General features: G+C 39.6%; 6 protein-coding genes across 9 annotated transcripts in view; 2 read left to right on the top strand and 4 right to left on the bottom strand.

Annotated features, from left to right (window-relative positions):
- The window catches only part of TMEM123 (transmembrane protein 123), a 13,370-nt gene extending 8,393 nt beyond the window's left edge, over positions 1–4,977 (top strand). The window contains exons 4-6 of the mRNA XM_054390130.1: positions 1,193–1,381; positions 2,759–2,912; positions 4,953–4,977. Coding sequence (XP_054246105.1) covers positions 1,193–1,381; positions 2,759–2,912; positions 4,953–4,977 — 368 coding nt within the window. The remainder of the gene's footprint in view (positions 1–1,192; positions 1,382–2,758; positions 2,913–4,952) is intronic.
- Positions 4,978–15,054: 10,077 nt separating this feature from the next.
- BIRC2 (baculoviral IAP repeat containing 2) lies at positions 15,055–25,841 on the bottom strand. Its single transcript, XM_054399348.1, has 9 exons — positions 25,611–25,841; positions 22,147–24,141; positions 21,935–22,034; positions 20,703–20,781; positions 19,467–19,515; positions 18,206–18,448; positions 16,828–17,082; positions 16,649–16,690; positions 15,055–15,808 (listed from the first exon to the last, which is right to left on the bottom strand). Exons 2-9 carry the CDS (start codon positions 23,030–23,032, stop codon positions 15,615–15,617), a joined length of 1,848 nt encoding a protein of 615 aa, XP_054255323.1. The 5' UTR covers positions 23,033–24,141; positions 25,611–25,841; the 3' UTR covers positions 15,055–15,614.
- Positions 25,842–67,734: 41,893 nt separating this feature from the next.
- Positions 67,735–161,519, bottom strand: YAP1 (Yes1 associated transcriptional regulator). Of its 4 annotated transcripts, none has more exons than XM_054381605.1 (9): positions 161,202–161,519; positions 157,775–158,022; positions 107,313–107,428; positions 99,498–99,611; positions 86,828–87,021; positions 85,270–85,317; positions 74,066–74,196; positions 69,467–69,579; positions 67,735–68,047 (listed from the first exon to the last, which is right to left on the bottom strand). In XM_054381605.1, the coding sequence occupies exons 1-9, from the start codon at positions 161,517–161,519 to the stop codon at positions 67,809–67,811; spliced, it is 1,521 nt and encodes a 506-aa protein (XP_054237580.1). In that variant the 3' UTR covers positions 67,735–67,808. The 4 variants fall into 4 exon arrangements, with proteins under 4 accessions (XP_054237580.1, XP_054237587.1, XP_054237595.1 ...); XM_054381612.1 differs by having other exon boundaries at positions 86,840–87,021; XM_054381620.1 differs by lacking the exon at positions 85,270–85,317 and having other exon boundaries at positions 86,840–87,021.
- A 1,009-nt stretch (positions 161,520–162,528) lies between these two features.
- On the bottom strand, positions 162,529–185,397 carry CFAP300 (cilia and flagella associated protein 300). Its single transcript, XM_054390045.1, has 8 exons — positions 185,288–185,397; positions 184,724–184,805; positions 183,416–183,488; positions 177,789–177,955; positions 174,999–175,171; positions 167,163–167,229; positions 162,883–163,006; positions 162,529–162,581 (listed from the first exon to the last, which is right to left on the bottom strand). The coding sequence occupies exons 1-8, from the start codon at positions 185,395–185,397 to the stop codon at positions 162,529–162,531; spliced, it is 849 nt and encodes a 282-aa protein (XP_054246020.1).
- A 385-nt stretch (positions 185,398–185,782) lies between these two features.
- CEP126 (centrosomal protein 126) lies at positions 185,783–249,899 on the bottom strand. Its single transcript, XM_054390033.1, has 12 exons — positions 249,871–249,899; positions 248,382–248,510; positions 237,787–237,932; positions 236,408–236,528; positions 230,473–230,671; positions 218,304–220,407; positions 215,345–215,469; positions 214,970–215,057; positions 214,253–214,462; positions 212,493–212,557; positions 199,539–199,620; positions 185,783–185,880 (listed from the first exon to the last, which is right to left on the bottom strand). The coding sequence occupies exons 1-12, from the start codon at positions 249,897–249,899 to the stop codon at positions 185,783–185,785; spliced, it is 3,396 nt and encodes a 1,131-aa protein (XP_054246008.1).
- A 3,930-nt stretch (positions 249,900–253,829) lies between these two features.
- Positions 253,830–268,331, top strand: ANGPTL5 (angiopoietin like 5). The gene is made up of 8 exons (XM_054389217.1): positions 253,830–253,928; positions 255,662–255,812; positions 256,808–256,911; positions 257,471–257,564; positions 258,443–258,543; positions 265,147–265,267; positions 266,283–266,468; positions 268,012–268,331. Exons 1-8 carry the CDS (start codon positions 253,830–253,832, stop codon positions 268,329–268,331), a joined length of 1,176 nt encoding a protein of 391 aa, XP_054245192.1.
- The last annotated feature ends 20,027 nt before the right edge of the window (positions 268,332–288,358 follow it).

Genomic DNA, 288,358 nt, shown 5'->3' with positions numbered 1-288,358 from the left:
CTTAGTAAAGACACTGTTCTGTGTGTAGCTAGTCTGGCTTTTAACCACACTTACAGGAAAATTATCCTATAGAAGCATTTTAGATGCTGTATGAAAAAAAAAAAAAAGAAGAATTTGAGTATTTAGTGTGGAATTGAGATGAAACTATCTGGTCTTCAGTTGCTCTAGATTTGATCCATTTCAAGAAAACATGGGTGTAATTAGATATTTAAATGCCTGTAATTAAAAGCTTTTGTAGTGTTTAAAATGAACCCAACTTGTGTGATGTTATAGAAACAATACACAAGTGGAGAGCTGCAAAGGAAGCTTTTTCTCCCTACATTCCTTCTTACATAAAAGCACGTATTGTTTGCTTAGGGAAATGTTACTTGGGTAACAGGCTTATGTTTATTGTGAATTCCTTCTTAGAAAAATAAGTCAGTATTCTTAAGGTCATTCTAGCTGTCTTTCTTCCAATAAGGTTCTAAGGATTTTGCTATAAATATCAGTCTCTATTATTCTTGAATTCTGCTTTGTGGTATTTTTATTACTGCTTTCTGAGGTGGGAAGGGAATGTGTTAGGTAAAAAAAGTGTCGGTTTGGTGTCAGTTATGCACATGAAACAGCATTGTAATCTTCCTTTTACCTTTGGCAAGAGAGCTTGCTACAGAATTCTCTCTGCTAAGTTTAATATACGTACCACCACAGCAAAGCCAGTGTTTCATTCAGAAGCAAATTATAGATCAAATCGTGACTGAGGTTGGGTGGGTGGGATTTTGTGCAATATCCATCCTTACCAGAAAAGCTCAGTTGTCTGAAAAGGTGAGTGCTTCAAATTTTAAAAAATTTAAAAATCTCTAAGTTTAGTTGTGATTCTATTCATTTTTGGATAGTGTTACTAAAAAAAAAAACCAAAAACCAACACCCAAACAAAACAAAAAAACCCTTTCTAAAAGTTATTGGATATTATCTAGCCTTTCTTTACATCTTTCCCTTTAAACCATTCCTGATCTTGAGCCCCAGAAATCTGATGTTAGGGCTTTCCAGAGGCAATGCATAGAGGAAGAGTCTTTGTGCAAGCCTAGGTCTCCATGCAGTGGCATTTTCGTTGTTACTCTGTCATTCTGTTTGAGCTTTGTAAATGTTATCTTGTTCAGAGCTCATACGGTTTTATCTATTTTTCTGTGTGCTATCACAAATAAAAATTTCCCAGGTGTGACCACCAGTACTACTCATCTGACCAATACCAGTCAGCCCACCAACACTGCTATGTCTGTCACCTTGACAACTCAGCCCACCAAAGTTAACCAGACAACAGGATCCACCACAGCTCTGTCAGTCACATCACAACCCAATATTACAGTGTTGACCACAACCAAGATTTCTTTCACTTCTGTAACAGGTGAGTTCACATTTCAAGGAGCTCATGAAGTCTTGTGTACATGTTGATACGTGTTGTACAATTATAGTTTTACAATGTCAGTTTTAGAGTTGTGTGGCAAAGGAAGGAGGCATTTGCTGGAAAACTAGAGTAAGGTGGGAGGCTTATTGTTGAGTTGGCTATAATAGTGTTGCTCTGAGCATTCTACTTACTTAAATAAGGCTTCACTTAACCTGAGAGACCTGACATATTTTGGAAAAAAATAAAATAAATGTGAGCAGTCTGAACCAGCAGCCACCACCAAGGTGATTAGCAATGTTAGGAAAAAGGCTGGCACAACTTTTGTATTTGTTCAGCTCTCCTACAGCTTACTTGAACTCACCTCTAATACTTCCTTTTTCTCAGCTGATGTGTGGCTCAAAAGAAATTATGCTGGCTTGGTAGAAAGACTGGGTTCTGTTAACTACATTTGTAGTGTGGCAATTAATTTTATCCTTAACGGAGGATAGAGTATGACTATGAGTGAATTTTACTTCATGTAAAAGTTGCCACACAGAGTTTGACAATACCTTTTAATACAAAGCCAGCAAGTGCAGAATTCAGTATTCCTTGCAGTCAGGTGCCTGTTAGGGCTATTTCATGCTTACACTTCTGAACACATCTGTTGCTCACATGTCAGTGCAGTGGATAGGTGAAGCTGTCATCAGCAGAACTTTTAGTTGGCCACATAACACTCCCTGTGGCAAATACAAATAGAGATGGGCACAGACTGGTTCTTTTCATGGAAGTCTGTAGCAGATGGAACCAGTTTTCACACAAACTGCTATAGCTTATCTAAGGTCTTGTTATGTATATTAATATTTGTGTTGGGCTGCAGAGCTGATCTGATTTGGAGAGCAAGAGTACAACTCCATGAGACCATAGTTCGTTGCCACCAGATGTGTTTTACACCCACCACTGACTCAGTATGCTCAGCTGACTTAAAAACAACTTCCTTTTCTGCTTGGGTTAATCTCAGGCCAGTTAGTGAGTTAAGTTGGTTCATGAAAAACACTAGCACTAGCCTAAAAAGGGCAGAAACTGTATGTGTAGAAGGAAGGGAGAGCAGGAAGGAAAAAGGGCAGGGGAAAGAGGGAGGTGGAAATGAGAAGGGGCAGTCACTCTTTCAGTGACAGCAAGTAGTTGGATCAGTTGCTCCTGCATCCCCAGAATTTGACACTTAAAACCAGAGCTCTAGATTTCTGGGTTCTTGGCTGATACCTTGCCAGTTTATCTATGTTAAATTTGTCTAATTGGGTATTTAGATGATATGTCAATGAGAGGGAAAGACAGATAGAGTTCCTTGAAACACAATTTTGCAAGCTCTGCAAAAAGTGATTTTTGTTTTCTTCTTTTCAGCTACATCTAAATCTGAGGCTGTTGTAGCCAAAACCTCTAGATTTGATGTGGGCAGTTTTGTAGGTGGCATTGTGCTGACACTTGGAGTCCTAGTTATTCTCTACATCGGGTGCAAAACCTATCACTCTAGAAGAGGCATTCGGTACAGAACCATGTAAGTTCCCAAGGGATTGTCCCTTGTTAATTTACTACTTTGTTGAGGGGAACAAGGACAAACATGAAGAATGAACTCTGATGCATCCATTTATTTAATATGTATTAATGTCATTAAGATCATGTGATGATCTTGTCTTTCACCACTTGGGATATTCCTCATTATTGCTACACCTGTCTTCTGTGTTTGGGGTTTTTTGTGTGTGTGTTGTGTTTGTTTTTTTTTTTTCTCTGATCTATTAATATAAAATAACTTTGTGGTTTTTAAAGGATCATTTTCCTTCAGCTATTCCATGAATAGCTTATATTTCCTGGAAAGCATTCCTTGACATGTTTGCTGCAGTTTGCAATATTTTCTTTCTGAAACGTTCTCCTAGACTCTATTTGTCTGTTCATTCTTTGGTGGCTTTCTGCCCCTCGCCATTTTGTTGGAATTCTGTTGCCACATCTCTCTCTTTTACTGCCTTTTAGGTACCTTCACGTGTAGTTTGAGCAGCCTGTTTTAAAGCCAAATATCTAATATTCCACATTCTTAACCCACCCCAGTTGATGTGATTCATTGATTTATTGTCACAGAAGACATTCAGAGGCAATGTGGCCATTATTCATATTTTTAAAAGCACAGTATTTGGTTTTTGTCAATACATGAACTCAGACTTTTGCCCCACCTTGCAATATAGGCAGGCCAGCTGGTTGATATCCAGTATTTAAGTTTCTGTGTTATCCTGTTCTCAAGACCAGAAACGTGTCCATGAAACTGGACAAGCACAGAACCTGCTTTTAAGTACCTTTCACAAGTCCATGAAACGAGGAGTAGGCATCTGTATCTGAACTAGTCATATCATTCTTGTTACCCTAAAGTAGGGTAAATCTGTCAGATACATGAGTTTATCTATATGTTTTGGTATTTACTTACTGTGAAGGCATAAAGAATGGATAAAGAAGTCTCTTCTCTGAGTATTAAAAGGTATAGGCTGGTTCCCACTTGATGTTGACACTGTGTGTACACCAGTAAATTTAACCTTCTTTGAGCTGTGGGATGCTGATATTTTTGCTGTGGAGTGCAGCTGCTGTACAGCAGATGCAAGCCTATTGAGAGTAAGCTTGTTTTTCTTAGTTGTCTTCTTAAGACCCTTTAGAAGTCATCTGTGTGTTTCAGACGGTCTGTAGCATGCAATTTGAAAAAAACTGATTTAAACAGATTCTCTGCCACCAACTCTCTTCCTTACCATATCAAATTAGAGGAGAGGAGGTAGTCAGTCCAGTCTTGTCTTGGGTATGGCTCTTTGTAGTGCTCCTCTTTCTCCTGTGCAGCATTCATTTCTGAAACCACAGAAACAGTCAGACATCTGTGATTTCAACAGATTGTACCATCTCTTTTTCCATTTTTACTCAGCTCTACTCAGTTTTCTTCTAGACTTCCATACCTGCCTCCTTGTCTCCCACCTAGTGTAAGAACTGGCAATTCTTAAGATTAAGTTGCTTTTCTTTTTCTGATTCAGTATCATCCTTCTCAGTTGGGAAGCTTGTGTCAAGTGAGGTAAAATCATTAGATTTGTCGGAATGCTTATGTTCAGGCCTGTTTCTTCCTCTCCATCTTGACGACTCCTCACTGGTCGTGGAATTCAGCCAGCCCCTGCTGCACATAGCAGTGTTTGAATAGGTATTGTAGAATTTAGATCAACAGTATCTTTTAAAAGAAAGGAAACCTGCTGCTGAGTTTGTAAACTGGCTTGGATTAGCTGTTACTACTGAATACAGGTAAGATAGAATGGATAAAAATGCCTGTCAGTGTACAAATTCATACAGCCCGTCTAAAAATACATACTTGAATGAAATGCAAAAGCCAAAATGTGAATAAGCTGGCAGATTGTTGACAAAACAAAGTTGTTCTGTTAACCTCACACTTGGCTCGCAGAGGACTGTTAACTCCCAGATCAATGTGCCCTTAACCCTTCTCAGCAAGATGGCTTCTCTTCACAGAATAACCTTCTCGTGTTGCTTGTATTGCAGAACATTAATTACTGTGTTTCTATTACAGTGATGAACATGATGCCATCATTTAGAGAGACTTCAGGGAAGACAGTATTGGAAACTCACCCTATCTATCACAGCTATTGTACTTCTGAAAGAGTGCCTTTCATAAAGATGATCCCAGTCTCTAAACCTTTCTTGGGTGTGATCCTGCAGAATGTTGAGAACCTCTTTAAACATCCTGGTTTCTTTTGCACTGGCTTTCAACAGAAGAGGAACTCAGCACCTCATAGAGAGAGTATTTTGTTTTTCCAGGATTTATAACCAAATTAAAAACCACAAATACTGATTCATTTTAAGGTACACACACAAGTCTCCGGAATGGGTAATTACTAGCACAGTGGATCACATCACTGCAATTCTAAACTCTGTTATTTCTCACATACTGCATAAATCCAATATGTTCCATAATGGATATGTAGGTTAAATAGGAGACCTTTGAGACCAAGCATAGGTTTTTTTTGCAAGTACATTTTGTTTGGTAGTATTTTTTTTTTATTAAATTGTATTTATTTTGAAGTTTGGTGTGAGCTTCAGTTTAGACATTTTTGGATTTTGAACAATTCAGTTACTTTTTATTAGGCTACCAAGGGATATGGTTTGCTAACTGTATAGAAGGTGATAATGAGTACTGTAAACTTAGTTATTAGCTCACCAGTGACTTGCAGAAACTTTCTAGCTCCAGGAATCTTGAACAGACTGGAGATACCCATCCTCTACTCTTTCTTCTGAGTGGGTCCTTATAAGAAAACAGACTATGTGATCCTTAGCTTCTTTTTTCTAGCATGTAAACCAGAAAGTGATAGAGTAATTGCACCATCATAAATACCATAAAATTCTAGAATTGATTCTGGAAATTGGCTTTTAAACTGAATGTAGTACTTGCTTCACTCTTGGTTTATATTATTATGAAGCTGTATGTAATGTTTTAGCTGCATCTGGTAAGCTTTGAAAGTTTTGCAGAGAAGCAGAAAATCTGTAAGGTAGAGTTTTAGAAGAATATCATCTGCATTTTTTTATAACTATTTTCAGAACTTGCCACTGCTGTATATGTGTACAGAGCTCTGGTCAAAAGCCCACTGAAGGCAACAGTGCATCTCTTAGAAGGCTTTTAGATTAAGGCCCCTACACACTGGACAGTCCTGTAAGAGATAGCTGATGCTACTTCCATATCTCTTCTGCCTTTACGCTGAGGTAAGCCTGCTGACTTCAGCACATGGACTGCTGGCTTACACTGGTGTAAGGAAAACTAGAGCAAGGATCAAGAACACTGGCCTGCAACTCCTTATGTCAAGGTGAGGCTTGACAAGGCCCTGGGCAACCTAGTCTAGTTGGATGTGCCAGCTGACTGTGGGGAGGTCAGACTAGATGACCTTTGGAGGTCCCTTCCAGCCTGGACCATTCTCTGATTCTAAAGAGTCATTCAGTCCTGCTCAGACTCCACTTGAGGTCTCTCCCCAGTGAGGAAGGTAGGTGTCATGGGACTTGACTGTTGTGGTTACTGCTTGTAATCTATCATGCAGGGCACAGACAGGAAGTGATTACAGCTGAGGAAGGTCACAACAAGGAACTGCTGTGGTGGGTTGAAAATTTCCCCCCAACATCAAATTTGCTAGACCAGCACAGTTGGAAGCAGTGAAGCTCTAGTTACAAGCAAAACTACAATACAATGAAATGCAATGAATATGTACAAAGTATTTACAGGTATTTACAATTAATAACCAGCACAAGAACCCCCCTGACCAAAAACCAGGGGAGCGAATAGCTTCTCTACTCCCTGCCCCCTTCCCTCTATCCCCCTGGATACAAAGGGACAAGAGAAAAGAGCAGAGGGTTATTTTGTTAGGACACTCAGCCAAAACAAAGAAGACAACCAAGGCCAAGCAGAAGCAAGCTAGTCTCTCCCAGAGCGAGGAAGCTAAAAGAGAGAAAGATTGTCTGCCAAACTAATTCTTATGGTAGGTATCTCTCCAATGGGATTGTTTAGAACTATAATTATTTCCCTTTTTTCACCCAATAGTGATTTATTTATATTCTACCACTTTCTGTTCAAGATCTGTGGAAAATTTTAAAGGTACAGCCTAAAACTACCACATTGCACATCTGTCTGTCAGAGGGGGCTGGCGTACATCACCTCAGGGGAAAGAAGACTACAGCTCTGGCACAGGTTAAGGGTTGTTGTTTAGCAATGGTTTATTATGACATGCAGTGTTAAAGTCGCAGTAGGGATTTTTTTTTTGTTTGTTTGTTTTTTACTTTTTCACATGGAGTAGTAAAACTGTTGTGTTGGCAGAGCCAGACTTCAGGAACCTATGGCTTATGAGTAGGCTTAATTGCACCTGCCACACACCTGAAATGTAGCAGGACTGTGCTGGTTTTCACTCTGATGGAGGTACAGGGGTAAAGAGTGATTTGAAGTAACCTCTGTGATTTGTCTTAATTGCATTGTTTGGTTGAAAACTTCTGATTTTTGACTTGAAGCATTTGTAAACAATCCTTCCATAGAACTGCAATTCCTTATTTTGTAGAAATTAAGGCGATTAAGTGCAACTCAGTTACTGGGATTTTCTCACCTCTGTTGTACAGATGAATAAATAAAATTAAATCTTTAGAGTTACTATATCAGTTTCAGTTGGGTTTTTTTATTATTAGTTTCATATTCCCTCAACTCTTTCAATAGTCATAACCATTAATAAGAAGTGTTGACTATATATTATTTTAAATGCTAGAATATCAGACCTAGTGTATTTTTGCCCAGCTCCATCATTTGTAATGTATTTTGTCATCATCCCATAACTACAGTAAAGGAAAACTACATGCTTAAGATTTCAAAGGTATCAATGGAAATAAAACCTGGCCTACTTTCAGGTGCTGGGATACTTAAGTGAGGTGCAATTGATACATCTTACTGTGGGAAAGCAAATATAAAGCTAGAGGTAAGAGAAAACCCAACTGTGTTACACACATAGGAAGTGGGATGAGTAAGACAGTGTTTCAGTTTATCATACCACCACTCAGTACTTATTTAGACTTCAGTCCTGGAGGCGTCTCCACAGCACTGGAACAAGCAGTGGAGCTGAATTTAGCTGTGTTCTACATGTGTAGAAGGGTTGACTGTATTAAATAACTGAAATAGGAATTTAGCATTCAAAAATTCTGATTATGTTAACTAAAGAGTGTCAGTTAATTTCTCTGAAGAAAGAGTTTGACACAGGTGTCCACCATGTTGTAAATCAATATGAAGTATAAAGCTGAAATGGGATCAAAAGACAGTAAAAGGTCTTTTATCTAATAGAGTGGTCTAGCACTATTCCAGGCAACTGGGAAATACAATTAGCACAAAATAGGTGGAAGGGACCTACAGCAATTATCTAGTCCAACTGTCTGACCATTTCAGGTGTGACAAAGTTAGAGCACGTTGTTAAGAGCATTGTCCAAATGCCCCTTAAGCACTGGTAGGCTTGGGGCTTCAACTACTTCTTTAGGAAGCCTATTCAACTGTTTGACCACCCTCTTGGTGAAGAAATTCTTAAGTACAATCCCTTTCCTATGGAAGTCTTATCCCACTCACTTCTTTGGTGATTAGTTATGACTGAGTAAGTTTATAATCTGTTTACATTACTTTTATGCTACAGACTTTTATCATAAAGATCTCTTCCCCTTGTCTAGGTATACTCATGCTGAAGTCAGCATTTCAGCTGTTCCTTAGCTGAGTTTCTCAATACTGTAAAGATGATTCAAGATAGCTCATCCTTTCAACAAGACAGCATGTCTGTTTTCTTACTAGCACTGAGGGCAGAGCGCTGCAGTTCATAGCTCTGTCTGGATTAGGAGCCCCTCTGGTGACATGTCACAGAACTGCATTTACAGTGGGGTGTTTTAAACCCATCACCAGCATTCAGGTGATTATTACAGCTCTTTTAGACAACCCCCCTACTTATTTTTAACGCTTAAGATTCATGGCTTTGTGCTTTACATTAAAATGTCTATCCTGTAATACTACAGGCTTGGGAAGTCCTCCAGTGACTATAGAAAATAGCATCTCAGGTCAGGTATGAATCTTTCTTCTGCCCTTCAAAGACCTCAAGAGAAGCATAAACCACATCTCAGAAATGCAGCATTCTGCCTTCCTGCCACAAGTCTCCTTTTTATGCAACTCTCCTTTAGCCTTTATTCTAGCAGCAAATCATAGCCTTTCCACCTTTAATTGTTTGATGGGGCCCTGCACCAATGGCTTCAAAGCAATCTAAAAGTGCTGTAGAGCTGTATTTGGGAGCTTATTTTTTAGAAAACAACTCTTAAAGCAAGGTCATGCCACTGTGGTGGTAATCAGTAACTTGAGTATTGACCCTTTGTAAATCTACTTTCATAACTTCCCTTTTTGTTCAGAGACTGTTAAAGCTGTTATATATCCATGCCACTCTGTTTCTGCCCTGAAGACATGCACAGCATTCTTAACATGCTTTATTGAAAAAGGTATAAGCAACAACATGACAACAGTGCCAAAAGCAAAGTGGAATGGCATCAGAGACTGAAAACTCTGTAGGTAACTCAAGAGGTTATGGATTGAGCTGTGATACAGAAGCAGATAGGATGAGAATGGACCTGTGCAGAACATAAACAAATATTCTAGACAACACTGAAGGAGTCCTGATTAGTGTATGACTGGGGCAGCAGTCTTTTAAAAAAAAAGTTAAAGGAATTTAGGAATTGGCCTTTGACAGTTCTCACAAACAACACAGACTCAGGGACTGCCAGTTCTTGTCACTGATCATGCATCATCTAAACTTTTACCTTGCATTAGACTTTAGAACTTGCTTTGCTATAAAGACACTGCTTTGAAGCCTGGATCACTGATTAATTTTATCCTCCAGTGTCAGGTCATCACTAGACTTCAAAACATCCCATCTGGGAACTCTGAAAATGGAAAGAATAAAAGTGACTCTCAAGTTCTGGAGTGTCCTTGTAGAATACCAAGAGGTGATACTCGAGTTTGTTGTTTGTTCTGACCTTATTCCCATCAAGTTTCAAGCAGGTTGGAAACCAAGCTGTTGCACCTGGCCAGTACTGAGGCAATGGATCCTTCCAAAGTGTTAGAAGAAAAACTATGTAACTCAGTTTCCTTGACAGTGTTCATCATGAGAAGCAACAACTATCTGTATAAATATGGCATTTCTTCCTCTGGTTGTTGCATATGTCAATCTATTCCCAAGCCTTTATTCTTCCCTTAGAATTGAAGCTATATTCTATTGGGCTAATTGCAATCCTAACTACCATCCTATACACCGTAAGTGCAGAGTATTTCGCTTCTCTATCTGCCAAAAGAATAGAGCATTATTAAGTCCAGCTATATAGATCCAAAAGAAAGGTCTTTGTTCTGACAGAATCTATACCCTCTATACATGTGAACTAGAAAATTTTGGCAAGTTTTCCAGCTTTGCCCTAAAAAAATTTCACCATGCCAAACCTCAATGTAAAGGCCACTGCTATGACATTTCCTACCATGCAATTTCCTGCTATGTTCCAGCATATTTTGATCTCTTCAAAGAGAAAAAAAAAAACATCTTGCCTGTTCTTTTTTTGGAAATAACACACCACAGTCTGTTGTTGGGAGTTCTGCTCTTCCTTGGGGAGGATACATGCAATACCTCAAACCCTTAGGCTTGAAGAGTCGCATGTCAGCAGCCCTCAGTGAGGAAGCTGGGCTGGAGCATCATCACATGCTCAATTAGAAACAAAGGACTGGTAACTTACTACGGTCTTCAGAAGGTTACTCCCTGCACTAGTAAGCTAAGAGCAAGAGTGACAAGTGTATGTTAAGTAGCTCAACAGAACAGAGAATACCTTTGAATGTCCAGAATACATCTCCTGCCTGAATTCACATACCCAAGGTGGGTCCATTTAGGAATAACTAACAGCAAGAAAACTGAATGTACGAGTTCAGTCCATCTGCAACATTAAACATGGTCCTGCAGACTCCAGCCTCACTTGCACTACTATTTCTACAATGCAGAATTAAAGACAGGTGAGTACACTGCTTACAACATCATGCGGCTCTCTTCTGATGTCTTGTGAGGAATGCAGCAAAAAACCAAGTTCTGAGAGCATGGCACTAGGGAGTTACTAAATAAGCACTAAGTCAGTCAAAACACCCAGCAATATAAAGACTTTTGTATCATACTACTGGTGCTCCTGGATATTTCATATATGGCCATTCGTTGCAGCATGTAAGTGCAGTGCTCTGACAGGTGGTACTCTGATCACTTGTGGATACTAGGACTGTGCCATGAACAGCAACAGACTGCCTGATCAATGCTCAAAAGCAAGCAGAAGAGAAAGATGTGCATTCAGTTAAAAACAACACAGATGCACACATACAAAAAAAACCAAACATGCAGGAAACTGCTAAAAAATGACAATAAAATTTCATGGCACTTGCTTCATAAAACAGATAGCTGCAGCTTGGGAAGCCACTGTATCTTGCAGCACCTCAAACCAATATCAGAAACTGCAACTGCTCTAGGCTAGATGCCTTACAGATGAGCTAGGCTTCGGTCAAGCAAAGAACCTACTCAATTATAGAAGCTTCATCCTGCAGCAACTCTGACTGCTGAACTCCAAGGACACCAAAGTTCCCACCCGATACATCCCCTAAGTCATGCAAACACACTCTGCTGATCAAGACATGCTAGGGACCTGGAACACTCATGTCTAACCACCAGAGCTGCTTGATCAGCAGGGCTGCACAGGAAGCTGGGGGAGGGAAGGCTGTTTATTGGTGTTTAACCCTGTTGCAAGCTCTGCAAAACGCTTTCCAAGAAGGAAGTGGGCAGTACTTGGTCAGCTGGTTCACAAGGCACAGAAGTCACTTGATCTTCTCCAACCACAACACTCATAAAGTTCAACAAGATGAAGTGTAAGGTCTTGCATCTGGGTCAGGGTAATTCTCAGTAGCAATACAGGCAGGAGGATGTTGAGATCAAGACCAGCCCTACAGAAAAGGACTTAGGAATACTGGTGGATGAGAAACTGGACATGAGCCACCAATGTGCACTTGCAGCCCAGGCCAATTGTATCCTGGGATGCATCAAAAGCAGCATGGCGAGTGGGTCGAGAGAGGCGATTCTGGCACTCTGTTCTGCTGAAAGCTCACCTGGAGTAGTGCGTCCAGCTCTGGAGTCCTCAACACAAGGATACAAACCTGAGGGAGCAGGTACAGAGGAGGGCCACAAAGATCAGAATCACAGAAACATTCAGGTTGGAAAAGATCCTAAGGATTACCAAGTCCAACCGGTAACTCTACAAGGTTCACCCCTAAACCATATCCCCAAGTACCACATCCAAACAACCCTTAAACACTTCCAGGGCTGAGGACTCAACCACCTCCCTGGGTAGCCCATTCCAATGCAAAATGATCAGAGAGCTAGAGCACCTCTCTTTCAAACACAGGCTGGAAGAGCTGGGGTTGTTCAGCTTGCAGAGAATGCTCCAGCAAGATCTTAGAGCAGCATTTCAATATATGAAGGGAACCTATAGGAGAGCTGGAGAGGAACTTCTTAGAAGGGTGTGTAGTGACAGGACAAGGTGCAAAGGTTTTAAACTAGAGCAGGGTAGATTTAGGTTAGACAGTAGAAGGAAGTTCTTCACAATGAGGGTAGTAAAATACTGGAACAGATTGCCCAGACATGATGGAGGCTCCATCCCTGGAGACTTTCAAGGTCAAGCGTGATGCAGCCCTGAGCAACCTGCTCTAGTTAAAGTTGTCCCTGCTCATCATGGCGGGGTTGGACAAGATGACCTTCAAGGATTCCTTCCAACCCAATGCATTCTATGATTCTATGAAGTCTTCTCCATGGTTTAATGTTTGGTGAGGGTTCCATTTGCAATGTGTTACAAACTTATTACAGCTCTCTTAGAATAGTACTGAGAACATAACTGTTCCCATGCTCAGCATTATAGTGCAGGGCAACCACAATCATTACAAGAGCAGTGGAAAGCCATACCCTAGATTAGCCTTCCTGCCAAAACTAGGTCAGACTTTTACCCAGTAGTTTCTAGATCAAGTTCTTCCACTTCTCAAGAAACAGTTCAGGTGCCTACATGCAGGCAGCCAGTTGTTGAAGTTGCCCAAGACATTGAAAAGACTTGCCAACCAGGGCTGACAGGTATGTTGCAGGTCCCGAGATATCCTCAGGCATCATGAATTACACTGAATACCTGAATCACCTAGTTTTTAAAGCCCACTATATCCTGTCATCTGATCTATACATAGCAGCTGTGGAGTTTGAAAAACTAACCCCATGGAGTTACGCAAAACAAAATGCACTCCTTGAAGTCTGCCTGATACCATGGTTTTCCCTATCTCTTGCCTGTTCAGAGATGGAACTTAAATGCTAAGAATTCCATGCTATTCAGGTAAGCCTGACCTCTCCAACTACCCCTGCGGACTAAATCAGTAGCACTTTGTTCCAAAATGACTAATTTCCACATCTGAACATCAAATTTCAAGTCGTGCACTTTACTTCTTAACAAGTTGTCAAAGATTATGAACTTAAGTTGCTAAACAAAATAGCCTTCAGAAACATTTCAAAACCAGAAAAACAAAAGTATGTTAATCAAGGCTGTTTAAACCTACTTGCTAGATTTGAAATATTTACATTTTAACACCAAGAAGTAAAAAAAAAAGTAACATACATGTAATAAAGTTGGACAAAAGTCTGAATTTAAAAGAAGCACAGCAAGCCAATCTAGTTACAGAATCCAATGTACTGCAATGAATGCATACTAAACCATTAAAACAATGATGGTGCCAGCTAATGCACAACATTAAACAGTGTTGTAGAGGTTATAAAGAATGCATGAAACCAAACAGTGTTAATGAATTCACACTAAAAATATTTAAAGACAGACCAGTCCAGACTCTTAGGCCTTCCCATAACTCCTCCACACCCAGAGAGCAAATTAGGATCTCTGGTATTATTCCAAAAAAGATTCTAAGTATATACTATGCAAATCTAGGGATACAAAGTTGAAAAGGGTCAAGTAAGAGTCAGCCAGTAAGGAAACAGGAGTCCCTCTAGACTACTAGACTTACAAAACAAGATGTAACTTCGTAGTGAGCTGAAAGGTCCTACTATTTAATTGCACAATCACTATAAAGTTCCAAACCCAGAAAATGGCTTTTACACTTTAATCACTAGCATGAAGGCTACCCTCTGCCTCATCTCTAAAGACTATTCATGCCCAGGATTTCTATCCTTTAAAAAAAAAAAAAAAAAAAAAAAAAGCCAAGAAGGATCAGTGTACCAGATGCTGTTAGGGTTCTGAGGGGGGGATGGGGGGCAGGGGTGTTGTATGTTTAATAAGCAGAGAAATTTGAACCCCCTGCATTACCAGAGGAAGCTCACTATATAGCAGCATAGCAGCTCACTACCCTACTGAAAAATGAAAGACACAAAAAACTGTTTTGTGGGTAATGAAAACACCCCAAACTTACATCACAAGACAGCAGAGCCTTCTCCAGACTGAACAACCCCAACTCTCTCAGCTTATCCCCATAGGAGAGGCGCTCCAGCCCTCTGATGACCCTCATGGAACGTGTCCAGAGAAGGACCACAAGGATGATCAGAAGGATGGAGCACCTCTCCTATGCGGACAGGCTCAGGCTGAAGGCTCTGAGGAGACCTTATTGTGATCTCCCAGTATTTGAAGGGGGCCCTACAGGAAAGCTGGTGAGGGACGTTTTAGGATGTTGGGTAGTGATAGGTCTAGGGGGAATGGACCCAAGCTAGAGGGAGAGAGATTCAGATTAGATGTTAGGAAGAAGCTCTTCATATAATGGTGCTGAGACACTGGAAGGGGTTGCCCAAAGAGGTGGTGGAAGCCCCATCCCTGGAAGTTTTTAAGGCCAAGCTGGATGGTGCTCTGGGCAACCTGGTCTAGAGGTCTAGAGGCAAATGTCCCTGCCCATGGCGGGGGGTTGGAACTAGATGACCGTTGACATCCCAGCCCTGACAATTTCAGTCAGTGCAGTCTACAGGGAAAAGACAACAATGGGAACAGAGTAAACAAGCACTCATTTTAGAAGTAGAAATATTTTAATTCAGCCTTCAATAAACTATTATTAATACACATTACACGAGTATCTAGACATGAACAAAACTTTTAATAAGTCCTGCTGTTCCTGCAACAGTTCACCTCTTTTCTCCTCAAGCCCACAGGAAAGCCAAAACAAAACCAAAACAGGTAGCTGAAATTAATTAATATTAATCATTAACGAACATCAGTCTTAATGTATTTCCTCACATCCACACAGAGGAAACTCATGAGAAGAGCTATGCGAAGCTCCATTTTAGGAACTCAACCAGAAAGGTTTTTTCCTTATTCAAAGTGCCGAAAGGGCATACTAGTGAAACAAGTGAAACTTGCTCAGAAAGTAAAGCTACAAAGACCTCACCTCAGTCTTGAGTTAGTTTTATGAACATAAATAGTCTTTGGCAAGGAAGACTTAGTACACCTATAATGATGATACAGTTTACTATTACACAACAGTGTTAGGAAGCTGATTAATCATCTTCTGAACCACAATTTTCCATTCTTAAGACACTGCTGGCTTAAGCTTCAGCAGTTAGAGGATGACAGGAACAAGACATTTTGCAACTTTCCCTCTTCACGAAAGAAATGTACGAACTGTACCCTTTATTGTCCCCCTGCAAATAGGGCATTTCCTAAGGGATGGTGCACATTCTTTGCATACCACCAAGTGACCACATGGAATGAAAACAATAGAAACTTCTTTGTCCATGCAAACTTTACATGTTCTTTCCTCCTGCAATCTTCTTAATTGTTCTTCCATAGGTAAACCTGGAAAAAAAAAATTAACTTTTTAAGAAGCCTGAATATATGTGAATTCTAATTAGTATACAGCCATCTTCCCTTTCACCTTTTATTTCCTTGTCTGTATGTAAGATGGGACAGTGAGAAAAAAGTACATTTTCCCAAGCTCAGTAAGCCACACGGAAGGAACCAGTCTGTACTTTCTAATTCTGAGAGACAACAACTCAGGGATTGGAAGCCAGCTCTTGAGACCAACCAATGTTTACATTTTAGCAATTGTTGTATTTTCCTTGCTTGGATATTGGAAGCACAGAGCATAGCCTGGCTGGTGGGAGCGAAGTATAAACAGGCTTGTATACTTGTCTGCAGTCTATTAACATATTAATCTACAGGACTAAAAAACAGAGCAAACTCAATCCCATGTCTGGCAAGTCTTTATCTATTCAGTTCTTGGTCAAGCTAGATCTTAAAATACTTACAACCCACTCTGGAAAAGCAGAGGTGATGGCCCCTGCTGTGAAATGCTAACCTACTATTCACTGTCTGGTCTTTACCAAATGCCTGAATGAGAGCTTGTACCAGGATCAAATCCAGTATGTGCTTGACTTTGTCAAGCTCCAGAAAGTTCTACCTCCAAGGGTGCAAAGGCATGTGTAAAGCACTGGATATTGCTTATAGCAGATGGACTTCCTTGCAAGACTGCACACACACAGACCTTTGTCAGCTTAAGTCCATCTTACCAAAGAGGAGTTAGGGAGAAGGCAAAGCATAAAACCTACTTCCTAACCAAAGTGATTTTCTCTTTTTATGATGTTAGGTATTTGTTCTACAACATCCCTTAAAGTAAGAAGATAGAATATAAGGTACCTGAAACATCTTCTGTAGGAACATACTTCATGTTTTTCTCCACTAAAATAAGAGGAAAAAAAAAATCCTAGTCATTTGACTAATCTATGTTCAAACATTTGATTATCTTTAGGTTACTATGACAGCACCAGTTAGACTTCTATAAACTTACATCCTTTAAAATGAAAAGGCAGACATACCAAATAAATCTTTGTATAGCACAGGGTCACAATCTTGTAGACAGTTTCTGAATATGCTGGCTGCTTCATTTCCCTTCACTAAAACTGTATCTATCAGTTCCCTTGCTTGCAATGGTGTCTGAGTCTTTTGCTTAATAACGTCGTGCTCAAGTTTTGTTATCACTTTAGCCGACAGTAAACTCCCAAGGATTGGAAGTACAGACGTCAGACGTTGGAATAAAGCCATTCGATTCTTCCGGATTAAGGACAAATCATCTGGAACGCAAAGGGGATTACACGTTTGTTAGGAACACACTGCTCCAAGCTGCATTTCTGCTTAACAATAATTGATACATTCCTTAAAATCTACTTGCAATGTTCACTTACTACACATCATTAATGAAGTCCTCAGGAAGTTTTAGTGGTATTTACGAAATGAACAGATGTAACACAACCAGATGTAAGAAACAACTTCATCAATTTCTCATTTTCATCAATGAAACCTACTGCTTCCCTTTCTACTTTAAATTACCCGAGGGAGTCTTGTCCAACTTCACTTTAACAAGATTTATATTCTCACTAAGGTTAACTCACAGGTTAATTTCAGTCAGTGGCAGTCAAAATCGGGTCTGAGACGTGAATCAAGCTTTTCAAAGAGGTGTCCAACAGAATTATGTACAGGAAAATCAGAAGTACAGTACAACCAGACTTAGGAATTTACTTTTTTTTTTTTTAAATAATCTTTGACAAGCAACAACAAAAAAATAATTTGTATAAAGATGCTTTTTTGATAGAACACACAAGTAGAAAAAAAGCAGTCTTAATTCAACTTATAATTGAGAAGCTTCATTACTGCTTCACAATCTCAAAAATAGTAGGGTTTTTTTAGGCTTCAAAACTCACATGGTATTAAAACAGGAAATGTTAAAAGACATCAAATAAACACTGTTAAATAGCTGATCTACATGGCTGAGTCAGACACAGAAACACAAACCTCTGGCCATCTTATAGAACCTAAACTTGCAAAAGTTTATGGCCTCTTCTTGGAGGTGGACATGGTGGCTCACTGATTTAAATATTTAAAAAAAAAAAAAAAGTAGAATGTGCCAAGTGATATATTTGGGTTCCATTAATTTTATTAACAGAAATATAAAGGCACACAAATTAAAATATGGTTTTGTTCCTGTGGAGAGAATCAGGCAATTCTGAACCCTTGGCACCTGTACAAACAAGCCTCCTGAAAAGGAATTAAACAGTTCCCAGACTGGTAGTTCCATACAGACCCTTTGTCAATGCTTTGACAGAAGCAGAATTAAACCAGATCATTTAGTGAATAATGATTAAAACTATGCATAATATAACACTTCTGCTTTCACTTTTATTCATGCCTCATGCATACCTGATGCCACTTCCTCAAACTGTCTTTCTTTCTCCTCTTCCCTCTTCTCATCTTCAGCTGTGAGCAGATCAGATACAAGATCATTCACAGTCTTGTAGTTTTCTCCAGTGGTCAAGATTTTACTCTGCACTGTTTGCTTTATTAGCCTTCTACTGAATCCCATTTCCAAGGCAGCTTTAACCACAGGTGTGTTCATCATGATTGCATCTTCTGAACGACTCTCTCCAGGTTCAAAATGAATAACTAATCAAAGAGAAAAATCACCATATATAATAAGAAAATACCTACACAACCCGTAAGATGGACACATTCACACTACCTACACACATGCACATATACATGAATACCTAGCATTAAAATTTTCAATGGTTAAATAAATACTTATTTAAAGTAGTTAGCTTTAAAAAAATTGAAGCCAGTTACTTGGATTCAACTGGATTGAATCCATGATAAACTTCAATCCATAAAGGCCTTCACTAAAATCTAAGACAATCCAGAGAAACCACAAAAAGAAAAAAATCCATTGTCTTAACAGCAATTTTTTTTAACTTTTTATTTAGTCATTTCTAACTTCTGCCTGAAAAATGTCTGCTAGGGAAAACCAAAATTCAGAGTTTATAGTACAAACAATTGCTCTATTCTAGCTCTTGCTCAGTATTTTCCATTCATTTAACATTCAACTTGTTAAGCATCAGACACATGGTATTCTGACACATTGTTCGTAATCAGCAGGGACTATGACAGCAAAACCCACTCACTCTCTGGGGGGAGTTTATTTCCACCTTGGGAATAGTCCAGCTGAGAAAGACTTCACTTTATCAGCTTTTCCTACCCTCTCCTTGACCACTACTGCTCAAAGAACATTTACGCAGCTATGTGCCTAAAAATGGAATTGTGTAACTTTGTAGTCATGACACCCTCTAGCAACTCTGCCACTGAGTTCAGTGTCATAGGTCATTGACTTTTCTTTAAACAAGCCATGAAACGAAAGCCACAAATGAAGCAGATGCCAAGCATTCAAACCCAAAAATTTCAATATGCTAGTATGAAAATATGGAAAATAAAAGACAAGATCTCATAAATTCCTTGTATTCTGTCCATAAAATGTCAAAGCTGCCCAACTTTTATCATTAGTTAGAAAAATCTTACATTACTGTTTCCAAGAAAATCTGAGACCTGTTAAGCAAGTCAGCTTTGGACCTCCAATCACAAAGTTTGAAAAATGCTGAATAAATTTAAAAACATGCTTTAACATACGTACTTGGGGGATCAATATTTTCATCTACAGATGTATCAGAGGTTGACAAGAGCTGTGGAACACAACAGAACTACATTATTATCAAAGCACTGCTTTTCCCCCTTCATACCTTTTTAATACATTCTCTCCTCAACAACCACAATAACCTTTTTATCTGAATGGTACCCATTAAGTTGTGGTTATGCAGGTCTGCACATTTGCATAGCTATATAGAATCATAGAATCAGTCAGGGTTGGAAGGGACCACAAGGATCATCTAGTTCCAACCCCCCTGCCATTGGGCAGGGACACCTCACACTAAATCAGGCTGGCCAGAGCCTCATCCAGCCTGGCCTTAAACACCTCCAGGGATGGGGCCTCAACCAACCCCCTGGACAACCCATTCCAGGGTCTCACCACTCTCATGGGGAAGAACTTCTTCCTCACTTCCAGCCTGAATCTCCTCACTTCCAGCTTTATTCCATTCCCCCTAGTCCTATCACTACCTGATAGCCTAAAAAGTCCCTCCCCAGCTTTCTTGTAGGCCCCCTTCAGATATTGAAAAGCCACAAGAAGGTCACCTCGGAGCCTTCTCTTCTCCAGACTGAACAGCCCCAACTCTTTCAGTCTGTCCTCATAGGAGAGGTGCTCCAGCCCTCTGATCATCCTGGTGGCCCGTCTCTGGACACGTTCCAGCATGTCCATATCCCTCTTGGAATAGGGCTCCAGAACTGGATGCAGTACTCCAGGTGGGGTCTCACCAGAGCTGAGTAGAGGGGGAGAATCACCTCCCTTGACCTGCTGGCCACACTTCTCCTGATGCAGCCCAGGATCTGGTTGGCTTTCTGGGCTGCAAGTGCAGCCCAATATATATAACCAATACAGAGTTAGTGCTGAGCATTTCCATGAAGAGAAGTTTGGTTTACTCATCTCAGAATGAGTTATGGATAGAAGTAATTCAAGCTGCCCATGACTGATTTCTGAAATAACCATTACTGATCTGCATTACTGACTGATACATAATATTCAGAATTTCCCTTTCCTGACAGGAAGGAGCTCACTTACTTTCTGTAAGTAATCTGTATGGGTTAAACTCTACTAGTCTAAGTACATTATCCATGGCTCAGCATTTAATTTTTGTCCTCATAAAGAGCATTTGTTGTGTCAGAAACCTAGTAGAAGTCTAGGCAGAAGGACGGACCAGACTCCCAAAAAGCACAGCACTCTTTAACAAGGGAAAAACAAAGCAGTAAAGTTTACCTGTTCAAGAAGATGGGGGAACCTGGCCTGAACTTGACTTACAAACTCTCCTCCTTTCACATGAAGCAGATACTCACACCTGAAACATTGATAAAATGTACTAAACTATACTTTCTACTTGCCAAAGGAAAACCAAGCAAGCAAACAAAACAACAGAAGAATGAAATAGTTACAATAAAATACACATTTCTTTCAGAAAGGAAAGAGTTCTCTTAATTGGAAGCTTGATGTAGCCTAGTGCCTGGTGACACTTTTACAAAGCTCTTCCATGATGTTCAGCAGTCAGTAGGCTTCTACTCAAAATGGCATGTCATGAGAAATGATACCATGTCAGCATCACTACAAAGTACAGTGACACACTGCTTCTATCTCACACGTAACCATTCTTGTCTCCTATTCAAATCATGCAGAAGTTAACAACATTTATTACCACTATCAAGGCTAGATCTCTTTGCTAATATTTAGTCCATTAATGGACTTATGAGTACATTTTCTGACAGGTGTAACAGAAGAAAACAAAGGTGTCATTTAACTGTGTACATCATGCAGTCCCACAGTAGCTGGTAAACTGCCCATGAAAGGCTAATTAAATAGAGATCTACAATGTGAAGAATCATTATGAGCTTTCCTGAAATTAAGTGCAGGTATTTTTGTTATTAATGTAGGTGGCAATTTAGACAGGCACAGGTCGCAATTAGGTATGCAACTGCCATTTAATTACAGGGAACATTTAAAAGTTACTTCTGTCATTTCTCCAAAAGAGGCACATTAAACAGCTGCTGAAACCTTCTTCACAAGTCTTTCCACACCTAAGATATTAAACTGCATAAGCTGAAAGACTGGTTCAAGAGCATTCAGCATGGACACAGAACTAGACCAAGGGAGTTAAATGTTCCTTCATTTCTCAGCAGTTTTTGCTCTCCTCAGTCCACTTCGTGACTGCTACTCCTAGAAAAGCATGCTCATTAACAGTGCAGCCTCACTTGCTAAAAGAGATTTGAGGATGCACATGGCTTTTAATAATCAATTGGAAAACACTTAAGGAAGACGTTTTAATTAAGGTCACCTTAGCACTGCAGAGCTTTCAAACAGAGGTACATGACATACATCCAAATGAAAGAGTGAATTTCTACAGCATATGGTGAAGTTAAAACTAAGTGCAGTATACACTTTCCAAAAATCAAAACTATTTGAGGATGTAAACAAACTATGATAAAGATTTCACAAGTTACCTTGGAAACCACTTTGCATGCTCAATCCACGGATCATCTCCAGATTCCCAGCACCTTAACCCACCATCACAGCAAAAACACTTGACATCATCGTTGCGGCCTTTAAAAAAACAAAACACCACAAGACTAAACATCTAGCAAATATTCACTCAATTTAAAGTAAATGCTGACACAGCCATATGAATAAAATTGAAGACGTTAGTTTGTCTTACCTACATAGTAAAAGCCAGCATCTGCAAGCTGTTCAGGCTGAACTGGAATTCTGGTTGGCCAATTTATGAATGTTTTAACACGTGCTTCATGGGTTTGCATGCTCACATTTGAAACATTGAAACTTGGCTGGTCTCGGGCAAGATTTTCCACAAAAGGGCAGTTAGGAAAGTGTCGACGATGCTCTGACACAGCATTATCTTTTGGTTCCCAGTTACTCAGCTGACCACCACAGGTGAAGCAAGCAACTCTATCTGCTGTCCCCAGATAATAAAGTCCAGCCTTTGCCAGATCAGTGGGTGAGAGAAATGTCAGTGGCCATGAATGAAAAGTCCGTAGTCTATCATCTTCTGTACTCATAGACGGATTGTGAAGTTTAGGTCTCAAGAATGAAAGGTCTTCAGCTGCTCTGGTAGTTATTGGGTCTTGAGGAAAACTTGAAAAAGAGCCACTGAAATATTCAACTTGTTCTAAACTTGGAGAAAGTGTTCTGGAATGTAGAGATGGAGAGAGATTGTTTGCAACCAGAGGTGAACAGACAGAACGAGAGGACAGTCCAAGGTTGTTAATTGAAAGCATGCTTTGAACAAAACTGCAGCTAGGGTACAGCTGTTTATGTTTTTCCATAGCATTATCTCCTGGTTGCCAGTTGTCCAATGTTAAGCCACAAATGAAGCACTTAACTTTATCTTGCACACCAGTGTAATAAAATCCAGCACGGGCAAGACTCCGTTCTGATACCGGCACGTTGCGGGGGAAAGTAGAAAACGTTGACATTCTGTAGAGTTCACAGGACAAGTCGTACTTCAGTTCACAGCTAAAAGCATTCTGCTTCATTACGCTAGCCAAGAAAGGGCTATTCTCCATTATCTTCCAAAAACAGTCCATTATGAACAACAGGACAAGTCTTCCTCTGGGAGGTAGTTGTGTGCAATTTGCAATAACCCCTGCCTGCACAAAAGTAAGAACCTGAAAATGAAATACTTTAATGTGCAACTTTGAATGTGTATGTGAACAAAATTAGCCTCAGGATTAATGGCAAAAAGGACTTTCCCTTGAATGGTATAAGCATCATGTGCTTTCCTTCTACTGCGTATCTGGGAGAGCTCTGTCAGTTAGTCAGGCTAGTGGAGGTGGGATCCAGCAGAAAACCTCAAATGGGCTTATCAATTAATAAAGAAACTAAAACAGGGGCCAACTAAAATGACGTACTTTTTAACCAGAACATATGTTAAGTGAGTTACGAACTATTTGACCCTAGACATCTTATACATATGCAGCTTACACACATGTAAAGATTTTAGCTGTAACACTCTTTAGGAGGCTGAAAATAATGGCTTACCAAGCTCTCTATGTATAAGGGGGAAAAAAAAAAGCCCCCAAGGCCACTACTGAACTGATCTGGTATATTTGCTACTAGTAGATTTCAAAAAAAAAAAAAAAACAATCTCAACTCTGCATACTGTTGTAATTGTTGTTAAGGCTAAAGAAGTTAGTTTATACTCAATTTCACATATATCAAATATTCAGCTATGAGATAAACAAATCCTATACACTGTCTCTGACAAGGGTGACTTGTCTTAGTTAACAAGTCTGGAATAGCCCCAGGCTTTTCTGCCTTCAGCAGTGTCAGCATGAACTGAATAGAACATTTCAGTTTTAGCCTGGTGCCTTAGTTACAAGTATAGAGTTATTAAATTTAACATAAACAAATTGCCTTATGTCAGGACATTCTAATGCTTTACACTGTTGCATTAATTTTTTTCTGTATGCCATGTTTATGGCATAGAGAAGCAAACAGAATCCTTGGATTAAAAAAAAAAAATAAATACTTTGAAGCCTTAGTTTCTTTACTTGTGCACAGAACTACCTCCCAGATTTCAGACTAAAGTCCCTTCTAAGATGCCTACGCCTCCATACTGATACTGACTGCTTGCAAGAAGAAACTGTAAGTATTTATAGTTTCAATCATTTAATTCTTTCAGGTGGAACAAAACCTGTAAGGAAGAAAAAGAGGAGTGTTTCAAAATATACATAGCCAGGTGCATCTAATGTCTATAGAAACAGAACCTACGAAAATTGAAACAGCAAAATCTCACTGTAAGCTTTTTTGTAATGTTAGCTTGAAAGTTTCAGGGAGTCAACTTTACATACTGTCACATAGACAGGATTTTACAGGCTTAAGTTTCCCTGTACCTGACACATATGCAAAACTGTTTAATCCACAAGCAGAACTTTTATGACAGATGTTTTGACAGAATTGTGCTGCTTGATGACAAGCTGTATAACTAAAGGTTAAGATCTTGTACTAAAGAAGTTGCTTTCATTTAAATTGCTTTAAGCCTCCTGTTTCTCAAACAATGAAGATCCAGTTTTATCACACTGACTCTGAAGGTCAGGTCAGGTTGGATGGGGCTTTGAGTAACCTAGTCCAATGGAAGATTTCCTTGTTCATGGCAGGGTGGTTGCAACTAGATGATCTTGAAGGTCCCTTCCAACCCAAACCATTCTGTGATGATTCTATAACATCAGCAAAACTGAGCTTCACCAAAAACTTCACACAGGCACAATGACAAAATTCAAAAGTTTTAAAATGCACCATTTTTATATTTGTTTGTATATAGCAGTCTATTTTACAGTATCAGTTCCTAAAAAGTTCTTCCAGGAAACAGACTATACTTGTCATGATGACGCAGCCCTAGAAAAATCACCTACTGGAAAACAATAGAGCATTTTCTATTCATCTCAGTAGTTCTTAGTAGAATGGTTCTTGATATGGTTGTAGTATTACTAGTGCTAGCTTCCTAATCACTGATGATACGACTTGCAAATGCATTATATGAATCCACTCCTTTAACACAGATGGTGTGACTAAGCTATCAGCATACATGAATGATTCTAGTCCAAGAAATTAAGCCAGTTTCCACACTGGAGAAAGTCAGATACCTGACAGTAAACTGAGACCTTGATAATCCTAAAATATTTAGGATCATTTAAATCCGAGTCACTTCCTGCCGAACTCTCTTCTAGTATTATCCTTCACTATAGCCCTGAGTACCCTTAATTATCGGAGTCACCCCACTCCTTTGTGTCATGGCCTTTTTACTTCCCTTATCCTGGAGCAACACTAACGTATTATTTAAGTCCCGATTAGTGATATTTAAGGTACAGCCACCTCAACATTCAATTCAATATTCCTCGCCACCCCTCCACCCCCACGCTACCGCCGCACCTGCAGGTTGTTAGCAACCGTCCCAGGTCATCAGCAAGGCCCTGAGAAGCCACCCTGCGGGGCCACCACTCTCCCTTCCCTCTAGCGCCTGACACCACGGCCTGGGGCACAACAATCCTCTCTACCCGCCCGAGCGCTCCTCTGCCGCGGGTGGAGCCCAGCAGCCGCTAGCCGGCGCCCCACGGTCGCTGACAGGCGCCCCCACCCGCCTCCCCCTCAACCAGGCGCACAAACCTGACGTGGCGCAGGCAGGAGCGTCCTCCCAGCGGGGTCGCGGCCCAGCCCCACCCGCACGCTCCCTCCCTCCCCACGGACTCACGGCCTCCAGCCGAGCCCCCGGCAGCAGGCAGACTTGATGCGCGCCCCTGCCTATATACGGTGCCTGGCAAGGGGGCGCGGGAGGAGAGGTGCCTCCGGTCGGCACCACCCCTCCCCAGCTATCCCCGAGAAGACGCACAGCACCGGGAAAACCCCGGCGGCCGTCGAGGGCATGCGCGGTGTGACGGGATGGGCGGAGCTTACCCTCTTTCCCTCCCCGTTGCTGGTACAGGGAAGCGGGCGGCCGCGAAGGGTGGTGTTGTGGCTGCCTGCAGAAGAGATGGGTTTCTTTGGACTTCTCGGTCTCGGGGGCCTCCGGCCAACCGGCTTCTCAATTCGGCCTCGCCGGTCTCTTGCTCGTTCTGAGAGAGAGAAAGAGGCCCCAGCGCCGTCAGCAGGGGCGTTAGGTACTTTCCTCTCAGCCGGGGAAACCCGCCGCGGCTGCCCGGCCTGGGCCAGGGTGGGGATTTCCAGCCTCGCGGGAGCGGCGCCATTCGGGGCTGGCGGGCGGCCCGTACTTCCCACCGCTGGGAAGGGGCGGCCCAAGGGGCAGCGGCCCAGGCCCATGGCCTTGGCTACGGCCTTGGCTACGGGACCTCGTCCTAGAGCAGGCGGAACGAAGCGCGGCTATTCTAGAGACTGGCTTTTCAAATGCCTCGGTCTCACTAGCACTGCAATCGGCTACAAACATAACCGGCTCATAGTTGTGCTGCCTTGAGGGGGTGGTGAGGATGGGACTTTTGTCGTTTGCTTTACCTTTTGTCGTTGACACCGCGGTAAAACACAATTGCTTAGCCACGTTTCCTAATATAGGCAGCTCTGCAGACTGCAAAAAGGGAAACAACGTGGCCGACGAAAGACTTAATCATTAAAAGTCACGGGGGAAGAACGGGAGGAAGACGAGTATAAATTTCCACTGAAGGGGGTTTATGACAGTATTTCTGCATATAGAAATTTGAAAAACTGCCACAAGAGGTACGAGAGCAGTGACTGAAGCTCAGAATCTCCCAGCATGGTCATGATCTGATATTTCCTATAAAGAAACAGCAGGTAGAAGATTTTAAAAAAACCCATTTTGTGATGACTGAGTGGTAGCAGGGTCTTGACACAACTGGGAAATGAGTAAAAATAAAGGAAGCGTAACCTGACAGCATTATGACAGTGGTGGGTAATTTTCTGTAACAGTTCCAGTAAGATGAATTTGCAAGAGACTTATTCATATCTTTTCTAAAACTGTCAAAGTTTCCTGTCATATTTGATGACGCTTACTCTATATAGCAACACTGCATCAAATTTCAAGCATCTAGCTGCAATGATAGCAAATAAGGTGTAGCTACTATTGTAATACCATTTAGCTTTGCATAATTACAGACACAGAAACCTTCACTATTTCAGCAATTGCACAGAAAAAAATCATTTTAAAAGTTTTAAATTGTTATCAGATCATTAATGTGTCATTTTTTAAAAGCTGCTGATGTGACAATAGACCTAAGTCTGTGGGTTCAAAAATTGAGGCAGCTCTCCAAATACCATATCTGAGGAGTGATGAGGTGTGGGATTTAGACTTTTATTGGGGACAAGGAACTGTTTAATGTTGCATAAGGAACTAAGCTCTGTATGTGTGTGTTTGGCTTTAATTTCAACTGCTTAAAGATTTTCTTTTTAGATTCTCCCCGTTTGAGGACTTCAAGCAGGTCTCACCAAAAGAATGACGGAATCACAGAATCAACCAGGTTGGAAAAGACCTCAGAGATCATCAAGTCCAACTTATTACCTAATACCTCCTGACAACTAAACCATGGCACCAAGTGCCACATCCAGTCTTGTTTTGAACACCTCCAGGGACGGTAACTCCACCACCTCCCTGGGCAGCCCATTCCAATGGCCAGTTACTCTTTCTGTGAAGGACTTTCTCCTCACCTCAAGCCTAAACTTCCCCTGACGCAGCTTAAGACTGCATCCTCTTGTTCTGCCACCAGTTGCTTGGGAGAAGAGACCAACCCCCACCTGTCTACAACCTCCTTTTAGGTAGTTGAAGACAGCAGTAAGGTATCCCCTGAGCCTCCTCCAGGCTGAACAACCCCAGGTCCCTCAACCTTTCCTCATAGGGCTTGTGCTCCAGACCTCTCACCAGCCTCGTTGCTCTTCTCTGGACACGTTCAAGAATCTCACATGTCCTTCTTAAATTGAGGAGCGCAGATCTGGACACAGTACTCAAGGTGTGGCCTAACCAGTGTTGAATATTGGGGCAACTCTGTCCCCAGCTGGCCAATGTGCAGGACCCAGCACTTGGACTTGTTAAATGCCATCCTGTTGGACTCTGCCCATCTGTCCAGCCTGTCAAGGTTCCTCTGGAGAGCCCTCCTACCCTCTAACAGATCAACACCTGTTCCCAGTTTGGTGTAATTTGCAAACTTACTAATGGTGGACTCTATCCCCTCATCCAGATCATCAGTAAAGATATTAAACAGGATGGGGCCCAACACTGATCCCTGGGGGACACTACTAGTGACTGGCCTCCCACTGCATGTGGCACCATTCACCACCACTCTCTGGGCACAGTCCTCCAGCCAGTTTTTAACCCAGTGCAAAGTGGTCCTGTCCAAGACATGGGCTGACAGCTTGGCCAGGAGTTTGCTATTGGGGCAGTGTCAAAGGCCTTGCTGAAGTCCAGGTAGACTTCATCCACAGCCTGCCCCACATCCACCAGGTCATAGAAGATCATCATGTTGGTCAGGCAGGAACTGCCCGTCCTAAATCCGTGTTGGCTAGGTCTGATCCCTTGGTCATCCTGCAGGTGTGCTGTGATTGCCCTCAAGACGGTCTGCTCCATGATCCTGCCGGGCACTGAGGTCAGGCTGAAAGGCTTGTAGTTTCTAGGTTCCTCCATTTGCCCCTTCTGGTGGATTAGTTACTTTTAATCTGTTGTAACAGATTCTTGGCTTTTTACCATATATTTTCCCAAGGCTAATTAATCCAGTGTTCCTCCTTAACTCTGCAGCCTGCATTGTTCCCTCCCTTGTACCACTCCACCCCTAGTCATGTATGTGCCCTTTGCCCCTCTGTACTAATCTAGCAACATAAACTGCTCTTTCCTCCCCTCCCAGGCCTCAAGGCAAACAGTTTCAGGATCTTCCTTTCTCTTTGACAAGCCTCTTGTCACAACGAGGAAGGGAGGGGTAGAAACAAAAAAAAAAAAAAAAAAAGGCAAGCTAAAATGCTTATAATAGCAGAAAAAGGTGAAGCTTCCCTGAGCTGTTTCTGCTTGCTTTGTTTGTTTGAGCATAGCAACAGTTCCCCCAGTTCCCCATTCCCAGCAATCTCTTTGCTTTTCAGATGAAGAGATAGGGAGTTTGCCTCACCTACTTGGAGCAATGGGTAGTTCTTTCCCTAACAGACATGAATTAAAACCATAGCTAATGATTTAGTCTTAGGACTGAAATTCCTGAGGAACAGAATCAAAGAATTAACCAGGTTGGAAAAGACCTTTGAGATCAAGTCCAACCTATCACCCAACACCATCTAATCAACTAAACCATGGCACTAAGTGCCTCATCCAATCTTTTAAACACTTTCAGGGATGGTGACTGGTGACTCCACCACCTCCCTGGGCAGCACATTCCAATGGCCAATCACTCTGTGAAGAATTTCTTCTTAACATCCAGCCTAAACCTCTTCTGGCACAGCTTGAGACTGTCCTCTCTCGTTCTGTCACGGGGTTTACTGAGGATGAACTCAATCCCCTTGTCCAGATCATCAATAAAGATACTGAACAGGAACAGCACATTATCATCTGCATACTGAGTCAGGCTTCAATCTGGGACTGAGGTAACTCTCCCCACACAGAGGCTGAACGAAGGCCTTGGCCTTGGTTCTCAGTCTATGACACATCACGGTGGGACTGATCTTTATTCCAACCCTTTCAGCTGCTGTAGCAAGCTTCCAAGATCAAAATCTTGATCTAAAACCCAGGATCAATAAACTGAAACATGGCACTCTACTTTGCAGACTTGGCTCTGGAGAGAAAGGGAAGAAGGCTGCATTCAGATAAGGCTGTCCTTCCCCAAAGGAAACTGATTTCTCGATAAGTCCCATCTAATCACAGAAGTCAGCGTGCTAATAAAATGTCACTGCCACATTACCAATGTTTATGAAAGTAAACAGAATGGCAATGTTGACTGAAACACCAGAGATGACACAGCAAATTTCTAGAGGTGGAATGTAATGACCCTGCAGCATGCGTGCATTATCTATGCCAACATCAAGCAGCACAAACAGTCTTTGAAGTACCTGATGCAACCACTTGTCCAGAATTCTTCCCTGAGATGTCTGATGAATGTCTGTTTTCCTATGCTGTCATCCTTCTCTGGTGCCTTCTCCAGTTTACTGTCTTCCACAGTCTTACAACATCTGGCTTTAATAATGCCTCTGTAACGCATCTCTAAGCATCTATGAAGGGGAGAGAGGAAGAAAAGGCACTGCTACTCACTTTTCCATTGCTACTGCTCTTCTCTCCCATAAATTACAGAAAAAATACTGTTGCCTAGTCTCACCACTATAGATGACTGCCATAATATATTGCTAAGATTTCAACTTTACCAATTACATGTACGCAACCTTAACCATGCACAAATATTGACCATGATTTTTATCTAGAAGTTTTCCAGAGACACAACCAGCTTAAAGTAGCAAATTCTTCATGTCAGTGCTACTAAGGGTAAGATACAACATGATCTGCAGTTTCAGTAGAACTGCTCTGGTCTCTAATCCTGTCTCTAATCCTAGCCAAGAACATAAACCATAGATTTTTTTTTTGGTCTTAAGGACAAACATTCAGTTAGGTTAAGAAAAAGTGCTCTCTAAAACATTATATATGTTACTTAACTGTATCTATAGTCTGCCTTGCTGTTGATCTATGGAAATAATAGAAACTATCTTAATTCCGAGCTGCTTTTAGGAGTGAGAAACAAGGCGTTTCTCCAAGGCCTCACAAAGCTTCACTGGAGACAAAGCAACTCAGCTAGTGATCTGAGAGACAGAAAGATACTCCTGTACCCACAAATCTAAATCCACTTGTAAAACTTGAATTAAAAAATAAAAGGTTGTCACTTACTAGTGCCCACATTTTTCAGTTTCCCAAAGGCATCAAATGCCTCCATGGAACATTATCTGCTTGTTTTGAACTTTGGAGCATTAGCTTCGTTGCAAACATCAAGCCCCTTTCCAGGTTTTTTCTGCTAACCTGATCTAAGATGGCAATTAGTAGACCATAAAAAACTACTGACTGAATTTTGTTTGGATGATGTGGCTTATCAACTCCTTCAGGACATAAGAGGAAAACTTTTTCACTGTGAGCGTGGCAGATCACTGGAACAGGCTGCCCAGAGAGATTGTGGAGTCTCCTTATACGGAAACACTCGAAACCCATCTGGACGTGTTCCTGTGTGACCTACTCTAGGTGATCCTGCTTTGGCAGGAGGGTTGGACTAGATGATTTTTCGAGGTTCCTCCCAACCCTTAACATTCTGTATTCTGTGTGATAATAATGAGAGAAATAAGAAAAAAAATGGACAGTAAGGAAAACTTAGGAAATGCCAACTCAAGACAAAATATTAACTGTAAGTAAAGTTGCACTATCTAATTTACAAATGAAGCCAAGTTCCAAGAGCACAGGAGTTCTGACAGCCTGTAAGCGTGAGATCAGACAAACTACATTTTGATATTTTAGGTGGATGTAAACTGCCCACTTTGTTTTGACTAAACACATCAACAGGGCATCTACATCTAGACCAGGAATAACTATTATCTTTTTTTTTTTAAATTGCATCTGGGCATATAGGAAAAAGAAAGGAGGGAAAGAGGAATCTCACAAGGGACAAATACACCTAGACATTAAGAGCATTGATAAGTCATTGTAATAACCTGAAATGTTCAAGGAAAAAAAAAAAAAGAAAAAAACAGTGTACATCTTTTTGCTCCCTTACTAAAGGTCAGTACATTCACAATCTGAAAAATTTCCATCCCCTTTGCACCCAGACCATTTTTTTCACATCCTCCTACACAAAGGATCACAAGTACAAATGTTAAAGTTTACCTGAATCAGTCGTAGATTTTGTTTTCTGGCGTGTAGTGCTCAGATAAATTCTCCCATAAGCCATAAATAGTCTCAAGAACATATCAAAGCCATGCTAAATAAGTTGAGGGTTTTAAATCAATAAGAAACTCTCTCTCATTGTTATTTACTTGGAGCATAAAAAAAAAGAGTTGGTGGGAGTTTAGGAAGATCTTGATAAATACTGAGTTCAGGTCCCTTTTTAGATTTGAGAATCTGCTCAGTTTTCAAAGTTTTAAACTCTGCTTTTATGAAGGTGATTTTGTTCTCCTCATAGTATAATAAACATTATATTCATCAGAAGATAGGAACTTGAAGAATGCTGAAACAAAGATGAGTGGACTAAAAGAAGTCACACTTACTTGGGAAGAGGACCACCTGTATATCAAGGAAATCAAGTCTGCCATTAAGCTGCATCTGACTGTGTAATTTGAGAGTTCCACATTCATAGTTCTTCCGAAGGAGTTGTCTTTCTAAACAGCAGGTTACTTCCTGCTGTCATAGTAAGAAAATTTATCTGGATATTGCCCTTGTTTATTCCTCATTATCTCTGCAGATGTTAGATCATTTCTGAGGTGTTTAATTTGCTTTAGTTGAACTAGCTCTTGCTATTCACATTCGTGAGGAATTTTTTATGTCAATACTAAGATGAGGTTCAGGAAGATAAAAGTAGTTTGTGAATCATGCTAAATGTAATTACATCACACAACCTAGGAAATGGGTCATTGCCTCGAGGAAGTGTTCCATTTAAAAGGCCAGCTACCACCCATTCAGAGATTACAGATACAAGGTGAAGTTTCCTGGGGTATTTACATAAAACCATAGAATGGTTTGGGTTGGAAAGGGCCTTAAATATCATCACATTCCATCCTCCCTTCCATAGGTAGGGAAACCTTTCACTAGATCAGGTGGCTCAAAGCCTCACCCAACCTGGCCTTGAACACTTCAGAAGGGGGCATCCACAGCTTCTTTGGGCAATGTGTGCCAGTGTCTCACAGCCTCACAGTGAAGAACTTCTTCCTAACGTCTAATCTAAATCTACTCTCTTTCAGTTTGAAACTCTTACCCCCCAGTTCTATTACTACATTCCTTCATAAGGAGTCCCTCCCCATCTTTCCTGTAGGTTCCATTTAAGTGTTGGAAGGCTGTTACCACGTTGCCATAGAGCCTTCTCCTTTCTAGGCTAAACAACCCCAAGTCTCTCAGCTTTCCTTCATAGGGGAGATGCTCCTTGTTCCTGATCTTCATGGCCCTGTCCTGGACCTGCTCAATGAAGTCCATGTCCATCCTATGATGTAGGCCCCAGAGCTGAGCACATTATTTCAGGTTGAGTCTTGCAAGATGTGGAGAATCTCCTGCATCACAGTTTCAAATGGCACATAAGCACATGGGAATTCACTAACTTCCAAAACCCCATGTGCAAAAAGAAGGGTAAGTCTTACGTTGCCACATGCAAATTAAGGCCTTAATTCCAAAAGCAAAACCAGAAGTCTGAGCTATGTGCCTGAGTTCCCAATGCAGCTAATGAGGAACTGATCTGTGTTTTACAGCAAAAACAAAACAAAAAATCCCCAACCCTGTGTGCAAACTGAACAAGCCTACTTGAATAATGATGGCACAAACTTTTGTAGCAGACATGGGATTCAGTGGCAGGAACAGGCAGCTTAGGTTAATCCTGCTGCCAAATGGTAGTAAAACTTCAGCCTGAGAGAAGCTGGGCTTTTCCTTTTGCATCCTGCTGCACAGTACCATGTTTCGTCAGCATAGTTTGAGAAATAAGAGGAATCACGGTTGTACCAAAAATTTGGGGTTTTGGCAGGAGTGAATAAATGAAAAGTAATCTTAATGTGTATTACTGAGAAAGTTTTAGACTTTGTGTTAAATTATGAGCATATATAACAAAGTCACAACATTAATAGATGAGGGGAGAGCAACTGATGTCATTTACCTGGACCTGAGCAAAGCCTTCAACACTGTCCCACACCACATCCTGGTCCCCAAACTGGTTACACATGGGTTTGATGGGTGGACCACGAGATGGATAAAGAACTGGCTTGATGGCTGCACCCAAAGAGTGGCTGTCAATGGCTCCATGTCCCAGTGGAGGCCAGTGACAAGCAGAGTCCCTCAGGGATCAGTCCTGGGACCAGTCTTGTTCAACATCTTTGTCGGTGGCATGGACAGTGGCATTGAGTGCACCCTCAGCAAGTTTGCTGATGACCAAGCTGTGTGGTGCAGCAGACATGCTGGAGGGAAGGGATGGCATCCAGAGGGACCTTGACAGGCTGGAGAGGTGGGCACAAGACAACCTCATGAGGTTCAACAAGACCAAGTGCAAGGTCCTGCATCTCGGTCGAGGCAATCCCAAGCACAACTACAGGCTGGGCAGTGACTGGCTGGAAAGCAGCCCTGAGGGGAGGGACTTGGAGGTGCTGGTGGACAAGAAGCTCAACATGAGCTGTCAATGTGCACTTGCAGCCCAGAAAGCCAACCAGATCCTGGGCTGCATCAAGAGAAGTGTAGCCAGCAGGTCAAGGGAGGTGATTCTCCCCCTCTACTCTGCTCTGATGAGACCCCACCTGGAGTACTGCATCCAGTTCTGGAGCCCTATTCCAAGAGGGATATGGACATGCTGGAACGTGTCCAGAAAAGGGCCACCAGGATGATCAGAGGGCTGGAGCACCTCTCCTAATGAGGACAGACTGAAAGAGTTGGGGCTGTTCAGTCTGGAGAAGAGAAGGCTCTGAGGTGACCTTCTTGTGGCCTTCCAGTATCTGAAGGGGGCCTATAAGAAAGCTGGGGAGGGACTTTTTAGGCTATCAGGTAGTGATAGGACTAGGGGGAATGGAATAAAGCTGGAAGTGGGGAGATTCAGGCTGGAAGTGAGGAAGAAGTTCTTCCCCATGAGAGTGGTGAGAGCCTGGAATGGTGTTGTCCAGGGAGGTGGTTGAGGCCCCATCCCTGGAGGTGTTTAAGGCCAGGCTGGATGAGGCTCTGGCCAGCCTGATGTAGTGTGAGGTGTCCCTGCCCACGGCAGGGGGGTTGGAACTAGATGATCCTTGTGGTCCCTTCCAACCCTGACTGAGTCTATGATTCTATGATATTAGAGTGAAAAACAGTGAAAACAGGAAGAAGGGTGATGAGCCTTTGATAAGGGGCTAAGCTAGTAATTTTTTGGCTAGCAGCTACAAGTTGCTAATTAACTCATGTACCAGTACCCAAAGGGTGCACATAATGGTGAGGGGTGAGGGGAGTGCAAGGAAGAAACAAGTGCTAATTGAGTGACTATAAACAGCTGTTCATTGAAAAGTTTAGAAAGCTGAGTTTCCAGGGGTTGGAGTTTGCTGTCAAATTTTGACAAATCTGCTGTTAAATCAATCAGCTGAAAAGTTATTGGGGTAGAGTGGACAGAGAGGTACATTCTTATAGAAAAAATGATTGCCTAAAGGAGAGGCCAAAATCAGGCTAAAAAACATGCACTAGCTGTCATGCTGAGTACTCAATATTTTTTTCTTTAATAGTGGAGTATGAAGGAAAATTGCTCTATTCATGGTGTGGACACTCAGAAGGACTACCTCAGAATGACAAAACAAACAACATAGTGACAGGGCTTAAATCAGCATCAACCAGTGGCTTCACTGACCTAAAATCCATATATCCCAGTACCAGCCAGTACCAGCCAGTACCAGCCATCCCCAATAGCAGATAATCTTCTTATGCAGTGGAAGCCATCTGGGCATCTAATACAATAATCTTACAACGTTACTAATTGTGATAATCCAAAAGGTCACTCAAGTCCTTATTTTATGAACAGAGCTTTCTGGGGAAAATAGTTTTCATCCAAATAGAAACATTCTTGGGCCAGAAATTCAGAGTGTTGGCAAGAGCAGTTGACCTGGGGAGCAGGAGCTGGATGCTGAGTTCATTAACCATGGTGTTTCCAAGACAAAGCATACAGCTGCCTGAGAGGAGCAAAGGGTCCTTTGTTACTGTGTTAAGTAATTTCAGCAGAGTGACCATTTCCAGCTGGAAAATGAGTGTCCTAAAAGATCACTGGGATCAAAGGATGTGACAAGATGGGACAACATAAGATTTTCCTGTCATTCCAGTATGTGTGATTAAAGAAACAAAATAAACCACCCCACTGGTAACACATAAAAGCCATGGGAGTGTATTTTCCACCAAAAAAAAAAAAAAAAAAAAAAAAAAAAGAAGAAAACCTGGTAAAATATGCTTGCACTGCATCTGGAAAATGAAGCTCCAACCTCAGAGGCTTTAAGAATTTGTTATTTTAGAAAACATTGATGTCACAAGTACATATGGGATGGATTTTATCCTGCTCTGACAGTAAGGCACATGTTTAAATGAGACAAGACCACCAGTTCTGAGACCCAAGGTTCTGTGCTTTCTTCAGGATTATAATAGTGGAGATTAAATTACCAACTAAGAGCTGTCACAGAAGGAGTTCACATGCCTCAGTGTCAAATGTTCTGAAGCCTTAAGCACACAGCATCATTTCTAGCACCACTTGCCCAGTGAGAAGCACAAATGTGAGGGTCTGAATAAAAGACCAAGGTCTTGGGGTTTGGTACTAGCACTTTGCCACTTCCTTATGACTTCTTTGGTTTTATTTCAGAGAAAGTTAACTTTTCTCCTATCTCAAGGCTCTTCCTAATACAGTTTTTAACAGTTGTCTAACTGTGAACCTGGTTTGTGTCTGAGCTTTGTTAAACATGTGCTGTAGGTCTCCAGAACAGTCTCCTTCACTTGACACTCAGTTATAAGCATAAAATAAGCTACTGTGAGAACATATCCAAAATTAAGCAGGTTGTCTTCCTCTGTAAGAGTATACAACAGTTTGGCATTGGCCCAGAGCTGTAGGAGTTTCTCTGTTTTCTGCAGGCCTGTTTTTCTTACTTGGAAACAATAATGCTATTCATGCCTAGGCAGTTCATGAGGTTACTACTTCTGAAGATGCATTTTCTCAGTCACTGTAGAAGATGTAGCTTCCTTCAGAGCTTAGCACATTCAGCCACTGTGATTTCCCTTGTGCTAGCTTCTATGGAGTAATATAAAATTAATTTGTATTGAAATGAAACACTGCATGTACATATGAATCTGCTCAATCCTGCATGTAGACTTACTGGCCAAGGCTTTGTAGATTGAAATACCTATACATAGTGAGTGCTATTCCTTTGTTTCTGTCCTTTCAAATCTCACTTTGCCCCTCTAGTCAATTCCTTTCTAACCAATGCTAATCTTGTGCACACAGAAAGTGAGCACATTTGTACAATATCCTGCTTTTCAAACGTTGTTTTGTCCCTTTAGTTATTACACACCAGTACTCTTCAGCTGACAAGTTGTCAGCTACGTTGTTTGCAGGTGGTCAGGCCTCCCACATGACAGTATATGTGCCCAGACCCAGCAAGAAAAACTATGGCTTTTTATAGACAAACTACAAAATTCATTGGAAACCAATTTCTTCTGTTCAGTAAATAGTAAAACAAAGGGCAAGCCTCTGCAATGCAGTGCCTGCTTGTCTTCTGTAATGTAACACTATGACAGGCACTAGGGAAAGCTATAGAAGGCAGACATGATAGAGCAGCTCTGAAAACAAAAAGATTTGCTGACCAACAAAACTCATAGGAAACACCAGAATTTGAATGTCAGGCAAGAGAAAACAAAGGTTACAATGATGCAATTAGCAAGAGAGAATTATCTAGTAAAACGTAGAAGAGCTGTAGAATGCCTATCTATCTATCTATCTATCTATCTATCTATCTATCTATCTATCTATCTACCTACCTATCTTAGCTGGTCAGTCTTTATGGTCAAATGAAAAGAAAAAGGTACTTTTAGGATTTTTTTTTTTATTATTAAATCTGGAAACAGACATTTAAAATGGGTTGCATGCACCACCCTGACATGCCTTTTTCTATTAATTGCTAAGGAGGTGAGAGTGTTAAATTGCCAGTCAGCAATTTCCAAGCCTGTTCCAAGGCTATTAGAGCAGATAACAAAAAAAAAAAAACAAATCTGGTTTTAATCTCACATTTCTGTAACATCATAAGAGGATAATGTAACTGAAATCAGTGGATGAAGTAAAAAGATAGATGAGTTGATGTTTGCTCCAGATCTACAGACTTTCCAGCCTGTGGTTTGCGTATCCAAGGCAGGAACCCAACGTTTTTTCCCATGAGCCAGTCCTGTGGTCTGTCTGGGGCACTCTGCAGCCTTTTCTATGAGCATCAGAAGGTACAAGAAATTCTGCAGCAGGAAATTCTGGGTAAACACAGCAGATCTTCAAACACCATTGTCTTTTTTTCCTGTTCATTTTCTCTTTGTTTCACTAAAGGCAGGATTTGCTAGGACTGCAGAGAAATGAAACAGAAACATTCCCTTCTGGGTCAGTTAATTTTCTTTTAAAATACACTGCTTTGGGGGTGGTTTGGTTTTCTGAGGTCTTTTTTGTTTGGTTGGTTGTTTTTTTTTCAGGCAGTCAGGAAAGTGTCACTGTTTTACTGGAATAATGACACATAGTGAATTATTACAATAACATATTCCTAGTAGAGCATTAAAAAATATCTGTAGATGTCTGTTTGGCAGGCTTGAGCTCATAAAACAACAGCCCAGAAAGCCCAGGTTGGGTAGCCACATGCATTTGTCCCAAAGAGGGTCTTCTCTTGGGCTGGGATTCTCCTCTCTGTGTCTCAGGGCACTGCTGTCCCTACTTCCACTTCTAAGCATGAAAATCACCAGTCATGGTAGCTGCATCTCTTGCATTAGCAGCAGTTCTACCATCTTGTTCTCATTCTGTATGTCCAAGTAAAATGCAGTAGGTGATTGATGTTTTGGTGGCCAGATGGGAAGAGAGGACACAGTAATCAGCTGCTCATGGGGAGGGTGGCCCTGCTGAAGAGCACAACAACATGTTTCACATGTCAGGATTTTGGAAAGCTGAGCAGTCTGCAAGTAGGTTCAGACACATAGAAACTTTTAACTTTCAACACACAGTGTGGCATAGTGCCAAATTTCACAAGAGGAGTAGTCAAGCTAATCAAAATGATCTGACTGTTCCCACCAAGGGCTGCGTTTTCCAGAGTATGATCTATCATGCAGCATGACAATGGAATTTATTGCCAAAGAGGCTTCAGTGGAATCACCAGTGATGTTTCAGATTGATTTCTGGGGAATGAGCTTTCCAGAAGGGCAGGAAGTGTGAAAAGATTACCCTCAAATTTTGTGGGAATGATCTTTGGGGATAAAAGGCTGTGAGAGTTCAAGGACTGAAGCTGGATCTCCCTGGCCCATGGAGCCAAGGTCTCAGAGAAGAGAGACACCACTGCTGCAGAGCAGGAGTGTTTCTGTGGTAAAAACCTGATTTTCCAGCAGAAGTCTATTCACCAGGGAAAGTCCAAAACAGAGAAAATCAGAGAGGCAAAAGCCCATTTAGAACTTAGACTGGCCACTGCTGTGAAGGACAATACAAAATGTTCTTATAAATATATTAATGGCAAAAGGAGAGGCAAGGACAACCTCCACTCCTTAGCGGACATGGAGGGGAATATAGTAACAAAAGACGAGGAAAAGGCAGAGGTACTTAATGCCTTCTTTGCCTCAATTTTCAATAGTAGGATAGGTTGTCTTCCAGACAACTGACCTTCTGAGCTGGCAGATGGAAACAGGGAGCAGCACAGTACCCCTGTAATCCAGGAGGATGCAGTTAGAGACCTGCTGAGCCACTTGGATCCCCACAAGTCTATGAGACCAGATGGGATCCATCCTAGGGTGCTGAGAGAGCCAGCAGATGAGCTGGCCAAGCCACTCTCCATCATTTATCAGCAGTCCTGGCTCACTGGTGAGGTCCCAGATGACTGGAAGCTGGCCAATGTGATGCCCATCCACAAGAAGAGCCGGAAGGAGGAACCAGGGAGTTACAGGCCTGTCAGTCTGACCTCATTGCCAGGCAAGATTATGGAACAGGCCATCTTGAGTGCAATCACACAGAACCTACAGGATGGCCAAGGGATCAGGCCCAGCCAGCATGGATTTAGGAGGGGCAGGTCCTGCCTGACCAACCTGATCTTCGTTTGTGACCAGGTGACTTGCCTGGTGGATGTGGGGCAGGCTGTGGATGAAGTCTACCTGGACTTCAGCAAGGCCTTTGACACCATCCCCCATAGCAAACTCCTGGCCAAGCTGTCAGCCCATGGCTTGGACAGGAGCACTCTGCACTGGGTCAAGAACTGGCTGGAGGACTGTGCCCAGAGAGTGGTGGTGAATGGTGCCACATCCAGCTGGCAACCAGTCACTAGTAGTGTCCCCCAAGGATCAGTGTTGGGCCCCATCCTTTTCAATATCTTTATTGATGATCTGGATGAGGGGATTGAGTCCATGCAGATGTCATCAGTAAGTTTGCAGATGACACCAAACTGAAGCAGGTGTTGATCTGTTAGAGGGTAGAAGGGCTCTGCAGAGGGACCCTGACAGGCTGGACAGATGGGCAGAGTCCAACAGGATGGCATTTAACAAGTCCAAGTTCCAGATTCTGCACATTGGCCTCAACAACCCCATGCAGTGCTACAGGCTGGGGTCGGAGTGGCTGGAGAGCAGCCAGGCAGAAAGGGACCTGGGGGTACTGGTTGACAGCAGGCTGAATATAAGCGAGCAGTGTGCCCAGGTGGCCAAGAGAGCCAATGGCATCCTGGCCTGCATCAGGAATAGTGTGGCCAGCAGGAGCAGGGAGGTCATTGTACCCCTGTACACAGCACTGGTTAGGCCACACCTTGAATATTGTGTCCAGTTCTGGGCCCCTCAGTCTAAGAAAGATGTTGAATTCTCAAACATGTCCAGAGAAGGGCAACAAAGCTGGTGAGGGGTCTGGAGCACAAGCCCCATGAGGAGAGGCTGAGGGAGCTGGGGTTGTTTAGCCTGGAGAAGAGGAGGCTCAGGGGAGACCTTATTGCCTTCTACAACTACCTGAAACGAAGTTGTAGCCAGGTGGGGGTTGATCTCTTCTCCCATGCAACCAGCAGCAGAACGAGAGGACACAGTTTCAAGCTGCACCAGGGGAGGTTTAGGCTGGATGTTAGGAAGAAATTCTTCACAGAAAGAGTGATTGGCCATTGGAATGTGCTGCCCAGGGAGGTGGTGGAGTCACCATCCCTGGAGGTGTTTAAAATAAGCCTGGATGAGGCACTTAGTGCCATGATTTAGTGATTAAATGCTGTTGGGTAATAGGCTGGACTTGATGATCTCAAAGGTCTTTTCCAACCTGGCTGATTCTGTGATTCTGTGTAATCAGAAACTTTGGTTTCTTCACTCATCTTTCTTGTCAGTTGCGTAATAGAAAAACCAGTTTTTCTCACAGCTGCCTAGCAGCATCAATTCTTTGCTGTCAACTCTTTGTAAACAAAAGTAGTTTTGTTAGTGTTGTTACCCCATTCACTTTTTCTCCCAAATTAACTAAATGATAATCAACACTGTGGGTTTTTTAATCTATTCCTATGTAATTAGGCATGACAACTCTTTAGTGTTAGTTATCTCAAATCCATTGGAAATGAAGCACCAGGGTATGAAGAAACAACCCAGGGAGCTAGTTAGGTTTCCTGGCTATTTGATTTGTAGAGGCAGGTTTTTTTAATTGGTGACTCGAACATCCCTGGAGAGCGCAGACGCACTCCGCCTGACACATAGTGGTGAGGAAATGCCAAAAAAGGGTTGATGTGGTTTGAGCACCACCGAGTGGACAAATAAGGGAAAAAAAAATACAACCAAACATTGTTTAAACTGAGCACACGGGTGTCCTGGGCAGGTGATGGTCTCACCATGGGGTTAAAGCCCTGAGCAGTGCCCTACCCTCACCCGTGTTCTTGTTATATCTCAGGAAGCTTGCATACACCTCATAACCAAATCAGGCTCTTTCGTTACACTGCATGTGGTCCCAGAGTCTGGACAGTGACGCCAAACAACATTAGATATGTAAATACAAATATAATATCTGTAATAAATACAACTGTAGCATGGAAACAAACCAAATCTGTTATTTGGTTATTTGCCATGCACAATGTCAGTTACCTCAGAAATAGCTCAGGCATGTCTCAGTATTTTCTGCCAGTTTTATGCTTCCCTTGAAATCAGTGCCCCATTTATTTAGTAAATGACTGGGTCATTGCCTAAATCACAAGGAAGAAAAAAGCTTTAATATATTGCTTCAAAGTGTTTCTTACACCCTAACTGTTCTGTGGGGCTTTTGGAGCCAGCTCTTGTGGGTGGCTGGCTGCTCACAGAAGATATATGAAGATACGTAGCAGCTGTAGCTACGTAAGAACTGCTTTCCCCTGGCACCAGATAAGATAGTTTGTTGAATTAGGTAAAAGTGCACTCACTCCCCCACCTATATTCTTTATACTTTACTGGCACACACACTTCTGCCTAAAGCTTTGGCCAACTCTGTCTCCCGTGAGTTATCTGTTATGGATCTATTCTTTGGATTACACTGCAGCCCAGAGAGCCCTTTGTGCTACTTTACAAATGCACTCGCTCTCTCTTTACCAAAGCATTTACTGTTGGCTGAGATAAGACCCGGAGAAAACGAAAGCAAGAGCCAATTAGCTTTTGCAGCAGCTCTGCAGCAGGACCACCATGATGGCCTGGGCTGTGCGAGGGGTCTCCATGTCCTCCCTCACTGAGCTGATAGACAGAGATGGCTCCTTTCCAAGAGGGGATCTGCATGTTGGTGGGAGACAGGGAGAGCCAATGCTGCTGAGATACAGTGTATAAAAGATTAACACTTGAATGACCGCTGAGTATCCATTGGAATACCTGACAGCATTGCTTTAACCAACAGAGCTCTCCTGGAGCCAGCACAAGGCAGACTACAGTGCACACCCTTTCTCCAAATTCCACATTTAACAGCACGTTGGCTGCTTCCTTATCACATACAGCCTGCCTTAAATAGAAGCATCTGAGAGACAGCTGATGTCTCGAGTCTTCTCAGCTTTGAATGAAGGAGAAAAAAAGTCCCCTTCAGAGAATGCAAGGCTACTTCTAGCTATTGATAACCTTTGCACATGCTCCTCCTCCTTCATCCCACCCACACATCTTTGAAGGTTGAGCTAACACTCAGTGCCAGGTCTGGCACTACATTTATCAGATGTTTATAAGCACCTAAGTCCAAAATAATAAGATAAATAGTCATGGGTCCAAAGAAAGGAAGCCAAAGACAGACCCTGGCTACTATTTGCTTGCAAAGGTGGTTTGGTGGAGGAAGACCCATCTCCTACATACCTGTCACTCTCCTGCACCAGGAGACACTTGCATCTTCAGCCTCAGCACCCTCTAATCCTTGACTGCTCAACAGTCAAAGCATCTATAGGAAAAGGGGTGAACAGTGGCATTATTCCAACCAGACGTGTTGGTTGTACTTGTTTAACCCTTCAGAGTGAGGAGGGAATTCACAAGAGGTCCACCACATATGAGCTGTGCAGCAGGATACGGAGTCAGACAGGCCAGCAGGATGGCTGGATCATCTTCTTCAGCTGATGGCACCAACATGCTGTTGTAAGAACACAAGTTCTTACTTTCTCATAGGCACTTCACAACTCCTGGAACTGAAGGCCTGAGCACATGGAGACACAGAAATTACTCAAGGTCAGCAGGGTTATGGAATAAGCATGCTAGATCTCATGCAATATGCTCCATCACAACAACCTCAACCACCTTCTCTCTTCTAAAATGAGCTTTTTTCTTCCAGGAAAAAAAAAGTAATTGCAAAGACAGCTGAGCTCAAGGGAAGCCTCTGAGCTATGGGCTTTAAGTAAAACAAGTTAATGAAAACCCCGAGCAGCAAAATTTTAATCTGTGCTTATCTCTAGAACTCCATGCTGGTTTGTTTCGAGTAGTTTCCCACAAAACAGCTTGGTATCATATGGCTTTTGCTCTAAATGTTGGCATTTTAGATCCCTTTGAGATCATCTGAATCCTTCTAAATCTTGCATGGAGGGAAGGCGGGTGCTTAAGGTAAGGTCCAGCTTCTGTTTCACATGGGAAACTCCTTAAAGTCCATCTTTGCAACATTCAATTTGTAAGCATATAAATCATCTTTTTCATCTGGTTCTCAACATCTGGGAGATCTATTACTGAGCTTGTTTAGAAAGTGTATTTGATCTCGGTGCTGGTGGGAGCAGAGTGTCTGTGTTTTGTCTCTCCTCATTCTGTGTTGCCCAGCTGCTTGTGTACCAGCTTTCTGTGTAAACAAAGCTGTTCCTGCCTCATTCATTCAGCAGTTTTACAAGCCAGCATCTGTGACCATGCAATTCCCAGGTCTCCTTTGGAACAGGGCTGATTAAAGGAGAGCTTGTACTACTCCACAGCTGTCCCAGTACCTCACAGTAATGGGAAGAGGGATAGAGAAACCTAGGATCATGCATGCATTTGAATACAATGAAGGTATTGTTCCAGCTTGCCCAGCTGTGCCAATGATATTAAGGAAGCCAAAGAATTTGTGCTGTGATTTTCCTACTAGGAGGTTTTTTAAAAAGCAGATGCAGTGTATTGTTTGAGTCTCTCTCGCCCCTCTTGCCACGTGGCTGGCTCAAGCCCTCAGGCTGATGTACCTTCTGCAGTGCTTTTCACAGATGTGGAGAAGTGTTTTATTTCCCAGATGAACTTCGGTGGAAGTGCAGCCTAGAGAGCTTAATTTGGCTAGCTCAGCAGCACCCACAGTCTCCCCAGCCCTTCCCTGCCTCTGGGGGACTGGCTTCTCACCTCGTCCCTTCCTGACCCTCTCTAGGCTCTAATCCTCCCCAGGAGGCACCAACGAGCAATTAAACACTTTCCTTCTGAGCTTGCTTCTCACAAGCACCCTCCAATGTTGGGTCACAGAAAACAGACATGGAAAGGAAACAGGACAAGGCACAGCTGACAGCTCCCCACACCCCGTATGCATCACACCATTGTACTGCACCACATCCATGGTGCCACCCTACCAAACCACTGGATTGCATGCACCTTCTCCAGAAGGCAGTGAATGAAGAAACCAGAAAGGCAAAGCATGTGAAGAGAGTTTTGATTCATAAAACCCATAAAGAAAGAAAGATGTGAATTTCCTGCAGTTCTGATCATTCTGTCTCAGTCGCCTTTCGGATGACGTCTGCAAACTTCTCCAGAACAGGACTGTACCAGCTGTGCAAAGGCAAATGCCTCCTAAGTGCTGTATGTTCCCTTTGCTGCAGGTTAGTAGAAAGAGATTTTTGCTAACAGAAAACCCAGGTTATTGCTTCGATTAGTAGATTGTAAATTATGTAAACAACCCTTCTATTGAAACGTAGTGACTATTTTAAAAACAAACGTGCCTTTCAACATCTGCAGCTGGGGGAACAGTTCTCATCCCGAAGAGAACAGAAAACCAAACCGTTTTCCTCTTGGTTAACAGCGATGTCCTTTAGTATGACCGTAGTTAAATTGCTGTTGTTAACCTAGCAGCTGGCTAACTCCACATCACAGGGATTCATCACCATTAAGAAGGCGCCAACTATTTAGGTAACTTTAAACGCTCACAAGTTACACCCATAGTTAACCTGAAAGCATTACAGATGCAAAACCTGGGGGCTCATAACTGGGGGACCAGCGTGTGGAGTACCCGGAGCTACCATAAAATTGTGCCTAGGTATTGCTTTTTCGAGAAGATTATGGTCTAATTGAGTAAACATCAATCCAGGGAAGCCCCACAGCCTGTGTTATGCAAGATAACAGATTAGATAACAAACCAGTCTCCCGGATTTACAGCTGGGAAACGGCTGAATCCTTCCTACAACTGATTGGGCAGAATTTTAACCCTCTGTGAATCCCAGCAAGAGCTGTCTGAGCAAGTTAACCTGTGGATAGTTTCTCCACAGTGTGTGGGCTGGTAAGCAACATACTCTTCTAAGTATGAAACTGTCAGGTTTTTCAGTTGCTTTTATCTGATGCTCAGTCAGGTGCTAAATACTTTTTCCTTGCTTTTTACACGGTTTTTTTTTTTGCATCAACATTTTTAAACAGTGCTTAAAAATACATAGTGAGTTAAATGAAGCATCATTTACTAACTCTGATTTTGAGAACAGACTAGGTGTTAGTAAGTGTGTCTTTTTAGGCTGGAGCTAATCTGGTTTAAGATGTCCATTGGTTTCCCCCAATAATTTTTTGCCTTCCTTTATTTAAATAATGGTTCATGATCGGGAAATAGCTTTACATAAATTGCCCAGGCACAAGTCAGTATCATAAATGTTAACATGTTGAGGATCACATGCATTTGTAGAATTGCTGCCTTTTTAGAACTGTTTTTAAACAAATCCCAGATATTCTCAGTTGGGTTATGTAAACCATTTCAGAGGTTCATACTGACAGAATGAAGAGAAAAATTAAAGGGCAAAAGACATGGGATTTCATGTATGAATTTAACCAAAAGCTGGCTTTAGAGAATTGACAAAAGAATATAAGAATGCTATTCCAGATGGCAGGGACTGCAGAGGAGGAAGAGCACAACTGCGAGAAGCAAAGGGAAGCTTATGATAAATGAGAAATCAGATGAGAAACAGACACTCCAAGGCATGCTTCCAATTCTTCAGGTTACGTAAAATTATCTTTACCATTTATGCACTTCCCTTCTCTTCTGGGTGATGCACATTGCACACAGCATTGATAGCACGGCTTGTAATTACCCCTGCCTGACAGTTCTCATTATAAGCTCCTGCTTTCAGTTGCTGGTTAGTTTGTTAGATGTTACTCATCCAGGCTGAAATGTCTTCTGTCAAGGGTTGGCCTTGGGCTGATCTTTCCCCCTCTGTTGTTTTTTTTTTTCAGGAGGAGAAAAGGGGAGGGCAGTTTCAGTAAAAATGTTTCTGTGGTTTTCAGAGCAAGATTAGGCAACCATTTATTTGAGCAAGAGCTTGAAATTTGGCAAAAGAGGGGGGAGGTCACCCTGATGCCAGAAGACGTAGCCAAGTTATAAATGTGTTTTTTAAAAGTCTCAGCTCATGTACTTAGCAGAGACTTGTCAGTTTGGCAGATGAATTTGCAGAGGCTTGTGTTAGCACAGGGCGTGCTGTGTCCCCTGCCAGCTTCCAGGCCCTGGCAGGACTGTCCCCAGCAGGCAGCAAAGATGTAGCTGTGCTGGGAGGCTCTAGGCTGAGGGTGGGTGTGAGGGGGGGAAGTGGAGCTGGGGTAGCAAGGTAAAAAGGCACTTGGTTGCAAACCAAGGTAAAAAGGCACTTGATTACAAACCAGTGAGAATACAGCTATGATGACATAAGGAATTTGAAAGATAAATAGTAGCACCCTGGCCTAGCAAAGAGCCAGCCATGACCTGACGCAGAGTGACTGGCGGAACAAGAAGACCAGGGTGGTCAGGAGGAGGAGGAGGAGTAAGGGCAAGGGAAGGGAGAGAGAAGTAAAACATCTTGGTGATAGCTATCCACATCCTTTCCAGAGCCCAGAACAGAGCTGAGGTCAACCCCATCCTCTTCTACCTGCAGAAGTCTACTGGCAGCAGTGGTTCCTCCTGCTTGTAGAGGCTTTCTGCACTGACTGAAAACCTGTGACTCCTGCTCCTTGGTTAGGTCTAAAGCTTCAGTTCTCCACCAGGGAGATGCTTCAGCATCTCTGCTATAGATGAGGGCAGACTTCTCTGCCATCTGTCATGCACACTCTACCCTAATGGTGTGAGGGAGATGAGAAGTGAGACGTGGTACACAGCCAGAGTAGCTGTCTGTGTTCCGTTCCTTACTGCTTGGAGAGGAAGAAAGAGCAGCTGTTGCCAGGCTGGGCTGCACAAAGGTGATAAAAGACCCTAATACCATGTGTTGTTGCAGGCCCTGAAGCATAACACAGAGCAGTTACAGAGGAAGGGCTTAAAGAAAGACAAGAAGCAATGGCCATTAAATGTATCTTTACACATATGACCTAATTATCTCTTTCTTCACCAGTCAAGTCAACATCCAGTCTCCCACCACACCCCCACAGGTTCCTTATCCAAGTATTTTCAATACCCATAAAACTAAACTTCTGCTTTGGTCATACCAGCATGTCCTTGTTCTGCACCTCAGCATCTTCCCAGTACCATTGCCCCCAGTGACTGTTATGTCTCAGGCCTCTCAGCCTCAGTATCATCTGTATATCCCAACATCTTCTCAATAACTGAACCCCAGTGACAGCATCCCAGAGCTCTTCAAGGTCTTGTGTTAAACCCTTTACTCTGTAGCCTCTATAGCCTCAGACCCCTGTCATCCCCGCATCTCCAGTGACTTGTCTCACCTTCAGATTTATCCATATCATCCCAAATGACTCATCCTACCACAACTCCCAGGTCTCCAAGGTTTAGTTCCCGGAGTCATCCTGACCGCATTCTCCAGCTGCATTTTCCTCTCCATGCAAGGGTAGCTGAACACAGAGACCTTACCAGCAAAACAGCACAAAGCTGTCTTGTCTTTCCTAGATACAGTCAATGCTGTCCTCCCAGCTGACCTTTGACAACTGCATGCAACCAAGTGAGCATCGGTTTCCTTCACAGTGAATGGAGATAACTGGACACTTTCAGGACATATTCAATCTCCCTCAGTTTAGACATTTAGTTTGGCTGCCCCCAAAGCACTATAATCTCCCTAATCACTGTAAATGAAGGTAAGGATTAGCTCATTTTAGGTATGTCCCTTGTTGACTTATGAAGTTTGTCAAGATGATTGCACCCCAAACAACATGGCATATTTACCATTAGTTCTTAGTCGATGCCCAGTAATAATCTTTATTTTCCTTCAAAACAGCATTTCAAGTTTCTAGGGATGGGTCCTGTGTTATGAACTTGCATGGAGGGATGGCTCAGCAGCAGCACCCTTGGCTGGTCAATGCCATCAACACACAGCCAGACCAGACCAGACTAGACCAAGCTCTACCACCCTGGGGTAAGAGCTCGCACCTCAAAGCACAGTGTAGAAAAAAGTCATAACAGAGTTTGGCACAGAAATGCCAAGGTGGTAAGTGTTACTGAAAAGTAGGAATAAGGGCAAGTTTCCAGAAGTGAATCTTCTACCTTTTCCATTTTTGTTCCTAGAAAGCAGTGTTTTCAGCTAGGCATTGTTTAGAATATATTTAAGTGGTATCTTTCATTAAGGTATGTTGCAGTTTGTTCAAGTTGAGCAAAAAGGGTTGAAGTTACAGAGACTGGAGAATGGAGAGACACACTGGAGAAAAACAGGGTGGTCTCATGTCTGGAAATCTCTGAGCAGTTTTCTCTATTCAAATGACAGCATAGAAAGGGAAAGGTTCCACAAAGGGCTCAAGGGCACAGCAGTCTGGAACCAATTTCATCATAGGTTTTAATCTAATCTCAAAAATAGAGAGGGCTAAAAAGAAAATAATAAAATATGAACTGGAAGAAAGTAAACATCAAACTACTCCTCACTTTCTTTTCTGTTACAAAAATCAGACAACATCAAATGAAATTAGCAGGGGCCAAGTTCAAGACAAGATGCAATGGCTATTTACACAACAGTTAAGTAGTCAAAGAACTGTGTAACACTTTCCCACATGATGCAGTGCATACTGAGATGCTTACCACCTATCAGGAGAGCATTCAGGGCTTCTGCACCATATTCACAGTCTGCAATAATCATAGAATCATAGAATCAATCAGGGTTGGAAGGGACCACAAGGATGATCTAGTTCTTCTATACTCTGGACTTCAAAGAGAGAACTGCTGGAGAGAATCCAATAGAGAGCCACGAGGATGATTAGGAGACTTGAGCATCTCCCCTATGAAGAGAGACTGAGAGCCCTGGGGCTGTTTAGTCTTGAGAAGAGAAGACTGAGAGGGGATCTGATCAATGTGTGTAAATATCTGAGGGGTGGGTGTCAAGTGGAGGGGGCCAGGCTCTTTTTGGTGGTTCACAGTGATAAGACAAGGAACAATGTGTTCAAACTAGAACATAGAAGATTTCACCTCAACATGAGGAGAAACTTCTTTACAGTGAGGGTGACAGAGAACTGGAGCAGGCTCCTCAGGGGGGGGTTGTGGAGTCTCCTTTTCTGGATACTTTCAAAACCCACCTGGATGCATTCCTGTGTGGACTACCCTAAGTGATCCTGCTCTGGCAGGGGGGTTGGACCTGATGATCTCTTGAGGTCCCTTCCAACCTTTGATATACTGTGATACTGTGATACTTATATGTGCGTGTCTTCCTGTGCTTACAGCCTTCTGCTCTTGGTCGTAGCTGGCAATGGGGTACCCACCTTGGCAGAGCTCTGCTCCGGGAAACAAAATTGTTCCTAGGGAGAAGAAATTGTCTAAGTGTGAAACAAAATTCAGAAACAAAACCACCATGTGCAAAGATCTATACAAATACATGGAAGATTTTTTTTTCACTCATTGAATAGTTGTTTTCAAAGTTTTACAATAGAAAAAAAATGTTTTATTGTGTGTTGAAACAAGAAAATCTGAATTAGCATTGTCTTTCAAAAATGAATCTTGTCTCCAAGCTCCTTTTACATAGTATAGCTCGTTCACTGAATATATTCATTATATGCTTCTGTAGGGAGGATGATTTGTAGCTGTATTTATTTGAAAACTATATTACAATGAATAAGCACAAATAATGTGTATGAGAAGTCAGGGTAGGGTTGCCTGGCAGCCTTGAATCTGTCTTCCCATGACTGCTAACTTGGCAATTTTCACATAGCTCTTTGTGTGGGACAAATTATAAACCAAATAATCCTGAGGTAAGGCTTTTATTGCCTACATGGTACTGAATGTATTTATTTTTCAATTCCATTGAAGTCCCAAGTGCTGTCAGAGTGCCAATTTTTCAGTCAATATGATTTTTCATACTACAAATCTTTGTTTAGTTTAAAATGAAGCTGTCACATCTCTTGGGGGAACGGTTCTTACAAAGGTATAAAAAGCTATTGAAACTTTTCAAGGTCTCCTGAAAGTTTCCCACAGGGAGGTGAGGCCGTTGAGGTACACTCAGTCATATCCAGCAACAGTCTCCCTGGAGGCTAACAGAGTACCTTATCATCTCTTGACACTTTCTGATGGTTTCATAGGTGACATGGTGTCCAACAAGAGCTGCAATGTGCATGTCACATAACCAAGAGCCTGAAGGTCTCTGTGCAAAGGCATCACCTGAAGACAAGGGTTCTGCAGGTTCCCTTCAGCAGGCACACTCAGCAATACCATGTGTAGTAGCTCTTTATGACATCTCAGCACCAGACTCATTGTAATGGAGGAATATTACTCCTTAATGCACATTACCCACCTTCCAAGGTGTTTCAAAGGCTTTTTGTCACCTTCTTATATGGCAGGCAGTGGTTTGACTGTGAGTTTGGAGGGCAACAGATCTCCCAGCGCTCTCCAGCAGTGCGTTCTCTTCTTCTTCTTCATATACCAGTGAATGGGGGAAGGAAGGAGGAACCTGAGCCCAATTCTGGGGCTGGAGCAGGTAAAGATCCAGTTTAAACTGCCAGAGAGATTTCTTCTTTATTTACTACTGCAGAACAAAATACATTTACCAAGGATTTGGTTAATGTTATTTTAAAAAAATAAAAATCAACTGATCTATAAAGAAAAACATCAGCCTTCTATCACTACACATGACACATCCTTTTGCTGTTTCAACCCTGGTGGCTTGAAAGTTTTAACAGCTGAAAACAACCTCAAGTAACCACATTAAATTTGTAAGTATGCACCATGAACAAAATAAAAATAGCTTAGGATGCTAGAATCATTCCAAAGCAAACACAACCTAAAAATAAAGAAGCTAAAGTTAAATTTAACAGAAATAAAATACATTAATATCCCAGGAATCTTAAGCTAAAAAAAAAAGAAAAAAAAAACAACACCCTGCTTTTCTCTGACTCTAAAAAGTTATTTCAGGATCATAAACACTACTCAGATTTATACTGAGCTGAGATTATTTATTTATTTATTTATTTAATGTCTTATCTCTGTATTTTCTCCTGCTCAAGATTTTGGCCTTTCCAAATGTTTAACATTAGAAATTTATGAAACCATTAAGGAATCAGAAATGGGCATCACTAACCAACTATTGTGGCTAGGCTATTTTTTAGGAGGCAAAGCACTGTGGACAATGGAAATTCTTTAGTTTATGACATAATTAGTTCAAAAGTTGAGCACTGCTCTGCACAAGAGAATTTTGATTGAATAATGAATTTTTTAAAGGAAAGCCAAGAAATATATACTGCTATTTGCTTCACATTTGGTAAAAATATAATTCAAGCACACAATTAAATGTAATCTTTGATGAGAATCTCTCTGGTTTTCAAAATATCAGCAAGAAGATATTCAGGTTGCAATTTTGGCGTCCATGCTGATGCATTACCTTTTCAAAATTACTGTGGTTGCTACCAACACACCCCTGCAAAGCCACAAAGTTTCTGAATTGCTGTTGGGGCTGTCTTACTCAGCTGGAGAGCCATGGTTTGGTGGCTGCATTAGCTAGTGTGTAGGATACATAGTAAGAAGCTGGTGAAAACTTCATCTGTTCAAAAATTATTTCTCAAGTATTTTCTTATTTTCCTGGAGATAGTTTTTATTTATCTTATTTTTCTGTAAAGGTGGTTTGAGGAGAGTATTTTGTTTGGGAGGAGTGAAAATACTGCTACCTCAGACAGGACTGGATACATTAATTAATTAATAAACCAGTTTTAAGTTGTAGACTGTTTGTTTATTGTGAAGGAAAAGAGATGAAGTCCTAGCTTTTGCTATGTGAGAAGAAATAAAGTCTTAGCCTTTTCTGTCCATCAGTGAGTTATCCCAGCTGGTAATAGCAAAATTTACCCTGAATCTGATGTTTATGAACTCTCTTCCCCTAGACAGCCATGAGCTTAAAAGCTGCTGTTCACATAAATGCTACAGAATAATGAAAGTCAGCTTCAGTTGGAGAGCAGCTGCTCTCTGCCAATTTCAACAGCACTGGTGTCATGAGGACCATCTCACCAGCAGGAGTTACTTGGTGCCTTCTCCAAACCCATCAAGCCAAAGCTTTCAGGGCACACTTCTTTTCAGATCTTCTTAAAGCTATATGGAGAACTTAAAAAAGAAAAAATCCCTTTCCCAGTTGCAGCACTGTCACAGAAGACCAGCTCTTGGGTGGAGGGATCCCTGTTGTTACTGCATGTAATGAGTTAAACTCATCAGCACAGGATCTTTCAGTAGGACAGGTTTCTGAGGACTTTCTCAGGCAAGGATACTGGAGGCTGAGTCACCGAATCACTGATGGGACAGGAGATCACAGGTTTTTGTATATAGTCCTTTCTGTTCTGGGGTGGAGGGTATGGTTGGGGGGTTGTCTCAGCTGAGAGGAGTACAATACCCCAAGGGCTGTTTGAGTATCTGGCACCCTGGCAGGAACACAGATGGTTCAAAGCAGATCAGGGCTGTGACGTTCAGATAAATTTTAATGCAAAGGTGGAATTTCCACTGCCAAGGGAAGGTTAAAAACAGAAAAGTATTCATCAAGCAAAGCTGGATTCCGTTTGTTGGAGGTCCTGTACGCAGATCTGTGATTTACTTTAGGCTGGAAGTAACATTTAGAGTTCCCTGTCATGGCTCTTAATTACATTGTGCAGAGCTCCAAGCTTATTTAAAATTGTAGCAGACAAGTATAATTTGCGTGTTGAGGATCAGGGTGATTCACAGAACTGCACAAAACCCCATGACCTGCACTGGCTGGGGGACAGCTAAGAGGTGACTTTGCTGGTATCAACTTTAGCTAGTCTCTTACATATGTCAAAGCCCAAAAAAGGAGCAATTTGAGAGTAATAGGTGTAAATGAATTACTACTGTAAATCAGCGAAAAAATTAAGCTAAATAGAGAAATCCCTTTTAAATCACGTACCTCCTACTGCCCCCTCAGCTGTGTTTCAAAGTCAATTTTTCCTCCTCCCCTCCAGACAGAAAAATAAAAGATGGCCTAAAACAAGTGCACTATTAATTTGCAATTTATGGCATAGCAACAGCTGTTCAGAAGGATGCTGGATTAGCTGTCTCTGTGTTTGCTTTTATCTGTTCACATTCTGGAAGAATGCACTTAATGCAGCGTTCCATCAGTTTTAACTATGGCTATGCTTTGATAATTGAACTAGACCCTGGGAATGGCATTTGTGTACATTTCTGACACCCAGCCATCACACCCTCCACTAAAGAATCATGGCAAAGGTAACCTAATGTTTGGGATTTTTTTTGTAAATGGTGTAGAGACTCCACATACCTACTGAATGGACAAATCAAGCCACTTGCCTTTCAGGAAAAACATTTTAAGGTAGCTTTACAGGATTAGTAGAATCATGGGAAATAACAGATGAATGACTGTGCTCTCGTTGAAGTAATTGTACTGGGAATGACTGCATGCTTGCTTAACACCTTTGTGACCCTTTTTTCAGTACTGAGACTGACTATAGATTCCTGTTTCCCTCATCTTGCTAGAAAGAGTAACATTAACAGGTTTATACTGAACAGAAAATGCAGTTGAAGAGCATCCCAGGGATAATTTTCCAGGGTCTGTACTATCTGTAATAATTCACTTCCACACCTGTGCTTTGACTTAGTAGCATTTTGCCTCTGCTTTTTCTAGAAAAACTGTGCATTATCTAAAGCACCACAGAGTCCAGGCACCCTCTGGTATAAATGAGAGAAGCCAGGCTTGCCAGGGCAGTTTTCTGGCACACCAGAGTTTCACAGCAGATGCAATCATTCCCAAGCCTACAAAGGTGACACCACTGATGAGCTAGGCTTCAAGAGAAGACACTAGAAATACCTCTGGAGAACAGCAGGCTAAGTGCATCTTGGCTCCCAAGGAAGCCCTCTGGTCCAGGTTTTCACACTTGCAGGAAGTCTTTGGGTAGTTCCTATTAGTTGATAAAGCAAGTCATCTCATAGAGGCAAATCAACAATACTCCTTTCACAGTAAGGCAAGTGAAGGGAGGAGGTTGGCCAGAAGTCTGTGCTCTATTACAGGTCAAGGTTTGGCTTGTGATCCTGTGTGATAACTGCATCCCATCCACCCATGAATGACTACCTCAGTTGGCAGAAGAAACAAATGACTGGTTCCTGTTTGCCTTTCCACATAAATCAAACTAGGAAAGCTTGCTTGAATAAAAGGACTATATTTTTACTATCTTCTTTTCCATATCAAAGATTCATGAGAATCAGTGCATTTTATAGATCAGGCATCTTGATTGCTGGCATCAGGCACAAACCAATACCCATGCTTGCCAGTATCAGGTGCAGACTGGGTACCAGAGAGTTAATAACCTCAGAAAGATGGTGGGTCCTCTTTTGTGCAAGATGGAATCACCCCATGCTAAGGAGTTCTCTTCTAACTGGACTCAAATACTACTTGAATAGAACAAAGGGTTCCCATCCTTTTATCCAAAAATAGATGAGGGAGAGACAACACTTCTTCCGACTTTTGCCAAAATAAGGGAGGTGAACAAAACCCCTCTCGGCTCCAAAGCTCTGGTTTAAGCTCAGCAAAACACTGCTTCACCTACTCCAGTGCTGCTGCTGTTATCCTGAACTCCCAGAAAGTCTCATCCCCTCAAGAGAGGGCAGAGAAGCAGCAATACCATCCTGTCTGCATTTAAAAATAAAATCCTTTGCGGGGGGGGGGGGGTAATGCTGGTGAACTTCTGAAGGAAGTGATAAACTCTCAGATAATATCACCTAAATTGGCATGCTTGGGCTTGAAACTCTACCTCTTGCATGTTAGCTGTACCTTTAGTTCACTAAGTACATCTTTAGGGAGGGGCTGTCTCCTGAAAGCTTCAAGCTACACTGCTTCCTGACTCCCTAATCAGCTGTGCAACAGGGTAAATTTAGAAACAAAAGGCAGTGCAGCAGCACTGACAAATGAGTTTAATGCACATTAAAACCTGTTTTGGAAAAGTCAGAACAGGTCGTGCATGTCTCCAGCTCAGGCAGAACTGGCAGGCCCTGAGCAAAATAATAAACAACTTGCATACATTTAGCACCTTTCATCCTGAGAGAACCTGAAGTATTTTACATAATAGGAGTTATCACCCACTCACCCATGAAACAGGCACCTGTGGAAGGCAGGCTGCAGGAGCCAGATGGGGCACAAGCATTTTTTAAAGAGGCAAGTGAAGAGTATCATCTCCTCTCTTCTAGCATGCAAGAAGAATTTAGGTGGGCACACGAATTAGCCAGGCTGGAATTTAGCCAGGAAAACTGCATATGAAATAATTCTTGCTTGGCAATAAGGACAGTGAATTATTTAGTGACCCTGAGCCAAACACGGAGCATTTCATCTTAACTTGCTGAAACTGCTGCAGAGTCACTAGCAGGTTTATATTAAAAAAAACTCACTTTCAAGTCTCATGATGCTCATTTATTCAAAGGCAGAATTACAAACAGCCGAAAGTCAGCTACAAGGAAGACCTTCCTTAGTAGGAAAAACAGGGAAAAAAAAGATATCATAAAGAGAAAGTTTTTAGGTGAAGGAGGTGGGAAATACACAACTTCCTTAAGGGAAGTACATACCAGTAAACAAATTATGTGTTGGTCTGCAGGCCATCATTTTTACCACACTGCTCTGCGTTGGAGAACGTGCAAAAGACTGTTCCATTAGAAAAGACCACACACTTCTTCTGCTGGATTTTTTCCCCTCTTACCCAGTTTGATGCTTTTGTTTTTGCCAAGACTGGTATCTGGGCTTAGCTTCAAGCTCATCAGTAGCTCCCTTAGAGTTTCAGCCAAAAATACATCTTTTCCACAAAGGCTGGATGATTTTCAGGATGATTTTACTTCTCTGCAGGAGGTTTTTCTCCTGCAAAGTGGGAGCTGTGCTCAATCTATTGTATCTTGGCCACACTCAAACTCAACTAGCTGGGTTAATTCACAGACAAATTGAACACATGCAGTACATTTAGTACATTTAGTGAGGAGACAGATAGCACTAAAGCACCCTTTTGCCTAGTGGAAACTTTTTGTCCAGTTTATTAAAGCAGTTGAGCTTAATTGAAGCATGCACATTTTCTCAAAAGAACGGAGCAGATACTAAAGGACTTCTTAAGCAGAGACAGAACCAATGTTTGCAAACCAGAACTGGACAAAGGTTGCCCTTCCCTCCCCCCCTATTTTTTCTTCTCTCCATTTTCACACCACCAAAAGTGACTATCCATTACAAGGAAATTACCAGACAAAATGGTAGAGTCAAAACTGCACCTTTCTGGGGTGTTTACCTTAGCTAACAACAAATTACAGGAGCAACAAGGGTTACTAATTGAACCAAAGATGGAAGGGGTCTGCTGATCTGAAACTCTAGGAACCTCCATTTCCTAACCTACTACTTGAACTCTAGCAGTGGCCCCAGCTCTTTGAGATGGTGTCTGGGAGTGGATGTCAGAGGTCAGTTGGAACACCCAGCCACCCCGAGGCTGGGTCAGCTCTGTCCCATTTCTGAGAGGTGCTCGTCTAACTTGTTCTTTGAATTCTCTTATGAGAGTTACTAGAGCCTCCTCAGTACCCTGGCAAGGCACCCAGAAGAGTAAAAGATTTTCCCAGCCTACAGTTTACCCTACTGAAATGTAACCAATGACTTCTCATCCTGTGCTCCAAGGATAATAGTTTCATTGCAACCATTGCTTTTTACTTGAAGATCACTTTTAACCACTTGATCAGCTTTTCTCTAGATAAATGGCCCAACTACTGTAATCATCTTCTCTCACATTTTCCTCCTCCTCATTACTCTTCTCTGCACTATCTCTCCACATCTTTCATCAAATGCTGTAGCCAAAAAGCTGACCAGCACTCCAGCAGCTCACTGATAGGAACCAGCACAAAACTGCTTTGTATCTGTTGTATTTGCATTTGTGCATCTGATGAACCCATATGTGTTTTTATAACAGAAAATCCTCTGTTAACCTGACAGATAAATCAATTTTGTGATGTTCTCCTGTGTCACAAAAGCAATTTTATCTACTGAGTTACCTTTAATTCCTGTAGCTGACTAGTTCTGAGTACATACTTGTGTATTTGTCTGTATTGCTTTGCCTCCATTTTTTCTCCAAACGCTTCACTGTCTGATCTTGTCTATAGCACATGGGAAGCCCCTCCAAATTTTGTGAGTGTATTTCTAAATACAAATCACAAATATATTTGAATGTATTACTACACATAAATACATAAAATGTAAACATCCCTGCTGAGATCTGAGTGAATAACACAGAAAGTATATCATACAGTCTGACAATGACACAATGGAAAAAAAAACAAAAACCAAAACAAACCAAGAAAGGAAAAAAAGAAGGAAAAGCCTGAGAGTGGCCACCACAGTCAGTGCTAAAAGCAGCCAGAACACTCAGTTTGCCTATTATGGGATATAAAAATCTCATCTTTGTTCCAGTAGCAGACCAGATCCTATGCAAGCACATCACGCAGACCAAAGGGCTGATTTGAAACTTAAGGTCAAAGATTTCTGACTTCAAAAGCACCCTGAATCAGCTTCAAATGCCTGGACATCAGCTTGTCATCTTATGTTCCATTGCTACTGTTCTTCCGAAGAAATACCTAGCAACAGAAGTCGTAGCACAGAAATAGTTACACTCAAGTGTGGAATACATCCACGTGTTATTATATTTTAAAACAGTCTAGGCCCACCCATGGAGGCAGTTTAAATCTTCAAAAACAAAAGAAATCCCAGCAACTGTCATCAGATATTGGGGATAAGGAAGTAATCCAAAAACATCTTGATCTCTATTTAAAAATAATAACTCAAGTAAATAGCATAGTACATGCTATATATCAGTGGAACATGGCACTTCTCTGTATTAAACTACACCATTAGGGGTTTAATCCCTGCCATGAGTAAACATTTTGCTCCACAGTGTACCAGTTCCCTTATCTCCTTAGCCACATGTACACATCTTTCTGTGTATGCACATACTGTACTACATGTATGCACTAAACAGTTACAGAATATGCCTACTCTAAAAGCATGGATTATGCATTAAACTTGAAGGCAAACTTCAGTACAGAATCTTATCTGAAGCCAATTTCCCTTTTATCCCAGCTTAAAAGCAATAGATATACTCTCACAGGAAGGGAGTGATTTGCAACATATCTCCTCTTACCCCACTCCCTTGATTTTGGGGCTTGGGGTCTTTTGCTTGTTTGTTTTTTGAGTTTAAAATTTTTTTTTCTTCATGTGCAAGGTGCCTTTAAATCCCCCAAAGCTAAACTAACATATAGTGTGCTATGACTACTCATGACTGGTTTCTTCAGAGGTGCACAGCTGAATAACATCTGCATTCACATGGTCTCTTTATCCGTTTTGATCTTCTGAATGAATTAGTCCTCATCACACATAAATCCCTTTAGATTTAAAAATAAGCAATAGCCATGCAGACTTTATAACTGGGATGTCACAGTTATTGTTTTGTTTCCCCTCCCCCCCTTATGAACCTAGGACAAATAGCGCAATGCTCATGAGAACTTGAGTTTTCTTTAGGCAGGAAATCAGTGCTTATATATAGTGTCTCTATATATAGATAAGCACAGAAATGCATGCAGCATTACTCTGTGTGTATATATGTATAATGATGCAAGATTCCCTCTCTCTCTCATAATTCATCAACATACTTTTACACCTAAAAGTTTATTTTGGCTTCCCAGAAACAAGACTGGATAAAGCTAAACAGGAAAGTAGAATTTGAAAAAATAGCTAAATCCCTAAGGACTTAGGCAGAAATTTTTCAGAAAGGAAAGAACTGGTGCACATTAATCTGTCAGTGGTAACTGTGTGCTTTGTCTTCCACCAAAGACAAGGTAATTCAACTGGTGAGCAGTAGAGGAGAGCTAACTGGAATCAGCAAACCTTTCCTATTGAATGTCTGTCCACATGCCATGAAAACTATCATATACTGATAAGCAGTAATACATTACTGTTCTGTAATGGGTGGGTTTAAGGTGGCAGAATCAGATCTATACATTTACTACATGGTAAAAATTATATTCTTACATGGTGCTGCCACTCAGTAAAAGACCCCGAAAACACCACGGTTTGAGAATGAATGAATAGGAAGCATCTAAATAATGCTTTACTCAAATGTCTCTTCAAAGTATTTTGCTAATATTAACATTTCAGTGCTCCAAGGAGACAAATAAAACCATGCCACACAGGTTTCCTAGGAAATGGCACAGTTTAAAGGCTGAGCAGAAATTCAGATGTGCCACTAAAAGTGGGAGTCCTCTTTATCCAGGGCAGTGTGTACCCAGCTAGACTGTGCGGATTGCATTTAAAAAACCATATTTATCCTTTCACAGAATTATTGATGCTGGAACAGACAGACCTCTGAGATCATCAAGTCCAGCCTATGACCTAACACCACCTCATCAACTAGGCCACGTCACTAAGAGCCACATCAAATCTTTCCTCCAGGGATGGCAGTCCATTCCAGTATCTAAATTACCGCTTCCATGAGGAAGTGCTTCCAAACCCCCAATCTAAACCTCCCCTGGTGCAGCTTCAGGCCATGCCCTCTCATCTTGTCACAAGGTGCCTGGGAGAAGAGCCTGACACCCACCTGACTACAATTTCCATTCAGGTAGTTGTAGAGTGGGATAAGGTCCCCCCTGAGTCTCCTCTTCTCCAGGCTAAACAACCCCAGGTCCCTCAGCCTCTCCTTGTAAGACTTTCCCTCCAGTCCCTTCACCAGGCTCGTTGCTCTCCTCTGGACCCACTGCAGCACTTTCTTGAAGTGAGAGGCCCAGAACTGCACACAGTACTCAGTTGTCACCAATGCACTCACTTCAATAAGGTGGTCATCTGTTAGATGTTAGTGACATTAAAAATAAAATGCAAGCAAATGTGAAGCCTGTTGTCACAGACAGACAAGTCCACCAGATGTCTTTCCTTAGTTAAGAGGAAGACGTTTTTAAGAGCAGTTAAGAAACTCCAGCCTCATAGATCCGGACAGGTCTGCTGGATTCCTATTTTCATGACTTCATGCTTTATTTTCAAGGTCATGATAAAGCAAAATCCATGAAACACAACAGTAAACTTCACTGGCAGAGACCACAGCTGTGAGGAACCTGAGCCATACTGAAATCATGGATTTCATGCAAAACCAGCTTATTTTCCAAGCCATGGCTAGTACATGGATGAGAATTTGGATGCTGGTATTAACAGTTTGGGTGACAGGCTTTCTAGCATTCTTGCCACTAAACTGCAAAGAGAAATTTCTATATCTCAGTGATCTTATTGGTGCTTATCACATTCAGATTCTTAGAGGAACCTATATCCATATAAAATTTACCAGATGCTGAAGGGCAGTTTACAGCAGCAAAGACCATAAAAAGGTAAGTCACATTTTAAATTAAAACAAAAAATAAGAAAAAAAGGAAGTCACAGTTTTACATACTAGTGTATATAAATCTACAAACTGAGGCTTTAGAGCAGCTGTTGGAATTAGAGTTGTTTAGGTTGGAAAAGACCTCTAAGATCATGGAGTCCAACCATCGACCTAACACCACCATGGCCATTAAACCATGTCCCAAACTGCCATGTGCTGTTTCACCTGTGCTGAAGGGAATGAAGGCCATAGCAGGTACAAGCAACAGCATCAGGAGAACTTTAACAAGTCCAGCAGTTGTTACTTTTTGTAGGCACTGAAACTTTTCTCAGCAGCAGTCCAAATCTCTCTTTTATGGAAGGTGTAAGGGTGCCACACAGACTTTGCTTGTGCCAGCATCTTCTTGGACTAAGCAGATGTCCATAGCCCCTTGCAGCCTGCAGACCACAAGCTGAAGACTGCTGGTCTAACCAGAAGGCATCTCGCTGTTACTGCCAGTTGCTGTGAGATATCACCACCTAAATTATGCAATTACTTAGAAGTGAGGGTCTGAGCACACATAACCAGTATCTTGTTTCAACTGTAGACGGGTTCAGAATTAGAGCTGAACCTCTCAGATGCCTTGGAGTTCATACTCTTCAACAGCCAGTGCTGAGTAAACGAGGGATTATATCCCTTGGTGAAGTCTGAAAAGGGTTGCTTGTCACCCAAGAAAGCTGAGACAATTGTATTTGCATGCCTAACAATGAAACTATGAGTCAAAGATGGAATAAAACTGCAAGCTTTAAAAAATCACTCATAATATCAGGTTGAAGCACTGGTCAGTAGTCTTCCAGCAGGCATGGTGGTACTGGTATGGAGAGGACACCATGTCCCTGCATTGACAGCTGACTGCAGAAATCAAAGTATTGAAATAGGAAAGCCAAAGTTTTCCAGTCTCTGGGAAGTCAAACCAGAACAGGAATCCATCCTTGCTAAAAAAAACCCCCATGCTTACCAATAGCCATCCTGTAACAGAAGCTGGGCAGCATCTTTGGAGTCAGACTGTCATTTCTGCACTGTATTACAGACTTTTAAAAAAGGATGACAGCTGAATTCTAGAGGAGGAACTCTGCTCTTCTTTGGGAACAAGCAGCACCTAGTGCTACAGTCCCAGTCTTCAGGTGTTAAGCAAAACTCACAGTTGGTAAATACAATAAATAGTTTTAAACATGCTATAGTAGCTGAGAAACCAGGCATTTCAGGTGAGATATAACATGCCATTTTTATGGAGTTCTATTTTGTTGCTGCATAACATTGTGAAGAAAAAACCTTGGGCCTCTCCTGACTTCTTCCTCTCCCCCCTTTAAAAAAAAAAAACACCAAACACTTGCTAATAAAAAGATGAGAAAAAACAATAAAATTACTTTGCCTTTCATGTAAAAGCTAATTTAATACAATTGACTTTCATAAAAGCCAATTCAATACAGGAAACACTATAACCAGAGTGACCAACTTCATTCTCATGTAAAGAAAACGAGTCAGTAACAGCCTGTCTGTAGCATTCTCTGTCTGTTGCAACCTATACGTTAGAGAGGAGTATGCTGGGAAAAGTGAAAATTAGGAGTATTCCACAAAAACTATTAGGCAGCATTGTCAGTGGTACTGGTATTTATGTTTACTTAACACGCTTCCTGCACCTTTTTTCTGTAGAGAAAAACATACTGGCTTTTGGGTTTAAGAGATGACTTGGTTTTCAGTGAGTGTTGGTTTTAGCGTTTCCTGCCAACCAAGATTTCTCATGCTGTGCAGATGCCTTCCTATTTTGGGGGCATCTAAATTTAGAGGGTGCAGATAACTCTTGTTTGCAATAATAAGTGGTGACGACAAGGGGCAAGAAGAACACCTTTACTCTTGAACAGGAACTTAGGAACTATGGATGGTGATACTGTAAATAGAATCAGTGTCCCCACTATCTCTGAATGAGCCTCCAGAACAGGAGGTGCTAGACAGATCATAGCCTGACCTCAAATAATTATTTTGTTAATGAATCTAGGTGAAAAATGCCCTTTTTTTTTTTTTTTGGTAACTTGCACACCAGGATTGGGATGATTCAAAGCTTCCTTGGAAGCATACTATTTCTGGCTTACTGAAACCAATACTTTTTAACTAAGTGTTGCAAATATTTCAAAAAGAATTGCCGAGTGGGCTTGTAACACCTGGACCAGATATCCTGCCTTACTGTACTATGGTCTATTTAGGGCTACTTCAGAAGGTCACTCATACCTTCAACTACTGCATATGTCACCACCTTATAAATGGGAGGGAGTGATATCAGCAAGTAAGATTGGTGTCTTGTCATGCCTTAGCACTGGCTTACTGTTTCCATGTGCAAGGTGTGATGTTAGGATCTGAGTAACTAAACCTAGCTATGAAGTCAGGAGGAAAAGACAAAGTGGTGTATAAGCATCAAGCCCTTGGACTTCTAACTGAGCAAACGCACAACTGCGTTGAATTTCACTGCTGAATAGTAGTAACTCTGGATCTGCTAAAATGCGGTGTGTGATTTCAGCCATCACCAGCTGCATTGCATTAAAAACCCCCACCTTTCAGAATTTCTGTTTTACAGAAAGTCAAAATTAATGAATCTTGTCAAGTTTTTTTAAACTAAAATCTTCAGACACTTTCAAGGTATGCCATTACATATTTCACAATTCATAAGTCAAAACTTGGAAATGAAAATAGTGTGTCTTTATTGATAGTCTGCCACAAATTATTGTATAAACTTAGAGTTCGCCAAAAACGTATCTGCTACGTGGGAAGATCCTGAACATTGCCAGCTTATCTGCAAAAAGAGGATGCTTTCTCAGAGTAGGCAACACATGTTCTGTTACCAGCTCTCACTGTAGTGCCATATGCGATTATTGTTTTGCACAAACTGTATGAGGCTCAGTAGAGTCACTGCCTCTTCATTATTGCAAACACATAGGGATGTACGCATTATTGTTAAGCCTTCATCGACTTCAGTGGGACTCCTCTGTCTCTTAGGTGAGCTTATACACAGTATTTGCAGGACTGGAGTTTATGACTACAAAAGCAGTGACAAAGGGGACAAGAACAGACATACTACAACAGGAATTCCAACAATTCAATGCATCCATCTCACTGAAGGAAATCAGTGTCTTTACATACTAGTGAATGTTAAAAACAAACAAAGATGTTTAAGCACAAAGTATATATTTATACCAAATGAAACAACTGAAAAAAAGTATTACATAAAGAAAATTAATGTAACAGAATGTACTTAAGTACCTAACTTACAGTCATGCTCATATCTAATAGTAACATTGGTAACTAATATATATAATTTTTGACAAGGGTGCATTTAGTTCTCTAACATACAACATTCTAAACGTGGAGAGTATTTTTTCCAAGATACAGAAAACAAATTATTTTACACAGGCACACCTGTTAATTTGTATTAAAAAAAAAAAAAACCCAAAACAAAACATGCTTGTAAGTGAAAAGGTCACTTTAGTACTACTTTACCAGAAAGTTATGTAGTGTTAATCACGTTGAAATCGTTTCTTCTCCTTTTGCATTGGTGAGCGCCAACACTGAATGGTACAATATTTGATCCATGTGGTTTACTGACACTGCAACCTGTTGCTAAGCAGTAGCCCTGCCCAGGTGTTAAACAGCACAGTACTGTACAGCCCTATCTGTCTGCATGTAGTGTATTTATAACTAAAAGCTATTACAATTATTACAATGACTTCTGTTTCAATATATACATCAGTATAAAACACTACCCAAAACACTTTTGCATGTCAAACAATTTCAACCACTTCATCAAACAATGCATTTGCAGAATTAAAAAAAAAAAATCCAAATTAATGTTGATTGCCAACAGTACAGCATCTCTACGGTATGTTTCCTAATAAATGAGAGAACAGAAATGTATTAAAATCAATTCAAATAAGTATCACAAAACATAATTAATGTTAGAGCAGTTCAAGGATTCCCAGTTTGTCAGTATCTAACTCTAAGCAGTGCTACCCAAATACAGTATAAGCCATTTAGTGTTTCTACAATGAGAAGAAAACATTCAAATATTAAAGCTGTGACAAACACACAAAAGCAAGGAAAGAAAATTTGTTCTGTACTCATCCCTGTTGTAGCAAGGTACAGCATGTCAAGAGTTGGCACTCAGTGCATGGTGTGTGCTTTTATACCCGGATACAACTGTGGAAGACAACTGAAATGGAATCAACTCTGAATTTCCTTGCTGTTGTGGTTTTAAGTCAGATCATTCAAGTTATAAGAACTTAGTGTCTTTTTCTCCTGAAGGGAAGAAGAGAGAAGAATTCATAACGAAATTGTAAAAATGCTACTAAAATCCCTATCTTGGACACAATATACTGCTTTAGGAGCTATTGTGTCATTGCACAATACAAGTGGCCTATTAATCATTGAATTGGTGGTGTAGCAGAATATATTTGTCATTGTGGATGTGTTTTGAAAATTGGTTATTTTAAATCCTGCCTGTATACCAGAACAAGCCACAAACAATTCTGTGTATTTCAAACACTAATAGCCTTACATATAGTAGTAAAAGTACATTTATAGTGGCAAATTTCAAATCTCTGCCTCTGCTGCATCAGTTTTTTAAAAATGAGACTTGGTTCAGAGTTTTCATTCTTTACATTATCCTAAAACAGAACTATTTCTGAAGCATAAAAAATACAAACAATAACAATATGGGATTGTTTTGCTGATTCATTCTTAACTTGAAAAATAAGAAATATATAAAAAAAAAAAAAACAAAAAACCAAAAGCCCCCTAAAAATCTCTTCCCAGGAGAAGTCCCTGAGAGCTGAGATTTTCTTTTTTTTCAAAACCATGTTTCACGCTTACAATGTCTTTATAGTCATGTTACACACTCTTGAAAGTAAAGGCTCATGTTGACAATGGTGAGAGGCCCTTAATTATAGAGGTGTTAACTGGTGACACTATTTTTCATCAGAAAAAAAAACAAAAGCCCCACAAGACTTCATAGCTTATACTGAAAGTTTGATTCATGCTCATTTTGTTCATTTAAAAATACTCTTTGGAAACTGTGTCATCTCCTGCAAACAACTTAGTGATACATCTTTTCCTGTTAAAATAAAGATAATTCATATTCACCTCTACCCCATGCTAAGCTCTACTACTAATATACATCTTCATTACCTGCTCATGTCACCATCTAACACATATCTTTACATTCTTCTACATATAGTGCCCAGGGCTTATTTTTCACCAGAATTTGATAACAATTACACTTAGGAGTTTTTCTTGAAGATTTCCTTTTTCTTTCTCTCTCTCTTTTTTTTTTTTGGTGTTCTAGCCTTTTCATTGCAACTTAGAGTGATATCAATAGTTCAGACTATTTCTGTGCTAACTTAAGAAAAACTTTTCTGAAAAGTTTTATTCCCATTAAGGATTTTAAAATCTAAACTTGCTTAGATATCAAAACTGAAAACCAGAAGAGAGATTAGATGCATCTGTCATTTTAAAAAGAGTTTCTGCTACTTTAAAATACATTTTAGAATTGTACATATGACACTTAGTATTCTACCTTTTATATCACTGCAATCAGAATCTAATTAAAAATCTTGCAAATAAACATGAAAAATAAGCCACTGGTCATGAATTCTAATGATTACATTCAAAACTAGCTTTTAAAAAAGTTTTTAAAAAGTTACAGGCAAAACATACTGGTTTATGTATTCTAGCTTATCAGGCTACAATAGGCATGTTTTAAGTATTAAAAAAAAGCAGACAATTCAGATTTAAATAAGACTATGTGAAATCGGGAAATAAAAACCCTCTTGGATTTCACTATTAAAAAAAAAAAAAAAGAGAGAACACCTATAATTACTTCCCATCCTACAGCTACAGTTAAACCAACTAACAAAAATAATCAAACTATTTTTGACAAACAAAAGTTAGGCTAGAATATGTGGCAACAAAGTTCATATATGTCTCTATGTAAAACGACTCATGATTTACTATAACATATGAACAAGAGCACTTTGTGACTAATGAAAGAGCTACTAGTAGAAACACTTAATGCCAAACAGTCTTCAGCCCTCCTTTAAGTCGTATCTCCAAATCAGTATTGACTTCTTTTGACCAGATACATCATTTTTGGCTTGTCACCCCAGTATGTCATGTTTTACCACTTGCCACAGGCAGCAGAAGACAACTAGCTGAGCAAACTACAAGCAGTGACATGCAGAAATTAACCCTCAAATATGAGTACATAGATAAAATGATATGCAAGCACACATGAGGACAAAAGGAATGGCATTCGTCATCCAAACAGGCTCATCGTCCCTCCCCACCCCCCTTGAACAGTAGTTGCAACAGCAATAGAAAAAGATCAAGAAGATGTCTGTTCTTCAGAGTCAACTGTGGAAAAAGGTCAGCAATATATAACAGCAGCGACGGGCAAGGAAGAGCAAACTGAAAGAATCTCGTTGAGTGTTTGTTCATTTACTTTTTTCTGAACACAAGCCAAAGTGCACCACACTGGCTTGTTCTGAACTTCAGATACAGATGTCCTAATCTCCTTAGATCCTTCACAGATTTAGAATTCAGTCTCCCTGAGGCCCCTATAACCAAGTAAGAAAACTCTCTTTATCTAGCTTGGTGGCTGCCAAGACAGATTCCATGTCATTAAGGATGTCAGAGCTCAAAGCCTCTTGCAGACTTGGCATCAGTTCTTCTCCTTCTATATTCATCCCATCTCCTTCCAGTGTCCCAAGGTCCACATTTGTCCCTGGAATGGCTTCAAGGTAGTCTGGGAAACGGTTCTGATGGGACGGTATGTTACTTTGGCTGATACTGTCACCTAGTTATAACACAAAGCAAGACAGATATTACATATACTGGAAATACCTAATACACAATTTACCAGGACAACTGATTAAAAGGTTAATCCTGTATCTCTTGCATCATACAAGCAATATGATTCATAGAAATCCATCACAAAATCCAAAGATGATCTGATTGCTTGCAGATGTACAATGAACATGCCTTGGATTCAATTTTTTCACCTACTGACACAAATCTCTACAGATCTTTGATGTCATTTAGCGTATTTCAATTTTTTACACTTAACAGGAAAATTTATGATTGATCCCCCATCATATCATAGAATCAACCAGGTTGGAAGAAACCTCCACGATCATCCAGTCCAACCTATCACCCAGCCCTTTCCAATTAACTAGACCGTGTCTCCAAGTGCCTCATCCAGTCTTTTCTTGAACATCTCCGGGGATGGTGACTCCACCACCTTCCTGGGCAGCCCATTCGAATGGCAAACCACTCTGTGAAGAACTTCCTCCTAATATCCAGCCTATACCTCCCCTGGCACAACTTGAGACTGTGTTCCCTCGTTCTGCTCCTGGTTGCATGGGAGAAGAGACCAACTCCCACCTGGCTACAACCTCCCTTCAGGTAGTTGTAGACAGCAATGAGGTCACCCCTGAGCATCCTCTTCTCCAGGCTAAACAACCCCAGCTCCCTCAGCCTCTCCTCACAGGGCTTGTGCTCCAGGCCCCTCACCAGCTTCGTTGCCCTTCTCTGGACACGTTCCAGTACCTCAACATCTCTCCTGAATTGAGGGGCCTGACCAGGGCTGAGTACAGGGGCAGAATAACCTCCCTTGTCCTGCTGGCGACACTATTCCTGATACAGGCCAGGATGCCATTGGCTCTCCTGGCCACCTGGGCACACTGCTGGCTCATGTTTAGCCTACTATCAACCAGCACTCCCAGGTCCCTTTCTGGCTGCTTTCCAGCCACTCTGTCCCCAGCCTGTAGCGCTGCTTGGGGTTGTTGTGGCCAAAGTGTAGAACCCTGCACTTAGCCTTCTTAAATCTCATCCCATTGGCCTCTGCCCACCCATCCAGCCTGTCATCCCTCTGCAGGGCCCTCCTACCCTCCAACAGATTGACACCTGCTCCTAACTTGGTGTGATCTGCAAACTTACTGATGATGCCCTCAGTAAGTCTTCAATGCCTTCGTCCAGATCATCAGTAAAGATATTGAACAGAATGGGGCCCAGCACTGATCATCCCTTGTGGACACCACTAGTGACTGGCCGCCAATAGAGCTGATTACATGTTAATTATTTCTATTACAGAAAATTAATAGGGTAGAAAAACAATGCTGTAAGTATTGCAGCTTTTCAGAGCCACTTGTTTTCATCACAAACAGGCAGAAATATATTTGGAAAACATGCATTAAGGATGTACATGAAAACAGACCTGTATCCATCTCATCAACACTGTTCAGGAAGTCATCGGGAGTCCTGGGTACACTGTAACTGCTCATGCTAAGTCCACTGTCCGTGCTTTCATCTCTGGAGTGATATGTTCCACTGTAATGGAAGAAAGGGAGAAAAAAAATGAGGGTACAATACTGAAGAAATTAGAATAAATGCTTGCTTTTGAACCTATTCAAGGGCTTTGAAAATATTGCTGTCACAAGAAACGCTCTATTCTAATAACAAACTGATGCCCTTGGGTCTGTGAGACATCTGGGTTTTACTTCATGTAGACCTTTTCCCATTAAAACCATATTATTTTGATCCAATTTCACATGATGAGAGCATACTTAAGCAGCTTTACAAAACTGCTACCTGTGTTTTGCATAGTTTTAAAACTTTTTGCACCCACCCACAGCTAAAAATGTTTGGAAGCATATCACAGATAGTCCCTAATGATTATTGAAAAGATAACAGTAATGGCAAACCCTTTTACACTTCTGTAAGAATTATTTTTTTCTAGCTACTGATGTCCCTATGTTTAATCAACCACTGAAGTGTATTTTTAGGTCATTGCTGTTATAAATAGGAGCTATAGTTGTAAGTCCTTTAGCAATTCTTCAACTGCTTGCCACTGCTGCATTACTACTAGTTCAGTTACACATGTCATGGCAAGAGAGCAGCCCAACATAAATCAAACACTGGTACAGAAGCCATCCTGTAAACAAGCCCTGTTCAGCACGATCTTGTTGACAGAACAATTAAGAAACAGTGATGGCACAGGGCCTTATATGCATTTGCCATCTTCCTGCCAGTGCAGCTAGCAGGACCAAGAAAGCTGCAGTGGGTGATCTGTGTGGGAGGGCAGGAGGGGGAAGTACATCAGCATATTGAGTTTAGATAGCAAGTTTTTTGTAGCAGGGGAACTTCAAGGGTGGCCTTTCTGAGAAGACACAAGAGCTGACCCCATGGATGCAAAATGATCCTGCTGCTGCCCAAAGCTGAGCCCATGAGCAATGCAAGTTGTACCTTTGTGATAATGTAGTTTTAAAAGGGTAAAAAACCCCACTGTGCAGCAGCCGAGAATGAGGAGTGAGAGCAGGGTAAAGAAACAGCTCTGCAGACACCAAGGTCAGTGAAGGAGGATGGAGGAGAAAGTGCTCCAGGTGTCACTGCAGATTCCTCTGCAGCCCATAGAAAACATCGTGGTGACACAAGGTGTCTCCCTGCCGCCACTGAAGACCCTATATTCAGCACATTAATTGCCCTGAAGGAAGCTGCAGCATCTTAGGAGCCCATATGGGGGCAGGTTCCTGGCAGGAGCTGTGACCCATGGAGAAGAGCCCAAGAAATGGTAGGAACTGTGGCCTCCATAAACAGCTGTAGAAGTACACCATTACCTCCCTTCCCATGCATCTCTTAAATCCAAGCTTCACAAAGTATTATCAAAAGTCGTAGTTCTTCTGGTTGTGGGAGTATTCCCTGACAATCCTAACTGATTTTCCGGCTACTACACAAACATCAATTTAACTTACAGTTCAAATTAGCATTAGAAAACATAATGTGCTCATGAAATATAGGGAGTATGTCTTTTTTGTCAAGTATGAAGCATCAGACAGACAACAGTTGAGCAGCTATTCAACCCTGTGTAAGCAGAATGCCATCAGCCATGACTGTGTATCCAGATAAGATTTCACAAAGACATCTTTGCCATACAAGATAAGAAACCTAACATTTCTTTTACTTAAAGCATAAATAATCAAGCTATTTAAAACTTCTGTGAAAAACATGCTGGTTTACTTTGTGGGACAAAATACCAAAACCAGAAGTGAGACTATGCTGAACTAAATCACTTGAGAAGGCTTTTTAGCTGCTGCTCTCACACTTGGAATGTCCAGCCCTTCTCTTTAAATCACTTCTTAATACACGTTTCCTATTTCTTCAACATGGATTTCTTAATTTAGTAGACACACCACCCAGAATTACCACAAGCAACTAAACCACATTACCCAAAATAGAATGGATGCTTCTTCAAGTAATATTTGTTAAAATATGTGCATGCAAAAGAATAAATCCCAATTTAGAAGTAAAACAGAGAATTCCTGTCACTACCAATATAAATCTAATAAAAAAATATAAAAAGAATGGCAAACCAAAAGATGAAATAGTCTAATAGAAAAAAAAAGGAAAAAAAGTGTGCATATCTAGATGTCTCATTCATAAAAGAAAATTCCAGTGACAGTACTGAAGACAGCAAACAGGAGATAAGACCATGCAAATGAAAACACTACTGTACATTTTCACAAATTGCTCAAATGTAGCAATTTTTTTTCTAACTTTTTTTGGATGTTCTGGTTACGTAGGTAGTAGAAAATATTTGACTACCTAAATTTTGGCTATCCAACTTTGGTAGTGGGCTGGAACATCTCTCCTAAAAGAACCTGCTGAGAGAGCTGGCATTGTTCAGCCTGGAGAAACAAAGGCTTCAGGGAGAGTTTATTGTGGCCTTTCAGTACTTAAAGGAGCCCTATAAGAAAGGTGGGGACAGACTTTCTTTACAAGGACTTGTAGCAACAGGACAAAAGGTAATGGTTTTAATCTAAGAGGGTAGATTCAGACTAGACATGAGGAAGAAGTATTTCACAATGAGGATGGTGAAAAACTGCAGCGGATTGCTTGGGAGGTGGTAGATGCCATCCCTGGAAAAATTCAAGTTCAGTTTGGATAAGGCTCTGAGCAACCCAGTCTAGTTAAAGATGTCCCTGCTCACTGCAGCGAGTGTTGGGCTAGGTGACCTTTAAAGGTCTCTTCCAACCCAAACTATTCTATGACTCTACCTATGAAGTTCATAGGACTGTCCCACAAGAACTTTATATATACCCTAAGAAGACTGAAAGAAGCATTTCTGTAAGTCTGAACTTCAACATAAGGCACATCAAGGAAATCTTTCGAGCAAAACTATTGGATGCCTTAGGGAGTTTAATAACAAAACACCACTACTTTCTTTTCCATGTCAAGGCTATCTTTTTCTACTTTTTTTCCCCCCAATATATACAAAACACTGCATACTTTGAGACAGAAACTTTTTTCCTGCTCTCACAGTAACACACACAACACTAACACTGACAATAGTTCATGCAGTAGGAGAAAAAGCTTACTAGCAACAGATGTTGGTTATATAACTCAAGGTATATGAATGACAACAGATTCTATTGACAAGATGGAAAGTATGTTCTTGTACCATCACCACTGAACTTTACTTGTGAGAATTAGAGTGAGGATAGAGTATATGAAATGACAGAGAAGTCTCCTGGAAAAGACAGAAAATGAAAGAAGCTAATCTGATGGAGCATCTATTGGAACAGTCACATACAATGAAAGTACACCTTGGGGATGAAAAATCCAGGTGTGAGGTATCAGTAACATCGAGTTATTTAAAAGAATGCAGGAAGGGATTTATAATTGCAGCAAAGGCTTGAAAAGATTTTAATAGTTTTCAGTATCTGAAATTAAGGCAGGAATTTTTGCTTGCCCCACTCCAAAATCATGTGACTTTTTACCTTACAAGATTTGAAACTATATTGGTGACAAAAACTATGGGGCTTTCCATCATATAATAATATACCATTAAAGAGGAAAATGAAGATATTATTATCCTTCATGAAGCATCCTAAAATTGGGCTAGCATTTCAAAGTAACACAGAGAAGTAGTGATGAACTCTGAGAGAACACATATTTTTTCTTTTATCATAGGGGATACTAAATTGACATCAGTTTAGAATACAGACAATATATAAGCCAATTAAGAGCTACATAATTAACTACTCCAACTTAAGATCAACTGCCAGATACTGTTGAGACATTAGCAGGTTTTTGCTTCATTAATTAAAAGTTTATGTGGTTTTCGTATTTTCTTACCAGCATGCTAAATTACTGATGCAACTTATCTCAAACTGCAGCAATTTCTCCAAAGTTGCAATGGTTAGTATAAAGCAATTGCAAGCTGTAATTAGAACAGTATTTCCAACAAAACAAACACTCTAACTCAGGGGGATTAAGGAAAAAATTGTATGAAAAAGAATAGTCTATACTCTAACATTCTAAATCGTGATTAAAAGACCCACTTCAAAATCACACAGCAATGAAAATTAAACAGGCCACTATTTGCAGACCTAACATCAATAGAGCAAAAATACTGCTAAATTAAATACCTAAAGTGGAGAGGAGGGATGAATGGAGAAACCTTAAAATGAACCTCAAGGTCTAGTCCTAAATGTGCCTCACAGTTCATTTGATCTCATAGCAAGCTATCCACAAATTCTTCTGAGTCAGTAATTTGAAATGACTGTTAGTCAACAGATTATGCAGAAGCAAACATGTTATGACTTTGAATAAAAAAACCTTTCTACAAGTCTGAACAGACTACTTCCTCCCACAGGAGACAGCTTTTAATCCTCAACTTTTACTAGACTTGCCATTTAAGGAAAGATTCATTTACAGCTGTGGCTTTTGGCACAGACAGATGTTCAAAATAAACTATTACATGTACCAAACAGAATTTTAAATCAATTTTTTCCTTCTAGAAGCTACTCAGACAAACCTGTTAAGAAAAGGATCAGAACTATTTGTAGTCATTGTTCTCAGTTCCTGAGACATTCCAGGAGATGAAACAGGATTTTGAGATCCACCATCTTGTTCCATTGTTGGAAGCTGACTACGGAGAGCCAATTCCTAGAACAGGGGGAAAGGGAGAAAGAAAGATAATGTTAGGCATTTGAACACACATTTAGATACAGAAACATGTGCCATTATAGGTAATTGATGCTTTTACTGTTTCTAGTTACAAGATTTAAATGAAATTAAGTTTCTGAAAACATAGCAAGAATTTTCACTGACTTCAAAAGATAATGAATGTTTCCATCAGACAAGTCTAGTAGTATTACAGAGACTTCACTGTAAATGTATTTATGTATGTTTACAAAAATCTTTCCCAGTTCACTTCAAAATCCTGTTGCTAAGTCTTTTCTTATGACCAAAAAAAGAGAACTGTTAACACTATCTGACTCCTAAGATACATCTGTCTAGCTCTGTTGACCAGCACTTTTCCCCTCATGTTTTTTAAGTTCTGATAGTCCCTGGTTTCCTTTTTACCTTGCTTTCTTCATTCGACAATGTTTAAAGTCTTTCTCTGCAAGTTCCCATTTACTTCTCCTGTTTGAGGCATGCATTTTAAAATTTCTGATTGACCAAATCAGTGATTTGTCCCATGCATACATCTTAAAGGTCTTCAAATCCCTAAGAATTTCTTAGTAAAATTAAGACACTGCATTCTGAATTTATGGATTTGCATTACATATGTATTTTTATGCATCTGACTGTTCACCAACCTGAATCAATTCCTCCATAAAGGCTGCCATTACTTTAATAAGTTTTAACACAAAATACACAAAATTAAAGGTGGGTGGAGATAAGCAGCATTTAATGCAATCTCCAGTGCCCCCTCCATCTCTTTTTAAACAGGTAATCCATGAGTTACACATGTGGACAACACAATAATTTTCTTCAAGCAGCTCTCTTAAAACATCATTAATGGCTCACCAAATCTGTGTTTTGTTGATGCAGAAACTGGTAAAGAATCTACTGACTAGCTGGTTACCTTTATTAGTGGTATGCGACTTCCAGACTGTGCCTGGGAAACTAATCTCAGGCAAACCCAATCTTGTCTGTCTTGACAATACTCAGTGTTTCTCACTTGCAAAATGAGAGGTCTGCATCTGTTCTCAATTATGTGCCTAAAGACTACTGTAGACTTTTAAGATACAAAAATAGTCTTTCTCCAATTCAAAGTGATTTCTTTTTAAAAAAGTCTAAGGTTATTTTATTTTCCATCAGATTGTGCCAAATACTGAATAGTTCCCTATCACCTGTGTTTTTTCCTTTCTAATCTCTATATGCATCACTCGCATTCTTGTGGATTATTATTCTATGTATTTCTTTAATACCAAGTTTCCTGTCTTGTACTAGGTTTTCTCACTCCAGTTGATTAGACCTTTGCAGAAAGTACACAAACATACCAGTGGGTTTTATGTTTGTCATACCCAATTGCCTACTCCAAGTAAATCCAGTTCTCTGCTACCCACCACTTGGCCACTTTTCTAATAAATAGTAATAATAATAATAATAATCCTTCTTCTCATTTTCAGATCACAGGATGGTAGGCATCTTTAGATCATTTCTTTTGGCATATCCATATAATTTTCATTTGCTTATGTAATAAACTCAAGTGCAATGACTATACAATGAGGTTTTACTTAATAGCTAAGTTTACAAACTTCTATCAGTCACACCAGCCTTGATACAAGAAGGTTGATATACAGGTGGACTCAATCCATCCAAATAGAAAAAATGGAAAGGAAAAAAGGTTTTCATTACTGAAATGCTTCCCAAATGGTGATCTAAACAAGGCAGAAGATCTTAGAACAGTTATCCCAGAGATGGCTCAAGACCTGCCTGCTCACATCACAATCTTCCTCTGAAGACCAATATTCTTCCATACATCACCTAAGCCACCTCTTCTCTGAGAAACTGCCTTCATGTGATGCAGCTCCTTTTACCTCATTCTGTCTTGTTATTTGTCTAGTGAAGAAGGAAGGAATTTTGCACCACTCCTTCTAGAATCTATTCAGACTTGGGTTCATGCCTGGAATACAGCACAACTTCCTTCTCCACTCTGATAGCAGAGCTGTAAATCAATGAGTACTCTGCTCTATGTGGCTGCAACTACCTGGCTGTGGCAAGAATTCTCTCTTCCCCCTTTCCTTGCTTAGATCTGTGTGTTGCATTTTCCTTGGGCTGTAGCCCCTGACAAAGATGAAAAGGAGGGGACAGAATTGCCAGTAGCCTGCACAAGAAGCTTAATCATACACCAGTTTCCCAAAGAGTGATGATAAGTAAAACCAACATGGAATCTTTTCTGTATATAAAGCTCTAAAGTGACATTATATCTCATTGTGTGGTAGGCCTGGGTTTTCCAATTAGCACTGTTTCCTAAGGCAGTAGCTTTATATAAAATAACAACACCACCCAGTAATAATAATTTAAAAAAAAAAGGGGGGGTGGGGGGGGAAGGAAAAACAGAAGAGGGAGAGGAAAATAAATTCATAGAGGCCACCTTTCCAGGAGCTACTGGCAGCAGGAAAGAATAGAACCATAGATTTCTATACCTTAGGAAAAAAGTCAGTACAAGGGAATAAACAATTTGTAAAAATGGAAAGTTAACTGGTTGTATTTCAAATCATTGAAGGGTAGGAGAGATTGAAGTTTCATTAATACATGAACTTAAATAGTATGGTAAAATAAATGTAGCTCAGATACTAGCCAGCTAAAATGAAAAATAATCACATTTCACTGAAGGACCAGTAAAAAGAGATCTATTCAACCAGGAGAGATAATTTTATTTTGCCTATTCTTTGGCATGTACGATGTAGTGAAATAAGCATTTTTAATATTAGTACTACTTATACCCTTCTTTCAACAACAACATTGTTGAAAGTGCAAAACTACAATTATGTTAAACTATTTATAAGTAGCATTATTGTTACTTATTCAGAAGGCTGAATTACAGCACTTCCTCCTAGAAAAAAACATTTTTCCATTACTCATTCAAATAATAAATTTATGTCATTCTAGGGGCAGAAAAAGAAAGGAATTATCAAAAGAGACAAGCTATTAAAAAACCAAAAACAGAGCAATTTTTATTCATTCTGTAAAATAAACAAAGTTTTTGACAAGCCCTACCGAGTCCATCAAGACTATTTTTTCCTAAACGTGTTCCTTGCAGAACAGTGTTTTTGTTTCTTCCTTATAAAACTGATTTTAAATTTCAAAAGTTATGTATAGTTAAAAAACCCACCACCAAAAATATGGAAGTGTACAAGCCTCTCCCAGTTCCAAACAGAGCAATATGAGTGCTAGGCTTTTAGTTCATGCTTTAAAATATATCCTTTATTAGAAATATTTTAGGTCTGGAGGCAAAAATAAAACCATGACAAAATCCTGGCTTAGATTTCTATAACTTGATCTCATCCTATTTTTGTAAGTATGTCAAACTTTTCAAAGTACCTCTGGGAAAAAAAAAAAGCTTAGCATTCCTGTTGTTAACACAAAAGATGGATTTTGGTTATTACATAAAGACTAAAATGATCTGTCATCTCCTTAAGCAAAGTAATTTTAAAAATAAGGTCAGCATTGTGCAATTTATCTGGCTGACCTTATCAACTTTTTTTTTTATCTCTTTTCATAATCGCATACAGGTTACTTTTTACATAAAGTTCCAGGTCATTCACACCATGTCCAAATTCACTTCATAAAACTACTCTGTTCAGACCACTTTTATCTTCATCATACATTTGAGGAAAGATAAAAGACTCCATTGCACATATGATTTATCATATTCTTACTGTATGGCATACTACTCAATTTGAATTGATATAGCCCTAGAATTGTTTGGTGGGGGTTTTAAAAATATTTGCATTAATCACAGAATCACAGAATGTTAGGGGTTGGAAGGAACCTCAAAAGATCATCTAGTCCAACCCCCCTGCCAGAGCAGGATTACCTATACCGGATCACACAGGAACGCATCCAAGCAGGTTTTGAGTATCTCCAGAGAGGGAGGCTCCACAACTCCCCTGGGCAGCCTGTTACAGTGTTCTCACATCCTCACAAAAAAAAAAAAAAAAAAAATTTCCTCATCTTTACATGGAACTTCCTGTGCCTTAACTTCCACTTATTGCCCCTTGTCCTGTCATTGGGCATCACCGAGCAGAGCCTGACTCCATCCTCTTGGAACTCACCCTTTACAGATTTATAAACATTAATGAAGTCACCCCTTAGTCTCCTCCAAGCTAAAGAGAGCCAGCTCCCTCAGTCTCTCTCCTCATAAGGAAGATGTTTCACTCCCTTAATCGTTTTTGTGGCTATGTGCTGGACTCTTCCAAGCATTTCCCTGTCCTTTTTAACCTAAGAAGGGGCTCACTGTAAAGTTTCTACCCCCAAAACACTGACCAGCTCTCAAATGAACCACAGGCTTCACCATGATGAGAGGAAGCGTTAAGGGAAAAAGACGACCATGACTTACAGCATCAGTTATTTCTTCAGAGCAAGTATTTACATTCCTGTTTAGGGGCCACAAAGTTGCAGCATATATACAAAAGAAACAAGGAAAACACATAGACAGATAAAGGCACATGAATTCAGCAATAAAGAGTTGTGCAATTAGTGAAGAGTAAGGGGGAAGCACAAGTCATTCAATGTTGCAATCATGAAAACCAGCAAATTTAATTTAAAAGGTGGTACTGATAGAGTGATAATTGTATTGTACACACCTGGCAAAGAACTCAAGGCTGCACACAAAGCATTGCAGGCACAGATAGAGCAGCATACATTGGAATAGACATTTGTAAATAAAGTCTGGCTTCTTGGCTGGTTTTGCAGTCTTGTTGCCACTGCTTCAATACTCCTGTTACTAATCCATCTGCCATGTCTCCAGTACTGCACCTGCCCAACCAAGGTGTATCAGAGCACCAGTAAGGCAGGTAACATTTCAGCAGGAGTCAGCAATCATAAAGGCCAAACTGTACTCAGGTCAACACGACTCATTAGCTTCTGCTGATCAGTTGCTTCAGCACTACTCCTGTAAGGAGCACCACCCACTCCAGGAAATCCATTGCAGTGAGCTACAACTCATATAGTCACAGATTGTGTCCTGAAGCACTTAATGGCATAGAAACAGTCAGAAGCGATGAATACAGACCTATAGACTTTTAGACAGAATACTTATCCATAAATATCTACATTCACAGAGAAGCAAGAAAATTATTTTAATAACCTGCATAGCTTAGGTGTCACAAGTGAAATCAGAACTTCTGAATTTTCATGTTCCTCATATAACACCTTTCCTGATGTGTAACTGCTAGCTACTGATGCTCAGCATTTAGCAACAGACTAAAATACAAATTCCGCAGCTTTTGCCACAGAAAGTAGTAAACAACACTTCATTTGGATCTATATTTTCAGTAAAGAAGTAAACTATACTATTTCAGAAGCCAAAGAACATTTAAAGAGCTTAGTTCTCAGGACTGTTGAACAACAGCAATGTTGCTTGTGCAGTAAAATTGTCTGAATTCCACAGTTTGTAAAATTTGATGGCAGCCAGTATGCCCTTCCTCCTTCAATCCAGCCACACAAGACTTCTATTCATGCCCAATCACACTTGCACCTTCTAGGCAGTCTTTAAAGTAGTACTTTAGTGTACTGCTCATCAGAAATATTGGAGACTTACATAATAGTTAGGTCAGGGAACATCTCCATAATTTCTACAGGACATCCAACTCCAAGATGAAATTTCTGGTGGTTTGACAAAACTTTCTATTTTATTTAACAGTGTTTTGAAGAAGCCAAGTTTGTCAGTCCTGGCAAAGGAAGATGTGTGCTTTGATCTCTTAATCCCTGCATACCACAAACCAGGGGCAATTTCAAAGTGACTTTTACTGGTAGTCCCAGACAGCCTTTGACTGCATATTCTTACTGTTCTGTTAAACTGGAACTAGCATTTGTATGGTCATCCATTAAGACAAGTTAGAAAACCAATCTAGCTGAAAAAATATTTTTTCTGATAGATCAGGTGTCTGATTTCTCTTGCAGTGCAGCCACAGCAATACTTCATTTTCTAGATTATGAAAAAACACATGATAAACACAGCACTTTCTGCTGCCTTATTATTAAGGCAATCCCTGGCAAACAGCTGACTTTAATGTCTTAAACTTGTGCAGTTCAGTTTGCCAGAACACGACTACTAGACCTCTCAGTCAGAAGCCATTTTATTAAGAAGCAAATATTTTGCTTAAAAGTTACCACACAATTCCCCTGCTGCAGTCTTCAGCCCCAGCTTAGGATGGCTCTAAATCACTGATTAAGTCTTCTCCTGAATTAATTTCTAAAGTCATAGCACTGCATAGGTGTGCTGCCTCACCTGTCAGCCTCATTATACTCTGTAACAAATCTCTGTGCAGCTGATAGAGTAAATGACAGATACTTGACAGATTATCTCAACTAACCTTTAGCTACCTAAAATCCAAGTGCTTTCCTAGAAACAGATGCCTATATAAATAGAGACAATAATTTAAGATTTGTTATTGTATGCTGAATGTACTGACTCAAGCTACAGAAGTCAGTTCATTAATTACAAAGATCTTTGGAAGGTAGTCCGGTGAACAACAGTTTGTTATCCAAGTAAAATATTCTTGCTAACAATAATATGCCAGCAGTTCCAATGAAAACAGAGACAAATGCATACAAAATTGATTCCTGTCTATTTGGAATTTCCAAGTTATTTACAATACTGTTTATGTGTTCAGCTCCCTTATCTCCATGACATTTCCCCAGTAATATTCTGTTACTGATTTTGGAGAGTAAGAAATCAGTAATAGTTTATGTTCATTGTGCAAAAGAAATATCTAACAGAAGACTTAAACCATGAGAGAAAACCCAAAACTTAGGATTTGTAAAAGGAGATATCAAGTCAGTAAAACACAACAAAACGAAAAGCTTTGGGGAATGTTTGTGACAATTGTTAATTTAGATAAGCTACAGATAACACAGAAACAGGAAACAAGAGATGCAAGGGACAATGCTTCTTAGGATTTACTCAGAAACTAAAGTATGAATTGCCCACCATTTCCATTATGATTTGAACACAAGCAATTCTTGCTATTTAAAGACATATTACAGGGAAGAGAAAAAAATATCACAAACCAAAATAAGTCCTTCAGTAAAAGTTCAAGCTTCACTAGTATCTTGGAACTCCCAAGAGTACAGAATTCCAGATTATACTTGTTTTTAATGATGCCTGCCTTACTTTCTAAAGAATGACACAAATCTGACAATAATACAGCTTTGCAAAGTGACTGAGCAAATCTTTCACTGAAAAACAGTAACAGTGTCCTAACTGATGAATACTTTCCAGGAACACTGGAAATCTTCACAACTAAGCTGATGAAAGGTGTCAAGCAACAACTAACTTTTTAAAAAACAAAGAATTGTAGGAAACTAATGTAACATTTCAAACTCAGTATCTCTTCAGTACTGTAAGTTCTTATATTTTATGCAAGAAGACCAAACTTGAAAAAAACAAACCCAAGTGATTCAGTAAACAGTGACAGACTGGCCACATGTCTTTGCAAATTCTTCACTAAGCAGGGGAATTTCCAGGATGTCACTGAAAAGTTGATACAAACTAAATCTGGGGAGGACAGAGAATGTAAGAAGTTCATCATAAAATATAAAGGACAAAATAATGGAGTCAACAAACAGAGCGCACATTGCAGGTATGCAGAACTGCCAAGAAAGCAGCAGAGAGACAACAAAAAAATCTATGCTAAGTTGGAAAGCACAGGTGAGAAGAGTAGTAAGGAAGCAGGCCTGTGTCTGGTTCTCAGATAGGGATCTCTATTCAGTGCTAGAAACAAGCAGAAGATATGGAATGAGCAAGCATATGCAGAGGAACCTATCATATAAACATCTGAGCAGTATGCTCATCTTACTAGAAAAGACCCCAATACTCACAGCAGACCAACAAGAGATCTTCCTGTCTTTGTACATGCAAGTAGTCTGCACAACACCCAGGAATAATGCCATCAGTACCTCAATGTTATCTCCCTGTCTCTTTTCATCATATACTAGAAGGCAAGAAATCTGGTACCTAACATCCAGCCAATTTTGTAATTTATACAAAAGCTGACTTTAGGTGAGATGCTGACAATCAGATGTTAATTGCAGAAAAATGGAAGAAGAGCTACTTGAGACGTAGAAGAAGTCAATCACTCAATCTCTTAATTAAGACAGGTAGAAATCATTAAGGTGCTCACAGATAATTGATAATTGTAAGTAACTGGACAGATGCTTGTTGGTTTTCAAATTCCTTGAATGTACCAATAACTTTTGTTTACAGAGTAAATATGGAATTTATAATTTTTGCTTCAAATACCTTTGACTTGGACATTTTTAGAATTATAATAAAATACATCCTTATTCAAACAAGAAGAGTCTTTTACAGTACTTGCTACAAAAGATGAAGCTGAACAACTGTTTAATCCTTCCAAGAGGTACATAAGTGCTAAGGCCTCTATCCATAGCACTTTGAGTATTAGTATCTCTACAGAATACTACAGTATCATGGCAAAGACACAAAAAACTAAGGACACAATGTTCATTTAGTACCAAAACAACCTGACCAAAGACACCAGTGTGACCATGGCATCGTATCTAGGTTGCATGGACAAAAAAGTCAAGAAGAAAGAGGAGTTTGGGCTGGATGCAGGATGTTGGACTAGACGACTTCCACCAGTCTGTTCTAACCTATTTGTTTCTGTAATTGAGAAAAGCTCAGAGATCCAGTTAAAAGTTAAACAACAGTTCTCAAGTTTTGTTAATCCATACAAAAGAGATACTTTATTAGAGGCAAGCTTCAAGAATGTTGACGTCATATAACTTCTTAACAATCTCTCTCTAAACTGGATTTGATCTTCCCAGAATTAAGAGCACTGGACAAACTAAGATTTTATTTTCAGCATTCCTTAAAAGAACACCCAAACGTTAGCAAAAGAAGCAATTGCTCTTCCCCCAAGCACAGCTTTATCATCATGAAAGCAGGTAATTCCTCTAAACTTCATTAATTTTATTTACAAAGAAAATAAAAGATCTGTCAAAAAGAAAAAGTTGACTGAAGAAATATTCATTATTTCTGCAGATTTTTTACCGATTCACTAGGCTGACTATGACCTGATAGGATGTACAGATTGGGACTCAATAACTCATTGGAGAGGGCTAACAATATTTGCCTCAAGAAGTGTCTAGATTACAAATTCCCAAAGCATTTCTCTAACCACCTTCTTCCATGTGTGGCTGCTCACTACACTATTGAACAGACACGTGAAAACACACAAAAAATTTAGATGATACAAGATGAATAGTCTAGTGTATAGAACTTGTGACACAATTGCCTATTTTTCTATCCAACAGACCATTCAAATGCAGCTTGGCTCACCAGTAAATGCAGGCTCTAATAAAACTGATCCCCAGGCAGGTAGAGTGTACAGGTGATCTGGTATGAAGCCAGTTTAAATGTAACTGGATTCCTGATTTTTGCATAAATCCTCGCATTAGTTCCTATCCCAAACAAAGCACTACATAAATGACCACTACATGAAAGTTTAATGAATTATGAATAAGGTCCCTTTGAGGTTTTGCAGGTTTTTTGTGTTGTAAGCTAGAAACTAAAGAAGTTTCAAAACCCAGTCTTGTTAGGTATAAAACTGATACAAAGTTCTCCACTTGCTGCATATCCCTGAGTTGGCAACAGGAAGAAGTTACCATAGAAGAGTGAGCAATCATGCAACAGAGCTTCAGGCATAGAAGAAAACACAGAATACACTTCTGGCATTCAGTAAGAAAAAAGTCCCTTCTGAATGACCTAACCATGGCAGAAGATAAGGTGGTTCCAAATAGGATAGAGGTGTGTGCTTCTCTGTTTATTCCCTCGTTTACTAGAAATTCTGAAAGAATTTTTTCTCCTTCATAATAGGATTCAATACTGATCAACATGATCATTATGTGCTTAATGTTCTGTAAATGGATCAAATGGTTACATCTCAATTTAAATGGTTCAGTTTTTCAGTTGCACAGATATTGTCAAGCAATATCTAACAATATTTTCAGGCTGGCAGTACTGTTTCTAAGGTCTGGACTTCCTGTATTGAACATGACCTTCTCAGGGGAACTAGTAACATACAAATTTTGCAGTACTCTTCAGAATGCAAAGCAACACCAGTATTCATGGCTTGCAGACACAGGATACTTTCTTTTATTACTTTTATTGCCTAGTGCCTGTAGTGTTTTTTCTTAGAAAAACAAGAGTACAGCAAAAGCCAATGTAAATATTGTCCTAAGAACCCATAGACTAAGAATACTGTTAGCAACAGCAAGAAGCTGTCTGAATACATCCATAAATCCATCCTGTCAGAGATTCTTCCATATTCAACCTATTAAAAGCCTAAAAGAAGTCTGCATTAAACTGTTCATTATGGTTCTCATTTTGAGTGATTTTATTTTGGTCTGAACCTGGGAGACTTTTCAGAATTGTTGATTTTTATGCAGAAAACGTAGGTGTGCAGGATTCTGTTAATAATAATCACATATTACATCCCCACAGCAATTATTTTGTTAGTCTAATCTATTAAATAATTCTGTTACACAGTACATGCTTAAAAAATCATAAATATTTCAAGTGACTTTTTATTAACATATTACAGATATCCTTATTTAAGATTGTACCTGTTTAAACAAACTGATAAGAACATTCATAAGAACAGTACTTAGAAGTCATAAACTACTACCTTAGATATAATGGGAGGTTTGCTTTAAATACACATCTTGATGACATCAGGACTGGAACAGCAGTATCCTCAAGAATGCTAAATAAGATGGTTGTTTTTCAACGCAGAAAAATGTGCAATGAATTCCTTATTTACTTTTAAATATTGATACAAAACTGTAGAAATGCAGCACTCTTAAAAATGTTTGGGTCATGACCAGAGAAGTGGTTCAAAACTGTGTATGGCAGAGCTTGGGTTTTTTATTTCCTTTTTTATTTTTTTGAATGCTTTCAGGTAGCAAAAAGGTCCCCTGCTAGCCTAATGTAATGCTTTCATTTTTCTAGTTATGCTGAAACATCAGTTAAGAGCCTACCTGATGTTTTGGAGAATTTGCTGTGCTGGGATTGATATTCCGCAATGCCTAAGAGTAAAAATAAGATGGATAAAAATTACTTTAGCTGCATGGTTTGCCTATGCAGGCTGTCTTATAAACACCATCTTGCAGTATTAAGCCCCCAAGACAGGCCAGATGAGACAGGATAAGGGAGTTAAGAAACTATGAACATCACGACACAGTGAAACAAAACTCACAGATTTACCAAGGATGCGTAATTGACAGATAAGCTCAAGGACCAGGGAGAAGAAGAAGAAGGGAACTGGCTATCGCCTGGTCCAAAGTTAGTTAGGCTCTCAATGACAACTGAGGCAAGAATACAATTAGAAGGCCTACCTAGAAGCATGCTAGCACAGGGTAAAATGTTTGTTGGTGGATTAATTGCAAAGCAGGAACAGCAGAAGCCCAGGTGCTTAAGCAGAAAGTCCTGATGCCACCTTTGCAATGTATTCTTACCTAGAGAACTATAAAAAGTAATGGCTGTAAAGATGACCCATCTTACACCAAGAGATGCTGAAGATTCCTACAAAACAGGCCTTGACTACAAAGGGGATAACCAGAGTCAGATTCCAGGACAGAATACTGCAGGTGATGAAGAAAGAGAAAAGCTGTCTTTGAGGACATGAAGGTATTTTCCTCTCTTGATATAAGGCCCATCACCCAAAGTGAAAAGGGAACAAGGTAAGATTTTAGAAGGTTTTCCTCAAAGAAAAGATTAGTACTTTCTCTGGCAGTGTCAAAAAATCAAAGAATATTCTAAGTATCTAGCACAGATGGTAGTAACTCTTAAAACATTTTAGATGGAAAAACTGAAGCAGGAGGCTTACAGTCAAAAGGAAGTTAAGCCCAAACTGAAAATCCAGAGATTTCAATGTCCAGTCCTACACTTCAACATTTGCTACAGCTATATTCATACAGTAGAAAAATACTGAAAGGAATCAGCTTGCAGCCTAATTATGAAGTTTGAAATTCTTCAGCATAAGAAAAACACAGGTTCAAAACACAGTATGAATGATTCCATTGTGCTCCACTCCACTGTTTAACATGTAAGATTTTAACAAGGTATTTCCATGATGTATCTTACATAAATTTTTAAAGTACTTTGAAATCCTATAGACTGTGACAGGTTCTATAAGTGAAAAACCTTCCTCCATTTAAAAGGGAGAACTAAAGCAGCTGTGGAAAGCAACTTCTTGTCTTTTTTGCACAACTCAGAACTCAACAAGTATGAAATATATCCTTAAGAGGAATATCCAATCAGATCAACAGTTCATGATGTCATCCTACGATTAAAGAAGCCTGTTCTTGGAGAGTTTTGTTACAGAGAGAAATAAGGGAGGAAACCAAAATCCCTCCGTCTGGTAAGTTAGATGATTTTTTTTTACTACCAACCTATTATCACTAACAGAACAAATTCAGACCTTTCTAGATCTCAATGCTTTTTGTACAGTTACTAGTCTTTAAAGCTCAGTGAAACAACAACTTAGCCAAAACACAACACAACATACAAAAGAAATAGTGGAAGTAGGTGTCTAACCTGTGGCCTCACCTGCCGCAGCAGTTCTTGATGCTTCAGTCTCAGCCTTTCCTTCTCCATCTGTAGCTGCTGAAGCCTCATCTGTTGCTGCTGATTAGAGCTACTCCCACCCATCACACCACCTTGGGGACTCTGAGGAGCCAGAGGGGGTGGCTGTTTCACTGGAGCACTTTGGCTGATTCGCTGATTCATGGCTATGGAACCAAAACAATAAACATTTTAAAATGAAATTCAAACAGATACACACAAGGAAAGTATTATCCCTAGATATTAGAAACTTTGTAAAACTGCAAACCGTAACAGCATAAAACTTGTAGCTACACTGATCTTCAGAGTATCAAACGTGCTCATATGCTATTCCTGTGAAATCAATGCAACAGTCTCAAATTTAAGAGTCCATGTTCTAAAAACTTCTGAAGACAGTTAAAGGTGTAAGTTGGTGACAAAGTGGTAGTAAAATACTTCAAGTATAATTAGAAGAATCTCTCTCTTGTTCCTAATAAACTTATTCTCAACTTAGACAGAAATAATATAAAATTGCTTTTCCTATTCATGTGAAATCATTGATCTCAAGAACATATAGAATGACAAAACAGATCCTCTCACTTATACCACACTCAATTTGGTTAAAGGCTACCATTCTTCACAATGCGATGTAGGTCATGCAACAATCATTTATATCCTTGTCACGTTAAGTTTTGAGCCTTACAGATGCCATGTAGGACCATCTTGACACGACACAGTCAGAACAGAAATGGCAGATGAATTACACAGCCAAACAAATATACTGCTATTAATGCACAATGAGAACCCATCTTTCCTTCCCTCATAAAAGCAAGACCTAAGACAACTTTATTTATAAAATAATGCATAACTGGGATGCATCTACTTGACAGGCCTGATTTTTTCCCGCACAAAAGATCAGTATGGTTAAAGTCAACAGAGACACTGGAGTTCCCAAAGTGAAACCAAGGGTGGGGAAAGGCTGAATAGATTACCAGAGTACTACTTTCAGGAGCTTTTAGTTTTGGAATTGGCTCTCCATCTTCTTGTCTGGAACAGCCTGAATCTGTTAACATTCACAACATGATGCAGAATGCATTTGCTGAAGCAGTAATGGGAGAGTGGTAGTGTTGGGGTTTTTTTGTGTTGTGGGGGATTTTGTGGCTTTTTTTGTTTGCTTGATTTTCTGGATTATGTTTCATGGGAAGTTATAAAAACAAAAGAAAAAAAGGGAAAAAAGAGACTGAGCACCTTTTAGGATGATAGGCTGAGGAGAGAGCATCTTTTAGAATAACAGGCTGATTTGGTACAGAGAAAACCATCTATTGTATTAGTCTGAACAAATGTTTTAATGTTTTCATCATATATAGAGAATTCCTTGAACACTAGCACTTCTAGCTATCATAAGAAAGGGGAATTACAAAGAATCTTGTAACATCTTTTCTCTGAAAAGCTCATCAGTCTCCATTGTCTTTTAAATGTCCAACTTAAGGTGCAGTAGCTTTTCCTTCTGTTTCAAGAAAGCCTAAAAATACTTCATAATAGCAGTAAAAATGGCTGTGGTTCACAGCCTTGCTCCCTTTTCCCCTTGCCACAGCTCAACTTTCCAATGAGAGGTAACATGTGAAAAAGAAATGCCACACGTTCACAGAGAACAGAAAAGAAAAAAGTCAAAACCTGTTACAGAGTCGAATTTCTAGTCTACCCTTGCAACTATTCCACAGGTCCAGCACTGAGTCAGTAGTCTAATGGACAGGCAGCTCACATTTCCATGAGTCATATCAAAATGAAGTGTCAATAACTTGAAATAATTTGAAATATTCTTTTGTGTAGTGAACTTGTGAGAGCTTCACACATATGACTGCAAATAAGATCAACCTTCCTGTAAAGGTAAATGAACACACGAGGCAGGAATAGAAACTGAATCCCAGTACCAAGTAGAAACAACAGAGTGAATACAAAGGGTTGGAGGTTCAACTCTAACCTGCAAGTCCCATCCTGACCCAGTGGGGAAAAAAAATATTGGGAAGATAATGTTGCTGTGGATTAAAGCTTAAAATCAAGCAGCTGATCTTATGACACATCCAACACAACTTCAACCATCAAAACTGAATTTCAGGAAGGTGATGGCCAGGATGAGTCAACTAGCTTTGTGATATGAGTTGTGGTCCCTAGGCCAGCAACAGGAAGAGATAGGACAGCTTGTTCCTCCACTAAAAAGACACAGAAAGTTCATATGCCCCAAGATACCAGAAACTGCTAAAGCAAAAGTTTCAACAGCACCAACAGCTGTCCTGCAAGGATGTAAACTATAATTACAAGCTCCAGGACCTCACTGGGCAATGTCCACTGGAAGGCTGACAGCAATTAGACTACCTACATTTACCAAATCAGGATGAACTTGAGGCTAAAGAGAGCAATTCAAAAAGAAACACAGTCCACCAAGCACCTCTAGACAAGCTAGATATGACACTGCTGGAGTGGGGAATTTGTATCTTCCTTTCTTCTTGACCAGAATTCTATCAAGTCTGGAGCCAGAACCATGCCTTTTGCTTTTTATATCTTACCCTCTTTCACATTAAAAGTAGATAATGAAAGGCTTATTAGGGTACAACAGCCTTCTGCAACTCAAGCAGACATCTATGCTATCTTTCAGAAGCTCCTGCTACTAAACAAGAAGTAAGGTCAATTACTGTGCAAAGTAAAGGGAAGAAAGGTTAGAAAATTACAATCACCTGAAAGAAGTACATCTTAGTTAAGAGCAAACTACCTAACTTGTAAAAATTAAGTACTCAAAGATGACATTTTCTGCTTTGGAAGTAATTTTCTTCTTATGTCAAATTCTTCGGTGTTTTTCTGACAGCTGCTTGTATTATTCCTGTTCTCTCTGATCACAGTTTGCATCTAATGACTTTGCAATTGAAACTGGAAGAAACAAATCACATTTGATGTTTTTAATTTTATTCCATCATCCTAGAATCCTCAAATGCCTTCTAAGTGTATCTGAAACTGGAATTACAGAGAATTCAGTATATACTTAATATTAATTTAAATTTAGTTATGTGATCTGGTAACACTTCAAAAACAGAACCTAAGAATCTAGTTTCTAAACTCTTATTCAAGTTTTAATTGAAAGTATTTTTGAGGGTATTTTATTATTTCAAGAATGCAAGTGCTAAAGACTTCAAATTCAGGTTTTAAAGTGTCCTCAGAAGAGGCCATGAAGTTATTTTTCATGTAAGGGAACTATTTTGAACTGTGAAATAAAACGAAAAGTATTATCATTAAAAGAAGATCCTGCTTAACTGAATTTTATGGACTTAACAACATTCCCAATGAAGAACCAGTGGAAAAACACTGTGTAATTTTCAGCTATCTTGGCTGATTACACAAGTGTTTAAGGGAAACAGAAAGGAGAAGGTAATTTTCTACAATTTCCAATACAATGTTTAATGAAGAGAGGGAAAACACATCTCTTATCAAGGAAAAAAACAGGTATGTTTTTGTTGTTGTTGTTTGGGATTTCTTTGTTGATTTTTTGGTTGGTTGGTTGTTCTTTTGTTGCTTGTTTGTTTTTGCAGTCCTCAACTTGCATTACTTACTGAGGACATGACTGCAGAAATCTGCACTCTAAAGAATATACTCATCAATGCAATCTCAGATAAGCATATTTTATTTTTTCTACCGCTCATGGGCATGTGATGACTCTGACAGGTACAGCTCTTTAAAAGTACTTTGATTTCCCAGGCAGAGAACTTCTGTTTACCTGTTAGAGTCAGGTTTTACCAATTTTCTAATGCGTCCTGTTCCTTACCTTCCATGGCTACGTAAAGCATTTAAATAAGGGACTCTGCACCCACACAGGGAAGGCTGCGAAGACCTCACAGGCAGAGAAGGAACAAACAAGTCTTTGTTTCCAGAAGAGAGGGATTTGAGGGAGGAGGAGGGGCAAACAAGTTAAAAAACATGGGTAACTTAAGACAATAAAAAAGACCTTGCCATCCTGTAATATGGCTCAGCTTCACAATCTGCATTAGACAGTCAATTGTAATAGCTGCAATATGCTTTCGAGGGCAGAGAATCAGTAGTCTTCAAATGTTATATATTAAATATTCTACTGTTCAAACTCAACAACAAATGCCTGTTCTGTACTGCAGGAGATAATACTTGACAGTTAGTGAAAAGTTTAGTCTGCTGTCTGTATCCTTGTAATGGAAAACAAAAGAAAACAAAAACAAACTGAGAGAGAAACAATTACTAGTCATGGATGCTAGAAAGAAAAAGGCCAGGAGACTGTCAATAACTAAATATAAAAGGCTAATTCTCTTCTAAGATCCTATGCCAATTTAAATCACGGATCCCAGGGCACTGACAGTTTGCAGCAGGCACAGCACCTTTCCCCTATGCAGAATTACATGCCAAAATTGCTGTAGAGCACCCTTAGTAAGTAACAGACACAGATGAACCTTTGATGATTTTTCCATTTTGTATTTATAATTTTACTCTTCAAAATGGAAAGCAATTTTAATCTACAATTTAAGTATTTTTTTTAACAAACAACAAAAAAGCTGAGCATCTGAGTATACTATAACTTAGTCTTCCTAGTAAAAATCAAACTTTTCACTGTGAGAACTGAAAAACACTACTTGTCACTATGGCACCTGCTGTTCAAAACAATATAAATTAATCTAAACAGCTGTTTTCTTTGATAAAATTGCTATTGTTTTAGAAAGTCTTTCTATATCCTAAACTGCTGAGGTGAAACAGCTGCATTGATTGACCACCACTAAGATTCTACAGCATCCACAGACAGACTCTTAAACTGAAAACTAAACTGCAGTAAAATGCTGCTGCAGTTGTTCATGGATTTAACTTCTTTCCTTATAGCAATATTTACAAAGCACTTTAAATCAATGTATGCCAGTTTCAGAACTAGAATATTATATCTGTTCAGAAAAGCAAATACATACGAGATCCAGTAGTAATGTGACTAGCTATAAGAAACTTCTGCTCAGTGTATACATATAATAACAAAACAGTTTTCATTCTTTAAATCAATTTTAAATTTGGAAGTCTGAACAACTTCTAAAAAAGTTTTACTCTATTTCAAGATCTTCATGCAGAATGGAATTGACAGTGTAAAAACTACTACTACAGGAGAGCTATGAAGGACACACTATGTTGGACAGATTATCAGAAGAAACCTCAGCTAATGCCATCTAAATTTAAATTGTGTGTTTGAAATACTGAAGACTACAGAAACTGCAGGACTCTGATCTCATCTCCACTATGTATCTCTTAAAACATATTTAAATCAAAGCTAGTTTGCATTTCAGTCCAAATTTTAATCAGCAAAGTCTCTATAAGACTATTAGCTGCAAAGTTTTACTGCTTATTCACCACACAATACTCTCTGGGTTAATTAGGCCAAGACAAGCTTCTGTACAATTACAAAATGATATGAAACCTTTGAATAAGTAAGTAAAAAAATTTGCAGGCTTCCTTCATTTTATTTGAGGGGAACAAACTCTGTGTATATGCATGTGCGCATAAGCTCACAGATTCATAGAATGCTTTAGGTTGGAAGGGACCTTAAAAATCACCTAGTTTCAAGCCCCCTTCCATGGGCAGGGACACCTTCCACTAGACCAGTTTGCTCAAGGCCTCATCCATCCCAGCCTTGAACACCTCCAGGCAGGGGATACCCATGATCTCTCTCTGCAGTATGTTTCAGTTTCTCACCACCCTACCTGTAAAGAATTTCTTCCTCATATTCAGTCCAAATCTACACTCCTCAAGCTTCAATCCATTCCCTCTTGTCCTATCACTACAAGCCCTTGTAAAAAGTCCCTTCCCAGCTTTCTTGTAAGCCATCTTCAAGTACTGGAAGGCTGCTATAAAGTGTCTCTGGATCCTTCTTTCCTCCATGCTGAACAGCCCCAGTTCTTGCAGCCTGTCTCCACAGGGGAGGTGCTCCAGCAGTTCCATGTCTCCTATGCTGGAAGCATCGGAACTGGATACAGTACCCCATGTGGGATCTCGCAAGAGCACACTAGGAGTGGGAGAATCACCTCCCTTGTCCTGCTGCTGGTCACACTTCTTTTGATGCAGCTCAGGATACAGTTGGCCTTCTGGGCTGCAAGCACACATTGGTAGCTCACATTGAATTTTTCATAGACTGACACCCCCAAGCCCTTCTTCTTGAGATTGCTCTCAAGTCACTCCTTGCCCAGCCTATATTTGTGCTCGGGACTGCCCTGACCGAGGTGTAGGGACTCATACTTTGCCTTGTTGAACTTCATGAGGTTGGCTTGGGCCCACCTTTCAAGCCTGTTCAAGTCCCTCTGGATGTCATCCCTTCCCTCCAGTCTATCAACTAGCTCAGTGTCCTCTGCAAATCTGCTGAGGGTGCACTCAGTCCCACTGTCCACATCGCTGACAAAGACGCTAAACAGCACTGGTCCCAGTACTGACCCCTGAGGGACACCAGGAATCACAAAACCCAGTAACTACCATAATTAAAAAGAAAAAAAAAATAGAATTGACAATAAGAAAAAAGGCAATGAGGCAAAATTGCTTTCTGTATATAAGAAATTGAAATTGTATTTTGACATGACTAAATTCAAGGAGGAAAGAAGCCAATGCTTCTTTGAATTTTAGACTATGTATGATTATATAATTATTTTGTGTGTATCTATACGTATTTAGGTTACATATAATTAATGAGCGTTTGGAATGGTGCATCTCACTTTTCAATGCAGATCTGCAAATTGTAGTGTTAGAATGAGATGGTGGAATAAAAAGGCCCTATCAGGAGTGTAGTTTCCTTTCCTGTCACTGGAAGTACGCATTATATTTACTGGCATAAAGATACAAACAAATCTTTCTCAAACAGGATTACATTATTCTGAAAACAAAACCAAACCCAAACCAGGTATAAACTTGTATGTACCTATGGCCCTGAAAAATCCTTAATAACAGTGAGGGGTTTTTTCCCCCTTTTCATTAGTATGCAATTTCCCCCTTAGCATATATAAAGTAGACAGCAGAGGGATCTGCATAGGCTGGAGCAATGGGCTGAGGTCAGTTGTAAGTGTTTTAACAAGGCCAGGTGCCCAGTTCTGCACTTGGGTCACAACAACCCCATACAATACTACAGGCTTGCTGAAGAGTGGCTATAAAGTTGCCCAACAAAAAATGACCTGGAGGTGCTGGTTGAGAGCTGGCTGAACATGAGCCAGCAGTGTGCTCAGGTGGCCAAGAAGGCCAACAGCATCCTGGCCTGAATCAGGAATAGCATGGCCAGCAGGAGTAGGGAAGTAATCATGCCACTGTACTCGGCACTGATGAGGCCACACCTCGAATACTGTGCCCAATTTTGGGCTCCTCACTGAAAGAAGGACATTGGGTTGCTGCAGTTTGTCTGGAGAAGGACAACAAAGCTGGTGAAGGGTCTGGAGAAGTCTTATGAGGAGTTGCTGAGGGAACTGGGATTGCTCAGTCTGGAGGACGCTGAGGGGAGAACTAATTGGTCTCTACAGCTACCTGAAAGGAGGTTGTAGTGAGTTCTGTCAAGAGACAGAACAAGAGAAAATGCCCTGAAATTGCACCAGGGATGGTTTAAACTGGATATTAGGAAAAATTTATTTACTGAAAGGGTGGTCGTAGATTGGAATAGGCTGCCCAGGGAAGGGGTAAAGTCACCATCCCTGGAGGTATTAAAAAAACCATGTAGCTATGGCACTTCAGGACATATTTTAGTGGCCATGGTTGTGTTAGCCTAATGGCTGGACTTGACCTTACAGGTCTTTTCCAGTTAAGACAATTCTATGATTCTGTAATTGCATTTGCAGATGAAAACCAGTTGTGGCTCATGCTCTACTTTTGTGCAGAAATGTAGGTCTGTTTTGGAACTTAAAAAATCTGAAATGCCACTGTGACCAGACATGAGGTCTGGGCTTTATTTTTGGCTAGACAAAGGCCAAACCCCCTTGTTCTACCTTGTCCACAAATGTGCCTCTGGAAAGGCTCCTATAACCTAATTTGAAGAAATGCGTATTAAATGAAATGTTAGACAGGTAAGGACTATGAAAACAATACTATGGAATACTTCCTTTTCCAGTACTTAAAAACTAACAGCTGCTCCAAGTTTGTTGTGTGATTTGAGTTTTGGGTTTGTTTTGTTTGCATTTGTTTAGTGGGTTGGGTGATAAACATTTCAGTGAATCTACAGTTGCATTTTACTTTGGTATTTCTGAACAAGTCTCAAAGGTATAATATTCTTACATTAAAAAAAAAAGTTTCAAAGGTATAATATTCTTACATTACAAAAAAAATGGGGTGGGGGGAGGGAGGGGGCAGAAAATCCTGGTGCACATTCTCTATACTCTGTTGTTACCATCGCTTTTATTACTTTTCCTACTTGTGTAGTTCAGGCAGCTACTGTACACAATGCCCTTATGGCAATTTCCAAAACTATATTGAACACTGTCTTGCCTTGCCTTCCCCCTCATCCAAAATTTACACAGAACTTCAAAAGTCATTAACATAATCTCTAAGTGGAAAACATTAACATAATCTCTATGTGGGAGTTATAAAAATAAAGTCATGGCAATGATTTCAAGCAGAGGTCTCATCTTTTGCTTCATACCCCATATGGTAGCTCCCACATTTGAAGCAACAGAAATAAAAAAAAAAACTAGGCATGTGTAAAACTGGTATGATCACTAGTAACAAACCTGTAAAATGAAAATCTGGAATAAAGTAACATGAAAATTGAAACAGTACCTTGCTTTACTCCTTCAGACAGACTTGCCTGACTACTCTAATGAAGTACTACTACATAAACACAAGACTTATACTAACCCAACAGAGACACAGAAATCAGCTGCCACTTTCTGGTATTTTCCCACCTCAAGTGCACTCTCCCACCTTCAAATTTAATAAATTAAGTATCCTCAAAAGACAAATTATTTTAAATTGCATCTCAAACCCAAGTCCTAGCATGTGAAAACTTAAACATTTTAAATCCTTTTGATAGTATTTAATACAAAAGTTGATTTTTGGAAACTTCAGCAGGAAAGTTGAGTGATTCCAAACTTCAACTGGTTCTAGGAAATTTAATTTTATAGAAAAATCAGATGTTATTCTACTTCAGCAACTCCAGCCACTCAGAATGCATAGCTGACCTGCTTCCTACCCAGACGTTTTTGACTATCATGAAAACGTACTACATTATCTGGAAGACTTAATCTAAACAGCAGGATCTGTAAAGAATGACCAATGGACAATAGCAGAAGCTACTAAAAAACAACAGTCCAAAACACATGCTCAGCTTGACAATTCAATTAAAGAAATAAACAGCCTTCTTTAAAAAAACCCAAACCTCCTATGTCATTTGAAGCCCCTTAGTACATGGAAGGTAGGATAGCATGTTTGTACCAGATGCTCCAGAAGGCAAGAATCCTGCTGACATCAGCCTAAGGACCCCCACCCCATTCCCATTCCTTTGATCCCATCGCATCATTTATGATTGCCTGTGCTTAGCATAAGAAAACTCTCCTTCCATACTTCTTTCCTAGAAGGATTTTAAAGTTTATGAATTTTCCTAGCACAAATCTATTCCAAAATCAAATACATAGACTTGGAGGATCAATATCTGAGACTTCACTGATGTTTAATTGGAATAGCTGAGGAGCTCAAACCCACTTTAAAGATGTTAAATCTGACTTCTGCACAAAGGTCTTATCTTCAACTTGGAGCATTCAGGTTTTAGACCCAGCATAGTCCACAGCCAGGTAATTGGACAGGGACTCCTATCTGATGCAGTCTTAAAAAACTGCTGCAATAAAGAATCCATATTAACTGCATCCTTTTTATTTTCTATTTAAAAGCACAAATACAATACCCAGATTCCCCATACCAAGCAAGTATCCACCTAAACCAATTTCTTCAAAGTGATCCTCCTTCCTCTCCTCTTTCTAGCCACATTAATGGAAAATTCCCAGCATAATTTAAAACAAACAAACAAAGTATATGCACACCTACTTGAGAAAAAAAAAAAAAAGATGAATGCAAAGTTTCCATCTGGTAAGGAGCATACAGAGACATAACAGCTGTCTCCCTGGAAGCTGGGAATTCAGAAGCAATAAGGGTAAAGAGTCTTGAAACCTTTTTCTGAATACTGGAACAGAAGAGTATGTTTGCACATACCATTCAATAGCTTTACTGTTTTCAATGGTTCTTCAGATTGGTGAAAGTGGCAATTTCAAGCAAGAAATTAATTTCTCCTTCAATCAATGTTAGCATTACTGTAATAATCAAAAGCTTTAACAGACAAAGATAAATTCACCTGGGATTGCTTCTCAAAGCATTAGTAGTTGAAAAATAGCGAAAACCCAACTCTTATATTCAAACAGAGATAGGACAGAGTATGGTGATCCTCAGAGGGAAAAAAAACAACAGGGTTTTCAACCTATATTAAGCACAGAAAGGTAAACTTTTGAGTCATTCACACACTGTTTACAGTCACAGCACATACTTGTTGAGGATCTCCATGTAATAAATAAATGCAAGGCTCAGTAAGTTAGCTGTCAAACAGAATTTTTTTTTTCCTCTTTACTAGTGTGACTTAAGGAGGTCACAAGTGAGAAAGCAAAAGGAATAAGGCTTTGTATTTTCTTGGCTGAAATGATAAAAATATAAACCATGATACAGTGTGTAACAACTTGAGATTTTAAAACTCCTTCAAGCTCAACAGCAGCTAGCAGCTTGTCTCTATTTGCCATCACTCTAGATCAGAAGAGTCCACATGGGTTTTTTCCCTTTCTTTTTCTTTCTTTTTTTCTTCTTTCCTGCCCCTTTCAGTTACACTTGAGCTCTTTGACTGAAAAGGTCTGGAACAGATTAAAAGTCCAACCACAAAATAAAGAGCCTTGGCATGTACTCAAGCCTGTCTGGGATACACATACGCAGTGGGCCCAAAAAGGGAAGTTATGCAGCAAGAAATCCTTATGCAGTCTTTTGGAAATTTCTAACTTCTTTCAGTTTAACTGCATGGACTTAACATTTGATGAGGTTCCAGTACAGACAAGTAGCTTTTGCCCTTACAATTAGATTATACTATTTACAGGAGTACAAAATAGTTCTGAGAAACAAGATTCATGTCTGTCATTTAAAGACTTTTTCACACTCCTTCTTAACGTCAGCTCATCATTGGAAACTATAAAGTAACACAAAGAAAAGAAAAATACATACCCCGCAAGATTACTTAAGTAAATATAATTGTCCTGCTTCTTTTAAGTGAAAAAACAACACTGATTTTCAAAATGACTAGTTCCTTTTAAGCCTTATTCACATATTAAGTAATTGTGAAGCTGCAAATTACCTACCCACACACTCCTGCAACACGCAAACAGGTCTGCAACTCTGGCCGGTGTTAAAGCCAGCATGGACATTTGCCAAAGCTGACAACCTTCAATACACGCCCCACCTTTGGGCTCAGGTTGCACAATGGTTCAACCTGTCTACAAACTGGTGAGTGGTTTATAAACAAAGTGTGACAATCTGGTGTGATCCAGAAGAGCAAACGGATGTTTAAAGTAAGCACTCAAGTCTACAAAACAAGAAGGCTGAAATTTCTAACAGCCATTTCAGAAAAACAAAACAGAACAGCACTGTTGAGTTTTGTAGCTCTGTGTTTATATGGCATTCATGGAGTTAATGCCTTTCCCAAAAGGGGCCCACAGTTGTTGTTAGGTCAACCCCTGTAAAGCTTCAAAGGCTTTGTATCCCCTCAGCCTGACCTACTCAGTGATCTGCACACTGTTTTCATTTAGCTGCATCGAGTCCAAAAGTAAAGCCTGAAAACCACAACGATCTCTTCTTTTTTTTTTTACCCCTACTGTTTTTTCCATGGCTCTGGAAAAATAACTAAAATCTAAAAGAGCTGAAAATAGTAAGTTGTTGGGAAAACAAATCCAGGGCAAATTAATACATCTAATAAAGCTTACCCACACAGGGTATGCTATATACAAAAACCGAAGTTGTAATACCTCCTTTAACACATCAGAAAAATCACTTGGTTGATCTAAAAACTAGTTCAGAAGCTGTTGTTATTATATGCTATTCCTATTCACAGTAATTAATGCAACTCTGATTTTCATATATAGATCAAAAACATCAAAAAGATTATGAAAGCGGAAACAGAACAAATAAATTCTCTCCGTGTTTAAAACAAGAAGTTTTGTCATGATCATCACTGTGACAAGCTGGAGTTATAAGCTGGTATATTTCAAGTGTATTTAAGCAGCATAAAATGTTATTATTTGACAATGTCCTCTTTAAGACAGCGCAAAGGAAAATAAGTATTTGTTTGGGAATTAAAAAATCTTCAGTGTTCAAGTTTTGCAATTTTAAAGGGAAGAGTGAGCTTGGCTGAAACTGTCTCTAGGTAATTCCTAAATGCCACCAAGTTTGGGAGCTGTATGGAGACAAACACTGTTCAAGGACATATGCTAATCCTTTATTTATTTACTTTTTACTTTTGTTTTAAAATATTGATTTATGTAAAGTCTCTATAATTCAAATTAAAATTTATTTTAATTGTATTATAAAAGGTGTTCAAAATATGACTGCAAAATTAAAGCTGAGTGATATGAACTTTTACCAAAGCGTGGGTCAAGCCTTGGGTCTAGCCAAGATGTGGTCTTGTTCTTATGGTTTATGTAGTAAATTTCTCCATCCTGGGTCATAGCTTGTTCCCATCCATCGGGGAGTGGGCCTGCAATATAGAAGGAAGGAGTTGATGGCGGGCTCTTGTTTGCTCCAGCTGAAATGGATCTAAAAAAGTTCCAACATTTTACATATATAACAGTACATGAAACAGAGAAGTTTCAAGCTCGTGTCTAACATTTCTGGGATAAGGGCAAAGAAATGGTGGGTATGAAATCAAAGAACAGAAAACATTTCTATAGTTTTTATTTAGGATTTGGAGTTGAATTTTATAACTTCTTTTCAATCCTTTCATATGCTTTCGACACTCCATTTTGTTATGGCATTATTACACAAAACCAGCAATAAGTCAAGCCTGCCAGAATGAAACCAACATGAGCACCAGGAAAAAGAACAAGCACAGAGATACTCTATCTCTCATGGGCAAGTTCATGTAGCGATTAAGGACCAGCAGCATCAAGGAGGTAATACTGATGAGATGCTGAAATATTCTTCTGTCTTTCACAAACAATTAAAAGAACCAAAAAAATCTCATTTTCCCTGTACCTTATAACTTTCTGTGAAAATGTTAAAGGCTTAAGCAAGCAAAAACACAAACCTGAAGAACAGGAGGCAAACAAGCAACAAAAAAAGCAAAGCTAAGAAAACACCACGAGCAGACATAAAGACACAGTTCTACAAACAGCAGTGCTACGCCTCTATGAGCAGGAAGGCGTAAGCAAGGAAATCCACATTTAGGAACTGATAAAAAGGAGTTAGGTGATGGTGGTCTGGATTCCATAGTTAATGTCTGAACACAGAGTCGAGGTGCGTTTTCCTTATGTTCCAAATAGCAGCTTTTGAGAAAACCACCTTTCATCAATATACAGTTCATAAACCACTTATTCCCACCTCTGTATTTTGCTTAGATTGAAAACTATTTTTTAAGTTACATTAATCTCATCTGTCAGGTGCTTTACAAATGCATGCATTTTTATACTCATGTATGGGCTTTTAAAAGTACCTATATTCAATATAGAAGATCTTGTCTGTATTTCTTTAAGTACAATTGAAAGATGATATAGCAAAAGATCAATTACAAATGTTAAGAATGTAAAAGAAATTAGAATAAGAACTGCTGCAGGAAGCCATTATATTTCAATCTCTCCTTCCACTCTTCCTCAGTGTAGTATCATAATACATTAGCAAAAGCCATCTGGCTGGTTAGAATTGGACTAACAGACTGTTCTGTATAATGTAAGATACGTTAAGTATGAACTAACATCGTAATTTCACAAGAGTCAGATATACACACAAAAACATGTGTATGTATCTGGTACACGCCTGAAGTACCTACTGTAGCCACACTCAAACTACATTAGCTCTGCCTGTGATTTTATCCTGAAGTTGTACTCCTGTTGAAGAATTCTTTGCCTAAGGCTGGGGTGAGGGTGGAGGGGGCAGAAGATTTGTTTCCTTAATCTCAAAACATGTTATTGGGAAAATGTCAAAAAGAGTAAAATAATCATTTAATTGCATTATGATAATATCCAAAGTCATAAAGCCAGGTCAAGAATTTCTTACTATAGCTTCTGATGATCTGCAAACTACCTTTCCAATTTAAACTTTTTCATTTTGGCTCAGAAAACTGTGCTTTTCTCTAGCAACCTCAAAACATCATTAGAGCTACAGGGTTTAGAGTGAGGAAAACCAGTGTTCTAATCACTGGATATTTTCTTCCCATTCCTAACACTCACAAGCTTTAAATGCCACACACAAGTAACAAGTGGAATCAGAGGCTAGTGAAGAGAATGAGCAAGGAAGAATTACAAAATTCCCAAACTTTTATAAAATCTAATAACCACAGGGCTTCGATGCAGAACTGCAATCTCAAGTGCAAAGAACCCTGTACTTTGCTACCATACCCAAAGACCAGCCTGGGGTACAGGAGTACAGCAACGTGTCCCACATCATCCATGTACAGAAACCAATAAGGAGTCAAAACCGTTCCTTGACTGCTAAGCCAACATGCTGGCCATGTTGGCAGATCTTATCACTACCATTCTCCTCAGAGTCCTTCTAAGTTTTGCATCCCTTGAGACTAAACTCATCAAGAAATTATCTTTTGAACTGCAAAGACAAAAAACTCTACTGGCTCTAGAAAACAAACAAACAGACAAACAACAAAATGAGACTTGAGGTGTCAGTCCTGCTGAACACTGAGTAAAGCATACGCTGGTCCAGCATGCTCTTCTGTAGTAAATAAGAGCAAAATGCCTTTGAAGCAGGATGCCAGGAATTGACCAGTCCACCTACCTGGTGGAACAATACTGCTTACGACATTCAGTGATCTGATGAGTACCATCTTACTAAAGACACACCTAAACAAGTCTCTCGTTTTTCTAAATGAAATGCACAGCTGTGGATAGGACAGGAAAGATCTGCCCGCTCACCTGTCTTGTCATAGTAGCAAGTTTTCCTTGCTAAGAGCCACCAAGGGCGGCAGAAACATTATTTTTCTCTCTAGAAACTTTTGGCATTAATTGTGATGTTACTTTCTTCCTTGGCCAGTAACTGGTCTTGTGTTTCTGATGTCATCCCTACATGTTGAAATGGTGGTTCAAAAAAAGTACTTTTTTTTTTTGTGAGCCGTTGTGAAACCAGAAGACTGTCATGTCTGTTTTTGTAACTGGCAGTCTGACATACACTGTATTACAGACACGTAACAGGGAAAAATGGAAAACCATGGTTAAGAACATCGGGGCATCTAGGACAATTCCCTGTAATTGCATGTCACTGTGTCCCCCAAAAAGCTTAATAGGAACAGAACCGTAGCTAAGTGCCGCAAAGTACATAAACTATATTGCTGCTTTTCAGGCCTTCTCACTAAAATTTCTATAGTTACTGTAGCCTGTGTTGCACAAAAGCCAGACATTCTGGGACCATTTAGCCCAGGCACCTAGCCTAGGGTGATGGATCCATCTTGTTGCTGAAAGCAGCACATTCAGTGCCTGTCAGACTCTATAAACTTTTAAATAAAGCACTGAATACACATAGAGACCCAAAAAGTATGGTGGCTATGAATAGACAGTTTGCCTCCAAGTAACTCAGATGATTTCATGAGCCAGATTCTGTCTACTTATCAGTGCCAAAGGATCTCTCTTAGAAGTATTTTTTCAGTCTCCCTTTGAACCTTTGCAAACACTTATCACCAACAATATACACCTGCAGCGTTGTCTCTTACTAAGTCTGTTTTGTTCCTGAACACAATCACAACCATAAGCTTAAAATTCTATCAAAATATTTGCACAGGGAGAGACAACCCTTCTAGGGAGCTCACCATTTATGTGGTACTTTTAAAGATAAGGTCATCAAAAAGTTAGATTCCAGTTTCCAAATGTAAGCCATTCTTACAGAACTACTGATAAGGCATACTTCTGCAACTAAGTATTTATACAATGTTGTAACTTAACATAAACATGTAATTTTAAAAGTCTTTGTGCATGTCTCTCGTGCATGTCTCCGTTTTTTTGTGAATTTCTACTTCCTCATACACCATGAAATGCAGAGTCTTGAATGCAAAGCACAGCTCCCTGCTCTGTATCTAGATATTAAAAGAATACACCTAGATGACCTAGGAACTGGAACATCTGTTTCATGAGCAGAAATCATCTTCACCTGATACACTGATCTCTAGGAACATTCCTAATCTTTCTCTGTGAAAGCTGAAATGTTTCCCTTTAATCCCTATCACTCTGATTCCAAAGCTGTTTTAAACGATCGAAGTCTACAAAATTTACTTGAACTCCATCTTTATTCTGTGAAATCAATAAAATTTACAAAAAGACATTAGCAAAAAAGGGGCGTTTTTTGCAGTTGAAGAAGGAAATTAACATTATTGTCATCCAGATAGTAAGAAACTTGTTTCCCAACAGCTTATATGTAGTGTTGACTGTACACAAAGCAGAATAAGTGGTTACACAGAGCAGAAATCTGCAAATGAAGTGAACAAGAATTTAAGAGCTAGAACTTGTTTTAGTTACTGGCATATTCCTCCTTATCCTCCCATCCCCCAAGGAGGAAAAAAAATCCTCAAGAGTTATGAATATGAGTGTCCATTTTCCTACCAATCATTTAACATGGCACTATGGCCCTACTCCAAGTGGCAATGGAATTACACTAGGTCTACAGACTTTCACCAGAAAACCAAAACTGCAATGTAACAGGGAAGACAAACGAGGACAAAGATAGGTGATCCACTCCAAAGCTAGTTATCTGATGTCTATGCACAAGCAGAAAAGGATAAAGTAAGCAGTGTTGTCAAACATGATTCAGGAAGTAAAAGTATCTGAAGAATGGAAGAATGTAAATACAATTATTATCCCATCTCCATTGCATCAAGCATAATTGTTGAAGAAAGGCACTGACTGCTTTCAAATGTGTAACTTCACCTCAGTAAGAAATGTACAGGAGAGGTCATTCAGAAGAACAACAAACCATTATTACTACTTATTTTTCCCCCCTTAAATCAAGAAAAGAATGGTTAGAAACACAAAATCAGAGCAGTCAGGCCTAATTTTTACATATGTTGTACGTTTAGAAGTAACAGGATTGTTTTCCTTCCATTATTGATGGGAAGATGCAACACTACTTCACAGACTAACCAACAAACGTCATCTGCATGAGCAGTTTCTCTGCATACATATACCCCAAAACATTTTAGTTGGTTACATGCAGTAGCAAGCTAAGCTCAACAAGACTGAAACGAAAAATATATCAAAGAACCAAAATGAGTAGAAAAAAAATCCTCACTTTTCACATACTGACGACTTCCTGTAAAGGAAGTATGCTAACTAGCATAAAATAGTTTGTTCACAAAATCATTGCCTCCACCCTTGCCACACCTTCTAGTTTTCCTTTCTTCTCATTTTCCCTGAGTTCTACTTATCCCGTTTATGCAGAAAATGCAACAGGATTATCTTCAATTTCAGTAGCTCTCAAGAGTTCTGTTCTCTCCCTCCTTTCTTCAATTTGTTTTCCTGTTCTTAATTCTAGCTAATAGCTAAAATTCTAACTGGCTGAATTGATAAAGCTTCTAATGGCTTTCAAGACAGGCCTAAAAATCTTCTTACATTTCAGTGCAGCAGCTTTACTCACAAGCTCCTGTAGCAGTCTGTAATTAAAGATACTAAATCTAGGACAGCAGATTCTGATTAAGCACTACAATTAAATGAGTGCTATACAAGAATGAACCATATAGAAAGGAAAACATTCTCCCTTGTGGAATTTTGGACATTTTTTTGCAAGTCAGTGACCTCCAGCTGTCACAATACTTACACTTAGGTTCTCCCAGTGTCTTTCACGAAAGACTCTGAAAGGACTAGGGCATGATTCATTGCCAGCAATATTTCAAAACAGGAAACTTCTGTCTTAAAGGTCTCAACTTTATTTCCCAGTGCTTGATGATGAATATCCAAATTAGAAAATTAAGTAGTCTTATATTTGTGATGTTAGCACTCAGATTAAGCTCCACTGTGCTGAAGTGGTAGGTTTCTTGATTTTTCCATTTGTCTCAAAGACTCTTTACAGGGCCACCAAGGAAGCGTAAGTTACCACAAACTCAGTAGTAAAAAGTAACAGAACCAGATACAAGACTTTAGTCAAAACAAATATACATTTAAAGTTAGTACATAAAGATTTGCCAAATCAGGTATCAGAAACAGAATCATATCCAAATAAATGCAGGTTCAGTATTACTTAATTCAAAACAGACTTTGGTTAAATGCAACTAAGTTAAGGGCAAGCAGGTGCATCCAAAGAGCCAGTTCCAAGTCACACTACCTCAACTGATTTAAGCTTATAAAAAAGCAATGCTACATAAACACGCAATGTATACACAGAAGTTATGATTTCTTCATGCACTTTATCAAATTCAGAGCACTGAGGGAAAATGATTTTACAAGATTTTCAGTTCCTATTCAATAAAGTATCATCTGTGAACTGAAAAACAAATGTTCAATGAACTCGTATTCAAATAAGCAACTTCTCAAGTAATAAGAAAACCCATTTTAACATCTCTTATTTATTGCATGAGCACTTGCTCACACATCAGTCAATTACATGCCAATTTTGATCTTCTTCTAAAGGTAGTCCTCATGCACTTATTGCTTGATTCTCTCTTAGATTTTTACCCCTTACAAATAACCAGCTCTCTTTTTTTTTTTTTTTAGCTAAGGACTCTTCATTTCTAAGTACATAAAGTGAATCCCACTTCACTAATCAAAACTTTTTGCTATTAATTCTTGGTACAATGGAAGGTTTGAGGAATTATCTTAAAACATAGAATTCTATCAATATTCAAACACCAAGCAAGCATGTAGTTTTGGCATACATAGGATGAGCCAAAAAGGTGAAACAGACCAAAGGAACAGATCATGTTGGATGAGGCTTTGAGCAACCTTGTGTAGTAGGATGTGTCCCTGCCTATGGCAGGGGGGCCTGGAACTAGATGTTTAAGGTCCCTTCTAACTTACACCATTCTATGATACTAAATCTTTCCTATCTCCTCTTCTTTTTCCCCCAGAAATGTCCCTGCAAAAATATCGTCTCTATTGCTGCAGGTTTTCCAAGATATATTTACAGTAAAAACAATCACAGTTATTATATTTTCACATCAGAGACAGAGATCTTAATTGCTCTGAATCATGACTTCCTGAACTTCAACAGGCCTCTCATTGGTTTCAGGATAATCTAGCCTCCTAGTGCAGCCAGCATAGTATTTGATTTGCTTCCCCCCTAACGCTCAGTCATGAACACATAGTTTGGTCATGCCTGTTAATCTTTGGGTATTGTCTGCAGCATATGAATTACAGAATGAAACAAAGCTGTCTAAGTGGACAACAAAAAGCAGCAACGGAGAATAACCTTTCTGAAATACAGAACAGCACACATAAACAAAATACAACCAGACTGTGAGAAAATAAATAAAACATGAACCTCAGTGACGTACAGAAGGTGGCAAAGAGCACAGCAGTAAAACTAGCACAAGAGAAGTCTTAAAACATATAGCAGATTCTATAGCAAGAACAAGCACACTTTACTGCTGTCTAACGAAGGCCCTCCCAGGCTAGCTGAAAAACAATCCTATATTCCAGGAAAAGGTATCAGGCTTCCTCAGCTAGAGGAATAATTATCACGATACAGGAATTTGGAAATAACAGGAAAATGAGAGGAAAACCAAAACATCTCTGCTCCAAACAACAATTTCCAGGTGTTTGCTTTATCCATTAAAGGAAAACAGGAAAAAATGAGATGTTTCTAACAAATGTAGGAAATGCAAATTAATGGGAGTATACAAAGCTTAGTAAGTGAGCAAGAGGAGGCAGAAGAACACTGCAGAAGCACGACAGTTTTAATGTAAATTGACACTTAGCGGAAATTCTAGTCTTCATGAATTGAATTACATTTTCAATCAGAAGACACTAAGAAAAAAAAGTTATGCTTCTTCAAATGTTTTAATAATCCACTTGAAAAAATAAAAACATAAACCAAAGAACTACATTAAATCTTCTGTTGACATCATAAATATTAAACAAATTCTCTTACCTCACATACCAGGTTCTTGCTTGATGCATCAGACATCAACAAATTTAAAGCTTAAATCCAGGACAACTAAGACAGCTGTGAAATTTGTATTTCCTCCTCCACAACTCAAATAGCTTGCAGTATCTTCATACATATCATCTTATTCATAAATACCAATTTTACTTACCAGATGCTGAGTTCATGATGTTCTGCTGCACAGAAGGACTGGTGGGTGCTGTAACATTCATCTGCGAAAGCATGGCCTTCCTAGGATCTTGCCATGTTGTTGTCTGATCGATGTGACTACAACAAAAGAAAGTGAGAGTTAGAACTGAGTCATGCATTCACAACAATGACCTGCTAAGCATAGAAAGTTTAACAACAAAAAGTTAAGCCTGTCCACAACAACTACATTAAACACCAAGCAAGAACCATTTGGATTCTCTCCAAACATCAGACTCTGTAAGATTATCAAACCCTTACTCTGGCCACCAACACTTTCCCAACAACGTGAAACTCTGAAATTCTGGAATCTCAAGTACAGTCCAGGAACTTGGCATGATGAGTTCATATTCATTGCTTAGGGAATATCTCTGCTATGAAGAAAGGCTGAGAAAGCTGGGGTTATTCATCCTGGAGAAAAGAAGGGTGTATGGACACCTTCATGTGACCTTTCAGTACTCAAAAAAGACTGTAAGTAAGATGGGGAACAGATATTTTAGCAGGCCTAGTTGTGACAGGACAGTAAGAAATGGTTTTAAACCAAAAGAGAGTAGATTTAGACTAGGTATATGGACAAAACCTTTTACAACGGTGGAGAAACACTACCAGAGAGGTAGTAGAGGTTTCATCCCTGGCAACATTTCAGGTCAGACGGAGCCAGGCTCTGACCAATCTGACCTAGTGAAACATGTCCCTGCTCACTGCAGGCGGGTTGGACTACATGACCATTAAAGGTCCCCCTCCAATGCAAACTATTCTATGATTGTCTTTCAAGAAGGCAATCTAAGTTAACTAGCTCAAATACGTTAGAAGAGATGAATCTCAGACTTTATGTATTTGCATAATCACAACATCCAAGATCTCTGGTCATAAATTAAGACCTCATCTTAGGTCAAACTGTATGAGCAGAACAGAGTATTATTTGCTCCGTGCCCTAAGCAACTAATGGCTATGCCTACAAACTTACTAATAAAAATCTTGACTCCAATTATTAACTGGTTTTAACATATTTTCTGATGTTCAAAAAGTAGTCATCGCTCCCCCCCCCTCCCCCCCGTACTAGATTTCATAACTACTTCATCATGCCAAAAAAGTGAGAATGAATAGATACAAATCCAGAATATCACAAAATGGGGCAGTAGTTACCAAAACAAATTACTTACGTAGAATTATTTATTAGATTCTGATCATTGAAGGGAGTTTCTGTTATAAGGCAGAAGGTATGCAGTAGTGGCTTTTAAAAAAAAGGTTTAAAATATGTCTATTTTACCTTCTTTAAATATGCACACAACAAATTCCAGGTCAAGGAGTTACATGCACACTGCAGCTAGGTCACAAAATAGTCAGGAATGTTATTTGTACAAAAATGTAACAGTAAACAAAACTCTACTTTGTCTTCATGTGGCAAATACTGTCAGTTTCCCTTTGTGTACAGGAAACCTCCTGTTACTACAGCATTAATTAAAATGGTGTCACTGCCATGTTAGCTTCCACAACACAGTTCATTTAATGCAGTTACTATTAAGCACCCTGTGTCTTTGGTTGTACATTTTCCAATATTCAGCTCCACTGAGAAACACACTACACAGAGTAAGATTTCTTTATTTTCTTTTTAGCCTATTTATTTATAAAACAGGGCAAAACATAGTAAAGATTGGACTACACATAAACCTTCATATTGGAGAACATTTTTCACTTTTCTGGTGGTCAATTTTGCAAAGCAATAAAAACAGGTGAAGATAATAGAGATGTAAAAACACTGCACAGTAATGCTTCACAGGCCATGTGTTTAAACTACAGTACCAGCATGTGCTGTCCCTCCCCTCTCTTTCTGATTTGTTATATTTGCTCAGCTCAGTTCTGGGAACAGTGGAAACTGGTAAAACACCACTGCGTCCATGGTAACACATTCATTTATGTCCATTTAATTTCTATAAAAATCCATGTAGCACTGTGAACTTATAAAATATGTACCAAAGGTACGCATTTTACGGCCTTTGTTTTTATATACCATTTGACTGTAGAGTAAGAAATAGAAGGAAAAATTTGTCTCACTGTGTTACAGAGCCATTTTTGCAGTCAACTGGAGAAGCACACTGAAACAACTTTTTTTTTTCCTAACAAATCTAAATATGGGATAGACAACTGGACTATCAAGAAGCAATTTTTAAGTACCTCCAATCCTGAGCACAAGGACAACATTGTCAATTGCTCAAGGCTGTTCAAGACACAAGGCATAGTTAATGTTCGTATGGAGCTGTTAGTACGGATGGCTATTTTAGGCAGCAGCAGCTTCCAACCTTTCCCTAGCTGAGTATTGCCTGAGAAAAGGCAGCATGTTCCTTACTTAACCAACTAAACTCCGATCAGTAGTCTTCTTACAGAAGCACAGAAGAAAAGTCTCAAAGTAAGCAGACTGATTACATTAAAATAATACTAATCGTAAGGCTGGTTCAATAAGGCAAATTCTTCCCCCCCCACCTCCCATCCCCTCAGCTCTGTGCCTCCTCACCTAGGCATCCATTTTCCCCACACCTTCCCTCAAAACCTTTCTCTTTAACCTCCACCAAATCACACTACTTACATGCAAATCTTACTTGCTCCATATCCTGACGTTTGGAATGCTGCATACTAAGAAAAAAATCTTTCCCTGTTTTGAATAGCAGTGCAGAAAAGGTCTAAATGGACAAAACAAGACACCGATAACTCATTTCGTTATCTTTTGCTGCATTAAACGATTTTTTCCATAGTAGCTGCGTTACATGACAGCTTTCCCAATCCTTATATTCCGTATCTTCTACTTCACCATGACCGAAGTCATATCTTGGTAAAGCATTACTGTCAACCTAATTAAAAAAAAAAAAAAGGCAAACTATATCAAACAATGAAACCTATAAACGACTCATCATATTTAGTACAGTACTGTTGAATTAAACTGAAATTCTCCCTACTCATGAACTAGAATCACAGCTTTATACCATGTGCACAGAACAAAATGAGTGAAATACTCTCAGAATTATACCCAACATCTCTGGGGCAATCAAGGAATCTAAGACTTTCTATTTTATAAAATAAATTCTCAAATCCAACATCTAGCTATCTGACCCCATCTATTATTGTTCATTTATATCTGTGTGAAGCAAATCTTTGTTAAATTGGACAAATGTTGTATAAACTAAGGAAATCAACTTAGACTGTACCATAAATGTAGGTCTATGGCAACAGGCTTTAGAAAAACAAATCTAAACCAGATAGAACATGATAAACATTTGTTAGCAAACTTCTGTCAGTTCTGGTACCAAGAAGAGTGACTGTTCCAAGCTATTCCACCCCCTACCCTCCAACAAAAGGCACTTTCAAAGTACTATGCGTTATGGCGAGAATCAAGCTGTCTCTCCCTACACATTGTCAAGTTTTAATCATATATCAATTATTCACATATTCAGCGGAACAACTTTAAAGAAAGAAAAATGTTCTCATTTTATGTACACAAAGTATATTTCTGCAGTTACTAAGAATCAGAATTTCTAATTGAAAGGAATCTTTATTAGCATGAAACACTACCATAAGCCTGAATATTTGTCAAAGTAAATTTCTACCCTAATTTTAAAGAATTTGTTTGGGCTTGGGATTTTTTGGGGTGTTGGGCTTATTGGTTTGCTGAAGTTTTTCTGAGGGGTCGAGATTTGGATTTTGATTCATTGATTAGCTTTTGGCATATTTTAAAGCACAACAGAAAAGCAGACCCAAGGGCAAAAAATATCATATTTGTTACTTTTTATTGAAAATAATCTTTAGATTACAATAGACTAATAAAATAAAACCATTCCTAAAAACTGATCTGCCTTTGCACACTGTGATACACCTTCACATTTGTACTCCAGTTGCTGCACTGAAAAGACATGAACTGTGTTATGAAAGCCGTGTCAGCACATGCAAAGGACACTCAAAACCTTACTTAAATTCTTCAAGAAAAGCTTATCTAGAAGTCTGCAGGTTTGACATTCCGTAGTATTTATGTTGGTAGGCACACTTTTCAAGGTATGTTGAGGACTTCAACAGTATAAGAGAATTCTCAATCATGATAAAACAATGATTTTTTTTTCTTCCTCTTTTTTACCTTTATTAGCATAAAGTCACCTCACATACGGTGCAAATCTCTTACATCATTGGCGATGAGAACTTTCCTTTCACAATTATCATCACAGAATCATCATAGAATGGCTTAGGTTGGAAAGGACCTCAGAGATCATCTCCTCCAACTTCCTTGGCATAGACAGGGAGGCCTCCTAACTAGACTTGGTTGCTCAAGGCCTCATCCAACCTGGTCTAGAACATGTCCAAGGAGAGGGTATCCACAACCCCTCTCGGCAACCTACTCTAGATTTTCACTACTCGTGCACTGAAGAACTTATTCCCAAGATCTAGTGTAAACCTACTCTCCCTCAGCTTAAAACCATTCCCCCTTGCCCCATCACTAAACACTCATGAAAAGTCCCTTTCTGGCCTTCCTGTAAGGGGCTATAGGTAGAAAAGATATTTTCAGAGAGGATGTTATTAACATAATAAGGTCAGAAATTGCCAGATTATATTACTAAAATGTGTAACAGAAATGTGCCATTAGGAAGAAGTGCAAAAGACAGTGAAAAGGTATTTTAATTTTAGGTACCAATTAAACATATATGAAATTTCTACAATGGCAACAAATCTGAAGAGGTCTGATCCATGTATAAAAGGCTACAGACACCCATTTTGGTTTGTGTTTGGACATAATTCTTCATAAAAGGATGTCTTAGCAAAACAGTCACAAACACACATAAAGGCAAGTTGCTCTTCAGTATAAAAGTATCACCCTACAAATCTACATAAGCATCTCTCAATCTCTCACCTTGCTATGTAGACAACTTTGATATCTGTGAGGAAATTATTTCCAGTCTGTAATGAAACTGAGATGACCAACTTGGATTTGGGTTTTCAGATTTTTGGGATTGGTTTAGGAATTCACTGGAAATCCTTTTTTTAATTAAAAGCAGAACAAACCCACAAACCACTGACAACATCATGACAGACCTATGAAAACTGTTGGCTTGGCGTTGCGTACTTTTTGTATTGAGGACAGATAGAAAAGTCCCTATGTAACACAAGCAAGCGTACAAATGAAGCTCAACCTAATTGTTTTCTAAACTTTGTATGAAATCTCAAATTTTCATTACTTCCCAAACATGAACTTCTCCACTAACAAGCACGACACCTTTGATTCTGTTTTGCATTAAATGACTGCATTTTTCCTTTGTCTCCCTAATCAGCTGGTTGCCTCAATCCACAAAACATGTGATTTTCTGAAATATTTTCCTTTTTTCTTTTTCACTTAAGAACTTTAAAAAAACAGATGAATCATGACCAGTATAAGAGTTGCCTCATAAATGACATTGCTGAATTATTTTAGCTGTTTCGCCAGTATATTTTACTACATCAAGATTTGATTTATAGATACTGAATGTTAGTTCTCTTGCCAGTGCCAGGAGAAACGGAGTATTTCTGCTCTTGAAACATCCATAAATTGTCTCCAGAAAAAAATAAAGTCAACTTCAAACAAAGCTGTTTGCCAAATCTTACACAAACTTGTCCTGTGCATAGGCAGTGTAGGCTACCTGCAAGATACCCACCCATCATTCTAGGTCTGACCACAGGGAGCTCTGAAAGTCACAATATCAACAAAGAACAGTTCTGGATGCAAATTCCTAAGAAGTGGGGCTATAGCTAGAAAGCCAAGATCTATCTGATATGGCAGATGGGCTAGGTGACCCCACAGGTGAATTTTCCACCATTTGCTTTAGAAATAGGATGAAAGAAGTAGTTTAGGATAGAAACAGCTTCAGCATTGAATCATAGAGGTTGGAAGGCACCTCTGGAGATCATATAGTCCAGTCCTGCTACTAATGCAGGCATGCCTGCATCAGGTAGGTTTTGAAAATCTGCACAAGCTCTCTGGGCAGTGTGTTCATGTTCTGTCACCCTCAAAGTAAGGAAGTTTTACACTAAGTTTGTGAACCATACCGTGTTCTAGTTTGTATCCATGGTTTCTTGTCCTATCCCTGGCCACCACTGAAAGGAGCCTAGCACCATCCTCATGACCTCCATCCTGTAGATATTTATATGCATTTGTAAGATTCCCTCTCAGCCCTTTTTCAGGCTAAAGAGCCCCAGATCTCTCAACCTCTCCTTGAGAGATGCTTCAGTCTCCTCATCATCCTCATAGCCTTCCTCTGGATCCGTTCCAAAAGTTTCCTGTCCCTCTTAAACTGGGGAGACCAGAACTGGTCACAATACCACAGATATGGTCTCATTAGGACAGAATATAGGGAGAGGAGAACCTCCTTGAGCTGATGGCCACACTCTTAATGTACCGCAGAACACTTGTCCACTAACACTACAAGGTCTTTCTCCACAGAGCTGCTTTGCAGCACGTCAACCCCTAACCTGTATTGACACATGCAGTCCCCAGGTGCAAGACTCTACACTTGCCCCTGTTGAGCTTCATAAGGGTCACCTCTGTCCAACTCTCCAGCCTGTCCAGGTCTCAGTGAACTGCAGCACAACCTTCTGGCATGTCAGCTACTCCTCCCAGTTTTGTATCATCAGCAAACCTGCTGACAGTGCACTCTGTTCCTTCATCCAGGTCATTGATGAATATGTTGAATGAAACTGGCCCCAGTACTGACCCCTAGGGAACACCACTAGCCACAGGCCTCCAACTAGATGCTGCATCATTGATTACAACCTTCTGTGCTCTGTCATTCAGCCAGTTCTCAATCTACTTCACTGTTCACTCATCTAACCCCTACTTCCTAAGCTTACCTATGCGAATGTTCTGGATGACAGTGTCAAAAGCCTTGCTAAAGTCAAGGCAGAAAATATCCATTGTTCTCCCCTCATCTACCCAGCTGGTCACACCATCATAGAAGACTATCAGATTGGTTAGGCATGATTTCCCCTTTGTGGATCCATTTTGGCTACTCCTGATCATCTTCTTTGTCTCCACATGCTTAGAGATGACATCCAGAATGAGCTGTTCCATCCCCTTTCCAGAGATGAAACTGAGGCTCACTGGCTTGTAGTTTCCTGGGTTCTCTTTCTTGCCCTTTTCGGAGTGACATTGGCTTCCTTCCAGTCCTCAGGCACCTCTCCTGTTCTCCATGACCTTTCAAAAATGATGCAGAGTCACTTAGCAATCACATCAGCCAGTTACTTCAGCACTTGTGGGTGTATCCCATGGATTTGTGGAGGTCCAGCTTATCTCTAACCCAGTCCTCATTGACTAAGAGAGAGTGCCTTCCTCTTGTACCTCTAGGGTGGTCTGGGACTCCTGAGGGACTTAGTACTAAAGACTGAAGAAAAGAAGGCATTCAGGAACTCCACCTTCCCTGTATCCTGTCACCAGGCCATCCACCTCATTCAGGAGCAGATCCACATTCTGCCTTGTGCTCCTTCTCCTGTTAACGTATTTGAAGAAACCCTTCTTGGTATTTTTTACATCCTTCACCAGATTTAATCCATAGAGGGCTTAGCTTTCCTTGTAGCATCCCTACATACTCTAGCAACATTCCTATATTCCTCTCAGGTGGCCAGACCTCTTTCCCATGTAGCATGGACTTCCTTCTCCCAACTGAGTTTTTTTCCAGAAGCTCCTTAACCTACTATGCAGGTCTCCTGCCTCTCCTACTTGATTTTATTACACATGGGGATGCACCAATACTGAGATTGGAGGAGGTGGTGCTTGAATATTAACCAGCTCTTTTTGGCCCCTTTATCTTCTAGAGCCCCAACCCATGTCATTCTTCCAAGTAGGTCTCTGAAGAGGTCAGCATAAACTACTCTGATCCCCAAAACTGGAGTACAGCATGCAGAGATGTCTATGTTACCGCTGATGATGTTCTTCGGGTACTACACACAATGGAGTGGATTCAGCTCTGCCTGAGGGTAGGAGCTGTGATATTCTTTGTGCACTTTTCTATGCTGTTCAGGGGAATTCAAAGATTGGAAAAGATCAAAACATGCAGCTGAGTCTTCAGCTATATGGGCTCATTTTTAATTAGGAGTTACGGACTTAAAAGTGAAGCACATTTCTTTGCAAATGGTGCAACAAAATTACATGTTTATATCTTAAACAGTATCAATACGATGTTTGAGATGACACAAATTTGGATTCCAAGCAGCAACAGTAAAGAGAAAAGCCTGAATGGGAAACAAGACAGCTCTGTCACAAATTATCTCTATGCCAAATCCAGTCCTCCATCAACACTTCCCTAAATTTGTACCACTATTATACATGGGCACACACTTCAAATGGCCCAGCATCCTTTAAGAACTTTCCAACTGTCTTTGTAAATAATAAATCTAACACAAGAAAAGCTGTTGGTCACACAACAATGAAAATCTCATCTGCTGAGAGATGATATTCCACCCACTGCTTCAGAAAGCACTGTGTTCCCACTTGTCCTCTCCATATTGCAATATTTCCTCAGGTTTCAAGGACTGGAACAGCCTCATATATAAAAGAGCACACAACAGTAAAATTTGTAACTTTCCCCAAAATGTCAAAAAAAAAGCCCTAAAATTCATAGCACAGACTGCCTCTTGAGGACAGTAATGCCTCCAGGCACAGCCTACTTACCTCAGAAAACCAGAAATACATTGAAAGTTTCTGAATGCTGATGCAATACAAAATAAGGTTTTATTTTAAAAGTTTCTGTAGTCTTTCCTCTTCTTGACAGGCCTTCATGCAAAGCTAAAGCACAGTTTTAACTAAACAAAGCTTGTGTTGGAATACTCCTTATGCTACTGATGACATCTTCACCAAACCATACCACCAGGCTACAATGACAGAGGGCATACTGGTGATATGACAACAGCCAGTTCTGTCCTGCTTTCACACCTTAACATCAACTTAAAATTGTTCAGAGTGCAATTGTGTGTTGTGCCACAGCTGTGACTTCATTAACTTTGAGACAGAACACAAGCAAAATATGAGGTGAGTACAAACATCTTGTTGACAAGATGGGAGAAGATATTATCAGAGCTCCAGCCCCTTAATCGAATTATGAAATAAAACCATTTATGTTATACTACATAATTAGTCTTAAGTAGGAGAAATTCATTCAGCAAATGAATGGTTTGAATCTAAACTAGAACAAAACTGTAAGAGGAACTTAAATGCCATAAAATCTTTGACAAAAGTTCAGCTGGTGCAGAAACAGATTTTGCAGAGTCATTAAGAGTCAGGCACAGTCTGGAATTTATTCCTGAAGTGGCTGCAGCTTGTAAGCTGCTAAGAGCTACCAGAAATTCCTGAAAGCATGGCCCATAAAGCTGTGGACATGGATACATGAAACAGAGAGCTTCTATAGATACACAAAATACACTATTTGACATTAAGGTACTCAAAGGCAGCCTTAATTAGCACTGTCCTGCATGTAGACAGTGCACAATACATATATGTAGGACTTAATACTATGTTTACTGTACTGGTTATAAAAATATTGCTGTTTTGAAGTTGCAGAAGAGCACCACCCTTCTTAGAAAACTACTCACAGAACGGTCCTCACTTCAGAGCGTAAAATGCTAAAATGGACAGTGGGCAGTAGGCACTTGTACATGCATGACTGAGAGAGGAGATGAAGGCATGATGTAATGCTTCAAAGCTTGCCAAGGTAGCACCACATTTAATGCACTTGAAACAACTGCCATTTGTCAAAGAAAAATAGAAAAAAAAAAAGCAGCAATAACCTGCTTATTTTTGCATTTATTTTTCCTTTTCCTCCTGACTCTCCACCTGCTCTGCACTCAAAGATTTCATCTAGAAAAATAGGGGTAACGATTCCTTGGGCTCCACTGTGAATATGCCAAATAAAAGAAGACTATTTACTTGGTTTCAGAAACCCAAAGGAGTATGAAGGTGTTTTCACTTCTAAGGCTCTTTCCATTACTTTGAATACTGTACAAAACAGCAGTAAGAAGAAAAGTCCTTGCTCTTACAATCCTTGGTATCAGGTCAATCCTTTCCTAAACTCCATACAGGACTAAATGCTGTGATCACATTCTCTATTACCAGATTCAATTAATTCTAAATTTGCCCTCTTTGTTTCACAACAGAAAAAGAAGCTGTATTTAGGGACCTCTGCCTTCTCTCCACCCCGCTTCCTGTGTTTAGGTCACTCAGCAAACTCAAAATCCATTATTTTCTCTCCTTAATTGTTAATGAAAGAGAGAAAGATGTATCACTAAGGAGGGCAAATCTAAAGGAAGAACTGTCTCTGTTGCTATTTCAAGTGAAATTACTGGATTCATTTAAGTCTACAGATACCCTCCTATGCTTCTCCTTAGCAAACACAGAGAAGACTTTCTCAAGATGTAGCAATTTCATCCTCTGTTACACTAAGGACAAGGTTACATGAACACTTCCATATTCTGGGAAGGACAGATGATTTTCAGAAGTGACAGGCCATAGAATCCCTTATCACTTTCTTGTCCTTTTAACTCTGAGATTCTATCGCGTTTCTCTCTCAACAGTTAACTCCTGTTTTTAAAAGGAGACAAAAAATAAGAAAGAAATCAAACGCCTCTTTTGCATGAACAGGAGCCAGGCAAATTTACACCCCTTTCTATAGACCCTGTTTTCAGTTGCCTGAAGGTTTTCAAGTCACAGACACTTGCCTAAGCATGCTGCAATAAAAGCTGCTATAGCCATCTGCCTTAGTATCTAGAGGGGGATTCTAGCAATCCTGTTGAATAACCCTGAGGCAAACCGCCACCAAGGAAAACAAAATATTCAGATAAAAAGATTCTTTAGGTTGTTTCCTTATTGCTTTAAGTAGGAAGTCTCAGAGGGCAGTTCAAACTGGTTGCTTTAATGTTCAGACAATGATTACTCCCAGCTGGCTTTGACAGGATGAGCTGACTCTTAAGAAACCATTAGGTAGGACTTAGTGGAAACGAACACATAGCTTTCTTCTACAAAGGGTCCACGGATCTGTTTTTCTTGCCTTTAAAATCACCAATAATGACAAGTATGTTTAATATATGCTTCAGAACTGACACTTCACACCTTAAATTAAACAGCTATTTAGATGTTCTCGGCTTTAATCAGTTCAGTTTTGTTCAATAATTTTATCAATGACCTCGATGAGAGGATTAAGTGTACCCTCAGCAAATTCGCTGACGATACAAAACTGGGGTTCGGGGGGTGGAGGGGTGACTGACACCCCATCAGGCTGGAGAGCTGGGTTCAGGCAAACCACATGAAGTTCAGTAAGGACAAGTGCAGGGTCCTGTGTCTGGGGAGGAATAACAACAGGCACCAGGACAGGTTAGGGGCTGCCCTGCTGGAAAGCAGCTCCACAGAGAAAGACCTTGGGGTCCTAGTGGACAGCAAGTTCTCCATGGAACAACAATGTGCTCTGTGGCCAAGAGAGCCAATGGGATCCTGGGATGCATCAAGACCGGTGTGTCCAGCAGGTCTAGGGAAGTTCTTATCCCCATCTACTCTGCCCTGCTGAGACCACACCTGGAATACTGTGTCCAGTTTTGGGCTCCCCAGTTCAGGAGAGACAGAGACCTGCTGGAGACAATCCAATGCAGAGCCATGAGGATAATTATGGGATTTGAGCACCTCCCCTATGAAGAGAGACTGAGATCCCTGGGTCTGTTTAGTCTTGAGAAGGCTGAGAGGGGATCTCATTAATGTGTATAAATATCTGAGGGGTGGGTGTCAAGTGGAGGGGGCCAATCTCTGTTCAATGGTGTGCAATAAGACAAGGAACGACAGGTACAAACTTGAACATAGAAGATTTCACCTCAACATGAGGAAAAACTTCTTTACAGTGAGGATGATGGAGCACTGGAACAGGCTCCCCAGCGAGGTTGTGGAGTCTCCTTCTCTGGACACATTCAAACCCCGTCTGGATGCATTCCTGTGCGGACTACCCCAGGTAATCCTGCTTCGGCAGAGGGGTTGTGCCCCATGATCTCTGGAAGTCCCTTCCAACCTCTAATGTACTGTGATACTGTGAAATAGCCTTATGGAGTATCTTTTCCCTCATTTGAGATTGCAGCTTAGTAAGAAAACAGCTCCCCTATTTTCCTACTCTATATTTTCATGGCTGTTTTGTTTGGATTTTTGTTTGGTTGTTGTCCTGTTTTCATTTTCATTTCCTGTATTACAGGGGGCTTTCACCCCTTTTTGACTCCTCCTTTATGACCATATCTTAGCAAGAGATTTTTGCTTTTACAGTTCAGAAAAATGCTATGTGCTGCTGAGGTTGGAAAAAATTATTCTTGTCCCTGAAGACTTTCTGGATTGCCATGTAAAACAAAGAAGAAACTCTTCCAACAGCAAGTTGTTGACCAAGTCAGTACTTGTGAACTACCTGCTCAGTCAACTCTAAGCAATCTTGCATATGGTTTTGTTTTTCTGTTGTTGTGGTTTTTTGTTTGTTTTTTTTTTGCCAGCAGATTATTCTTTTTTGATCCCCTGCACTTCAACCCCCTGGAGACTTGTTTCCCAAGCTGCAATATACCAGAAGCAAGAGATTTCTCAGCACCCAGATACACCACATTGTCTAAAGGCTATGCTTTCAGAAGTAGTTTTTTTATTTACCCATTCAACACTGAGTGGCAAAGACAATACAGAGCAAAAGCCCAACTGGAAATTAATCTGGCTTCAGCTGTTAAAGAGAAGAGGAAATCCTTCTACAAATATACTGGCAACAAAAGAAGGACTAAGGAGAATCTGTCCTTTGTTGGATCCAGAGGGGCACAAGTGGTCACGACAAGGAAAAGGCTGAGGCACTTAATACCTTCTTTGCCTCAGTGTTTAGCAACAAGATGAGTTGTTCACTGGATACCCAGCCCCCTGAGCTGGAAGATAAGGAGCAGAAGGAAGGCCCCATAATCCAAGGGGAGATGGTTGGTGACCTGCTGCATCACTTACACATACATAAGTCTATGGGGACAGTCAGAACTGGCAGAAATACTCACCAAGCCATTTTCCATCATTTACCAGCAGTCCTGGCTAACTAGGGAGGTCCCAGTTGACTGAAGATTGGTGAATCTTCGATTGTAGAGACCTTATCGCTCACTACAACTACCTGAAAGGATGTTGTGGAGAGGCTGGTTCTGATCTCTTCTCACAGGTAATAAGTGATAGAACAAGAGTGAACGGCCTCAAGCTGTGACTGGGTAGGTTTAGACTGGACATTAGGAAAATTTTTTTCACGGAAAGAGAGGTCAGGTATTGGAATAGGCTGCCTAGGGAGGTGGTTGAGTCACCAACCCTGGATGTGTCTAAAGATCGTTTAGATGTGGTGCTTGGGAATATGGTTTAGGGGTGAACCTTGTAGAGTAGGGTTATCGGCTGGACTCAGTGATCCCAAGGGTCTTTTCCAACCTGAGTATTTCTGTGATTCTGTAAAATGCAATGACCATTCACAACAATGACCTTTGGAACTACAGACCTGCCAGTTAGACTTTGTTGCCAGGGAAGGTCATACAGCAGATCATCTTGAGTGCCATTACACAACATGTACAGAGCAACCAGATGATCAGGACCAGTCAGCATGGGTTCATGAAGGGCAGGTCCTGCTTGAAGAACCTGATCTCCCTTTTATGACAAGGTGACCCGCTTAGTGGATGAGGGAAAGGCTGTGGATGTTGTTTACCCAGACTTTACTAAAGCCTTTGATGCTGCCTCCCACAGCATCCTCCTGCAGAAATCAGCTGCACATGGCTTGGATGAGTGGACGTTTCACTGGCTGGATGGTTGGGCCCAAAGAGTGGTAGTGCACAGAGTGAAATCCAGTTGGCAGACAGTGTCTAGTGGTGTTCCCAGGACTCTGTTTTAGGGCCAATTCTCTTTAATATCTTTATCAATAACCTGATCTGGTTCAGTGGATCGAGTAAGTTTGCAGATAGCACCAAATTGGGTGGGAGTTTTGATCTGGTCAAAGGTAGGAAGTCTCTGCAGAGGGACTGGGACAGGCTGGATCAATGGATTGAGGTCAGTTGTACGAGGTTCAACAGAGCCAAGTGCCAGGTTCTGCACTTTGATTACAACAACCCCATGCAATAGCACAGACTCTGCTGGTTTACAGCTATCTGAACGTGAGCCAGCAGCATGGTCAGGTGGCCAAGATGGTCAACAGCTCCCTGGTCTGTACCAGGAATAGTGGGGCCAACAGGGATAGAGAAGTAATTGTGCCCTGTAATTGGCACTGGCAAGGCTGCATTGCAATATTGGGTTGCTGGAGCATATCCAGAGAAGGGCAACAAAGCTGGTGAAGGGTCTGGAGAACAAGTCTTATGAGTGGCTGAGAAACTGGGGTTAAGTAGTCTGGAGAAGAGGAGGCTGAGGGAAGATCTTACTGCACTCTAAAGCTACGTGAAAGGAAGTTGCAGTGAGTTCTATCAAGTGATAAAACAAGAGGAAATGGCCTGAAAATTCACCAGGGAAGGTTTAGATTGGATATTAGGAAAAATTTCTTTACTGAAAGGGTGGTCAGGCATTGGAACAGGCTGCCCAGGAAGGTGGTGGAGTCACCAACCCTGGAGGTGTTCAAAAAACACGTAGACGTGGCACTTCAGGACACGGTTTAATGGCCATAGGTTGACAGTTGGACTTGATAATCTTAGAGGTCTTTTCCAACAGAAACAATTCTATGATTCTAAAACCATGAAAAGAAATTAAGCTACTTAGATCATACAGTTTAAAATTATATCTATGATAATGAAATGTATAGTATACTTACATATAATAGCTATTATATTATTTTTTAAATGACTTAAATATGTTTCCAACCTGAGGATTTTCAGGTTCCAAGTTCACTAAATTTCAGTGGAATATTTATAACGACACTTGGAATTCCAAATAAATCCAAAATAACTTAAAATGATCAACTTAATCTAGGAGTCAAATCCAAATTTAGAATCGCTGCAGTCTTCATCTACTAGTTATGAAAATCAGCATTCAGCCACTGGGGAGTTGAGGGGGCTGTGCTGCTGCAGCCAAAGCAGGAAGAAGTGTACTTTCATTTTTTGGCTTTCATTTGTGAAAAACATATACTCATAAAATATTTTCCTAGCATTTAAAATCATGTTTACTTGTATCAGGCTCCTCTAATACAGAAATGAATACATCCTACTCACACAAGAGATCAGAACACAGGTTGCACCATAAGTTAGTTGTGTGCCTTTTTTAACGGTTGAGAACATCTTTACAATCAGGCTCACAACAGCACAGTCCCTCCTCACTTTCTAATAGTGCTGTTTAGAGACTCCCTCAACCCAGACTTTATGCTTGAATACTATGGGGTTTATTTTGCTTTTAGGACGTGAGGCCAGCTATTAATCCCTTATAGTATTTGCTAACCATTAGTCAGCACTTCCCTATGACCCATCCCTTTCCTCCACTCCCTTTCAGTTCCAAATACTGCCATTATCAACTTCCAGCTTTTCCTTTTGTGCCTGCAAAATTCACAAACTGTTTTTAAAATTCCCTTTGTGGTGAAGAAGCTTTTTTTCAATCCGTATTAAGTTCCTTTGAACTCTTGAACAAACTGAGTTCCTTTAGTCTCTTCTATAAGACAGGCATTCTATAGCCAAAATTCTTATTCCACAGGGCTACTTTTTCCCACCAGTCAGGCAAAGAAAATTGCTTCAAACTCTCAATTCAAACAAGAGTTTAAGTGTCAGCTCTGAAGGTTGTTTACATTTTGACTATTTGCTTAGGTTTGGCTCATTCAGTAGCTAGCATGCAAAATTCCAGAGACAGAATGTGTTTGTTTCACAACCCGTCTTTGGAATATACTGCTACTGATCTCAGAATTGCCAATATCACGTCAGTAATTTCAACAGCTAGTAGGGCACAACTATTCTGCATTTTAAGTATTAAATTAGGTAACACAATTAATGGAACAATATTCATCATAAATTCATGTCAACTTCTCATAAAGCAAGCCTATATATAGGCTACCTGACATACCTGGCAGGACAAGGTGCATGAACTGCAAATTAACACACAGCTATGACATGGCTCTATCATAGAAACTCACTTGCACTGCAAACTTCAGAATATATCCACTTTTGCCCTTTAAACTCAGTAATCTAAATAGAAATACTGAGATCAAAAGATGTAAACCAGTATTTGCAGACAAAAAAAAAAAAAAAAAAAGGAGATGTATCAAGAGGATGTAATGGTTTAGCACAAGGGCTAAATTGAGAACACACAACTCAGGGCTGAGATAAAGAGAGAAGAGTTTAACGTAACATCAGATATCATGATTACCTTAGCTAATAATCTAAATGATCTAATAATACAATACATGATTACATTAGCCTAGCCTATTTGCAGAAGAAGCAGAGTGAAATACAGGGGGCGGGGGGGAACAAAACCAGAACCAGCATAAAACAGAAAACCAAACCCAGTGGCTACCCTACTCCCACATGCCTCGCTGCCATCCCTGCAGTAAAGAACCAACACCCAAGAAGATGGAATCCAGAAGCAGCAACTGTAACAGGAAGCCTCTCATATTCCAATCTGAACTTCAAGTCCCATAATACTTTGCTTCAGTTAGCGCTTTCATTTTTGAAACTGGCATGACTACAGCAAGGTATGAATAGTAGCAGCAGGTTCAACATAATCCATGACAGAGGAGAATGAAAACTCCCAGTATCTTTTTTAATTAATATCCTTTTCACAGACACCCACGACTAGCCTGCTAAAACCTAACACTGAGCTAAGACAACCCCTTTGGTCTGCACTGTTTCAGTAATTTTCAACATTCTCCTAAAATGTCTGATGAATATTTAGTGATCTGAACCAATTGCTTCTAGTCACCACATACTGAATGCTTTTTATAACAGATGTCATTCACATCAATTTTGTATTCCAAAATGAACCACTCTGCTCTTCAGCTCCTAGTTTCTTAGTTTTCAACCGAGAGGGTTGAATAAACCACAAAAGTAAACATTCACTTGGCAAGTGCTTTCTGAGTTCCAGGTAACTTGCCCAGCTACTTCCTTATAGAATTTATCACTCAAAGTTCAGTAGCAAACATGCACTGTTTAATGTTATCTTTAAAATTTATTCTACAATTGGTTTATATCGCTATGCAGATCATAACTTTAAACTTTATCTCAAAACCTTTTGAAAGTAAACTATACCTTAAAAGAAATAAATCTATTTCTAGATACTGTGACTCTACTAGTTCCATAAATTGGCACTTTACAACTTCTAGTTACTCTTCTGATACCTGGTTATCCTTTAAATATATTTTCAGAAAGCTATTTCTTCAGAAAATCACTACATAACATTTATGTTCATATGAGAACTGAAAAGGGATGTTACAGATCTGACAATATCATGTTCCTCCCTACAAGAAACCTACTTGCATTTTCATGTATGCGAAGAACAACAAAATTTAACAGCACGACAGGGGCAAGGAATATGCTGCAGAAGACACACAAAGTAACCATTACAAGTGGACAAGGCCCTGGAGTTGAGTATGCTCTATTTCAGAGACCCCATTTCTTTGTGTTCCATTTCTTCTCATATCTGATTTGACTACTTCTATTCTGAGCTCTTCAGTACAGGCTCTTCACAGGGTGTCCAGGGGGGTTGTGGAGTCCCCTCCTCTGGAGACTTTCAAAACCCACCTGGATGCATTCCTGTGCAGACTACCCTAAGTGATCCTGCTCTGGCAGAGGGGTTGGACTCAATGATCTCTTGAGGTCCCTTCCAACCTCTAATATAGTGTGATACTGCAGTCTTACTTGACTCACTAAATGGATCTTGACTGCAGTAGTCAAGCAGTGTATCTGTAATCTAGCAGTGTATCTGGTAACTCACCTAATCTGCTACTGGGAAGAGCTGCTTGGCCAGGAAGCATCATTCAAGTAGCCAAGCACACCTTCTGTGCTGGAGCATGCACAGTGCTGGCTGGAAGCTGCTGCTGCCAACACTGCTTCCACATGAAAGAGAAGGATGGGTGCCTGGAGGCATACTCCTGCTCACAGAACAGGCCAGGAACTGCTCTTTTCTGGTTTTGTCAATACAATCAATGGGGGAAGCAGCAGGCAGATACTGGAGTTGTTCCTTAAATAGAGTAGCTGCAACAACTCTATCACGCTATAAGCACACATAAGACAAATGAATCTGCTGGTGAAGTCACTTTGCAACAATTTACTTAGATATTCATTGGCCATGAGAGACTTCAAGTAAATGAATTTCCTGGACATCTCCATCAGATGTGAAGTTTTTTATCCGAAAATCAGTCTCTGTTGGAGTAACAGTCATCCTACTGATGAAATCTGCTGAAGAACAGTTTGCACAAAAAATAATCATATGCATTCAAAATTAATTTGCATCCAACCCAGAACTGTGCAAGGATCTAATAAACTGCTTAATTACTGAAAACCTGTAGCTATTTTGTGAGACAATGAAACACTTAAATTTCTGCACTTTCATAAAATTATAGTGCATTACACTCAAAAACAACAGATGTCTGAAAACATGGTTTACCTGGCTACACAACTATGGAGCTGTTTATTTTTTAGTCATGTGAGAAAGAAGAAAATCACAGTGAACCACTTCAGCACAGTACTAGAGGTGATTAATTAGGGAGTGGCAGAGGAAAGGATGAAACATCAAAAGAAAACGAATAGTGAAAGTCTAAAAGAAGAAACATGACTTGCAAAGGAATTTGGCAATCTGATAATATCAACATCTCCTAAGCAGCCAAGCTTCATGAAGAGAAGATGAAGAAGCTAAGGAAGGAGGTTGAAATCTGCAAGTTTACAAACCACAGGAAGAATTCTTGTCCAGAATGAACAAACCCTTAAGTTCACTGAACTATGTTGGTCTGGAAGATTAAATTGGGCTGAATAACAGTAAAACGAACACACAAAGGAGAAGCTAAGAACCAATACACATTTTCCTCAATGTAGTAACAGATAGTTTGCTTTTATCTGTACAAGACAAGATAAAACTTTATATATTTGCAAAACAAACCCACTGTTCCTTCTATTAAATATAAATGCACTGTAGGCATCAATTGAGAAACAGAAAAATGTCATCAAAATCTACAAAGCATTAAGTTTTGCAGTAAAAAATACATGCCAGCTGCATACAAGAAATGGCTGCTTCTCAATGCAAGAATTACTTTTTGCAAGCTTTATCCAATTGCTCTATTTTGAAAATCTTGCCTCCCCCCCGAAAAAAGTATGGAAATGTGCCCTCACTCTTACATTGAAAATTATTAGATTAAGCAATTCCACCTCACTACAGCTGGTAACAACAAAGATTTTCCCTTAGTTCTGAACAGAAGGATTTTCTGAAATTATGCAACAAATATCCCAAGACCCTGTAGAAAGGTGTATTCTATGTGTAAGGTGCTACCCCTGCCCTCAGCACACAGAAAGCCAGCACTGACTTAGCAGTTTTGTGCACAAAGCTGCCCACTTGCTCCTTGCTCTCCTTGTTTTTGCTTTGCTGATCAAAGGAGTTGCCAAGTTTTTTCTTTACCATTACAAGACAGGAAAAATGGCTCTCCTCCGAGAGGCCCCTTGTGAAGGTCACAAAGGTTAGCTCCACAAGCCCTGGAGTCTGCTCTGATGCTGGTGTGATTGGCTGGCTTCCCTGCAGTTACCCTGCATTTCCCCTCCTTCACAATAGTGCACCGGTTATGGAAACTAAGAACGTGGTGGGGGAGGAAAGAATTTCTATGGAGACATAGCTGAAAACAGTCAAAAGTTCTACTTGTTTGAGCAGCCTGGAAATTTAGCATTTCTTTCTGGAAAACTCAAAATAAAAACATCAGCATGCATTCCCCTCTTAACAAAAAATCAGAAGGAAAAGAAAAAAAATAAAGAGACTGTTTTTTTCTTAGAATACAAACAAATGCATACTGGTCTGCCTTGGTCGGGAAAAAGTTATTTCTTAAGATGTTTATTTGCCCCATCCCTTGACTTAATCAAATGGAACCCACAGGTCACACCCTCTTAATGAAGACTGAGATGAAGCCAACAAATCAGTATTCAGATTTGTAGCACCTTCCAGCTTCCTGTGCAGTATCACACCAGAAACAATTTTAAAATCTTGCAGAACATATGAGAGTTTATTTATATGCATCAGACCCTCGTCACTTTTAGGTCCTAAATTAAAGTATTTAAGATATCTTGAAATTCTCAGCAAAATAATCATTACATTTCAGATGGCTGGTTAAATAACACTCCCTATTTTCCATAAATTCAAGCCTATCAATCCACAGGCAGCCACAACTGTTCATGTTTTTCTTAAACATAAAACATTCAACCTGTAGAATACATACTGAAAGTTCTAGCCACTTTGAAGTGCCTACTCCTACGAAACAGATTCATTATTGGTCTAAGTAGGGGAAAGGAGTATACATTTTATATATTGAAGAAAGAGCTTTTTGAGGCTTCATATTTTGAGGGCACAATTTTTTCTCACTTTACGAATAAAACTCTGATTATCAGCATTGCTCAAAAAGTTTTCTTATCACCCTGAACACAAAGCCAGGCTCTTTCCTCTCTATATAACTGTAGGTGTCAAGTTCTGCCTCAAGTGCCATCAGCCATATGTTTGGACAGGTGAGGCCTATTAAAACTCAGCCATGAGTGTTTTTGATGATAAACCCACCTCTACAGCTATTGGGAGTTCATTACGTTACCAGGAGTCAAAAGTATTTCCAGAAGTAGATAGGTTGTGCAGCCCCACTAATAAGTGTTTCAATCTGTTTAAGTACTCTCAAGGTTAAACAATATCCAGTAACGGTGAGGCTCATACTACAGCTTTTTCTTCCTATGAGGAATCAACAGGCTTCCTCTTCCTACCCAGTTGCCTCTGTTCACAAAACATCTAGGAAAACAAACCCTCTGTATTGGGAGACCACAATAAATGACTGACAATTACGACCAACACTTGTGTGTTTTTTCACTGGTGTAATAAATAGCACTTCTGCCTGAAAACCTTATCAAGCTTCTCAAGTCTCTTTGTGGGTGGCTACAGAGGCCAGTACACCTAGCTTCTAGTAAACCCAAGTCCTCCTCAGCTCCCATACAAATGTTTCATACATGATGTACTGGCCAGGAGATGACAGTCACCAGACTACCTGAAACATTTACAATGCTAACAGATCGCCTATCTTTAAGATATGGCTTTCCATTAAACCCAAGGGGAGAAAGAACTGAGTCAAGGGTCAATAATAAACTGTTTTGCTAGCAAGCATAGCATTAACAAAAATTCTTATTCTGGTCGGTGTCACTATGCAGGCAAAAAGTTTCCCATAGTATATGCTGTACCAGGGTTGAGGAACATGTCCTGGCCCTACCTTTGCTACTCAGACAATTCAAGTACAAGGCAAAAACCTTCCTATTGTCCTCACCTACTGCATCCACACTAGGCGGTATTATGCTGATGTAATCACATTTTCTGATGATGTATTTCAAGACTACATTAACCCACTCCTCTCTAACGGATTAAATTCAGCATCTGCAAAAGGTGGAGTGATACCACAGCATCTGCAAAAGGTGGAGTGATACCACAGCATCCGTATTCCTACAGACACCACAGAAAGAGGACAGAAAAAAGCCAAACCAAAAAGATACTTAAAATATCCAACAGAATCAAAACCAAAGGAAGATGCTAATAAACGAATACAAAACCTTCCACAAAAAGCAAGACCAAAACACCACTCAAACCTGCAACATGGGAGTAGGCTTAAAGTTTAGAACTACAGTTTTGTAAGTTTTTATGTTAAAGGTTCAGATTTCTGTAATTCTTTAATGATGACACAACTAGGTCAAGGAACAGACACACTGTAACCAGCCTCCTCCTTCAGCTGAATGTAAGGCAGGAGAAACTTCCAGAACAGCTTTAGAACTCAACCCCCTTCAAGACGACTTTTTAAGAAAACAGTGAGTAATTCCCTGATATAAGACTCAGACAATACAAGAACCGAACCAGTGGATGTAGCATCAAGTGCCCTACATCAATCCTGAAACTGCACAGACTATTGCCTTTTGTTAAGCAAGTTAAAATTACAAGAAAATTAGTAAAAATAGCCTGAAGATCTCTCTGAAAATCTGAATTGAAAAGTGCTTCATGTATGGCAAAAAGCTTAAACATTTCATTAGGTACCTCGGTTTCTTTGATGACTTACAATGTAACCAACAGGTCAAAATCTCCTAATTTTTAAATTAACAAAAAGTTACATATTTTGATCACACCAAACTTGAAAAAGGAGAACCATAAGGACAACAACAAGGATGCAGATCAAAATCAGCTAGTTTCATACTTTCTATTTCAGTAGCATGGCTAGCTCGGCCCATTAAATATCACGTTACCTGACCTCCAAAGACAGGTTTTTAGCTTAAGCTATGACAGGCTTTGGTTTTCATATTCAGCCTATAAATACCAGTAAACTTAACATGACATTGTTTAGGAGTGGCCAGTATTGGAAATTTCAATTCTGTCATATAGAAATGCAACTCCTAAGATTTTTACACCACAACAATTCAATCAAAGCAACTTCACCATAATTTAATTTTTCACACCAGACAATGGGTAAACACACACAATGGGTAAACCTGATCAACTGAAACCAAAACTGCAAAAGTGTTTCTTTCCCAGTGTTTAAAATATAAAGTTATGAGAATACAGTTTTTCCAGTAGGAAAAGGAAGGAGGACAAAGAACATGCCTAAGCGCTTGTTACAAGGTAGCTTAACCAAATGTTTTTGACCATGAATTCTATTAGTAAAAAAAATCCTTCCTCTCTCTCTATATGTAAATTATATATACATACTATAGATTATGTACATTATAAAACATACACAAAAATAGGAAGTAAAAAAAGATATTTTATGTTTTAAAATTTGTTAATGGTGCAAAAATATATTTTCCTCCCATACCCCAATGGACTGTCTTGCACACCACTTGAGATGCACGCACTCCACGATGGAGAATGCTGGCTGAGACTATCTAAAGGTGAACATCATCCTTCTGAAATGCACTCAGTTGCAGAACCTCGAATATCATTTCCCCTGAAGTAGCCAAAAATACAATTAAGTTGTTTTTAAAGTAAATTATGTTGATTAGCTACACTGATCATATGTTTGTGGTATAACTTTGGAAAAGCTGATGAGAGCTGTATTTTAAATCAAGGCTAAAAACATGCATGTTTTGCTTGCACAGACCTTTTATTTTTACACGGATCATATTTGTTACATTCCAACAAATGTTATTGAGAATTCTTCTACAGATGTAGTGAGGAGACAAGGCAAAGCTGGCAGTATTTAACACTGCAAAATACTATTTTACAACATATTACATATTTTCATTTTTCCAACTGGGAAATCCATTTAGACGTGTTACAAATACTACCTGAAATTAGGAGTCTCGCTACTAAAGTCACTGGAGTTTCTGTTGCCTATTTTCTTAAATGCCAAGAGAAATCTGATCTGGAGTTCATGCTGAAGGTGATCCAGTCCTAATAGTTCTCCACCAAATACAACAGGATTGGGAGTGTGGATGAAGGGGGGGAAAAAGATTGTTCTAGTAAAAGGTCAAATTGAGAAGACAAAACAAAATCATAGCCAGCAATGAACCCACACCTGAAATAAAAGGCTGCATAACTTGTCCTTATTTTGATCCAACACCCTTCAAGGATATAGTAGTAGCACCCAAGAAAGTTATCAGAAAGACTCAAATTCTTCATCAATATAGCTGACTCGAAAAAATGTGGTAAAGTGGCAGAGGAAATTACGGCCCACTTACTAAGCCTACATTTGTTATGTGAGAGTGCTATTTATAATGTCACATGCTGGAACTTGTTCCCAAGCTAGCTAAACCTACATGCTTAATTGACTCAATAGACAATGCTGCATTGTCAAGACTAATCTTTTCCTACAGGCTACAGTTTCTGAACCATGAAAGCTTTTATACACTTCAATTTTTGTCACAGTCCTGAAATCACAAAACTTCAAAATACACATATATACACACTGTATGTAAGCAAGTAGCTGCTACATTATCTACCACTAAAATTCACATATCATATGCAAGAGGAGTCATCAGGAAGTCCAAGCATTTTGAAGAGCATGGGAGCCAGCAATTTCTTTCAGTTCATATTTCAGACATCCAAGATGGAAAGGAGACAGAAGGGACTAAGGAACAAAAAGCCTGCAAACAGATTCACGTCACCAATATACAGCATGTGACATACAGAGCATCAACTCTCACATCACACTAGATTTTGACAAAGCCACTTTAAGAAGTATTTGTTTCAAGTTACTTCTCTAGCGTAAGGTTTTGGGAAGAAAGAAATCTAACTAGTCTAAAATCTGAGAAATTATCAATTAAGTAATTTAAACGATGATTACCCTGAATGCTACAGACAGACTGGAACTCCTATTCAGCTCCAGCAGAATATTTTTTATCCATACTGATGAAAAATGTTTTCAGGGGAAAAAAAGCTCATTTAGGGAGAACAAAAAACAAACAAACAAAAAAGGGAAAAAAAATCAGAAGATACAACATTTTATGTAGTACACAAGTTTCATTAAGCAATTCAATGGTGATATGGAATTTCAGTCTTTCTATGTCTGCATACCAACTGTCAAAATAACTATTAATTTTAAGAATTTAAGTGATTCAATTTATTTAAAACAGCAAACTGTCCAATCTCTTCCAATAACCAGCTTCATAAAGACGAAGTTCAATATCATAGGATCAACCAAGCTATCCTATTCTTTTAATATTCTTCCTGCCTCCCCCAAAACTGATGAAAAGAAATGCCTCAGAGAACAACACAATTAAATCTCAACAGCTCCTGAGCAGCTTTAGGAAAAAATAACAACTAAAGAAGAAAGAAAAATAATTAAACTATCCCTTCTGTAACTATTGCCAGATGTAAACAACAAGCAGGACCAAAGTCTTCATAATATCACTAGAACTAGAGTTCTTTAAGCAGATGAAAGTCAATTGCAATTGACTGGTCTAAATGCCTACAAATTACTCAACTAAATAACCAAGTCAAGCTCAGCTTTAAGGACGTCCACGTACAGATGTACATATACATTTTCTGAACAGACTGGCTGTTTCATGAAGATTATATTTCAGCTCATTCCTTGTGTTGCTGTTATTTTTAACAAGAAAGCAACGAACAACAAAAACAGTCCCTCCCTCTTAAATGGCAGTGCCTCGCTGTAAAGACAGCCTTCAAGAGGATGTATTCATGTGCATGCAACATCTCTTGAATACAGCAGTCATGAATGGTATTGCTGAGCATGTTTCATCCAGCACACTACTGATAAAACCTATTTCATATAACTTGCCACATCTCCTGCTTCATTAACATAAGCTGAGAACAACTTTCTAAAGCAAAGGAGGATGAAACAAAAAGCCATCATGTCCTTCCTCTATAATACCCTCCTCTCAATTTTTCCATACCAAGCAGCCTTCAGCCTGTACTGTAGGAGGAAACTGCCTTCCAAAAACAATGTATTACTCCCTTAATAACATGCTGATGGACAACTGGTCCCATTTGTTTCACTTTTTTCACATCTTTACAAAAACACTATGATTAAACCTGACCATAAAAAGTAAAACAAAAAGTTGTAGATAGAAGATTGCTAAATTACTTGTAGCATAAAAAAGAACTCCGAAAAGCCAAGCCATGTTGGAAAGATGTTCTTTCAATTGCCACAGGGTCTAATGATATTTTGACAAGACTGCAATCACACTTCTGTAACAAGAACAGATCTTGCTCTCCATGTCTTGCCAGGATAACACTACTTTCAATTAATGCTTTTGTTACAACATATACCCTCAGGCAGTAATAACTTTTACAGTAATTTCAGTAGTAGCATTCATTTCCTCACATCATTTATTCAAAATTTTTCATCATTTGGCCTCATAGATAATGCCCAAGCCCTTACTTCCCAGAATTATTCAAAACAAGGCTAAATACTGTTGTGCTGAGCAAGACACTGTCAAAACATGTCTTCATATGATTGTTTTCCTCTCTTTCCCTCAAGAAAAAAAAGGAATATTACCTGCCTATCAGACTGAAACAGCCACAAGAGAACTGAATTTCCACTTTCAGGAATTGGCACACACATCTTTCTTCTTTTCAAATAGTTGAGACATGCTTTTAGTGTGTTATCGGTTAAATAGTGAAAACCATTGCCAAAGTGTCATATAGTGCTGATCTTCAGTTATGTTTACTGATCACTAAACCTGGATTAAAAAAAAAAAAAAAAGCTCACTTTTTATTCTTACAATCCACTAAATAACCCACCTCTCAAATTTGAAAAGTCATGCTAAAGGAAGTCACAAACTAGAGCTTCAGCAAACAAACAGCCAATTACTGAAGCCACAGAAATCTAGACACGTATTTATCTGAAGTCTGAGACAAGTGAAGTACTGTGTGGGAAATGTTATGAAATCTCTGTCAAGAAAACTAGGCCTCAGACTTAATCCACTTGCCTCTCTACCAAAAACAGCTGTGAAGTAATAACTTGGTTTTTGTTTAAATGCTATTAATTAATAAAACATGAATGTCTAACTCCACAGAAAGTGGGAAGATTCAAATCAATGCCTGCATGCCAATTAATTTATGTTTTATGGTGAGTTTGGATAGATTGCATTGACTCTGAAAAGTGCAGTCAGTATGCAAGTTGCTGCCTTTACAGACTGCAGGCTCATTTTGATCTGCCTCATTCTCTGACAATACTCAAAACAAGAAATTAGAATTTTGAATCTCACTTCCACTACAGTGAGTATTCAAGTTGTTGGGTTTTGGTTTGCTTGTTTGTTGTTAGGGTTTTTTTTTTCAATTGATGTGATGTCTACATTTTTGTAAACTCAGTTCTCCAAAGTTTTCAAGCACTAAAAGCAATAGTAAGTTTATACCTTCAATAGGGAAGAATTAACATTAAACATTATTTCAATTTATTTTCCATTATTTTTATTTCTCTGATAAAACAAATCCTGTATTATGCTATCCCAATTTCACACAGAAACCATCTTCAATTTCTTCTGCATTGTTATTGGGTTACTTCACTGAAAGCAAACATTTCAATAGAACAATATTTGGTAAGAATAGATGTACATATTGTCAACAGCAAATACATGGATTATATATTGACCTTTATCAAGGTCGAACTAGGTGACTGCTGTCTCTACCATTTCCAAATTCTTTTGCCATTGCTTAAGGTGCATCTGTCTAAAAAGGGCATCATTTGAATTTTTCAGGCAGGTCGGTCTTGTTCATGCAACCTAAAATCTGATGGAACCAGTGAAAACAATAGCAGCTTGAGCTCCAAGTTGTGTGATTTTCATTTGCAAAAGTAACCAGTGGAAGAGTTCTAAGGCTTGCAATATCACAGAACATGAAGTTATTCAGTATGAGTTCTATTTAAACAGCTTAACAGACACAAGACCACTCACATTCAGACACAAACAATGGAATCGTACATACATAATTATTTTTAGAAGCAAGCCTACCACAACTCTGAACTTTTACAATCTTAACTGCCAGTTTCTTGTGCACCACTGACTTACTTACCCAGAAAGTATCTATTGATGGACTTAATCAGAGAGGTCAAAGCCAAACCAAAAAAAAAGTTGTTAAGCATACTGGCTTTCCTTATAAGGAGTGGCTGAATTGCCATAATCAATAGAAATCCAGTGGTTGCCCCTGAATAGCATGATGTAAGCACTGATTAAAGAAATTATATTCTTCTGACCCTTCCCCTTTTCTTTAAGGGGAAACCTTACTGCATTTCTCAGTTCCTGGTATGTTTCTCATAATGAAGCAAAACGTAACCTGGGAGTGAAAACAGACTCATCAAACAGAAGTGACTGAATAGAGAGTTAAATGCTACACTTCTGGAAATCAATCTCAATGCTATTAATACCATATTATACTTCCTTCTGTAGAGAATGATCTCTAAAAACATCTAAATTGGCTTCAATTAACTGTACAATCAAAAAGCTTGTAGCTTGATACACAGCAGTACTATAAAAGGAAAATTAAGTCATTAATTTTTACAGTCTCTCTCCTGTTGCTACTGGGTGACGATACCACCGATGGCATATGTAGGGTTACGAGAATGAAAAAAATAGGCCACAACCTAGAGTGTAAAAAAAGTGCATAATCTATGACCAAGATTTCGTCACTCTCCTAATGGTTTTTTCCATACTGGCTAAGACGCATGAAGTTACTCTGTAAGGATTATTAAAACCCACATGAAATAAAATACCAACATTTCCAGAACCAGAACTACAATTTTTACATCTCAGATACACCTGATAATTTTCACTTTGAAAGAATAGAAATTTCATGCTACACAAAGTCTTTGACAGGATTTACACAAAATATCTAATACTGCCATACATTTTCATTCCAAGGATGTGTCAATCATTGAAATTCTATATTGAACACTGAGAATTTCGATGTAATTTCTTTCTTAAAATGTGTTTTTGCATTATAATTTCTGATTAGAATAAAGTTGTATACCTTTTGATTTATGTATCCGATTGTATATGTACAGGCAAATAGAAGGTTCACAGATGAGTTAAACACATCTTTCTATAATGAACACATATGCTGAAACTGTTTGCTCTATCATCATATAGTAAGCAAGTTAATTAAAGCACTCAACGTTGACTTTAGTTTTACATAGCACAGCAGTTAAACCAAGCTGGTCAACTGGAAGACCAAGTCATAAATCAAAAACGAGCTATGTGCAGCAAGGAATAACTTAATTTTTTATTCTGGTGTTTTGAGTTGAACCACAAATGCAGTAATTATTTACATAAGGAACAAAGATTTAAAAAAAAAAACACCAACATTTAAGTTTAGTAAATTTATAAAATATTACAGTTTATTCACACTTGTAAATGCCTAGTAGAATATTTGAAAACAGATACAGACTTGAGTTCTTTGTATCAGTTCCCCTTAGAATAAACCATAACAAATTCCTTTACTGGGAGACCTGCACCTACATGTTTCTTGTTTTCTTCTCTCCCCACATCCAACCCCTGTTGGTCAGACACTCAGTATTCTTCATCATCTTGCTTTGCCTAAGGCAAACAAAACAGCCACCTGTATTTCCTGAGCATAAAAACACAAACCAAGCCTATCCCTCCTCTTCGGCTTCTATATCGAGCCTAATTTAACTGCAGGAAATAGTAACATGCTAGTTTTGTCACTGAAGAGAGTAAGACGCCATATTTTATAGGCACAAAATTATCCCTTCAAACTATCATTACTACTTGAAACTAAGCTAAATCATTACCTGTTTTATTGCCTTTGTGGAACAACTTTGCTTCAACACAAGGGAAATATGAAGAAATACTGATTCTGCATTATCTTTCATTTCCTTTCTATTTCAGTCTCCCTATAAGTCCTCCCCCTCACATTACCTGCATGTCTTTGTATCTTGCTCTACATTTCAATTTCTCTGACAGCTGTTCTCCAAAAACTTGCAAGCTGTTTAACAACAATAAAATCACATCAAAAATACCCAAAACTGTGGTGTGGATACGGTTATAAATAAAATTATGGTGACTTTTTTCCTAGTAAAGCTTGCACTTTTTATTAACTGTTCTGATGTAGATCATCAGAACAGCTGAAAACTCTGCTTCCACAGGTACACCTACAAAACTTCTGAGGGCAGACAAGCATTTACTCTGATTTTACTTGGACCAATGAAGCTCCCACAATCCAAGGGGAAATTATTAGTGACCTGCAATACCACTTAAGACACACACAAGTCTATGAAGCCAGACAGGATACATCCAAGTATACAGAGGAAGGCGGTGGAAGTGTTCACCCACCCAAGCCCCTTGCCATCATTTATCAGCAATTTTAGCCAACTAAGTAGGTCGCAACTGACTAGAGGTTAGCAGATGTAATGCCCATGTACAAGAAAGGCCAGAAGGAAGGTCCAGGGAGCTACAGACCTGTCAGTCTGACCTCAGTGCCAGGGAAGGTCATATAGCACATACAAGACAATCAGGTGATCTTGCCCAGTCAGTATGAGTTTATGAAGGGCCGGTCCTGCTTGACAAACCTCATCTTCCTCTATTACAAGGTGAGCTGCTTAATGGATGAGGGAAAGGCTATGGATGTTGGCTATCTGGACTTCAGTAAAGCCTTTGACACTGTTTCCCACAACATTCTCCCGGAGAATTGGCCACTTGTGGCTTGGGTGTGTACTTTTGTCTGTGTAAGAAACTGGCTGAATGGCCAGACCCAAGGAGTGCTGGTGATTGGAGATAAATTCAAATTCAGTTTGGTGCCTGACCAAGTGATGTTCCCCAGGGCTTAGTATAGGGACCAGTTCTCTTTAATATTTTCATCAGTGATCTGGATGAGGGGATCAAGTGCAACCTCAGTAAGTTTGGTAATGACAGCAAGTTCGTCTCTACAGAGGGATCTAGACAGGCTGGACCGATGGGCCATGGCCGATGGCATGAGGTTCAGCAAGGCTAAGTAGCAAGTCCTGCACTTGGGTCACCATGACTCCATGCAATGCCTGGGGAAACGTGGCTGGAAAGTTGCCCAGCTGAAAAGAACCTAGGGGACCTAGGGGTGTTGATTAACAGTCAGCAGTATATGAGTCAGCAGAATACGAGTCAGTAGTGTGCTCAGGTGGCTAAGAAGGTCAACAATTCTGGCTTGTATGAGAAACACTGTGGCCAGCAGGACTACAGAAGCAATCATTCCCCAGTGTTACGGGGTGCTCCAAACCCCCTTCCCTCACCTTCATCAGCAGAGGTTTGAATTGGGTAATACAAAGGCAAAAATTGCCTTCCAAACGCAAAATTGTCTTTCCTCTCCCCCGGGGGACAGGAAAAAATGTGCCCATTCTTCCCGCCGGGAGCTGAGGTCCCTCGCACATATTCACCTGTGGGGATGCCTGCACTGGGATTTGGAACCAGATCTGATTGGCTGGGTTCTTCATGCCCAGTATATAGTGACACTGGACACGTGTCTAAGGAAGGTCTTAAACAGAGTGACCACGAAGCGGTCTATGCTCTTTTTTGGCTCTCATTTTGGCACTCATTATGGCGTTCATTTTGGACTCGCTCTGCTCATGCTCTGGATTCATGGTGAAATTGGAAAAATCAGCACTCGGACCTGGCTTTCTCCCTGAACTTGCCTGCCCTGGGGTCCCACTGCCTGCCTGCTGCTGGAATGACCCTGCCTGCCATAAAACTGCAGCTGTGCACTGGAACGGGCCGGCACTACAGCTTCTCCTGCACTACTCAGACAGTGCTGCTACATGAGTTTTGCCTTGGGGCAGCTGTATCTAAGGACACTTGGATTTTGGCGGGTCCCTTTTCCTTTGGATTTGTGCCATGTTATCCACAAATCAGATTATAAAACTTGCAGTTCTGGAGCCTGCCACCGAAGAGAGACCTAGGGACTATCTCAAATTTCCAGCTCTGTCCTCATGAGCAAAACCAGTATTCTCAGCTTTCCCTAGGGTCTTGGCTTGTCTCTGATTTTATAAGTGGGGTTAAGCTATTTTGTGGCTTAGCCTTTTCCATTTTCTGAATTCTCTAAATTGTATTAAAGTTGGCCATAAGCATCCTTGTAGAATTCACGACCGAACAGAATCTGTAAATAAATTTAATCAGTTTTGTACATAATTTTGGGGCAGGGTTTTCGTGAAAACAAGGATAACCCTTTTTTTATAATTCCCACCTCATTAACTCAATCCCAATCAAAACACCCAATACTCAGCACTGATGCAGCTTCACTTCAAATTGTGTTCAGTTTTGGGTCGCTCACTACAAGGATATTGATGTGCTGAAGCATGTCCAGAGAAAGGCAATCAAGCCGGTGAAGGGCCTAGAGAACAAGTCCTGTGAGGAACTACTGGGGATGTTTACCCTGAACAAAAGGAGGATGAAGTGAAACCTTATTGCTCTGTACAATTATCTCAAAGAAGGCTGTAGTGAGGTGAGAGACAGGCTGTTCCCCTGGGTAACAAGCATTAGGACAAGAGGAAATGGTCTCACATTGAAACAGGAGTGGGTTAGGCTGGACATTAGGAAAAATGTCTTCACCAAAAGGCTGCCAAGGAAAGTGGTAGAGACATCATCCCTGGAGGTATTTAAAAGACGTGTAGATGTGAAGCTTAAGGACATGGATTAGTGATGGACTTGGCAGTCTTACGTTAATGGTTGGAGTCACTGATCCTTAAAGGTCCTTTCCACCTAAAATGGTTCTAGGATTACGAGTCACTCACAGGTTAGTCGTTAGTTGAGCTTAGTATGTTTTTCTTATAGTAACTTTTCAATACCACATATATATAATTAACGCTATTGAAAGTAAAACTAATACTGTGATCTCTCATTAAAAGTTATCTACACTAAGATGTTGATTTTGTGCCAATATTAAACCCTGTTAAAGGCTTGAATGGGCCAAAAACTCTGCTGAGTACTTGTAGACTTAAAAATTAAATGCTTATATGCAGTGACAAAAATCCAAGCTGTCTTCCTCCCAACACTCTTCCCAAAGCCCACAGTATTTCAGATTTTCCAGTTTGGTTGGAGTTTTCTTGCTCTGATAAATTACAAGGGGGAAAAAAAGGTATTATACAAAGGCAACAAAATTGGGTTTCATAACACCTTCATTAGGATTATCCACGATATCATAACACATCATACTGGTTAACAGCTCAGCTCAATGCCCAAAATAGTTTAATTTAAAAAACCCAAAAAAACCCAAAAGCTTAAGCCAATTAAAAAAAGATTAAAATCCAACCACAAAACCACCACACACACCTTGCTGACCTCAGCTGAATTTAGTTCACATGCTGAATTTGTAACTGCAGCAAAGCCAAGTTTACACTTTGCCTCAGTCTTTACTCCTAAGACCAGCCCTCAGGAACCTCAGTCTCTAAAAGCAAGGGAGCAGAACTGGAGAGATGTGGACATTTCACTGGTCAGTCAGGACAGGGTTTGTGATGTTTAGAGATCTCTTATACCATCTCAAGACACACAAATTCATGGGCCCCGATGGGATGCATCCACCAGTACTGAGAGAGCTGGCTCACACGGTTGCTGAACCTCTCTCTCCATCACCTTTTAAAAGTCAGGGAGAACAGGAGAGGTGCCTGATGACTGAAAGAAAGCAAACGTCACTCCAGTCTTCAAAAAAGGCAAGAAGGAAGACCCAGGCAACTACAGACCACTCAGCCTCACCTCCACCCCTGGAAAGATGCTTAAGGTCAGGCTGGATAAGGTTCTAGCCAGCCTGATATAGTGTGGGGTGTCCCTGCCCATGGCAGGGGGGTTGAAACTAGATGATCCTTGTAGTCCCTGCCAACCCTGACTGATTCTGTGATGGAGCAGTTCATCCTGGAGGTCATCTCTAACCACATGGAAGACAAGAAGGTTATCAAGAGTAGCCAACATGGATTTACCAAGGGGAAATCTTGTCTAACTAATCTGATAGCTTTCTATGAAGTTGACCAAATGGATAGATGAGGGAAGAGAAGTGGATGTCATATATCTTGACTTCAGTAAAGCTTTTGATACTGTCTCCCATAACATCCTCATAGAAAAGCTCAGGAGATGTGACATAGATGGTTGGTCAGTGAGGTGAACTGAAAACTGGCTTGACAATAGAGTTCAGAGGGTCATCATCAGTGGTACAGAGTCAACTTGGAGGCCTGTGGCAAGTGGTGTCCCCCGGGGATCTGTACTGGGTCCAGTTTTGTTCAATAACTTTATCAGTGACCTGGATGAGGGGATTGAGAGTACCCTCAGCAAGTTCACTGATGATACAAAACTGGGGAGGTTGGCTGACACCCCCTCAGGCTGTGCTGCCATCCAATGTGACCTGGACAGGCTGGAGAGCTGGGGGCAGGCAAACCAAATGAAGTTTAATAAGGACAAGTGCAAGGTCCTACATCCGGGGAGAAATAACAAGAGGCACCAGGACAGGTTAGGGGCTGCCCTGCTAGAAAGCAGCTCCACAGAGAAAGACCTTGGAGGGCTGGTGGACAGCAAGTTCTCCATGGAACAACAATGTGCTCTTGTGGCCAAGACAGCCAATGATATCCTGGGATGCATAAAGGTGTGTCCAGCAGATCGAAGGAAGTTCTACCTCACTACCCTGCCCTGGTGAGACCACACCTGGAATACTGCATCCAGTTTTGGGCTCCCCAGTTCAAAAGAGACAGAGAACTGCTGGAGAGAATCCAACAGAGAGCCATGAGGATGATTAGGGGACTTGAGCATCTCCCCTACGAAGAGAGACTGAGATCCCTAGGACTATTTAGTCTGGAGAAGACTGAGAGAAGATCTCATCAATGTGTATAAATATCTGAGGGGTGGGTGTCAAGCGGAGGGGGCCAGGCTCTTTTGGGTGGTTCACAGTGCTAAGACAAGGAACAATGGGTTAAAACTTGAACAGAGAAGATTTCACCTCAACATGAGGAGAAACTTCTTTACAGTGAGGGTGACAGAGCACTGGAACAGGCTGCCCAGGGGGGTTGTGGAGTCTTCTTCTCTGGAGACTTTCAAAACCCACCTGGATGCATTCCTGTGTGGACTACCCTAAGTGATCCTGCTTTGGCAAGGGGGTTGGAACCGATGATCTCTGGAGGTCCCTTCCAGCCTCTGATATACTGTGATACACATATTGTTAGAATAAAACCAAGCTCAGATCATGGAATATCAGATACAAAATCCATACTGGCCCACAGTCACATATTACACTTACCCAGAATTAACACTTGGGGGGGGGTTGTTTGTTTTTTTGGTTTGGGGGGGAGGGGGGTTGGTGGTTTGTTTGTTTTTTTTCCCTTAATTGACAGTCCTAAGTAAATAAGATGTGTATTGGTGTGACTGGAATAACCATTATTTCACCCGAGCTCAGTTTCTGTGCAACAGGAAAGTGGTAACTCCACACAGATGTCTGCAATAAAACTTCTTCAATTGCAGTTTACAAGCCAGGCAACCAATGCTCTTTATTTTTTTTTTCTCTATATGGCTCATCCAGAACTGTTTTTTCACACTATTTTATTTACTGGTTTTGAAGGTCATATTAAGCTGCATATTAATGCAAAGGTTTATTTACTAAAGAACAAACAAACAAACAAAAACACCAAACACCACACCCCAAAAAACCCCAAACCAATAATTTGCTACAATTTATATACTATTTCCACTCTCCCCCACTGATGCACCATATATTCCTAGCAGAAAAGTGACATCTTGTTAGACACACTGAAACAGATGACCTTACACCTTGTTTCAAGATTATGCCATTAAATGAAATCTGTGCTTCTAGAAACAGTACAGAAATGCAAATTCCGTAACAGAAGATGCTGATCACGTATTGAACAGAAGCTCAAACAAGTGGGGTCTTTTGTTTAGTTTGAGGGTTTTTATAACCAAATATCTCAAAACACAATTTTAAGAGTAAAATTTTCTAGACTTTTAAAGCTAATTTTCCTGAGGATTGCAGTCAATCAGCTCTCCGAATTTTAGATTAAGAATAGTAATTTTGTTGAGCATTGCTACAGGTGGTAGGATGTAGGTAGATATTAACTGGAAAAACAAAGTGACCTCTTTTCTGGAGGCTCATAATACAGTGTGGATCCAAAGGAGACAAGAATAAACATTATGCCTTATTATTGGCTTACTCTTGGAATTCACAATGATTTTTTTTTTTTGCCATTAGCAGCAGAAGAATATTCCTTTGAAACTGAAGTCAGAATTAAAAAGTACCATTTCAATAAAGCTTTTAAAAATATTTACATTATTTCTTCTGTAAACATAATTTACAGGATTGATCAAAATATTACTTGAGTAAGTTACAGGGTAAAAGACATTAAAAATAGGTTGTAAGACTTTGGTTTTTCCTCCAAATGACATTAAATATAAGACACACTTTCCCTAGGGAACTATGTTTTTCTCTGTTCTGTCTAGCTCTGTCTTCTCTGTTCAATCTCTCTTGTTCAGAAACCCATAATTACAGAAGAGTACAAATATGGAGAATGATTTCACAGACAAGCAGCAATTTCTTCTATTTTGAATAGGATTCCCTGCTATTATGACTTAACACCCAGCATATAGATCATTTAGGAAGGTATGTCATGTGGTAGATGAAATGTGATTACTGTAATACACATCCAGCAACCTGTCAGAGCTTTAACCAAGTTAAACGAAATTGCATAAACAGGATCACAACAGTAAGCAATAACCTAGAAAACTAATCTATGTATCAACCAGGCATTCCAGGAAGGCAAGTCCCTGTATGTATTAATGAACACATACAAGACTGTAGAGTAGAGCACAGCCATTTGGACAACACATTTAGAGCAAGATATGATGTGGGATGTCACCATGCATGATATCTTGAAACAGACTGAGCAATTTTCTTAACTGCTCTTATTTATTTATTTATATATTAATCCTAAAGAAAATCATACCTAAAGCATGACATTTTGTTTGGTTGGGTTTTTTTCTTTTCTTTTTTTCCTTGCTATTAGGGAAACTACAACCCATTAAAAAAAAGTCATTAGATGAGAGCTGTCCATCAGAAGCTACACTAGGTATTTTGCTGCAGAGAACTGTTTTCTGAAGGAGCATATTAACAGAAGGAAGGGAGTTTGAACCTCCAGCCTTGCCAGTTTTCCACAGCTGGTGAAACAGTCACTTCTGACCTGGTTTAGCTTAAGCAACATTTGTGCTTTCACGAGAAGGATGAATGACCAGGCTTCACTAAATGCTAGGTTGGCTAGATATTAATAAAGATCCTAACAACTGTGTTTGTTAACTTGGAAGAAAACAAACCAGCCGCATGTCTAGATCACCTGGTAAATTCACAGCTCTTCAAATCTTCCCATCAACTTAAGGTCCTAGCCATCCTGAAGCTTGTATGCAGAATTAATCAACCTTCACTGCTGCAAGAAGAAGGTTCCATCTGAACCACTCAAGAGTCAGACAATTGTCCATTATTACCTGATTATTTATTGATTGCCACATTTGAAACAACATACTCAATATCACAAAATCAGTTACAGCTGGCTGAAAAACTTGGAACTCATAAATACAGACACATGGCATGACACAGAAAAATACGGTGTACACACGTACGGAGATCCCAGGTGAGGGATGGTATTTGACAGAAGCTACTGTGTAACCAAACTCACAAGTAGAATATGAAATGACACTTCCAAATCAAGGTTGAGATCAACATGCATTCAGCACTGATGGAAATGAGGATATGAAGAGACATAACTTGTCTTCCAAGTATCCTGCCATTGCTTACTTCTCTAATAACATATTCATTCAATGAAAAACCTGTATTGTGTAGTATATAAAAATTACTTGTGTAGTATTGGCCACAAGGTATTTTATTGTGGAAATGAAACTCACTTGGATTTTTTTTAAGTGACACATATGACATTATTTTGTCACACCAGCATATTTCCATTTTGTTGGACCAGCTCCCAGATATAAATTGGAAGGAAGTACAGATGATGCTCCCTTTTCAAGGTGAATGCCCAACAGTAGTATTTGCATCCCAAGGATCATAGGGAAAATTCAGATTCTGGAGACATAGCAACCATAGCAGGTATTAAGTTCCAGAAACCTGTAACTAGGGAACCTGATTCGGAAGAGCAAGTGCTGCTGTTTTGTTGGCTGGGGTTTTGTGTATGTTTTGTTTATTTTGGTTTTTTAAACCAGTTATAGGTTAAGGATAGGTCCTGATATGACATGAACAGACAGTTAGGAGTATAAAATCAGTAAGAAAACAAAACAAAACAAAAATAACCAATAAAACAATCTCCCTCTACAACCCCATATTAAAAAACTCAATGCCAAAACCACAAGTCTTGCATCAGTGCAAAGCCTCTGGTCAACTGCCACAGAGGCCTATATACTAGGATCTCTGCAAGAAAAAGAGCAGCATCATCACAAACTTTTCCAATGACACAAATTTACTCTTAGTCAACTACTAACTGCAAAGAACTGGGGCAGGGAGGGAAAAGCATATAGAGTGAAAGGATAAGCAGTAGGAGGAGTACATTTAATTCTACTTTTTTCAGATGAAAGGTTCCAAATGGTGGATTTTATTTAACATTCCTAACCTTTCATCTGTAAAAAAAAAAAAAAAAAAAATTGGAAAAGGCTTACAGAAAGGCTGGAGGGATTGCTGAAAAAGACTTCTAGCCCAGGAACACCCAGCAGGTTGGGACTCGCCAAGTTTCAAAAGAGGTAATTTCCAGAAGAAGAGATACCAATCTTGAGCAGAACCAATATGCATCAACCACTCATTGTCACTTCCAAAATAAGAACTGGGCACCACTGAATGAAGCTGATGGGAGCCAAGCTTAAAAGAGAAGCTTAAACGTTTTTTCATGCAGTGATAGACAACCAGTTAGACTCCTTGCTAAAGCATGCAGCAGATGCTGAAGGTTTCTATGGCCTCAAGAAGAGACAGTACAAGTCTTGGAGGACAGTTGAAATCTGTGAATCTTCTCAGAGAGTATCACATATGTTTGCCCTGTTCTTAGTATTATCAAGACATTTGTGCATCACCACTACTAGCAACAAGAAAATTGTCTTGACAGGCACTTGGTATGAATCAATACTGACACTTTAAAGAAATGCTGCAAACAAGTTCTCTTATAAGAGCAAAGATGCCAGGGCCCAGCATTTGCTAGGTTTTTAAACTGAACATTGTACCAAGAACAGCAGATGAACACTTAAGTAGAACTACTTCTACTGCCTCCCTACTGCTACTATTCCTATTTTTCATCTCCACTTTACAGTATCACAGTATATCAGAGGTTGGAAGGGACCTCTAGAGATCATCAGGTTCAACGTCCCTGTCAGAGCAGGATCACTTAGGGTAGTCCACACAGGAATGCATCCAGGGGGGTTTTGAAAGTCTCCAGAGAAGGAGACTCCACAACCCCCCTGGGCAGCCTGTTCCAGTGCTCTGTCACCCTCACTGTAAAGAAGTTTCTCCTCATGTTGAGGTGAAATCTTCTCTGTTCAAGTTTCAACCCATTGTTCCTTGTCTTAGCACTGTGAACCACCCAAAAGAGCCTGGCCCCCTCCGCTTGACACCCACCCCTCAGATATTTATACACATTGATGAGATCCTCTCACTCTTCTCCAGACTAAATAGTCCCAGGGCTTTCAGTCTCTCTTCATAGGGGAGATGCTCAAGTCCTATAATCATCCTCATGGCTCTCTGTTGGATTCTCTCCAGCAGTTCTCTGTCTCTTTTGAACTGGGGAGCCCAAAACTGGATGCAGTATTCCAGGTGTGGTCTCACCAGGGCAGGGTAGAGAGGGAGAAGAACCTCCCTCGATCTGCTGGACACACCTTTCTTGATGCATCCCAGGATATCATTGGCTGTCTTGGCCACAAGAGCACATTGTTGTTCCATGGAGAACTTGCTGTCCACCAGCCCTCCAAGGTCTTTCTCTGTGGAGCTGCTTTCCAGCAGGGCAGCCCCTAACCTGTACTGGTACACATCATCATCTGATTTTTCCTTCACCTAATCACTGTAAGTATGCTTTAGAAGTTTCACACAGAAATCTTTTTGTGTAATACAACACATTATCATCTGATTCTGTAGTTCAGCCTTGCTATGGCAAACAAAAGCCAAATATTGGTTCTGTAGGACCCACAAGAGGGTAACAGCTAGGAAACTTTCACCTGCTCTAAAATGCTGAGCAGGAGGTAAACAGCCAATAGATTTGAAAACTAAATACTTTAGCAGAAATACTGACTCAAACAGTACGCAGGTAATATACTAACCTAAATGAAAAGTTACTAGTCCTAGTGAAATGCAAATAAGAGGACTGTTTTATGAAGCACAATCCAACAGCATCAGTTGCTACTGCACTGCAGTCTGTATATCCTCATTTAAAAAAACTTTCTACCTTTTGGACTCATCAGTTTGATAAAGCAGTTGCTTACAAGAATTCTTATCTTATTTTTCTGCTGCTTGTAAAACAGACGAATGAAGAGAGACAAAGTATATGCACATCTACTTATGTATGGTAAGTGAGGTTGGAATATTTTAATCAACAGTGGGCATGTAACTGAAGCATTCTACGCTTTCCTAATTTCATATCACAACTGCAGGTAAGGGCAGTAATGATGAAATCTGTAAAAACTGGATAGAAGATAGTTATTTCAGCTAGTTATGAAGTAAAAGCATTATGCACTAGCAAAATTTTATGTTTCCTTATATCTTTCTTATAAATAATTTTACAATATAGGCAAGTTATGTGCAGATCCTGGCAAAGCAAGAAGCTTCAGCACCACAATCCCCTGTATTTCAAATAAATTCTATACAAGTGAATTTGTTCTGCATGTACAAAAGAAAGACTCAACGGCACCTTACGAAGATGAAAGATTTCTTCCCATAAATTTATTTATATACAATGTATCCATTACAGAAAGCAGCAATTTTCACTGTATTGCAGCTCTCAAAACTATTTGAAAAGTTAGCAGTTACCTTGGCCTGGAAAGCACTTAAAATCTTCCCCTTCAGTTTCACAGAGCAAGCATTTCAGGCCATTTCAAAAGGGCAAAGCTTGGCACAGACCAGGGTCTACACTCCTACTCCAGCAGGATTGCAGAGTGGAGGAATTAATTGAAGTTCACATGCAATCCCACAGCACTATCACAGCATAAACAGAATTCAAATTCTAGCCCTGAGCAAAAGCCACATGAATATTTGCACCAGAGGAGAAAACAAGAACGTCCCTTCCTGCTTCCCCCTTCTCTCTTTCAATGAAACCTTAAAAGTAGAAGTTGAAAAATGGGTACCACAACTATGAAACTGAATTAGGATTCATTTTTCCTGAGACATTACCATGTACAAATAACATTTAATTCGTTAAGAAAAAAAATGAACTGTCCAAGTTCCTCAACAGATCTCTATAATACAAGACTGATCATGTCAGGACCTAACAGAATAATAAAAAATGGGCACAACTGAACTGTAGACTATTTTTAAAAAATATATAAATAGAATTTCCTTTTACCTCATTAATAGAGATGCTAAAATGTTAATTCTTAACTGTTTATGCTAAGGCCTGTTTTACATTTTGTCTTCCTTATGCCTAGCCAGTGGAAAAAAAAAAAACAAAAAACAAAGGACTAGACCAATCCCCCCTTCCTCCCCATAAGCATACAGATGATAACCATTCTTCTAACACTACAAATCTGAAAGTTCCTGTCCTCTTATCTACTAATTATTTAGTCTCAACCTTCTAAGTCTGCTTTAAAATAGTTTCAGAACAAGATTCCTTGAAAAAGTGGAAATCTGAAAGATCAGTTGTGAAACAGTGTTTACTGTAGTCCAGATGTTAAACTCACTGGATAGAAGAGTTTAAGTAACACAGAGAGGGAAATTAAGTGTACACAGATTTAGGGACAAAGAACAGGAAAATGAAACCCATCTCTACACTCGATAACATATATATGATTATGTCAACAGCAGTGTAAATAAAAAGCTCTCAAAAAAAAAAAAAAATCTATCCATACATGATCTAGAACCCAAGCAGTTTTAGCTTAGTCAGGCTCGTGCCATGTACATTGTCTTGTAAGCATGGAGTGCGTTATTAACTGTGTTCACTGAAAACTGGAAGTACATAAAACTTTTCAGAGAAATGAGTATAATTCATCCTGACCCAAAGGCCATCACAGAAGTCAGTGAACACCTAAACTCCAGTTAAAGCACGGCATTACCTTTTTTACAAACATGTTTTTCAAATATATACATGGAACACACTTCCAAGTCCTTTCACCTTTCCTTTTTAGTAGGCTTCTCTACATCAGATTACACCTTTTGAAGTATATGTCATTCCCTATTCTTAACTCATGCAAAGATGGTTACTCTGACAATGGCAAAGGTTTTGTAAATTATAAAAACTACACAATCCGCACACTTAGAAGATATGGAAAGAAATTTCTCTTTTAGTCTATCTCTCACTATTCTAAAGAGATTATGGCAGTGTTGGAACAAAAATAATTGCAGAGGATTTGCAAACCAAGCTTTTCAAGTAGGGAAAACAACAAAGAAAACTGAAAAAAATTGAGTTGCTTTTCTTTCCTTTATACAAAGAATTTGATTTTGCATATATAATCTATCCTTCTTTGCTTCAAAAGTTTTCTTACATCATATATATATCTAATTTCATAATATAACCGGAAAAGGAAAAAAGTTTACTTTGTAACTAAAGCACTTGAGCTACAACAGGTAAGCAGAAAAAGAGGCATCCTTAAAGTAGTAAGACTGTTTAAATGAACTCTTGTTGTGCAGACAGACTATTAGGAAAGCTTTCCATAAATCAAAACCCACTGGAGATAAATTGGCAACAGTAAATGACCTTTATGTGACTTTCCTATAAGACAGGCGGGGGGGGGGGGGGGGGGGGGGGGAGGGGAAGGGGGGGAAGGCTTCATAACCTCAACATAATAATCAATAACTAAAATTTACCACTAACACTGATCTAAGTCCCCAAACAGCACGTCAGGGACCCAACAAAGGGATTTAGGCTTTTGTTATGACGCAGCAAAACCTCATTAGTGAAATTAAAGTAAAGTCCAAGACTGTTTTCAAGACAGCTTTGTTTCCTTAGCAACTGACATGACTGACAGGCAGTGTACTGGTAAAAGTCTTACTTTACAAAGCAGCATTATATTATTAGCTTGACTTAACCAGCAATTTAGAAAACTTAGCTATACTTGCCTGAAACAGAGCCTGAAGTAACTTAGTTAAAAGCCAAGTAAAACACTAGCAGAGTGAATCCCAGAAAACAGACTTCAAGAGGCCATGAAACAGCAACACATCTTAGTCATGCCTTTCAAAAACTCTTGGTCTCCAAATAAAACTCCAGTTTTCAAGTGACATTTTCATAATGAAGATAAATGTCCCCCATGCTATAGATTCCTACTCAAATGCTGAACAAAAAATACAGCTTATCTAGTAAATTTCCCAATATAGCCTTACATCCAAATGAGGTTTAGCAAGCTGTTTGCAAAAGACTACGTCCATGTCCTGCCATAACATGCCATCTATATGTTAACACTCCAATGCACAGACTCCTCCCAAGAATTTTGTTCCACACTATGCTAACTCCCAGGCTGTGAAATTTCCCCCCTAGACAATTCCATCTTTCCCTTGAGTCAACTACCTAGTATCCTGACCACAACTGCCAGAGAACTGCTACTGACAAAAATTTCCTGTAAATCTGCACTCAGCCAAGTGAAATTTTCTTCAGATTTTAAAAGAGAAATTAAGTCATTAAAGTATTAGGGTTTGCACAATCATGTGCAGTTTGGTGGGGATGTGGGGGAGGAAGGAGGTAGAGTAAGAAAGCAAAAGATGGAACAACGTTTACACAAATAGTGAAAGACAGTAAGTTCCGCCATTAATGAGTTGCACTGCCTATATATGTTTGCATTGTACAAACAATACATGCAGTTACATTGGTATTTACAAAAACGTAAGATCAGAAAATTAATAGAAGAACTGAATAGCTATCAGTTTCAAAAGGTTCAACTAAATCTAATTACATCATCTGAATTTGTTCCCGGGTATGAAGATAAACACATGCAGTGGTCTGGCCACACATGAAAAGAGAAACATCTCTAGTCTTGGCTGACAGCTCTCTGTAGCTGTTTATCTCACTTTCTCCCCTCACCCCCCCCTCCCCCCCTTTGGTTAACTGCAGAGGGGTAAGTGTCTAGTCTTAATCAAGAGCCTGAAAGAAGCTGCTTTTAGTTAATAGAAGACTAGTTTCAACAGCTCATTTTGTATCTTAGTCCTAACTAACATACTTTGCTCTCCTAGGCATCATGCAGTAACTGCTTATTGACTGATGTGAGAAAGCGTTTCTTTGGCAGCAGATTTGGAACTTGGCTTTAATTTTACATGTGACCCAATTTAGGTCCTGCAGTTCAATATTTCAGCATTCCCAGTGCTAATAAGCTACTTTCTCCAGGAATCTACTCTTAAAATGGATCAACTGAGTGAAAAACTTGTTTTGCTTGCTCTGGGTTAGCTTTGAAAATGCTGCAGCTGTTGTGCCACAACTGGAGAGGGAAACTGAATAAACTATAAACGGAGGTTTTAGATTTGAAGTTTTAAAGCTACTGATTTCCAGATGATGAAAGATAAGAGAGAAAGAGGTCAGCCTTTTGAAAGTAGATCTGATTTTACCCACTGGTGCCACTGATCAGTTGAAATGTATTTACCAATTAGAAGTGTTTTTTTGAAAAAAACAGTGGGGTCTTGCCTGTTCTACTTTCATGGGAACTTTTGAATTAAAGTCCTTTTACCATTCTACCGATTTCTACTGAGTAGGAATTTCCGTGATGTGACTGATGGTTTACAGGTTACCCTACACTGCAAACCAGACGACTACTGAAAAAAAACCCAACACAAACAACACAAGTCCCTGCCATCTTCAAAATACAGAAGAAAGGCAAAAGGATAAATGAGCGCAGAAGACACTCATCTTGATTTACATCAAATTCTTGTTTGTCTTTAGAAGAGGTCAAGACCTGAGAGAATAGAAGTGGTTCCATAGCAGTTTAATTGCTCCCACAGAGCTTTTAACCAAATATAACCTGACAAAATCTTCAACAAGCAGAACTGCAGAAGCACTTTTTTTTAAACATGAAATTCTGATTAAACTTGTATCAGAAGCTGCCTCTTATCACTGAAGGGAAAGACTCTAAAATTTCTCATTATAAAAGACTAGTTAATAAAGATCTCAGTCACATTGTAGCTTTCAACATAGTATGTTTTCAGACCACAGGATGATAAAAACATATCTCAAATTTGATTCAAGAGATAGGAAAGCATTGATACAGAACAGTATTAGGCATTTAAAGCATAAAACTCAAAAGTACACCAGTGCTTTCAGCAGCTAAACCAGAGGTAATTTTGACCAGTTTTATAAGGGAAATTGAAAGTTTTAATCTTTGCTACTTGAAGCAACCAGATTTTTCCCTCCTTCATGAACAATGCATTAATACACCCTTATTTTACTGAGAATGCCACTGCTTCCTCTCTCCTGCATGTATGTTCAGATTCTATTTAGATTTGCAGGAGTTACAGTCGCTTTTTATTTTCTACAGCTGGCGCATGCTCTCCTACAGTATTACAAGTTCTCAGAAGAGGTTTAATCCAGTGCTCTTTAAGAGTTTATGAAAAGACTTCACCAAATCAGACACTATGAAGAACAAAGGTTATTTTTATGAGAGATATATTAAAAGGAAAAAAACTGTGGGAGGAAGAAAGGTACAGATCAACAGCCAATTTAAAATAAATAAATAAATACAATCCACAGAGATAATTTAATTAATTTACAACTAACTGCTACAGATCCTGTCTTTTTCCCCAGTTCTATTTTCTGAAGACAGCAAATGCCAATATGCTTATAACTAAAAGGAAAATACATTAGTGAAAACCACAGGGTATGGTTTTGGTTTACATGAAAACACATCTATTAAATTGGTTTTGGAAGAGTCTTATCAAAATCACCTTTTATGGAAGGGTATTGAATGCAGGGTTATTGTCATTTGCAATTTTTATTTGGCAAAACAAAACTAAACACAAGAAAAACACTGTGTGCCATTGCTTTCACTGATGCCCACCCACTAAGTTGGCTGTAAGATCTCTGAATTCAGTGGGCTGAAGATGTACTTTCATCCTCCTCCCAGCTCAGTATCACTGTTAACACAAATAAGGCAGGTTTGCCCTTATTCTTCCTCCATCCTTTTAAAGATATGAAAATCTCTAGTACAACTTCAAATTCAAAGTAGTTTGTATAACCGTTCTTTTGCAGGGCTCTTCCGACTAAGAGGTAGGACAGATATACACTTAGTAGTACCACGACCATCTTCAAAGACAAAAAAGAAGCCTTAAGTTGCCAAAACCACACCACAGTATGTTTCACTTCAAGAGTGTTTTAACTAATATTTCTTTCTTCTAGCTATGTCCTGAAATTCACAGTGCCTATTTTTCTCTGCACAGAATTCACTTTTTTCTGTAGCTCAGTCTTACATTTTCACAGACTTAATTTTCATAAACATTCAAAAAAAAAATCAATAATAATGACATTAATTTGATCTATTACAAACAAAATTTAGCAAAGTTAAATCTTAACCGGCTTTTAGTATTAAAAATCATGACAAAGAAGACAAACCCACCAAAATAGTGACTGCAGTTTTGGTTTTCCAGCAATGTAGTTCTTTCAGTGACAAACTGGCCTGAACTACAGAACCATAAACACAAGAACTCACATTAACTTAGGATTCTGAATATGCATTTTCCCAGTAATTTAAGTTATCCCACAAAAAAGTACAACTGTGGCAGCAGTTTTTCCAACAAACATCTTCCTGCCCAGGAAAAAAAAAGATTGCTTTAGTGAGGTAGGGAGGAGAGGAGGAGGAGAGAAGCAGATGATACTAGTGTAGTGGGGTGGTTTCAGTCAGGAGCAAAAAAGGGATGCGAGAGAAATTAAGTGGCGTTGCTGGCTATTTTTCTTGTGTGACATATGAGAAGAATAGTATAGCAACAAAATTCCCTGTTATCTTAAAACAATTTGATTTCATAACATCCAAAGCCATAGCTCTGTACAGAGCACATTAGAAATGTGTAACAGCAATCTATTTTTAAGGTTTCTGCCAGATGGGTAAATACCTCAAACACACCCACAGATACTAATGAAAACCACCTTGGCCTCCTTCAGGAAGTCATTCAACACTTTGCAGAAAAAAAATAGGAAGTTGTTGATAAACTGCTTGCAAGAACTACTTCCTGTAGGAAAAATAATTACAAGACTTGTTTGCTGGACAATCAGTTAACTTTTCCTCACACTACAAAATGAGAAGAGTTATTACACAAGCACTGTATGAATTAAAAGTGTAACACTAAGATAAAACGATAAAAGTGTAATTCTAAAATGAAGCAAAACTTTTTTTTTTTCTTCTTTCTGCAAGTTGTTGTCTGCTACTCCCAGGGCAAATTATCTTTTGCCTAGAGAGTGATCCCCTATCTTTCTCCATAGTTCATTGAAATGTCAACCAGCAGCTGGCTAACAGGAAGTGGTTAAAAAGCAATGCCGTTGACATCACCACACAAACCAAGCAAATGTTTTTTACTGCATGTTTAAGAATGGGCTAAAGCATACCGCACAGCAATGCTGAGATGACTCAGACATGACCACTTACTAACCAGGCAAGTCTGAACTTATGCATTCTATTTAAGCAGCAGTTTCAGTAAGAAACAGTATTAGTTTTAGCAGCAGTATAACAAGCATCTTTTAACTCACTGGCCAAAATCATCTGCATGTTCACTAACGGAAAATTATACTCAGGAGTCCCACTCCTAACAGTGACATGAACACTAATGAGTGGAATTCTGGCAAATCATATGCTGGGCATTCATACATAAAGGGGTCTATTTTTCTAGATGACAGACTGATTTACAAGAGCAGTTCTGGTTCAGACCCTACACTCCTACTTCCAACCTCTTTTAGTATGTACAGACATGTGTATATAAAATATCTGGCCAAGTAACTCTGTGCCTGTATCTATATATACAGACAAGTACTTTCTCTCCTATACACACTACTTTTGTTTCATTGCACAAAGTACTATGCTTGTGGTGCTTGACCCATTGATTAGTGGAAAGGACTCTGTTCCGGACTGTATTAAGTACAGTGTTTAATTTTATATTATTCTGTTTGCACTGTAGTATATTATGATAACTATAACCATAAGGCTTACTGACATCTGGAAAAAAAATCTAATACTGTTACCTATTCTGCAAAGATCTTTCTAGAGCCTAATTACCAGACTATTCACGAAGTGGCTACAGAACAGAGCAAATGGAAACCAAAAGCAATGCAGCCAAGCCAACAAAAAAGCTGAATATTTGGAAGAGACACCAAAAATCTGCATATGGTAGAAAGAACCATGTTAAATGTATTTAGCATCAAGAATCTTAGTACTTGCACTCTGAGGAAACGATTTAGGTATAACTAGGCAAGATGTGAGTTTTAACAGGCTTGTAGGTACGACATAAAACTGATAACACTGAAAAAGGCTGCTACAATGCAAACTTGTAACTCAAAAAAAATTCTTATATTTTTAAAAATTTCTTAAACATACAAAATAAACGTTTTTCTAGTACTCCAAAAGCTTTTTACAAATCTTCATGACCCCCAACAAAGTTGGTGGATCTCACCTGTAGCTTGAATTAAACAGTCTTTTAGGAACAACTAATGTTCCTTAAGTGTGAGCAGAGCCTTCAGAACTGTCCTCATTAGACTCTCCCATACCACAGCATCACCCAAGGAAAGCCAAAAGAAAACAACCCATTAAGCTGTTTAAAATCTCCCAAGGTCAGCATGTGACCCAGCAGGGAGAGGTTCAAAAAGTACAGCCTTTATTTTTCTTCCTAACAACCTGGTTTGTTTCCACTCCTTTCCCCTTCAAGACACATCCTTCACAGCTAGCAGCGCTTTCAATCATTTACTTTGGATGTCTGCTCGAGAACAAACGATCTTGCTCATGCAGATGAGTTTGCCAGACTTGTGTGTACTTTCCAGTCTCAGGCTCTTTATTGCTCGTGTTGAAACCTGACCCTTTGAAATGGATACCAGGACACCAAGAAAGGACAAAAAAACTTGCAGAAAAAAAAAAAGGGTAATGTTGTTTTGTTTTGGGTTTTTTTGTGCTAATAATGAAAAGCTTTCCAAGAACAAATCTTTCACTCTGATTTCACCTGAATGTGCATAATTAAAAAAAAATAAAAGCTACTATCACTTAAGCTTTTCCGTTTTTATGTAAAATTGATAGCATAATCAAAAAAAACTTGTGACAGTAAAACTCAAAAAACAAATATCTACTTTTTATGCTTCACAAGCTGCTCTGTAAGAGCTCTCACTAGCACAGTCAAAACAAAGTTTGCTTTTATTTCAAAATTCAGTCTGTGCTTTCCTCAAGGTCCAAAGAGCTACAGTTCTCAAATGGCATAAACTTAACACAATTTTTAAAAGTAACTACTTATTTCTGCCCACTAAAGAACTTATATTTCAGAATTTGTTAAATTTCACCAAAGAAACGACAACATCTTCAAGATCTAATCGTGACACTCGTTTTTGCATTCCAGAATGACTACTTTCAAAAAGTAATCTCCGGGTTCAAATAATGTCAGATAACTGCTGTAACCTCTTTTTAGTTATAAGAATTTACACTAATTTCTCTGTATTGAAACACCATCACTACAAGAACAAGAAGCAATTGTAAGAAGTTCTGAAAGTTCCATTTTCATTGACGACAATGCAAATTTGTTTTTGAAGATAGAAACTCAATTACTTCAAACGCACATACTAATGACAACTTTTTAGCAAGAAAGGTAGGAGTAAAGATGTTTTTCTTGACTGAAACAAGTTTTACATAAATAACACACTCTGCTGCTCCTCCTCTCTCCCAGCCCTTTTGAAAATGACATATAATGGGTTCTTTAGAGACTTGCAGTCAAATAAAATGTTCATAATATAGTCAAAATACGTGAGGGCAAATTATGTATCTTGGTGGGCAAACTTTCAGAAAGACAGACAAGCTCCTGCTGGCTTAGAAGTCTAGCAATGTAAAAGAAAATGCTCCCTGATGGATTAGGTGTCAGATGGCTGGCATGTGTAACCTCTCTTCAGTTATAGAAAAGGTGATACTAATTCGCTGTGTGAAAAAACTACATCTGTAGGAACAAGAAACAATGTTAGAAGTTCTGCAACTTCCCTTTCACTGCAGGAACTGCAGATGAGTTAAGAGTTACAGACACAAATACCACAATCAAACACGTATTAATTTCCTCATGAGCAGACAGCAGGCAAAACTGTTTTGATTGTGTACTTCACAAAATTACCCTTATTAAAAAAAAAATATATATATTCTCACCAGAATAGTATTTTTACACCTGTGTAAAATACATTTTGATCTGCACAATTCACCAAAACTCAAAGTCACGCTGTTTAAAAATCATTTAACTGATTTTTTTTTTTTTAATACAGCGCAATGGTAATAAGAAAGCATAAATAACCACAGAGTTTTGTACACTTTTCAAAAACAGCAGAAAGTTGATACGGAAGAAATAATGAAGTGGTAGAATCTCCTACTTAAAATACGGGCACGTTTTAAAAAAATTTGTATTTCAAACAACGACATCTACTCAAATTAAAAGACTGTAAAAAAAATAAAAAAGGCAACGGCCAAAAGAAGACAAAAATCACCAGAGACACAGCTAACCGAAAAAAAAACTCTACTTACTTAAGGAAGTATCTCTGTCCAGATGGTGTTTTAGCCATCTCCCAACCTGGTGGCAAAGGTACGTCATCAGGGATCTCAAATGAAGACTGGCGGAGATGCTGTGAAGATGGAGCTCCGGGTCCAGTCACTACTCCGGAGGGTGTAAGCGTCCCTGGAGAAACAGCTCCCAGCTGGAGTGATGCTGGAGAGGAATGAGCTCGTACATGCTGTGGGGTCAGGGCTCCTGCTGTCCCTGCATCAGTGCTGGCCTGCCAGGAGAAAAATTGTTACCATTAAGATTCTTATACTTCAGCAGAAATGCAGCTGACAGAAGACATTTCCCTTTAAATAAACCTTTCAGTAAAAATCCATAAATCATTCTAAAGTTCTGCTTATTTTCCAATTGTTGTTGTCCAAGAAAGCCCCCAAGTAGGTTGGTTAATTAGCATCACAACAGGCCTTGTGTAAGTCACAAAATATTGACTGTAAGTATGTGCTAAGTGCCTTTAGCTTTATCTTGAAGGCTAAAGTAGTTCTCCTTGATGGAGGTTAAGAAAAATACATGACCACAGTCGGCAGACCTCATACAGCATATGGTTCATTACTGGACTGCACCCACCCATCACCATCACACCCACTTTCTGCTGGAGGAGTTAATTTCCCACTCTCCTTTTGAAACGGGTATATGGGGTGCAAGGACACCATACATACACCCTCTGCAGAGGGTTTATAATATTAGTCAAGGAGAAATGCAACAAAGAAATGCCAACCAACATTGGCAGTGAGTTCCAGCAGTGTAAGACTCCTGAACTCAACCACAAAAAATATTAACACCATATACAACAAGACAGAACTCAAAACTTCATACCCCCCACACAAACTGCAGTTTTAAGGGTATTGGGAGCTTATGAAGAGTCTTCCTATGCTTTATCCAAAGCAAAGCTTCAGCAAACTTTTTAACCAGTCAATCAGAAATTATTCACAAAACCATTTACCAGTTACTAGTTTTAAGTATAACAAAGTCCCTTGCCAGCAATAATTACACATCCACAAAACAGAAAAGGCAGTTCTGAAAAACCGGATTAAAGTAATACTGGCCTCTTTTTTTAAACGTATTTACCCACTAATCAATTTTGTAGATGCATCAGAACCTGGGCACCCATAATAAAATGCATGTACCAGCCCCTGCCACACCTTTCTATGCCACATGAGGCCACACTTATGTAAGTATGTATGTACTCTTCAGATTGAGAATTCTGCTCCATAAAAATAAAAAAATCACGGAATCCCTTAAGTTGGCAAAGACCTTTAAGACCTTTGAGTCCAACCATCAACCTAGCACTTCCAAGTCCACCATTAAACTATGTCCCTAAGCCCCACATCTACACTACATCTGTACACAAGCACCTGTGAAGTTTCTTATGTTAAATTGGAAACTAATTATCTTATATTGTATTTAACCAAAATATGCAAGTTGCAAATCAACTGAATTTGAGGCATTTTAATTCTTGGGAAACAGGGAGAATTACATAAATGCAAAGACATTTTCTCTTAGACGTTTTCTTTGAAAAGACCTTTCCTGTTAGTTTTTGTGGCACAAGTAAGCAAAAAAGGAAAATGAAAACAGTCTTATTTCAAAAGACAGTCCACAATGAAGCAAACGATTCTTTGGCTTTAGCTGGATTTGAAGTTTTGTATTTTAGGAATGACCGTACAAGGATCTGTGATCCAACTAAATATGCATTACAGATGAAGAGTAACTCATATACACAAGCAAGATCACAGGATGTTAGGGGTTGGAAGGGACCTCCGGAGATCATCGAGTTCAACTCCCCTGCCAAAGCAGGACCATAGAATCTAACGCAGGTTGCACACCAATACATCCAGATGGGTGCATAAGCTTAAAAGTACAACTTGTGTCAACGTCACACACGTTAAGTGCATTTTGGAGGTGATAACTACTTAACTGCCGTTACTGTATTTAACGAGACACAGCACCAAGTGCTGCTTCAAATGCGTACCAGTTCACTTTTGTGCACAATGGAACTGCGATATGATTCTCACGACTGAGTAAAAATTACAAGTAATAATCTTATTCCTCGCTGGATTTCAGTATGTCATTAAAGATCTGCAAGGAAAACTACCGAAGCAACTCAGCCCCACCCCGTTCTATTTTCTTTTCAGTCTTCCAATATGAAAGCCAGACTGATTTTTCGAGTATTTGGAAAATGAATTAACTCTTAGGCTGAGAGTATGTGCCAAGATTCAGCCTGGACTGAACTTCGGAAGCAAAGTTATAAATTCTTCAAAACAGAAGTTTAATAATGGAAATGTTGACAGACTCTTAACAACAAGAGTACCATGCACCAGTACACAGAACAAGTTTCACTCCTACTGGCTATACAGATAAAGTGACAGTAGCTCATAATAAACCCTATTTTATAGCTTAGCAACAAAGTTCATTACTTAATAAAACGCTGAAGTAGGCACAGCCTCCTTCCAAAAAAGTTGGTAACAGAAGCCTAAACATTAACTTTCAGTCATATTTGCACTAACACTTGGGTGTTGGCACTAAAGCTACTCTGCTCAGCGACCAGAACCTCTCGGAGGCGAACACCAGCCCTCTCCCGCACCCCCCTCGGGACGGCCCTGCTGAGGGGGCCCCGAGATTTGCGACTTCAAGCCTCTCCTTCGCGGGGTGCAGGCAGAAACTCGGCGGACCCTGGACGTCGCCAAACCTGAGAGGTGGCTCGGGAATTAACTTCTTCAGTGTGTGTATGGGGGGCGAGGGGTTAATCCCACTCAACCCAGCACAGTGATGAAATGGTGGAAAAACTACATCCATATTGTTTGTCGGAGCCGGGGAGACAGAGAGACTGGCACAACTTCATTACCTCCCTTCGCAGACGGACAACCTCAGGGCACAGGAGGATCAGAACTCATAGCGAAATCCGCCCCGTCTGCCAAGCATTTTCATACAAGTTTTTAGAGGCTCTCCCCTCGCCGCCGCCACCTTCCCGACAAGGCCGATAAAGTGACTGCGGGACTCGCAAAGAAGCGGATGTGGAGTCCGAGGCCCCGCCGGAGCCCGGGCCAAGGGCCGCCCGCCCGCCGCGGTACCGGCTCCCCTCAGCGCCCCAAAGAGCGGGAGGAGGTGCCCCCGCCCCTGGGGAAGAACAAGTAAAAAGGGAGGGGGATGGCGGCGGGCGGAGAAGAGCAGACTGCCCCGCAAAGCGAGGGAGGCAGAAATACAGCGAGCACCCCGGCACCCCGGCCGGGTGCCCCCCCACGCCGCTAAAGCTCACGAAAGGCGGATTCCCGCACAAGCCCCCTCCCCCCCCTACACCTCCCTCAGAGGAGCTGACGGCGGCAGGGAGAGAACTAACTCACGACGCGGCCGCCCCCCGCCTCCCGCCCACCCGCGGCGCAGCCGCCCCCTCCCCCTCACCTGGCGGGAGTGGGCCTTGGGCTCGGGCGGCTTGAAGAAGGAGTCGGGCAGCTTCCGAAGCCGCATGGGTAGCGTGTGCGGCACGTTGGCGCCCTTGGGGTTCATCACGGCGTTGAACAGCGCCTCCAAGTCGGTCTCCGAGTCGCCCCGCACATGGACGATCTGGTGCCCCGCCGGAGGGGGCCCCGCGCCTGGGGACTGCGCCGCGCCGGCCGGGGCCCCCGACACTGTGCCCGGGGGCTGCGACGGCTGCTGCTGCGAGGCCGGGGACTGCGTTGTCTGCGGCTGCTGCTGCGGTTGAGGCTGCCCGGGATCCATGGCTCTGTCGGGACCCACCGCCCCCGGCGCTTCCCTGGCGGGGCTCGGCGACTCAGAGCCCAGATTCCCAGCCCCGCATGCCCCGTTCCCCGGGCCGCGGCTCGTTCTTCTGTCCCTAAGTGCTTCTCACCCCTCTACAAGGAAACCTACCCGGCCGCAGTAACTGGCAAAACAACTCCGACCGTGCGGCGCTTCCTCGAGCCCGGCCCAGCCCGGCCGGCGCCTCTGTCCCGGCGGCGGAAACTAACTCACACAACACACCAAACAAAAGTTCGGAGTTACGCCCGCCCGAATCACTCTCCGCCGCCGGCTCCGCCCCTCCTGAGCCCGCCCGCACCGTATCCGACCGAGGAAGCCTGTGCTGCGCAGCCTTCCTGCGCGCGCCCGCCTCCCACTCAGGGGGCGCCCAGTGCGAGGGACACCCCCTAGCCCCGCACAGCCTGCAGCCGCCTTACACCCCGGCTTGGCAGTCACCCCACCGCCCCTCCCTGCGTTGCCGCCCGGCCGTCCTCGGCTGCCACGGAGCGGTGCCGACAACCAGAACTTTTTCTATCCCGAACTTCTATCCCAAGTTCCAGGCAGCCGCTCCGCCAGGGAGTGGGGAGGGGCGGTCGTACTCCCCTCCCCCGCCGGTCCGGAAGGGGGTCGGGCACCCCCCGCCAACCGCCGCCGGGTGGGGGCTGCACCCCAAGACGCGTCCTGCAGGCGGGGGCTCGGCCCGGACTACTTCCACCTCGCTATGACCATGCCCCTCCCGCAGCAAGGGCAGCTGCGGGGCTGAGGCAGTGTGGCTTAGCCCTTCGTGGGGTGAGGAGAAGACCGGGCCCAGCCTGCCAGCCCTCGGCCCCTGCTTCACCTGGCGGTGGCGAGCAGCCGCGCCCCGGACGGCGCTGTTTTTCCTCGGGGCTGTTACCAAGCGGAACGAAGCGGGGGCTGGGGTGAGGGGCAGTGGAGGGTGGGGTGGAGGAAGGGAGGGAGGGAGGTCGGCGCGGCCCGCCTGACGCACTTTCTACCGATTCCGCAGGGATTTCACCGACTCTAGAGCACTTAAGCGTTGTGGACCTGAAAAGCAAGTTCATAAAGAGAAGATCTAGAGAAATACCTTTTATTAGATAAAATGCTTGAGGAAGACAAAACTCTCAGGAAAACAGCTTCATGAAGTATGCCTTTTAAACACTGAAAAACTCATGTCACTAACCCTGTTGAAACATCTATATGAACATGTAACTATACAGAGCAGGTAATCAAAGAACACTTTTTTTTTTTTTCTCGTAAGAAAACTAGGCAATTTCTACCTGAATTCATGAAGAGAAGGTCACTTCCACTGTAAAACTGGAGAACAGTCAGGTTTGTAACTAGTTACTAAGTAAGTCTGCCCCAAAACAATGATACAGAGTGTGCACATGTCTCTTGCAGGGGTCCACGACCAAGTAGGCAAAAGTCTGTTCGTGGCTTTTGCTTGAAGGGTAACATAGGCCTTTGTCATCCTGTGAGGAGATAAAACATCACCCCTGTATTAGCAACAACATGGATACTCATGAGAGAATTCATAAATCTAAATGAAGTCTCATTTTGTTCCAATTGTAGCAGCTTATTTAATGGCAAAATAAATACATTGTAGCTTATTTAAGCAGCATCATGTCTCTGTGAGATTGGATCCTGCCACTACAAAGTACACAGTACTTTTATCTGAATAGTTCAAATAACCTTGAGGTAAATTTAATATTAATGTAAAATTAAATATGTAAGCATGTGTGAACACAACTAAACACTAAAATGCAGATTATTAAACATACAACAGTCTAATCATGGTTCCTTTGAAACAGAAATAAATGTAGGGACTCACAGATGAAGCCTTTCTTTTTCACTTAACATTTGTTAATGCATCTGTTCAGTTTCAAGTATTTGTGTCTGAGGAAAACCTTCATTACAGCTCTTACTGACAACTTTGTACTGTTACTGAAAACATTTTGTGTGCCAGTCCTCAGAAAGGGGTTGAAGGGAATCCAGGCACCTACCTCCCAAACCCTCCTTCTAAAAAAACAATTAGCTGACAACTAAAAAACCACATTTAACTGACAACTAATGCTACAAAAACTAGGCTCTGCAACTTAACGTCCTACATCTCCCCACGTCAATGAAAGTTTCAGCATTCACAGGGCAGCACAGCTTGACATACACTTCAAATCCAGTAGGAATCCAGAAACTAGCTGGATTTTGGGAGAGTTGATTATTTTTCCAATTCAGTCAGTATAGTAGTTGAACGTCTAAAAGGTCAACAAATATATAGCTGACACCTCCTTTTAAAACATGTAAGCTTCCTCCTGCTCCCTACCACCTTCATACAGCAGTTGAAGAGACGTAGATTCTGGTCCACTCTTTTGCCTGAGAGAAACTACTTTATTGTTTATATTGTCCATTTTCTCTAGGAAATTTTTAAACTCCTGAACTACAGACTACTCTAGAGCAGACCATCATTAAGATGTGATCAGTCATTAAACTTTTTTTCCCATTGCTACTGAGGATCCCACTCCTTCAGTCCTTATGGATTTGACCAATGTCAGTTGAGGCTTTGACTGGTAGAAGGCAGTGTTAACACACACATGTCCAACAATGCAAGAACAAAACTGAGTTAAGTTCTGGTGTAATGCATTTCAAGAAATGCATTCAGAATATGTTAAACCTGGTATGAGGAAAATAATTACTATAATCTAATTAAATGAAAAGGGTTCTTAGATTTAGTTAGTAAAAGAAGTCATAAACCCTCTAGAATACTTGAGCTCTGGAATTTACACAGGCTTACTCTGGTTTTCAGAGCAATAGAGTATGTGTAATCATGCCAGTTCCATCTGTAGTCTGGACTTCAGACATGCAGGAGTGTAAGGCTGATTTATTGATATTAAGCATAAGATCATTTTGGGCTTTGTTTGTAGCAACACAGATAATCAGCTGATGATTTAAGAGTACATATGCATAGCGTAATACAGAAATAAAGACACTGCTGAACAGCTCTCAAAACTGCATAATTTAATCAACAATATATTTTTAACTCTTTGTGAATAAACTATGCATTAGCTGATTTCTAACACTGCCATAGTTGAGTTCAGGTGACAAAAGTTCTCAAATACCAATTAGCATCCAAATACCTCAGCTGTAACAACCTTTCATGATATGAAATCCATAAAATTCTCCAGAGTGTTTGGAGTTTAACAGAATACTTGCTCACAAGATTATTTTTCTTGTGATGCCCATGTCTATCAAGTTTAGATGCTAAACAGATCTACAGACATTTAAAACCACACTCTAATACCTTGAAATATCTACATCTCACATAGTGTGCCATTTTTTGATGCTGTTTCTAAAGCAAGGGCTTCTTACCCACAGCTTAAAACACAAATAGAAATGAAAGAATAGTGTCAGGATGGTGTCACACTAAATTATTCATTCTTGCTCCATTGGTACTTGTGCAAATTTACAAGTATAGTTATTTGTCCATTTCTTAATCCAGCTTGCAAAAAATGTGTTCTAGCTTCTCAGCTGGTATTCAAGTCACTTCTACCAAACAGCTTTTATTCATAACAGGTTTAAGAGGGCATGTCTATTTCTTTCAGATACAAACCAGGAAAATGTAATGTAAAAATTGTCAGCTCAATATTAGGACTACAATAACACATTCTGCAGTTATTTACCCAATGAAGTCAGAAACTGCAGAAATGTTGTTGAGAGACACTTTTCATCACAAGAGGTTTGTACTCCAGTACGTGTCCTTGCTCTAATTTCCAAGTAGAATTCAAGGAGTTTTGATCTATGGAGCCATCAAGCAATGTAAATGTACCTGTTCATGCCTTTCTCTATTCTGAGAGAAAATTCTTCAGGATGTTCTTTAATGCATTTCATGTTCTTTAATGAATTTCAGAATTTTCCCTTCACCTCAACCAATTTTCAGAATGTGCTGCAAACCCCCGTTTTCCCCCAAGACTACAGCAAGGATAGTGTGCTCTGTATTTACACTGGATTACTTCACCAATCCAATTTTTGTTTTCAAAAAGTTGCCAAAGTTTGTCTTCCCTCCTCCCCAATACTGACGATATTTAATGTGTGGCAAAGGCAGTTAGGGGAGCTTTTAAATACCACATATCTACCAAAACAGAAATCCGCAAAGTTCATATTAATACAGTTGATTTGGAGATGGGGAGGAAACAGTTAGAGTGATAGAATCATAGAATCAGTCAGGGTTGGAAGGGACCACAAGGATCATCTAGTTCCAACACCCCTGCCATGGGCAGGGACACCTCACACTAGATCAGGCTGGCCAGAGCCTCATCCAGCCTGGCCTTAAACACCTCCAGGGACAACCACCTCCCTGGACAACCCATTCCAGGCTCTCACCACTCTCATGGGGAAGAACTTCTTCCTCACTTCCAGTCTGAATCTCCCCACTTCCAGCTTTATTCCATTCCCCCTAGTCCTGTCACTACCTGATAGCCTAAAAAATCCCTCCCCAGCTTTCTTGTAGGCCCCCTTCAGATACTGGAAGGCCACAATAAGGTCACCTCAGAGCCTTCTGTTCTCCAGACTGAACAGCCCCAACTCTTTCAGTCTGTCCTCATAGGAGAGGTGCTCCAGCCCTCTGATCATCCTCGTGGCCCTTCTCTGGACATGTTCCAGCATGTCCATATCCCGATAATATATAAATATATAATCCCAGTTATAACAGAAGAGCATAAAAGTTATCAGGAGTTTGCTTTGTTCTTTTATTTTTATTACAGTCTGCAGCCTGATAGGCAAATTTTGGTATACCCATAAAGTGCTTATTTTCAAAAACCTCTCAAAACCCTTTTATGAATCACATATAGCACTTAAAAGGTGATGACCCACAGATGAACAACTGAGCTATTGGCAACTTACAGGGAAGTTTGTGTAGTTTGAAATGACATCATCTAGTTCTTTTGAAAGTGGGTATATTATCTGACATTTAATTATTACACATTGTGGTTACTCAAGAACAGTTTGGTGTAGTTCATCATATTGTAACAATTAAATGACAGATATGCTAAATCTAGTAAACATGCAGCCAGTTCTCAAACTTATCTAGATGGTAAATATATGATTTTGCAAGAGAAACAGGAATGAGACTTGACAAGGGAGAGTTAGGAGTCATCTCAACTCCCCAGCCTTTTTGTATACTAAACTTCCTTTCAGTCTTTACAGACACAGATGCAATATAAGCTACTCAGAAAGCTCTAGTAACATTTCTAAACATGAAACTATACCAAGAGTGGATTCTTAATCCTTACTGCTATCTCAAGTAGATCTAAAATCAAAATTACCAGACCTAAAGATATGTGGTGGGTTTTTTTTTTCATAAACTAGTTTCTGGATGACTATTATGACTTAAGTATAATCCAGTAAATCTATTTTTAGTGAGATACCAAATAAAACTTCAGTTGGTGGTAACTGATAAAGAATTAGCAAAGAGGTCAAGAAAGCAGGATGAGATGAGGGAAAAAGGACAACAACTATGGAAAAAGCACCCCTTAAAATGGAGTATTATGCTTTATTTGTGGAAACATCAATGCCTTATTTCATGCTACATATAATACTTCAAATAAAATCCTGTACTAAAAAAATATTAATACTTACATATGCAGACACTCTGAAGACTGTAGAAATAACATGTATTTCTTTTGTTTCAGGATTCTTTTGAACACTGAAATACAGGGGAATAGGACATATTTAGTATGTGCAGTAAGCACTGATTATTAGACTACTTCCTTTAATAAACAATTTTTTAACATATGCATTGTAATCTCACTCACATTTCATCAAGGTCAAATTAATAGTTAAGATTCCGCTCATGTCAATTGACCATTGTTAGATAATGTAGATATGATGACAACTAACGTGGATATTGCTGAAAACTAATGTATCTAGTCACCTCAGTGGGTGTCCCCATTTTCAGTTACTAAATCACAGCAGTATTAACCTTGCGAGATGACTCCATTATAAAGTTTGTGTTTCGATAGTTATTTAGCTGAACATTTTGTATTTTTTCTTTTTAAAAAATATTCTTTGAGAAAAAAACCCTGCAAAGCCAACTGTATTTTGATATACACTACAAAAACTAGCAGCAGTACTGGTGAAGAAATGCAGGCTTTAGCTAATTTCTGATTAATATATAATTATAGTTTGTGTCCATTTTTCTTCCTTTGTAATGTTGTATATAGAGACAGCTATGCAACTTAGGATGGTATTAATTCTGAATTTTTCTGTTTCTTAAGTGTGTTGTGGAGACTGCCATTTCTTCTATCACAATTACTAACAACACCAAGATATTATTGCAAAGCATCCAGGCATCTCAACATCTTTTAAAGGCAAGTATGTTCAAATGTGTCATTTTTCCTTAAATCTGCTTTAAGCAATGCTTACATTTCTTCATAAATTAGATTGTGTAATATCTACTCCTTTACCTAATTTCACAGATTCCTATTTACATGAACTCACTGTGGAGCAGCTGAGCTTTATAAATTCCATACTGATACAGTTGGAAGAAATGCATAGCTCAAAACCTGCTTGTCACAAACAGATTCAGTTCCCAGGAAAGGTCCCAGTGTAGCTAAGTCACTAGAAGATGTGTGTTAAACAGCCCAGTTGTACACTGCACCAGCTCCAAGCCTCTGACAGCAGACTCCTATGACCACTGCTTTGCAAAGCTTCTTTTTATAAGACAAATGAACCTCAAATGAAACGTTATCTTTGTTTATTCAGTCTCTCCAACCAATAAAAGAAATTGACTCTCCACTTAACTGATTTCATCTGTAATGACATAGTCATGTACGAATTAAGCCTATACTGTGAAGTTCTTTCCTGTGGTGAGTCAGTAAGGAGGCTTTCTCAGAATTTTTTGTTGCAACTGACATTTTGATACACTCAACAGTGGATTAAGATGGTATTGCTGAAACTAGTACAGGCCCCAGTTGTCTGCCTTACCACCCCTCTAGGGATTACTTCCTTCCCAGCAGGGACAGCTCAACTGGTTCATGACTCAGCTTCTGAAGCACTGAAGTTTACAGACCAGCGTATTGAGGTAAACTAATACGGATGTCAGTTTATGCTAATGTACTGGGCTGTAAACTGCAGCCTTTCAGAAAGTGTTTAAATGTCTCTGCTGAAAGAGTGACAGCTTTTAGAAGAAAAAGGGTTGGTGGGGTTCGCACTTTCTTCCATGTATCACCACCCCCAAAAGTATGGTTGTATTTAAATTAATCTGGCTTCATATTCTTGTGTCTGAAAACAATGCTTTTGATTTCTGGTTTCTTGATTTTTTTATTATATCTATCCAGAATACCAAAGTAATGCCTTCCTATGTCTCCCACTGCCTTGAAAAATTTTCCCCTTGTGATTAGCTTTCTTTAAGTAATTCTTCAGACTGTTTGTTTTTAGTATTTTGGTTAATTTTTAAGGCAAGGTAATATATCAGCCATAATCAGACAAGACCAGATGTAACACAACACTAAAATTCTGGATGGATTCAAGTCATCATGTCCTAATTACTGCTGTATTAGGAACAGACAACAAATTGTGCATTAATCCATCGGGAAGTAATTATTACTCTTTTCACAAAGGAGAAAATGCCTGCCATTTAGTAGTTGTATTTGGAAGTCTATAACTGTGCTTGTAAAATATCTAGAGTGGTTAATTTCAAAAGATTATTGCATTATCTCATAATAACACAATACACATGGAAAAATTTTAATTAAATTAGATTGCAAGCCTTTTGATGCTATTTTGAACACTAATACCTTGCAGTTAGAAGCCAGGAAATGCCAGAAGAAAGGCTGTAAGAAAGAGAAGGGGGGAAAAGCTCATAACAGCTTTATCACACCCAGCACACTAAAGACACTTTAATGGAACTCTTCATGCCAAGGCTCTTTTCTATTAGAAAATCTGTTAGAGGACAAAATTGTAGTGGTTTATACCTTTAAGAATATATAACGATTAGACTGTTCATCTGTGGGGGCTAACTTCTCACTGCACTAATAACTATAGTACTATCCATTTGTTTCCCATCAAGTCTTCTGAGCCCTCAAGACAAAAAAATTTAAGAAAAGCATAGTTCACAGAATTTTGTAAAACATGAAAAGTTTTTAATATCACTTTAGAAAGACTAGAAAGTACGCAATAAAACTGCAGTCCAAGATGAAAAGAAGTCAAATGCAGGACAGCAGTGGAGAAAAGAATTTAAACAGTCAGTATTTGACAAGAATTTGAAGGTGAACTGTTTTGTAAACATGATTTAAGAGACTACTACTTTCATTAGCAATTGTTTATTAAATATAAAAGGCCATTTAAAAAGTAATTTTCATTACTTTCTGGTGATTTGTGCAAAAATGAAGTAACTCAGTGCACAACATGGACTAGAAATTACATCAAGATTGTATCATGCGTGTCTCTCTCTGTCAGAGCTGCATTGCTTATCCTTTCCACCGACTTTTTCTCAAGATGGTGGTAACAAAACAGCATTTTGGATAACCTGGAGACAGGGGGGTATGAGACAAGGCAGGAGACAGCCATGACTGTGAAGGGGAAGGGAAAGTCTGAAATGTCAAGATCAAAAGCTTTTCTCATAGGACCAACAGAGAACTTAGTATCAAAGGAGTAAGATAAAAGATTTAGTTAAATTGTCAGTTTCTTCTTCAACTGTTAGTCAGTGGAATGCCAGCTCTACTGGCAGCGAGAAACCAAGAGCCATTTAGAGGCATAGAAACGGAGGGACATGTGGCAGATAAATACTGAAGATCACAGGGAGCAGCACAAAATTAGAAAGAAAAGAAACACCTAAATGCCAAAACACAGAGGAATGGAGGAACGTCTCTTGAAAGGTATTCTACTGATACTGTATACATGACAGGACTGGATGTATACAGGACAGAGTAGCACACAAGAAAAATCACAGAAACACATAAAGGGTCAATAAGAAATAGGTTGAGGGTACAGAAAAAGTAAATCTTGAAAGCAAGATGAAGATGTGGGGGAAAATTTGGCAGATACTTTGTTTTTTTTAAGATAGAATGTTTTGAGTTGGAAGGTATCTTTAAAGGTCACATAGTCCAACTCCACTGCAGTGAACAGGGGCAAGAACTACGTGACATTCTTATCAAATTTTACAGGAGGAAAAAGAAGAGAAAAAAGGTTTAAGGAGATAGGAGGGTAAAGAAAAAGAGTGGTTTAAACTAAACTTGAACATGTTTAGAAGAAAACAACTCAACAGCAAAGGGAAACACAAAGTGAGGGAACTGATTGGATTTGTGCATCATCCTAAGTCAATTCAACAATACAAGAGCAGAAACAGCTGTAGTCAATGCAGAGTCAACTAAGGCTAAGGATTAGAGTAACAAGCAGCTTGTTTCAAGTGCAGAGTGATCAGTTTAAAAGAAAAGGGAGGCTAGAGCTGAAGCCCTGATGGATCCTTTTATATCATATTCTGTATTTTGAAGAACTGAATTGATTTCTCTCTATGTATGGTATGAAAATATCAAAACTAATTGGAAAGCTATGGAGGCTAATTACAGTATTCAAATTAATACATGCAACAATCTAAGTTTATTGTTTCTAGAAAATCTTCTTGGAATACTGATAACATTCAATTTCTCTGTTTCAGAGGTTTCTCTAAAAGTATCAACTGATCTACAGCTACTTTAATAATTTATTTTAGATGACCCTGGAAAACAGCACATGAGTAAATCTTACACCCTGAAAGGTACTGACCATGTGAAAATCTGAAAGCTCCTTAGAAGTTATTAAAGATTTGTAAGCTTCTTTGGTTAAGTATTACAAAAAAATCCCCAAACCAGCCAAATATTTTATTTTGCTTGGATACAGCAATCTATACACAAGTGCTACAAAAGTAAAGAAATACTCAGGTGTTTAAGAATCACTGGAGCTAATCCTTTCACTGGAGCTAATCCTTTCACTGTATCTTTGTTTCAGACATAAATTTTATTCTTAAGTTTATCCAAAGACAATTTAAAAATAGAGTTCATGACAACTACGTCTTACATGATTTTTTCCTAATATGCTTGTGTATAATCTTAAAATAGGAGGAAAAAAATAACAATTGGTCATCACAGTGTTCCAAGTAGAGATGAGAAGGAATAAAAGTAGCAATTCCTACTTTAAGCAATTCAAAGGGGAAAAGGGTTGAAACCAGTCTCTCCAGACAGGGGTCTGAGAGTGGTAAGTGGGAGTCAGGGGTGAAACCAGCAGCCCAGCTGAAGTGCATGTACACTAATGCACGCAGTATGGGTAACAAACAAAAGGAGCTGGAAGCCTTGGTACAGCAGGAATGATGTAGTCGCCATCACAGAAACGTGGTGGGATGACTCACATGACTGGAGCACTGTAATTGATGGCTACAAGCTCTGCAGGAGAGACAGGCGAGGGAGAAGGGGTGGAGGGGTGGCCCTGTACATTAGGGAGGCTCTAGACACCATGGAACTAGAGATTAAGGATGATCAGGTCAAGTACCTGTGGGTGAGAATTAGAGGGAAGGCCAACAAGGCTGACATCCTGGTGGGAGTCTGTTACAGACCACCCAACCAGGATGAAGAGGTTGATGAATTATTCTGTAAGCAGCTAGAGGCTGTCTCAAGATCACCAGACATTCTTATGGGCAACTTTCACCTGCCAGGTAACTGCTGGGAACTTAACATAGCAAAGAGGAGTCAGTCTAGAAGGTTCTTGGAGTGCATAGAGGATAGCTTCTTATCACAGCTGCTGTGTGAGCCTACCGGGGTAAGGCTTTGCTTGACCTTCTTTTTACAAATAGAGAAGGGCTGGTGGGAGATGTGGTGGTCGGAGGCTGCCTGGGGACCAGTGACCATGAAATAATTGAGTATTCAATATGCAGTCAAACTAAGAGGGGCATCAACAAAACCTCCACTCTGAACTTCCTAAGGGCAGACTTCAGATTACTTAAGGAACTAACTCAGAAGGTACCTTGGGAAACAGCCCTTAAAAACAAAGGGGTCCAGGAGGGCTGGACCACCTTCAAGAAAGAAATCTTGATGGTGCAGGAACAGACTGTCCCAATGTGCCGGAAGATGAGCTGATGGGGTAGACAGCTGGCATGGATGGGCAATGAGCTTTGAATGAATTAAGGGAAAAAAAAGAGGGTGTGTCACCTTTGGAAAAAAGGGGAGGTAACCCATGAAATGTTTAAGGATGTTGCTAGGTCATGTAGGAAAAAATCAGAGAGGCAAAAGCCCATTTAGAACTTAGACTGACCACTGCTGTGAAGGACAATACAAAATGTTCTTATAAATATATTAATGGCAAAAGGAGAGGCAAGGACAACTTCCACTCCTTAGCGGACATGGAGGGGAATATAGTAACAAAAGACGAGGAAAAGGCAGAGGTACTTAATGCCTTCTTTGCCTCAATTTTCAATAGTAGGATAGGTTGTCTTCCAGACAACTGACCTTCTGAGCTGGCAGATGGAAACAGGGAGCAGCACAGTACCCCTGTAATTCAGGAGGAAGCAGAGACCTGCTGAGCCACTTGGATCCCCACAAGTCTATGAGACAAGATGGGATAACACATAGGCCACAACAACCCCATGCAGCACTACAGGCTGGGGACAGAGTTGCTGGAGAGCAGCCAGGAAAAAATGGACCTGGGGGTACTTGTTGACAGTAGGCTGATCACAAGCCAGCAGTGTGCCCAGGTGGCCAAGAAGGCAAATGGCATCCTGGCCTACATCAGGAATAGTGTGGCTAGCAGGAGGAGGGAAGTCATTCTGCCCCTGTACTCAGCACTGGTTAGGCCACACCTTGAGTACTGTGTCCAGTTCTGGGCCCCTCAGTCTAAGAAAGATGTTGAATTGCTGGAGCATGTCCAGAGAAGGGCAACAAAGCTAGTGAGGGGTCTGGAGCACAAGCCCCATGAGGAGAGGCTGAGAGAGCTGGGGTTGTTTAGCATGGAGAAGTGGAGGCTCAGAGGAGACGTTATTGCCATCTACAACCACCTGAAGGGAGGTTGTAGCCAGGTGGGGGCTGGTCTCTTCTCCCAGGCAATCAGTTACAGAACGAGAAGACACAGTCTCAAGGTGCACCAGGGAAGGTTTAGGCTGGATGTTAGGAAGAAATTCTGCACAGAAAGAGTGATTGTCCATTGGAATGGGCTGCCCAGGGAGGTGGTGGAGTCACCGTCCCTGGAAGTGTTTAAAATAAGCCTGGATGAGGCACTTAGTGCCATGGTTTAGTTGATTAGATGGTGTTGGGTGATAGGTTGGACTTGATAATCTCGAAGGTCTTTTCCAACCTGGTTAATTCTGTGATTCAGACTTCTGTGATTCTGTGAAGCCTTTGTAGCGTACATTGTCATGCATGACTTATTATCCACTTTATCAGAGTTCTTGTACTATCTCTCATTCCAGACGTCTGCAATTGTTTTCCATTGTTCAGGTTAATATTGTTCTTTATATTATCCTACAAATATTTATTGTCAGTGACAAAGTATAACAGAATCTAAAATCACAATAACATCATTAATATAATTGATAATAGTCATATTCCCATTAGCTTAGCTAGGAAGGAGTCTTTGCATAACTGATAAATACATTCCATTTCTAACTATGAAACAAACAATTTTGTCATTTGGAGAAGTCACTATATGGATATATCAAAACATGGTGAAAAGGTGCCTTTTTTTTCTGATTCTGAATTACTTCTAATCTCAAAAACAAACAAACAAACAAAAAAAAAAAGGCACACCCCCCCCCCCAAAACCCAACCAACCAAATCCCAACAAACCAAAACCCAAACAAAATAAAATTCCAAACAACTCCATATACCAGACCTGGCAAAAAAAAATGTGTATTAGTGCACTATGTCATGTTATTAGACAGACTCTATCCCTTAGCACCTTAGCATAGCTTTACACTGCAGTAAGCGTATTTGTGGAATAAAGAATGCCAGAATACAATAATATTTTTTTAAAAAACAAAATATTCAGCTAGAAAAAATATATACAGAACAAAAAAATTCAACTAATGTATTTAACTGTTTTAATCTTAAGAAATAAAAAAACAGCTTAAATGTAGTCCAAGACTTAATTGTTGATGTTTTGTCAATGACAGTGGGAACATAATCTGGTTCCAATACCATACCATGTTTTCAGTAGACAATTACAGAAACAAAAATCTTTAGAATGGAAGCAAATTATAAAACAACAATGTCCATATATATAACATAAAAGTTTAAGTGGGACAGATGCCATTAAGATTGCATGTATTTTACAACTGAACAACTACTATTATTAAACAGCATCTTGATAGCTGAGGACAAATAATATTGCAGACTGATTAAATTACAGCCTCATTTATGAAGCAGGAACACAATAAATTTACAGAAACTGACAAACTATTTATGCACAGCACATACACATATATAGCAATTTTATGTAACAGAAAACACTTACCTCACCAATTCTTTATATAAAGCTTTTGTAGTTTCTAAGTATGGACCAACTGCATCTTCAAACTGGCAAAGAGTTCCTCCAATGCAAAGATGCTTAAAAAGACAGAACAGAAATTCCTTGCGATCCACTTGACTGAATAAGTCATAATGGTCTGAGTCTTCCACAAGCAAGACCTTGTCGAACAAGAAAATAACAAAGTCAAACAGATGAAAATTTCTTATTTGAGATTGTTTATAAACAATGCAACTATTTTGTGTACCACACAAAGTTATAAAATACAACTATAATAAAATATAAAATCTATGGAATGGAAATAAATACTTCACTCTAAATTCTTCTAAATTTTGTTCAAAATTTATAGATACAATATGGGCACAGATTTGTGTCCATAAGACATAAGGAAAGATTTTTTCAAGCATTTTGTTATTCACTGCTAATGGAATAATTAATAATCTGAAAATAATTAGCTATATTTGGTATGTCAGTCACTGCCCATTAGTTTGTCCTTGTTAACGTTGCCTCTGTTTGCTTTTTTTACTCAAAGTTTACACAGTTAGCTCACATTTGTAAGGAAATCTCATTATGTCCCAGAGGAGACCACTTAAACTCACTTCATTCTTTACTGCAGACTCTAGTGAGCCTTTATCTGTAGCCTGGATTAGCCAGATATGCTACTGAGCTGCCTCCATGCACGTCACCTGCCCTTTATTGTAATTTTATGTGAACACAGGAGCCTTGCTAGCTTAGTCCCAACACTGCACACTGTATGTGTAGACAGGAACCGTAACTCAGTATGGCTACAAGACATTTGAGTCACCTCAGCCAAACTACAGATGCTAACCTAGGCAAACGTCAAAGCCAGCAATGAGTTTACTGCTCTCTGGTCTTCTGTATAACATCATTACACAACCTGAGTAAAAACGGGTCAAGGCATCAACTGTTGATGTCCATCTCATACATATTCAAACCTCCTTCTTGGTTGAAGCAAGAGAAGAGGTGGCAGGCAGGAAGGAAATAGGGAGTGTTGCAGCTAAGGGCCACCCTCTGATGCCAGGAGCTAGACAGTTTGCTGCCCCCTACAGTGTACTGTCCTGGGGTGCTGTCTAACTTAACCTGAAATTTTGACTTGGTTCCTGCAAGATTGGACTCTTAATTCTGTCTGCCATCTTAGGTTTTATCAGCAGAAATCACATTCATTTCAAACACATGTAAATCTTTTAACTTTCAAGGGGAGACACACACATCCCTTTCAAGGGAAGGAAAATGGAACAAGACTGAAACTCCAATGATTTATTTTAAATATTGCCTCTAACTTTCCTACATCAAATATACTTCATTTTCAAAAAACATTTCACATATACCAAACTTATAAGTAAATACATAGTATTTTGAACTGCTAGGCTACAAACCACATCTGAAGTTCAGACATGAGCTTGAGTTCTCTCCTTTTCCCAGAACTTTACAAGACGGACCAGTATTTCAGGCCACATCCTGTAACCAGTGTCACTGGTTCAGATACATTGCCTTCAAAGGATTTGCCAAGTGCAAATGCGTGCAACTCTATAATTATTAAGTACTTATGCTGATTATATATACAAGGAAGAGCAAAATCCAGTTCTCCCACACTATGCTTTGCTAATGCTAAGCAAACATAAGCTGAAACGATTTTTTTTTTACTTATGAAGTCAAAAGAAACACAGCGAAGACATACATTGATTAAGAAGGTGCCACTGTTAGATTATTTTTCAGAATAACTTGCTCTCTGGCACCTCTGCTGGAGTAAAATAAATAGATTTTACCTTCCAGGCCTGCTCAGAAGTTATATTTATTCCTTTTCCAGTGTTGCACTGAAAAACAATGCACTTTTTCATAGTTTTCTCTCCTTTGCTTCAGTGAAAACATGTGAAGATGACTTTAATTATATGCCTTCACATATAACATGCTCAGCATTCCTAGCTAGGAATGCATCAGGATGTAACTATTAAATATATTCAATTTCATCAACTATCTGTAAAATTGGGTGAACCCACTGCTCTGGGTACCATGGGACCTTTCCTTTGGCACTATTTGTTTTCCCCTCTTATGCAAACAAGTAGCTGCCTTTTCCCCCATGCACACCTAAGCACTGACTACCTCAGATGAGGGTGAATAAAAGAAGGCTTTATCTTTTTGTCCCATCTAAAAAAAGGAAAGAGGGCCCACCTGGAGTATAGCCATTGCTTTCACACATTCAGGCACAGCACTGCCTCATTCTATCACATGGCTGTTGATGATAATTTTTGCCATGGAAAACGTATTGTTAGAAAAAAGAAAACAAAAAAATCCCCTGAAAGATTCATAGATCAGTTTCAATTGCAAGGGACTTTAAAGATCATCTAGTTCCACACACCCCTCACCACAGGCAAGGACATCCTCCACTAGACCAAGTTGCTAAAGGCTTCATCTAACCTGGTCTTAAGGCTTCCAGGGAGGGGGCATCTATGACCTCCCTTGGCAACCTATTCCAGTGTCTCACCACCCTTAGTGTAAAGAATTTCTTCCTAATCTCTGGTCTAAATCTGCCCTCCTCAAGCTTCAGCCCATTCCCCCTCATCCTATCACAAGAAGGCCTCGTGAAAAATCCATTCCCTGCTTTTTTGTAGGCCCCTTTCAGCTACTGGAAGACTGCTATAAGGTCTCCCCAGAACCTTCTTTTCTCTGGGCTAAACAGCCCCAACTCTCACAGATGTGTGGTTACAGTAGCTAATAGAGTATGAAAAACTACAATTAATTATTTATTGCTATACTGACCTTTCTTAATTCATCTGCAATGAGAATATCATCATAATAGTCATCATAACATTTCACAATATGTCCACTTTCTCTAACAATTCCTTCAGAGTACAGCCGGTCAAAAAATGCCATGGAAATCTGTGTACAGGGCACCACTGTAGCTTCAACTTTTGTCACTTTGGAACCTGGAACATATAGGAAGGCTTTCTTGCAATAAATAAAATAGGAGAATTTGCACATACTAATGGTTTTACAGTAATTACAATTTGATACAGCATCTCTAAGTGATTATGTGGCATATTCTTTAAAGAAAATGCAGAATCACATAAGTATGCTCAATCATACAGTACCTCAGAAAATAAGGCAAGCTAAGAAAGAAATAAACATAAAGAAAACATTTAACCCATCTGAATGCTGCCTTCCATCCAGGCTCTATTCAATTCTGTTCTACATGTGTCTGTTCCACCTGTTGGGAAATACTGTCGACCGAAAAAAGTCATAGAAGAAACACCATGTGAACTCAACATCACAGCAGATCACATCCTTACAAAAATTGTATTTCACATCTTAAGCTTTCAAGAATCTGAGGACAAATACGAAATTTGGCATGAAGTACAAAAGTCAATAGCTGCTAACAACACCCCACAAAGCAAAAACAAGCATGAACACAGCCCTGATGAATTTTTGTTTTGTTAGGTATTATAGCTGAAGGTTTTGAAAAGTTGGTACCTACTGTAAGCTTTACTAACCAGCTATTTTAGAAGATGAAAAAGGCACTATCAGCACTTCCCATATGAATTTAGAGTATTATTATCTGTAAACAATAAGTGCAGAGAACATTTTTCTATAATTTTTCTGTCTTCTGTGCTTGCAAATCTTCCAAGTCTTGATCCCATTGCTCATAGACATCTAGTGCCATTTGAGATGCCCTACAGTACTTCCTTCAGTCTATAAGGGCACAGTACTTTCTATCAATCTATAAGGGCACATATCTTCTCTATATACAGTGTTACACCTACAAATCTGTCTGCATGGTGTTGGGTAACTTTATGGCATCTCAAATAGAATAGACTCCACGATTAAGAAGCTTTGGACTCAGTCCAGTTCCATCTGCTCTCTACAGTCCAAATGTTCTGACCAAATGTTAGAACATCTTCACTTCTCCAATTCCCCCTCAACACTCTTCAAAGTGCTTCTGAACAGGAGAGGGAAGGAGAGCACAAGTGAGCATGCAACACAAGGGCAGTGTGTCTCAGCAGAGATAATATTCACAGCACTCCATGAATTTAGCCTTCTCTGTTCTCTTCTGTAGGTTCCTTTGATGGGAGGCTGGTCGACATCATCACAGTATCAAGAAGTTTTTGATCATACAATTAAAGACAAAACTAAGTGCTGTCCTAACAAACTGACCTAAAGGATCACTAAAGACAAGTGCTTAGGAAATTTAGGCAAGCTAGTATTTCAGGAGCATGCCAAAAAGGGGATATATGAACCATGATGCTTCCAAAAGCACCTATCATTTCATTCTTATCCCAATCTTTGCAAATGTAGCATAACTTAAAATTTCTCTTTCCCCTATCTTCAAAAAAGTCCCCGGAATTTCTCCCATACATTATTATATGGAAGTTACTCATTCATAGGTTAAACAGGACTGGGATTTTTTTATCCAACCCCAGCTAAACCGTATCAGTTATCTGATCAGCATGAAGGAAAAATTAAAAGAGAAACTAAAAGTTGATATTTTGAAAATGTGCCTACTTCAGCTAAAAATACTGGCATGAAATTTTATAATTGTTTTATTGGGCCAGTGTGATGCAAAGAAAAGAGGCTATAGAGAAAAACTCATCATTTAATTACTTAGTTTCAAATCTACAGAAATGGTTAGGAAAAAAAGTAGCTTTTAATAAAGAAAAAAAAAATTAGGACATTTTCCTACCCATCCACATAGTAACTATAAAAAAAAAGTCAAATTATGTAATCAAGATTACAAGTCAGAAAAAAACATGACTTACAGCCTCACAACCTAAGGGGAAAAAAAATCACATGTTAAATTATTTGAGGAAAAAAAAAAAAAAAGAGAATCTTACCTTTTTACTGTCATTGAGGTCAAATTATAAGAAATTGAGCTATTTATAGACCTTCAAATTGTTAGGATCTTATGGGAGAGGGAGAGAAAATGAGACACATGTCTGCTCTGAAACAAGATTTTTATGAAAACTTTCATCAGGAAAAAGAATCAAGAGCTTTGTAATCTATTTAGTGGTTCAGAAAACCAAACTACAGATGGAAAACTAAGTATACTGGAAGCTCCTATTCTCCATTTGAAAGGTGACATTTGAAATTGGATACTCAGAATTTCCTGGAAAAGAGTGACCAGTTTTAACAACACTGTAAAAGCGAACAATAAAATAGGAAGAAGAAATGCTTTGACAACTCTGCAAGTGGAAAACAAAGAGCTGAGAAGTATTGAAGCAGATTAAGGTTCTTGTAACAGGTAGCTCTGGAATATCTATAAAGTGCTGCCAATATACTTTTTAAATTAATACATTGCATATCTAGCATGGAGCAGATAAAGCCCATATTAGGTGTATTTAAAATTCCTCTGAAGTTTAAGACATTTTTACCTTAGGGAAACGTCTTTCAAGTTACTATTTACAAAAGAGTTTAAAGAGAAGATTCATAATGTAAGCACAGTGCTCTGTACTAAAAAGTTGGTATTTCAAAAGTAAAAAGTACAGGTTGATTATTTATAGTTTCAAATTGCATCAACAGTTTTTTTTTTTTTTTTTTTTTTTGCAAATGATAAGCTATAGCATTGATGATTTAAGATTACCCTCCAGATTTTAAAACTCCATTCCACAGACAGCAATCATTATATGACATATGACAACTCAAGAATCTTTCTTCGGCAAATACTACCTTTTTACTTACACAAACAGACAGGAACCCTACCCCTTTGAAGATAACTTTTCAAGTGTTAATTGAGCTTAAGCAGATACAGTCCTGCCTCCTTAAGGCTGCTGACAGGTGCAAGGCCAGTAAAGCATCCAAGGAAAAAAATACTATTTAGTTTTCATTGCAGCTATTTAAGAATACAAGACTCAAGACCTAAACTGGCATGCATCAAATCTGATCCTTTTGCTGCTTCAGTTTTAGAAATATGAGAGTAACAGATGAAGGGGGAACTTAAAGCAGATGACAGAACTATGAGGTACTCTACCTTGCAGCTATGAAGAGGGGAAAAATATCCCTACTACAAAAGGCAAAAAAGTATGGTATGAGAATAGGTAATTAAGTACCTGTCTGATCAGATGAAGCAGAGTAGAGAATATCCTTGTGTATCATTTACCTACAATGTTATATTTCAATTAATGTTAAAATTGGAATCCTTGAGACAATGCACTCTTGTGAAATTCTACCAGGAATCCCAACACATGGAAAAGCTGAGAAGAGAGGTACATGTTGCAGTCCTCGGGGAGCCCATGTTTTATGCCACCTTTTGATCTAACAGATGGAAACTGAGGGTATTACAGTATGACAATATTAAAGTGTGGATGACAAACAGTCAAAAAATAAAAAATGTGATATATACAGGCAAAAAAAGTTGTAAAGAAATTTTAAGAAAAGCAGATAGACAAGTAACAGAGAAGTAAAGATGAAAATTAAACCATGCACACTGAATTAAAAAGACAATTTCTTAGTGAGCAAAGGGGACCACAGCCCAGAAAAAAGACAAATGGATTATGAAAACAATTGCTCTCACAAAGCAGTATTATATTGATGTTTTATATAATGCTGGCATCTTTCCATGGGTCCATAAATACTTTCTGCCCAAGCTAATGGTTGGGAGAAGGGAGGTTTCTAGGAAACCTCACTTATATTATTCATCCAAAATATCCCCCCTGAAAAAAAAAAAAAAAACAACCACACACTAACCTTTCTGTTTGCAAGAGAATAAATACAGTATTTGAATCAACCTAAATTATGCAATTTTCTTCAGATTTTCTACAAAGCAAAATAAGCCCATTTTCAGTATTTTCTTTCAAGATCAGGAAATTGTTTTCAAAAGAGTTACTCTATGGTGATAAGAAAATGGTATATTTGGATTAATTTATCAGCATGTCTGAAGAAGAAAATATTAGATTATTCTTTACCTCCTCCCACTCAAAGCTAATTCTTACTGTATTTTAAAAAATGCACATGAAGACTAAGTATAGAAAAATGTGCCAACATTCCCCACCAAAAATAGGCAAAGAATGGGAAGATGAAATTTTAAGAGCAAGTGGGGTATACCAGCTGTTCAGGATTTAGAAAGGGAACCCTTCCAGTCCTCAGGACAAAATGCATTACTTCTAACGCATTTCCTTATTACTGCTAAGGAAGACTGAGCAGTATCAGGAGTTAAGCTGGGATACTTGGCAAGTGACCCTCCATTCTTAACACAAGGTATGTAACCTACTGACCTTCACTGTGGGGGCTGGCAAGTTCTGACTTAGACACAGGACTAGACACAGAGCCTAAAAAAATCCTTGCAGGAAAAGGTTTGGCCAGACTCTGAAATATATTTTTTTTTTCTGTTTGCCAAAATGAAAAAGAGGTACCCAAATGGGGACGCAAGATATTTTCTGTATCTTCTACGTTTCAATTGTTTTAATAGCCAGATACAGTGTTTGGAAAATGGATTTTGCTGACAAAAAGGTGGCAATGCCTAGCGTCACTGTATATAGTGGGGAAAACCTATGCCAATTCCAAAGAGCTGAAATGGAAAAGTTAGAAAATTCCCAAAGCTCCATTAAATATTTACGAATAGCAAAGTTTTTGCAGACAAACCAAAAGAACTGTGGGCTTCCCTTTTTAAAATATTCCAACTAAAAAGAAAAAAAAATCACTTTGGAAATATCGAAGTTCATGTTATGCATAAAATTCCAGTGCATTATCCCATGCAATTTCCACAGAATTCTGTCACTTACATAATAAAAATATGTTTTTCAAAGTGGCGCCATAAAATCATGTGCTATTTGCTTTTGGTCTTTCTCCTTTAACATCTTGTTTCCATCTACATAAACCCAAGTGTTATAAGCAGTCAATGATATGGCAACAAACTAGAAGTCAACCTTACGCCACAATTGCAACCAGGGTAACTCATCAAATAGTTTTCTTCCTGCAGCTAAATCACTTTTGTTGTGCAGAGAACATATTTACAGAAGCTCAGGCCATACTTTATGTAATCTTCTGCTCTCTCAACTTAAATTATAACATAGCAATAATCTCAGATCTGTCCTAAACTAGGTGATTGCATCTATAGAAGAGTGTCTTTCTCCAAATACCCTCTGAATAAGGTAGTACTATAATTCCACCACTGATGCAATCGATTATGCCTAGATACATGATCAGGTCAACTGGATGTCACAGACCATTTGAAAACAATTCTATTAGCTTGGTGTATGGACCAGGGAAGGGGTCAAAAGATTAAAAAAAGTGTAAAACATGGCAATTTATTAACAAACCAAGTAAAAATACTTAATAAAAGAAGTCATTCCTTAAGATATTTCTGCCATGTGAAGACACACATATATGAACTATCATTACTACAAAATATTAGCAACACAGATTTATTAGTTAAGATTAATTTATTCTAAATTTACCCAATGTAGTCCATTGTCCTGAGGCTGAGAGCAACTTTAAACTGGAGTTCACATTTGGATCATTAAAAAATGCCTGTAATATTCAAATAAGAGAATACAGGTTAATGAACTTAAATATAAAATCATAATTTATAGTGCCATATTTATATATGCAGTATTACAGTTTTACAATAAAGCATTTTTATCTAAGGATACATAAAATAATTCTGTGAAGTTCTGGGAGATAAAGAAAATGGAAAAAGAGATGCATGCAATATTGTGGAACTGAAAAACTAAATGCTAAGTATGATTTATATTTTATAAAGAAATTTGAAGCTTGGATAAGTGTAGAGACACGAAAAATATTGAAGTTACAGAAGAAATCTGTAAGTTACTAAAAGGGTGGAGATGTTCCAGAGTAAGAGCCAAATTGTTTATGTTACTGATTTATCAATTTTAAAAAGAAGACATGCATAGTAATGCTGGTAGCTGACAAGTTTAAATGATTCATAAGCCAATTACAAGAACCTACCCTTATGCATATGCATACAAGCATAGGGAATAACCATTTAAGAAACTTCTAAGAAAATTATGGATTTTTCAGTCTCTGCATCATCAAATTTCTTTACCACATCTCTGGGATACTGAAAGATCAGCCAATATAATGTAATGGTCCCTTTGTTCTCAATTCACAGCAACTCAAGAGTTCATCACTTCACAATGATATGTATACATTTTTAATTCAGACAAGACAAGCACAGAGAATGTAAATGCATATTTTGCAACTTTCAATCATTTGAAATGTGTATCGGTGGGTGATGAAATACTACTGTATTTCTGCATGAATTTCTTTAAAATACAAAAGAGACTGAATACTTTATCCAGGATAATGATATAGACATACAACAAATCAAACTGTTGTTTTTAAAACAACAGTCCTAAAACCCAGATTATTATTGTTTTCTCTCTGCAAATAGATGAACAGATTTGACTTTGCAGACAACAAAAGTAGAGGACACAAAATCAGCAAGAGACTCGAATCTCAAAATGCCCAAAATTCCACCATAAAGCAATGGTATGCAATAAATTTTAAAATCTTGTATTTTCAGATCTATACTGCACATACTGTCTAATTACATGATGTATTTACCGGGACAAAGCTGTAATAGCTATGAGTAAGGACACCAACTGCATGTACACTGTTTAGTCTCCACCTACTTTCAAGAAGACACTGAGATGTACTGCTACAATGTTTGCCATTACACGGTTTTGCAATATACAGTTTTAATGGAAAAAAACCAACTTAAAATATAAAGCACTTAGAACTACCATAACAAATTCATCCTTTTGATAGGGCTTAAACTGCTGGTCAAAACTGAATGCTTGTGCTGCGATCCTGCCTTGCATGCACCTGAAATGCAAAAATGAGATTACTCTGCAGACATGCTAGATATTTATTCACTCTGCAAATCTACCAAGGTACACCACATAAAGTCCCATTCTGACCAAGAACTACACTTCATTTTTTTCTCTCCATTCTCACTTAGAACCGCCTCCCGCCCCTTCTTGCCGGGGTGAGGGAAGCACAACCGCTTCTCAAGCAGCATCAGAGCAACATTGCCAAGCTGAAATGGATCTCGGCTACCTGGCAAAGATAAACGCCTTAGCCCCTCCCAGAAAATGTGTTTTACGTGCCTGAAAAACTCTGAGAAGGCTTCCACTTATGGAGAGGGGGATGAGGGACTCACGCACCCACCGCAACTTCATAGGGGAGCCCTGAGGGCGCGGTTGTGGTGACGACCGCAGCCCTCAACACCGCCCTCCCTCCCGCCTCTCATAGCTCCCCGCCACACCCAGCGAGATTCCTCTCACATGGGGCTTTCCCCCTCCCACCATTTGAGAAGTCGTTCCCTGATGTCCCTGTTCTCCAGGCACGGGAAAACTTTCTGGGGCAGAGAGCGGAAAACGAAGCCTGCCGCACAGCACGGGTCCTCGGCAGACATCTTGCAGAGCCGTCGGCGGCTCCGCGGTTGCCGTGGGAACGTGGCCGCACGGGCGGTGCTCTGCCGGCGCGCTCCCGCCGCGGGCTTCGGTCCCGCTCACGAGAGTTCCGCCGCCCCGCGGGGCCGGTACTCAACCGTTACCCGTGACGGCCGCAAGACACGCATGCCTCCCTTCTGATAGGATTGCTTTGAGGTTTACCTATAAAATCGCCTAACCTAGGCTTCTCCTTCCTCCCTTCTGCTCCTGTCCGTGCACCGGGAAAACTCAGGCTTGCCAAAGGAGAGCCTCGCAGACCGGCATGCAGAGGCAGAGACTACCACTGATAGCTTAATCAACTCCACCGCCTATAACCTAATGCCAAAACAAATCGTGAAAGGTGCAAAGTTATGAATTACGAAGCTCCAATGAATCAGGATGCATCTTGCTTCCTGGAGCGTTGTGCCGTTTGGGAATAGTGAGACTGTGCTTTCTAGCTCTTCCCACTGCAAAATTTAAGGAAAGTATATTGTTATTATGGAAGTTATCTTTAAAGGTTCAGTAAAACAAGAGACACCTTGCAAAATTTGGGGAATTTTCTGCTCTTATCAAGGAAAGTAATAAGAATTTAAGGCTGCTGCACACTTCATGCTCTATCCTTTACCAATCAACCCCCCTCTAAAACCAGCTCTCACTTCACTGTGAATCTCTAAAAATGCCATTTTCCGGTTAAAATCTGCTGCTCAGGTTATACAGCAGCCCCATTTCTAAGAAGTTTAACACTCGTTTTGATTGTTTCAAATAATTGGGGTAGGGGAAGGTGAATCACATTTGATTTGCTTAGAAAGCAAGAGAAAGATGCAGCATGCCCGTGATAGTAGGGAGCAAAGCTGAAGCTGACAATATGCACTCTCTTGTTTTATCAGCCTCTAGAAGACATCTTACAGATTTACCTTGTAAGACATATTAGTCAAACACGCTTGTACAAAAGGAATTCAGAAGAAGTAAATAGCATAAGCCTGTTAAGAAACCATGTTTTAACATAGTTTTGGTATCATTCAGTGCTTGCTACATACTCACTAGATTTTTTTGTAAGAGTTGCTGCAGTTCAACAGACCAAGTAGCAACTATGTGACATTTAAGGAGACATTTCCCTGTACTTTCTCCAAGTGTTTTCCCACGTTTCCATTTTTTCCCCAACAATTTTTACTTACAACAAAACAACAACAGAATAGAAGGCTACGCTGTACTTAAAGATGTTCAAATAGCAGAGAGGGTTCAAGAGGGGGTAAAGAAAAAGTGTGGTTTTCTTCCTAGTATTTAAATACCATCCAAAGAGGAGGCACCTGAAACAAATTATTATCATGTTATTCTCAGTATGTCTCCACCTACTCCAGCACTACCCCATCTGTTAAATTCCTCTTGCCACTGATATTATTAGCCAGAGATCAAATAGCCAAAGTGAAAGAACTGGTTTGAGCAGGGAATGATGCATAGTGACAACTACCAAACACATAAATTCTCAATTTCAAGTTGTGCAGACTCAAATACAGGATTTAAAAAAAAAAAAAAAAAAGAGAGAGAGTGAAACTTTAAGTCTTTTTGGGCAAAATTTCCTACTAACTTCAGTGAGGATTATCTCCACACTAAAGGAGAAATCCCACTGAACTCTAGAGTGCTTAAATGCTTTGATGATTCAGGAGTAAGGAAATGAGTAAGGACTTCAAGACTGGCTCAGGAGGATCAGAACAGGAAGCTCTAAATGTTGTGCTATCTACCTATTGTAGTTTTATAATTAAACATTTCCAGTTTTAAGCAGTTTACAATAACAAAAGTTAAACTGGGACTTTCAGTTTAAACACTGACCTCGTTATCCTCTGATGTCATTCACGACAGCCTGAAGCAGTAAGTCAGGCACAGTACTCTTTTAAACACAAATATTTAACTTGTTTTTTTAAAAAGCTCAGGATTTTATGGTCTCACAGAAGACATTTGGAGGGTGGAAAAAGTATTTTTTTCTGCTGCAGAATGAAATCTTGTAAGTATATATTATTTTAGCAATAATAGTCCCTCACTTTTGACCAGACTAATTTTCAGCATTGTTTGTTTTTCACACATTTTCCTATATGTGATTCTGAAGAATTTTACACTCCTGAGTAAACTGTGGGCCTTAAGTGCAAGGTAAACAAACCAGTCTTTCCATGGCAAACAAAAATCAAATTACATAGACCTGCCCTGTTGCACCTTTGCAAAGTGCATCAGTCTTTAAGGCAGTTAGTGACAAAGTGGTAGGCTGTTCCAGTCAGAGAGGTAATAAAGAACTTGCACAGCAGCTCCTCCCTCTCTCTTGCAGAAGTCTTTGGCATCACTGAAGGATAGTTAAGCCACATGAATTAGTCAAACAGAGGAGGAAAGGGATAATTACCAGTATACATCTGTGAAATAAATTAGTCTTTCCAGTATTAAAATACTATAGGAAAAGTCTGATGGAGGGTAAATTAAAGTCCATATCCTGCACCTTGTCTGTAATGAGGACTAGAACCCCCTAGAACAGAAAGCACACTGTGCTGCAGTGACTCTTAGTTCCTGCAAAAGTTTTACAGGGTATCAATGTCCAATTCTTGCACTTGCACTGATGAAAGGCTCCAGATTCAACTCTGCAGGAGAGAGAGAAGCCAATGAGAAACCCATTAAAAATATCTCTAACTGACAGATTAGAAAAACTGATATATATCTGAATTCCCTTTTTTCTCCACTCTCACTCTGAGAGTTGCCCTTCAGTAATCCATGGCTGCAAGGCAGGAGTCCTTGTCTGCTCCAGAGCCAGGCTTAGATCATCAGGTGAAGGCAGACACCAGCAGTTCCACTCATCACTGCCAGAGGTTTTCTTTTTAAAGAGAAGCAAAGGCTTCATGGTAGCACCTTCATACCATGCACCTAGAGCACTCACCCGGGAAGAGGAAAGTCAGGATTTTAACCTATTTCAGCATGAGGAAGTCCAAACTCACAGCTTTTACATCTGAAGTGCCTCAATTACAAGGGCTGGTGTCATGTTACCTGATTTAACCTTCCGCAGTCCTAGCTTGTTTCTGGATCACAGTGTCAGGATCCTGCAGGGACTCAGTAACCACGTTTTTACCCAGTGATAGAGATGCCTGCACTCAAGGCTCTGCTGTGACCTTGGATCAGAGACCTGAAAGAAGAACTGGGTGGAACAGAGCTGCAAGGTGTCTCAGTGGGAACCTCATCCTTTTGGCTTGGTTGCTACATTTCAGCCCCAGCTCTTGCCCCATCTTCTCGCTAGAGCTGCATGAACAGTATGCCTTTGCCTGGCCATGAACCCCACCAGTCCTGAGCCTCACCTCAGACTCAATTTGTCTCATCACTATGAACTGACCTGGTGATCATGACTAGTGTTTAAATGTCGTTGCTGTCACCAGACCTGTTTTGCTGTTCTAGTTGGGGTGCTGCAGGACCAGGCCATGTTGGGGAGGGCACTGCCCTACTGTCCTCAGCTCCCAGTTCATCCCATCTTACAGAGCAGCCCACTCTTGTTGCTGCCTGATACACAGTAAGTGGTAGAAAAATGGTTGTGTTTATGCTAGATCTGTCTGTGTTGCCTGGTTTAGTTTAATCAAATCCGTGTATCTGAGCGAATGTTCTATTAACAACCTTTGCTTTCAAAGGATGTGCCATATATTGCTTTATACATTTGCTACAGCCTATTCCCAGGCTTAATTACAGAATCACAGATGCATACTAAGAATTAGAGTGAGGCCCAGGAAACTCAGCACAGTGTATATGACACCATCCAGGCCTAAGGGAAACAAAGAGGAGTCATGAAGTTAATCCTCATTTCTCTTATAAAATTTCTGCACTCCCCTGGAGATTCACTGTCTCAAAGGACTGCTTTAAAGGCTGATGTCTAAATACATTTTCTCTAAATCAGATTTGTTTCTTTTAAATCCAGCAGAATAGACAAGGGTTACCAAGCTGCTATTCCTCTTTTCAAGCAATACATCAGTTGTCCATATACACAGGTAGCAGTAGAGAAGCCCTATATCAAATTCACCTTTTGCTTTGAGAATTCAGCGCTATGTCCCCTTTCTCCTAAGACTTGCAAGCCAAAAGCAGACAGCTTACACACATGATTTCATAGTTTACATATAAAAGCTTACAAGGCATATGGGTAATTGTATCTCAGAAACTGTTTCCCTAGGTAGAACAAAGAATGGTGTTTTGCTATAGTTGTTGTTACAGAGACAAACAGGAATTTGGCTGTGCGACTTCTTGTTTAGGGCATTCAAAAGGGAGAGGGCAACTCTGGGGCCTATTCAAGTGCCAAAGATTGTTTATTACAATTGTCCAGTGACTGCCTGGCTATTATGAAATATTGAAGTAATCTTGGTTTTAGGCATGCAAATTTTGGTGTTCTTCAACAATCCTATTTTAAGTGTTTCAATCCTATTTTACTGTATCTGACTGATTTTTTTAAAATTATTATTATTTATAGACAGTTGTGTAGCCATACTGGAAGGTGGTATTTTGTTACCCAGCACAATTTTGAAGTGTATATTTAGAACTAAAATTTGCCTATAGATATGCATCTGTCTTCATTGATTTTTGGTGCTCCCATCTCTTGTGTTGATAATAAATTCTGTTAAAATGTAACAGTTCCTCTCACTTCTGTGCACATGACTACAGCAGTACCAGGCTACAGGATATGCTGGTTTTCTCTAGACAGTCATCAGGATATTTGTAGGAGTGACTGAAGTTCTAGATGATGGAGGCTTGATTCAGTTGCTTGAATTTGGGGTCTGCTACCATGTCAGATCCCTCAAGGAAATGGAACATCTTCATGGAGCTCTCAGATATGACGCAAGACCTAGATGATACCTATATTCCTCCAAACTAGTGGCTGTAGGTCAGGTGGGCATTTCAAATAGCACTAGACCCAGAGGATACCTGGGGATGTATTTCAGCTTCAGAGACTTAGTTTTAGATGTCTACTTGTAGGCATTTACAGGTCAGCCAAGCTTCCATTATCATCAGGGGAGATCAAGATATCAATACATTTATGTAGAGAGGCATTTCAGATGCCCAAGGTACCTTTCAGGTTGCCCCAGATACCCCTTTTCTCATTTTCTGGAATGTCAGCTAGAGACTGTCTACTCTAAGTAATGATGTATCTGCCAGCTCCATAAAGGTGATATTCTGTCTCATATGAAACTAGGTCGTCATGTGCAGTCATCTGAATTGAGTCCCAAGTCAGTCCTTAGAGTCAACAATTTCATTCAGCTAATGAGATGCCTACCAGAAGCTGGGATCAGGAATATCCTAAAATTCATACCTCAACTCTACTGAATGTGTCACTGCAAGTATACCTCAAATACATGTTACATGTATACATCTACCCACCATGCACCTCAAGTTAATATTTAGGGATGAATTCCAGCTGTGGAGGTGCTGCTGAGTGCCTAAAAAAGCACACCTGCCCCTTCTATTGTAAATTTACTTACTATCCCTTTTAGCTCTGTACACCCTATTTTCCATCTATACTCGTTATAAAACATCTAAGTACTTTGTATATCCCAGTATAGTCCCATTCCCTCATACATATGAGCATCCCTCACTCTCTTCCACCTTTGGTGCATTGTATCCAACCTTGGGTTATGCTGTCCTTTCTCCTCCCACTGACCCTCAGGGATCTTTGTATCCTATGCTGCTCTCTCTATATCCAAGAGTTTGTGTCTCACTTGCAGCTCCTTCACTATAGGTTCCAAAGCCAGGCAGTTGTTGACTTTCATTAAAAACAGCAGGCAGAAATATCACCACTAGCTTTTTTCACAGCTTATTCTTCTCTGAAAAAGGCTATATGCAATATTATTACTATGCTTAAAAGGATTCTTTTTCTGTATTATATATTGGACTACTTAATTAGAGACAAGTTATAAGCATATCTCTAATGTTTGGTCCTTGAGTGGTTATGCTGTCATTTGTTCACTTTGATATTCCTTGGCTCTTCTTCTTTATTGCATGGGACTTTTTAGGGTTTTCATTTCTTGCCTATCACATACAAAATACAGTCAGTACTAAGGGCTTTACAGGGAATGCTGCTGAATTTGAAGAGTTTATAGTCTATTTCAGTGAGGAAAAAGGAAAGCTTCATTTCAAAAGGAAATGGAGTGTAGTTATCCAGCAGGATACACTTACCAAAAGTCACTTAGGGTGACTTTGGAGAAATGTGTATTTGTGTTGAAACTAGCCAGCCACAAGCAAAGGCTTGCCTACAGTATTGATTTTACACTGAGAGGGATACATCAGTGCCAAATCTCAATGTAGCTTGACATGAGTGGTTTGAAATTAGAATATTTAGGACCCACAGTCCTAAATATTCACATGCAGTGCATGTGAGATGATTGTTTAAGAACAAGTCCCATGTAATGCAAGCTACAAGCTACCCATCAGTACACTTTGTTTTGAAAAATTTACCTAGTGAAAAATCAAAGTGGTTTTATCTACTGTAAAAACCAAAGGCTATGAAGGATTAAGCCTAACTACTCTTTTTTGTTTGTTTGGTTTTTTTTTGTTTGTTTGTTTTCCATCAAGATAGTGGACTTAAAGCAAGGAGGGAAGCTATAAACATCTAAGGTTTGGAATGTAGCACTGCTGCCTAACAAGATCTCTGTCTTTGACATTAAATTCAGTCTGTTTTCAAGGCTGGCAGGCAAAGCAAGTTCTATTGCTCTCTTAAAAGCTGGGTAAGAGGTCATGTGACTTTTTCTATCATAAAAATAGCTTTTATTGCAAAATCCAGTTTCCTTTGTCAGCTGTTTATACTGTTTAAACACAGTTTATGAAGTGTTATAAAATAGCACTTCGTAATGCCGTCTTCCATTCAGTCTGACAAGCATCCTTCATTGCATAATCATGGATCTTAACCCAGGCCATCTGAAAGACTGGCAATCCAAACACTGAACCTGTCTGGGAGGGTAGAGAAACTGCTCTGGTTTCAGATTTGTTTGCTAAAATTATGAGGTCTTTGCTGAACAGCAATATTTGTTCTATGATCTTTATAAAATGCCTTCTGCTTGGGAGGGTATTTTAAACTAATTAGTCTGAATTCCTATGCAGATTCTTTCTTACCTTTTTTTTTTTTTTTTAATCATTTAAGAAAATCTAACCAATTCTGTTCTTCCTAAAATAGGGAGGAAAAAATGGGCTTCATTGTGAGTTACTTCTTTTGGGCTTTGGAGACATGTTCCCAATGTGTCCTGCAATTTAAGCAAGTAATTTAGCACAGACCCACAAAGGACATAGATGACAGTATTTCTGAGCTGAGATGCCCATCAAGATCCAGATTCTTACTAATATGTGTATTACTTCAAAGACTGAGTAGTTACAGAGATCCCCCCCAAAATCTTCACTCTAAGCAAAAAGATGTCTAAACTAGCCAACAGGAAAGAGCATCTGACAAAAAGGGAAGTTTCATATGAATTACAAAAGCCAAGGTGTGCCCTTGGATTGAGGTATTCAACTGGTTGCAGTATTCAGCTGCTTGCAGTGGAATCTCTGGCCACTAATTCTACAGTCATTTTTATGCTCCTCAGTCCAATAAATATTACACTTCTATGCAAAGAGGGACAGTTTGAACAGCAAGACTGACAGAGATCTGTCCTATACTGCCATCTGATCTGAAACTTATAAAATGCAATACATGAATACACATTTCCCCTGTAGATAAAATCCAGCTTTACCCACAGAGAGGAAAGGATGAGGGTAACGCAGCCTCTTGTTTTGTGCAGACTTTAAAGAATGCACTTTAGAAAGTTAGATTTAGTACACACTTTGAGAATTAATAAGGGAACAACAGAGTATTCTAGGAGTACCACAAGGTGTGCCTGGAAGCAATTTTTTATACTTATATATTTGTATCCTCTTATTTGTTATAAATTAGGTCAATGATGTCAAATATCTTATGAGCTCTAATTCTGGCAATTTGTTTGTCTATAAGATAACTTTGATTAATTTAGATGCACTGAAAGTCATGTTAGATATGCAAGGTGGACCCTGCATAGAAGTGTTCAGATTTTAGCAGAAAAACTTCAAACTCATTGGCATCTGATTCCCTAAGGAAATTGAGATCCTAGTAAAAGTTAACTTATTCCTGTTCATTATGGAGTTAACAAGCAACTTGAAAGGCTGGCAAGCTCTACCTTTTCCCATGTGAGGAAAAATAAACATAAAATTAAAGTGAACGTCCTATCTAGGATCCTGTTTATTTTGAGTGCCTTCCTTGTTCCCGATTTCTATTTTACCAAAATTAGCATGTTGACTATGTCCTAGTGAAGCACTGATAGTAAACTTCAGCACACCTTGCAACATTATCAGGACACATTTCTCAAACTCCCATCCTATCACAGGTCAAAAGCCCTTAGCTAGACAATACAACAACCTGATTTGTGGGAAAGGTGATGTTAGGAGCCCTAAATTGACATTCAATTGAATCACAATTGTTTGTTTCTTTTCATCTCATTGAACACGCAGACTGCTTGGCTATGTTTATACTGCTCTGTTGATTTAAGCTTCGAGGTTGAATAGTGGTGAGATGCTTGTGTCCACACTCCACAGGGTCAGCTCTCTCTACAACTGACTTTTCTTACTGACAGCTGAAATGGTCCAAAACAGAGTCAGGGAGATCACCAAGAATTAAGTAATGTGACAATAAGTGTGAATTCCTGAGCTCATTACCTGGTCCCTCTTTTGTTTAGAAGTATAGCTATGCCCTAAAGAAAAAAAGAAAAATCCAATTGCTGTGGAAACTTAAGAACAAGTGATCAGAACAACAGTGACAACACATTCATTAGATGTGAGAGCCTTCAGGAGTAAGCGTCACAGCCTAGGACAGAGGACTTCTTCCATGGATTCTCAGTAGTATTCATATCTGGAGAAGCAAAGCAGACGCCTGCTTCTCAAGGTTGTGACTGTAGCAATCGTGGGTCAAGAAGAACTCTGCCGCAGCCATGCTTACAAGGATCACATATATTTTGGCACAGCCTAGGCAGCTGTGCCAAAATCCACAGCCAGGGACCAGTTACCCCTCATGCATGCATGTACACACACAAACACATGTACACATGGGACACAAAATTCATATGCATTTACATGGATATACTGATAGATGTATGAACTAGAACCAACACTGCTCTCCAGTTTGTATAAAACCAGCTTGTGCTACGGCATTTAGTATAATTTTAAATTGATGCTAGGGAACCTTCCCAACAATGGAGCTATTGACTTTGAGTATGGTCCTTTTAAGATGTTGCCTTGGGCTGCTGTGGGGAAGCTGGTTTGCTTCCCCTGTAATATATGTCTTTTTGTTTTGTAACACCAAGGATGTCTTAGGACATCAGGCTAGCTGAAATACTGGTTAGTCTGGGAGAAGCCAAATCTAACATGAGTCACACTCATACAGTATCTTCATGCAGTGTGGGGGTGCGACACTGGCACATGCTGTCTCTTAGTCTCTGCCTAGTTCTTCCCATCCCAGAAACAACAGATCTTGTTCCAGAATGGAGCTTGAGGGTGAATGGCTTGGACATTCAGGAGACTTGGGCACAAAACTTTAGCAGACACCAAGGCAGTGTAGATGTAACTTTTGTTTGCTAAATTTGAAATTAACTTTTTCCTGTGTGCTGAATCTTCCATCTAGAGTAACTCAAATGTTTCTAGAAGAGCTGGTCAGGTTGGACAGGGAAAATTCTTTAGGTAATATTGAAAATTTTGCCTTGAAAGACTGAGTAGACCTCTTATGTATCTGCCTGTGGCATGTACAGCATCTACCTTCTCCACAGTGTTTACATCAGAGCTAGTCTCTAAGCGCTCTTTCAAGTTATTAGAGACAAATAAGTACTTTTAGGAACTGATTTGTCTGACCTAGTTTAGATATATAGGGACAGATGAATAGTGCCTTAACATCTTGCACCTAGTTTCTACACATCTGCAGGAGATATACAAAGCTTCTAATTCCTCAGTCTACAATGATAACATGCAATTTGTTTTAACATTTTCTTCAAACTTTCTGAATAAATCTGTACACTGAAGTAGTAGAGCTCTAAGGGTATATCCAGTCCCCCCATGGTGGCCAGGCTATGAAGGGTAGGGATGGCCTAAGAGGTGGCTTGGGGGTCCTCCTCAACACAGGGCAAACACAGTGGCCATGAACCTGGTGGGACTTGAGCTCTGCTACAGCTGCAGATTTATGGCACGCTAAGCCTCCAGCTACTCAGCTGCCAAAGGAAACATGAGCAGGCACAGTAGTTACGTTCTTTATAGGAAATGAATAAGCACAAAAGGGCCATCTGATACCCCTCATGCTAATGTGTGAGTTCTCTCTTATTAAGGACAAAAGACATCTGAGGAGCAGGCAGAAATGTGAAATCTAGTACTTCTGGTTTTTAAAATGTAATAACAATTCCATCTTTCTAAAATCTTCTGCTTTTCTCATATCAAAAAAAAAAAAGAAAGAAAGAAAGAAAAGAAAAAGGGTAACTTTCAGACTCATTTGGTTTAATATATCTTGCATTTAATAGTACCAGAAGGATCTTAAAATGCTGTATTAATTATGGGCCAGATGTTGTATGCAGTGCCAAGCTAAATTGATAGGACTGCTCAGGGCTGTAAGTGCTCTGCCACGAAGTTCTGTGTTTGTAGTCAGCTCTCCAGGGAAGGGTAAGATGGCTGGCAGCTACACACCACTGAATGAGAATTTTGACCCAGGAAGACAGGAAAAATCTGTATGAGTTGGAGAATTATGTTATTTTTTTAAAGTCTCTTCTATGCGACTTCTGGAAAGGATTTACACTTAGGTATTCAGGAAGAAGGAGCAGAGATCTTGCCCTCTATGTTAAGAAATGGATTGAATGTGAAGAGATGTCCCTAAAGAACAGCCACAAGCAAGTCAAAAGATTATGGGTAGGAATCAGAGACCAAGACAATGAGGGGAACCTTGTGGTCGGAGTCTCCTGATCAAGAGAAGCCTATTGATGAAACATTTCTACTCCAGCTACAGGAGTCAGTATGCTCACAGGCTCTCATTCTGCTGGAGGACTTCAACCACCCCAACACTTGCTCTAAAAATAACACAGCAATATGTTGGCAATCCAGGAGGCTCCAAGAGTGCCTTGATGATAACTTCTTGAGACAAGAAATAGACACCCCTACCTGAGGGGCTGCAATACTGGATCTGCTGGTCACCAATGAAGGCACACTCATCAGAGATGTCAAGACTGGAGGCATTCTGGGCTGCGGTGATCATGAAGTGGTGGAATCAGTCAAGGAGCCAAACTTCAAGATCTTGAGGGAGTAGAGCTCTAAGGGTATATCCAGTCCCCCCATGGGGGTCAGGAAATGAGGTGTAGAGGTGGCTTGGGGGTCCTCCTCAACACAGGGCAAACACAGTGGCCATGAACCTGGTGGGACTTGAGCACCACCCTGGGAAGTGGTACTCAGGGACAAGGGAGCATAACAGAGTTGGAAGATCTTTAAGGATGTGTTCCACAGAATGCAAGAGATCTTGATTCCCAGGTGTAAGAAATCTCGCAAGGAAGGCAAGAGACTGCCACAACTAAGCTGAAACCTGCAGGCCAAGCTAAAAGGCAAAAAGGAGCTGCACAGACAATGGAAGTAGGGACAGGTATCCTGGGAAGAGTATAGAGATGCTGCCTGATTGTGTAAGGATGAGGCCAGGAAGGCCAGAGCATGGTTGGAGCTGAACTTGGCAAGGGATGCAAAGAACAACAAGTAGGCCTTGTACCTGTACATCAATGCAAAAAGGAAGGGTAAAGGAAACATACCCCCTGTGAAGAGTGAGAATGGTGAGCTAGTAACAACAGATTAGGAGAACGCTGAGGTTCTTAAAAACTTTTTTCTTCAGTTTTCACTGGCAAGCTCTCTCCCAAGATCTCCCAAGCTAAAACCCCACAAGGGTGGGGATAAGGATAGTGAAGTCCCTCCACCATGTTCATGGCCACCTGAGGAACCTGAACATACACAAGTCTATGGGACTTGATGAGGTGCATCTCAGAGTCCAAAGAGAATTAGCTGACGTAGTTGCCAAGCCACTCTCTGTGATATTTGAAAAGTCCTGCCAGTCAGATAAAGTCCCTGGGGACTGGAAGAATCACAGAATCAGAGAATGTTAGGGATTGGAAAGGATCTCCAGAAATTATCAAGTCCAACTCTCTGCTAAAGCAGGATCATCTAGGGCAGGACACACAGGAATGCATCCAGGTGGGTTTTGAAAGTCTTCAGAGAAGGAGACTCCACAACATAATTGGGCAGCCTGTTCCAGTGCACCATCACCCCCACGGTAAAGAACTTGTGTTGTGGTGGAACCTCCTGTGTTCTACCTTGTACCTGTTGTTCCTTGTTCTATCACTGGGCACCACTGGAAAGAGACTGGCACCTTCATCTTGACACCCACCTCTCAGGTATTTACAGATGTTGATAAGATCCTCTCTCAACCTTCTCTTCTCAAGACTAAACAGCCCCAGGTGTCTTGGCTATGAGCTGAAAAGGTCACTTGCAATGAGAGCCAAAAGGATCTTAGTATTTACTGCTTTTGGAATACCTGAGCCCAGATTAATAGGACCTCACAAAATAGATCTTTGAGGCTTTCTGCAGAGAGATGGTACTGACTTTCCTTTACACTGTTCTGGTGTTGAGTTGAAAGTATGGGAGTCTCTCTCCCTCCATTAATGGCAGATGGTCTCAAAGTTTCTCTTTGTACTGGATGCAGAATGGAGATGAGCTATTCTTAAAAGAATTTCAGCATGGTTTTCTGTACATTATTCAGGCAGTTTGCCCCGATTTGCTATACTGCGCATTTATGCAATTATATTAGCACAGAATGTCTCAAATGATGTGTACCCTGTGAAAGAAGAGATGAGACTGGGTCTGCTATAAATGCCCATAAAAGGTAACACAAAGCTGGGGCAGTCATAGAATCACCCAAATTGGAAGCAACCTCTAAAGCTGATCTAGTCCAACCCCACTCCAATGATAGGGATATCCTCAACTAGATCAGGTCACCCAGAGCCCCATCGAGCTTCAGCTTGAATATCTCCAGGGATGGGACCTCAACCACCCATATGCTCTCTCCTACTAGTGTGTATGAAGGACAGTTGCATTGGACCCTACTTAGTGAATAAAAGTAATACATTTAGACCACAGCTGTGCTTGAGGCTGTTCAATAGATCTGGCTGTTGAAATTACATGTTCCTAAAAGGCTGGGGGCTTCAACCACCCTAACACTTGCTCTAAAAATAAGACAGCAAGATGTTGACAATGCAGGAGGCTCCTGGGAATGCAGCTGCCATAGCTGTCTTAGTTTGCAACTCCACTTCCTTTCCTCTTCTCTGCCTGATGAAGCTTAGATCCAGAAGTCTCTTCCTCTATCCCTGCAGGCAGGTGTTGATCTTACAATGGATTTAAAAATAGGCAGTAACAGAGGGGGGAAAAAGAAGAAAATATAGTAATAATTTTAAAATAGGCTTAAACTTAAAAGAAAATCTTATTTTATCTGCAGTCAGAAATTCTTGAGATTTCTAAAGAGACAGCTGTTTGTTTTTAGAGTAGGATGGAACCTCAGTAAGATGGAGAAGTCTTTTATATTCCTCTTCTCTGTTCTAATTCACTGAGATACTGAGACAGCACAACTGCTATGACTATTGGTATATACATATTAGAGTGACTGGAAGCCAGGATTAATTGCTTAGCTCTCTGAAGCATATTAACCTCTTGGAAATTTCAGAATGACATGCACATATCAAAGAGGATAAACAATATCAGGACACAGGTCCATACCCAAAGTTTGGTTCCCACCCATGCACAGGAAGATTGCTCTTACCACAGGCTAACAGACTATCTGAGCTTCAGTCCTAGGTCTAAAGCATTTGAAAACCCAAGTCTACAAGTCCCTGAGAATATGTGCTCTGAAAATTATGTACCCTGAAAGTACACCAAACAGGTGCAGGTAATATGGAGCACAGATTAGAGCAATATAAAGGATGGAGGAGGTAGCCCTGGTTGTTTTTTGTGGAGGGGGTCTGGTGGTCAGGGTAGTCCCTCAGACAGTGAGTTTGCCACAGTGATTCACTCTTACCAATAACAGCCTTTCTGTCAAGTTTAGCTTCTTCAAAATCCAGGTGTGGATCTAATAATGCGTTTCTTTTCATTTTGATTGACTGTGTGAATACAAAACACGATTTAAGGAAACACATTTATTACCTTGATTCCAAAACTGAGGCTAGAAGATTTAATTCCATCCTGCTTTCCCCACTCGGGGGCTAGATGCTCAGAAAGATGAAAAGTGCAGTTTTCAAGGGGGGGGCTGGGTGATCCTGCCGTAAACACAGCAGTGCGAAAGTGTGAATGGCGCTGTGAGCTTCTAAGAAGGGAAACAACTGAAACCGGTTTTTTAGGTTGCAAAGATTTAACGTAGGATTCATTGCTTCAATCGTTGCCTCCTTAGATCGTTGCAGATTTTGTAGCTGGATTAGAGCAAACTCTCTGGATTGCCTCTTCAACTTCTTCATGTAAAGGAAGAGTAAAATACTAGAAAACAATTGCACTTAGATTGGAAACTTGGAAAGGAGAGCTTCCTTGATGGAAAATAAGATTTATGGGAGGTGTGGCTATTGTGGGAGATAAAGAGTAGTTAATACATTTGGGGGGAGTTGGGGGTGGGGTGGGGTGGAGAAGAATCACCATTTTTCTGTCACTTAACACCAAATGTTCAGCCAAGAGAAGGTAGGGATTCAGTGGAAGACTGCCAAAGTTAGTTAAAGCTTATCATTCACATATTGCCTAGAAAAATGTCACCAATTACTATCACATTTATTACATATTTGGGCTGTCTGGCATCCAGCGACAAGTCATCAGCAAGATAGAAAAGCGACTATTGCAGTACGGTCTGAACTCTTCTGGAAAAAGCCAACAAAACAACGAAGAGCACAGAAAAAGTGAACAAGATATTCCAGTTTCCCCAGGCTCACCAGAGAACATGATATGAAGCTGAGACAGCCTGAACCCATTTCTAAATCTGTTTAAAAAGTGAAGGTTAAAAATGCTGTGCAACTCTTCTGTAAGCGTGAGGCCAGGAGCTGACTGAAAGCATGTTGAATTATTTCTTTTAATCTCTACTAGGAGTTCAGGCAGAGGAGAGCAAAAAGAAGGTGTAGCTATAGTCCCACAATAGGATGTAAGGATGAAATGTGTTGCTAATTCTACATGGAAAGACTCAGCTGTTGTTCCTTTACTGGGTAGAAATGTGTCCTACTTTCACAGTACAAATTGAACATACCAAAAACATCCTGTCAATCTTCACAACACCCACTTTCCCCTGTGCCCCTGCATTGCATAGTGTTACTCTCTTTCTACGTGTGATGTGGCTGATCCATGTTCTTTGCAACAGCAGATGTTATTTAGCAGCGTTTTCCAGGATGTGGAGCTGGCTGCCAGCTGAAGATTTTCCTGACATGTTTCTGCTGCCCTGTCACCTTCCCTACTCTCAGCTGTTATATGTGTAAACTGGCCACTGAATTTGGGGTTGGGCAGCCTCTTATCTGACGTGCATCAGCTGTCTGAGAGAACATAGCTAATGTGAGTATTACTACAGTGCTCAGTATTTGACAGGACTGAGAATCACAGGCTAATTGCACTGTGTGCTTATTTATACCAGCAACAGCACAAAAGTCATCGCAGGTGGAACTGGGAAGTCACATGCCTTGATAACGATAAACTGTCCATGTTTCACTGGAGTATGGAAAAGTGGTGATGACAGCTGGGTGGCACTTAGTTACTTTGAAGCTGAATGCCTCCTGTACTCCGATTCGGTGTCCTTTAATCTCCAAAGAGTCGTGCTGGATTTTGCTGTGCTCTGTGTGACTTCATCTCTTGCTGTGACACTCTGAGACAGCCTCCTGCTGAGGTAGCAGAATTCATCCGCAGGCTTCAGAGATGTGTTGTCAACACACGTGTCTGTGACAGTCTGTTTTCTAGGGCAGTGAGACTGGAAAAGGACCTCCATTTTCTTTTTACTGATGGTTAGGCCAAATTGCCTGGCAACATTATTGAAACGTTAATTAATGTGCTCTGCACCCTCTTCTGCATTACACAATGACTGCTCAACTGCCAGCAAAGAGCAGGTTCCAGGCCATGTCTTCATGACCTTTCATTTAGTAGAGAGGCTCTGGGGGTGACAGGAGGGAAAGTAGCTCTCAGGATATTACAGTTATTCACTTCTTAATGGTTCTTCTGAACTGGCAGAACATTCTTCCAGTGATTATGTATGATTTGCAAGTAATAAGCTATCTTAGAGTGACTCAGCCATGAGCAAACATAAATATGTGAGAAGGTATTTTAAGCCATGTCTCCACAAATCTTTACATGTAATAAGCTTGAGTGTCATGTTTGGTCCAGTAATCATTCTGAGACTATTAAAGCCAGAAGTATAAACCATAATAAGTGTAGACTGAGACCCTTCTGTATTTGACTAGCTCTTTTCCTGAGAACTTTCTGACCTAAGTGTGTGACAGAAGCTTTCTTTTTTTTTTTTCCTTTTTTTTTCTTTTTTCTTTTTTTTTTTTAATAACTTTATGAATGTTTGCTGGCATGGCAAACCAAAAGAACGAGATACAATAGCCTTTTAGTATAAATCTCTGTTAATGAGATCAGGACTAGAAACCTCATTGTTCAACTCACATTCTGTCTGAACACAATCTGCTTCTCAAATTATAAATCAGGGGCAAGACACTGTACCATTGTGTAACTCTACACCCCGGCTCTGGAATGTTTCCTAGTCACTAGAGGATTGTCATCATTTCATTTACGAGAGAACTATCAAACAGGCTCGGGCCATATTTGGTCTACAACCCCCCCTCAAATGAAGATAAATCCTCCCCTCCCCCTTCTTGTAGCAGGGTATTTTTGTAGCAACAACACAGAAGCACGCATTACAGTGTGCCACATCCTGAAATCTAAAAACAAAAGAAAAACCTTACCATGGCCATCACTCTCGGAAGCAGTGCTAATTGCTAAGAATTAAGAATTTATTTATAGATGCCCTGTATATCTCCATTCCTCTAGAAAACAAACACCTACATGTGGTACGATCATTGAATTGGAAGATTTAGTTGTGTCTGCAGGCATATTGTTCGTGCAAATCCTCTGTTGTCCCACAAGACCTTACAGCACATTCTACTTCAGAAAGCAGATCCTTCCTGACAATCTCAGACAGTCAGAAAGAGGGACTTAATCACAGGGTGGGGATGGTGCAATAATGTTGAGAGGTCTGAAAGACATGATTGCTTTCACGTTTTCATCCAGCTTTCTAACAATCCAAGAAAAAGAGGAAAGACTGACTGTATTTATTATTACTGCTGTCTAGAAAAATCCCAAGATCACTCTTCAGCTCCACCAAATGTAAGTTATTATACACTTAACCTGAAGGTACAGTCTTTCTGGTCAGCCAAGTCACCTTTCATTTCTGATAGGATTCATTCTACAGGAAGGCTTTCCAGGAAGGCAAAGAGGTTCACCCTTAGCAGCCTGTGGTCTGCCTCCCTAGTTCTGTCTGCTAAGAGCAATATGGTAAAAAGGATGTGTAAATACTCATCCTTCCCCCCCAGTCCCTGCCAGCTGAAACCTCCCTGTGCTGTTCTCAACTACTGAGAATGTCTGTGTTGGTACTGCCACAGCAGCTGTGCAAATCAGTGCTGTGTAGCTCTGTTCTCCAAAGAGAGGTTGTGGGCATGGGCTGACAAGAAAACAGAGATTAGTGTTGCAATGTGAATAACTAAGAGAAAATAACTCCAGCAAACTGACCAGAGGATTCCGCTGAAGGCTGTGTTCTCCAGTGCCAAACCCTTTGGCTACAGCTGAGAACAGAGTTCAGACCCCTTGAACAGATCATGCAAATTATTTTTGCCTTTTTTTTTTTTTTCAGATGACCAAACCAAGAAACCAGAAAAGTAAATAATTTCCACTACTACAAAATTACCAAAATACCAAAATACCAAAATTAAATGGACCTGAAACTAAACACTTCACATACCTTTCATCTTATCTGATTATGCTAAATTTAGTCTGGAAACCTTGTCTTGAAGTAAAAAGTCAGACATTTAAATAGAAACTGAAATATTGGAAGCTTAGTGCTTTTTTTCCCTTTGAATAAAACTCTTTGCTGAATATGAATTATTTCAGGAGCATTTTCCTCTTTAGAAAGAAATACTTTAATTTCTTTCAGTTTGCTTAATGGCACAGTTCTTCAATGACCATCAAACAACAGACAATGGCTCGTTTTTCTGTTGGCATTTTTACCCAACTGCATGATGGCACAACCATGAACAGACTCAGAATCTTTTAGAGTCTCTCAGGCTGACAGAGTTGGGGTTGTTGAGCCTGGAGAAGAGAAGGCTCTAGGGAGACCTTATAGCAGCCTTTCATTATTTGAAAGGGGGCCTAAGGAATAGCTGAGAGGGAATTTTTACAAAAGCATGTAGTGATGGGAGAAGGGGTAATGGCTTCAAGCTGGAATAAAGCTATACTTAGATTAGACAGTAGCAGACAGATTCTTCACCAGGAGAGTGGTGAGGCACCTCAATGGGCTGCCCAGGGAAATTGTGGGGGCTCTAACCCTGGAAGTGTTCAAAGCCAGGCTGGATGGGGCCTTGAGCAACCTGCTGTAGTAGGAGCTGTCCCAGGCAATGGCAGGGAGATTGGAACCAGATGATCTTTAAGGTCCTCTCCAACCCGAATCATTCTATGATTCTGTGATTTCACCACCAGTAGAAAAGTCTAAAGATGAACAGACATTGCTGAAAAGAAAAGGCACTGGAAAGTGGCTTTCTTCTCCTCTCCCTTGCTTCTTTATTTTTTTTTTTCTATTTTTCTTTTCTCTTTCCTTTTCTGCCACTCTGAAAGAGCATGAACTATTGGATAAACATTAAATAAAAATGTTGAACAATCTCTTGCTACTCAAACACAAAATTAATATATACAATAATAGATACTTTATATGTAGATTTGTGTCACCCATGGCCATTTCTGTCACCTGGATCACTGCCACCATTGTTCCTGCCTTGGGATTTATATTCAATATTGCAGCTACAATTTGAAATACAATTCCAAAAATATTGTGGCATCATCTCTAGTTAAATGAGGTCAAATTCACTCTGGGTGAATTCTCTCTTATAAAAGCAGTGGTGTTAGAGCAGGAACGATGATCAGCCAAACTATTATGAATATTTTGATGAGAATGATTAAAGGATATGTAACTTCCTGACTAGTTGATTGAACAGATTTAACTGTTTGAGTGCATTTGGTGACAAGTGAGTCTGATTATTCCCACACGCCAACAGCCACGTTTTAGGTGGCACTCTCTGTATTCACTCTACCCATATTTTGCTGCTTTCTTTTGTAATGTGCAATGTCAATCCTCTTTTGTCTACATAATTTGACAGCATCAGCAGGAACTTTACCACAGCCATACAACTCAAGACTTCTGTACTAAATACTGTCCTAATACAGATAGATGCATATTTCAAGAATGCCCTTTAGTCTCAAATGCTTTAAGGCACCCTCAGTCCTAACAGCCCATGTTTGTATGCATCAACAGTGTTCACTGCCACGATTTTACACAACAGTTGGATGCCCCCAAACACTGTCATAAAGGTTTACCCTTTTGGCTGCAAAACATAGTGTTTTAATGTGTTTGAAATGTGGAAAGGTGGCTCCACAAAGGCCTTCGTCCCTTCAGAAGGCTGCAGTTCTGTTATCCCATGAATCTGGTAGCTGAACAAAGTATTTTTTCCAAATGAAAGGAAAGTGGTCAGGAACAGTTGATGGAGGAGGGTCTCTGGCCTCTCCTAGCCCCCCTTTTCCTTCTTATCACCACTGCAGTTCTTGCCTCTGCCAATACCTTATCAATAATCATTAGGCAAGGATCCTGCTGCCTGATGCTCCTGGCTGACAGAAAGCTCCAGAAGAGAAGAGAATCAGAGTCTTTTCTGGAAACCCCAGGCTGCTGTGGCAGCTCCAGCTGTGGCCCAGACAGACCATTGCATAACCCTGCCAGCACTGAGGACATGACACTGTCCCCACACATGGCTGCAGCTTCACATTCACAGCACTGTCAAGCTTGTCACTGATGCCCCCACTGTCAACAGCAAGCAGAAGCCCTTCTCACCCTGACCAAGAAGCCTCAGGTTCGTTGATTCCTGCTGTAAAACCTAGCTGCAGGTGCTGGAGTGGGTGGTAGCTCTTAGACTGTGGTGCCCTCCCAGATGTAGAGGTAGATAACATTCTTCCTGCCATTGGAGGCTGCTGTACAGGAGATGGAGGAGAAGATGGGTCTTGGCAGAGGTACTTGCACACCCTGCTAACCCCTAATGGGGTGTAAAGACTGTGTTAACATCAGCCCTTTTCTTCTAACCCTTGCCTTCTCCTGGCCTTGTTTTCTGGGAAGCTGCTTGTCAATGACACCCTCATCTGGCTCTGCTCTGTTGTCATTTACAACCCATCTGGGACATTCTTCCTGGCTGCTGTCTTGCTTTGTCTACATGGCTATTGTAAATTTTTCTGAGTAGAGATGGACCGGGTTCATCATTACACACTCGGTACAGAAGAGCTGTAGAACTGCCATCTCCTGCTGAAATCTTGTCTTTCTTGGATCTTGGAGCCTTACTGCTTGCTTGCAGGCCCCAGATTTCTAATGTTCATCACAATCAAGTTTCCCTGGACGTTACAGTACATAAGTAAAGTATTAAGCCACAGGTAAATTTCCCTTATAGCTCTATAATTTATGTGTGGGTTTATTTACCCAGCATTGCAGCTCAAGTTGTAAATTAGGAGGGAAGCTGAGTGTAAAGAAGCAAACTTCTTTCCAAGAACACACTTGCTGTCTGGCTGCTCTGTACAGCTTCATGGGACCTGTTGGTCTTCAGCCTTTTGCTTAAAGTATACTTTTTCACATGGGAAAAGCTATGCATTGGGGACACACTGATATTTTGGGGGACCATTTGCATGTCCTTCCCTGTAAAAGCACTGAGTTGTACTTGCTCCTGAAACCACCCCCATGGTGCTCAGTCAAGTTGAATATTTGGCTCATAGATACATGTTTAAAGAAGATTTTTCAGTGTTTTGTTTCAACGTAGAGACTTCAAAATCAGAAGTCCTGACAGAAGGATGTGATGTCTCTTTCTTCTGAATAATGCATGGTTTACAGTGCTGAGTCTGGCTCCCAGAGGAAACCATAGCTTCTTTAACTTGGTTTTCGTGTTTACTTTCCACACTAAAATTTTATTGTAGAAAGACTATGGACTAATTTCTCCAGAAAGCAGCAACACTGGTAGGTGGAGTGAAGAGGTTTAGAAAAAAAAAAAGAAAAACAACAAAGGTATGCAAATTTTAGTATGTTCATGTCTAAACCAAGTTTGTTGGTTTTAACATGGTGTCTTGGTTTAAAACAGCCCACTCTAATGAGCAAGCACACACACACACCCGCACCCCCCCCCCCCCCCCCCCCCGAAGATCGGGAGGGAAACTAACACAGAAAACCCAGTGGCTGAGATAAAGAGTTTAATGAGATGATACAATGCACAATTACCTTAGCCTGTTTTGCAGAAAAGCACAACAAAAGCAGAAGCAGCAGCAGAAGCTAGTGATAAAATGAGTCTCACCCAACCCCCAAGCCTGCAGCCAGCCCAACAAAAAGGCTAACACCCCAAAACCAGAAACCAGAAGCAGCAACTGGAAACAGGAAGCCTCTGGTCTTACCGTCTGAACTCTAAGCCCCATGATACTTTGCTCCAGCCAGCAATTTAATTTTAAAGCTGGCATGACATCATCATTATATGAAATACTCATCAGTAGAGTCATATAGCTAAACCCATGACACACAGTTACTTTTCTTTATATTTGAAAAATAAAATTCACCCTTTGAAATGTTGATTTTTATTTTTTTTTTAATGCAATGCATAGAAAAGCCTGGAAACACCAACCTGGAGAATAACCACCAACTAATGGGAATGAAAGACCTTGTTGGCTCCTCACAAATGCTCAAAATCTTCTTCTGGGTCCACTCTTGTAGTGCGTTTTCCTGATGCCTTAGAGTCTCACTGTTTAGATACCTGAACAAAAGCTATACTTTAGCATTGTCAAAAGAGCAAAAATGATCTAGGAAACAAGATTATTACCTTTGAGTTGAAACCTGTTACCCTAAATCAAATAACTGATTTGAAAATATTTTCCTAGAAATACAGATTTAGGCACCTGCGTTTGAAGATCTGTCCATGTAATTGAGGAAGCTGACTCATGGGCCACAATTAACAGAAGACACCTTCTCAAGATGGTGCTTTGGCTTGCTGACCAGCAGGGCTGGTTTTGATTCGTGGCCTCTGGTATTCAGATTATTTGCTTTCCCCGCTCTTAATCTCTGTGGGGAAGCTTTCTTTCACTATTTATGCATTAAATCCTCACCGTACTGGAATGTCGCAATGTACTGCATACAAACAGAGATGTAAGGACTCAGTATTTTCAGTGCAAACCAATGTTAAGTTCCAACTTGGAAGGCCTTTGTTCCTTTGGGAATTTTACATGTATTTGAGCACCAAAGACCAAATAAGTACTGACACACATGAGAATCCTTCATGCACGTGGATTGCAGCTGTAGCTTCCCTTTTCTGGCAACGGTGTCAAGGACAGACAGCAAACAGCAATCCTAAGACACTAAGTTTCTGTAACTGATGTTTCAATACAGTTTATCTTAACAGGCTCCACCTTGAAATCAGCACCTTTAAACCTACCAGATTTTTCCTCCAAAGATGTTGCAGTACCTACCTAAAATTGAAAGCCACCAGCATTCCTTTATTTAAAACATTATTTGGAAAATAATAATAATAATAATTTTAAAAATCACCCTTTCCTTGAAACTCCTTTGCAAAATTTCAGGTGCCATGTGCTACATATGTAGGTCACTTTAGTCTTGGCTGACACAATTTCAGGTGCCATGTGCTACATATGTAGGTCACTTTAGTCTTGGCTGACATGACAGCATGTAGCTCTAATCCTCCATAGTTCTGATGGGCATGTGTTCTTCTTTCCACAGGCTGGCTCTGTCTTAACCAATGGCAGCACTTAATGGAATGATGAAGAATAATGAAACTTTAAAAATACTTTTACTAAATGATAAATTAATTGCTTCTTTTGAGAAGATGTATTCTGTTTAGAGAAATCATAGAATCGTAGAATCATCCAGGCTGGAAGGGCCCTCCAAAGGTCATCCAGTCTGACCTCCCTGCAGTCAGCAGGGACATCCCCAACCAGAACAGGCTGCCCAGGGCCTCGTTGAGCCTCACCTTGAATATCTCCAGGGATGGGGCCCCAGCCACCTCCCTGGGCAGCCTGTTCCAGTGTTCCACCACCCTCACAGTGAAGAACTTCTTCTTGATATCCAGTCTAAATCTGCCCTTCTCTAGTTTGAAGCCATTGCCCCTCGTCCTGTCACTACAGGCCTTTGCAAACAGTCTCTCCCTATCCTTCCTGTAGAGCCCCCTTGGGTACTGTAAGGCTGCTATCAGGTCTCCCTGGAGCCTCCTCTTCTCCAGGCTGAACAACCCCAGCTCCCTCAGCCTGTCATTGTAGCAGAGGTGGCCCTCCTCTGGACCCTCTCCATCAGGTCCATGTCCTTCCTATATTGAGGGCTCTAGACATGTACACAGTACTCCAGCCGAGGTCTCACCAGAACAGAGTAAAACGGCAGAATCACCTCTCTGGATCTGCTGGCAGTGCTGCTTTTGATGATGATGAGCCCAGGATGTGATTTGCTTTCTGGGCTGCAAGTGCACACTGCCTGCTCATGTCCAGCTTCTCGTCCATCAGCACCTCCAAGTCCTTTTCCTCAGGGCTGCTTTCTATCACCTCATCTCCCAGTTTGTATTGATAGTGAGGATTGTTCTGGCCCAGGTGCTGAACCTTGCACTTGCTTTTGTTGAACTCCATGAGGTTCACCTGGGCTCACCTCTCCAGCTTGTCCAGGTCCCTCTGGTGTATTGACAACACCACTCAGCTTGGTGTCATTTGCAAACTTGCTGATGGCGCATTCAATCTCATTGTCTATGTCATTGATAAAAATATTAAACAGTACAAGTCCCAGTACAGATCCCCGAGGGACACCAGTTGTCACTGCTCTCCATCTGGACTTCAAGCCATTGAGCACCACCCTCTGGATGCAACCATCCAGCCAATTCTTTATCCACCGAACAGTCCGCCCATCAAATCCATATCTCTCCAACTGGGTGAGCAGGATGTTGTGGGGGACCGTGTCAAAGGCATTGCAGAAGTCCAGGTAGATCACATCCATAGGTTGCCCCTTATCTACTGACATAGTCACTTTGTCATAGAAAGCCACAAAGTTAGTCAGGCAGGACCTGCCCCTAGGAAAGCCATGCTGGCTTTCTTGAATCACCTCCCTGTCCTCCATGTGCCTCAGCATGGCATCTAGGAGGATCTGTTCCATGATCTTCCCAGGCACAGAGGTGAGGCTGATGGAAGTGCCAGCGGCCTCTGGATGCGTGTTTCCATAGCTGCATGGGTACAGTGCTGACCCCACTCCTGAAATACAGCTGTTGAGTTTCTGCACTCAAGAGACTAGCAACAATACTGTCTGAGGTTGAGGCACATCTGTGGTGGAAATACTGCAGCGCTTCAGTCCCCAGGCAAATCCCCAACTTCTTACTGTATGGAAAATGGAAAAACCAGGCATCTAATACAGAGTTCTAAATCCAGAAATTTAGTATATTGCTTTCATTGCTTCTTGCAGCTATTACCAGCCTGGATTTGTTGACCAATTCTGTGTACTGTATAAACACTGAGAGAATCTGTAAAAGGTAGCTCTACTTTATGCTGAAACTAACTTTTTTCTTTCTTTGTTCTTCCTCTGCAATTTCATTGCAATTAACTTCACAGATTTAGGTATCATGGTACTTCATTAACAAAAAGCCTTTCATCTGGAACTGACATAATGCAGACATGTTTATCACTAAACACCAAATCTCATGACATATTGATCATTATGCTACAAACAAATTTAAAATTAAATGTATAATCAATGTATAATCTGCCAATCCAAGACTGCCAAACTATCTCTCCAACATAACCACTTGCAAGACAATTGCAAGTGCATCTAGCTCTGTGGAAAGACACTCATAGATGTTCTTAGACCATATATGCCCTTCTGCATAAAATATTGTTATCTGGATATCTTAAGCAAAGGACTGGAGCTCTCATCTCCAGGTTTGCTGGCCCCATTTTGCTTCCTTTTATGCAGAGATTTTGTAAAATGGATTATAAAAGTAAAGCCAAACAGTAAAACTAAACCCCAGCTTTCGCTGATGGGCTAGCTGGATGCTTATGAGTTTGCATTTCTAGAACAGCTGTCTCCCTATGTGCTTCAGTGAAAGTGTATACATATATATACACACCATTATTAGTTGTACATTTCTTACCAAAGCACCTTTCTTTCAGATTTCCTGACACTTTTAGCCTGGGGTTCTTTACATGAAGAGCTGGGGAAGAATTCCTCTTCAAAGACAATGGTTAACAGACATTGTTGGGAAAATCTGGAGAACAGGAATCAAAAACTAATTCAGCAAGACCTGTAGGAATATATATGTTAGGAGATGTATGGTGTTGGGAGCAGAGCCAGTTTTCGAGTCAGATAGAGCCACTGAATAAAGGCAACACAGTCTGCAGCAATTTTCCTTACAGCCATCACTACAAAAGGTGAAACTCCATGTATTATCCAATGATAAATAACACATACAGTATATATTTTATAATTGTAATAGAATCTATTAGTGAATCTTAAACTACTTTCCCAGCTTAATTTTTTTTTTACACAATCTAAGTAGCAAAATATTTGTTTTCCTTTCACTTTAATTATGGGTACAGGAAATTTACACAGACACTACAAACACTTTATAAAGTGCATATTAAAATAGATTTAATGATGCTAAAAATGCTTGCCAGTCAATTGCCATTCATTATTTGAGTTAATGCCTTTATCTTTATTTTTTTGCTAATTTCATAGTGTCAAATAGTATACACATTACAAGAAAGTACATAAAGCTGCAATATCCTGGAGCAGGTAATATCAGTATCCTCTGTACCCTTGCAGTCGATTACTAGCTGAGGCTTTCTGGTGCTGCTGTGAGGCTATTGCAGTGTTCAAAGGGAAGGATAAACATTGCTGAATACTCTGTAATAAAATGGAGAATAATGAGATATACATAAATAGAAATGTATTTATGTGTAATATAACATTCAAGAAGCGTCATTTGATATGTGATCTGTTTTCTATTGTATAAACAATTATATAAATTGAGAGCTGAAGCAGGTTGTTTTCTGGGTGAAGAAAAGTTTCAAACCTCTTCTCTTCTCATAGCAGATGATTTGATGAAAGCTCAGTCATTTATACCTTGTCGATCTGGGAACTTGCATGACAGCTCCCATAACAAGAATTCTAAGCTAATGTCTAAGACCTGAATGTGTACCTACAGCTGGACACCTGCTTAAATGCTTAAGTATATACTTGTAGGGAAAGGAGTATCTTAAATGTCCTTCAGAGAATTTTCAGTTCCAGAGATTGGACTGTCAGAGTAAATGGCTAGCTTTTATCATATTCATGAAAGAAAAATTTTGCAGATGAAGAATCAGTAGGAGAAAGCCTTGTCACGACCAGCCAGCCAAGAAGTCCAACCATTGAAAGCCAGGAAAATGCAGGTGGTGGAACACATTTTTTTAAGTAAAGCCTCAGAGAATGCAGAAGCTCAAAATGCTTTAATAAAACAGTTAGATCCATTAAAGGTAGACTATGCTGCACTAATTGCTGAAAATGACAAACTTTACCAGTTGTTTCACCACAAAGAACTGCATTTGCAAGACAGGAAGCAGTAAAGAGGAAGCCGAGGTTCCAAGTCACCCCTACCATGAGGACTCACAAGAGCCGTAAGATCAATATGTAGAATTAAATCTGAACATATTTAAATTAAATACTTACTAAAGGCGTGGTTATCTGCAAAACATCTGAAGCAGATTGGTTTCTGGCAATGGCTTCTTGAACATCTAAAAATAGCAGGAAAGTATCTTATAATATTAGGTAAGACAAACATGAAATAAATATGAGTCACAGTCAAATATTCAACACAAAACTTTCCAAAGATTGTGAAAATGTAGTTTGATAGCATTGTTCTTTTTTTCCCCTACCAACAGCTGCTGAAGTATGTGCTGTGTCTGTACATTTAACATTTGCAGGAAATATTATCTGATCAAAAAAATTCAGTGTCAGTAAAGAAATCTAAAGGTAGAGAAAACAATGCCCGCTACTCCTAGCTGGCAACAAAGTTTCAAGACTTACACTGGCCAGTGACTGTTATTCATTCAAATGCACACAGTTTTAGTCACTTTATTTGGTAACATGTGAAATCAAAGCCCAAAAAGGGGATTAGAAAATCTCACAATTTATAAAAGCAATGTACTTACAATACTTCACTTACAGGTACATACTTACACATACTTCTGTGTCCTATAAACCTACCTGTATTACCTTATTACCAATTTTAATCCCCAAATAATTAGGCAAGCTAATTACATTTCTAAGATACACATATATATGATGTGAATTTTCACAGCTACTTTGTTTGCAACCAGTTCATTCCTATGATTCTTTCATTGTTTCTTTCACATTCCTTATGTGCTTTACTTAGAGGTTACAGTTTTCCTTTCTACATAAGTTCCCTGGAGGTGTTTAAGGCCAGGCTGGATGAGGCTCTGGCTAGCCTGATGTAGTGTGAGGTGTCCCTGCCCATGGCAGGGGGGTTGGAACTAGATGATGCTTGTGGTCCCTTCCAACCCTGACTGATTCTATGATTCTATAAGTTCACAACATCAATAGATGAGGGACGAGAAACTGACATCATTTACCTGGACCTGAGCTAAGCCTTTGACACTGCCCCGCACGACATCCTTGTCTCCAAGCTGGTAAAGTCTGGGTTTGATGGGTGGGCTGCTTGGTGGATAAAGAACTGGCTTGATGGCAGCACCCAAAGATTGGCTGTCAATGGGTCCATGTCCAAGTGGATGCCAGTGACAAGTGGAGTCCCTCAGCCATCAGTACTGGGTCCAGTCTTGTTTAACATCTTTGTTGGACAGTGACACTGAAGGCTGTGAAAATGATCAGGGGTTGGAGCACCTCTGCTATAATGACAGGCTGAGGGATTTGGGGTTGTTCAGTCTAGAGAAGAGGAGGCTCTGGGGAGACCTATTAGCAACCTTCCAGTACCTGAAGGGGGCCAACAAGAAGGATGGAAAGAGACTGTTTACAAAGGCCTGTGGTGATAGAACAAGGGGCAATGGCTTCAAACTAGAGAAGAGCAGATTTAGATTGGATGTTAGGAACAGGTTCTTTACTATAAGGGTAGTGGAACATTGGAACAGGTTGTCTGGGCAGGTGGCTGGGGCACCATCCCTGAAGATACTCAAAATGAGGCTGGACAGGGCTCTGGGCAACCTGATCTAGTTGAGGATGCCCCTGCTGACTGTAGAGCAGTTGGACTAGGTGACTTTTGGAGGTCCCTTCCAACCCAGACCATTCCATGATTCTATGATTTTTATCTATTGTTTGCTATATTTAGTAAAAAATAATAAGAAGAAAATAGAATAAAAACATTTCTATCACAAGATTCATGTTTTTAATCCATGGCAAAAAAAATACAGAAGTTTAATCACTTGATGAAGAATCCTACTTATTACCCAACTTACTCTGGAGCCTTTGATTGAGATGATCAAGAGACTGGAAAATCTTCTGTTCTTCTACTGAAAGTGCAGTCATCCGTGGACATGGAGCCCTGTTAAACAGTAAGGGCTGTCTGGCTGCGTGCACGCTTTCCATAGCTGCCAGGATGTCATCCTCTGCAACAGGTGTACTTGCTAGTTTTTCTGCTACAAGAAACTGAACAGTGCTTTCTGAAACTGAAGAGATTGCAGGGGTAACTTCAAAGGAGAAAGGCTCATGACATTTAACTATACTGCTTGCTTTCATGACTATAGGTCTGTGAAACACACAAAATTTACAGTAGAAGATCAAAAAGGTGGCAAAGTCAAGAAGCATGATATGTTAAAAAATTCTATAAGATCATTAATGCATCTTGCAATTGGCATCAGAGCAATTGTTCTACCAAATTTGGGACTATGTAATGATAGAAAACAGTATCAGCTATGCATGATACATATAGTTATCAGATGGTTAAATACAAAGAGAAATGGAATGAAACTTGATTATATGTTGTACTGCATGATAAAAGCCATCAATACATGATGCTCTATCTTATTCCGTGAGAAAAATCAGGTCTAGACAAATAACTACCCTTTCTTACTTAGAATCACTGTGCCACAAGACACAAGAGATGTTACACTGTGGATGTCTTAGGTCACTACCTTATGTAGAACAAAGAATTGAAGTAAGATGTATTACTATACCTTCGTTAGACTTGTAGGTGTTACTCATATTGTGTACTGCATCAAATGCAGACTGAACAGGACTCAGCTGGACAGTAGCTAATGAATTCTATTAAAAATATAAGAACATTTTAGGTAACTATACTCCTTTCTGAAGATTTTTTAATTTATTATTTCATATTATTAATTATTTCATGTTATCAAATGTTTCAAATGCCAAAATATTAGTGCATACTGATACAGTTGTATATTCTAACTGGTTTTGTTTTTTACATTAGCAATGACAGCAGGCTGACTAAGTACACTAATTCAAAACTGTATGACAATTATTATATTTGATATTCTGAAACTTGCAATTTTGAAGGTAAATAAGCTTTTATAGTATTTAGTACTTACCTGTGCATGATGAGTAGGCTTCTGTCTTGTAGAGGCTACACTTTGTCTTCTGTCTTCTGAAAAAGCTCTGTGTTTATTTTCATGGTTGTCAAAACCCTGCTTTTGTCTTCTAACAGGACCAACACCTTAGATGATATGCATATAAAAATAAACCAACAATGTGTAAAAACATGATAAAGATAGTAGAAACAAAGCTAGTAATGGTGAGTAAATATCTCTGCCCAAATTTTGATGTTTGCCTTGTGCATGTTTACCATTTAATCTTGATAAATTTATTTTATTATCGTTAAAGGAGAAAACCAGACACTTCTAAGGCATATTTAATTTCATGTTAGCATAAGATACAGCTGTGGATTGTACATGGACATTTACAAGAAAGCTAAGTAAAGCAAGCTCCACTTCAAATCCCAGATTCTGTACAAAGATACAGGGCAGGAGAATGAACAGTGAACTGTGATAAAACAAATATCAAATCACCTGCCAAAAAGTATTGCTTTAGAAAATAAGTTGCATTAAGAGAGTAATCCTAAAGTCCAGTTGCCTGACACAGTAAATGTCTGTTGCCAAGATGGTGTATACCTTATGGATTCAATGTTTGTGAAGATTACATAGCACTGTCCAGAAAACATGTAATAGTGTACACAATTTATTTGATTCACAGAATCACAGAAGGGTAGAGATGGAAAAGGATGTCTTAAGGTCATCTGGTCTAACCTTTTGCTCAAGTAGGGCAACCTAGATTGCCCAGCACCACGTCCATAGATGGCTTATGAGTATTTCCAAGAATGAAGACTCAGTAGTAAAAAAAAGTGTTTCCTGCTTTCACAGGGAACCTCCTGTGTTTCACCATCTTCATGGCCCTTCATTGGACTCTGCAGTCTATCCATGTCTTGTACTAAGAGGAATCCCCTTGTTATATTAGTAATCACATAATATTTTTTTAGAAAACTCTATTAATAGGCATCAGTAATTAATTTGTTTGCAAGCAAGTATGTGCAAAATATTCCTTTGAGAAATGTAAGACAAAAATATAATTAACAATATTATCCTTAAGGGCCTGAGATACTGAGCAGTCTACAGATACTGTAAGTGTCTGAATGGGTCCCTTATTTTTCAGACACTAAATGTTAAACACATTTTTAAAGTATTTTATTGACTGAACACTAAAGGACTTAAAATGATTCTAATACCCAGCCACAGTATATGTGTTCGTCAGAAAATATACCACAGGAATCCTGGAAGCCCAGGTAAAGGAAGATCCTCATGGACAATCATTTTGTCCATCATTCATCTTGTTCTCACGTATTCTTTGTTCATTTAACCAAGCACTGCAACAGATCATATTTTCTAGTGTCTGTACAGACCTCACTGAACATTGCAATAATGCCACAGCAGATATTTTACTCAAGCACAGGCAGTATTCAGTCTCTCATAGCAAGCACTTAAGGACAAAGACTATGGTGAACTATGTGCATTTGCAGATAGTAGAAGAAATAACAGCACTGTCGTTAAGAGTTATCTAGAGTATTTAAAACGATGAAGACTTGCAAAGCATAAAATCTAAGTGGATACAAAGAGAGGCACACCCTCTCACATTTTAAAAAGAGATGGATCTGTGTGCCACTGGGGATACAGCATTTGAAGTTGCAGTGAAGATAGTAGTAGTAGTGAGGAGAGTGTTAGTAATGCACACAACTTTAATCTAGTAAATTTCCTAATTAATCTGATGAGCAAATAAGGATATCAAGAGGCAGGTATCTCAGCTGGAGGTGTGGCATGGTAATGCAAGACTTCATTCACTTCCAATGTAAAATCCAATAGGTTAACTTAAGCCACCCATATCTTAAGCTTATCGGCTTGAAATGCAGCTGACAAGCAGATAACCTTTCTCATTTCCCACCCCTGCTTTAGGCCAGGGGGCCTATCTCTGCTGTTAAACAACAGAGATGTTCTGAGTCACTCCATAGTTAAAACTATCAATTACTGTAGATAAACCCAGAAATTTAGGGGTTTTTAAATTACAGGAATTACTTATTTTTCTAGAAAGCATCTTTGTCCAATCCTCAGGGTGATCCCAGCATGTGAAGTAGTTTGGAGGGACTGCTTGTACCTGAAACAGGGTCTACAGCTGCGGGAGCTCTGCTTCCAACTGCAGCCCTCAATAGGAGGCAAACCAGCACACATTGCACAAAATACGAGCACAAAGATGCCATCAGTGCCCAAGGCACAGAATATGCCTAGACTACAGGGGAGAAACAAGATAAATAAAAATCATGAAACCTATTCTGAAATGTAAAAAGGAGGAGATTATTCTCCCAACATTTCTAATGTATCTGTCCTCCATCTCACCAGGCAATCCTTGCATCATGTTGTTTACAAGGCTGATTTTTAATAAAATGCACAATTAGTCCTAAAGATCTTAAAATTCTTTATAAATCAGACACACTTTGCAGCATAGTAGATGCTCTTTATTTTTAACACAGATTTAATTTTTTTTAAGCATTAATTGTGTTACCCAGACTAAAACTTAACAATTTTAGGCATTTACAGTGTCAGCGTAAAAAAAAAGGTAGATCTATATTTCTTTCACTTTCAGGTGGCATTGACTGTTGGACAACAAGCTATGACTCCTAGTTACCTTGTAAAACCTGCTTATATAAATTTAGTTACTTCCTTCTACATCATTATTTAGACCACCTGTCACATCTACTCATTAGTCAGGAAAATAATCTCAAGGAAAATACTCTCTATTAAAAATAGAGATCAATGTTTGAGAGGCCTCTGGGCACCACTAGAATAGCAAGGACAGTGACAAATGGTGAAAACTTGTTAAAACTGGCTGTATTGTGTGAAAGGATGAAAGGCTCGATATTTTAACTGAAAACAAGTTTGTGATGTAATTGAAAAAGACTTTTGTCTGAACACCTCCCCAGCCCAAACCCAGAAACATGACTCTTACCAGTAGCAGAGTCTTTCGGAGCTTGGGCAGTGTGTGCTCCTTGCCAGGAGGTACTTGTTTTTCCAGCTGCTGGGCTGTGATGGAGATGTAATCTCTTTTCTGCATTAACAGGTCTTCTTTCAGTGCAGGTTGCTGAACAATTGTGACAGGCACTCGTCTGGACACTATTTACAGAACAAGTACGTTTTGCCCAAGGTTCGTATTTGGCCATACTGCAGCCAGGTGTAGGTATCACAGTGCCCGTGTCAGAAGGACAAGGAATACCCTCACTGTCTTCTGTACCCTTTCTATTTAAAGCACGATCTGCTAAGACAATGTGCCTTTCATTTAAAGCATTCCTGCTTGTAGTGGTAGCTTGAAGACTTGGATGCAGTAGTGGCTGACACCCAGGGCTAGCTTCATTTTTACCACTTCTTCCTGGCAGAGGTGCAGATGGTGGGTGAGGTGCTAGCAGTTTCCCTGGAGCTCTTTGAGTTCTGTTGGCTTCAGTGGCTGTCTGTGGCTGGATTATAATGCCTCTTCTCTTACCAGGTATAAAACTTGACTGGGCTCTTATGGATGTTGTTCTTCTAGTTATTTTTGCTTTGTTTTTGAGCTGATTACTCTCATTAATTTTAGAATTATTACTACATATTAGGGGATTACTTTCTTCATCTTTTGATACCATGCAAGCTTTTTTAGTAGAAAAGGCTCCAGTGGACACACACGTATTCAGAGATGTGAATTCTTCATTTGAATCTTCAGTATTAACATTTGGTTTTGATATAAGAAAGTCTTCCTGGTTTGAAGGTTGAGCAACAAAACTTAAATTAGTCTTAGGAGCATTATTTGAAGTTTGAACATATTGCAGCTGTGCAGAAGATCTTTCACTGGTGTTTTTTTCATAGCATTTGTCATTATTTTCTATTATTATCTGGCTAATCTCATCACACCATCTTAGCTTTCTATTGTATTTTTCATTTTCTGCACTTTTCTTTTTTCTTTTTGCCAGTTCTAAACTGTCTCTGATAGAAGACATTGGTTGAGTTCCAAAATTGATTCCATGGTTCATGGTAATAGATTTGAAATCAGTGTGTTCATATTTAGAATTGTTCTTTAAGATACTTCTGAATAACTTTGCTCTTTTTTTCCCAAGAATGTTGTTTTTCAGGGTTTTATGCTGTGTGGGAATGCCAGAATTGAAGTCTGTATCAGACACTGTAGTTTCAACTGTATTTCTCTTTTCTTGCTCATTGTTATTCTGTTGCTTGCCACAGCGCAGAACTGAGGAATTTGGTATGTACTGATACAAAGATGATATTGGGTTAATGTCATCAATACATTTATTATTTTCTTCTTTTGTTTCAGCCATTTTACCCAAGGTATTTTTTATAAATGCTGCACTGATGTTTTTGTCCTTTGGTAATATACCAGCTGTGCTGGGAATGCCAGTGGAACATCCCTGATTAGGAAATAAGATTGTAGATGTTGCAATAGGTTGACTGGAGGTTTGCACAGATATAGTTCTTTTTTGTGGGATCATTTTAAAACTCTCTTCTTGCATCAGATCCTGAACTCTTCCTCCTGGAATAGAATCAGGGTTAGCCCAGTCTTTGTCAGGATTGAAAACAGGATGATCAGTGGCTAATGTGCTAGCTGATCCAGAAGATGGCTTGTTTCTATCTTTTATATTTTGCTGAGAAGTAAATGCATTTCTTCCAGAGCTTTCTTGCTTACCAGAGGTAGAGAACTCTGCAGGTTTTTCTCCAGAGCTGTGAGAAGTAGAGGATTCCTCTTCTGAATTGTTTACATGTTCAGCAGGAGTTAGAACATTGTGTTTATCTAAGAGATCATGAGTAGGTAAATTGTGGTAGTATTGTGAATCTGTATTTCTCAGACAATTATTTAGATGTGTATTTTTAAAAGAAGTGCTTTGAGCTGTGTAAAGCAAACCATTATTTCTAGTCTGTGATTTTTCTGGATTGTACAGGGCACAGTCACACCGTGTAGTCAAAGATGATTCATTCTGTGTTGCGTAATTTCCATTTTGTTCTCCAGCCTCAAGACTGTCAAGGCTTGACAGGCTCTCTGAATCATCTGTTTTCTCGACTTCTTGCTGAAAATTCTGAAACAAAGACATGAAACCAGACTGTTGTATTTATCAGAATTTTTTTTATGATACTAATTTTTCATTAATGAAAGCTTAGGCTAAAATACAATCAATATTAAGCCTGGTGTTTTACAGCTTGGGTTCATAGCACCATGAGTGTTTCCATCAAGTTAAAATTTACCTGTGTTCAACTGCAAAAGAAAGTGATGTAGTTTGGTTATGAGGTTCAGAGGAAGAAGGTTCAAAAAATCAAATCCTAGGTTTTATATAAATTCTATAATATTAAGAAAAGGAACAGGATTTTTCTGAACAACACTACAGTTTCTGAATTGCCCTATGACACAGGATGTTTTTTGTACTCTAACATGTATGTGAGTTTAGAAAATGAAATTAAATGAATGAAATGAAATGAAATGAAATGAAATGAAATGAAATGAAATGAAATGAAAGAAAATCCATGAAAATGAAGATTTGATCATGGATCTAACCAAGACTAATATTGGAATTTTTCCGTATTACTAAACTGAGTATGTTTATTTTCATACAAAGTGCTGTAAGTGATGAGGATTTAAGCCTTGTCATGGCAAACACAGAAAACACCTCTCAGCTATCATAATCACAGTGATTAACACCTCCCCCCACTGAAACCTCCTCATCTTTCAGAAAGAAGAAAGTATTATCTGATCTATAAGGACAGATCAAATCTAAGGGCATACAAGAGTCCCATCCACTCCCTCGACTTCTTCGTTAAACTTTAACACAGTGAGATGCGTGAGAGGAACCGGCACTATCCAATTCACCATTGGACAACCTTCTGTATCTACTGTACAGCCATTTCCTTCACTCTTACTTCTCCATCCAAACATTGAGATGCTGCCATGATCAAAAAGACATACTTCTTGAAGAGCAAGATTTTAAAATGTACATAGACATACAGGGAAACAAGCTTACAAACTCCTTTCACAACCTTGTACACTCTCTCTTGTCGGAGTTCACTCTTATACAACTCAGCAGCAAAGTGATTTTAAACCATATGTTAGAAAACATTAGCATGAAAAAAAAAATCTGCATTAACTATGCAATCTTATGCAATGATTTTCTTTATTTTATTAGTGATATTAAATGGAAAATGTTTCAAGGAGCAAAATCTATTAAGACAGGCAATTACAGTAGATCTAAAATTTTGAAAACCTACCGAATAAGGTATAAAACTCATTAGTGAATAAGAACATATTTTTTGTAGTAAGCCTTTCAAAAAGATTCTAATAAAATTGTTAAAATATTACAGAGTTTATAGCTGTATAAATATTGTAAACTGTAGAATAAAAAACATTAGTGGGTCCTGAAAGACCTTTCATAATTGAATTAAATATTATCTTTCACTAAATGTTCAGAGGTTGTTACAGTCTTCCACTAAAGTCATGATTGGAGATAAAGAAACTAAACAGAAGAAAAAGGAACGAAGTGTAGGGAAAGACCCCTTCAGGAAACATTTGCAAACTAAAGTTATACAAACCAGTATCTTTCTAACAGAAAATAATAAATATGCTTTGTTAGTTATTTATTAGCCTTTATGTTTGGATAAATTATATTGTTAACCTCTACATGAACTTCACCAAATGAGGAAAAGGCACATGCTTAGAGTTTTCTGAATTAGGCCAAATTTTAGAACTTACTTCAAAATTTTCAGATGGGGAAAAAAATAGTAAAAAATAAATTATAGGTGTCAGGCTTACTTTTTGTCAAATTTGGAAACCGCATCCATGTAGCTAAATGTGCTTCTAAAATTACTGAGTTAAACAGAAAAAGGATTGATTTTAAAAACCTGCTCTGACAGCAGTTTTGTTTAATCTAGTAAGTCTGGAGGATGCAAGAAAAGTTGCAACTTTCAAAAACTAAGACCAAAAAAATTCTATCCATTTGTGCTCCAGAGGTTGAAAATAGACCTGATCCTGCATTATATGTAATTTTACTGTCCTTGTAAAACAAAACCTCTTGGGAACACAAAATCTCAGTTCAGTCAACTGCCACAAATAAGAACTGAAGATTAAAGGAGTCCTTATTTAAACACATGCTCACTTTTACTTAGTTCATGCAAATTTATTTCATTTATTTTGTTGCATCATACAATGTCATAATTTCACACATTAAATATGCTTATCACTCTCATGAAAATATTTAAATATTTTATTTCCCTTTCAAGCCTACTCTGTAATGAAAATGAATGTCATGTTTTCTTGTAACAATGTATAACTAGAACTACTTCTGAAGACCTACAAAAGCATCCAATGATTATTCTATTTTAGTGGCCAAAAGCTACAGGCAAATAAACCTAGAAATCCCAATGATTTGATTTAATTCGATTAAATCTGTGACAATATTGTAGAATGATAAGGGCACAAAAATGTTTATAGAGTGTACTATCTTTTCATTTTCTGTACTTGCATGTTGTTTCTGTTACATAAGTACAATGAATTGTATTGCCTGTTGCCTGCATTATCTTGTGTCCCAATGCATCAAGAAAGACAGAGAATGCATCAAGAAAGACAGAGAATGCATCAAGAAAGACAGAGACCTGCTGGAGATAATCCAGTGGAGAGCCACCAGGATGATTTGGGGACTTGAGCATCTCCCCTATGAAGAGATACTGAGAGCCCTGGGGCTGTTTAGCCTGGAGAAGAGAAGACTGAGAGGGAATCCCATCAATGTCTACAAATATCTGAGGGGTGGGAGTCAAGTGGAGGGGCCAGGCTCTTTTCGGAGGTTTACAGTGATAAGACAAGGAACAATGGGTTCAAACTAGAACATAGAAGATTTCACCTCAACATGAGGAGAAACTTCTTTCCAGTGAGGGTGACAGAGCACTGGAACAGGCTGCCCAGGGGGGTTGTGGAGTCTCCTTCCCTGGAGACTTTCAAAACCCACCTGGATGCATTCCTGTGTGGACTACCCTAAGTGATCCTGCTCTGGCAGGGGGGTTGGACCTGATGATCTCTCGGGGTCCCTTCCAGCCTCTGATATACTGTGATTAAACATAAACTCAGCCTGTCTACGTACAACTATTGTAGGAACAAAACACTTAGGAAGAGTTAAAAATGTCATTTGTATGTCTTAAGACTTAGAACAGCTGTGACAAGCAATTTCATTTCAGTAAAGCACCATGATAAAGAGAAAACATGAGCCTAAGAAAACTTTTAGGAGGCCAATGAATGAATAACATTGCAACAAGTAAAAGTTTAAGAGATCCTGACCAGTGAATTTTATTCCAAAGGATTCTATCAGAAAGCTATTATACTAAAGAGCTGCTATATGTACATTCGACATCTTCTGCCAAAGAAGTCCTGACTGCACACAATTCCAAGAGGTGAAGAGCAATGCTCTTCTGAAGTGCTAGAAAAATGCTACCTGCTCTGAAAACAGGTGTGAAAAACCACACCCCTCACCTCACACTACTTGCTATTTTTGATAATTTAAACCAGTTCATTTACAGGAGTTCTTTGTGTGTCATGCTGATTATCTCAAAAAAGGAGAATGGAGATCAGGTAAAACTTGCCCATTTTCACTCCTTCAGAATTTGCAGCTTGGAAGAGAAATGTTGTTTTTAAAAATATTTTGCAGATTATTTCTAGACAATACTTTAGAGACAGAAATGGAAGGGAAACAATTCTCAGAGATTTTTTTCCATTTTAGAACAAAGAAATAATCTTCTTTCTCACTGGTGGTTAAGGTTTTAATGATGAGACTCAAAGCCCTGAAATTATCTGTTCAAAAAAGCTTTCCAATGAAGTCTGATTTACGGGACAAGAAAAGAAGAATCACTGATGGAGGAAAGTATTTCTTCATCTTCTAGAAAACTCAGAATCTGTCTTCCTGTTTTATTCTTATTCACAAACACACTCACAAGGGAAAGCATTTGGGCTGGCAGATTTGCATGAAATGGAGCTGTAGTATCAGAAAAAAATTATAATACAGTTTGACCAGTACACATCTCCGAGAAGACCCACAACCATACAGTGTGTGAATATAATTTTTAAAGTAATCCCTAGTTCGCTGAGGAACTATGCTACCAGATCTCTCTGACTTGCTAAAGAATTAGTATACATTTTTGTGGTCTATAAAAAAACTTCCATTTTTATTTTAGTAATGTAAATATACTCCAAAGATGGAGCAAGCTTTAATGTTTTTCCACTCTATTTTGTGCACTGCATATCAGCAACCAAGGCAGAAGGTGGATTTTTGTTAGGAAATCTTAAAGCTCACACACAGAAATAATTTTAAAATCATAGAATATCCTGAGTTGAAAGGGATCCACAAGGATCATTGAACCCAAAGCCTGACTCCACACAGGGCAACCTAAAAGTTAAACTATACACCTAAGAATATTTTTCCATAGCATGTATTTATGCCTCTCTAAAAATAAATTTATTTAATGAGACAGTTTCATATCACTGCCAACACTCACTGCATGCTTCATTAATATAATCATTTATCATTAAAAAAAATACCAAGTAATTGTTACATGTTATGTGTCTTACAGATTCAGTCTTTTCAATCATATATTTCTCAAGACATACATTCCTCTTAAGAATTTTACAGATATGACTTATAAGAACACATACAAGATTTCACAATCTACTCTTCCCTAACCAACCTCCTAAATTTAGAGGTTGATTATTTTTCTTTTTTCTTGCCACTCTCTGAAATAGCCTAATTCTTTGTTTGTTACCAGATCTTTCAGTCTGCTGGACCTGAGTTATTCTCTTCTTATTCTTGTCCTCTGAATTCTGAGTATCACAGTATCACAGTATATCAGAGGTTGGAAGGGACCTTAAGAAATCATCAGGTCCAACCCCCCTGCCAGAGCAGGATCACTTAGGGTAGTCCACACAGGAATGCATCCAGGTGGGTTTTGAAAGTCTCTAGAGAAGGAGACTCTCAGTCTTAAAGTGCTTGGTTTAATGCTTTATTTCCCAGTCAGTGACCCATACTTCCTCATGAAGACATATCATTATTGAACATAAACTGCACACTAAAGCTCAAGGTACTAAATACCATAGAAGTGCTTCTGTGGATTAATAATAATTAATATAAAAAAAAATATTGGAAGAATTGATTAGGTTTCTGTGTGCCTAGGCCAAAATGAGCCTATTAGGATGAGAAAAATGCAGTCAAACTCTGCTTTCTCTTTCCACTTCAGAAAAGGTTTATGTCTTTAAAAAAACACACCAACAACAAAACCCCACAAAATACAGTTATGCTATCTTCAGAGGGGTAGAATTACTCTGGACAGTGATACTTTAATCTTGATAAGAAAGCAATGGATTTTCCCAACGTCCTCTTGAGACATTATTTTATCTCTGATGATACCAAGTTATCATAATATAACATAGCATCATGGCAGGCCAGTATGCAGAAACTTCTTAATCTTCCACTCCCTTCCTACAAGCAAACATTTTATTATTACCATAGCTGCAGTAAAGTAAAGATCAGATACTGCTATTTTTGGCTGTGTTCCTCTCCTTCAGCTACGTTTATGAATATTTTACTGTTGCAGTAAAACAAATCACTTCAAAAATAGTATGGACGAAATAATGAAGTGCATAGCCATATATAAACATTTCATAGTTACATATGCATGTTTTGATATATGTATGTGAATGTAAAACCAAAAGTGGAGCCATGCTAATACATATGGCAATTGTGAAAAAAGTGTGCAGGTATATATTGGATGACCATTCTCAAAGTCCCTGTGAAACAAACTCTTTTGTTCTGAAAATGCTGTTTCAGCTTCAATCCTACATTATCACCTGTTCAGACAGGGCTTTCAATATGGGAAGACAGTCTTCAAATGACTGACATTGAGATAGTCAAATATGAAGATTGCAATGTCATTTTTTACAGCACAGGCTTGGAATAAACCACTATTCCATGTGAAAAACCCACAACCTACTCTTGTAGAATACACAGTCCACACAAGTTTGAGTATTTGGGTAAAATAATTCAGTCTGGAGATAGATTTCAGTTAGCCTTTGTAACCAATGTGAATTTTGGATTAGTGAAATAAAGTGGAAAATAGTGGTGTGTTGCAATGTTGGTTGAAAGCCAAGAAAAATGGAACTCCTCTGATCTTGCCAAAAGGAAAATGAGCAGGGAAATAATTTGAGCTTGTCATAAAATTTAATTGATCAACATAAATTAAAACATTCACAGTTATGAGTAAAAAAAAAAAAAAAACAGTCCAAAGTTTCTAGATTTAAGATGTCCATAGAAACCTTTTTCAAGACTCTTAATAGTATCTTAAAAATCAAGTCTGACTTTAGTTCCAATGACATTTAAACCTAACTCTCCCCTTAAAAGTCTAATTAGCCATAAGCATTCTACAAGTTCTTGACACTCAGGAGACACTACATGGGCACTCCTTTTTTCCATGTGGGTATTGGCTATGCCTCTGAAGAGTTAGGCTGATACAATACTCCCTGCAAAAGCAACCCTTGTGTAACTAATTCCAGTCTTACTACAAATGCCCTTGAAAATGAATTATTTTTTTTCCATCAGTTACCTGAGACATCTCCATTTCAGAGAGACAGTCCAACCTCAAAACCATAGTGACACCAACAGCTAACAGCCATACAGGTCAACTCACTCATGGATATCACCTTCAATGGATGCACAATATGCTTGGAAAAAAAGGAGACCCACAGTAAAATTCCTGCTTCGAGTTAGTCAGAAAAGGATTTAAATTTTGATTTCACAGATTCCACTTGAATAACCTAATTGTGGCCATGTAAATGAGGGAAAGACGGAAATATAATCCCTGTATTGTAATCTATACTTATTTTGTCTGTGCATTAGCTCTTACTTGCAAGCATTTTGTTTAAAAAGTGTTTTGAAAGTATTTTGTTTAAAAAGGTAAAACATTACAGCAATGAAACCATTTCGTTCAAGCATAATGTATTTTTCTGTATCAACCAAAACAATTTTGTGTGGCCACTAAATTACAGAGGGGATGAAAAGAACATGACAAAAGATACCTGAATAATACTATTCCTTGTGACACTTGTGACATTTTAATGGAAATTCTACAAATTATTGAGTTCAAGGCAGGTGCTGGAAATGGAAAATTTCAACATAGACAATTGGAGAAAATAATAAGCACTTGTCTCTTGCTGAAAAGCTGAATGCAGCTTTAGCTAAAGATCATGCTACCTGCTCATCTTAAACATTTTATTTATGCCTGCAACAAAACCACTAAAGAACTGTGCAACAAACCTTTGACTTGGAATAAGGTTAACAATAAGAATATTAATTTCTTCAAAATGCAACATACTTAATGGACTCCAGGCCCCAGTACTACATCCAGTTCTGGAGCCCCTATTACAAGAGGGATATGGACATGCTGGAACGTGTCCAGAGAAGGGCCACGAGGATGATCAGAGGGCTGGACCACCTCTCCTATGAGGACAGACTGAAAGAGTTGGGGCTGTTCAGTCTGGAGAGGAGAAGGCTCCGAGGTGACCTTATTGTGGCCTTCCAGCATCTTAAGGGGGTCTACAAAAAAAGCTGGGGAGGGACTTTTTAGGGTATCAGGTAGTGACAGGACTAGAGGGAATGGAACAAAAATAGAAATGGTTAGATTCAGATTGGATGTTAGGAAGAAGTTTTTCACCATGAGGGTGGTGAGACACTAGAACAGGTTGCCCAGGGACGTGGAGGAAGCCCCATCCCTGGAGGTTTTTAAGGCCACGCTGGATGTGGCTCTGAGCAACCTAATCTAGTGTGAGGTGTCCCTGCCCATTGCAGGGGGCTTGGAACTAGATGATCCTTGAGGTCCCTTCCAATCCTAACAATTCTATGATTCTATGACATATACCAAATAATAATTTTGATGTGCTGGCTCAGATGTAACTGTTGCACAAAACAAAAACTACTGCTCTCAGTATTTTAAGCAAAATAAATTTAGAGAATGGTAGAAGGGTCACTAAAAACTTGACTTACTGCACTAAATATACACATTTTTAGAGATGAAAAGTAGGGAACACACCAAGACTACTAGTAAGAGTCTACACAGAACTTTTATCACCCTGTAGGAAAGAAAAGAATTTTAGGAATCTTTCTAATCCTGCTCAGCCTGTAAAAACAGAAAAAAGAGAGGTCAAAGGATCTCAATGGACATACACAGTGAAATACTTTCAGAAAGGCAAGCACTGTTGAAATTACTTTGGACAACAGACAGTAACAAGACTATTGAAGCCTATTCATGTCAGTAAGAGTAACATAAATCATTACAAATCGTAAATTTTATGAGTAAGAGTATTATAAATGCCATTTCAAATCACAGGAAGTCATAATGCACATGCACACCAGCACAATCCAAGTATTACATTTCAAAAACTCAAAGCTTAGAACAATGACAATAGCTTTCTTGACTGTTTTTCTAATCTGACTCCAAAGTACGCAATTTTAAGAAAGAAAGTCCAAATGTTTGAAGCATAAATATTTATAATTAGAAACTATTTATCAGAGGGAAGAAGCTGAGCTACACCTAGTGGTAGCAGAAAAATATTTTCTGGACAAAAAAAAGGCAAAATTTTTTATAGGACTGAAGCTTTTTCAAAAATACATTTGTTAGCACAAATTCCTCTGTTAAAATCATGCACCATTTCCCCCCTAGAATTCAATTAGAATGTGATAATTTTGTTTGATAAAATATATTACAGTATAGTTATCTTACAATATATTAAGAATATTTGTATATGTTTTACTCCAAGACATGACATGATTTTCTTCCTACTTCTAAGATATCCTGATGTAGCTAGGGCCAACTTCAGAATCATCATTGAGAGAGGAATCTACAAACACTATACCAAAAAAACACACAATACAGTATTAAAAAAAGAACTTTTTGTAACTTGTTTAGAAGTGGTTATCTAGAATTTGTCAGCTCACTTCTATAAATTGCCATTTACTATTCCTTCTTTTATGCTTGGAAACAAGAATGAACACTAATTGACAGCCTTCCCAGTAAAAATTACACTTTCTGTGTTCTCAACCTTCTTGACATTTACTTCAGTAGAGTGATGTTTTCTGTGTTAGCCATCAGCTGCTCAAGATTCTCATGAATACCCATCAGAACAAAGTACGTACAAAGACAGAGGTGAATGTGCCTGCAAACAGCAATATCAATAAACTTGAAATATATGTGAACTGTATACAGTCTTTCAAAAGTTTAATACACATGTATTAAAAGGAAGAGGCCTTGCTCTACTGCTACCAATGATCCCATGTCTCTAGCCATCACCTCACACCGCTACACAGAGTCAAGATAATTTCAGATACCATGAGTCCAGATAACAGTAAATATTATTACAGAAGTAAAATATTAAGTCCAAATTTATGTCCAAAATCAAAGACAGGCCTAAAATCACACTTAAAAGTGTAATTATTAGAAATCCCTTTGGAGCCCTGTTCTTGATTTTAACTGTGTTTCTAAAGAGACTTTTGAAACTGACTTGGGGTCCGAAAATTGGTTTAGGTAGAAAGTTAATGAGATTGTTACTGCAATACCTACAGCGATTCCAAAGATGGAAAAAAAAAAAAATCTCAAAAGACTTAAAGTCAGTTCCTAAAGGGATCATCACACACTGGGGAAAAAAACCCCAAGATACTCCCTACCATAATTATACTGCCAGACATTTTGCACAGAGCTGTAGTAATCAGCTAAGCAGAAACTTCAGTGCGAATTGCAAGCTGACAATTTAAGTCCGGATGTAGCAAAATGCTGCTGTGATAGACTAATGTGATAGCTGCTTCAGAGCCAAGAAGTCTGACAATACAGACCTTATGTTCACAGAAAGACAACATGACAGATATCTTTGAAGAATTTGTGAAAATATTCTTACAAACTTCTTACTTTAAAATATGCATAATTTTACTATCTACAGCTAAGGCATAGTGCAGTGTGCCCTCAGGTGCTGGCTACTTGGTAGAGTGCTTAACAGACCTGTCATTTTTATCACATTCAAGAAACTTTCTATTGCATTTAAGAAGCATCATGTAATGAATCACATGGAAATATCATACCTCTGAGTTGCTCAGATGCTGTTTTTCAAGGAGTTGTTGCATTTCTTTCAGATTTTTCTGGAAGAGAAGTTGGTTACTATCCATGTTTGTTCTACAGCTCTCTTGTATTGTTTTATCCCAGCCAACCATTGCTGAAATCTGCTTCTGATGGAAAGAACTGTTTCTAGATGCTGATGAGGATGAAGTGTCATCTGTGGTTCTTGATGCAAGCAAATAACTTATTACTTTGGCTTATTTCTATGTGCCAACTGTACACTTTTAAACACATTTCTTTCCAAAAGTATACATCATCAATAAATGCCTCACAAGGACAGCTATACAATAGGTAACTACAGGTGGTGCTGTTAGTACTATCTAGAACTGTCCAACACTTTCCATTTTAAACCTTCTCTTCAGTTATTTATAAACAGTAAGACTTTTCTGATTGGGTTGTTGGGTGACTGCCTCAGGATGAATTAATCTGGAAAATGTCAGCCAACAGTTTGGTCATTTACAGAAATGGAACATGGAGGGTTTAAAAAGAAATAAATCAAACAAAAAACCTCAGGAAAATGGCCTTTCTTTTTCCATAAGGCTGGCTTATATAGAGGATAACTGTATACCGATGTTGTCAGATATTCCCTTACTTCAAATAGCAAGAAGCCTTTGTGGTATCTAGAGAGCCCAGCTCTACTGATGATGTATAATGTGGTACACTAAAGAATTTGTGTTTGCTACCTGAAAGAAAATAAATCTTTGGAGTAGATGTTGTAGCTGGGTACTGTGGACAGGGTGAGCCCATCCTAGGATAAACTACAGACTTCTAGAAAGCAGGAAATAACAAGGCTGGGTAAGATCACTTGGAATAGGAATCAAGCTGTGGGAAACAAGAAGCAAGAACTAGGCAGATACCAAGGATGGACGCAACTCTGTCCCCCTCCCTGCACACCCCCCCCAAAACCCCCCCAAAAAAACAACCCCAAACAAAAACCAAAACAAACCAAATCAAGTAGGCTTAACAAATAAAAAAGGTAAGTCTTAAAAAAAACACCAACCTAACCCAACAAAACCCAGACCAAAACCCCACCAGCTCAACAACTAAATCAAGCTTTAGTCTTCTAGAAGTTTAACTGTTTCCAGGTTGTCATCTGTGCTTGACTGCCTAGATGGAAGAGTTCAGTGAAGGACACTGATCCTGTCTTTTGGCTCTGACCTGGTCCAAGGGCCCTAAATGCCCTCAGTCTGCCATATGCAAAGCAGCACTTACAGAAATCTCTGACCACAACCAGGTTTTGAATTCTCACATCTGCTCAGTGCAGCCATCATCCTTACAACTGATTAGAAAGGCAAGCTTATGTCTTGCAGTTTTAGGACCAAGTATTTGTGGTACTCCTCAATGATTACAAATGGTGGTAGATGAAGAATAGATCTTGGAAAGTTTATCAGTATAAACTTTCAGTGACACTATTTGCAAAATGGGCATACATTTACCAAAAAAGGGAGATCCAGCTATTATTTTACCAGGCTGATCAGGTCCATTATTTAAAATGATACTTTGTCTCAGCAGTCACTGGATTTAGGGTAACAAACCAAACCTAATTGTCCATTCGATATACAGATGCTTTCCAAGATTCCCAGGATGCATTTCTCATAAACAGTTCCTTAACACAGTCCCTTAAATATTGCTAATTGGGTGAAGATGTTTTGGTAAATTTGTGGCAAAAGTGAACTTTTGGGTTATATGCAACTAAATATAAAAATCTTACTTCTACATATTCCTCCATGACCACCACTTTTTGTTTGTTTGTTTGTTTAATTTAAATTAGAATATGGCATGACAAGGTGATTTACCATGCACATTTTTTTGCCATCCTCATATTTAGTAAAGGTGATGGTGAAGAGGAGCCTGGTGAAGAGGAGGCTCAGGGGTGACCTCATTGCTGTCTACAACTACCTGAAGGGAGGTTGTAGCCAGGTGGGGGTTGGTCTCTTCTTGCAGGAAACCAGCAGCAGAACAAGAGGACACAGTCTCAAGTTGTTCCAGAGGAGGTATAGGCTGGATATTAGGAGGAAGTTCTTCACAGAGAGGATGATTGCCCATTGGAATGGGCTGCCCAGGGAGGTGGTGGAGTCGCTGTCACTGGAGACATTCAAGAGGAGACTGGATGAGGCACTTAGTGCCATGGTCTAGTTGATTGCTTAGGGCTGGGTGATAGGTTGGACTGGATGATCTTGGAGGTCTCTTCCAACCTGGTTGATTCTCTGATTCTATGATGGTTCCTTTCATACACGGGCAATATGTAGTGTAGGAACTTACAAGAAATTATGACTACTTCATGCCACGCAAAGCTCTCTTCCTTAACAGCTGGCACCCCTACTGAGCAAACTGGAACAGTGCAGCCACAGACCTCACAGACCTCCCCTTCTATTGCTATCCAGCAGAGATGCATTAATTAGGAAACATGTATTGTTCCTAGCTGAAAATGGCTACCATATGGCTAATATATGTACAGAAACTCAATAATTCCCTTCCTTAATTTCTCTGCATTTTTTCAAGTTAAATTTCCACAGTTCCTTCTTCTGAACCTTCATCTCTTTCGTCTGTATCTAAAATGATACTCCCTGTTAAAATCAGTCTATTTTCTTTTCAGTACATTTGTGTCAAATGTAGTCTAAAGAGACCTTTTCTATATTTATAACATGATTTTAGGACAAATGAAAATGGAAAATTTAATCCCATTGATTTTACTGTTATTTTTCAGAGTAAGTTATGCAGTATTCCAAAAAGTTTGGCTTAGTTGCACTGACCTAACCAGAGATACATATTTGGCAGACTCTAAAGGAGGAATTTATTATTTCTGATGAGATGGCTGATAGCAAAAAGGGAGAATAACTTCTCAAATTTATTTATACAAGTCAGAAAACAGATGTGTTTTCTTTTGAATGGGAGATATCCTCCCTACCCAAAACCTTTCAGTCCTTATCCACTTTTACAGACTTTGTTACTGTGGGCCAGACTGATACGCACCTGGCTCCCTCCAAATAGATCAGAGTTTTTTTTCCCCATCTCCTTGGACTCTAGGATCATTTACATTTATAAAAGTTTCTACATTGCAACTTTTTTTCAGAGACCAGTTTATATTTGTCATAATTAAGTGTCTATTCCAAGATGGAACCTAATCAAATACAACTGTTTCAGAAACTAAACAGGGCAATATATCTTGTACAAAAAGCAGCACACCATTTACACATTTAATGTCCACACTTCCCAGTGCCTATTGGCTAATGAGTTGATCAAAATCTTTGCTTCAGCATTTAATAACTAAACCCTACTAGAAGGCTCATAGCTCTTCTGCAAGCACAGAATACAGTTACTTGCTCATTAGGTGTTTCAGTTCTTCTTGTCTTTCTTCAAGAGCAGGTAATATGTCTCCATTGCTTAATTCAGTATTTTACAAACTTCTTAAACATAGACATTAAGAATTCTAGAACCTTATAAAAATCACCTATATCCAGTTGGCTCTGGAGTCATGTATCTTGAAAACTTTATAATAGAGTGTTTATTTATTCCTTTAAAAGGGACTGTCAATGAATTCTATACGTTCCATTTCTGAGGGAGGGTAAATTCTAAAGATTGGAGAAGATTTTTTGTTTGAGTTTTTGTACAAGTGTAAGAAGAGATAGAAATATAGAAAGAGATTTACTACCTCATTTGAGTTAATTATTAGCTGTCCAAAAATTTTGAGTTCAATGGATTATTAGATATTTTGAAAGCTTTATAGCTCAGAACTGGTAAGTTTTGAAAAAACTTCACCTCTGAGAACCTTCTCAAAATGCTTTGCTGTATCAAAGCTTACTTTGCTCTACTGATTTGCCAGAAATTTATTTGGCCTCTAAGAGAATTTTGCACAATTTTTGGAACCAAGTCTGAAAGCATAGAAGTGCCACTTTTATCACCCACACAAACTATGGTTCACAGACCAAAACCAAAACAAACAACCCTGCACTAACATCTTCCTCAGCAGACTGCAAGAATCTAGGCTGCATAGCATGTGTTCAGGTTGATCCGTGTGAGATGAAGACAAAAATGCATTTTCTGTCACACAGAAGGAAGGCAAATTGTTTGTATCAGAATAAGCAAAGCTACATTTCATATCAGTTTGTTCACCTTGCCCCTACACACAAACCTGTACTTCAATAACTTAATTATTTTTGTCTTATTACCATAAAATCAGTATTCTCAACATCCTCCTTCACCCAGCCCATAGGGCTCCTACCCAAGCCTCCCAGTTACCAGCTGGAGAATAGACAGAACATTCTGGGGCAGGTTTCAAGATATTCGTGTGCTGTCTTATCTGTACTATGAGGCTTGTGACCTGCCAATAGGTCAATGTGAACTTAACTTCTAAAACTTTTTCATGTTGAGATCACTTGTTTGAATAATTTTTTCCCTACCCAATTGCCAATTTCAAACTTGTAGAAATATAATTAATCTTTGAGATTCTTAGCTCTTGTTCAAATTGGGTTACTAGGGGACACAAACTGTAAATGAATGTGAATGCATAAATTTTATTTCCTTAGGAAATCAGGTTATAGAAATGAAAATCAGGAAAAGAATACACTATCATTATTACAGAATAGTGAATTTTAAAAATTAAACAAATAAAATATGGATTGACAGAAATGTTATACAGTAAGGAACGGTAAGTGATTTAAAAAGGTCCTGAAACAAAAAGTTAGCCCCTGAGGCACAAGGAGCAGTTGAAGAAAGATGAAAAAGAACAAATGATAAAGTCAAAGGGAAGAAACACTGAGCTCCTATCCCTAAGCAAGCCTATGAGTGAAATGAGACAAAGCATCAGGAACCCTGAAACAGAGTTCAGAAACCTACATTTTTCTTGCTGTTATTTCAACTTATATTTAGCAGGCAGATTTTTTTCTTTTTTGCTGGTTTTTATGGCTCAAATCCTCCTTTGTTATGTCAATCCAGTGCAGAAGCTGCAGAACTATAGGCGTTGACTGTCAGAGATAGTGTATTTAGCTTCTAAGAGGTGTGAAATGTTTTTGAATTTGTCCAGTTTATTGCCTATGAACATGTATTAATCAGTTGTAGATATGTAGCCAAACTGAATATTAATGTCACAATGAAGAATACTCTGAAGCTCAAAAGCAGGGAGATCTCTTTTAGAGAGAATTTATCTCTATTCTGAACATCTGCACAATTTACAGCATGCAGAAAATAATTAAGATAATAGTAATAAAAGCCTCAACAAAAAAAAAAAAAAAAAAAAAAAAAACAAACCAAAACCAAACCAAAAAACCACCCCTGAACTGTTAAATAAATAGGAAATTAGGAAGGGGATAATCAGGAAGGAGTATCAAACACAGCAGATATATGCATGAAAAAACATTCTGTGATAAGTCAAGGTATCTTAGAAAAAGTCCTTGTGTGTCATATAAATCAAAATTGCAGGCAAAATTGTTATCAGGATGCTCAGGATAAAGCTAGAGGATGAGAAATTTAGAGGAATGACAGTGGGAAAGAAGAAGAAGATCATAGGATAAATACATAAACTAAGCTATCCTGGAAGGTCAAAAGGAAAAAATCTGAATAAGAAATATTCTAGACAGAACACTTCATAATTCATATAACAGCAGATGGTTTGATACCCATGACAGTCTGAATCAAGTTATAACTGAAGATGGACTGACTATTCCCAAAATTCCACTGAAGGGTAAAGGTTTGTGTCATCTCCTCTCTTGTTTTACCAAATGGACACAAACAACTCAAGATGTTTCATGTTTCATTGGAACAGTTCACAGAAATGCTTTCTTTGCCATGAGAGAAATGGCCTACAGTTTCTTAAAGAGTAATTTTCTGTTGTTTTCTCTTGTTAATTGTTATTTACTAAGTAATTTACTTCCTTTGGTCATCAGAGTAAACAGAAATGCTTACCTGATGTTGGTTTTGGTTTTGCTGGGCAAGCACAATCCTGGTGTTACAACTGCTCCTTTAATTTGTACAAGAGCTTCTTCTAACTGAAAAGCTGCTTTTGTCTGGACTAGAGGGATTAGAGTGAAAAACACAACGGAAAAAAGTATTTTAAAAAAATTCAATATTTTACCATAAATGGTTTGGTTAAGTTTCTGAAGTTTGGAAGCCTAAAGCCAGACTGTTACAATAGCTGTAGCCTCTCTAGTTCCTCTGAAAAAAAATCCCCACTCTACTTAGGCGTTTACAGTAATACGTGTATTCAGCAGTTTTACTATTTCTTTTTAGATGGCTCTGTTGAAAAAAGTAGGAGGTTAAAAAAATCCAGTACTAACTTTGTTTTCACTAAGGCAAAATTATGACTTGTAGATATTTCATAAAGTCCAAAGTAGAACTTAATAATTGAATCAGTGGAGATAGAAAGAGTTCAGGCAGTCACAAGTTATCTCTTTCAAGTAAGTAAAAGTAGGGTAGAAAGAACTAAGTAAGGTAGAAAGTAGCAGAGGAGAACTGCTATAAAGGAAAATCAAGAAAAAAATCTGATTGCTACACACTCTGGGTTGTCAGTAGAACTATGAAGAAGCCCTAGACCAGTACTGTTCTATTTTGTTATTTTAATCTGACATTTGATCTTGAAGTCAGAGACATTACCTCACAGCTGGCTCAACTGCAGTTGGGAGAGTAAATCTGTTAAAGAATACCTAAGTAATATACCATATCTTAAGAGTTTCAACACTGGAAAGTTAACTGGAAATCAGACTTGGCTGGTGCTGTTAGAAAGTCCTGCCAATCTCCACTGATTCCAAGAAAGCAGGAATTGAGTTGAAGTGATCATTACTTCCCAGCAGAGAGAGAACAGCTTAAAAAGCTGACTAATTCAGCAAAAGTTATGTAATACACTAACATATGCTAGGACTGTTTTCACTTAATGATAAACGAAATGCACATCCTTGAATATGAAATATTCAAGGGTTCAAATGGCATAATCGTTTTACTATCCAAGTAACTTGTAACACGTCACATTCAGCTATGAAAGATAAATACACTGCAGTGAAAAAAATGGAGATAACTCAATAAGTCACAATATCCCAAGGAGGTGATGTATTTACTGTGATCAGAATATAATATTTCACAATACAAGTTTTAGCAGGGAAAAAAAAAAGTGTTTTTTTTTATTCCCTCTACCCAAATTTGTCATATATATATCAGATCTGAGTTTTTTATGAGTTAAGTTTTGCTTATATGAATTCAAATAATTTGAATTAAGTTAATTTTTTTTTGCCTCAATCACAGTTAATGAATAATGGTTATATTTTAATTTACATTTGTTTGCTTTAATTTACCTATTTGCTTGTACTGAGCAAAAGGCCGATGAGCATGCTGGAACTTATCAGTTGCTTCCTGAAGTTTAATTTTTCTCTGCTGCAGGATTTGTTCTCTAATTTTCTGTTCTTTTTCTTCTTCTTGCTTCCGTCTTTCTTCAAAGGCTCTGTTATTTAAGAAACAAAAGAAGATGATCCCTATGTTTTCTAATTACATTTGCCAAAATTTTAGTAGCTTGCTTATTAATTTGCAATTTTAGTACAAAAGATTGCTTGTCCATAAACCAAATGCTATAAACTTCAAGACAGCTGGATTTTTATGATTTGAATGTAAATGGGACAGTGGGTGGTGAAGAAGAGACACGCTGTAATATTTTTATTTTTCAGCCTCCACCAGATATTTGATTCTTTCTTATATGCAAATTAACATGAAGATTTGACCAGTTCTTGTCGCCAGTGTGGCTTTCACCACAGTCTTTACCACATAAATGTGTCATGATGGGCACACGAACAGAAAGGCGAACTACAAATGCTCTATGTGTGCACCTTTCATGGTAACAGTTTAAAAGCTGTTATTCAGAAACAGCACAAAGGAACTACAGCTTTCACCTATAAATATGTAAGAGTTGGTATCAACTTCTAGTTCTTGAGAAGATTCCAGAAAGACAGTCAGATTAGTAGTACAAAATGGGATAAAACAGTAATGTGAAACTATGATTGACAGAATCAGTTGTTTATATGAAGTATGTTAAATGTGTCCTTCTACTAGCTGGAAAGCAAACAGGCTTTAGTCAAAGCCAGCTATAATCACAGAACTTTCCTTTGGTAGGCACAAGCTTGATGAAGCTATATGGAATTTTTATTCCTGCTGAAAAAATCATCAGCTTTTACTTACAAACTTAAACCAGCTCCTTGAGAAAACACACCCAGTAAATTTATTGTCATGCTGCCTATGTAAGCATCTCATATTTAAATAATATTTTTAAACTAAAAAAGGGTAGATTAAGACTAGACATAAGGAAGAAATTTTTAACAGTGAGGGTGGTGAAACACTGGAGCAGGTTGCCAAAAGAGGTGGTAGATGCCCCATCCCTGGAAACATTCTATTCTTAATAAAGTGATACTGTAAAATGAACACTCATCAAGTTAAATTTCTAAAGTCTGCTATTCAAGCGTCACTACAGCTGGGAGCTTCCCATCTTTAAAGTTCTTTGTGTGTTAGAAATGTGATTTGGCAAGTCTCTAGTACACTAAGTAGGCTCCCACTCCCTGCCTTCATTAGTGGAAAGGTAGAAAAGTTTAACTATATGTTGTTTCTCTCATCACAATAAGACACCTTCTCATAACTTTAATCACTTGCAGTTGCTTCATAGATCTTTTTGCTTCATGGAGCAAAGATACTACTTAACAGAGCTACTCCTTAACTCAAACGAATTATTCTTCCCTTTGCTTTTCAGGGAAAAAAGTTCAAACTGAAGTATTCCACTTGACCCTCCCTAGTACCCATTTACTGGGCTGACTGATCCCTTGTGAAAACAAACAAAAATAATTTGAAATAGGTACTTTTTATTTTAGAAAGTCTGAAATCTGTAATTGCACAATAGTGAAAAATAGGAAAACATCTAATTCCCAAGTGTACAGTTTTACAGAAATATCCACTTTAATCCACATGGAAGCCGAAGTGAAGCAGAAGGAGACGTAAAGAACTTTCACTGTTCTGAAAATTCATGCATAGTTGCCAAAAATACTGAAAGTAATGACTGAGATTTCCCATATTTAGGGACAAATTACTACACTTCATTAATAGCAACTGAAGACAAAATAGGTACTATTTTTTAAAAAGTGGAATTGCACTGTATACAGATTCCATGCAGCTGTTCAAACCTTAAATCACAAAGACAATGTACTTGCATTCCTGCCATCACTACTACTGTACCTTAAAACTCCTCCACATATCATAAAGGAAAATTGGAAGCTGTGTAACATCTGATCTTCCACTCTTCGATACTACCAATCATAAGCTCAAGAAAGACTGGTGGAGCACATGGAAAGGCAAAAGTAAGAAGTTATAACAAAATATGCAAAATATCCACTGCTTTCGGAAATGTATGTAGGACTCTGGTCTCCAAGGTCAGAAATCAAAATGCCAGTGAACAACAAAAGCAAGTACTGTTTCTACTTGGGAAGTACATTCCCTTCAGAAAGCTCCAGATGTCCCAGATGCAATATTCCTCACAACTGTCTTGGATCACAAGAACTGCTGAGACTACATTCTACCATGTATACAGATGGTACCTTGTTTTAACAACCTGTTTACTGCAAATGACATTTAATAGTTATACTTTCACAAATCCAGGTGAATTCCCACAATTCAAGGTGACTCTTCTGCTAGAGATGAAGTTATTAAACTCTAGGGTTTCAAATAAAGGGTAAGAGAGATGATTGTCTTATGCAAAGTGAAACAAAATAAAATATGATCCAAACACTGCAAGTTTCGTTTGCAAACTCTGTTTTGTCAGAAAGCAGGAATTGTTTCATTTGAGTCATTAGGTGAAGAGAGAAAAGCAGGTAGCTAAAACCAGAAAAAAATCTGCAAAGGACTCTATCCACATAAAATGTCTTACTGCAATTCCGTTAAAAATTCACAGGAACTTAACTTTTTCATACAATCCAGAAATTAGAACTAAAAAAAAAAAAGTAGAACTAGAGTTCATTGTCAACTTTCAGTATTCCTGTATTTCACTCACATTAAAATCCGATACAGAAATCTGCTATATTCTACACCTTTATCCTGACTAAAGAAATAGGAAAATCACAAGAGAGGAAACAGACCTGCTTATCCTGGTAAGTACTTTACTACTTTAAACACATTATTCTTGATCCCCTTAATATTTCTAGAAGCTGCTCAAGAAGGCCTTTAGTTAAACTGTATTTGTCAAATTCAGGCTTGTGGGAAATTCTACAACTCTGCACCTGGAGTAATTCCAGAGCATAACTCCAAAAAGGAAACTGTAAATTCTGACAGTCTGCATGTATTTATTTTTAAAACAATTTTGGAGTATGACTTAGCTGCACTCTTCCACATTCGTAATAACTGGCATAAAAACACCAGCGTTGTTCCATTTAGCTGGAAATGGGCAAGTCCAAATGCTGATGCAAGAGGCCTTTTTCACCACAACTCATCATGATCACTATTTGGTTTGGATTAAGACATGATGGGGAAAAACAATCCCAATTTAAATGTAAGGAAATGCATTAAAGATATTCAGTGAAGCCTGTATCATTAACTTCTTGACCTCATAGAATGTAAACTGTGACACCCAGGTGCATTATGTAAAATAAATAATTTTACAAATGCACATTGACATCTTACAGAAAAACAGTTAAAGCAAATGTTTGTTCATCCACTCTCCTTAAGCCACCACCTTAGGTTCATATCACAGATGTAATACTGGCAAAAGGGTATGTCTTTAAGATGGAGAGTTAGCAGAAGAATTTCCTGACTGCTGTTTTTCTAACCCAGTTTTTCTGTCTATTACAAACAACCCGACAGTGCAGCAGTTTTTGAAACAGCTGCCAAAATGTTTATAGTGAGTTTGGAACATGAAACTTAAAATACTTACCAATTTCACATATACAGACATTCCATGGAAGGTATTTTTATGTTAAAACCAGTATGACTAGATAGTGGAACTATTTCCTGGTTAATTTTATTAGATTATCTTCACAGTGAAATGATGGATGCCACATTCCCAGGTGGACTAAATGCTTACTACTGCCTTGGATGAAAAAAAAAAAAGGAATATATACAGAGCATAGGTAATGCTGTGAAATGAACCTTTTGAAACTGAGTTGATATTACTCATCCATTGCCATCACATCTGCAATCCAGTGCACAGTCATTTTATAGTTGAGATAGTAAGGGATTTGTATAGTTAATGACTGGAGCAAGAAAAGGCTAGAATGCTGTGTCACACTCAAAATCTCCTTCATGGACAAAAAGGAAGCACATCTTATATACTGAAAAAGATCTGTGGATGTTGCCCATATTTTCTTATTTCCTTTAAGTGAGATAGTTACCTGGACCATAGGAATACATATTAACTCTGTTCCCTCATCCTCATTAATTATCTTGTGCTGAATACAGAAGGACAGCCTTGAATTGCTGTAAGGCCTTCCTTCTGAGGACTGACTCTCAAAATTCTGTAAGGGCTCACAGAGATCTGACCTCCAAAATGATCCAAAGGTTCACAGGAGGGCTGCTGGCAAAATGCATGAGTCATTACACTCCAAATCTTGTTTATAGGCAAAAAATAAGCACACCTTATACAAAGCCAAGATTTTCCAGCTAGCATAATTTAAATATTAAGTCTAATTATTATTAATTCAGATATAACTGTTAAAAAACAAACAAACAAACAAACAAACAAACAAAAAACCCAAACCAAAATACAGTTAGACTACTTCTATCTGAAGGAAATCTCACTAATAGCTATAAAACAGCTTGAACTGTTATTCACATATTGAGTTTCTGCCCTTTTTCCTGATGGTCATGCTTCCATTGCTCCTCTGCATCCCGTGGCTGGCATTTTCATTCTAGTGGTGCTGGGGTGATGCTGTCAGCATCTGAAGTCCCTTCACCAAGAACATGATGTTCACCTGAGGCTCCACTTGGGAGTTATTTCTGTATTTGCTAACACACTTTTACACCTTTGCTCTTCATCAGCCATCAGCTCTACAGTGTGTCTAAATGTTCAATACATGGTGCTTTTTATACATATTACATACCATTCTTTTGTTCTCTTTGTTACCCCTAAAGCCAGTGTTGTCAGATCTGGGTCTGCATTTCTTTAATGAAATATCAGTGAGCTGTTTATAGGTGTGGGGTCTCCAGTAACCAAGCCTATGCCCAATCTTTTATCATTCCAAGCCTGTTCTCAAGGCCTTTGCTATCATATCAGTCCTGTATTTCCCTACACTACTGCTTGTTACGGCTATGTATATAAAACTACAGGCATTCTGTAAAAAGACAAATAAAGGCAAAATAAATTAGCCACAGACAGCTGGCTAATTAGAGAAATTGCTGGTGCAGCTAAACCAAGCAAAACAAAGCTGCAGGCAAGTCAAGATAAGTTCAGAGAGAGACAGCTTGGCAAGCATCTGCCCTGAGGCCTTGCAAATTCAGCACAATCCTGTGGCTCTTACCAGAAATGGCATTTCAGGTCTACAGTGACCACTACTTTTCACTTTTTATTCTGATGTAGAAAGCAAAACAAAATTATTAACACACTGCCCTCTCTGAATGCTAGAATTTTTCTCCTATTTCTGGCACTAGACCACTTTTAATTCTCTATCAACAACAGTGATGAGTAATTTAAATAGCTTTTGTTAAATAATCAAAGATAATCAGCCAGTAGGTGGAGCACAAAGCTTGTGCCAACATTGAAAATAAACTATTTTTGAGAAAACAATGGCAATGTGAATAGATTGGAAACTGATATGAACTGGGAAAGCATTTCCTTCCCCAACTACAACAGATGGGTTACCTATTCAGATTTCAAGGTCATTCAAAATGCTGAATCCAGATAGCTGGCTGTAAGGTTTACTTAAAATGCACATAGACATTTGCATTTTTACAGTGAACCAACTACCTGCAGCCAGTAGCATCACAGTGAAATGGGATGCACATTTTGCATTGAGCAGTAACAGCAGGAAGGCTGCAGTCCTCAGCAAATCGGCAGCTGGTGTTTAGAAAGTAGTGTGGTATATAAACACAAAATATGATATATCCTATTCATTTACATCAAGTATGTGCTTAGTCAGTAGCTTTTATTTCCAGAATACTGTTATTTAAACAAACTATCTGTCAGCTACTGCCCAAGAGCAGTATTTAATCTTTGATCTTGAAATCGCAGTGACACAATAAAGGAATGACTTTCTTGATAGTCAGGCTGTTTTTTTGCTGTGTTGAGGTACTGCTGTTAACACAAATCTAAAGAGCTTGGTCACTACAACAGAGGGCAAGAGACCGATGGCATCAGATAGGAATATGGGTTCCTCTAACTATTCACTTATGTACGAACATACTGGAGACAGTCTAAAGACTGTGAAGACTGTGAAGACAAAGAAGAGACTGAATCATCCTTCTTATGAGGAAAGGCTGCGAGCTGTAACTGGTCAGCCTGGAGAAGAGAAGGCTAGGGGAAGAGTTTATTAATATCTATAAATACCTGAAGGCAGGGTAAAAGAAGATGGGTCCAGGTTTGTTTTAGCAGCACCCAGCACCAGTACCAGAGGCAGGACAGAAGGTCTTCCCTCTGAGCATCAGGAAACACTTTTTTAATGTGAAGATGACTGAGCACTGGCACAGGTTGCCCAGAGAGATGTTAGGGTCTTCATTCAGAGAGGCTCAATGGCTGGTCTTGAACAACCAGCTCTATGTGCCCTTCTTGAGCAAAGGTTTAGATCATATTATCACATGAGCCTTCAGCCTACTATCCATTGCTGATCTTTCAGCTAGGCAGTAATGAAGTAATGAGAAGAAGTCCAAGGGCAATGAAGAGAGTCTTCAGGGCCTTGGGATGACTGGTTACGGGATTGGGAACACTCTCGATGCTCTCTTCTATCCCCCCAGTTGCAGGGACTGATGAGGGAATAAACAGGAAGAGCTGGAAGATAGGAGTGATGAGCAGAATGAAGCCCCCTGAATCCAAGAGGACAGACATAAATAAGTCTATGGGGCCAGATGGCATACACCCAAGTGTACAGAGAGAACTGATGGAAGTACTTACCAAGTGACTTTCCATCATCTGCCAGCAGTCCTGGCTAAATGGGGAGGTCCCAGATGTCTGGAGACTGACAAACATGATGCTCATCCATAAGAAGGGCCAGAAGGAAGAACTTGGAACTATGACCTGTCAGTCTGACATTGGTGCCAGGAAAGGTCAAAAACCAGATCGATCATCTCGAGTGCCACTATGTAGCATGTGCCCAGCAGGTGTGGGTTCATGAAGGGCAGGTCCTGCTTGACAAACGTGATCTCCTTTTACAACACAATCTCCCGCTTAGTGGAAGGGGCAAAGCCTGTGGATGTTTTGTACCTGGACTTTAGTAAAGCCTTTGAAACTGTCTTGTACATCATGCTCCTGGAGAAACTGGCTGTTCATGGCTTGGATGGGTGGACAACAACCCCATGCAATGCTACAGGCCTGGGGGAGAGTAGCTGCAAATATGCCCAGCAAAGGACATGGGGATGCTGGTTGACAGCCATCTGAACGTAAGACAGCAGTGTGCTCAGGTGGCCAAGAAGGCCAACAGCATCCTGGCCTGTATAAGGAATAGTGTGACCAGCAGAAGCAGGGAAGTGCCCCTGTACTCTGCATTGGTGAGGCCGTGCCTCAAATACTGTGTTCAGTTTTGGGCTCTTCACTACAAGAAAGATACTGAGTTGCTGGAGTGTGTCCAGAGAAGTACAATGAAGCTGGTGAAGGGTCTGGAGAAAAGTCTTATGAGGAGCAGCTGAAGGAACTGGGATTGTTTAGTCTGGAGGAAGCTGAGGGGAGACCTTATTGCTCTCTACAACTACCAGAAAGGAGGTTGTAGTGAGATGGGGCTTGGTCTCTTCTCCTCAGTATCACATGATAGAACAAGAGGAAATGGCTTCAAATTGTGCTAGGAGAGGTTTAGACTGGATATTAGGAAAATTTGCTTTACTCTTTCAGTAATAGGTTGCCCAGGGAGGTGGTGGAGTCACTGTCCCTGGAGGTGTTCGAAAAACGTGGACATGGCAATTTTGGACACAGTTTAATGGCCATGGTGGTGTTAGGTCAACGGTTGGACTCAATGATATTAGAGGTCTTTTCTAACCAAGACAATTTTATGATTCCATGATCTCAAGAAGTCCTTTCCAAGCTCAAGCCCACTGTCATATTTTACAGTGCGCTCATGTCTACTCTCCATACATTAAGAAAAATACATGAAAGAAACAATTTCAGTTTTGAAATTATAAACTATCAGTGCTGAGAATAACTTCTGGTATGCCTGTAAGCCCTGTCAGGGAGAATTTAGGGTGCTGGCAGGTGAGAGCTTAAGGAAGTCATGCTACCCTTGAGAAACCATCATCAAAGCAAACATCTTTATATGCGTTACAATTTTAATGGATCTTTGGTCATGCCCAGATTTGAGATATGACGTGGTGGTTGACCAATCACTCCCTACCTGCACTACTGTCAGGAAAAAAAAAACCTCAATTTCAAGGAACTTTTTATGTCCAAATTACTTTCCTCCACATATGCAATGACCCTTAATTTTGAATTATATTTCACAGCTTATTAATACTGTATGCAATTACTACTTTTCTGACATTAGACAACTAACTCATTTTTAATTACTAGAGGAAGATTGTGACCATGGACTTCAACCTGAATTGCTTGTTTTATTCTTACAGTTATGTCATTCTTACTTATCACAAGTGGAAACAATTCCATTTTATTAATACCATCCCTAATTTTTTAATTAGCTCACCTGAGAAACTTGTATTTATACTGTTTCTTAAGACTGAAATGAAATACATATGGAAATGTATTTATGTAGCAATGAGTATTAGTTTAACTACACCAGTCCGTCAAAAATATGCAAGCTGTCTGGTATTTGCTTTTACATTAGAGTATAATATTTCAAGACCGGTAACACAATAAACAGTGTTCATATGAGATGTGTAGTGGTACAGTGGTACTGTTCCTGAAAACTAAATAAGGTATTTAATCTTTCAGCTAAGACTCAGTTTATTATCTGCAAAGGTTGTGGGCCACACACTATCTTTAATCACTCCCAGGTGATTAAACTTCCTCTTCCATTTTTCTTTACATTTCAAAATATGTGCTAACAGCATACATTGTCAAGTTAAAATGGCAGCATAAACAATACCTACTGCATCTCTTAAGAGTTATCAACATATTTCTGTAAGTAAACATTGTACAAAAGATATCATCTATTACAAGAACTATGGAGGACAAGCCTTAACAAGGTAATACTGGGCAGAGGAACCTGGTCTGAGGCTCAGGTCTTGCATTGAGAAACCTACTTCCCTCTACAGTATACACAGATGAGTGTCCTGTTTTTGTGAGTATGATCCCAATGCTACAGAAAAGCCTCCTATGCCTGTTTAACTACTGTATATTTTTATATATTTTACTACTTAACATCTTGGGTGGTGGTATCTTCAGATACCCCCATAACTTATTTACAAAGTACATTTACAGGTTTAATTATTCAGTTGTGGGTATTACATTCCACATCTAAAGACAGGTGATTCAAGCATAGATCTAAGAATTTCCAATACAGAGATTCAAATTGGAAATAAAGGTTCTGTGATATGTGGTTTCCCACAAATGGGATTCTGTGGCAGATTGCCAGATACTAACGACTTGCTCCTCTGTCTGGTATCTTCCCAGACACTGGGACTATAATTCGAGCTGCCCTTGGCTTGAAGAGGGCTAGGGGGACCTCTCTTTCTCTTGTGTGCTCTGTCAGCAGGCTGTAGTCTTTCCATGGCTCTTCTGGGAATCAGTTCTCTTGGAGCTTTCCCCTTTCTGCCTTAGTCCAGGTGCAAGGCCTTGGTGTAGTTGTTGCCTGTTAGTGCAGGCCCTTCAGCTGCTACTAGGACACCATTTGGCTCTTGTTGCTTGCTGGGTGAGAACAAGGTAAATTGCCTACCTTCTTGGCTGGTTTAAATACTGTCCCAAGACAATGAATGCCCTTTGGTAACACAGAAACATGGTAACTGGACCTATAGGATGGGGCATATCTGAACATGGCCAGGAGCACACACAGTTCACTGCTGTGTCACAAAGTTAATTACACATACTACATGTTTATCTGGACCCTAGGAAGTGTCCAGGTTTGCACATTCACAGCTGCTTAGCCCATTGCCTGGGCTAGGGCATGTTTTGGGGTTTGACCCTTCAGGACAACTACTTACAGCACTTCACATCTAAGTTCATCATTTACTTAATTCATTTGCCACAGAATATTTCATGTCTTTGCATTCTCATGTGTATAGAAAGGTACAATATTCAAATTTCTATTTAAAGTGTCAAAGTACAGAATAACCCTGTACTAGAAAGACTTTACACTGTGTGTATGAGGAAGTGGGAGCACAAAGCCCCACCATGCAGGGGTGGCTGTGCAGCTGTTGTGTCATGCAGACGGAAAGGCACACGCTTCAGAAGGCAGAGACAGCTGTCTGCCTGCTGACCTGTACTGTACACCAGAATGCATTTCTTGCACATACACTGAACTAACAAAACCCAGAAGAATACTAGAAATGCAGATCAGAGCCACAGGATGAAAACACTATTTACCTTTGCTTTATACAGTGAATTTCCAAGAAATAACGAGTACATCAGAATAATGTTCTTTTTATATTGCATTTGTCCTACATCAAGAAACTGGATTGGTGAAACTTCAGCCTAGATTCCTCTAGAACAAAGCAATGAGACTATATTGCAAACCGAACATGGAAATAGTAGGAATATATTGAGCTCTCTCAAGGTTTTGACTTTCTTTTTTTTTTTTTTTTTTAATAAGCTCCCACCAAAGGAACTTTAGTTACTTACCTTCTTCTTCTGTTTGTCTCTATCAAATATTTCTGTGCCCTATTCCGACATATTTTTTGGTCTTCTTTCAATGTCCGACGTTCTTCTTCTAAATCCCATTCAAAATGAAATGTTAAAGCTCTATCCCTACTATTGTGTTAAGGACAACGGAAACTGTACCAAACAGCTCACTAGAAGAAATAATAGCCTGTTTGATTGACTGCATATAATTTTGGGTAAAGGGTAAACTTTATCTGTAAGATACAAAATGCTGATATGCCTGGCTAAGTGCACAAGAGTTGGTCCCATAACAATATATTGTAGTCATAACTAACTTTACGTTATCCAGAAAAAAAGTGTAACTGTATTTTGCTGTTTACAGTGATTTTAACAAGGCCTGGCACTCATATTTCAGGGTCTCAGCAGATGAAAGTGTCACCTTTATTGTGTTTATTTGAAGAGATCTCTATCTGTTGCTATCTAAATCTGTAACTGTATGGGGTTTGGCTGAGATGGAGTTAGTTCTCCCCCCAGCATCTTTCATAGTGCAGTGTTTTGTAGTGGTAGCTGGAAGAGTGTTGATAACACACCAATGTTTTGGCTATTGCTGGGCAGTGCTCACACAACACCAAGGTTTTTCCAACATTCCCCCCCCAACAGTAGGCTGAGGTGTGGGCAAGATCTTGAGAGAGGACACGGCCAGGCCAGCTGACCCAAAATGACTGAAGGGGTATTACATACCATATGATATCAGCTCAGATATAAAACCTAAGAGAAAGAAGGAAGTAGGGGGCATGCATTGATGGTGTTTGCCCCCCTGAAGCAATTGTTAAGTGCATTGAAGCCCTGCTTCCTGGGAAGCGTTTGGACATCATCTGCTAATGGGAAATAGAGAATACTATTTTTGTTTGCTCTTGCTTCCAAATGTGGCCTTTGCTTTCACTTTTGCCCTATTAAACTGCTCCTATCTTGACCCATGGACCTCTTGCTATAGTTTCACTCTTCCCTCTACATCTAAGATGGGGATTGAGAGAGCAGCACCTGGCCCCCCAAGCCAGGGGCAAACCACCACAGTAACATATGGGTACATGCACCACAGGGAAAATGTTTCAGTTGTAGAAACAGCTTCTTCCACCACGAATTAGTTGTTTACACTGAAATTCACTGATGTCACCGAATAAATGCTTTCCACAGAGCAAGATCAGACCTGCCTCTTGCCACTAATGATTTAAGTAGCAGTGTACAGGTGGAACTTTGAATTTGTGTCAGTATTTCTTATTATTTAAATTCAAGAAAATAAGGATCCTCAGGTTAGGACAGAAAAAAGAACTCCCAGTGCAGTATCTGGAGCTTGAAGAAAACCTCTGAAGTTTCCCGAGAAATCAACTTTTCTACAGCAGTTTAAAACCCGCAATGCATGTTTTATTTGAAGCTACCCCAGAGGCAAACCCTGACCACGGGGCTGGGCAGGGGCTGGGCAGGGGCTGTGCTAGCGCTGCCCGTATCCCACCTCCCCCCACGGACCGTCCGCAGCTCCATGGTCCTATTCGCCACCTTCTCAGGGCGCAGGAGCCGCCGCGCCCCTTCCTTCCTCCACCCGGCTCTCTGCAGTGAGGCCATTCCCGAGGCATGCCGCCTGCGCACCGCCCACACTGACCGCTCCACTGCCTGCCTCGACAGCCCGCCCCAGCCCCTCACGATCGGCTGACTCCGCGGAAGGATACACAGCACCTTTCGGCCTCCCAGCCCCGCAGTCCCGCAGGTAGCTAGGGGCGTTTTGCCCCCATGCCGCCCCGCCAGGCTTCCCTCTTGGCTCCATTCAGCGTCCCGGGCCCACCGCCTCCATTAAGGAGTGCGCCGCTGTCGGTGTCCCTTAGCGCCACTCTGGGCGTGCTGTTGCCATCGTAGCAACCGGAGACGCCGTTTCCTTCGCAACGGGGCGGGGCCGCGGTTGAGAGGATGACGGGGGAGCGGCAGGGGAGCGGCTGAGGGAGCGGCTAAGGGGATAGCAGGGGAGCGGCTAAGGGGATAGCAGGGGAGCGGCTGAGGGAGCGGCTAAGGGGATAGCAGGGGAGCGGCTAAGGGGACCGTGGGGACCGGTTGAGAGGACCACGGGGACCGTATGCGGGGACGGCGAGGGAGCAGCTGAGGAAGCCGGCGGTGGCGGTTTGGCCGATGCTGCCTTTACTTGGCTTCAAACCAGGCGCGAGGAACAGCGCGGGTACGGCCCGGTACGGGGCGTTCCCGCTGCGGGCTGCGTCGAGCCCGATCCCAGGGGGGCCCGGCCCAGGTTGGAAGTGAGGCGTGGATGCTTCGCTCAGCCGCCGGGCAAGCTCCCTGCCTGCCCGGCTCTTCAGAGAACGCGCTACTGAACTCCCTGTTTGCCTCTCAGCGGGCTTTCCGCCCTCTCCCCACCTTCTCTACATTTGTGTCAGTAACATAACATCATTAAAACGAAAACCGAACAACAAACGGTATCCGAACAAATAATGTTTCTCATTAGCTTTGTAGGGCAAAGGAAACGCCTCCCAGAGTCCATTTGCTGCTTGTGGCTCTGCGGGTGTGTGTTAAATCTGTTGACGGTAAAGATTTGGAATCAAGAGGGGAAAAAAAGATATTTTTTTTAAACCTCAGAGTGAAGAAAAGTCAATGCAAAAAAAAGCCAAACCAAAAACCAAACCCAAACCAAACCACCAACAAAAAATGTTTAATAATTTATAGAAAAATATAAAAAGTTGTCTTGATTTGAGTTAGAAAAAAATAGTAAAAAGTATACTAAAACATAAAGTCACACAAAGTAAAAAAAAAGTTCTGACTATTGCAATTTTTTTTTTTTTTTAATTCAGGCAAAGCAGGGTGTTGTCTTGGGATACTGCCAGGCTTTGGATGAGCTGTCAGCAAAAGGCTAAATGCCTTGGTGATTTCCTGGTGAGACGTTTCTTGGCTGTTGTATTTGAGCTTAAACCAATCATTCTCTTTCTTAGTGTGCAGCTGTTCTATGTCTTTGACTAGGAGGGTAAAAATAGTACTCTGCATTTGTAAAATATTCTCCACAGACACCCCACCCCCCCATATTTGTAGCATAGCATGTGAAGTAGGTGTTCCTATTACCATTTTGCTTTCAAGACCACTCAGGTTGCCAAATCTGCTTAATATGCCAGTTACCACAGCTGAGAAGGTAACCTTTAAATGGAAGTCTTCTACCTCTAGTTCAGAATACCATCCTCAAATTCACCACCTCTTTGACCAACCTGAACTCTTGTGTGCTGCAGGTAGAAGACTGGCTGTCACTTTACTAGTATGTGCTTTTCAACCTACATATCCTTTTAAAATCCCGGTTTGCCTGATAAAATAAAGTGTTTCATTTAGGACATGGCAGAAAGCTTTATTGGTATGGAGCACTGGGTCACCCAAACAGGACTGAAGGAGAGCTGAAGAATTTAAGCCCATGTCACACCTAGGAGGATTCAAGTACATGGTCAGCCCATGTTGGCAGAATGTCAACAACTTTACATTTAGAGCAAATTTTTGTCTTACCCAGCACAACTCACAGCTTAACCTTAGATACCTTCTGAAATTTAGAATTACAAATGGTGTTTATATATCTTTCTGTCTTTCCCTTCTTCTTCCCTTTTTCTTATTCATAGTCCTCCTTTACACTTATTACATAATTCCTCCTGGTGAGTAACCTCACATTTTTCAGACTGTGGGGTGAGAGACAACTAGCTGAGGGCCATGTATTTCAGAACTGTATGATTATTCTGGGACAGCAAGCAGCCTGAACTCAAGTGGTTACAATATGGAAGGTCCAGTGGTTTGAAAGAAGTTTAATAAATTTTATTGTGGGCTAGCGACTGATATTCCAATGAAGGATAAAGATCACCTCTTAAATCCTTGTGGGATAGATTCTAAATTTATTACAAATCTGATGTGAAGGCTGGAGCATAGCTATGCTGCTGCAGGAACACATTTCTTTTTGTTCTTGTTCCAGTGGGGGATTAATCTGCTAATGCCCTTTAGCTTTCCTCGAAGCTTCAGTTTAGCAGTATAGGAAACTGAACAGGAGAAGTTCAGTCAATGTTATCACAGAATCACAGAATATTAGGGGCTGGAAGGGACCTCAAAAGATCATCTGGTCCAACCCCCTGGCCAGAGCAGGGTCTAACCCCCTGGCCAGATCACACAGGAATGCATCCAGGTGTGTTTTGAAAATCTCCAGAGAGGAAGACTCCACAACCCCCCTTGGCAGCCCGTTCCAGTGTTCTGTCACCCTCACAGTGCAAAAATTTTTCCTCCTGTTTACATGGAACTTTCTATGCCTTCCTATGTTCAATGTTATGACCATGTGTCCTGAAATTTATCACCTTTTTCTCTTTCTTTGTTTCCCATAGTGTCATATATGTGACATGAAAATCTTTCCAACATCTTTCTGAGACTGAAGTATAGGATTACAACTTACATCAGTATCAACTGATGCACTAGCTAAATTCTAGTAATTATACTGGAAAACTATGATGTGCCATATGATATCTTAGACCAAATTTTTAAAAAATTGATTTTGAGAGATACTGAAAAAAACAAAGTTGGTGAGAATTTCAAAGGCAGCTGAATGTACTCTTCTCAGGAAGAGGCCAGGTATGGGTATTTAGTGTCCTTTAGCTATGAATTTTGAAAGAAAATATGCATTAAAAAGTGGATTAAAATCTGTTTTTACAACTCCTTTAACATCCCCCTCAGAATTGCTTTCAAGTCTCTTTGTAGCAAAGGCTATCTCCAGTGTTCTCCGAATTCAGACAGGGATAGAAATAAACCACAGTATTGAGACAAATTTGGCTATGACAGTGAAAGCTGACATTGAACAGTGTATTCTGATGATCCTTTAGGCAGTGTATCTCCCAGTGGTATGTTAGAATATTCAGCCAGATCACAAACAATTTAATTTCTCATATGTATACAAGGAGTTGAAAATCTGTTGTATCTCTGTGAACTTCCCAAAGTATTTGCCTTTTTGGTTAAAATACCAGATCCAGTTTTTAAGATACAAAAATAGTCAATTTGAATATATTGTAAGTGCCTCATATCTTAAATTAAGTTTCTGTGGATTGCACTTATTTTTCTTCTTTTTCAGGGCATTCTCTTGTACTTTGACATTCTTCAGGGATAACAAAACATTGGATTTGAATGATCGTCTCACTTTCAGTACCTATGTTCCAGTAGACAGGCTACCAGTGAGACTAAAAGACAGAGGTGATAAGCAGTTATTGCTCTCAGATTACAAGCAGTGGCATACAAAATCTACTGTGCAAGTGAAATGTTGTTTATTAAATCCAGGCATTAAAAAGAAGTGATGTGTTGGCTCCTCTTTGTGCTGCAGACATTCCCAAATAGTTAGCTCAGGACTTCATAGTGTACAATTCTTTCCACAGAAATTTGAAACCTGACAAAACGTTTGCATTCTTCAAGTAAAAGATGAACTGCTTTAGGGTAGCTTCACTGATTTGTCTTAATATTGTTTTGTTCAGTTTAGGAGAGACTGTCATAAGTAATGTCAAGCCTTCTTCATCTAAGGTAAGATTTTTCAGTTATGTTGCTTAGATAAGATAATGAATATAACAAAATGACTTCTCAGAAAAGTGACATGTTTTTAAAATGCAGATTGCTTTACTCAGGACAGATACAAAAATACAGAAGTCTCAGGTATTTTCAGATAGAGAAAAGAAACTAAATGAAATTAGAGGAATTCAGTGTATTAAAACATTTTTTGTGCTAATGCCCTTCATCACAGCTTTGTTGTTAGGCCACATTTTTAATCTCATCTTTAACTATTGGATTTGGCATAGTCACTGTTTTTGCTTGAATTGCTGAAGTCAGACTTAATTGCCTGTTTCTTGTTGACTTTTGTTAAAAATAAATATTGATTAAGAATATTTGCTTGATGGTATGTAATTGAACATCTGGTGAGTAGATGTGATAAATCCCTGCAACAAACCATATTTCCAAATGTTTCTAAGTTTTAAGTGATCTATGTATAACTCTTACAGAATTTGTCTTTATTTATTTTGTACTTATTTCAAAATTAAAGAAACATATTCTTTTAGGTCTCTAGCACCTCCAGACACAAAAGGCAATTACATTAAGAATTCAAGAACTGGTGGGGTTTTATTTGTTTATTTATTTATTTATTTAAATTTAAAATATATTTTTAGTGTAAAATCTCCTTATTTCTGTAATTCTCACTTTCACTTTATCAAAGCAAAAATCCAGAAAATAGCTGTTATGTGCTTTGCCAGTAGAGTACCAAGACCAGAAAAAGAAACCTAAAGCAGGAAAGTAAAACAACTGAAGATATATTCCACCCTAATAGGTTTTCTTTTTCATTAAAGTCTTTACATTTCAGGGATCCCATTTACATTTGAAAGCACAGTATATGAGCATACTACAATACTTTGCCTGGATGATGGAATCAACAAACAAAGACTCAGATGAAAATATGTTTCTTAGTCTTTTGGTAATGACACATATTGCAGGAATTACTTTTACTATTTAAGTGATGAGTCAGAGAAATTCCCTTTATGTCACATGGCACTATGAAAGAAAATATTTAATACAAAAATAATATTTGAAAAGAATATTAATAAATGCAACTACTTTTGCCAATGCTTTTTTTTGTTAGTACTTCAGACAACTGTGTGCCTGTCGGTACTATCCCTTCATTATTTCCTCTATAAGAGCATTAAAAATATTTTTTTAATGCTGAGTTTGTCCACAAATCTGCCTGGGACTGCTTGTGTGCATAGACTAGTAAATTGTGCAAGTATTTCTATAATCCGAGTATGAGTAAGTAATTTAGAGATTCTCAAGAGTGAAAGTGTTTTGCTAATATGTGGTAAATCCAAATGCCTGCTCCTTTACAGTTGAAAATAACTTTGTTGACACTTGAGATAGCTGTTTGGTGTAACAGTTCCTAAAATGTGAGCTTCCTAAATGCAAGAGTTGCAAGTTCTTCCCTCCGGTTCACAATGTTCAGAGGTAGAGCACTTTATCAGAAATGTTAGTGGTGGTTTTTTAAATCTATAGAGGTTATTCTTTACATCCGACACTCTCTCCTGAGGTATGTATAAGCAGAAACCACCCAACAGGCCTTGGTCTCAGCTCTGTTAATTACTGCTTTATAAGGCTTTAAAAAACAGGGTTTGAAGGAAGATTCCATGGAGTAATCTGCTTCATTTTGGCAGGCTGAGCTATATTTTATATATGCTTTATGATCAGTTCATTTCCCCCTCCATTGTTTGGTACAACAGGGAACAAGGACTGTTGGAGATGTGGGAAGTCCACTCAAGGCAGAAGAGAAAAATAAATCTGCAGCTATTTCAAAAAAAAAAGAACAATGCTTTGTACCATGTGATGATGTTCAAGCTAAAACTTTACGAGGGGAAAAACATTACATGTGCAGTATGTATTCATAAAGAATACTCTCAGCAACAAGCTATGCAATGCCATGCTATGCGATTCTCTGCTACGCTATGCTACGCTATGCTATGCTGTGCTAATTTACTCATTTACTTGAGCACAGGTGACAGGCTTTGACACTGCTGCCTAGGCTGAGAATTGTTCAGAAAATTTGGGGTACTGTGTTTTGGCAGGCAGCTGATCTGGCAAAGTTAAACTATAATCATTCTAGTCTCTATAATCACTAGTGAACTCTGAGAAATACAGGCAGCAGCTCAGCCCACCTAGCTCTGTGTTACCCTCTGAATGTCAGTGGCCCTCTCCATCAGAGTAGAAGAGTAGGTAGGGTGTCTGTTTGTCACCAGTTAGGTGTGAGGGAGTTAGGTGGGACTTTGTTAAAGTGGGATGAAATCTATACTTTAGCTTGCCTTTTGTAGATACTTATGGAGAACATTCTCTATTCACCACCTTGACAAACTGCACAGTAAATTATGTAATTGGCCTCAAAAAAAAAAAAAAGGCAAAATTCTTGTATTTCCCATATGATTTTTTAATATGTACTATTAATTACCTGACAGGTTTACTTTTTAAATTGATTTTATTTTTGGCATCAGGGCAAAAAACAGGAGTAGCATAGTGAATGGATAAATGTAGGATGACAGGAAACTTGAAATATCTGTTTTTTGTAATTTGAATTTGTATTTCTGTGATATCCATTAACTGGTCATCCAACCTGTTCAAGGATAAGATTAAATTATTCAGTTCTTAAGAGAAGCCACCACTTCTTATGATGTCTTCAGTGCAATCAGTGAGACTTGAGGGGTTTAGCATCTCTGGCTTTAAATTGTCGTCTCTGTACTACTTTGGTTTCACTTTTCAGTACCCTAAGGTTAAACATATTCAGTGCTCACTTAGATACCATAAATGAGTGTGTCTTTTAGTCAAGAATATTTCTAGATTTATGATAACAAAGTGGTTGAACATTATTTCATTTAAAGGAAACTTGCAGAACTCTCTTGCTGAATATGCAAGAAATACAAAAAAGCTCATAAGAGACATGATGCACGATCAACAGTCTTCTTTGGATTACCTTTCTAATCAGGTATTTTTTTCTTTATCATAATGATGTATATATTATTTATCACTTTAGATATTGCCTAACTGAGGCAAATTAAGCATTTATATAGTGAAATAGTATAATTAGAGTCTCTTTCACCACGCCTAGTGTGCGAGTTCCATTTCTGTGAGCAGTGCTAAGCACAACCTGGTCCACAACTTTGTGGCATATGTTGTAGTAGGGTAAGTGGAGGACTATTCCTCCATGCTGGTTCCTATCTTCAGTCCTGTTGTATTTGTGCAGGTGACATGTTATTTCATTGTTAACTCTGATAGTTTGCAAACATTGTGCATAACTCATTAAAGGTAAAAAGCCTTAATCAAATTGAAGGACTTTTTTGAATTAACTGAAATTCTTCCTAAGAATGCCTTTGGATGAAAAAAGTAAAAAAATTCTGACCAATTCACCTAATGAAGGTATGAATCCCTTATGCATCACAAAAATTAACTTCAGATTATATTTTAGTAAGAGCAAAAAAATACATCTTTGGAATATAAAAATCCTCAGTGCAACTTAATTAAAGCTCTTTTATTTGAAATTGCAGGTGAATGAGCTCATGAACAGACTTCTTCATTTGAACACTGAAGTTTTGAGAAGGCATTTGGATCCACTTCCTTACAAAGCAGTTCAATCTCATGGCAAGTATTCTTTACATTTAGACTTGAGGTCTTTGTTTTATTTTTTGTGTGTGTGTCTCAACAAAGAACTGATTAAGGAGAGGTAAGCTGTTAGAACATTTACTCTATTATTCTGTGATAGTAATATATGAACTCTGCAAAATGTGTGAACTGTTTAAGAATGTAATCATAATTAATACTTTAAATCATCTGTAACTGATAGTTCTGGGCATACTGTTTAGCATCTTGTTGATTTTTATGCCAAATACCAAATATGATCATTAGATTGTAAGTGATGAAAGAAATGTGTTCTGCATTTGCAATATCCTTCTTCTAATGAGATGGAAGTCACTTGCACACTGGACAGCTAATCCTTCTGTCCATCCCAATTGAAGGAAACATTGCCTCTAAGCAGTCCTGCTGGCTGTACAAAGTGCTTGAGTATGTTCAACACAGACTTGGCACTTAGAAGCAACGGGTTTTTTATGTACACATTATGGCGTAAAGGCTTTTGCAGGTATAAATAAAAATATCTGCAGGAAAAAAACTCCTTCCCCAGATAATACATCTTTTTCTCATTACAAGTGTAACCCAAATACAATCTATAAAATAACCCAGATACATAACGTTTAATTTCCACATCATATTCATTAAGATTAGAAAGAATTTTCTCTGTGCAATGTAATTTATACTTCTTTTTGAGCTTAATGGAATTCAGAGAATTTTCATTTATAAGGTAAATTCATGACAAGACATGTTTTTTAGGTTTGCATGCCAAGTGAATGCTATTTGAAATCATTCCTACATTAACAAGAGAAGTAATATTTCTGTGCTTATGCTGTATTTGTTTTTTTAAACATATTTTGCTATTGAACTTCATCAAATACCTTGTTCTCCAGGGTTGGATTGCACTGATATTAAAGACACCGTTGGTTCAGTTTCAAAAACTCCTACTGGTCTGTACATTATTCATCCAGAAGGATCAAATTATCCTTTTGAGGTAATAAATTTTTCTCTCAGGATAGTCACAATTTGATTGAGAATATGCACTTAGGATATATTTAATAGATTTAAATGAGTTTCTTTGAGAATTTCCCAGCAGATGAATAATATATTAAATCAGTGAAATGTATTTGCTATTGCTATAATTTTGACAAGTTTCTCATTTTCTACAAAGAAATTTAATCTCTAAGATCCCATCATTAGTTTTCATATATAGTGAAATCTACCAAAGAGGAAAACCCAAGGTGTTTTCCAACACTACTTTTAGATATTGAGAAATGCTCTTCTTTTATGTTTTAGAGATGGAAGACTGAGAAGCCAAGTAACTTCTGAAATATGACTTCAGGTTTTTTGAATTATTCTGCAGGATGACTAATTAGCATTGCTTTCTCTTGAGAGGTGACTGCTGATGCCTATAGTTTGGACCACGATAATTGTATAGGCGTCTAAATATAGGTGCAGATGTATATTAGTTTCATAGAGTCATAGAATGGTTTGGGTTGGAAGTGACCTCCAAAGGTCGTGTAGTCCAACCCCACTGCAGTGAGCAGGGACATCATCCACTAGATCAGGTTGCTCAGAGTCTTGTAGAGCCTGACCTTGAATATCTCCAGGGATGGGGCCTCAACTACCTTGCTGGGCAACCTGTTCCAGTGTTCCACTGTCATGGTAAAGAACTTGTTCCTAACATCCAATCAAAATCTACGCTTCCCTAATTTCAAACCACTGCCCCTTGTCCTATCAATGCAGGCCTTTGTAAACAGTCTGTCTCCAGCCTTCTTGTAGGCCCCATTGGATCTCCCTGGAGCAGTTGCTTAGCTCTTGTCTGAGCATCATTATAATTCAGTCTTGAAGCACAGAGACATCTAAATGTTTAGTTTTCATATCCAGTTTGCAGAATAGACATTCTTTCAACAAAGAAAAATGGTTGAAATGCAGCATGAAGTTCATCAGTCACGCTTCCTATCACCACCTGCATTTTCTGTAATTCCTAGAAGTTATTGAGCTCATCTATGAAATCACAGAATCATAGAATCAGTCAGGGTTGGAAGAGACCACAAGGATCATCTAGTTCCAACCCCCCTGCCATGGGCAGGGACATCTCACACTACATCAGGCTGGCCAGAGCCTCATCCAGCCTGGCCTTAAACACCTCCAGGGATGGGGCCTCAACCACCTCCCTGGACAACCCATTCCAGGCTCTCACCACTCTCATGGTGAAGAACTTCTTCCTCACGTCCAGTCTGAATCTCCCCACTTCCACCTTTATGAGAGGTTTGGTTTAATTTTCAAACTGCTTATGAAAGGGCTTCACAAGTATGCTTGATCTCAAAAGGAAAAGTTAGCTTGGTTCTGCAGGCTTTTGATAGAAAAGCCTGTCATTCTCTCTAAACAATGTAGCGAGCTCCTTCCGAGTAAAAGAAAGACCATCCACAGAACCATGCTGTTTGCCTCACACTGGGATGAACTGTATCACAAAATGTATCTGTTTCAGAATTTCTTCTAGATTGAAAGGGATTCCACTGAGGAAATACTGATTCGTCATCCAAATTACTTTTCCTGAGAGATGGTATAACTAACCTATGCAAGATAAGTCATTTATCAGTTCACTTACGTTTTTGGCAAATAAATATGATATGATAAAATTCCTTTCACTTCAAAAGTAAACAAAACCCTTTTCCACATTTAAAGTTACTACCAGAATCTGAAAATTGGTTATATGATTTGAAAGGTTTCTTAGGGAGAACAAGAAACAAAGAAGATAAATAATAATAATTTGATTAAAAGCATTAGGTAACAATAAATAATGAGAAGATCTGCACTAATGAAATAGGTATGTAATTTCTTGTCTGGTAGGTGTTACACAGAACTGAAAAGATACTGCCAAAAAGTTATCAGAGAAAAATATCTAAAATATGTGTGTTCTATAAAGAATGTTATTTTAAGGCAACTGCAAATTATTCCATGTGTTGAAGTATAAGAAGGATACAAGAGACATGATAGATGAACAAAAATATCAGGACATTAAAACATGAACAAGAAATTCTAATGCTTTTTAAGGGACTATTAGCCATGAGTTAGGGAAGTTCTGCAGACTATCAAAATAGGAAAAATACAAAGAGGCAGAAAACCATAAGAGGAAAATAAGACAAACAAACAAACAAACATTACAGTCATGAAACTATTTATTTGCACAAGGACGTTTCCAACAATAAACTGCCTTTTAAATGTAACTGAAATGAAACCAAAATGTCTTTAGAATCAGTTGTATAAAGATACCAGATAAATGAAGAAAACTATTTAGACAACTGTTCTCATATTTTAGTTTTTGAAACCTCAAAGTTTTTAATAATGAGTATAGATTTTGATGCTTAACTTGGCTCATTAAAACCTGAATTCCAGGAGCTCTAAGAATATTCAGTTTTAGTGGTAGTATCAGGTATTCATAATCTTAAGAAACTATTCCCAAACAGGCTTTTGTCTGAACATTCAAATGTGAGACAATTAAAATCAATTTCACTTATGGAAAATTTAATCACAATCACTTTCTGATATATTTTTCAATATGACATTTCTAGGGTGGGTCAAACAAACTAACCTGTTGTTTGGAATACACCTGTTATAACACACTAAAGACGGAAAGAGAGGACATTGACTAGAATCACAGAATCACATAATGTTAGGAGTTGGAAGGGACCTCCAGAAATCATTGAGGCCAACCCCTACTGCCAATGTAGGACAGCTAGGGCAGACCACACAGGTGGGGGGTCTTGAAAGTCTCCAGAGATGGAGACTCCATGACCCCCCTGGGCAGCCTGTTCCAGTGCTCCATCACCCTCACTGTCAAGAAGTATCTTCTCATGTTGAGGTGAAATCTCCTGTGTTCTAGTTTGAACCCATTGTTCCTTGTCTTATCACTGTGAACCACTGAAAAGAGCCTGGCCCTCTCCACTTGACACCCACCCCTCAGATATTTATAGACATTGATGAGATCCCCTCTCAGTCTTCTCTTCTCAAGACTAAACAGCCCCAGGGATCTCAGTCTTTCTTTCTCGTAGCTCTCTGTTGAACTCTCTCTGCCGGATCCCCGTATCTTTCTAATTTGGGAGCCCAAAACCGAACACAGAATTCTTCGTGTGGTCTCACTAGGGCAGAGTAGAGAGGGAGGAGAACCTCCCTAGACTTCCCTGATTTTTCTGAATGCATCCCAAGACGCTGTTGGCTCTCTTGGCCACAAAGCCACATTGTCCCATGGATAACCTGCTCATTTAAAATGTACCTGGCACAGCCATGCCCTTCATACCTTGCACAAGATACAAGACATAGAACAAGGTGTAAAGTGGATCAGCTATCAGTAAGACTTTAAGAAACAGCATTATTTCCAGCATATAAAGGATTAAGAAATTAAACAGCAATGCCTTGTTTTTTGTGTCTCTAGATCATATTTTCCCTTAGCTAGTGAATGTTTTGATGTCATATGTAACTGGCTGAAGACCTTTCATGTAGAATCAAATCTGCTTCTTCAGAGAACTATCAACACTCACACTGATTTTTATTGGACTGAAGATTGATGTTATAACCAAGTGGGCTCCCTTTTCTATTTCTGACTCATAGTGAGAGGAGTAGCCAAGCATGCAATCATCTTCTCAAGGCAGCAGATGAGGCAAAGGGATTATTTGTAATGAGTTTTATTTGCATTATTGTAATGAGGTATTTGCATTAATTTTCATAGAATCATAGAATCGTTTCAGTTGGAAAAGACTTTTAAGACCATCAAGTCCAACCATAAACCTAAGACCACCATTGCCATTAAACCATGTCCCAAAATGTCATGTCTACATGGTTTTTGAACACCTCCAGGGATGGTGAAACGAAGGCTCTGTGTCCTTCCAGTATCTGAAGGGGGCCTACAAGAAAGCTGGGGAGGGACTTTTTAGGATGTCAGGTAGTGATAGGACTAGGGGAAATGGAATAAAGCTGGAAGTGGGGAGATTCAGACTGGACATGAGGAAGAAGTTCTTCACCATGAGAGTGGTGAGAGCCTGGAGTGGGTTGTCCAGGGAGGTGGTTGAGGCCCCATCCCTGGAGGTGTTTAAGGCCAGGCTGGATGAGGCTCTGGCCAGCCTGATGTAGTGTGAGATGTCCCTGCCCATGGCAGGGGGGTTGGAACTAGATGATCCTTGTGGTCTCTTCCAACCCTGACTGATTCTATGATTCTATGATGACTCCACCTCCTCTCTGGGGAGCCTATTCCAGTGCCTCACCACTTTTCCTAGGAAATTTTCCCTAATATCAAACCTAAACTTCTCCTGGCCTCCCCTGAGGCCATTTCCCCTTGTTCTATCACTATTTACGTCAGAAAAGAGACCAAACACCCACCTCACTACTTTGCCATGGGCAGGGATGCCTCTCAACTACAGTCAGCTGCTCAAGGCCTCATCCAGCCTGACCTTAAACCCCAGAAAGGAGGCATCCACAACCTCCCTGGCCAGCCTATTCCAGAGTCCCACTACCCTTGAACTGAGGAACTTCTTCCTCAAATGCAGTCTGAACCTACTCTCCTTCGGCTTAAAATCATTCCCTCTTGTCCTATCACTAGACACCCTTATGAAAAGTTCCTTTCCATCCTTCCTGTAGGATCCCTTCAGGTGTTGCTAATTAAGGATAGTATCCTCTGGAACTACTTCGAACAGCTTAGGTGGTGCAGCATCTAAACGTGCAATATGTGCTTTCCTACATTAGGATACCCAGATTTCCTAATCCCTGTTAGGTCAGTGTCTGGCACTGGGAACATACTTGAAAAATGCTCAAAAGTGACCTGGATAGATTCCATTTAACTTTAGATGCTTAGTGGAAATCCCTAGGAAGCAACTAAGGGTCTAAGGGGCCCTTTCTGTAGGCAATGGAGGTGTAACACCTGCAGAAGGTGATTTAGATCTTGGTTTCCCAGAGCCACACTCTGAATGCACATTTCTCTGTATAGGGGGATTACAGGGCAGACGAGAGTAATAAGATTCCTAACTAGGGAACTCATTTATGTGTCTAAAGTTAAATGGGCTGAGAAGAAAATGTGCCACATAATGTGATATTCCATAGCAGAGCAGAGGGCAGCTGGACCACTGCCACTTGACATGCTGTTGGGCACAAATTTTAGCAGACAACTCATAAATTTGACAATTGATCTTATGTATGCAGTGGGACTGCTCAGTTGCAGGCTGTTAAATGTTCATATTGGGATTCCCCTGGATTGGGGCCCCTTCTTATATCAAACTTTTTGCTGCTCCACCTTAAATTGTATACTGACTTACTGCTATCCCTTTTTCCATTTCTTTGTTAAAGGCTCTCATTTCCTAGGCATCACAAACATGGTGTTTATGTAGAAGAAAGTATTGATAAACACATAAGAAGTTGTGTCTATTTTAGTTTGCTGAAATAAAAGTATATTCACAGTGTTAATGCCTCTATCTGTAATACTTTGCATGATTAATATGTGGTGTTGCATGTTACTTCCAGTTCATGCTATTATTAATATACAGTAACATTTATCAAAGCTTCTGATGGGCTGAGGAGAATCTCAAGAGATTCAGTAAGACAAAGTATAAGGCCCTGCACCTAGGTCAGGGTAATCCTAGATATCAGTATAGGCTGAGGGATGATGAAATTGAGAGTAGCCCTGCAGCAAAGGACTTGGTGGTTCTGGTGGATGAGAAGCTGACATGAATCAGCAGTGTGTGCTTGCAGCCCTGAAGACCAATCATATTCTAGGCTGCATCAAAAGACGTGTGGCCAGCAGATCAAAAGAGGTGATTCTGCCACTTTGTTCTTCTCTAGTAGGACCTCAGCTGGAGTACTGCATCCAGCTATAGAGCCCTTAACACAGGAAGGACATGGACCAGATGGAGCAGGTCCAGAGGAGTGCCACAAAAATAATCTGGGAGCTGGAACACTTCTGCTATGAGGACAGGCTGAAGGAGCTAGGGTTGTTCAGCCTGGAGATGAGAAAGCTCCAGGGAGACCTAATAGTGGCCTTCCAGTACCTGAAGAAGGCTGGAGAGGGACTGTTTACAAAGGCCTTTAGTGATAGGATGAGGGGCAATGGTTTGAGATTAGAGAAGAGTAGATTTGGATTGGATGTTAGGAACATCCTTTACCATGAGGGTGGTGAAACACTGGAACAGGTTGCCCAGGGAGGTAGCTGAGGCCCCAGCCCTGGACATAAACAAGGTTATTCTCAACAAGGCTCTGAGCAACCTGATCTGCTGGAGGATGTCCCTGCTCACTGCAGGGGTTGGACCAGATGACCTTTGGAGGTCCCTTCCAACCCGAACCATTCTGTGATTCTGATATGAGCAAACATGTGCCCATAACAGTTTGTACTGGTTAAGTAAAATATCCAAATCAAGCAGTACAAGACGATTGTGTAAGAAAGATCATGTAAGAAAATACTGCAGCTTCATTTTTTATTCATTTTATTCATTTTTTGTTATTTGAAAGCTATGTTGCTTTGCAAAACTCTGAGTAGTCCATCTTTATGCAACTAAAATGTTCTCTTCATAACTGTTGCTTCAAGAATATCTAATCTTATTTATGACTATTTTAGGTTTTGTGTGACATGGATTTCCAAGGAGGTGGATGGACTGTGGTTCAGAAGAGAACTGATGGAATCATTCCATTTCAGAGAACATGGTCTGAATATCTGGATGGATTTGGTGACCTTTCTGGTATTAATTTAAAATACTTTAAAAGTGGCTTGAAACCAACATTTCTGCTGTCTTTGTGAGCTACATTCCATTAAATTGCGTGGGATTTTTAGTAGTATAAAGTTCTTGTTTCTTAAAAGTTTTATTTATACTAAGAGATTCTTTTATCCATATCTATTGTGTGAAGTCAATAATGACTTTCACCCTACTAGACTTTATCCTCAGTCTCACAAAGGATATTTAAAATATTGTGGTATTTTCTTTCTGAAATAATGTATAAGTTGTATTTCTTCTTTATTCACATTAAAAAAAATAAGCCTTAATCAGTTTTAATCACACTTGCTTAAAGCAAATTTCCTTAAAGCAGTGAAAAATCAATAATATTTCACCACAGCAGCAAAGTTAGAAACATAATGGAACTTTTTCAGTAGCTAATACCAACACAACTGTGATACTACTTTTTTTACTGCCACCTAGACTGCCACCAGCAAGTCTTAAAACCAGTTGCTTTTTCAGGAGTTTATCTGGGATTGCCAAAGAGGCACACAACTTTTCAACTGTATGAAAAAGAGCAGCACATATGAAGCAATCTTTCATTCAGAGGCAGCAAATATTGAGGACAGAGTTTGAGTTTTGTTGCATTGCATGGGATGTTAACATTTATAAATTCTCAGTATTGCCCTTAGGAACACAGCTGAATTCTGTGTAATCAAGTAGATCTTTAGCTCATACAGTTTTGTGGCCTTCTAAGGTATATTGAAGAGGAATGCTTCAATGTTACCATGTGGGCAGTTTTCTAGAAATGTCACAGAGGAAAAAAAGCTGATGTGTGTGTGGGAATTTTTTCCATGGATTTCCCAATGAAGTAGGAAGAATACTCTGTACCTTCATTAGCTGTTTAACAGAATATATGCCTACCATACAAGTTTTATTACACTTGTTTCAGGAAGCAAAGTAGAAAAAGTAGAATAATTTTTTTCTTTTATACTTTCCATCTCTAGACATTTATTGACTCTGTATTTTATTTCTGTTTTAGGGGAATTTTGGCTTGGACTGAGGAAGATTTTTCACACTGTAAATCAGAAAGCCACTAGTTTCAGTCTTTGTGTGGATTTGGAATCAGAAAATGACAAGCATGCCTATGCATCTTATGATGGATTCTGGATAGAGGATGAAGCATGTTCTTTTAAGATCCATTTGGGACGGTATTCAGGAAATGCTGGTAAGACCCTGCTTCTTTACAATATTCAAAGATAGCTGCTCCCTTTCTTAACATGAAAAAATGCATTCAAAAGAGTAATACTTAATTAAAATTACTTTAAAAATATTTATTTCTAATCTGTTTTTCCCTATAATAATGAACATCTATGCATGTAAATGCTTAATGATGTCATGATTGGTTATGGCAGTATGAATCTTTACACAGCAACAAACAATTTTATTCTATTGTTTCAAGGTCTTTAATGGAATAATTGAATAAACACTCTTTTAATAAAGAAAATTAATAAAGAAAATAAAGGATTTTTAATGGATTCAAGTCCAGAGAACTGATGAAATGTAAGGGATTTTGTGTATGTTTTTGTATATCTATTTAATGGTCCAATTCTTTAGACGACCATTATCTCATTTCACATACGCTGTTGGTAGTGGAAGTCTTCCTAGTGCTGTTGCTTTGGCTAGTTCAGAAGTGCCCACACAGTGGCATGCAAAGGATACTGAAAGAGACTGACTGGAACAAATTAGACCTACACTGTATAACAGTTAGTGGCTAATATATAGACACCAATTAATTTACAGTTCCAGGCCTCCGTTAATATCATAGCTATACCAAATGTGGATATGGCATCATGGCTTAATGCTTTCTTCTAATTTGGGGGGATTTTGCATGTTTACTAATATGCAAGAATGTTTCTTATTAGCAAAGTAATAGTTAATCTCAAAATGTGTTGATCCTTTACCTGTATTTGTAAGAAACATTATTTCTTTGATAAGACAAGAGAACCAGTCATGACCGATCTTTGTGTTTTAACAACTCCATTTTATGTCAACACTTACTCTGAGGCTCTTGGTACACCATTGTAAAATCTGAAGTTAATAATCCTTTTTGTTGCATTTACCTTTTCTTCCACTCTCTTTGAGGACAGAAGCCATTACTTTCTGGTGTGTATCACTGAAAGCAATAAAAATATAACATGTTTCATCAAATTTCAACTTCTTCTGTACTTCTCAGTATTTTATACTTTTTCTTTCCTATGTCTTTCTTATGTCCATTGCCAGCTCGTTATCTGATGTATACAATAAGTAAGAAATCACAGAATCACACAGAATCACAGAATGTTAGAGGTTGGAAAGGACCTCCATATATTATTGGGTCCAAAGTAGGATCACCTAGTGTATTCTGCACAGGAATGCATCCAGGTGGGTTTTGAAAGTCTCCAGAAAAGGAGAATCCACACCCTCCCTGGGCAGCCTGTTCCAGTGCTCTGTCACCCTCACTGTAAAGAAGTTTCTCCTCATCCTGAGGCGAAATCTTCTATGTTCAAGTTTGTACCCATTGTTCCTTGTCTTATTACTGTGCACCACTGAAAAGAGATTGGTCCCCTCCACTTGACACCCACCCCTCAGATATTTATAGACATTAATCAGATCCCCTCTCAGTCTTCTCTAGACTAAACAGCCCCACGTCTCTCAGTCTCTCTTCATAGGGGAGATACTCAAGTCCCCATAATAACCTTTTAACTTTATGTTTTATCTCTTTTACTTAGGTGATGCATTTAGAGGATACAGAAAAGCAGATAACCAGAATTCAATGCCTTTCAGCACATTTGATGTTGATAATGATGGATGCAGGCCAACATGCACTATTAGAGAACAGTCTGTAAAGAGCTGCAGTAACTTCAGTGGTAACACTGGATGGTGGTTCAACCAGTGTGGCCTTGCAAATCTTAACGGAGTTCATCGCTACACAGGTAGACTTCTTGAGACTGGGATTCACTGGGATACCTGGGTACTGAACAATAAGCCAATCAAAATTAAATCAGTTTCAATGAAAATTCGGAGAACCTATAATCCATATTTCCATTAACCTATGAAAATATATCTCTTCTTACAGTTTCGTGGGATAAAGTATCACTGCATCATAAATACCTTTCATTTTCACTGAACAGTTCTTTCTCAAAACTGTATTAGATATTTCCATAACACAGTTACTCAGTATAAACTCAGTGTAATGCTGACTTTTGAATGTGGTTTTTTATATGCTCTCTGCATACCTGAATCACCAAGAAATTTCAGCAAATTTTCTTTTAGAATAAAAACATGCACCTGCCATTTCCACCTTTATACTTTGCAAAAATACCTTTTCTTAATTTCAGGTTCAGTTTCCAGAAACTTCACCTCTTCCTTCTATATTCCTTATCGGGCAAGGTAACACTGACTTACTTAAAGACCTATGCAGGGTTCTGTATAATCTCAGTGCCTGATTTTGATACAAGTTAGGTAGATACTGCCATGTACAAACTATGTTTTGTTCTGTATTTAATTTCATAGTCAGTGTATTTCATAACCAGATGTTTATTCTGCTATTGTCTATTTCATAATTCACTACAAATGAACACTTTTTTTTCTTCCCCCCACTCCCCCAAATAAAATGTGTAACATTTCATATAAACTTGTCAGTTTTAAGCTTTGGATATATGGACCTGATTTTATCATTTTGTTCTTACTTACATTCACTTTGTGAATCATCGTGTGGTAATGAAAAAAAACAGCTTGAGTTGTAAAAGTACATTTTACATTGTCATGTGAATTGCTTGAATCTCTGTCAGTAAAAATAGAAAAACATCTATATAAAAAAAAAAGAAAACGAAAGTGAGTATTGTCAATGCAGCCATGTTTCTGGAAGCTGGCATCTATTCTGCAGCAACAAGACATGGTATTTTTAATCTCTGCTTCAGTGGCAGTAGATTAGCTCTGCACTAACATGTGGAATGAAATCAGATAAAAACTCTTTGGGTTTCTTCTTTTCTGTCTCACACTTTGTCCAATACAGTGACCAGAAACCATCATCAGTTCAGAATCACCATGCTTCTGAACCACCAAACTTCTTTCCAAAGATAGATGCAACTATAGGAGGAAATTAAGCTTTTGATAGAGGATGTTGCAAGGGTAAGGGAGATAAAAAAATCCTCCTTTCTTCTACACTTGACTAGTCCATAATAGTTGGAGGTAAACGCTGCTAAAAGCAGAAGATTTCTCTCTGCTACAGAGAAACTAAAGAGCATTCTTGTAGTAGGGGGCTATGTTAGAAGCACAGTAGGAAATAGCTTGAGGAAAAATATCACAGGCCCTGTAGAAGTATTGTGAGAGGAGACAGATCACACTCTTGGGAGAGACTGAATTCTATGACAGTGGTGGGATTTGGTTGTCAGACCCTGTAGTCTTTGAAATTATAGGTGGAGAGATAGATAGATAGATAGATAGATAGATAGATAGATAGATAGATAGATAGATAGATAGATAGATAGAACATTTGCTTTAGCCCTTCCTTTCAGTCCAGGCTTATGGGGACTGCAATCCCTTCTAATAGCAGCATGGACCCAGCAGACCTCTAAAGGTAGATATCAAAATGACAGCGCTTCTGCACTAAGATGAAGAATTATTAGAGCAGTTGATAATTGTTTAAAGAGTATTAATTTTAACTGCAAGCCTGGGAGTTGTCACTGTATTTGGGCTATAATCACAGAAACAGTCCCCAGGCTGCACTACAACAATCCCATTGGAGACTCTGACAACCAGGTCCAAGCCTGTGGGCAGAAAGGAAGAGTGTAAGTAGGGAATGTAGACACTGAGTGTAGAGCTACTGACAGCCTGAGGCTCCTTTTGGCGTTATTAAAATCTCTGCTTAAAAATAAAGGTGGAAAATTAGGATTGTAGGTCTGTGCTGGCAAATATTAGCACATTTAATTACCAGATTTACTCTCTCCTTTGTCAGTATTGGTTAGATCACAGAGGAGGTGGGCCAAAAAAGATCATTAAAGCTTGAAGGACCATTCTTGCAAATAGACATTGGATCTTAAAGTCAAGTAAAAAAAAAAGTATTTAATTCTCAATGTCAGTAACAGAGGGATAGGGGGATGTTTGAATATTTACTGTACTTCACAAGATAAAAACATTTCCAAGACTATTTGCAGAGACTGCTTTGAACTTAGTACATATGCTTTAATACCCTTAAGTACTGCTCTACTAGCAAGGTCACAGGTAGATAGTCTGTTCTCTGTGACTTAGAGTTCTTTCCCTTTGTAGATAAAATGAACTCATTTTGCCCCAGGGTTGACTTTTGTCCTTGGTGTGCTGTGGGACCTGGATCTGCTTCGTAAACTGCAAAAATGATGAAGTACAAATTGCAAATACTTGTCAGGCTGCAACTCCTTTAAATCACGTGGGTATGAGATTTCAATATAGTGTCCTTAAGCAGAAGACAGAAAATGCTTAATTCCTCTTTCAGGTTATAAACCATATGTGAAAATAAGGTTGTTAAGAACTTTTTCTCCTGCATAAGCTGCATTATTTACCAGTCACAATTGCACTCAGTGTTTCTGTGGCACCAAAACAAGTAATTAGATAATTAATGCCATTTAGAGGTTTTATTTCCTTTCATGGAGTCTAGAAGCTGAATGGCAATCTCATAGTTTTGTCACCATTTGACTATTCTGAAATGTGAGCATTGGTGTAGTCTGGTTTTGTTTCAAAATTCAGCATATACTTAGAAGAGCAGAGTGCTAGAGGTTAGTTGGCAGTGTGCGAAATATGAAATACAGCAATGACATTGGAACATTTTCCATAGAATCATAGAATCAACCAGGTTGGAAGAGACCTCCAAGATCATCCAATCCAACCGATCACCCAGCCTTAAGCAATCAACTAGACCATGGCACTAAGTGCCTCATCCAGCCTCCTCTTGAACGTCTCCAGTGATGGCGACTCCACCACCTCCCTGGGCAGCCCATTCCAATGGGCAATCACTCTCTCTGTGAAGAACTTCCTCCTAATATCCAGCCTAAACCTCCCCTGGCACAACTTGAGACTGTGTCCTCTTGTTCTGCTGCTGGTTGCCTAGGAGAAGAGACCAACCCCCACCTGGCTACAACCTCCCCTCAGGTAGTTGTAGACAGCAATGAGGTCACCCCTGAGCCTCCTCTTCTCCAGGCTAAACAACCCCAGCTCCCTCAGCCTCTCCTCATAGGGTTTGTGTTCCAGGCCCCTCACCAGCTTCATTGCCCTTCTCTGGACACGTTCCAGTACCTCAACATCTCTCTTGAACTGAGGAACCCAGAACTGGACACAGTACTCAAGGTGTGACCTGACCAGTGCTGAGTACAGGGGAAGAATAACCTCCCTTGCCCTGCTGGCTACACTATTCCTGATACAGGCCAGGATGCCATTGGCTCTCCTGGCCACCTGGACACACTGCTGGCTCATGTTCAGCCCACTATCAACCAGCACTGCCAGAGCAGGATCACTTAGGGTAGTCCACACAGGAATGCGTCCAGGTGGGTTTTGAAAGTCTCCAGAGAAGGAGACTCCACAACATCCCTGGGCAGCCTGTTCCAGTGCTCTGTCACCCTCACTGTAAAGAAGTTTCTCCTCATGTTGAGGTGAAATCTTCTATGTTCAAGTTTGAACCCATTGTTCCTTATCACTGTGAACCACTGAAAAGAGCCTGGCCCCTCCACTTCACACTCACCCCTCAGATATTTATACACATTGATGAGATCCTCTCTCAGTCTTCTCCAGACTAAATAGCCCCAGGGATCTCAGTCTCTCTTCATAGGGAAGATGCTCAAGTCTCCTAATCATCCTCGTGGCTCTCTGTCGGATTCTCTCCAACAGGTCTCTGTCTTTCTTGAACTGGGGAGCCCAAAACTGGATGCAGTATTCCAGGTGTGGTCTTACCAGGGCAGAGTAGAGAGGTAGAAGAACCTCCCTAGACCTGCTGGACACGCCGTTCTTGATGCATCCCAAGATACCATTGGCTCTCATGGGTACTAGTGGTTCCTTGTAACTCCTATGGTCTGAAGATCTTGCTGAGTCTACTTAAGGCACCAGACTTCATTTACACTTATATAAAGCCAGGACAAAAAGCACACAACCCTTAGAATATTTGTGTGTGCACAGTTGGCTTTGTATCTATATTGATGCTTTAATGTATTTTCTGGGAACCTTCACTGTAGCCCATGTTCTCTCTCATCTGTCCCAGTTCCATTTTGTCATTGTGCATGTAAAGGAAGTAGAGAAAGAAGAATTTGTTTTATGGGATCATTCAGCTGCAAAAATGAGTTGCTGAGTGGGTGCTTTAATGGCCACGATAGTCTTAGGTTGAAGGTTGGGCTTGATGATCTTAGAGTTTTATTCCAACAGAAACAATTCTATGACTTGTTTCTACAAATCTATCATTATAAACCAAGGCAAAAGTCGTGGAACCATAGATGATGTCTGGAGCAAATCAAGTTCATCTGCTTTGATAACAACACATCTAATTAGATCAGATTGCTCAGAGACCCTTCTAGTTGAGTCTTAATCCAAATTTCAGGATCCCACAACCTTGCTGGGCAAAGATTCACTTGTTTGGCCACGCTCATGGTGATTTTTTGTTTTGGTTGGAAAAGACCTCTAATATCATTGAGTGTGTGTGTTCCTCTCAATAGCCTGTTGCTGCTTCCACCTTCTGGGTCTATCGTCGTGTCTCAGCTCAGTCAAGAGCAACATACTCATCCATGCTGGCCTTCTGCCATGCTTACTGAACTTTGGAATGGATAAGTACATATATGTATTTTGGGATGTTTTCCCATATTCTAAAGCTTTCCAATAGTCATCTTTCTTACTGTGTGGGTTTTTTAACAGCAATTATTACAATAGAGCAGAGACCAGGGCCTGAGGGCATTACTACATTTCACCTACAAGAACTCTTCTAAGAATTGATTACTCCCCTTTTAATTAAAAATCCCCCCAAGTTCATTGCAGTGTAATTATTTGCAGCAAAAACGGTGACATCACCTTAGCTACAGAACTACAGACCAGCAGCACACAGTAATATAATTTTTCTTTGTAAAGTCAAGGTTCTGCAACAAGTCTCTAATGCAGAAGGAAGCACACGTGAGCTCTTTCCTGTGATAATAGTAAATGGAATGACTTTCCTGGGAATAAAACAGGAGAATAGCGTTGTTCTCTGCAAGTGTAAAATAAAAAGTCCTCATAAATTCACATAATTTTATTTTCCCTAGTGCTGAGGTTCAAAAATCACTTTAAAATGATGTGACAATGGCAAAAATACACCTTGGCATAGAAAATATCCACCTAGTAGAAGTTCCTCAAATAAATGCAAACCCAGCAGTGTGGCGACTTTTTTTTTCCTGAATCTCTGCCTAAATGAGGATCACAGCATTAGTGAGACTAGATAGGGACTCTTGAGATCATGCACTTAAGTATGATCACTTAGAGCAGATTGTCCAGGACCATGTCCTTTTGTGCTCTTGAGTTGCTCCACAGAGATTCCATAGCCTTTCTGGGCAGCCTACTTCAGTGTTCAACTACTATAACAGTAAAAGAGTGTTTTCCACTTTCCAGAGCTCCATAAACTCATGTAAAGAAGGGACTAGTCCTTGAATTAAACTTTTCTTCTGCATTATTTCAGCTTTGTATGTGTGTGTGTGTGTGCAGAAATCACACACCAGCAGGCATAACCAGGTACGTATTTCTAGTGCAGTGCTCTGTGAGACCAGTACAAAATGAGCTTGCAGGCATTTATTTTCCACATGCTTCTCTACATTGCCTCAGCTTTTCCACAGCCTCATATGGTCTGGCAGTTTTGTTTTTTATTTTTGCAGAAGACTGTCCTTGGCAGGTGGTTTGCAGACAAGGCTGTGTAACAAAAACAAGCCCTCAGAACTAAGTACCAGGCTCAGCTTTCAGGCCAGCAAAGCTTTACTACAAAAAACGTTAAAAACTTAGAGATTTTTCAGGTATGTCTCTTTCTTCTATCAACTACGGGATTGCCAAGTGCCTAAATTTCACTCGATTTCAAAAAGCAGGATTGTGACGGCAGGGAAGGAAGGCCCGCCTGGTTTTGAGGCAGGGCCTTCGGCCTGCAGGGTTTACCACCTGCGAACCCGGGGATTACCGGCCCGCAGCAGGCCACCCGCTCCCTTCGGCCCGGATGGGACCACTCTGGCCGCGGGTCTGCCGGACCCCACGGCCTCTTTGCGGTGATAACAATCCGCGTGTCGCGGGGCCAGCTCAACGAGCGCTGCGGTTCCTCAATGCCGGCAGCAGGGGGCGCCAAAGCGCCAGAAGCGGCGCGCTCTCCTGGTCCAGGGATGCAGCGCGGCGGTTGCGGCCTAGCTCGGCCTCGGCGCAGGCCCTAGGCGCACGGGGGCGGTGGCCCTGCCTGAGTTTTCCTTAATGGCATAGGACAGTTCCGACCGCCAGCGCTGTACTTCTGCAAAACATTTTGTAGATTTTCACTGGCTAGGAATTTAGGAAACAACTAATATTGTCGTGGGGCTCTTTTTTTTTTTTTTTTTTTTTTTTTTTTTTGAGCTGCAAATCAGGAAGCAGTTGAATTGTCAGTGCCAGCAGACATCACTTTTAGGAAGCTGAAGAAGCTTTCATGACTGTTCTGAACGTGGCACTTATAAATGTATACAGGAAGACATTTTCTTTATTAAAAAAAGTCTTTCCAGTTTCTTTTTCTTCTTTCTCCTTAACTTTTTTTCCCCTCCAAATTGTAATTTAATATTTTCTTTCAAAACTCACTTGACAATAAACTTCTGACAAAGATGTTCAGCTGAACCAGGGATGGGGAAACTGAGATATGCAGGAAAATGCAGTAGGTGTTTCCACGTCTGAGCTATTTTGTGGTATGTAGCTGTGAATAAAAAATGTCAAATTAATTTTCTACAATGAGAAGATATAAACTAGTAGTTATTTTTTCTTCTGTGTTTTTTTTTTTTGGGTGCAAGATGAAATAAATTTACTATTAAATTGAGAAAGCACAGCCATACAAGTATAGAACTACTTAAAAAATAATGCTTCATTCTGTATATCTTCTGCCTATAAAAACATCCAGGTTTATATTTCTAGCTATTTTTGCCTCATAATATTCAATAAATTCCTGCATTATCTATCACAAGACTAAGTATTTTGCAACCTTTCTAGTGCACTTATTTCATTCTGATCCTACCACCATAGATTGACAGTCCACTAAAATGCCAAAAAACATACAGAACAGAATTCAGTAGAACAGAGTACAAAAGATGAGATGGTTCCATTAATATATAGGAATGTTTTGATACAAAGCCAGTTAGAGATTACAACTTGAATGAATTTTTTTCTTATTAGAAAATTGCAGTGAGAAGAAAAAACACACTGTTTTCTATTTGAATATTTTAAGGAATCTAGCTATGTAGTTTTCATATTTTCCTTTACATTATTTTGCTAATATCTTTCTAGAGGTTTAAACAATTAGACTCCACTTCTCTTCAGTACTTTTTAATTAATAATTAAAAGGCAGAAGCTGAAATTACTCCCTCATTCTAATTAAAATGAATGATTGATTAGTGCTTATAATTCTAAAACACTGTATTGGATTTGTGGGAAAGGTTTGGTAGCAGGGAAGACTACAGGGGTGGCTTCTGTGAGAAGCTGCTAGAAGCTTCCCCTGTGTCCAACACAGCCTATGCCAGCTGGCCAAGACCAAGCCCATCAGCAGTGGTGGTAGTGCCTCCGGGATAACATATTTAAGCAGTGGGGGGAAAAAACTGTTATCCACCTGCAGCTGGAAGAGAAGAGTGAGGATATGTGAGAAGCAACTGTGCAGACACCAAGATCGATGAAGAGGAAGCAGAAGGAGGTGCTCCAGGTGCCAGAGCAGAGATTTCCCTGTGGCCTGTGGTGAAGACCATGGTGAAACAGGCTGTCCCCCTGCAGCCCAAGGAGGTTAACAGTGGAGCAAATACCTACCTGCAGCCTGTGAAAGACCCTACACTGGAGCATGCAGATGCTCAAAGGAGGCTGTGATCTTATGGGAAATCTGGACTGGAGCAGGTTTCTGGCAGGATGTGCCAGGACTCATGGAGAGAGGAGTCCATGCTGGAGCAGATTTGTTGACAGGACTTGTGATCCCATGAGAGACCCATGCTAGAGCAGTTTGGTCCTGAAGGAAATCCCTGTGAAAGGGATTGCACACTGGAGCAGGTGAAGAGTGCAAGGAGTTTTCCCTGCTGAGGAGGAAGATGCTGCAAAGACAATGTGAGATGAGCTGACTGCAACCCCTATTCCCTATCCCCCTGTAGCACTGGGTGGGAAGAAGTGTAGAATATGGGACTAAAGTTGAGTCAGGGAGAATGGAGAGGTGGGGGGAAGGAATTTTAAGATTTTGCTTTTATTTCTCATTATCCTACTTAGATTTGATTTGATTTCCCCAAGTCAAGTTGGTTTTGCCCGTGATGGTAATTGCAACTCCCTGTCCTTATCTCAACCCATCACAAGATCACAGAATGACAGGATGTTAGGAGTTGGAAGGGACCTCTGGAGATCAAAGAAGGATTAGAGCGATTGGAAAAAAGTCTGTGGAATATGAACTCTTCCTGTAAGGAATTTTTCTAAGTCAAGGATATGAAGGAGGGATGCATAGGTCTGCTTTAGGCCTACTCCATGGTGCCAGTCAACTGGTAAGTGCACCATCCACAAAATAAACTCTATCAACTAAGGGGGCAAGTAGATTAACTACTGTAGAAATGCCCCCAAAACTGGGCAGGAGCAACCTGCCTTCCCAACTGCACTTGCAAGTCTCTGGAGGAAGTCACTCCTAAGTGGAAACTGGAGGATGGGGACATGCTTTCAGGATCAGGAAGCAAGCCAGGGAAGGGCCTGGTTTAAGCAGCACCCTTTTCCACAGGGTTTCTTTGACTTGTTCCCTGATGCTGCACTGGAGGCACCTTGCTGCGTCTTCATGTAGGCAGGGTACTCAGGGGTGCAGGATCTTAGATGGGGACCTGAAATTCAGAGACAAGCACTGTGGTAATCACTGGTGCTGTGTGTAAACCACATTGCATGCAAACCCAGGCCTTGCTGGCAGGATTTGGTGCAGAATGGATCAGGTGAGTGGGAGGGAGGTTTTGTTCAGCTGCTGCAGGCTGGCAGCAGGGCAGAGAGGGATAGAGAGCAATGTATCAGTGGGATGATGTAAGAAACATTCTGTTCACTGTCCAAGCCCCTGCTGCAGAGATGTTTTTTATCATTAAATAACTTCAGAGCTGCATCTGAATTTTTGCAGGAACACACCAGAGCAGCACACATCAGCCCTGAGTTGTGTGCCCTCACTTTTGTGTTGAGGGAGCAGGTGGTTTAGCTCTTGCACTAAGCTGTTACACCTTCAAGAACATTTTAACAGGGAGCAGAATAAGTTTTTCTGCAGGTCATTGTACTCAGTATTTTTCTGGAATCAGATCTGCTCTAGAAATATGTGATTATTCTTGTTGCTAGCTAGGCAGACCTCAACTGAGCCATTTGGACCATGTAAATTTGTAAATTGTATAAGGGGGTGTATATATATATATATGTGTGTATATATATATCTATATATATATCTATATATCTACACATACCTCTTTTATAGATGGGGAAAAAGAAATAAGTAAGTTTAGTGGAGCTGGCCAGAAGTTTATCTAATCAGCAGTTTTCTATTGAAAAATGCCATTTTTAGAAGCTGTTGGAGGCTTGCTTGCTATCTTGGTTTTATTATTTGCCAGTTCTTCAGCTGACTTCTTCAACTGCTCCTCAGAAGCTGTGTGACCTGAAGCCTGGGACCCCACAGGAGATATAAAAGTCTCCTTTGGCATGTGGAGTAGTTATTTGAGAGGTGGTGGAAGTATAGAAGTAGCCAGCAGGCCCTACAGCACCTCTTTTGCTCCAGGGAAATGAGCTGTACCCCATGAGGAACTGCTAAGAGATGAGACTGAACAAAAGCTTTGCTCCCAGTGCACGTGTCTGCTGCCCTGTGCCAAGTCCCAGATGCAGGTGTCCCTGTTTCCTGACAGCACCGGGGCTGCGGGCTCAAGGAGCTGTCACTCTTTCATGTAATTCCAGCCCCTGCTGCAGAAATAGCGTTCCCCAGGAAGATATTCTGAAATGCTGACTTTGCAGATGTTTTTCAGATTCATTTGGCTCCATGTCCCTCCCACTGCCAGCATTTCCTGTGGAAGAGGATATAGGGAGGAGAGTCTGAACTGGGGCAGAATAGTATTTGCTAGAGCTTGGTATGGAGAAATCTCAAGGGGGAAAAGGAAGGAAAACTGATGGTGATTTGTTGATTCAGGCAGGGTCCGAAAACCCTACTTTCTCACGTCGCATTTATCTTTGGCCAAATATATTCCCTTAAAATATTTGCAATGGCATGAAATTAAATGTGTTCACTAGATACCTCACACATATCTGTCCTAGGAGGAGCCTTCTTCATCCCTCCATCCCCTCAGTACTCTACCAAATGTTGAAATCATCTGATCCACATCAGAAGAATCATCTTCTGCTTATAGCTAGCTCTGCTTCTCACCCTTGCTTTCTTGTCAAGTCTTGTAGTGCATTTCTGATCTCAGCTTTATCCATAAAGCCAGTCCCTGCTCAAAGGAGAGATGGAAGTGGTGTCTGGAGAAACATGTCACAGGAGAAATGTGTATATTTATGCCAGTGAGCTTTTTTCCCTCCAGGATTATTGTCCTGACCCCACTCTTAATAGACAGATACTCTTCTGTGTCCTTGCAGAGTAGCCTATAAATTGGCTGATTCTGCATGATGCCCATTTTGGTGTTAACATCATGATGGAGAAGTCTCTGCTCTGACCTGATAATAGTCTCATTTCAGCAGATAGAAGTCAGACCAGCATAAAGGGCTTTTCATGAACCTGGGAGTCCAAGGAATGTCATGAAGAAAAGATAGTGGCTTTTAAGGAACTGATAAAGATAGTGGCTTTTAAGGAACTAATAGGGAGAAACATAAAATTAACTAATACAGAGGTCTAGGAATCTGTTTCATGTGTTGGCAGAAAGCAGGTACAAAGCACAAGGGAAGGCGCAGGGGTAGTCAAGGAGACTATTGAACAGAATGTAGAAATGGAGAAAGGTGGAGGGTGAGGAAGAACTGGAGACCAGACTATGGGCAGCACCATCCTTGAAGAAGAAAGTGAGATCAAGACATTTGAATCTGTTGCAAAAATGAAGAGGATATCAGCATAGTATGGAGGAAGGCAGGAAATGCCTTTTTTTTTTTTTTCTTTTTTTTTTGCAGCTGTGGTTAGATAGATGCAGGATGTTGTTTTGATTTCTAAACGGAAGTTTTCACAGAGCTTCATAAAAGAGAGAACCAAACTCTGTCAACAAAGCTAACAAGAACCATGGAGATGGTTAAACAATACAGTAATGTCAGTTATGCACACTCTAAACTAAATGACAATCTGTTATGTTTTTGTTGTGTATGTGTATGATAAGCAAGTTGTCATTTTGAAAATTACTGAGGCTGGGAAAGTATTCCTCGTCAGTTCTCATTTGACTTTGCACAAATGGGATGGAGTTTCCTGCTGCTGTCGTTTCCCCTGAGGGATTGTTCTGCCCTGTCCACCAGATTTATGCCTGCTGTGAATAAAAGCTTTTATATGTCTACTCATTTACTTGGACAAAACCTGTCATCAAATCTCAGAACACCCTGAACGGCAGGATCATGTCAACAGAGGATCTTGTTAAAGACTTCTCAACTAATGCTGCTTTGTTGAAATGCCAGCAATAACTTGAAGACAACTGTACCTTACTTGGGTGATTCCTAACTGAAAGGATCGGTGAAACTTAAAAGCAACAGGTCCCTGAAGCAAAGAGTTAAAAAATGGAGTTTAATTTTTGCTATATTTAAAAATTACCACACAAATACATATAATTCACCTTTATTTTCAATAGTGCTTTAATAAAATATTATCTCGATATGGTACATGTCATTAAACAGCAAAATTGTGAGGCTCATTGCTCACCATTTGACTATAAAGTGTTAGAGGAAAAAAAAAAGAAAAGAAATGCTTTCAGAAATCCCCTGAAAAGAAGCAGGGCTGATGCAAAAGCCAGAAATGCTGCTGCATGTACAGGAGCTCCAGCAGAGAAAGCTTTTCTTGTACTAATAGCAATGTTATTGGACAGGAAAATGAGGAGGTGGATTTTAATGTTAAAGGTCATTAATGCAAAGATTTTGTGAAGTGTTCCTATGTATATCTTCAATGGTTGGATGTGCACATGGGTATCAATGACAAGTGGTGTCCCTCAGTGGTCCATACTGGGACATGTGCTGCTTAATATCTTCATCAAGAAGCTGCACGTTTGCAGATGACACCCAGCTGAGTGTTGCTGTTGACACGCCAAAGGGATTTGATGCTATCCAGAGGGACCAGCCCAAGCTTGAGAAATGTGCCTATGCCAACAAGGCCAAAAGCAACAGTCTTGCAGTCTGGGGGATGATGTGACTGAGAACATCCCTGCAGAGAAGGACTTGGGCATACTGGTGGCTGAAAAGCTGGACATGAGCCAACAATATGGGCTCACAGTCTGGAAGGCAAATAGTATCCTGGCCTGCATGAACATAAGCATGGACCACAGGTTGAGGGAGGTGATTCTGCTCCTCTGCATGCTCTGGTGAGACACCTCCTGGAGTACTGTGTCCAACTCTGGAGCCCTCAGCACCAGAAGGACATGAACCTGTTACAGTGTGTCCAGAGGAGGGACAAAGAAATAATTAGAGAGCTGGAACACTTTTATGATGTCAGGCTGAGAGTGTTGGGGTTGTTCAGTCTGAGGAAGTGAGGACTCCAGAAAGACCTTTTTGTGGCCTTTTAGTACTTAAAGGGGGCCTACAAGAAAGATGGGAACAGTCTCTTTAGCAGGCCCTGTTGCAACAGGACAAAAGGTAATGCTTTTAAGTGGAAAGAGGGTAGATTTAGACAAGAAGATTTTTTTTTTTTTTTTTTACAACAAAGGTGGCAAAACAATACCACAGGTTGTCCAGAGAGGTAGTAGATACCCTATCCCTCAAAACATTCCAGGTCAGGTTGGACTGGACTCTGAGCAACCTGATCTAGCTAAAGATGCCTCTGCTTACAGCTGAGGAGTTGGACTAGATGACCTTTAAAGGTCCCTTCCAGTTCAAATAATTCTGTTTTTCTATGATATTTATATACAGATGTGCATGTGTAAGTACACACTTCTCCATATAGTTATGCATGAGTGTGTCTATAAATAAATATCTTTAATGAATGATCAAAGAGTGGGAAAGCTACGGAGCAAAGCACTTGAAGATACACATGTCCATGACCAAAATGTTCATGACATGATCATGTCTCCTCTTTGCAGAGGTGCACTGCCTCAGTCAGTGAACAAGATGGACCAGTGGTGTTACGCTGGACAGTATTTTGGTCTATATTCATTGTTCAAGTTGTGGTCTCGTGCTTTAGTAATTATATGCTTCTCTGAAAATAAACCAAATAATTTCATTGTGGTGTTTCCATGGCAATCAGGCAGAATATAAAACTTTCAAACATATTAATTTAGTTTCATAAAAATACTGTTAGATGAAGGATTGTTTTTTATCTTGGGAGCTGAGGCACATGGAAATGTCTACTAAGAACTAAGCCTTTTCAAAATACTTTGTATTATGTAACACAGCTGGAAGTGCTCAGTGCTTCAGAAAAACAGACCCTGGGGCGGCTTGTCAGGTATCCAGACAATAAGAAACATGCAGTTCAGTTACAACTCATAAAAATCTTGTCTGAAGTTACTTATGCATAACCAAATTGCTGTTCAGAGGCAGAGTCAAGAATAAATCAGTCTTTCAGGGCAATCATTGAGCTGACCTCTAAGACCAGCTTTAGTTTCCCTCAGTCAGCATCTGCAATGAATGAGATGAGCTTTTAGAAACAGGAGGGGCTCTTAGTCCGCATCCCTGGATCAACCTTGTTGACTTCACCCTCCTGTGCATTTAGAGAGGGAGTCTTCTCTCTGGAGTATATCTAGACAAGCTAGAAGGAAGGCTTGAACCTGGAGATGGAAAGGGTGAGGATATGACCATTTGGCTTTCTCGCATGTGAGACTGACTAGCAGTCACAGCTTGAAACCCTGTTCCTGGTGCTTTAGTTGGCTTTTGAACTGCAGACAACTAGCTCATACTTTATTTTCTGAATGGCAGCTGCTTTTTACAGGATGAAACAAGTGATTGGAGAGCTCTGGAAAGTAGGCTGCCCTCTCCAACCTGAGAGGGATCAAACTTACGTTTTTCCACTAGATGCATGATTAAGTTTGATGATGTAGCCAAAGGCAACATTTCATATTTCATATTTCATTAAAGCTTTTGTTTCAACTTGAACTCAGTCACCCAAGAGATTGCTCCTGCTTTAAATATCTGCTGTGTATGGCAGTGATAATGACTGTGATTCTCCAGTTGAGGCTAGTGTAGGTCTGTGTGCCTGGAAAAGTGCTATTCCCACACACAAAATCCAAAGTATGGTAAATCAGACAGTAGACATCCTATAATCATAAAATGCATTGGATTGAAAGGGGCCTTTAAAGGTCATCTAGTGCAACCCCCCTGCAGTAAGCAGGGACGTCCTCAACTTTAGCAGATTGCTCAGGGCCCTGTCAAGCTTGAATGTCTCCAGGGACAGGGCCTCCACCACCTCCTGGAGCAATCTGTTCCAGTGTTCCACCACCCTCATAGTAAAGACTTTCTTCCTAATGTCCAATATAAATCTACTCTTCCCTATTTTAAAACCATTATCCCTCATCCTAGTGCCTCATGTCCTTGTAAACAATCCCTCTCCAGAGTTCTTGTAGGCCCCTGGAAGGCCATTATAAGGTCTCCCCAGAGCCTTCTCTTCTCCAGGCTGAACAACCCAGACAGTCTCAGCCTATCTTTGTAACAGAGATGCTCCATCCCTCTAATCATTTTTGTGGCCATCCTTTGGACTCTCTCCATCAGGTCCACATCCTTCTTGTGTTGATGATGTCTCACTAGAGCAGAGTGGCAGAATCACCTCTTGATCTGATGGCCAGATCAGACCAGGATATAGACCAGGACAGAGACCAGGATGCTATTGGTCTTCCAGGCTGCAAGCACATATTGTTGGCTCATGTCCAGCTTTTCATCCACCACTACCTGCAGGTCCTTTTCTGCAGGGCTGCTCTCTATCTCATCATCCCCCAGCCTATATTGATAATAAGGACTGCCCCAACCCAGATGCAGGACCTTCCACTTGACCTTGTTGAAGCTGAGGTTCGCCTGGCCAGGTCAGACTGGACAAGCAGAGAGAAGTGAGTGGGGTGACAATGAAAGAAATAAACAAAGAAAAATGAGAAAGAATTGAAAAGATGATTGCAAATTTCCTGAAGAAATGTATGACATACTTGTTTATTCATACTGTATCCTGCTTCATCAAAGATAATATTTGCAACAAAAGTGTTGCACAGCAAGGGGATTTCTGTGGAAGATGAGAGGAACACAAAGTCCTCTAAGTCAAATTTTGCAGTGAGTCTATGGCAGCCATGCAGCTTCTAAGCAAATGCCAGGAATGAACACAGTCATAAGATGAGCTGGGACATCATAGTCACAGCTCAAAGTTTAATTAAAAATGTTGATAATATAAGATGTTCTTACCTAGGACTCATATTGCTACTAGCTATGGTAGGAGCACAGATCTTTGTCAGATCCTTAATAATTAACTCTTAACTCTGTGTGGACCTTGACACTCAAATTGTTTTCAGAGCAAGTTGCTACATAATTTGATTTCTGTTGCTGAAGAATGGAACGACATTGATGCTATTCAATGGCAACAGACAATGCTTAGATTTTGATTGCAAAATCTATGTATGAGCAATTTCACTCAGCCTGGTAACTTATTTAAAGGAAGAGCAGTGACAAATGTACATGTAAAGTTGAGTTTTATGTTTGGCCAGATGAATTGGCCCAACTGAAAATGAAGTATCAATTCCTTACACAAGAATTCCGTGTGTAAACAAGTTCTTGTAGGGACAGAGTACCAACTTCTATGTAAATATATCAGTAGTACATTTAGACAAATAAGATATTCAGAGAGCAGGCTTTAAGTAAAATTTCCATGAAAAATAAATATATAATAATTTCCAGGTTTTGTCCTACCTAGCATTGTAGTGTGAACTAGGTGGAGGAAACACCTGAGAGTAGCCTACACTGGATAGATTTCCTACTGTAATGGTTTGCTAATGTGCACCATGGAAACACACAGGACATGATTCTGGACTTCATTGGTTTTACAGCAGTTGAAGCCCATGGTTCTTACTGTTGCTGCCACAGTCTTCATATGGTGTGAATAAGAAAAGAGAATTAATAATACTTAGGAGATCCTAAAATTTTCTTACTTATTCTTACTCTTAAAGGAGGTTAAAAAAATAGGTGGTTTTAAATCTTAAAAAACTGGGAAGGAAAGACCAACTCTTGGTATTCTTAGTGTCACTGCCTAAGCTGCCAAAGGTTTGCAGAAGATTTACTGGACCTCTGGAAATTGTAGGATTTGATTACTGGTAATGTCTTGAGAATTTTCTTTTGCTCTGGTAAAATCTGATTTCCTCTCCAACAATATCCGTTGTGCTCACTCTACTGTTTACTTGCTTTTAACTTTTACAAGGTGCCATCAGATTCACGTTCTAAATACTTCAGTAACACTGGTGATCTCACATTTGCATAAATTTTACTTAAATCAACAATATTGAATTGACCACTCTCCTGGTCCATCATAATTATGAAAAACTGCACTTACAGATTTAGTCAAAGCCTTAATGAGGCCCCATTTCTTGCTAAATAGTTCCTGAATGTACCAAATTAGTACTACAGAGCATTATTCTTTGCTTTCACTTCCTGACAAGAGTAGCAATAGTGTAATTTTATGAAGACTAATACCCAGCAAGCTGGGTAATTTCTAACTGTGCATAGTAATACCTACTTTGATTTGCAGTGAATTACTTTATGATTTATACAACTGTCATGCTTTCTCTTATTTCCACCCAGAACAGCAGCAGACATAAGGCTGGAAGCAACACAAAAATAGTGGCTCTTAACAGATGTCTTTGGTTCCTCCTGAGTGATGCTGGGCAGTAATTCAGTTTTTAAGAAAAAAATTGCTCCGGTAGGACATATTGAATTTATTTATATCCACATCTTGTTATTCTTTAAAAGCATATTACCAGTGAGTTTAAACTTAGTAAACTCTTATGTAACACTGCTTAGATTCTTGAATACAGAAATCTTTGCAATATATATGTGTATATGTATATATGTATGCAAGCACACAGAGGCTGTTCTATACAGGTAAAATACAACAAATGGATAGCAGTAATTCCATCACGAAGAAAAAATATTGATGTTACAACAACAAACTTATTAGCTCTTGGTGTCTAATATTATTTTTTAAATGCTGATTTTTTTCCTTTCTTAGGGAAGGGTAGTCTTTAGTTCAGAACAACATGGGTAGTCTATAGTTCAGAACAACAAAACAGTGAATCAAACAACAAAGTCAGTGTTAGTATTAGGAATACTTCTTGTGTTTAGTAGGTATTTATGTGGCTCTCTTAACTAGGGCGAACCTCTGAACCAGTTATTAATATGTTCTTCCTTACATGCAAGAGAGAAGAATGTTGTTGTCTAGAATTTACCTGTTGAACTAAATTAAAAGAAAAAAACCTAAAACAAACAACAAACCCTAAACAACTAAACGCAAGGATTTAAAAGGCTTAAATTTCTCTTAGTTCTTTGATCTTACTGTCATCTACTGCATGCCTGTCAAGGCCATCAAGCCAACTAGAGCCAAACAACTAGAAAATCAGTCATAAAGAATTGAAGCTGTTTGAGTATGGCTTTTACATCTCATAAGAAACTCAAATGCTACAGGCTAGGCTATGAGTGAATACTACAGCAGGAGGGATGGGGAATATCAGTCCAGCCTTTTTCTTCACATCCACAGAAGTTTAGTATTTCATTTCAGCAGTCACTGTATTTGTTTGTTTGTAAGAATCAAACCAAATATACTTTAGCAATTTCCAACGTGCTTGTGTTGAAATCTTAAAATAGCCTTTAGGGCAGAAGTTTGCTTTCTTTTAAATAATTAATGGATAGATTCCTATGGTTAGATTTTTATTTTTAAACAGTTTAGTGTTTTAGAAATGGCTATTCTTATTCACACAACGGATATGCTTATCGATACAATTTTGCAAAAAATAAGACAATACCAATGCCCAGACTATGACAGTGCTCAAGCTATTAGGTTCTTAGCTGGTGAGGGGCCTGGAACACAAACCCTATGAGGAGAGGCTGAGGGAGCTGGGGTTGTTTAGCCGAGGAGGCTCAAGGGTGACCTCATTGCTGTCTACAACCACCTGAAGGGAGGTTGTAGGCAAGTGGGGGTTGGTCTCTTCTCCTAGGCAACCAGCACCAGAACAAGAGGACACAGTCTCAAGTTGTGCCAGGGGAGGTATAGGGTGGATATTAGGAGGAAGTTCTGCACAGTGAGGGTGATTGCCCATTGGAATGGGCTGCCCAGGGAGGTGGTGGAGTCGCCATCGCTGGAGACTTTCAAGAGAAGACTGGATGAGGCACTTGGTGTTGTGGTCTAGTTGATTGCTTAGGGCTGGGTGATTGGTTGGACTGGATGATCTTGGAGGTCTCTTCCAACCTGGTTGATTCTATGATTCTATGATTGAAGACTATAAGCACTCACTAAATTTGCTGGTGGCAAAAAAATACTCAGCATATTTTCCTAATAACATTAATATTTTAGAGACATCTGCTACCTTTCAGTGTTACCTGTTGAATTGGACAGTTGTCATACAGTGTCTCTATATTATATTTTCTGAGTAGATAATGGGAAAAGAAGAATGAGCAGAGTATACTGCAGGAATAAAAGAGAAGATTGTTCTCAGATGATGCAAATTACAGAAATTGTTATGATTTTTTTGGGGGGCTAAATAGTTGGTACCTTTGACTTGTACCTTTCAAACATACCTTCATACAGAGTCTTGCCCTTAAAAGTTGTTGACAGGAATAAGAACTTTTCCAGTTTTGCTAGTGCTTTGCTTTAATCATACCACCTTTTCATGCTTCAATTTTTCTAGCTATAACATTTTCCCAAAAATCTGTGATGCTTTATGTATTAATCTGAATGAGTTGAGATCTTCAGCTGAGAAACATGTAGGGTTTTGTTGTTTTACTACTAGTATTAAGTCATCACAGTTGGAAATTATTTGCTCTGTATTTTAAAACTCCTTCAAAACACACTTACTACACTAAAAGCTGCCTTAGTATCCTCAGAATCAAATGGTGAATGTAAAGCAGAAAAAATGTAGAAGAAGAAAAGCAGAAGTATGCAGAGACATGTAGTTTTACCTGGCCTCTGATTTTCTGTATTCTCATATCTTAGATCTAACATGTTGTTGAAAACGAAAGTGAAGAAATTCATACACAGAAGAAGCAATGAGGAAAAATATAAAACAAGAGCATGTGTACCTTAAAAAGGTATTACAGATACGACATTTTGATGTGTCTCTATCCGTTGACACCAGAGCCCTAGGAAGCTGGAGAGCACACACCTCATATGTTTTTCTGTTATTTGAAGAAGAGGCAGTGGCTGTTGAGAACCTGTCTCCACTTCAATTATTTGTCTCACTTGAATTATACAAGTAAATCTAAAGTAGTAATCTTTCTGTACCTGAAAATGACAAACCTCTAAGTAAAAGCATTTTAGACTGTAATAGCAACACCAACATCAGTAGAATAGAGGGCTGTCAGGATATTCTCATTCAGCTTCATGAGTTGAGAGCCTGTCTCTTCCATTGAAGGTTTTTGTTTTTTTTTTTTTCCTGAAGAGTAGTTCATCTCTGTGCCTTTTCCTCTGCTCCAGAAAAACTCTTTTAAACAGTGTAACAAAAAGTCTGGATTATTCTGACCAGATAGACCAGTGAGTTTCCACATGAACCAGTTCTCTAAAGGTAGATGTAGGGAGACTCATCT

Source organism: Indicator indicator, chromosome 1 (assembly GCF_027791375.1).
Source record: "Indicator indicator isolate 239-I01 chromosome 1, UM_Iind_1.1, whole genome shotgun sequence".
Taxonomy (NCBI): Eukaryota; Metazoa; Chordata; class Aves; order Piciformes; family Indicatoridae; genus Indicator; species Indicator indicator.
This window is presented reverse-complemented; position numbering and strand designations above follow the sequence as displayed.

Excerpts from the sequence above, each read along its gene's own strand:
- YAP1 (XM_054381605.1), bottom strand. The coding sequence starts at position 161,519 with ATGGATCCCGGGCAGCCTCAACCGCAGCAGCAGCCGCAGACAACGCAG. Across the intron at positions 99,612-107,312 it reads CATCATGAACTCAGCATCTG|GCCCACTCCCCGATGGATGG; the intron begins GTAAGTAAAATT and ends TCTATATTGCAG. Across the intron at positions 69,580-74,065 it reads TCTGATCCTTTTCTTAACAG|TGGAACATATCACTCCAGAG; the intron begins GTTTGTCTGAGT and ends CTTCCATTACAG.
- BIRC2 (XM_054399348.1), bottom strand. The coding sequence starts at position 23,032 with ATGGACTGTTTTTGGAAGATAATGGAGAATAGCCCTTTCTTGGCTAGC. Across the intron at positions 19,516-20,702 it reads TCCCCCATCTTCTTGAACAG|CTCTTGTCAACCTCTGATAC; the intron begins GTAAACTTTACT and ends TGTGTTCCACAG. Across the intron at positions 18,449-19,466 it reads TGAAAATATTGATCCCCCAA|TTATTCATTTTGAACCTGGA; the intron begins GTACGTATGTTA and ends CTCTTTGATTAG.
- ANGPTL5 (XM_054389217.1), top strand. The coding sequence starts at position 253,830 with ATGAACTGCTTTAGGGTAGCTTCACTGATTTGTCTTAATATTGTTTTG. Across the intron at positions 253,929-255,661 it reads TCAAGCCTTCTTCATCTAAG|GGAACAAGGACTGTTGGAGA; the intron begins GTAAGATTTTTC and ends TTGGTACAACAG. Across the intron at positions 255,813-256,807 it reads GGAAAAACATTACATGTGCA|GAAACTTGCAGAACTCTCTT; the intron begins GTATGTATTCAT and ends TTTCATTTAAAG.
- CEP126 (XM_054390033.1), bottom strand. The coding sequence starts at position 249,899 with ATGGAGCTGCGGACGGTCCGTGGGGGGAG. Across the intron at positions 236,529-237,786 it reads TGCTCAGTACAAGCAAATAG|CTCTAATCCCTCTAGTCCAG; the intron begins GTAAATTAAAGC and ends TTGTGTTTTTCA. Across the intron at positions 212,558-214,252 it reads TCTCAATCAAAGGCTCCAGA|ATGTTCAAGAAGCCATTGCC; the intron begins GTAAGTTGGGTA and ends TGCTATTTTTAG.
- CFAP300 (XM_054390045.1), bottom strand. The coding sequence starts at position 185,397 with ATGTCTGCCGAGGACCCGTGCTGTGCGGCAGGCTTCGTTTTCCGCTCT. Across the intron at positions 177,956-183,415 it reads AGGACAATGGACTACATTGG|GTTCCAAAGTGACAAAAGTT; the intron begins GTAAATTTAGAA and ends TATATGTTCCAG. Across the intron at positions 162,582-162,882 it reads TTTTGGGGCAGACTTACTTA|GTCCACAACGCTTAAGTGCT; the intron begins GTAACTAGTTAC and ends CTTGCTTTTCAG.